At 43.4% G+C, this 288,358-nt stretch overlaps 6 protein-coding genes, 1 long non-coding RNA gene and 1 pseudogene across 14 annotated transcripts in view; 5 read left to right on the top strand and 3 right to left on the bottom strand.

The window, feature by feature from the left end:
* Positions 1 to 91, top strand: part of ssh2a (slingshot protein phosphatase 2a) — a 30,767-nt gene extending 30,676 nt beyond the window's left edge. For all 3 annotated transcript variants that reach the window (XR_015104907.1, XM_086143506.1, XM_086143504.1), the window contains one exon: positions 1 to 91. This exon is cut by the window's left edge. The gene's annotated coding sequence lies outside the window, so the exon portion shown is untranslated.
* Positions 92 to 1,990: 1,899 nt separating this feature from the next.
* On the bottom strand, positions 1,991 to 50,151 carry ankrd13b (ankyrin repeat domain 13B). Of its 2 annotated transcripts, none has more exons than XM_086143507.1 (15): positions 50,013 to 50,151; positions 26,109 to 26,244; positions 23,947 to 24,071; positions 22,198 to 22,243; positions 21,357 to 21,500; positions 19,933 to 20,173; positions 15,051 to 15,117; positions 14,881 to 14,962; positions 13,052 to 13,116; positions 12,646 to 12,782; positions 10,173 to 10,330; positions 9,695 to 9,883; positions 8,543 to 8,706; positions 4,418 to 4,494; positions 1,991 to 2,998 (listed from the first exon to the last, which is right to left on the bottom strand). In XM_086143507.1, the coding sequence occupies exons 1-15, from the start codon at positions 50,118 to 50,120 to the stop codon at positions 2,794 to 2,796; spliced, it is 1,944 nt and encodes a 647-aa protein (XP_085999633.1). In that variant the 5' UTR covers positions 50,121 to 50,151; the 3' UTR covers positions 1,991 to 2,793. The 2 variants fall into 2 exon arrangements, with proteins under 2 accessions (XP_085999633.1, XP_085999634.1); XM_086143508.1 differs by lacking the exon at positions 1,991 to 2,998 and adding an exon at positions 3,034 to 3,983.
* Positions 50,152 to 53,366: 3,215 nt separating this feature from the next.
* On the top strand, positions 53,367 to 74,647 carry git1 (G protein-coupled receptor kinase interacting ArfGAP 1). 3 transcript variants are annotated; one of them, XM_086143493.1, is made up of 21 exons: positions 53,369 to 53,823; positions 57,645 to 57,778; positions 58,135 to 58,247; positions 59,426 to 59,531; positions 59,910 to 59,996; positions 60,107 to 60,237; positions 60,330 to 60,424; positions 60,544 to 60,586; positions 61,269 to 61,295; positions 61,836 to 61,884; positions 62,520 to 62,592; positions 63,203 to 63,300; positions 64,041 to 64,152; positions 64,662 to 64,786; positions 66,067 to 66,219; positions 67,202 to 67,540; positions 68,629 to 68,709; positions 70,241 to 70,317; positions 71,722 to 71,895; positions 72,001 to 72,064; positions 72,145 to 74,647. In XM_086143493.1, the coding sequence occupies exons 1-21, from the start codon at positions 53,772 to 53,774 to the stop codon at positions 72,358 to 72,360; spliced, it is 2,349 nt and encodes a 782-aa protein (XP_085999619.1). In that variant the 5' UTR covers positions 53,369 to 53,771; the 3' UTR covers positions 72,361 to 74,647. The 3 variants fall into 3 exon arrangements, with proteins under 3 accessions (XP_085999621.1, XP_085999619.1, XP_085999620.1); XM_086143495.1 differs by lacking the exon at positions 67,202 to 67,540 and having other exon boundaries at positions 53,367 to 53,823; positions 72,145 to 74,137; XM_086143494.1 differs by lacking the exon at positions 61,269 to 61,295.
* A 1,420-nt stretch (positions 74,648 to 76,067) lies between these two features.
* On the bottom strand, positions 76,068 to 80,815 carry tp53i13 (tumor protein p53 inducible protein 13). The gene is made up of 9 exons (XM_086143496.1): positions 80,546 to 80,815; positions 80,321 to 80,398; positions 80,009 to 80,044; positions 79,670 to 79,728; positions 79,500 to 79,578; positions 78,910 to 79,038; positions 78,168 to 78,338; positions 77,200 to 78,082; positions 76,068 to 76,765 (listed from the first exon to the last, which is right to left on the bottom strand). Exons 1-9 carry the CDS (start codon positions 80,660 to 80,662, stop codon positions 76,659 to 76,661), a joined length of 1,659 nt encoding a protein of 552 aa, XP_085999622.1. The 5' UTR covers positions 80,663 to 80,815; the 3' UTR covers positions 76,068 to 76,658.
* Positions 80,816 to 82,382: 1,567 nt separating this feature from the next.
* LOC147235399 (uncharacterized) lies at positions 82,383 to 92,382 on the top strand. 3 transcript variants are annotated; one of them, XM_086143490.1, is made up of 22 exons: positions 82,383 to 82,515; positions 82,953 to 83,101; positions 83,256 to 83,357; positions 84,019 to 84,117; positions 84,793 to 84,895; positions 85,896 to 85,948; positions 86,035 to 86,124; positions 86,200 to 86,304; positions 86,383 to 86,484; positions 86,581 to 86,706; positions 86,786 to 86,884; positions 88,725 to 88,770; positions 88,862 to 88,923; positions 89,003 to 89,066; positions 89,142 to 89,251; positions 89,332 to 89,418; positions 89,538 to 89,639; positions 89,820 to 89,918; positions 91,086 to 91,187; positions 91,273 to 91,347; positions 91,444 to 91,524; positions 91,944 to 92,382. In XM_086143490.1, the coding sequence occupies exons 1-22, from the start codon at positions 82,494 to 82,496 to the stop codon at positions 92,256 to 92,258; spliced, it is 2,193 nt and encodes a 730-aa protein (XP_085999616.1). In that variant the 5' UTR covers positions 82,383 to 82,493; the 3' UTR covers positions 92,259 to 92,382. The 3 variants fall into 3 exon arrangements, with proteins under 3 accessions (XP_085999616.1, XP_085999617.1, XP_085999615.1); XM_086143491.1 differs by having other exon boundaries at positions 86,200 to 86,307; positions 89,332 to 89,415; XM_086143489.1 differs by having other exon boundaries at positions 86,200 to 86,307.
* Positions 92,383 to 93,641: 1,259 nt separating this feature from the next.
* On the top strand, positions 93,642 to 95,284 carry LOC147235398 (uncharacterized). Its single transcript, XR_015109212.1, has 4 exons — positions 93,642 to 93,728; positions 93,909 to 93,994; positions 94,181 to 94,339; positions 94,983 to 95,284. It is a non-coding gene; the product is annotated as an uncharacterized LOC147235398 (long non-coding RNA).
* Positions 95,285 to 98,321: 3,037 nt separating this feature from the next.
* On the top strand, positions 98,322 to 198,339 carry igsf11 (immunoglobulin superfamily member 11). Its single transcript, XM_086143488.1, has 8 exons — positions 98,322 to 98,567; positions 133,094 to 133,123; positions 182,758 to 182,921; positions 190,672 to 190,879; positions 191,958 to 192,113; positions 193,459 to 193,581; positions 194,133 to 194,280; positions 195,163 to 198,339. The coding sequence occupies exons 1-8, from the start codon at positions 98,507 to 98,509 to the stop codon at positions 195,719 to 195,721; spliced, it is 1,449 nt and encodes a 482-aa protein (XP_085999614.1). The 5' UTR covers positions 98,322 to 98,506; the 3' UTR covers positions 195,722 to 198,339.
* Positions 198,340 to 235,254: 36,915 nt separating this feature from the next.
* LOC147235396 (uncharacterized) lies at positions 235,255 to 237,219 on the bottom strand (annotated as a pseudogene).
* Between the last annotated feature and the right edge of the window lie 51,139 nt (positions 237,220 to 288,358).

Here is a 288,358-nt window from a genome sequence, read left to right as displayed (position 1 = left end):
TCCCTGTAGCCTCACCGTTCCACCTGGGTTCCTGTTACTCACTCACATATACTCTGTCTGTCTGACTAACCTTCATTCCTCTCCTTTCCAGTGCATTCCTCCACTTCTCTAGGTTTTCCTCAACCTGTTATCTGCTCTTACTTCAGATCACAATGTCATCCGCAAACATCATGGTCCATAGAGATTCCTGTCTAACCTCATCTGTCAGCCTGTCCATCACCACTGCAAACAAGAAGGGGCTCAGAGCTGATCCCTAGTGGAGTCCCACCTCCACCTTGAACTTCTCTGTTACCCCCACAGCACACCACACCACTGTCTCATAGCTAGCATACATGTCTTGCACCAGTCTAACGTACTTCTCTAACAATATCTGGCAAAGTCTTCCTCATTATTTAATTATCTAGACAACTTATTCAGCAGCCAGGGTCGGGGCTGAGGGTTGAGGCAGGAGCCTATCACAGCTTTCATTGGGCGAGAAGTAGGGTTCACCCTGGACCGGTTGTCAATCACAAGGCAGTATATCGAGATATAAAACCATTCACCCTCTCATTCACGTCACCTAGAGATATGCATCAAGAAGCTCGTGTACATGACAGATAAAGACAAAACCATTCACCCTCTCATTCACGATACACAACCATTTATCCTTATTCGTATCACAGAGATATACCACAATTCACTCCTTCATTCACATGACAGATAGACATACAGTCATTCATCCACAGGTTTGAGTCATTTTGAGTCTGCAATGAACCTCCTGCATGTTTTTACGCTATGGGAGAAAACTGGTGAACCCGAAAGAACCCCACACAGACACAGGGAGGACATGGGCTGCAAACCAATCATTTCAAATATTAAAGCATACTCGAGCAGAGAGCAGCCCCGGCTGTTTTTTCTCTCATCCCCGCCCCCCCAAAGTAGCACTTCTTCTCACTCTTGAGCCAGAAATATCACCGGGAAAACACTCCCCTAGCTGCCCCTGGGTCCCGTGATGTGCTGGGAATCCGTGTCAGAGCGATGATGACAGAGTGGTTTGCTCGGAAAAATAAACAACAAGCCGCCGTTAGGCCACAACTTTCCTATCTCGCCAAAAATTAATTGGTTTTGTGAGTGTCCTTCACTGGAGAGGCACAGGAACCGTCGGCTGCTCCAGAATCAGAAGACGGGGTCAAGGGATTCAGCCCAAACAAGAGCGGCCTGCAATTTAACAAGGAATTATATGTTTAAAAAAATCACACGTAGCTGCTGCAAAAGGCGTTTCTTTATTTGAATCGTTATCTGAATTCACACCCCAACAATCCCCCGTGAAAACATCTCACCGCGTCCCCGACCCGCATATTCAGGGTTAAAAAAAAAAAAAAAAAAAAGAGGAATCATTTTCTTATCAACCAGGCGAAGCCTGTCTATGAATTATAGAGGAGAGAGATGTCACCTCTGTCTGTGCTGATATTGGAAAAAGTTTCTGTCGAAGTAAAAGTCATAAATAAGTCAGAAAAAGAAAGCTGTGTTAAAACGGACCGTTAAAGGAGTTTGCCGGTCTCCAACTCTGCGATATCAGGGCGCAGAAGCTCCAGTCCGGAGGACGCTTAACAGTTGGTTTTGGGTGATATTTCACGTGTAATAATCCGGACGCAATAAAAATGTCCTTCTGCGTTGCCTTTGAGAGCGTCCACGGCGATTCTTTCCCAGGGTTTTTACATTCCCCCTCAGAGAGGCGCGTGTAATACTGCGGCCCTCCAGGGCCGGACGCCAGCGGTGCCGGAAAAGGGGGATGCAGGACGACATATTTAATTTAAAATCCACTGATAGGAGTCCACCACGGTACCCTTTTTATTATTCATGTTCACACACAGAAGCCTGTAACACACTCCACTCACTCGCACGTAGTACAGTTTACACACCCCCGGTGTCGCCTTGCGTCCCCCCGTGCTATGAATTTCATGTTGTGCCCCCCATCACCCCCCCCCCCCAACTCATCAAGACACTCCACCATGTATATTCATTCGTATATGTGATCCAACCACAAGCTAAGTACAGTACATTTGGATTTCATGTTAATAAGAGGATTTTTTTTTTTTGAATTTTCTTTTTTTGAATTTTAGGAAAATCAGGGCGGTGGTCCGCCTTTTGACATTCAGCTGAACCCCTTAAATGAAACAGGTTGCTACCCCCCACCCCCACCCCTGCCCCCTAAATCTGGCTCCTGGCTTTGCAAAGTCCCTTAAATCTTTTTAAATCACAGTTGAGGTTGAAAAACTGCAACTCAGTGGAAAAGTGTGTGTGTGTGTGTGTGTGTGTGTGTGTGTGTGTGTGTGTGTGTGTGCAGTGGAATACAGAGTTGTATTCCCTCTCTCCTTGCTCTCTCACTTTCTCTCTCTCTCTCTCTCTCTCACACACACACACACATTAACTGTTTTATCTTCAGGAGGGAACGCGATCCATTGACCCTTGTGCAGAAAGCTGGTTTTGAGGCACACACACGCACACACACAGATCTCTCATCCAAGCGAACACAAGGTCAAGGGTGCGTTCGACTAAACCATAACAGGTTGCGGTGTCAGGTTGTAAACTGGCGATGATCAATGGGATGCGCAGGAGAGTTGGTGGAACGGGGGTGGGATGGACGGCCGTCCCTCTCTGGAGGTCCCCATCTGGCAAAGGCTGGATTCTCTGGATTCAACTCCAGCCCTTTCCAAAGTGTGCTTAAAGTTTAAGACGTAAACTGCCCTTTTCTATCACCCCCCCCCTCTCTCTCTCTCTCCCCAGCACCCCGCAGCTGAGGCCGCCCCGCTCTCATTTCTCCATAAGCGACAGCTGAATGATGTGCTGCAGCTCCTCCTCCTCCTGCCGCCGCCGGAGCTCGGCCTCCTCCTGCTCCCGGGCGGAGATCTCCATGGCAATGCGCAGCTGCTCGTCGTAGCTGCAGGTTGTGGGCGGCTGCTTCTTGGACGGGGTGGAGCCGAGGCTGGACGGAGGGTGAGGCTTGTGCGGGGGGACCCTGGCCCAGAGAAAGGGGACGTAGAGGATGAAGCGTGTTTGTTAGATTTTTAAGACTTTTATTTCAAGTTCCACAAAGTCGGGAAGCTGAGAAATACCTCCTCCTCACCCTCGTCTTTCTTCACTGGAACATCCTGAATGGATGAATGCATTTTTTTTCCCATTTTATTATTTAAAATGCTTATATAAAGTGTCTGCGGCCTGGAGGCGCAGTGGACATGTATGATACAGAACACCGGAACGGGATTGGCTCATTTTTTTATGACGTCACAAATCGCGGGTCGTGGGAGCCGCCTAAAGAATATGAAAAAGTCTTTTTTATATCAAACCCCTGCATGGAAGTCTTTCTATGCAGCGATGCTAAGCAAAGACGGGGGGGGGGGGGGGGGGCAGGCATCATTTTCCTCATCCATTTCAACAGTCCACGAGCTGTGTAACCCGACTTTAGTTATTTAAAGATTATGTAATCCCCGTCACCAAGATGGAAGGTTAAAACTGCGCTCATCAATTTTTCATACAGATCCTGGGTCTTAATAATCTAATTCAAAAGGCGTCATTCGCGGCGAGGAAGAGAATCTGCGGTCCTCCTATGCTTCGCGCGTCCCCCTATAGCTTATTTATACACTTTACCAAACACAGCTCGATGTTTTACAGCAGCGGGCGTCTTCTAACTTGTTTGAGAATTACATTTGAACTTAAAATTCCATTCAGTGTATTTTACTCTGAGTCACAGCTTGGCTTCACACGCTGTAAGAAACGGGCACACCAGAATGACTAGTTTATGGCGCGCGACAATCTCTTTTAGCATCGGTTTCCTCCAGGCCGGGTCGGCGGAGTGAGGAGTGCAGTGACAAGCGACTCCGATTCATCCGTAAATAAGGAAGACGTAGAGAAAACACTGTCTAAAGATAACGAGGCAAAGTCAACAGTGGCCCGGCCGACCGCGGGAGCAGGAAGCTGTCATCCTCTGGTCCATCTTTCTCTCTCTGTGCACACCAGATAGGGGGGATGAGCGGAGCAGGGCGTTTGGAAGAATAGAGCGGAGGAGGAGGAGGGGACAGGCGCACAGGATGTGAGTCAGGGATGGAAAGAGAGAGCGGAGCAGGATGAGAAGGAGGTGAGACGCTGAAGAATAACAGCGCGGGAGTGCGTCGGGAGGAAGTCGGAGACAATGCGGGTGAAAGAACGGCAGGATGTGGTGTCTTTATCCAGACGGCCAGAGGAGGAGGTGGGGGGGGGGTTGACATATTTGGTTTATTTCTGCTTTGATTAAAGTCCCGTCCTTCGCTCTGATCAAACTTTATCTGCAGTTTCCATTCGCTTTTCCCGATTAATCTGGATTTTAGACGGAGGTAAACAGAGAGGAGTGAAAGGAAAACAACAGAAGGAACCAGACGCGTGGACGTCATGGCGTTCTGACCTCTCCAGGCGACTCGGGTCACAGGACAGGGGGTGCGTCCCCGGCTTGCTGTTGGTCAGTGCCTCCCAGATGGTCACCTAATCAGAGGGAGAGGAGAAAAAATAAAAAAAAAGAGACTAGCCACGATGAAGTCACGACACGTGCACAGGAAATCGGAACAATACACATTGACTTGTAGACTGAGAAGCATCCCGGCGTTTCTCGGAAGCTCTTATTTTGTTAGTTTGTGCTAATGATGATGATTTCACACTGAATGATTGTTCGTTTTTATCAGCCTCTGCCAAGGTCCTCGACTTGACTTGCGCTAGTTCTGTAAATCTTTTTTTTTTTTTTTTCAATTTCATTTGTCCCGGAAACTCCCCTGAGTGTTTTCCGGAACCATGGGAAAATGCAATCAGTCAATTGCCAATTACTCACCTTCAAAAAGCAGCGGAGCATTTATTACCTAATAACCAGTAGGGAAACTGCCTTGCGAAATAGACAAAAAAAAAAAAAAGAAAAAAAGAGAAAATATCTTCTCGACACTTGACAAAACTGATAACCTGGCACTTGAGTGCTCACGACTGAGGAAAAAAAGGTTTTAAATTGACATTTTTTTCATTTAAAAAAAAAAAAAATTGTGATCAATGGTCTCTATGGAGTGCTTTCACACTTCGCAGTTTTAAATGGTTTCACACTCGAGAGCGTTAATCCATTCACACTCCGATGGCGGCATGAGCTGCCGTGCAAGGCGCTAACCAGCCCATCGGGAGCAACTTGGGGGTTCGGCGTCTTCTCGCCCAAAGGTGCTTCGGCGTGCAGACCGGAGGAGCCCGGGAATCAAACCGCCAACCAAAATCCATGGTGGCCAAAATCCACTTGTCAGGTTGGTGTTATTGTCTTCTTTTCCTTTTGGCTACTGCCTTCTGGGGTCCAACTCCTCCATCCAACCCTATTCTCTGTATCCTCCTCTCTCTTATCAGCTAACTTCATGTCCTCTTTCACTGTAACCATAAACCCTTCCTCTGGACCTCCTGCCTGGCAGCTCCAACCTCATCATCCTTCAACCAATATATTCACTATCACTCCTCTTTACACGACCAAACCATCTCAATGTGGCCCTCTGATGGACTCAGTCCTGCTCCTGTCCACCCTCTTCACCCCAAAAACAGAACATCTCCATCTCTGCTCCCTGTCATCTCCTCAATGCCACTGTCTCCAAAGCAGACAGCATCGCTGGTCTCACGTGCAACTTTCCTTTCATTCCTGCTTATTCTCTTTTATCATTACATTACATTACATTACATTACATTTGGCAGACGCTTTTATCCAAAGCGACTTACAATAGAGGACATAAGCACTGCAAATAACACTTGCAAATACAAGATGCACAGGAAATATACAGAACAGTAAGTCGGGGTTAGTTTTTTTTTTTTTTTAAGACAAAGACATACACATACATACACACACACACTGCATAGCCTAACTTGGTGCCTAACCTGATCTGGGGCAGCTCAAGCATCAGCGCAGTAAATAGTCCAGAAGTCCTTATCAATAGTCCTTATTACACATTACTCCTGATACTTTTCTACACAGGTCAGTGTTATTGCACAACAAATAAATGCATCAAACTGTGAAGTCGGTAGAAAGGTGAATAATTGGGATTTATTTTATTTTATGTGTTCCCCACACCTGACTACAAGTAAATAAACGATTTTGAATCGTCTCATTGGATTTGCCAAGCAACACTTCGATGACTGAAGTGTGCACAGGTGAGGCTGCAGGTGTGCTGGCTGCAGGCGGGCTGCAGGCTCCGATTCATGCGGTGCCAGAGAGCCGCCGGGGCGGGCGGGGATTAGGAAGCATCGCTGCCACCGCCGGGTGTGCGATGAATCCCCGGAGCCGCGCCGAGAACCAGACCGAGCACGGCGGGAGGAGAAGCGAGGCTGGCCCGGGCTCAGAGGGCGGATCGCGGTGTGGCGCGCCGGGCGCCCCGGCGGTGAGTTAAACCGACAAACCCACCATTAGCTTGTTAGCTTAGCAACCGGAACAACAGGATGGGAGGTTTATTTTGAAAATGACAAACAGGAAATTGTGTTGTTTTTTTTTTTTTTTTTTAGTCTTTAAAAAATATCCCAAAACTTAAGCTATTTTTCAAAAAAACTGCCCGAAGCTTTCATTAAATACGTTCAAAATTAACGAAAGGAAAATCAAAAAAAAAAAAAAAAGTATATACACTGCTCAAAAAAATAAAGGGAACACTTAAAAAACACATCCTAGATCTAAATGAATGAAATATTCTTATGAAATACTTTGCTCTTTACACAGTTGAATGTGCTGACAACAAAATCACACAAAAATGATCAATGGAAATCAATTGTATCAACCATGGAGGTCTGGATTAGGAATCACACTCAAAATGAAAGTGTAAAAACAAACTCCAGGCTGATCCAACTTTGATGTAATGTCCTTAAAACAAGTCAAAATGAATCTGTGTTGCTTCCTGAGTGGACACTATGATTTCACAGAAGTGTGATTGACTTGGAGTTACATTGTGTTGTTCAAGTGTTCCCTTTATTTTTTTGAGCAGTATAGTTACTTGTTAACAGACACCGCCTTTTGTGAAAGGGTGGGGCTTGAGGCCATAATCAAAGTGAAAATAAATCTTTTAAATCCCCCCCGGTAACATTATTCTCCATTCTGACCATGATTTATGAACTGCTCATTTCATATATGACTGATGCTCCAATTATCTATAATAACCGCCTTCTCATGTAAGCAGCTAATAACCTGTAAGTCACTTCTGATTGCCTGAACCACTTCACATATTCAGGTGCAAGATGGATTTGAATGGGATTTTTAAACTCGCAAATCCCGGTGGCTCGGGGAGGGGGCCAGAAATAATTGGTTCAATTTTCATTTTTTGGAAACTGTTCTTAGTCATTTGTTTGATAGAGATTGGTGATCGTAAGAGGGAGCATGAAGTCATTTTTTACTGTGCTATTTCCCTGTATCACGAGGAAGGAGACTGGCAGTTTGTGATGCCAACAAACTTCATGGAAATGAATGCACATCAGGGGAAAAAAAAAAAAAAAGAGTATTGAAATTAGACCCGGCTGGCGTCTGTCACTGGCTGCTAACTCATTCTATCGCGCGGTGACTCCGACGGTCCCCTGTGTTCCTCCGTGACATGTCACTGTGCTAGAGGCTGTTCATAAAATGCAGCCGCTGCCCCCTTCGGAGAGCGCGGTAACAGCTCGGCGAGCTCAGAGGTGGTGCAGGCGGAAAACGGGAGATTCGGAGGAAGACAGGCCAACAGTTGCCCGAAGGCAGTTTGCAGGTGGGGCCGGTGGGGGCGAGGAAATTGCTGCAGAGAATGACAAGATGGATTTTTGTAGAATAGAGCGAGCGAGCGAGCTTGTCATGGGTGCGGTTCTTCCATCACCTACGCCGCTTCAGAACGCCACCCGTAATTAGCTCTCTCATCGGCGAGAGAAGTGGCAGTACATTGGTTCGCGGGGGCACAAATCCTCAGTCAAAACCCTCGGCTCCTCCCGTTTCCGCGCTAAAGCTACTTTGAAGATGTTCTCTGACCCGTCACATCCGAGTTATTTATAGTTCTCCCTCTGCGAGTTTGTTGGAAAGTCAAGAGCTACCTGGACCAGCATCTCTAGGCTGTCAAACAGCACCGGTGTTCCAGCTGTATTTGTTATCGTGGGTCTGAGCTCAACATACCACCCGCAATTTCCTCTCCTTCTCCATCGTCCTTTCGCTATTGATTGTTTATACCTCGATGCTGGCCACCGTTTAATATTCCGCTTGTGGGTTCATTGTTGCCGTAAGCTGTGTTGCCCTACGGCTGATTCATTGTGTCTTGATTCGTTTAGAAATCAGCCACCGCTAAACCTGAAATACTATCAAATATCAAGCAACAGGTTTTGGATGTGCCCCGGCCAAACATAAAACACCTTTTATGAGGTTATAAAACGATGATTTGAGGTCCTTTATCAGTTCTTCATGAGCCGTTTGTCTAATACAAATAATGGATCCCTAGGAAAAAGAGAGGGATGTCACAAGGCATGATGTAGTGAAGGCTCTACGTGGAAAAAGTGTCATGGCCGCCTCCCATCAGGATGGTCAGACTACCTGGTCGTATTCGGAGCCGGCCTCCAGCAGACTCTGCTGTATGGCGAACTGAAGCAGGTCCTCCTCCTCCTCCCTCATGCTGTCCCTCTGCTTGCCGCCCAGCATGGTGTATCCAGGCGGGGGCTCGAACACACACGGGGGAATTTCTCCGGCTCGACACGACACTGCGCACACAGGGGAGGCAAAGGGCAAGAGGCGTGTTATCACACAGTGAAGGCAATTAGACTCAGGTACGCCTGAGGAGCAGGGAGGGGACTCTCTGTGTCATAGGAGTCAAACTCTGGCCCGCGGGCCAAATTTGGCCCGCACTGTATTTATATTTGGCCCGTACAGCCATACTAAATGACTATTTGAGCTGGCCCGCCGGTTTAGTCTACAGCGCATGTATCGCTAATTCTACAAATCCCAGAATTTTCTGCTGGTGTTTTGGCACGAAAATCACAACAGGACCCATAAACGCCCTCTCTTCTGTTGACAGTAGTGATAGCGACCTTATGCTAATCCTGGCACCCTGCTACTTAGGCAGAAAACAGGATTTTGCATGTGTGAAATATTAAGTTATGTATTGTACAGTATTAAGCTATGCTTGTTCCATATTTAGTTTTTAAGCAAAACTTGTTTGGGTTCATTGTTATATCTGGAGGAGGATTTTTTTTCAATAAATATCAATGTTGGCCCGTGACTTTGTCCCAGTTTTGAAATTTGGCAGGCTGTGTATTTGAGTTTGACACCCCTGCTCTATGTGAAAGACAAATTTAAAAAAAACAAAAACAAAAAAAAAAACAGATGGATTTTCATGGTGTATGAATATCAATAAAAACAATCTGATGTCAAAAGCATTTTAAAACTAGAGCAGATGCCTTGAATACAGTGACCGATTTGCAACAGATAACAGGTTATTAGTTAAAACAAAAGGATAGAAGTGATCACGAGGACATAATTATATGATCATTAGAATTATTGTGGTCGGATAAATGTGGCTGTGTCTCGAGTTCCTGTGGTTCATGCAAAGCCATCAACACTTGCTGATTTTAAACAATCAAAACACTTTTTTCCAATGAGGCATCTGCGCCTCCGACGGCGATCGAAGGGTGACAAAAAAAAAAACAGCTCATATTATGAAAGGCAAATGGCGAGCGTGAGTTCCCTCACTGGTGGAGCTGGAGCTGGAGACGCTGGAGGAGTCGCTGCCGGGGGAGGGGGTGTCCGTTCTGGGCGCTTCCCTCTGCCCGTCCCCCTCCACCGCCGCCTCGTTGTCGGTGCGGGCGGCGGTCCCCTCCTCGCAGCCGTTGAGATTGCTGAAGGTGATCCTGGCGTTCAGGATGTGATAGAGAGGAATCTCTGCGGGGGTGGCAGAATGACATTTAAATGTAATTTGTCGACGCCTTGCATCTTTCATCCGCCGAACTGAGGCCGTCCTTCAAAATTATCCCGCCCTCTCTCTCCTTTTTGCCCCCTCTTCCTGTCATTTCCACATTTTACCCTCATCCGTTCTCGCATGTGTTTGCTAATGTGTCACACTCCCTTGTACCTCCTTATTAATTTAACCGGTCTCCACTTTAAACGACCCCCTCCGCCTCGCCCCCCCACGGATCCTCCCATCCATCCATCTCACCCTCGCGACCCTCACCGATCTTGACGGGGAAGCCGGGCGGCAAACGCAGAGTGATGAAGTCACGCAGCTTGGCGAACAGGGCGTTGGAGATCGCCATGAGATCGATGATGGGCGCCACTTGTTCCGCCAGCGACAGCGGATGGGACTCGCACAGCCACAGCTTCGCTTTAAATCTGGGGAGAGGAAAAGAAACGCGCTCACAGGCGGCGGCCCCGGAGATGCCGCTTATCTCCATGTCGAGTCCGATCACAAAACATTTCCTCTGAAGTATAAATTAAGTAATTTATACCCCGATCCCGGGTAGACCCAGACAAAGGCATCGGTTCCCTCAAACCCGATCAATCAGCCGGTGCCGACGTTTTAACTTGTCCGATAATGATCGGATAGAGAGGCAGCTCCGCCGCCACCGGCCACATATCACCCGCTTGACATCCCGGTGCTGATGAAGAGTCGAGCTCTCCCGATGAGTCAGGGCCGGCATGAGACGGCGGAGCCGGCTAATTAAAGAAGCTCATTTAGCCCCTCGGGAACCCTGTCTGGAGCACATAAAGTACAGTGGGGCAACATAGTGATTGGAGTGGCGCTCCTGCCTCGCTGGAAGACGGTCTCCGGTTGGATTCCGACAGAGGCACCTCGGCGCATGGAGTTTCCGTGTTCTCCCACCGTATCCACATGGGTTCTCCTTTCTTGGTTGCCAAACCATGCGGCGGGTTCATCGGAGACCCTGACTAGCTCAGATGTGAATCAGTGAATGGTTGTATGTCTAGATATGACATGTGTGGACTAGCGACCGGTCCAGGGGGAACCCAGCCTCTCATGACAGGCTTCCCCGTGAACCCTGTCGCTTAATGGCGGTAAAGCGAATGAACGAACGAACGAATTAATCTTTACAGTTCATTTTTGCTTTGTCAAGGTTTTTTTGTCCTTGCGCTTTCTTCTCCGGTTCTTAGGTAAGGCAACGTAGCCAATGGCGGCCCATCGAGCAGCAGCGCAGCCCAGCTAGAAAGGGGCTGTCCGCATCTGTTACCAAGGCCGCTCGTTTTACACCGAGAGACAATTAAGTATGTCAGAGTCTTAAGTTTGGAGTGAGACGGGGAGCCGGACACGCTGCGCGGGACAGCCGGCGAGGCGATAGGGAGCGAGGACGACAGGAACAGGGCGGACAGCGACCGATGAAGTGACAGGCGATTAATAAACACGGCAAGAAGGAGAACTCAAGCAGGAAGGAGAGCAGCTGGATCGCAAAGCCGAGCTTTTAACGACATGAACAATACTGAACAAAAAAAGTCACAATGTAAAATCTTTAAAAAAGGAGTGGGAAGTCAGAAAAAAAAGTATTTGTCCAGAAGTGTGAATGAGACAGTGGATAAATGTATGTCTCTTTTTGATGTGGGAATGATTGCATGTCCCTGTATGGCAGGGGTGGGCAAACTTTTTGGCTCACTTTTAAAATTTGACGGACTGGCCGGGTCAGCACAAGATACGATACATGTAAAAAAAAACAACGCATTCGTTAACAGTACATATCAGACTCGTCTGACATTTGCTTTGAAAATAAAACCAGCTTGGTTTTGAAGGCTCTGACGTTTGGTTGCATCTTGCACAAACCAGTTTTTCCCTTAAAGCTTTGCGTCCAGCTCATTCATATGTGTCAGTATGTTCACCGTAAAAGCTAAAACAAAAAGCCAATCTGTGCTATTCAGCCCAGGAAAAATCTCAAGTAGCTCCAAAAATGAAATAATCTCCTGTTCGAGCGCCCACATTCATTTATCCAATCATTCACATCAAGTATGAATTCTGTACCAATCTTTGGCGGGCCGGATTAAAAAGACCAATGGGCCGGATGCGGCCCGCGGGCCGTAGTTTGCCCACTCCTGCTATATGGCAAGTGAATGACAGAATGAATGGATGCACGTCCCCATGGGATGTGTGAATGGGAGTGGTGAATGGCTGCACCTGTCTCTGTGTGTGGCCCTGTGATCGGGATAAACGCTATAGATTCTCAAAAGATAGATACAGGACTGTCTCAGAAAATAAGCATATTCTGATAAAGTTCTTTATCTTCTGTAGTGAGATTACAAAAACAAAAACGTCATCCATTCTGGATTCATTACAAATCAACTGAAATATTGCAAGCCTTTTATTATTTTAATATTGCTGATTATAGCTTACGTCTTAAAAAGTAATTTTTGTTTTTTTTAATTGCATTACAGAAGATAAAGAATTTCATCACAATATTCTAATTTTCTGAGACAGTCCTGTAGATTCTCAAATAAAGTTAATATTAGCGCTTCATGGGTCAGACCTTGAGACCCCAGTTCCAGGTCTGCCCCCCCCCCCCCCCACCTTTCTTTGTTTTTCTATTCCATAAAATAACCTTTTCATCTCATTGTGGCTCAGCTACAACCGTACTTTCCAACACTGAAAGTTTCTTAGCTCTGGAACCGGCTTGGTTCGGGGGGGCAACTGGGCGCGGCTGCTGCGTCACCTCTGGGTCTTGGTGGTGAGCTGGCACGGGTGACCAATGTCCCGCTGGGTCGGGGACGAGCCGGGGTTGAAGTACTCCTCGGCCGTCAGAGCGGAGGGATTGGTCACGGCGGGGCAGGACATCTGGGTCACCAGCGCCTGCGGTGAAGGGACGTCAGGAAAAAAATAGGTCCAAAGTCAATATATGAGAGCAGTCGATCACTCAGTCGACCCTCTGATCAGAGAGGAGACACAAAAATGCACTGATGAATTCGCTGATTGTTGAATTACTGTACTGGGATTGTTAGAATGGTTGTCTTCTAATAATCAGCAGATCTCAACTCCTGAAACCCAAAGCTGTTCTGCTGTCCAGACGTTTCCCATCGCCCAAAATATTAAAAACAATCACCGCCAGCTCTTCTACTCACCCCGTTGTTCGGGCCCATGTGTTGTTCGGCGATCCCGAGGAAGTTCTGCAGCGGAGTCTTCCCACCTGCGCAGAGCAGCGTTGGACGGAGTTGGCCAAACAGCAAAACTCTCGCAAAACGCAGAGATTATTTATTTAACGATTAAGAGACTAAGATGACTTGCCACATCCAATCCGATCTTACAAATTCAAGTTTGCTTACACTGTGAACACATTGTACATATGCTAGATATATACACTGCTCAAAAAAATAAAGGGAACACTTAAAAAACACATCCTAGATCTAAATGAATGAAATATTCTTATGAAATACTTTGCTCTTTACACAGTTGAATGTGCTGACAACAAAATCACACAAAAATGATCAATGGAAATCAATTGTATCAACCCATGGAGGTCTGGATTAGGAATCACACTCAAAATGAAAGTGTAAAAACAAACTCCAGGCTGATCCAACTTTGATGTAATGTCCTTAAAACAAGTCAAAATGAATCTGTGTTGCTTCCTGAGTGGACACTATGATTTCACAGAAGTGTGATTGACTTGGAGTTACATTGTGTTGTTCAAGTGTTCCCTTTATTTTTTTGAGCAGTATATATATATATCTCACTTGGAGATCCTGAATATATATGAGTGAGGAAAATAGACAAATCTTGTATATATTAAGCTTGAATTCAGAGATACATTGGATAATATGAATATTTCCATCAAATAAAAATAATAATGACAATAATAATAATAATAATAATAATAATTGAACACAAGTGTGCACAGCACAAAAGTACCCAAATAACTGAAAAGCTTACAGCTCGAATGGTCCCGAGTCATGTTCTACTACAGATGGATATTCTCTCCTTCATTGATGATTTGACCAACTTTTAGGTGTTGTCATAGCAACGCTAATCTCGACACCACCGGGCTTCGCATCCATTAAAGATGGATGAAGACGGTCAACTGGAAAGCGGGCCGATTTAGAATACGACTTCTGACATAAAATCAACAGAGGCGATCTCAGTTTGTGGACAGCGTGGCGTGATATTAACATTGCCTTGCCTTTAGAAGACGGGGACCTCTAAATCTTTCGGTTGGATCGGTACAACATATACCGATGACCGCAAAATAGCCAGCAGCCTCAGTCGATACATACTCCGGATTCAAATTGGGGTTTAAAAAAAAGGCGGACGTCTTCCCCCGAAGTTTGAAAGTGGCGTCGAAACGAACGAGATTACATCAGACTGATCCGTCCGTGATGAGCCAGGATCAACCAATAAAAATGCAGAACTGATCTATATCAGCCGCAACGCAAAATAACCGTTGCAGTTAGTTGCAGTCATTTTAGCTTACAGTTAAAGAACTTCTCAGATTTGGGACAGCATTACCGGGATGTTTTCTAGAAAGTTTTCCAGAGCACGCGGAACACTCCGCATTTCCAAAGCAACTTTAAGACCGGCCGTTTTGGCACGAGGCTCGAGTTTTTCCGGCGCCTTACGTTCGTCCTCGCCATCCAGAAACGAGGTGGCTCCTGAAACGGGCCGTCGCACTGAAATTAGTCTGAATGTCCGTTGGTTTCTGTGGTGCATTTCAGAAAGAGAAGTAACCCGAATCTGACCTTTGCCTGTAACCGCCATCTGGCTCTAATGCTCGACGTGCATTTCACGAAATGACCGAGTGGTATAAAGGAGGGTAAATGGGTTTGGCTGCTAATTTGGTTGTCGGTTTGTGCATATAAGGAAGCGGTTGCTGATTGTGCCTGAATGCAAGTGTGATGATTCAGCCCAGCTGACTTTCTGGGGCAAAACTCAGAATTACAGCCTGGACCTGCCATATTACCCTTGGTCTTGTTCTTGTTCTGGTCTGTCAGGTGGTCGGTCCTGGTCCTGGTGATCAGCTCCACGTTGGATGCTGCGTAGACCTACAGGAAGGAAGAAAAGCAAACGTTGAAGTTTTGAAAAAAAAAAAAAAAAACACTATTGAGAAATTCCGATGGTCTCACGTCCGACCTTCGCTTCATATCCGTTCACCGTCTCCGTCTTCTCGCTCCTCCAGCCTAGAATCCCCGTCTTGTTCCTTTGAGAGAAACACACCATCGGCTCACAGTCGCCTTTACAGGGAAACAGTGCAACATTCATTCATTCATTGCCTATCCTGGTTATCTTTCACTCAGGGTTGTGAGGGGCTGGACACTACGCTGCTGTGATTGGGCGAGATATACAGGGTCACCCTGGGCTGGTCCATTATAAGGCAACATATAGCATCATGCTAACATTTACCCTCTCATTCGCATGTCATCCGGGTGCTTGCCGAAACCTTCTCGTCGTGGCAACCGGGCTTCATCAGTTCCCGTGGGAGTTTCCCATTGTAACGGTTTTTAGAAAAAAAAAAAAGAAAAGAAAAAAAAACGCCAAAAATTTGTTCGAATTAGAACTGAAGGAGCCTCTCGGATGATGGGTGAAACATCTTTGAGGGAAGAAATGTAAGTAAAGTTGCCACGACAGGAAGATTTTGATAAGGATGTCATACAGATGTACAACTATTTACGCTCTCATTCATGGTCTCTAATGAACCTCCCGCATGTTTTAGGACTGCAGGAGGAAACCCACGTAGATACAGGAGAGAACATGGCGACTCCACTCCTCTGCAGAATTGAACCAGAAGCGGAAGCGCAAACCGCTACGCCGCAATTACTTGATTTCATCTGCTTTAAAAAAAAAAGTTTGAAAATGGTGTGTAGCAGATTTTCTCTCAGAGGAGGAAGAAGAAACCGTAACTATGAATTCCAGCACAATTAGCTGACGGCAGCCTCCTTCCGACGGCTTCATGACGCGTCAGTGTAAAACAGTTACGGCCTTCGAAGGCCGCCGGGTGAAGATTGAGCGATCCGGTCACTCAGCCCTGAAAGGGGAAAACACAAGCGCTGTAGTTTTTGCGCCTGGCTGGGTAGAGATGTACGAATGCCAGCGGTAGATGTCCTCTCCCTGTTTGACAAAGTGGCTTTTCCGCACTGAAGCGTCATAAATAGATTATTGGCACGTAGACAGGAGTGCTGACTGAGGAGGGAGCGCCGAGGTGACACCGAGGTGCAAATCTGAAGATTATTAACTCCCCCGCCTCCCCCATCTCCCGGCCTTCTCGAACGCTCCCTTCCGTTGTCTCCTCACCAACTTAACTATTTATCACAGCCTCTCTGCTGAGATCTATTTCTCACCTGTTTTCCACCTGCCTGTAAACCCACGCCCAGCTTGACGCGTCAGCTTCTTTTTCTTTTTTGCCCCCCCCCCCCCCCCCCCCCGCCCTATCTCGCCATCCCATTTATCTTTCCCTCCTCATTTCTTGCTGAACGGCCTCATATCACCGTTTATCTTTTTCTCATCTTCGGTCCCTAAGTGTCCGTTCAACCCCGATGCGGTTGCCGCTCTTTTTTCTCGGCGCCGCGGCATCTTCAGCATCCTCAGCGCGCTACCTGGAATGCAAACGCTCTCCCCTTTGCCCCCCCGACCTCCCGCCCTTCTCCGCTTTTTCCCCATGAGGCTTTGCGGGAAACCTAGCCGTAAAAACCCCACCGTGCGTGCAAGCCATCTGTTTATCTTTTATTCCCCTCCATGCATTATAAGTCTTTTCTTTTTTTTCGCTTTTGTTTTTCCCGGTAAGCTTCTTCCTCTCCCAGCCTTTCTGCTCTGCTGTCTGCTCTCCGTCTCTGCACTCGCCCTCTGTTATTTACGTGAGCTCCTGTCAAGCGGTTTGCGCCGGATTCGGCCTCAAGCTAATTTGCCCCCCCCCCGCATTCGCGAGCGGTTTCGAATTTCACCGGCATATTTAAAAAAAAAGAAATTATTTGAATTTTTTTTGAAGAACACATCCCCAACAATGAAAAAGGGAAAAGTGCTGTATTTTGCTGTGTTAAAAAAAAAAAAAAACTCCTTTTTGCGCTCCAGGACAACAAAAGTTTCGAGTAGCCAAGAGAAAAGTGCCAGGCAGGGATTTGTCTTGTTTCTTATTTTATTTGCTTTCTTGTCGGGCTGCTCTCGTCTCATTATATCAGAGAGATAAACAGACAGATAATGCCTTTCTGTAAGAGACGGATTTCCTCAGCAGACACTCCTGTGTTTTAAGAAATCCGACTGCAGAAGAAGATAGATAACAGTACGTCTTCATGCAAGAGCGAGTTGGTATTTATTCAGGCTGTGTTTTTTAACTAGTAAATTCCAGTTTAATTATTTCGAAAAAAAAAAAAAGTTTCAATGCCATGGAAAGTTTCTCATTGCACGGGTTCCAGGGGGACCGATTGCACTAATCCATAGTGTGGTGGCGTGGAGGACGAGGATATAAGAAAAACTTCCGGTTGCAAGTAGAAACAAATTGCACCAGGGGTCTCAGACTTGCGGCCCTCGGAACAATGTTTTGTGCCTGAAATCAAATCTTTGTGTTGGCATTTTTTTCTCACATGCATCTGGGGGTTTAAAAAAAAAAAAAAAACAGGCAAGGAAAAAAAATAAAGTAACTTTGCAATGTATTTTTTGCTTCAAAATTTGAAAACAAAATTATTTTTTGATGGAAAAAATATATCTAGTCACATCGTTCAAACAATCTTTTCTTTTCTTATTTCTATAAAAACCACAAAAATGATAGGAAAAAAACGGGCAAAATTAAAAAGATTGATTTAATAACCAGAATAGCCTTGTAAACATTATACCTCCTCTTATACATGCTACCAATCCATTTTCTAATAAATTCTAGTGGCAAATTTTCTCTTTCAACTCAACAACATTTTAAGGGTGTAATTTCATAAATTCTTTTTTAATATTCCTTTTTAACATGAATTGGTCATGTATTTTTTAGAGGAACAGTTTATTACATTTAAAGATTTTTAGAATTTACCTGTTTACCTCCTTTACTCTAAAACAAAGGAACAAACTTGGACTTAGTGTTACTTCTAAGTAATGATTTTACTGGTCCGGCCGCCTTGACATCAAATTAGGCCGTATGTGGCCCCCAGACCAAAATGAGTTTGACACCCCTGCTTTACACGGTAGGGAGTTTGTCCAACACCTGCCGTTTGCATGACAAACATGCTAACTTATAACCAACATGCAGGTCGCTATTGTTAACTTTGCACGAATGGATGCTAATGCTCACTTAGCTGCGGGAAGATAAAACGAGCAAGAAGAGTGTTGGAGGGCTGAAATCCAGAAACAGAATGTCCAAGTCCGCGTGGGATAAATCAATCAATTCACTGGCATGTTAATTTTTTTGATTGAGGCCTTTGGCTTTCGTAAAAAGCAAGTCCTCAACCCCACGGCGTCAAAGTAAGTCGTGTTCCATCATTCCTATGTACGGCATTATCACAGATTTTGTGTGGGAGCTGGTCGGCGAGCGGACAAATATGCTCTCGACGGCTTTGTTTACATTGGCCGGATGTACTTTCATTTTCATTTGTATTGTTTTTGTGCAAACCTTTTGCCCTTTATTCTGGCTCCCGAGCGTAATTCAGTGCTTCAATGAAAAAGGAAAGACATCTCCACGGAAGTTAAACGAGATGTAATAAAATGCTAAAAAAAAACAAAAGACAAAACACAAAAGAACATCGGCCATCTGCTCGGCCAGAGCTGCACGACTGTCTTGACTATCATCAGTGTTAAAAAGCGCAAATCTGACGTGGCCATGTATTAAATAACATATTGTATGAACTTAGAGGACAGAGTGCCCAGACACCAGATGGAGAATGTGGTGTCTGTTCTCAAGTGCACTGAGGATTGTGATAACCTCCGCGGTGGAGAGACAAAACAACCTCTGCACAAACCTCTTTAGATCGCGACTCCACGGTCCACCTACGCCTGAAGGACAAGGGCCGCTCCTTTGAGGAAAGCGATGGCCGCATTAAGCCAGGGAAGACGGATGGCCAGAGTCAAAGAACCCATCTTTGTCAAACTGGAAAACCCATTACTGGACAGCAGGGGGGGGGTCTTAGACGTGACCTTTAGCCTACATATGAAGACATGCTGAGATCCGTCCCAAGATATAACAACACACCCACACACACACACACACCAGATAAATCCGAAACCTGAAAACCCCCTCCTCCCCCCCGGAGCGATTCACGACCCAAACCAGGCTCCGGCGGCAGCCGCCCGAGCCTCAGGCCACGTGAACTAACAGGTTTCCTTTTGTTTTACACAATCTACACATCTGCCTGACAATCGCCATCGTCAGATCCTCACTCTGGAGCGCCCCCCCGGAGACGACACACACACACACATACACACACACACATTAGCAGAACGACCCCATTCAAACCTAGTTGCTGAAAGACAACTCACTCATTCACATAATGAACCCTGTTAAATTTGACTTTACCCTTAAACCCCAATTCCGGGGTTTAAACGCCGAGATGTCGAGGACTGAAAATGCCTCTCTTGGATGAGAAGATCTCCAAGAAGAAAAACTAAGTCAATTTGTTGCGCTAACATTTGACAATGATTGTATTATATTTCAAAGCAAAAATGAAATACTGCACCTCAAACCTGGCAATTAAAGTTTTTAATTTAATGAATTAACAGGAAATGTTCTTTTTTTTTCTCCATCCGGATCCACTGTAAGTAAGCTGTAGTAGTCACATGCAATTTAATGTTTCAACCGAGCGGAGCGTGACCCTTGTCTGGGGGTGATGAAGGCTGGTGGAGCAAATTGCACTGCGCGGTGTGATTATTCCCTTCTACGATGGGTGCGAGTGGCCGCCAGCCGGTTAAAAAGGTAAAATTAAATTACAGAGCGCATGAGGACAGAACCCATTCAATTGGCTGGTTTTTGTTTGTTTGTTTGTTCTGTCCAAAAAAAAAAAAAAATCTTGCAGGTTGCGTGTGAATCCGCCGGTATGAACAGCCTGACCTCTCGAAGGCGATGTTGCGAGTATCCAGCTGGGTGGTCACGACGGGCGCCGACAGTCGGGCCGCCACCTGCTCGTCGCTGGGCTGCACGGCCCCCAGCAGCCCCAAGCCCGCCGCCGTGCTGCTGCACGCGCCGCCGTTCCCCCGGCCGGGCGAGAGCGCCGCCAGGGACGAGACGCACAGTGTCTCGCAGAACACGAGCTGCCGGTCGTGGTCCACCTCCATCACTTCGGCGGTGGAGTCTGGAAGGCAAAGAGGGCGGGGTGTGGGAGATTGTCGGCTTAACCGTCGCGATTAATAACTAATGGATGGCATTGGGATGCGTTTAAAAGGTGCGCTCAGATTCAGCTTAAGTGAAAGGTCGGTAAAGAAGGGATAAGTTTGGTACATGGATAAAAATAAAGAGGGAACTGGGTGACATAACGTCGAGCGGAGCCGGGGGGATAACAGGAGGAGCCCTGCAGCGAGGTGAAAGAAAGGCAGGAGAGAGCGGATATTCCTGGAAAAGCGAAACCCTCACCTTCAGTGCGCCTCAAAGGAACGAAAAGAAACTGTTCCTTGAAATTGTGAAACCCTCTGTCGCTGCGTCCGAACTGATTCGATTCAATCGCGCATTACTTTTCTGCTTGGTCATTTTCCCTCAGCGTGTATTGGATCAGGAGCCTTGCCAGGATTTATATTTTTGGACCGCTCGAGGCAGCGAAACAAAACAAAAAAAATAAATAAAAATAGGCAAAACAGCTGCACGTCTGACCCGACCGCATCTTGGTTTTTGAAGCAGGTGTTGTTTGCGCTGTGACGGGCTTGCCCTGACGGGGCCTGCGACCGTCCGCCCGATTCAGAGCCCCGCCGTGGCGCTTCCATGACTAGAATCGAACTGGTATTTAATAAACCGGTGCGTCAGTCTGATTCATGTACGGCGGGGAGGCGAACGGATCGGGGATGAGCCGAGGAACACGCGTTGGCAGATGGTCAGCGGACTTTTTAAAATGTTTTTTTCAGAAATTATGGGACGCCGATTGTGACCAGAAGAAACAAGCAGCAGTAGCTGAATGTGTGTGTTCATCTGACTCCTTAAATATGCTTATTCACTATCTTGAGCAGGGAATACAGAGAGAAGATGGATGTTACTCGGTAAACACAGGTCCCATTTAGTGTCACCCCCCCCCCCCCTCCGTGCAGCGGCGTGCGCAGGATCCTGGTTCTGGCCTACACCAAACACGGCCCCCGTTTGTCCCGCGGCAACACAATGCTAAAAATAAGCAACAGCTCGGAGACGCGCAACAACCAATCGCTGTTTTCACAAAGACATGCCGTCCTCTTTCAGGCTCACTGACTCGGACGCTTCCCGTCTTTTTCATCCGGCGGTGTACGTGACAGAGTCGACGTTGCCGCCGAGCGAGGGGGCGGACTCGAATCTCTGACCTTGCCCCCTGAAAATGAAGCTTCGGTTGCCCCGCTGCCAGGTCATCTGCTCGAACCCCATCAGAGTGGTGTCGACACGGAGACTCTGGCCACTCTTCCACACTCGGTACGTGTCACTCGGACAGATGCGGGACACCAGAGGCACTGAACACGAAAGAAAAAAAAACAAAACACAAATTTTGTCATTTTGGCATCAGCTGGATGAATCCACTCTTTGTGACAGTTTGCATCCGGTTCGGGATATAAGGCTTCTGTATTCACATGTAAGATTGACGGCGCTTCTTCATAAAGAAACGACATGCAGTAAATGTCACATCAGCGTATGTGGATACAAAATAAACAAAGACTATGAGCAGTATATACACTAGAATGCAAAATATATAAAAATGTAAAAATTAAAATGAAAAAAATGACAGAAAATTCCTTTTGCAGGTTTATAGAACGATTATAGAACGGTTATATTCAAAAAAAATGAAAAGTTGGTAGGTAAGGCTTGTAGAATGTATAAATATAGTATAAATATTGCACCGATGGGATTGGTGGGAGTGGTAGATGAGGTAGGGGGTCTGTGGAAAAATATATTTTGGATGCTTAAATGATGGGAGCAGTTGAGCTAAAAAAAAAAAACAAAAAAAAAACACAACGTCTAATCATACATTCTGCCGTGCAGCAAGTGTGTGTGAGCATCAGTGTCTGGCACCTTAAGAAGAAACAAGCCTACGCTTCCCCAGAGGGTGAGGATAACATGATTAGTTCTGACTGGCTGGTACTGGACTGCTTTACTGACTGCAATGAAACACACACACACACACACACTCACACACGCAGAGATTTGACTCACCCCAGCTGGTGAACTCCCATTTCATCTCCACATAGAAGTCCTGGGCCTGGAGGGAGACGGGTAGACAGTGAGGGGGATAAATGAGAGAGCGATGGAGACTGATATGGAAGACGACAGAAAGCGAGGAGGGGGGTGCGCGGGGGGGTAACACAGATAGAAAGTGATACGTTTCAAGATGGGCGGACGCAGAGGAGAGCAGAGTAGTGTTTTGTGTGTGTGTGTGTGTGTGTGGAGGGGGGGGCAGCAATGCCGTTTTACTGTCTGCGCTGTGGAAGATGGAACCGGCTCTGAGAGGTGTTCGTCTGTCGGGCGGGTTAATAATAGAACGGAGGGAGTACGGGAGAGGAGGCGTGCACAGACGTTTGCAAAAGCGTGCATGTCTGCCACTTTAATGCACCTTGGTGTGTGTGTGTGTATCTGTCTTTGACTGTGAGTGTGGCTAATTATTGATGATATAAGTTATCTAACACAACACTGGATTTGTGGCTCTCCTGCAGGGTAACCTCGGCGGCTCTGCATATTAGCATGAGAACGAAGGCTTAGTTATCACTGACGAAAAGCTGGATCCATCCAGGGTCGGGGATTTTGGGCCTGGCCAAAATATTCAGCATCACAACCTGATCAATCGATTGTAAATGTAGAGCTCAAGGCTGAGGTAGTTTTGGTCATCGAGCACATGTCCGATCGGACAGCATTGCTTTACAACCAAGGCCGACACTTAGCGAAGCGAAATCTCAAGCTGAACGCCGAAAGTTAATGCAAGGCTAGCAGCTAGCGGCTAGCGGCTAGCGACGCTGCCATAGGCTTACTATGCTGTGGGATATCCCATGATTTCTCATTCCTATCCTGTCTGCACCCCCGTCCCTTCATCGGTGCACGATAGCAGCCTCATGTCTTCTTCTTGTTTCGGGCCGTGATTCGAACGACCGCGGCGGTCCACCCGCCGTCGTGGCTTCTTTTCTGAATATCAAAACTACGATTGTAGCATGTACAGGTCGAGGCGGAAGGCCGCCCTTACTGAGCGTGGATCTGCTGGTCAGGTTTGGGTCAGGTTTCTGCGCCGGTAAAGGGCGGTTTTTGCTCACCGCTGTCCCCGATTGTTTGCTCACGGTGCGAACGTCGGTTCATGTGAATCGTCTTAAAGAGCGCAGTCCAGATCTGCTCCATGTGGAAAGTGTCAACAGACTACTTGTTTGTGATTTGGCACCATATCAATAAAATCCGACTTGACTTAAAGGAAGAGATTTGTGCTGCTGCCCCTGCGCGGTTCAACCCTTGCCTTTTTTTCTTTTTTTTTTCCCCTTTCATGATTAGCAGGGCAGCAGCTCTCCCTCTTATCAAAGTTGTTTTTTTTTTTTCCCGGCGCACACTTTCACTTGAGCGTATGTCGGGGATCGCACTTATCACCGCTTCAGGGAATAGAGATGAGTCACACTACCTAGAGACCAATTGTTTTGCAACACAGAGACGCGTCTGCCTGGTGTTTCTTTCAAACCGTGCTGGATTTGTCATTAATATCCTTCAATGAAGATGATTTTAATGCGACAGGAAAATATGTTCATATTGTTAAGATTAATCTACATATCAAATTAATTTGATGCGTGTCGAGGGGGGTGTCATAGAAGTAGTTCTTCATTAGCCTGTGCATCTGTGTGTGTAAGTGTGTGTGTGTGTGTGAACATTTTCCATTTGTGCACGGAAAATAAAACACAAAACTAAAACGCCTGCGTCGTCTGTGTGAAATCCCACTTGGCGCAGCCGCTCCAGCAGGACGGGGATACCCGCCAGTCTCTTGGCAGTTCTCTGGTAGTCACGGTAACGAAGCACGAGACGCACCAGCTCGGGATCTCTTGTGCTCACCGCCTCCTGGAGAACTGGAGGAGAGAGAGAGAGAGAGAGAGAGATGGAGTAAAACCGAGCCAATCATTCAGGTCTCATCTAAAATTCATGCACTTGAGCGATTTGCAGGGCGGTGAGGATTGCTAGAACTGAAGTAGGTCAAAGGAAAACCTGCTCAGAGTTACCGCAGCTCGCTGTCATTCATTAGACGGCCACTTTTCTGCTAATCTTACAGGACGTTCTGCACTCCCACAATTACAAGAACAATTCCTTTTCCTGCTGTAAACAAGAATGAATGCTGACACACGCTCACACGCATACCATTTTCTATACGACCATCCTGCATTCGGGGTTGAGCGGTTGCTGGAGTCTATCCCGCTTGTCATTGGGCCACATATCGAGACATACAGCCATTCACTCATCATGTAGAGATACATACGCTCATTTGCATGTTCTATAAAGACATATAACACGTCACACATCAAATAAAGGCGACCGTTCACTCTCATTCCCGTATAATGTAGATGCACAACCATTCACTCTCTCATTCAAATGCCAGGGCAATTTAGGGTCTCCAATGATAAGACAGAGGAAATGCAAATTCTGGAATGGAAGTTACCCGTTTGTTATTGGATTCCTTTTTCAGGCTGGTCTCTGGTGACCAGGTACAAAGCTCTAACCCACTGACTGATCATTTACAGCTTCATCATAACTTCTCAAAGAAAACCGACGAGTTTTCATTCATTCTGCGTTTCCACGCCTAGTGAAGGAGTTCCACTTTGTTTCTGTCCCTTTTCATAAATCGCGATAATTCAGTTCTGCGTGTTAATTATTTCATTTTATTCATAATCGCAAGATGAACTTCAACATCTGCTGTCACGCGTGGCCGTGAGCCGACCAGCAGGGCCGTCAAATTAATGCAAAAATGTTCTGGCAAAAGGGGTCGTTATTTTGCAAAGTAAAATAAGCACAAGATCATTCTCACATAACAGTCAAATACACTATACGGCCAAAAGTATTCGCTCACCTGCCTTGACTCGCATATGAACTAAATCCATAGGGTTCAATATGACGTCGGGCCACCCTTTGCAGCTTTAACGGCTTCAACTCTTCCGGGAAGGAGTGTGTTTATGGGAATTTTTAACCATTCTTGCAGAAGCGCATTTGTGAGGTCACACATTGATGTTGGACGAGAAGCCCCGGCTCTCAGTCTCCGCTCTATTTCATCCCAAAGGTGTTTTATCAGGTTGAGGTTGGGACTCTGTGCAGGCCGGTCAAGTTCATCCACACCAGACTCTGTCATCCATGTCTTTATGGCGCTTGCTTTGTGCACTGGTGCACGGTCATATTGGAAAAGTAAGGGGCCAGTTCCAAACTGTTCCCACAAAGTTAGGAGTATGGAATTGTCCAAAATGTCTTGGTATGCTGAAGCTTTCAGAGTTCATTTCACTGGAACTAAGAGGCCAAAGCCCTGCTCCTGGAAAACGACCCCACACCATAATCCCCCCTCCACCAAACTTCACACTTGGAACAATGCTGTCAGACAAATACAGTTCTCCTGGCAACCGCCAAACCCAGACTCGTCCATCAGATTACCAGATGAAGAAGCACGATTCGTCACTCCAGAGGACAAAGTCTCCTAAACACTGGCTTAACACGGCTGCCGCTCGGCCATGGAAACCCATTCTACGATGCTCTCTGCGTATTATTTTTGAGCTTATCTAAAGGCCAGATGCAGTTTGGAGGTCTGTAGCGATTGACTGCAGAAAGTTGGCGTTTGGAGCCGACCCCGCTCCATTAGTTTACGTAGCCTACCCCTCTGTGGCTGAGTTGCTATATACGGTTGACTGTGGAACATTTAGGAGCACGGAGCATATTTAGGAGCATTTTTCCAAACACTTCTTTCACAAATGTTTGGAAAAACAGTCTGCATGCCTAGGTTGCTTCATTTCATGCACCTGTGGCCGTGGAAGTAATTGGAACACTCGATTCCGATCATTTGGATGGGTGAGCGAATACTTTTTGGCCATATGTTGTATGACATGGACGAACTTGCGAAAGCGCAGACCCACCTGTCCACCCGTTTCGGTTCTCCTTGCTGACATCGGCGCCGTGCTGCAGCAGGACCCTGGCACTGTCTAGGTGGCCCAGAGTGATGGCCAGGTGTAGGGGGGTCCTCCCGCGAGGGTCCAGGGTCTCCAACTCGATCTAGAGGAGAACGAGGAAAGACGGAGGGAAAAAGCCAGCGTGAATGGCGTGTCATTAAACTACTTGTCTGGTTGAGATGGGAGGGCGGCCGACGTTAATGTATTTGTCGGCGAGGCTTGGAGCCTCGCTCCTGAAGCATCCCAGCATTTCCGTGATTTTCCTGGGCGGGCTTTGCTTAAGCTTTGTCAGTTTTTTAACCCAAAATCCTGACTTGAACGCGGCGGAAATACGGCATAATCTTCTTAACGCTAAAAAGTGGCCTAGAGCAACGTTCTTTGGCGATGGTTCGGAGCCATACGGCGACCCCGAGGTTTTTCTCTGGAGTGCGTTGATATCAGAATAAACGCTGCCCTCACCTTTGGTTCGCTTTTGAAAATGAGTTGCTCGAACAAGCGCAGCCTTATTCGACAGCCAGACTGGATTTTTATTCTCTGCTTTAAAACCGCAATCACAAAATTAAAGAGCGTATTGAAAGGCACAAACACAATGCAAACGATAAAAGGAAAAGGAATGGTCCTCTCGAAGAAAACAAATATGAGGCAGTCTGATGGTCCTTAACTCTAAAAGGGATCTTAGGAGACTTTATATAAATCCTATACATTTAAAAATTAAAATGTGAATAGTGTAAATAACCCACTTAAATTTTTTTTCCCATTTATTTATTTATTAAACACATACTTTGGCACTTTAATGAAAACATATAACATATATTTACACAGGGAAAAATTCAAATGTTAATCAAAATACGGTCATGTATAGGTCATGTATAACAAGTGTCTTACACATGCAAGTGCATTAAAATCGCAGTTAAAATGGAAATTCCAATGGCCAATTTTGGAGTGGTTTGGGCAGGAATAGAGAAGATAATTGCATCTATTACGTTAATGAAACATTTGATTTGTTTTTAAATATATCATATGATATGTTGTCTTCGACAGAATCACAGCTACAGCTGCAGAGAAGAGGCAGAGCCACCACTCGTGGGCCGAGTTGTGGGTCGGCCGCGCTTCTTAGCGACCTCGATGCGAGACAGGAAAACCCGCGTGGTTCCGGGCAGGTGAACCCCCGCCAGGTAAGCGAACCAAAGGAGAATACCAGCAATGAAATAATCTCCTGGAGTAAACACACACACACACACACACACAACTAGGGGTGTACTGATGGGCTGCGGCCAAACTTCTGCAGTTTAGGCTCGTCTATCGAAATTAAAGGCAACGTCATGTAGCCTCCCGAATCTGGAGATCATCACGTCTGACTCAATATTCTTGACAATGCACCTTTCAGCCACATTTTAAGACTCATCCCTCGCAGATAAAAAGGCGATAGATTATTCTCCTCCCGTCGGCCCTTTTCCAGAGCAGTTTTTCCACCCTTTAGTTCAACTCATTGATCATCTCTCTCTTATCTAAATGGCGCTCATTAATAACGGAGGTTATCGCCGATCCGGAGCCACTTTGCATCGAAATTTCCACATCAATCAAGGTTCATTAAATGCCGGTGCGAACGGGGAAGTCAGAACCCGCCTCGAAAACGTGCGGCGAGGAGGAGTCCGCGCCGATCGGCCGCGCCACTCCATGACCACGTGTTGGAATGTAAAGGAGAAGATGTGTGCGTAAATGTTATTTTCCCTTAAAGGATCTTCATTCTTATGTTAAAGGAGGTCAAAGACTGGCATGACTTGTGTTTATTGCTCTAGGAGGGTAGAAAGTGGGTGGCATGGCGGTTTGTGCTTCCACTTTTCTGCAGACCAGGGGGGCAATGAACCCGTTTAAGTAGGACTCTTGGTATTTTCTTTTAGATGAACTCGGAGACCTTTCTGCTGTCTCATTGTTGGCTCTTTCTGCATTCGCAAAGAAGCTCACCAGTGACATTTGTCTGCGGGCCATTTTACCGAGGGTTAGCTCGCCGACTCGCTTGCCAAAAAACCCTTGGACTGAGTCAAGCGTGGGTGCGATGCGCAGGCGGAAGTGGCAGTTTTTCAAAATACAATACTGTGAAGACTACTGAAAATTAAAATGCATTTATATAAAATGCAATTCTATGTGTATATAATGCCGTGTTGATTGACTGGCGTGGTCCAGGTTGAACCCCGCCTCTTGGCCAATTGCAGCTGGGAAAGACCGCAGCCCCCCTCGTGGCCCGACTGCTGGATAAGCAGAATAGATATGAATGAATGAATCAGAGAAGAAAGTTGAGAATGAACAGCAGACTCAAAAAAAAAAATAATATCATAACACTCACATTGTCTTTTATAGTGATTTTCTCCTTTTGTCTTGAGTTTGCCCACAAAGGAATCGTTATCCTCTTCCAAATAGATCAAATGATATTTGCAGTGTGTGTGTGTGTGTGTGTGTGTGTGTGTGTGTGTGTATCTCCCTGTAATTCAAATTCATCAATCGATGACCGCACCTACTCTCGATGAGATACACCTCAACGCAAATCATGTCAGCGCCAAACGCCGGCAGCAGCGCGCAACTGTCCGTCCCCCTCCCTGTCCGGACCCCCGGATGGCTGATTGCACCGGTGGATCGATGGCGCTCCCTTCGGCGGCGCCGACGTCACCGGTCCCGGATCCGCTTTCCAATTAAACCAAGTCACTGCTGGCCATAATTATCCCGGACCGACCACCGGTCCAAGGTCGACCTGTCAGTCTCTTGTCTGAATCTTAATTAAGGATGACTCCTGGCGATAAAAGGGCGGAGTGAAAATCAGCTTTTCAAATTGTTTCCAAGGATTAAAACCACAGGAACGACTGTCTGTGTTTTGTCAATCGCATTTTTCCATAAAGCGCAGCGGATCAACGCACTCGTCCAGGTGAATCGTCCAATCAGAGTAGACGAGACGGACCTTGAGGGAGCCAGCTCTTGCAGTAACATCCATATCCTGCGGCCTTTTTTTTGGATTTTTTTTTTCCCCTCCTCAGAAGAGAAATGAGGAAACCCGCAAGGGACGCACACAGATGTTGATAAATGAATAGATGTGTTTGGAAATGCTTACAGAACATGTTCTGGACGGACATAAAGAACCCGACGCCAGTTTAGTGGTGCGTTCAAAAGAGAGCGCAGTATCTGTAGCCAACTCTTTGCTTGTTGCTGAACAGCAGTCTCCTCTTTACAGATTTCAAAAGACAACCCCGCGTGACAAGGAATGACACATACACACACACACACACACACACACGAAAAGGTGCGCAAGGAAATCTCAGCTGTGGAAAAAGAAAAAGATCTGCCTGTCAGCAACAGCTGTAACATGTAAACGAAAAGCAGACGGATGGAGGGAAGAATACTGACACTCTGGGAGTCCGTGGGAAGGCTGTGGAAAAAAAATCCTGTTTTTCTGTGTGTGTGCGCGCGTGTGTGTGTGTGTGTATGTGTGTTGGGGCGGCAAAACAGAAGGAAAGATGGGAGCAGAAAAATAAGCCAAAGCAGAAGACAGCAAGTCCTATGGGAGCTACAGAGAAAGAGAGGAGTCACCGCTGCTCGATTGTGCGTGTGTGCGCGCGTGTGTGTGTGTGTGTGTGCGTGTGTTTGTGTGTGTTTGTGTGTGTTTGTGTGTGTGTGTGTCACGGCCAACAAAAGGACACCAGGTGTAAGGGCATCATAATTCAGCTACTTTCACAACTGTGTGTGTGTGTGTGTGTGTGTGTGTGTTTGTGTGTGGGTTTTTGTGTGTGTGTGTGTGTATAATGCAATTTGCCTGCAGTATCTCAAAGGACTGCAATGACACCATATGCTTAGGCAGCATATATGTAAAAAAGCATGAGAACTATTTAGCAGTCCAAACTATGGCTGAGGTTGCATGCTAGTGCAGTGCTTAGCTTTTCCGCATTCAAGCCAGAAGGTCCCCGGATGGATCCTGGTGAGCCGATCATGGTGAACCCAGACTCTCGTCCACTAACCCTGAGTGTAGGATACACCGTAAAGATGATGAAGGAATGAACTATGGCTATTGTAAGACACTTTGCACGTAAAACCGACCGATCATTATTAACATCCGAACTGGACCCCCACCCCCCCTCCCGCTTTGAAAAGCTTTTCACTTTTGTTGAGACAGAAAAAAGAAAACAGGAAGTATCTATTTGACTTTTCTTTCCTACTCATCCTTTTATGGTTCTTCCCCAGCTGTCCCTCTCCCTTCCCTCCCCCCTCACGCGTCTTGTGCAAGATGTTGGTAATCACCGCTTTATAGCTATTTTACAGCTATGCCACGTTTCTGTTTGTCCTGCTAAAAAAAGCGACGGCAGGTTGAGCAGAAATGTGACGGGGCAGCAAGGAGACAGAGGGTTGGCGGTTGGAGAAATGGTGGATACAAAGCCGCTTCTTGCTCCCCTTTCCCCCGAAAATATAAACATTCATAAAAAGATCTCAATCTCAGTTTATAATTATCCCCGATGCGGCACTCTACCTCATCAGTAATAAATGCACGTCAGATTTAGGCCTGGAACTGCAACGAGCAGCCCATCAGTTCCTCCCCCACCGTCTCACAAACAGCTTTAATATTTCTATTTATACCCGACTTCAGAAAGATTGGCCGTGAGCGTCGCAAACCTCCCCGCCGTTCACCGGGTTCGGATGCGCGAAGGAGGAAACACGCCGGTCGGGATGCTTCGCTCGCTCCTGTCCGCTTGGCGAGGCAAGAGATGCAGGAGGCTACTTTTGGGATTTCAGGGAGTCTGAATGACGTAAAGGGATCAAATAATGGTAGTAGGGGATAACAGTACGCCATTTTACTCATCCTGTTTACTGTTTGTTCAAAGGAGATCAGATGAAAGGGCTAAATATATCCAACTCCGGATTGGTATTTCGATCGTGAAATACGACCGCGTTGTCATCGGCGCCCCGTCCGCCTTAAGAGCCGGCGAACATCCGTGACACCTGGCCGGCTCGCCCTCTCAAATCCGTGCGGTTGAGAAGACGCGCTGCTCGCGATCAAACGCGGCCGGGAAACCGTGTCAGCCACAAAACAAGAGTCTCAGCAGTTTCGCTTTGGTTTGTTTGGTCTAATTTGCATCAGAAGTAGTCGTGGGCGAGGGGGGAGGCGCGGGCGGGGGGGACACGTGGTAGCAGATGGGACAGCGATTGTTGTTAACAGAAGGTTTTCAAGCAGCTAGTAGGTATGAGGAAATACAAAGTCAAGCGGTGCGTAAAGCAGCAAGGATTTAAATCCGTTTGACAACATCAGGCTTGTAGCTGTCGCGGACACCTTTCAGGCACACACACACACACACACACACACACACACACACACACATGCAAGATGCACTTTAAGGCTAGTGCCTCGCTTTCACTACACGCTGACCTGCAAACATACTGACATACTTAGTCATTCACATGAAAAATAACCCATTGAAAATGAATGACAGGCACGCATACACACAAACAAACCAAAACACACACACACACACAAACTTATGTAAATAAACACACAAGCTAACCTGGGTTTTGGAATGGTGCCCTCCAAGGAACTGTAAAAGTAAATCTATTTGTAAATGGGTCGGGGGTTGCTGTATTTAACCATATCTCCATCTTTCGTCGCTTTAAATTTGTAAACGAGTGATGGAAGGTGCATTCAGAGTCACGGTGTGTGATCAAATCGGTATTTTCACGCATTCATGTCTGGAGCGCTTATCATGCACATCGCAGGGGTTCTGGAGTTTGTCCCACCTGTCATTGGGCGAGAGGTGAAGTTCAACCCGAATCGGTCACCAGTCGATCGCAAGGCCCGCATACAGTGAAATTCACCCATTCATTCACTCATTCGCACATTTAGAGACATGCAACAAATGTTACTTCTAATTTTTCATATGTCTGGTCATACAGACAACCTCCCTGAGCACAATGAAGACCACTGTGAGCAAAAAAGAAAACTCAAAAAAGATTGTTAAAATTATTGTTATATAGTGCATACGGGCAGAGCACGTGCGCAAGTACCGTTGATAGCGTAATTGCATTGTATCGTATGATTGGCTGGACACCTGTCACTCATTGAGCTACACAGCAAAATGTACAGAAAAAAATGTTATATCTGATTCATTTCTAATTCATTTGCAGTGGATCGCTTTTCTCGTGCGCTGAGAGTGCGCATGTAACCATTCATTCTCTCATTTACGCATCATATAGCATCATAAACCCGCTTTGCCACCTAAAACCAGTATATATGGTGGCAAGAGTATGATTGGACATTTGTACATTTAATCTTTTTTTTGTATAACATATGGTCCTGTCTACGAGACAAAATAAAATCTTTACATTTGTGATGAGATTCACCAGCAATGATATGCGTTAAACCCGGGGTGATTTTCGCTCCAGGACTCGAAGCACTGAAGCTCTGGTACTGATCCGCTGGCTTGCTTTTGCTGTGGCAGATCCACAAATGTGTGTGTGGGCGGACTGGCTGTGGACAGGGTGGGTGATGTTCTTCTTTTTTTTCTTGTTCTTTTGTTAATGGTTGTTTAAACAGATTTCCCTGAGGGCGAGCGTAAGCGAGCGTGTCAGATGGTCATCTCGAGAGAACGCCTCGGGTCCGTTCCCTTGATTTATCGCATGAAAATAGATCTCAGACTCCATGTCAGCAGCAGTACATCTCCACAGATGCCGACTAAAGGTCTTTAGAGCAACAAAAAGTTTGTATTCCAAAGAGGTGCAATTTCAGCTAAAGCTGCGGTCTAATATCTGAAAGCCACCCATGCAGTTCAAGCCATGCATGCCAAATTTTGGTCTCTTAAAAATAGCCACATTTTCAGAAAAGAATCATTCAACCTGATAAAAACAAAGTCAGATATGAAGGACAATGTTTTGGATGTTAAAATGAATAAATGTTAATTAAGTATGACACAACTCTCGCAACCCTGACTGCAGCATAAACGCCATAGCAATGAATGAATGAATGAATTGATGGAAAACAAATTAATTTGGAATTGCCTTTTTACTACAGTGCCATTATTCTGTCTATTAAACTGAATATTCGACATATAACCTCGCCTCTCGCTCAAAGACAGCGGGGTTAGGCACCAGCATCCCGGTGACCCTGACTGCAGGATAAGCGGTAAATAATGAATGAACGAATTAATAATTACTCCCAATATGGTAATGCTGAAAAAAACACGTCCGTGTTAAAACACTCCAATTTCCTTGCTCTTCTTCTCCGACCTGCGACGTGGCCGGCGTGGTTACGGTAAGAGCATTATGTCATCGCCGCTCCCCTCGCCCTGCAATGACATCACTCCCGAGGCCACGCGGTGCACTCAGACAGTGAGCAAGTTGTGTTATCCGGGTAATGACACACTTTGTGCGCAAACACGCAGGACCTGCTCCGGCGGGGCGAGAACCACAGCCGACCAGGATTTGCCTTACTCTTTTTCTTTTTCGTCATGGTTTGTTTATCGAGCGATGCACTCACGTCGCAGACGCTTGCATCCCTTACGACCTGTGGGAATGCAAAACTCCCTTGGAGGAAGCGGGTTCCCGGAGGGAAATTCGAACTTTTAGAACTGCTCAGTCCGAAAAGCGGCGAATGATGTTGCATTCAATATCAGGACCTCATCCTGTGTGTGAGCGCAGCACAGTGCACTTTCCTTCATTCTCATTCATCAGGGAACAGAAATGATAGCGATGACATTCAAGCACCATCAGCGCAAAAAAAAAACAAAAAAAACTTGCGGTTTGTGTTTCACCCATCCCCGCGTCCCTTTCTCTTTACACCCTGTCTCTGCTGGAAAACATCCAGCTGCGGATTTCCACCCTTGTGCCTTTTTATTTATTTATTCATTTTGATTTTTTTTTTTTTTTTTTTTTTTTTTTAGTCCACCCGGGATTTACCATGTCTTATAATCACATTTCAAGAAATCCCACCACCACCTACCCATCTGTCCTGCATTTTAATATTTATTTTTCATCTTACCCTCCTTCAACAGTGAGCTCAGAGGAGGTTGCATTATTGATAGGCATCTCTATCTATGGCATCTGCTCTTGCTTCCCTTCCTCTCTCTCTTTCTCCCTCTTTCACTCTATTCCTCTCTCTCCCTCGCTCAGTGCCTGGCCTGATGCAGCTTGGCAGGTACTTAGGCCAACATCAATCTTTCATACAAACACTATGCACGCAGACACACACACAACCACACACAGAAATTTGGGCCTACACACACACACACACACACACACACACACACACACACACACACACACACAGGCTTTCTCAAAATGTTTGCGTACGGGACGCACAGGAGCAGAGGGTGGCGCAGGGATTGAGGGGTATAAAAATAACTTTTTTACCCCTCCTCCCTCGCTTCTGTTTCCATGTTCATCCGGGGAAGATTTTGACAAATGCCGCCAAAAAAAAAAAAAAAACAACAACCCACGATTCTTTTTTTTGCGACGTGACACGGCTTCAGAAATAACATGGCACCAGCGTCACAGGCACGCCGAATGCGGAGGAATTGCAAATATCACCTTCAACTCAGTGCCGGCTTTAAGTTCCCTGTGCAGGTGAAATTTTCAGAAATGGGAATTAGACCGAATGTACCAAATCACGGAGTGGAAACTCTGACCTAAATTCCAAAATATTCAACGTTTCTCCGCTCTGGTCTGTTTACCGTTAACCCCGGTCTCTGCAGGCAGACAGAAAGACAGACAGGGAGAGGGAACAGAAGGGTGGAATGCAGATGAACCTGTCAGGGAAGAAACCCAAGCAAACAAAATTTCTCTGATGCTTATCTGACACACTTTTGTTGCAGTGAGCTGACAGACCGCTCTCTCACTTTCTTTTTGCGCGCTACATCGGCACAAACGTCCGCCGTAGATGTCGGTGGAGGAGACCCGAATAAAGCAAGGCTCGAGGGCGCATTGTTTCGCAGTGCACTTCTCACTTCTTTAGGAAGTTGTACTCTGAGGGAAACTGTTTCGCAGCATTCTTTTAAGTAATATCACTTTCTGAGAGGAGTTTGCATGTTCTACGTCCACAGTGCAAAAACATGTAGCGGGTTAATTGGAGACCCTAAATTGCTCAGATGTAAGAATGAATGGATGAATGATTGTTGGCCTAAATGTGGGCCTGTGACTGATCCAAGTGAACGCCGGCTCTTGCCCAATGACAGCTGTGATAGGCTCAGCCCCGATTAGCGGTACGGTACGGAAAATGAATGAACGAGTTCTCAAAATGTGGACAAAACCACACATAAATGGCCATTAATGTTTTCTCTCATTGCGATGTTGCACGCCCCTGGAACGTTACAGTCTCAAACGTGTGTGTAACTGCAATAGTTGTTGGTAAAAGTGAGTAACGGTTGCTATACTTGGCTTAAATTTTGTAATTCGAACTCAGTTCAGAAATGCTAAAGACGGGGTGTCGGAGGATGCTAGGCGGAGGCAATAATAGGCCAAAGGGAAAAGGGTGGAAATTAACCCGTCAACCAGGGCTTCTTGTTTCCACCGAGGAGCCCATAAATTCCCCCCGACCACCAAAGTCAATTAACCGCCAATTAAATATGTTTCTAGTCAAAAGGCAGATATTAATCACATTTCCAGAAATTAGCTCTTTGGTTATTTACAACAGTGTGATTGGGTTCTTAATGTCCGTCCAGTGTGATGGAGGAACATTCAGGCCCGTTTTGACGTGACCATTCTGCATTTTAACATTTCATCAACTGCAACTGTCACTGGAAGTTAAATCACCACCACCTCACTCCTGACTTCCGAACGTCTCTCAAGATTGGGGACTGCGCTTTTGCTTCGACTCTTTCCCCGGTCATTGCTTTTGCGTGTCACCATCCCACATCCGTGTCGTTCGTCTGTCCGTTTTCTTGTCTCGAGCTTTCCTCGTGTCTCTGCGGATTTTTTTTTTAAAATCTCATCCGCAGATTTGTGTTGTCATTGCTTACGCGTTCCTCGTATCAGTTTGTGTTCTTTGGTTTATGACTTCCTCTTACACAGGGATGGTTCTTTTCTCGTCTTTTCTTCCCGCCTTTGTCCGCTTCCCCCTGTGTTTTCTAATCTGGTGATACGTGCACCTTGTAATTAGTCAGATATCATCTATCGACCCCCTCCAATGAGCTCCACACGCCTTTCTCTACATGCCATTCGGGAAGTCGATTGAAAAGCCAAAATGGAACCAAAATCCCCGAGTGTAGTCCAGATTAAACCTCCTAGTCACAATACGTTTGTGTTTTTGTCAATTTCAAATCAAAACGAATAGAATCACTTTACTCTCTGAAGGCAGGAGACCAGTCTGAGCAACCATTGATAATTGTAGATGGGCATAGAAACTAATGTTAAAGCCACAAATCTTATTTCAAGCATATGAATGTCTTTTCTACCTTTACGGCTAAAGATTAATTAAGGAGACAAAAAAAACGAAAATATCAATCTTATTTTGAACTGGACACAAAGCGCAGGACATTTGGAAACCAATGAGAGCCGAGGCAATGATTACATCTTGCCAGTGATCAAGTACGATTCTGACAAATTGCTCAACTGTAGTCAAAACAACCACTCAAAACAAATTAAATAAGATCAGTGTTGCTGGTAGTGGTGGTAATTGGCGTCAAAATTGTTCACAAATAGAGTAAACTAGATTGAAAAATAAACAAGATCGGAAAACTGTGAATTCCAGCGCAACAGTTGGAGATGAACTTTCAACACGCACTTTGCTTTGCATCCTGCAGGCTCTAAATCTCTGCTGGATTATAATCTGTGGCTCACAAAGACAGGGACGGCGGCCGCTCATGGGGAAATGGTCTTCTCGACAAGAAAAAAAGCCTCTTCGCCACCAAATGATTTTTTTCAGTTGTGTTTTTGGTGCTCGGGATACTATCGTTTTAATAAATCACAGCGTCTCTAGCTGCAAATCCGGATAAATCTAGAATCCTCAGCGTTTGAGACTCTCTGAGACGCATCCAACATCTCACACCTGTCCTCAAAGAGATATTCCATTCACTCCAAGCAAAAATATCACATTCTCCAAAGTCTGACAGAACCCCGCTTAACCGGATATGTTATTTACATCGAGTGAATGACTGAATGAGTATAGAAAAGTACAGAGAAGGTCAGACAGAGACGCATTTTGCCCTTGTGGATCAAAAAAAAAAGCTCATGATGTTGTCCACAGAGGAACTGTAGTACTTTTTCAGGAAGTCCTGAGTGGCAGAGAAGTACGTTAGAGTGGTGCAGGACACGGGTGAGACGCCGTAAGACGGTTGCGAGGTGTCACAAGGGAGTTCGAGATGGAGGCGGGAGTACATCAGGGATCGACGCTGAGTCCCATCTCGATTTCATCGGCGATGGACAGGCTGACGGACGGGGTTAGACAGGAATCTCCGCGGACTACGATGTTTGCGGATGACATTGTGATTTGTTGTGAGAGCAGGGAGCAGGTGGACGGAAATCTAGAGAGGTGGAAGTATAACCTGAAAAGGGGAGGGATGGAGGTTAGCTGACACAAGACAGAATACATGTGCATGAATGAGAGGGACCCCAGGGAGGATGGTGAGGCTTCAGGGAGTGGAGATAAAGAAAGTGGAGGATTTTAAGTACTCGGGGTCAAAGGGCCAGAGCAATGGAGGGTTCGGAGACCAGGTGGATAAACGTACACAGCGGTTGGAGAGCTGTCAGCTGCGATAAAAGTCCATCAGCATTGAAAGACAACGTTGCGACCAGGAATGGTTGACGGTAAGGAAAAGACAGGAAACGGAGCAGAGACGAATATGTTGAGGTTCTTTTTGGGAGTGAGGAAGATGGATAGGATCAGGAATGATTCCATTATAGGGACAGCACGTTAAACGTTTTGGAAATCAAGTCAGGCTGAGATAGTTTGGACATGTGCAGAGGAAGGATGGTGAAGCATACCGCTGAAAACATACCTCTTCACTAAGCACTACCCCTGATATCGCAATTAGCCCCCAAACCCCCGGAAAAAAACAAAACAAAACAAAAACGAAGAAATGAATTTATGTATTTATATGGTTTTGAGATGGCTATATGGTAGTGGTCACTTCTGACTTCCGACTACTGGTACTTTGGATCTTCGGTGACTGAATTGCACTTTTTGTAAGTCGCTTTGGATAAAAGCATCTGCCAAATGCTGGAATGTAATGTAATGTAATGAAGATCTGGGTTGAAGGACGCTGAGGATGGAACGACCGGAGAGGAGGTTTATGGACGGAGTGATAGAGGTTATGTGAGAGAAGAAGGTTAGATGGAGACAGATGATGTACAACATCACCGGATGGCTGCCATTTCTCTTTCTGAAGAGACTAAAACACACCTTAGAGTTGTTCCACTGTCAACCCCGCCTCCCACTTTCCTTTAAATCTATAATTCCTCAGAACCATTTCTGAGAGAAACTCTGCGGCGTCTGTTTTTAGGAGACCCAGCCGTGCGAGTCATGCTAAATTTCAGAAAGGGAAAGCGGGGGAAGCCGGATTCTCTGCAATCATGTGGCAAACCGGCGACGTCTGGATTCTCCCGCATCTATTTAAAGGATGCATTTCAGAGATTAATTCCCTCCCCTGTACCCCGATGGATCGCTGTCACAATTAAGAGGGATGATTAAAATTTTACGGCGTGTAGTATTTATGGTCACGGCGCTCAGTCATCTGTCAGATCATTTCTAATCTGAAATAGCTGCTATATATAATTATTAAGACTTTAACTTTGTGTTATGTGGTGATTTTAATAGAAGCCATGATTCTTCTATCCCTATAAATCAGAATGTACCGGTGTCAAAGAAGATCCCTGCTCTCTTTGTCGCAAATAGTGAGGAGATTATCTTGAAATTAGTCCGTTAGAGGAAAATCTATGACACCGGCGTGAGTGTCACTGTTTAAATGTACATTTATGCGGTACTTAGCTTTTAGCCTTTTTATACATTAGCGCATGTTCAAATCTCTTATTCAGTTCCAGGCTTTTTCTGTCCTTGCTGGACAAAACTATCTTATCTTACTTCATATAAAAATACATGATATAATCATGAATTATATAATCGTGCAGCAGGTCTGTGTTTATTTGATATGATTTTTTCTTCTGCAGTTTGTTGTTGTTGTGTTAGAATAAGCACTTTGCAGCTGGTTATTGATCGCCAGTTCCTTTCTTGCAGGATGAGGATGACCGGTTTTGTTTAGCCTCAGGTTTGAAGCCAAACCATGAGTTATTATCCCTCCACGGTTGTAAGTTTGCATCAACAGACGACGTTCCCCCATAAAAAGCAGAGTTAAGTACTTTGGACATTTATGTATCTGTCAGTGGCGCCTCCAGGCAAGAAGGTCTCTGATTTGATTCAGACTTTTCTGTGTGGAGCTTGCATGTTCTTCCCGTGTCTGCATGGGCTTCCTCCGGGCTCTCCGGTTTCTTCCCACAGTCCAAAAGCTTGCAGGAGGATAAATATCCAGATGTGTGAATGGCTGTATGTCTCTACATGTGTCAATTCGAATCAATTGGTCTCTCGTCCGCTGAGTGCCGGGACAGGTTCCCCCACACCACTAACATGAGCGCAAGATAAGCGGTGCAGATAATGAAAATATGAATGGAGGTGTCCGACAACATTACTGCAGGACAGCAGCGTTACAAGAAAGGATTAAGAAAGAAAGAGGGTCTTGAACCTCTGGTTTTAAAAAGACCCAACGCCGAGTTCTCTCCGAGTTGTTTGTCGTCTCTTTTTATAACCCCAAAGCTGGGTGAATAAATTAGATGTTGTGTTTGATTTCCTCCGTAAAACGCAATTTTATAAACCAGGAAATGAAGTACTTTCAAATCATGGATTGGCCAGTGGTCTTGAAGGCACGGTGTAAAATTGGGCCATGTTTTATTAATCCTCTGATGGGAGGGAATTGTAAATTTCTAAAATTCTCTGGCCTTAAGATCTGTGGAAACCCTTATGATTCTTTTTACCTAATTTTATATATTTGTTTAATTTTTCCCTCATCAAACTTAATGATTCATTTCAATCATCACTATCTCCTTGCCTGGAAACTATCCCATAACCACAATGCTTCTCCTCATCGAACTCAACTTCAACTATAATATTATAACTATGAAGATTTAAAAATAGGCTAATTTCGGACCCACTTTCAAATAAATATCAACTTTTGATCCGATTTATATGATAATGGACTTTGAGGTAATCCCTCAGGATGGATTGGGCTTATCCAGGATCACTTGCATTTTTAATGGTGGCGACACCTCAGCGCCTCCGTGGAAATGCGTGACAAGCGATGTTATCGCAAAAGAAAAATCACCTGCGTATTTGGACGTTTCGAAATAAAATTATCCAAAGGGGAACATTTTCTTCCTGAACATGCCGTTTCCCGAAGAGTAAAGAGCTATAAAACAAAGCGGTTACCGTGTACATTTTATGACTCAAATTAAGTCAGGGTCTGGGATTTCAGAATTTAATTTACAATTCATCCACCCGATAACTAATATGAGCGGCTCGCTAACGCAGTGGTTAGCATTTCGGCCTCACAGCGGGTTGATTCAGACTGGGGGGGGGGGGTGATTCTGACCCGGAGTGCAGGATAAGCGGTACAGATAATTAAACGAATTAATGAATGAAATGATTCTTAATATTTTCATTTACGTGGATGTTAATTTTCTTTCGGTGAACCACGCATGAATTCCCGATTAAATTTAATTGGGATGCTCTTAGTCCAGCCTTATTCTTCCTACATTTTGTGACTCAACCTGCCTCCAAACATGCCATTATAAGGCACTTCCAAGCTTGTGATGATGGTGTGTGTGTGTTCGCGTGACAGCGGTCTAATCTGGCATGGGCACCCCGGGGGGGTTTGGAGGGTCGAACGTGTGAAGGGGCGGGTTGAGTAGCATGTGAATAATGAAACAATTTTCGGTGAACCGAGTGACCCGGCAAGATGGTTGTTGTGAGCTGACACGGATAATGACATCCGAGGGTATCAATCATCTCACTCAATCACCACCTGAGGTTTCAGTTCAAGGTGTCACGTTTTCCCTCTGAATATTTTATTTATTGATTTTTTTTTTTTTTTGTGACAATTACAACAATTACATTTTTTTGGGGGGCGGGGGGGGGGGGGGGGGAATTATCATTTCACCTAAAAAAAACAAGAGGTGAAGATGTAGGACGATCCAAGTGAATTTCAAAATATCAGTCAATGTCAATGCATTGATTTATTCATTTTTTTTACTGATTTTTTTTCTTAGTGTTTTGGCTGAAACAGACAACACCGCAGTTGGAACCGTTTGAAGATACATTGCAAGAGAAAATATTCATCTGAAATTGCTGCGCTGTAAAATTTCCCCCCAAAAATGGAAAACACAATGGATATCTTTCATTTCTGCACAAAGTAGATAAAAAAAACAACTAAACCTCCTCCTAAAGTCAGAGAAGCTCTATTGAATTTTCAGGCTCACCAACAAGTCACTCGTCTTTTCAGGGGTTTTATAACATTTTATAACAGTGGTTAGCACTCCTGCCTCACAGCAAGAACATCCCTAGTTGGATTCTGACAGAAGGCCTCTCTGTGTGGCCTCTTCTTTTGCCTGCAAGGGTTTCCTCAAACCACAGTCCAAAAACATGCAAGAGTCCCTAAATTGCCCAGATGTGAGAATGAGAGTGTCACTGTGTGTCCCTGTGATCAATCGGTGACCGTTCTGGGGTGAAACCTGCCTATCACCCCAAAAAAAAGCTGGCTTAGGCTCCAGCACCAACCATCACTCTCACTGCAGGATAAGGGATATAGATAATGAATGTATAAACAAGTTCTTGTCGAAATCTTCTTGTCGTGGCAACTGGACTCTAATTCCTTCACTTGACGATTTTTCATCCCGTATTCGAGAGGCTTCTTCAGTTCCAATGACCTTTAGGGAGTTTCCGAATATAACTGCCAGGGTTTTAGATGGGTCTAAGCCTCAGTTCATGTGATCCAACAGGATTCACTCCTTTATCTGTCTTTACCTTTTCATGTTCCAATCCAGGTAGTCGCCAAAAGTTGCTCCTTTGTCCTCAATGAACGACAACCCCATTAGCAGAACAACCCCCTTCCACCTGGTCTCTGCTGATCAACTATTCCATTTACATAATGAGTCACCTTAACCTAGACCCGCCTAAAACCCTGGCAGTTTTATTCAGAAACTCCCCACAGGTCATCAGAACTGAAGAAGCCTCTCGGATGAGGGGTGAAACATCTTCAAGTGAAGAAATTCAAGTCCGGTTGCCACGACAAGAACATTTCGACGACCTGGATGACAGAGAACCTCCACGCGATGAATGCTTAACTTCCAATTTCCTCTCAATACAGGTGTGTCACATCTTATGAAAAAAAGAGTGGAGTAAAATCCATCCAGTGTTTACTGTTAAACTGGGTCACATTTGGATTCCGTGATCTCTATGTAAGTAGGTGGTGATTGGTTATGTCTATATGATCAACTATGTGATCAACTGGTTACCGGTCCAGGGTGAACCTCACCTCTCGCCCGATGATAGCTGGGATAGACTCCTGCGCCCCCCATAACCCTGAATGCAGGATAAGTGGTTCTGAAAAAAAATGAATGAATGAAATCTGACTTAGCTGACAACACTTGCAAACATACCCTAAGCATTGGTTTTTCCAGCTGTGTACAGCCCTGTGATTGGCCACAGCTAATCCATCACAGATCTTAGGATAGCCTTTACTCGCAGCAATGCCCGTACGAAAACTGTCAAAACTCAGCTTGAACTTTGCAAAAGCATTAACACCTGGCCGCTGGGATCCGACCCTCCCAGCTGCATGGGAGAGCAGCCCTGACCCTGCTGACGCAGCTCAGAGGAGCTAATCGAATCAAAGACAGTGCCTCCCCGTGCAATATGGGATGTCTGGTGAGCCTCCCTGGTGTCAAGGGCTTCTCACCAGCAGAGCCACCAAACCATCCAGTGAATACATTTGTAAAAACCCCAATTTAAACACATTTCTTGGAATATCAAGATGCAGGAATTTTGTGCTTATCCCTCAATCCTAATGAGATGCGGGAATAAACCTGAATTTCCATCCATCCGGATTTTTATTTGAAGTCAACAATATGTGGCTATTTTTTGACCGAATTCCCATCTTTCACTTTCACTTTTAAGTGTCACTTTCCTTTCACTATTTATGGTCACCCCATACCGCTTTTCCTCTTCCTCTGTTAAAAGTCTTGAGTAACTTAACTAAATCTGACCTCAGTCCAGCCTTTGTGGCCTCTCATTGTGGCTTTTCCCAGCTGCAGTCGAGGCTCGGGTTCCATTCCAATGAGGAAAGTAAAGAGGGATGAGAACTGGATGGATGGATGGATGGATGGATGCGCGGAAAGAGGGATGAATAGATCAATCGATCGATACATGAGAAAACAGGTTTACAAAGGACATTATTTGTGGCTAGGTTTGCTCATGTTGTAGCCTGGAACCCCTCAAACGACACGCCCGATCCAAATTGGCCGGGGCTCCTGTCACTTCATCTTACGTTTCGATGAGGGAGGGGAACTGATAGCGCGGACTGAATCTCCCCCACCACCATGCAATGAGCGAGACGCGCGACCAATCGGAGCGACGGAGCGCACGATGCTGCAACGGAAGTCAGAAAATCCAAATCTGCGGCGTGAAATCGACAGACTGTTCCCACTTGCTCGGCTACTAAATTAACAACTGTACCTCGCAGAGGACCTCATTAACTGCCGCGGAGGGGGGAAAAAATGTGTCGCGGGGTTCTGAGATGCACCGAGGAGGACGAGGAGCAGGCAGAGAGAGGAGACCTTCGTACCGTTTCCCGCCTTTTCTCACGAGATTTACTGTTGCGCTGCTCTGTTTCAGGAAAACGTCGCTGAACGCATCTGAGAAAGCCCACCATTCTCTTATCCTCCTCGCTTCCTCACCGTGTGGATATTACCACTGCTTTCATCAATCTCTGGCCACCTGCTCGCGGAGCCCAGCGGCGATTAATCTGTCATCCTTGCTTTTGACCCCTTTGGGCTCCGTCCTTCAAACTTTACTCGTCTCGCATGCGCCTTTTTCTGTCGCCGCCCGTTCCCCGGTCAGTTGCGCGTCTCATTTACTCTGCCTGACCTCCAGGTGCCATTTATTGGAGGTGGCAGCTTTTCCGATCCCCGTTGTTCATTCGGACAAAAAAAAAAAAAAAAAAAAAAAAAGAAGCTTACAGAGCTCGGGAGAATCATGGGAGTCTCGACGCAAGCCTTGTTGAACTTTTTGTATGCTTACGCAGCAATCGGCCGTTCACGGTGATCCTGCGCTGGGAAGAAAACAAGACTTTGAGTTCCAGACACTAAATGCACGCGCGGCGTGAAATCAAAATGAGTCTCATCCTTTCCCCCCCGAGGTGAGGCAGTTTTTTAAAAGCTGTGATCCGGAGTTCCAGCTCCGAGTGCCAGATTCCCGAGAAAGAGCCGAAACCTTCACATTTATCTTGTAAGGACGGCATGAAACCCACATTGCTGTTTGGTCCGATTTGCTTCGATGCGGTCATCCACGGTATCTCAGCAACACTTTTCACACTGGAGGAACTTTTTGCAGTTCTTCGAACCTTTTTCAGGGACCAGGCTGGAGCTTAGGAACAGCATAGGACAGCATAGGAACCAGGAACCTAGGTCTCAGTTCCTAGGACCATTTGAGCTCCTTCTACCGGATAGGGTCTTTTTACGGTTCCATAGGAACACGTGATGTAGATGCTTCAAGATCGGAGGAACTCATAAGCCACAGCCATTACCAGATATTCCTTGTGGTGCACATTTTTTTGAAGCTATTGCAGTCAACTATTTTCTTGCAACAAATTGGACAGAACCAGACAAAAATAGACTGATGGAGAGTATTGAGCCCTTCTTGCCTGCTTCGCCACAGAGGGGTTTCCAGGGCTTACAGAGAAACATTAACACTTTGTCTGAAATAAGTATAGAGTTAGCTAACGGTGGGGGTTTCGCACTCCGAAGCAGCTCAGCGAGCCACTTCAACCCATCTGATAGTCCATAGTTAATATTCCCGCCATGCAGCACATGAACGCTATTGCAACTTTGCTCTCCTTGTGTATGTGCCATCTCACTCTTCTTCTTGGTGGTTTGTTTTTGCACGTGTTGCTTAAATTGTATGTCTCAGATGCCTGCGTCAGGCCGGTGTCTACCGTGGTCCTTTGTAGGAATGCAAAACTAAAAAGCGCCCCTGGAGGAGGAGGTTACCGGTAGTTCCTAACTCAAACTGGGCAATTCTTCAAACGTTTCTGTCTGAAAGCAGCTACAGATCACTACACCGAAGTTCACCGCAAGTTACATCGAAAACCGCTGCAGGATCTTGCTGATTGTCCCCTTCCCCCGTGCAATTTGGTGTCATGGCCTTTGCTGTAAATGCTAACCGTCTACCTCCATCTCTCTAAAAGTGGAGCAGGTACTTGTATGCTAAATGTGCATGTGTTAGCCGGCCGTCAAACAGAACAAAAAAAAGAAACTAAAAATGCATATTGCCAAGAAAACAAACCCGCCAAGGTAACGATAGACTAAATTTAGTCTAGTCTGTTTCCTTGACACTTTCACTTTAATTTGATACAATATAGCTTTTACAACTATATAGACACAGCTTTTCATATAAGGCACACTAAAACTACTATGATTTGGCCTTTCTTGTAAGCGGCACGACTTCATAATTAGCTGATATGTCTGCTTTACTTGCTCTTCCACTTATCCTCTCATTTTATTGATTTAAAGTGACTGTGTATTTTGGCAATGAGATAATGTGAGCGGCGGGAGCCGGCTTTGACTTTTATGTTGATTATGATTTCCTTTTCAGCATTCAAATCTATTGTATGTGATAAAATGCTTGATTGGCCAGACCGCACATTCTAGAAGCCGCGAAAAGATTTGGATTTGATATTGTCGACCACAGCTCATAATTCAGGCGTTAACTTCCATAATGGACCAGGGAGCCATTTTTAAAATGAAATACATAAATTCAATAAAAAAACACTCTGCCGCTGTCAAAATGCAATGAGCCAACCTGAGCCACGGCGGCACGATGGCCATCCAAAATGCTGTCATCAGCGTTGCGTACCGAGTCTCACGTGTGTGTGTGTGTGTGTGTGTGTGTGTGCACTTTAAGTTAAACACACATCAAACCCAGGGGCTCACCTTACAAACTGACTCATATGAGGAGTATTGCGCTCTGGCTTGTGATTAAGGTTGGTTTACTTGCTAGATATTTTTAAGGGTAATGGCCACACAATGCCGGCTCTACCAAGCAGCCGCTCACACCAAGTTAATATGTGACTCGTTTCTCCAGCCGAGTCCGCATCCGAGCAAAATTTTTTACTCTGTGTTAAGGGTATGTTCGACGTTTTTTCGTTTTCAAGAGAGGTGCAGTGAGACAGGTGGGCCGATGTGAGACAGTACATGCTGCAAAGGTGGTAAACGTGTTATATCCAGCCAGAGGAAACGCCTGGTGGTGCACGAAACGCTTCTAAAAACACGTTCGATCGTCCAATAACCGTATTGATATGAAAGCAACTGTATCATTTGAGGTAAAAAAATATTTTAGTGAGGAAAAAAAGCAATAACCATGATGTCACCATGACATCATAGACCTGCAGGAAGAGACAAAGAGGCTCCTAAACCATTACATTTTTAAAACGAGTGGAAAAAGTTGACTGAAACTGAATTCACTATAGTTGCTTCCATCAGCTCACTGTATGAAATTAGCTTGTTTTGTTTTTTTTATTAATTTTCAACATGTTATTAAAATTAATTTGTTATTATAGATAGAGAAGAGTGCTATTAAATACACACTTATGTATATACCAAGATTTTCAGGCGTCACTGCGGGTGTTTAAATAGCATCAACACCACTGCTCTAGGTTATAAGCAACACAACATGTGGACTAAACTGCATACTACTTCAGTGTTCATACACTCACATAAACACACACAAACACACACACACACACACACAGTGAGAGCAAGCAAGACCGAGGTGAGCGTTCGTATTTATAGACGAAGTTCATCAACAGCGGCTGAGAGAACATAAAAACAAGGAAAGTAGCGCTTTTGTTTTCTGCTTCGGTCCGCCACCCGTCTCCTCCCCTCGCAGCTCGCTCTCCACTTGCCATCAGGCAGCTGATGGCTGAGGTTGAGGAGTGGAGTGTGTGAATGTATATATATTTTCTTCATTTCTAAAGGGCAATTTTCTGTCTCCCATCCATCTGTTTTCAAAATGTTCTTCTGCCTCATGATCGTACTGCAGCAATAGAAAGAGAGAGGGAAAAAGGAAAAAAAAAAAGGCAATATCTGCAAAGACCGAGAAAGCCGAGGGGATTTATTGAAGAAGATGTTTGAGCTAAGAATAGATTACAGTTTTGTTACAGGTACAGATATTTATGAGGTTTCTTTCGGTGGGGTGAGGGGGGTAAGCAAAGACACTGGTCTGTGACGACGGCAGGAAGTGTCTGCTATATAAACGGAAAATATTTCAGCGAGGGATGAAACCTTGTGCAGCAAATGCAAATAAGGCAGGCGCGCAGCCTCGTCCTTGAAACATCCACACGGATTTATTTCTTGTTTTCATTGCGCTCAGGGAAAAAAAAAGACCCGCCATAGATAGACTGTTTAGTTTGCGAGATCCGAACGATAGAGAGGTGACGGGTAAAATGGCATGGAAATACTCGTAAAGCTGCGGCACAAAACTATTGATTAAGTTTGACTACCAGGATAACGGATCATCTCCGATCGCTGTTCATCAAACGGCGTCAACTGTTAACCTTTTGTTCACACGTCGGATTTTTCCCCGCCGAGTTCCAACGCCTCCGTTTCTGCTCCAAAGACGAAGTCTTGCCGGGGACGGGCAATAATGAAATATTCATTTTACCGTGAGCGTGAATCAGAGAGAGGGGGCGTGATTGTCGCAAAAGTGCGTCATGTTCCGCGTACGATTCTAAAAGTTACACAGTGGCGACTTTTTAGCATATCGTGAACATATTATGCCATCATGGTGGAACAAAACAAGGGATGTAAGTGAAGAGGGATGGAGGAGGTTCTCTATCGAAGATGACTTTTAAGTCAGCAGGAGCCAAATAGTGTGCGGATCTGAACAGTGAGGCTGTATGCCGCCGTTTAAAGCGGTCCATACAGATTTACCCATAAATTTTAGATAAAGGCACTGCACTAATAGGCTAAATAAAGGAAAGGTTAATTGTTTTGGAGCCAGAGAAACTCTTAAAGTAATATTAAAGCTGCGTCCTCATGCATCCTCGTGCGTTCACCAACTCCAACAATCGGACGACCGTCAAAGTTGCCCGGTCCGATACTCGGTTAAGACACGCGGCGCCGGCTCCAAGGCCACGTTGAGAAATAACCTGCGTGACGGCACAATAGTTGAGATGTAACATTACGTTACAGGTCACATTCGATGAGAAGAAACAACCGTGACGATCCATCGGTAGGTTTAGTATGAAGAGCCACATCTTTATGGGTATAGTTAATGAACGTCTTTCATTTATTATCTATGGCGTTGATCCTGCTCTCAGGGTCACGGGGGGCTGCAGCCGAGCCAAGCTGTTGTTGGGCGAGTGCCGTCGGCTAACAAAACTGCAAAGATGAGGCTTTCAAAAACACGTCACTATTTCATCATTCAGGGTTCGTGCTCCCGCTGTAAACTGCGCAGTAGCCCGTGAAGTGGACTATCTGAGATCTTATTCCTTCCCCATAGCTCAGTCCGTTTGTTATTTAATTCCCCCCCCCCTGTTTATTTCCCTAAATTTCGGTCAAGGTTTGGATTTTATCATTTAATCAAACTACACCACTTGTGGCAAAAACAACCGAATTCCACTTTTGGGGGACTTGCTTATTCTTTCAGTGGATTTATATGCATATAACTGCAAATGTTGGCGTGTGTGTGTGTGTGTGCGTGTAATGCAAATCTCATGCGCACTGGCTCTTGATAGAATATTGACTTAAATTAGGACTTGTAGATTACACACACATACGCACACACAATGTAGTAGTTCTTATCATTTCTGATTTCTCTGCCTAAACTGCAGCGGTCCACGTTTAGCCAGAGGGGCAAAAATATGACAAACATTTTCCGTGGAAACCTCGCACAATGGCTCAGTGATTGTTTGACCACATTTATTGAGGCGGTTTGGCGACTCTTTGCCCACACGGTACAGTATCTGCATTGTTTTCACCCACTCACAAACGGTTTAGGTGTCGGTGGGAAGATGAAGAGCCTCCGTTTTTTGTTGAGGAGCAACAATGCCGAGAACACTCGTGCACTAGGGCTCCGCTGGAGCACGACAAGCACGCTCACACACACACACGTCCACCCTGCATCAACGTCAGACCACGGCATCATGCAGCTCCACAAAGTCCACTTACAACTTCACATGCAAATTCTGGGCACAAAAGAAAAAGAAGTACCGCATAAATGTTTAACACAGTCTAATGCATTTCTGCATTATATTAATGCTCTGGAACAACAGAAGGAGTCCTATTCATTGACGTCCGGGGACGTGGTCAACAAAGTCCACCCCCCACCCCCCTCCACATCCCACCAACACCATCACCTCCACCCAGCACAATAAGCTGCACTGTTATAGACCTGGACTTGCACGGGGTGTTCTGTGGACACCACCTCTTCATCATCACCACCATCATCATCACCATCATCATCATCATCATCGGGGCGGTTGCGATGGAATCAACACGCCCAAGCGGACGCGCCCGAAACGCGGCCAGCCGTCCAAAAGCACCGGGCCGCGCAAGCTCCGGCTCCGGCTCCGGGGAGATGCCCGCGCCGCGTCTCACCTGCTCGTTGGCCGACAGCTCCTTCTCCAGCTGCCGGTGTTTGTCGTGCCACACCAGGTAGTGCACCGGGTAGCGACTCTTCTCCGGAGTTTTCTTAGCGGAAATCATCCTTGTTCATAGTTCGCCTCCCCCCCCCCACCCTCCCCCACCCCCACCCCCAACCCCTTTCCTCCGGCTTTCTCTCCGTGGCGTTTCGGTGCTACTTTGCGGTCGAACCCGTTGTCATGGTGGTCGTCGGCGGTGATGCCCGGCGGCGTGCAGGGGCAGCCCCGCGCGTCATGCACGGCGCCCGGCTCAGCTGGGGGGGCTCACGACTGAGCAGCTGGGATGGATGGATGGATGGATGGATGGATGGATGAACTGGTGGGTGGTTTGCTCCGCTGTCCGGTTAAATTAGGCTGCACCTTGATTTCTTTAACCACCCGCTTCCCCACCTCTGTCTTCCTCCCCTGCCCACTCTCATCTACCCTCCTTCTCCTCCTCCTTCTCCTCCTCCTCCTCCTCTTCCTCTCCTCCCATCCGGTGGTGTGACTGAGAGGGATGCGTTGACGAGCTGCAATGAAATGTGCGCACTGTCGGCCAATCCACGGCGAGGGACGCTGTGGAAGGGGGAGAAGACAAATAAATGTATCTGAAAATTAAAAATAAAACTAAACTTGTGGCTTAAAATAACTGCAGAAATAAACATGCAATTAGTTGGAACACACACAGACGCACACACAATCAGGATGCTGTAATAGCTCCTGTGCAATAGGCTAATGACTTGTGTGTATAGGCACATATATCTTTATGCACACACATACCATGTAAGTCTGCACTCATACATATCAAAATAAAAGCAAAATTGAGTAATGATTATTATTATTATATTTTTATTTAGATATAGAAGAGTATTTGGAAATCATATTTCGGTATATATCTAGATTGTCCCATGTGTCACTGCAGGTTTTTAATTAGCATTAACGCCTCAGCTACGGGTTAAAAACAATAAGTTGCCACTATGTCAATCTGCACTTTTTCAACTTACACATCCAGTGAGTATAACTATTTACATGTCCCTTTGCACTTTCTCAATTTGCACACCCAATACTGTCCCATTATGCTTATTATTTATTGTTTCGTCTCACCAACTTAACTATTTCTGTTCTACTAATACCCTACCAAACTATCTTGCCTCACTGTGGACCACAAAGTAAGAATTTGATCGTACAGGGAACCGGTTTCCTGGAGGTACACATGAAAATAAACCCTTTTGAAACTGAATCTTGAATCATACACGTATATATATTACTCTAGTTCTTTTTTTTTCATTTTTGTGGTACATGACATGAGGTGTCAGTTACTGTTCAGACATAGTTATAAATGTAATCCAGAGTCAAAGTATCTTGCAGTTGCATCTGATCTATCAGTGTTTGCCGTTAAATCACTATTAATTGGAGAAACAACCAATGGAGTTCCATCGATGGTCATTACCAAGGTATATCAAAACTGTAATTTTCATGAAAACCACAAACACCAGAAGATTAGCCAGAATATCGACACAGACAAGATTCAGATTAGTGTGAATCACAGTTCTTATAGCAGATTACAGGAAATGTCTTTTTTTTTTTCACTGGCCACGAGGTGATCTGAAGTCAGAACAAAATATTGAACCTCTCACTGCCTGATAGTGCTGTTGTTTTGTAAGTTGCATACACTCCTTTCTCTGGGGGATTATTTGGGTAAAAGACTAAGAATGACTAAAAAACCCAATTCATCAGTTTTCCAATTTTAAAAGTATCATCTCCAGACAATAAAATGTCTATCATTATGTCAGTAGCTCTACCAAATTGGATGATAGTACTCAACTGTATTGAAATGCATGAAAAGCAATGCTGGCAGAATTTAATTTCCCTTTTTTTGACTAGTTTGTAACGAGTCCTGGGAAGTTTTTCATTACCACAGTCAACCTTCTCAAAATTTGCATTTTACACAGCCACTGATTTTATTTTTCTTGAAGTTTCACTCCCCACTACTGAAAATTACCATTCAAAACAAAAATTCCATGATAAAAAAAATTCTTCATTATTACAATTAAGAATGTATCTCGAGATAATCCTCACTGGAATTTCAGAATCTTGATTTCAACAAGGTTTATAGATTGTTTTGAAACACTTAATACCTAATTATACCTAATTAGTCTAATTTTTTTCTCATTTTAAAGCTTCACAATGAGTTTTCGGACAAGTACGTTTTAGTTGAGGTTTTTTTGAATCATTTAATAACTGACATTGGGTATCCATTTTCTGTCGACTAGATTTAATCATATCACAACAGATTTTGTGCAAATACTGTTTTCACCAGGGTAACCAATTTAATATTTGACAGATAGATTGAAAAACTCTATTCATCCAAAAACCAGGGAATTATAAGGGCAGCACAATATACAGTTAAGCACACTATACATATGAAAATAGAAATGGGACTTGCATTAAGAAACACTGGACACATTAAGAGAGGAATATTATTACAAATTATTATTAAGCTTTATCTGCAAAATAGAATGGAAAAGGAAAATATCTGGATAGACTATACAGTATGTACAATACAACAAACAGATATATATGAACTATATAAAATATATAAACTGCTATGTGCAAATGCACATCCTGTGATTTTTTTCACCATAAAATCATGTTGTCTAAAAATTACAATTATCACAATGCTACATCCATTCAAAAGCCCCCAAATGATTTAACTGAGCTTTTTATGTAATTTTAACTAACTGGATCAATATGTACCTCATCTCTCTCTCTCTCTCTCTCTCTCTCTCTCTCTCTCTCTCTCTCTCTCTCTATATATATATATATATATATATACATGTGTGTGTGTCTGTGTGTGTTTGTATAAATGTTTGTATATGTGCATATTCACCTTTCACCTCACATTTTCTTTTTCATTTCCTCTCAAGTTTAAATTTATAATTATCACAATGCAACTGCAACAAACTGGATACATATGTATTACTTCATATATATATATATATATATATATATATATATATATATATATATATATATATATACATATATATACATACACACACACATACATGTATTTTCCCTTCACTTTATTTTTCTTAAATCATTTGCAATTATCTCAATGCATTCAAATGCCTCAAACTGGGTCAATGGTGAGATTTTTAACTAGGTACACATGCATTACCTTATATATATGCACACACACAAATCTATGTATATGCGTAAATCCACGATTCGCCTTTAATTTCAAAGAATGACCTGATTATTTCCCCCCCTCTCGCCCCCATCTGGACCCCTGATGGGCAGAGGTTGGCTGCAGGGACACTTTGCGTGTGTGTGTGTGTGTGTGTGTGTGTGTGAGTGTGTGTTTGTGTGTATGTGCGCGCTCTGTCAGGTAGAGAGCTGCCGTCTCCCGGTGGGTGGCTGGCAATGCAGCGGTCACATTTAATAAATATTGCGGTAAAAGAGTCCTCCTAACTGCACGATGTGCGCGCAACTTGCCTCCAGGATAGGAGTTCAGCGGTGAACGGGAGCTGGAGGGGTGGAGGGGGACTACGGGAAATTCAACCGTCGGCTGGCCGGGAAGAGCGCTCACGGCACCCGGCTTCCGGGGATTCGGGGGCCGCATCGCTTGACGGCAGACGTCGGTCTTCGGCTGCGGAGGGGGGTTGAAAAAAAGGGGGGGGCGAACGGCCACACTATAGCCGAAATCCACATCTCGTCTTCGGCCACTTCCGAGATGTCAAGGAAGCTACAGAGGACAGAAGTCTGCGCCGACTGCAGTGCGCCAGGTAAGGGAATATAAATCAAAACAGACAACCGGGTTAAAGCGGAACAATACGGCTCGGCGGGGAGGGCGACATGCTGGGGGCAACGGAGCCGAGGTCGGGCTCTCTGACAGCGGGTTCGCGGGTCAGGAAAACGGCCGGGGCTCCCGAGCGTCGCTTAGGCCCAAAATAAACAGTGGAAATAGGCGTGTTAATACAACGGGAAATCACCGTAGCCACATAGCCGCTCAACGGACATCAATGAGAGGCTACACATGTAGCATTTATGCCTCTTTCGACCGGGAATCCGCCGCGCGGACGAGGGGCGCCGGACGCCGCCGCGGGAGACCCGCCGCGGCGGATTCATGGCGCTTTCCGACTTCGGCGAGACGTTTTGTTTTGGTTTTCATGACCGGAGACTCAACACTCCCCAGCCCCGACACGTTAGCCTAGCCCCGGCTAGTTGGTCCAATTTCAGACTCACAATTTGGTGCCTGTTGTTGAAATACTCAGCGCGCTGTTGGCGTTGATGCGCTATCAAGCATCGCGACCTTACGCCCTTTTTCTCTTTTGTTATTTGACCTGCCGTGTTTTCAATCTGTGTATTTACCTGGCTAGCAATGCTAGTCGAGCCTAGCCTCGCTAGCTAACTTTGGCCAAGCGACAAGTTTTTGCTAAGCTGATGCGTCAGCTAACAGTCATTCTAACGATATTGTAAATATAAACCAGTCCATTAGGAGCGCCTTAATGGATTATTTGTATATCAATTTCTTTTGATTGAAATTGCCCATATTTTATGTCATATGTGTCTGGAATTTTGATTTTTCTATCAGCCGGGACAAGACGTAGTTGGATGGTCGTTGGGGGGGGGGGGGTGTTAATATTAGCGTATCAAACACAAGTTTGTTGTGTAACATCTGTACCACCATGAACTTTGACATTGTAACCTCATTTGCCCCTGTCACTGAAAAACGCCCACCACTATTTTCGAAATTCAAAAAAATATTAAATTTAAGTTGATATACAAATTACTTTGTCATCTAGACTCCTTCTGGACAGTGCCTTGTATGTAAAATTGGAATCACTTGATATTGTGTGTTTTCTTGGATTCATTCATGTATACATATTACATCAGCTGCTCCTTTCACAGCTGCCCCCTCCCATTGGCGTGCGTGTATGTATGTGTGTGTGTGTGTGTGTGCGCACGTGCATGTGTGTGTGTGTGTGCGCGCTAAAAGAGTCTAAAGCTTTAGGGCCTGATCTTTATTCGCAGGCTACACCTGGTCACCTTACTTTGACCTCATCTTCTACTTCGACAGACTTACCTTCCTGACTCACATCTTTGTGTCTGCACTCTTCTTGCTGCCATCAAGCTCATTATGTCAGCGGACATCCATCAATCCTCGTTCAATGGGTTTTCTCGATTGCCAGCGCACTTAGAGTGTATTTAATGTGCTATTTTTTTTTCCATGACAGATTAGCCCTCATTGGGGAAAGATTAATTTCTGCTGGGAGGCAATCGCTGATTTCCGTGGATTTTCACATCCGCATACCTGTCTTTGGCCATATGCTCGTACCTCTTCCGTGAGCTGCATGTAGCCCTTTCTTGAAAGGGTTACACACACGAGCAGTGTGCTGAAAATTGCTGACCTAGCCACTGGTGACAGGCCACCTCCCTACCACCAAGCACTGTGACACACGTATAACTACGTGGTATTGCTACAAAGGACAACTGATACACCCAGCCATAGCCAAGCCTCTGGAGGCTTAAATGTCATGTGTGAAACAATCTGCACGGCCCTCAGCAGCAGTGAATCATGTTTTATGATTAAGATCTTGCAAAGATGCTGTAGAACAAGACACGTAGGTTTATTGAACACATACTGACATTTACAAAGCGCGTACAGTCCTCTTTTATTGTCCGATGTCCCTTGTGAAGCCATAAGTTGTTCCACTCCGAAACAGTCATAAAATGTTTGCAGCATAAGTCGAGGTTACCTTCAATTTAAACTACAGGTTTCTATTCGTATTATTTAGTGATCTTGTGTTTTGTAAAGTGTGTCCTTTACGAAAATATAAATTCAGCATTTACATTTCTGAAAATTCAAAATCAGTTAGCAAACGCAACATTCTGTATTTCACTTGTGAATATTCATATGATGTACAATTTTAGATGGCATTTAATAACCCTTATAAAAACAAGCGTTAATGCTGAATTTAGGATTCATGCCAAATTTAGGCAAAGTTATGTCATGCCGCAGTTCTGCCCTTTTTTGCCACTGCCAGTAGTCTACTCATGTCTAATAGCTTAATGGTCTCGTATTATATTGATCCTGCGAACCAAGCAGATAGTTTAGCCTGTGGGAGTTTTTATATTTATTACACAGATTAAGGAATTAAATTGCTGCAGTCTGTCCTGTAAAGCCTGCATGCTACTGTTCTGAACCAGGCTGCAGCTCTTATCAAAGCCATTTTGCATTTGCCACAATTTCTGCAGGGAAAAAGGCTCATGGCATGTCAGTGCATCTAATGATGGACTATTTTTGCTCCATTAATTCTCTTAAGCCCAGACAGTTTTATCCCAGCCTGAAAGTGACTAACACAGATAGAAGATGTTTTGGTGTTCATGTATGCACGTGTGTAACATTGCAAGTGTTGTTTTGATACTGCTGACTGTTTTGATTTGTAAGCTGCTCATGACATCAGGGCCTTCGGGAGGAAGAGATACGACCCAGACTATATGACAAGTGCCCCAGTGTCCCTGGACTGGCATTGGTCATAACTGCCTCCCTCCTCCCCATTCTTTCCTCAAGTCACTTCTGTTTATTCCTATTTAAAACATTAAAGATACAGGACTCTGGAAGAGGAGAGAACAATTTTTTCCTGTCAGAATAATATCCCGGGGTGCTATATTCCTGAAAACAGACTGAGGCGACCAAATATTGGTTTGACAGTTAGTAAATCTGACACATGGTGCAGCCAAAGAGCCAGAGCTGGTCTTACCCCAAGCTGCTTATGTTCTCACTGGTCATGTGTGTGTCGAACACACTTCAGGTGTGAATTTTCTACATGCCATTGGTTTCTCAAAGTAACATTGAAATAATTGTAAATTCCACTTTTGACCTGATTAGTAAGTTGTCTTATAAGAATGGTCTTCTGCATTTTTCCTCCCTTCCACACATGAACAAGCGAGGCAACTGTGTTATTTTTTTCTGAGTTTAACCTCCTGTTTTGAGGTTTTTATCTCCAAATGGTGTTCAGAGCTGTGTGTGCGATGGTTCATTAGTAACATTTTATAGAGTTGAGTGTGCTTTACTATGCAGGCCAGACCGCCAAACATCATCTTGTTTTTGCTCCTAAAAGACACACATTCTGAAGAATAGTTAAAATCACCATGTACCGTTCTTTTCTGTCACCAGTGAGTTTTGACAAAGACGTGTAACCCTGAAAATGCAAGCCTGCTTTCCTGGTATTGTGCACTATATTTTGCAGGGGCACTTTCCAGTGTCACATGATAAATACACATTTTTAAGCCGCAGCGAGCGCCTCTTGAAGCGAAGACCAAAAAAGGGATATCTGTTTTGTATGACCTTGAATGACATCTGGACTGAAAGGCAGAATCGGTGGGCGCACATTTTATGAGAGAAAAATGACTGGAGTTGCACTGTAGGTTAGTATAATTCAGAGCTAAGCAACGTACTGTGTAGATGGTGAAGGATTTTTGGATATGGAATATAGTTCTCAGGTATGCAGTTGTTTTGACGGTACAGAGAGGTGTCATAATTACACCTTAAATGATTACAAAGCTCAGAAGAATAGTCAGCTGTGTTTGTGTGTTTTATCAGACCCAGGCTGGACCAGCATCAACCGAGGGGTTCTGATCTGCGATGAATGCTGTTCAGTTCACCGCAGCTTAGGCCGCCATATATCCATAGTCAAGCACCTGAGACACAGTGGATGGCCTCCAGCACTACTGCAGGTAAAGCTGATGAAAAATAAAGGGTGAGAAAAAGAAAAAACAAAGAGGAGTTTGCTAGGACTTACAGGAATTACAGGAAAAAAACATATCTCAAGATCAAGATTACAGAAGTGCCGTTACAACTGATACAGCATCATGAAACTAGAAGAAAATATAAATCTGCATATACAGTGTATTTTCTTTAGAAAGGTTTGCTCTTTATTTTGTAATGTCTATGAAGTGAACTTTGAAGGCATCCTCTCTTTTTGTACCATTATATGAATTGATATTATATATATAGGGTGGTCCTTTACTACTCATCCAAGTACTCAGAACCTAAGAGTTTGTTTGATAACGCCATCACTCTTGTGTTTCAGATGGTTCAGACTTTGGCTAGTAATGGGGCCAATTCCATATGGGAACACAGTCTCCTTGACCCCGCTCAGGTGCAGAGCGGTCGTCGGAAACCCAACCCTCAGGACAAAGTCCAGTAAGAATATCCTACAAATTCAAATTCCTCCGTGTATAGTAGTAAGCATATCCAGTGCGGTCCTTAAAGGACAATACTGGCCCCGTTGGTACATGATGGCCTTGTTTCAGTCAATAAGCTGAAATATTTTATTTACGTTGGGTCAACTCAGCGCAGCTCACATCATGTGGTCTATTCTTTGTATATTTCTTTCATGTGACAATACATGAACACAGTACTGAGTTAAAAAAAAACACACCCAAAAATGCGTTTCAGAGTGATGAAAACTTTGGAGCTATTTTTTTGAAAATGAATATTGTGTTTCTAATGCTTGCAGCTGGTCATTTTCATTGCTAAAGCTATATTGTGTTGTGTATGTGGCTTATTATTGGTGTTTGCATGCCCTATTGTTTACATAGTATCAATTTTCTATAATTTGAAGGTGTAAATTTAGATCTGCCCTCCTCATCCCTTGTCCAGTTCAGATTCAAAAGTCGTACAAGCTTTTGCCTTAAGTTCACAAGAACTGTATCTGGATGAGGCATAACAAAAACAAAACAAACAAAAATACGTTTCGAATAATCTTTGGTGATTTGAGGTCACTAATTCGCTCCGCCACCAATACGCAGTTCGCGCAATCATCGCGGTGTGCGTTCGTCTTTGAAAATTCTGCAGGCGTGACCTCTGACACTCTCTGACTAGCCATCTCTTCTACTAGGAAAGTAACAGCTATATCTATCAGCAAACTGTCACAATGTGTTAGTAGGCTCTCCGGACATGCAACCATGCGTCATTTCATTCTAAATACGAGCGACGAGATATTTTTTTTCACCATGTTCACCTAGTGAAAGTGTTATAAAAGTTCTATCAGTTGTGGGATAAAGTACACAAGTCGTTATTTTTCGCGGTGGTCACATTTGTGCAAATGAACGTGAAATTGAAAGAAGGATGAGGAGGACAGACCTAAATTTACAACCCCCCTCCCCATCTCCTGTCTCTAGTTTAGAGTGTGTGCTTCAAAAGAAGCTTAACTGGATTTAAGATTAGAACACAGAGACAATGACAAAATGGGTCATCTTTTCAATGTGAATGTAATTTAATTGCTACGGTTACGGGGCTAATTTCATCCACTCCTAACGCCCAGTCTCCTTGAAGCTGTGGGTTGTGCTCACGGTTTTTCACTTCCACCCCCTTGACAGTCCCACTAAATCGGAGTTCATAAGAGCCAAATACCAGATGCTGGCCTTTGTGCACAAGCTCCCCTGCCGTGATGATGATGGCGTCACTACGAAGGACCTCAGTAAGGTGAGGGCTGAGCATTTTGCAGCTACGCAACTCACGAGTTAGGTTTTAATAAGTCATTCTGGACATGGGTGTGCAGCAAAGGAGCAGCATCCATTGACGCTCAGGGGGACCCCGCATACAAACACATGCATGTGCCGTTGGGAATCACTGAAACTTATGCACTCACCTGCAAACTGATCAATCAGCCCTCCTGGCAGGAAGTGATGTGGATGAAGCGGCAGGATGTAATAATGGCCTATCACGTGTGCAGAGCTCTGCTGGGATCACTGTAAATTGTACCTGTTTTTGTCTTTAGTGATGTTTATTCTTTCCAACCGGTTTGTTTTTTATCTCTCCGCTTTTTCCCCTCTCCTGTACCTCCTTTTGTCTCTCCATTAGCAACTTCACTCAAGTGTGCGAACAGGGAGTTTAGAGACATGTCTTCGACTGCTGTCCCTCGGTGCCCAGGCCAATTTTTTCCACCCGGTAAGCTGAAACGTGCCACCCGGCTCACCCCATCGAAAATTTCAGCTGCACTCACTGCCCTCTCTTTAGGCCTCTTATCATGACTCTGTTTGATCTTCTCAACCCTGCAGGAAAAAGGCACTACCCCTCTCCACGTGGCAGCCAAGGCAGGCCAGATCTTGCAAGCTGAGCTGCTAGTGGTGTACGGTGCAGACCCCGGGGCACCTGACATCAATGGACGAACACCGATGGACTACGCTAGGTAGCATGCATGGGTGTTTGGATCTCTACGACAATAAAAAAAAAAAAAAGGAATATAACCATCGAATGAATTATTTTGTCTGCCTGTTCCAGGCAAGCTGGCCATATAGAGTTAGCAGAGCGTTTGGTTGAGTGTCAGTATGAGCTGACGGACAGGCTGGCCTTCTACCTGTGTGGCCGGCGCCCAGGTAAGCCGTGCACCTGTCACACAGTTTACACGCTCTAAAGCCGAGCGGGCACCTCTCGCCGTCTGCACTCTCGTAGCTGCAACCCAAAACCTGAATTTTTCCCTCTCTCCCCTTTTTAGATCACAAGAACGGCCATTATATCATTCCTCAAATGGCTGACAGGTATAGACCCTTTGATTATTGATCTGTTTGGCTGGTTATAAATGGTCTGTTGCTGCATGCTGAGTGTGGTTTCATTGCACGGGGTGGGGAGTACCGTAACCTATCGGACACCAGACCTGAAGGCCTCCTAGGTGTCGATGAATATTCATTGATTGCAGTTTACCATTGTGGCCAGAGGGTGGCACCGCAGTATATGTAACCCTATCCTTAGAGCGCGGCACAAATGGCCCCTGGCTTCTTAAAAATAGTTAAGGTGAATGCCAAGGCCAATTCTGAGGCCTCCGGTGATCCAGGTACTTATAATTGGCTCAATTTATTGATCCCGAAGTGCAGGTCTGATCTGTAAGTTGCAGAACTTCACACTGAGACCATAATAAATCAATGCAGACATTCACGACCTTGGCTTGAAGTACAACTGGGCTGAGGAAGTAGTTAGACTCACAAATGTACATGTAAGGCATAAACCAAGCAAAGTCGGAGATCTATTTGTTACCTGTGGGGAGGCTTACTTTTTGGCTGCCTTCTAACTACTTGCATCTGCTCTGTTCTGCGAATGGTTCCTCTGGATGATAACAATTAAAGCTGTTTTGATGTGGGTTCTCCACCCTTCCCTCTGTCTGTTTTCTTCCTTTCTCTCACTCATTTTCTGTTCTCTCCATTTCGCTGCGCTTGGTGGAGCCAGAGCTCGTCCTAAGTGCCCGACACAGAGGTATCTTCACTTTCCTTGTTCCTCTTTATTTTTCCACCATTTTCCGGCTTCATGTTAACTCCCCTCTCACTCTCGCTCTCTCTCTGCTGCCCTGTCCTTTGTAGACATCCATGTCCCATGAAGAAATGCTTTCTTTTACACTGGGAAGAATAGTGTTATGATTTAATCTGTTACTGACAGAAAATGGAGCTGTATCGTAACTTCACTGCCCCATTTTCCCATTCCAGAGGCTTGACCTTCAGCAGAGTAGCTAGTCAAACCCTGCAGCTTGTAAAAACTAAAATTGTGCCGCTCACATGTGACTGCAGGAGGTTACACAGCTCCAAATGTCACTGCCACAGTGAACTCAGTTAACTGACATTCAACACATCTTCATCCCAAAGTGCCTCCATCTCCCTGCCTCCCCTCCTCCTCCTAGCAAAACATCCGACCCACTTTCCCACCTGCCGCTCTGCTCCATCTCCATGTTACCCGTCCTCCTCCACAGTATCCTCTCTCCGCCGTGGTACCCGTCTCACCGTCGCGCTCTGTGTTTTTTAGCCTGGACCTCTCGGAACTGGCCAAGGCCGCGAAGAAGAAGCTTCAAGCAGTGAGTGGTCTTCAGTATTCAGGTCGAGGTTTTAGTCTGCAGACACATGTCTGATTTGAAGAAGATGACCTCAGTTTTTTTTTTGCAGAAAAGAAAACAAAAAAAACATGTTAATTGAAACACTCATGCTCATGACAGAATATCTTTCCATATGTACTGTTAAATAAACAATCATTTTTATTTCTGTCAAAATGTGCATATCACAGCTGCCTGTGACTCATCTCTGTTTTAGCTGTATGTTTTAATCAGCGATAAAATATACATTTTTTTGGGGTCTATAGTGTCAAAATGATACAGCATTTAATCAAGCGCCCTTAGTTCTGTCTCTGCATATACTGGCCCGGCTCACAGGATCGGTCCTGTGATTACGCGTGTCATGGAGGAAAACATGTGACTCTTTCAGTTTGGAGAATTCAACTATTTTTTAGTTATTTATTAGTTGTTTTGGAGCACCGCCCAAAGTCTTTAATCCATAACCGATACCTGAGATGATTAATCTTACATGACACTAAGTTTAAGTGATGGATAGGAAAACATTATGACTGACATGGGTGTATTTTTATCTATTTTAGTATTTTCTACATTATTCATGCATTTTTGAGTGTAAATAATTATATATTGTGTGTGTATGACAGCTTAACAATCGTCTATTCGAGGAGCTGGCGATGGATGTCTATGATGAAGTGGATCGCAGGGAGAATGATGCAGGTGAGCCCCATTGTTTACCTCTTCAGTGCTCACCTGTGTTCTGAGCGCCGCTTCCCCCGCCATATTTAGATGTGGGGATTGGTGATATGAGCCAAAATGTTTGTGAAGCCCAGAGTGGAGGGAATATGTGAAGAAGTATGAGTTCAGCAGTCAGTGTGTTTTCAAAGCCCTGAGTTTGGAAGAAAGGAAAGAAACATTTTGCAGGAGGCCAAAGGAGGGAGGAGGAGAGACTCTGTGAGGAAGTGCCTCAGAAATTCTCGAGTCTCTCTCCTCCTCCGCGACTCTTTCCTCCTTTTCCCTTCCTAGCAGTCAAATGGTGCTTTCTGACAGGGGCACTTCAGGTAAGTGGCAACAACAACAACACACACACACACACACACACACACACACATGCATCCTGACAATCAAAGGACTTGTGCTCAAAGCATGTTTGTGCATCATAGGAATTCAGTTGTTTTTTTCCCCATTGTTTATGTCTGCCTGTATGAGAGGGTGGATGAACTGGCTGTTTGGCTGTGCACGTACCAGACACGATGACATTCTTGCTAAAAAAGGAAAGACAAAAGTATTATTTTGTCTCTTGTTTTTTTTTTTTCTTTCCCTCCCCCAGTGTGGCTGACAACCCAGAACCACAGCACTCTGGTTACTGAACGAAGTGCAGTGCCCTTCCTACCGGTCAACCCCGAGTACTCCGCCACACGCAACCAGGTAAACCAACACACACACACACACACACAAAGCACATGGTCAGAGCTTTTATACCTAAACCCATCTCAGAGTTATTTCACTAAAAAAATAAAGCTTGGCTTGGAAAGTGTGTTTTTTTGGTAGTCTGTGCATTAGTATGAAATTAACAAGGGACATTCCTCTGTGTGAGCGTGTAAGTATGTGTCTGTGTGTGCGTGTGTGTCTGTGTGAGAGTGAGAGAGAGAAAGAGACAGACAAAACCCACGTCTTACCTCGTAGTTTCTCCTGATCAATGTGACTCACTAATGTAAGCATTTGCTTTTAACACACGCGTTGCCATGTTTGATCTGCCCTCATTTGGCATCCAGCATTCATGATGGAAAAGTTAAGAAACAGACTCAAGATATTAACTTTATCTAAAAGCGTCTGCATCCAGTAATTCTTTGTTAAAAGAACTCAGTCCTTTTTTTTTCTTCTATGGATGCCAGCAGCTTGTATAATTGCATGGTTTCAGTTTCTTAGTTCATATTTGTGTATGTATGAGCACATTTCTGCGAGTGTCTGTGTGTCCCTAATGTTTTGTATGACTGTGTTTTTCCACAGTGCTCACACAGGCAATGAACCGTGGGCTGCGGTCGAAATTTGTACGCTGCAGAACTCACAACCAAACGCTCCTGCTTCCATTTTAGACCGTCACACCGGTGCCTGAGTTAATAATTGAAATCCAAACTCCTCATCTGGTCCCCTCTCCCCCCCCGCAGGGCCGTCAGAAGCTGGCCCGTTTCAATGCCCGGGAGTTTGCCACGCTCATCATTGACATCCTGAGTGACGCGAAAAGGCGACAGCAGGGGAAAGGTCTCAGCAGTCCTACCGGTGAGTTGGGGGTAGGCCAGTTGGACAGGGATGGAGTTGAAGGATTTTCACACAGGACACGAATCAGGAAAACCCCTTTGGAAGTACCATGTTTTTGCCCAGAAGTCCAACAGAAGTGCAGTATTTAGAATTTTTGATTTATATATTACTCATTAATAGACATGTCTCAACTTTTTTTTTTCCAATTCATCGCGGTGCAGAATGACGATTCTGGTACTCGAGGTACTTCACTCTCTCCCAAAATACGGGTTACATCCCTGAAAAAAAAAAAAGAAAGAAAATCAAGCTCACAACAGCCAAAATGCCTCGCGGCTTCAAAACTGCAGACCACAGACCAGTGATTAGCATCGTGCCGGTCCCATCCACACAGCTTATGCATTCCACCATCAAAAACCAGATTACCGACTCATAATGGCATTTCTCTCTGGGTGCAGCGAGCTACGGGGGTGTAAAGTTTTTCAGATGCAGATGTATGGCGCGTATGTTAACTGTTTATTATGTGCCCTCAGACCCATTAGATCTCAGCTTTGACGACGACCAGCACGACTATGACAGCGTAGCTTCTGATGAAGACACCGACAGCGAGTTGACCACCCAGAACAACAACAACACGCAGCGCAGCAACCGTGCAAAGGTGCAGCTCTTGAACACCCAATGTGAACCCAGTCATATACAGTATTACAAATTATCCATGTAATCTCCATGCTGTAGTTTGCTTTTAGTTTAAAATACAATTTTTTGGTCCGTCCATGCATTTGTTTCTGACTGTAATGAGCGTTTCCACGTTCTCCTCCGGGACTTCTTGTCCCTGCATGCTTCTCAGGGAGTGGCCATAGTAAGAACTGCCACATAGCTCCTGAGTGACATCATCATCTATTCTGGTCCCTGTCAGAGAGGCATTGTTCATGCAAAGAGAGGAAAGGAGGGAGAGAGAGAGTGGAACGGAGGTGGAAGTGGTGCAGCATTGGGAGTGGTATAGTGGTTACAAGTAAACAAGTGCAAAATTTGCAAGTTTTTTTGTTTAAATTATGCTTCAAAACCTGAAGCTAAACCTGCAGCTGTCAGGTTATCCTGTGGGCTGGTTTGACAGAGTGGACAAAACTCAGACTACATGCAAATCAGATGTTTACCCCCCCCCCCCCACCTCCCCCACCCCCATCACTAAATATGCACATTGTTCTGTAGTTTCAACCCAAAGAGGGAAACTATAATTGATATTTCCTGAAGGTAGTTTTTAATTTTAATTGAGAGGATTTTCTTTTGCATTTGCTTAAAAGAAAGATACAGTGACCACCGACGGACAGTGAGGGTGGTCGAGTGAAACACTAGGAATCACAGGGGCCACAGGAAGCGGGGGTTGGCATTGCAGCGAGTTAGAACTGAAGCTCCACTGTGTGCTTGTATATGGGGTCAGCTGCAATTTTGGCCTTCGGGCTGCTGGCCAGCTTACACCTCCCCGACACACAGCTCAATGTCCACTTTGCACAAAACACAGAGGAAATTTCTTAATGTTGTAATACATTTAGTGTATCTGTAACAGTAAATTAACTAGGCAATAGATTCACAATCATTACATTACATTACATTTGGCAGACGCTTTTATCCAAAGCGACTTACAATAGAGGACATAAGCACTGCAAAGAACACTTGCAAATACAAGATGCACAGGAAATATACAGAACAGTAAGCTGGGGTTAGTTTTGTTTTGTTTTTTTTGTTTTTTTTTTAAGACAAAAACGTACACGTACGTACACACACACACACACACACACACACACACACTGCATAGCCTAACTTGGTGCCTAACCTGATCTGGGGCAGCTCAAGCATCAGCGCAGTAAATAGTCCTGAAAGAGAAAAGTTTTTTACCTGTTACAATCATTTTTTTTTATCCAATGTGTCCTCTCAATGCAGAGCATGGACTCGTCAGACTTGTCAGATGGGCCCATCACTCTGCAGGAGTACCTGGAGGTGAAGAAAGCTCTGGCCTCCTCTGAAGCCAAGGTGCAGCAGCTGATGAAGGTCAACAACAACCTCAGCGAGGAGCTCAGGCGGCTCCAGAAGGAGGTAGGAAGCCACCCGGAGGCGGGGTAGTGCCTTACTGGATGAGGAAGATCGTATATAAAATAGCTTGAGTGACAACTGGAAAATTTTCTGATTCAGTTTTGGGAAACGGGAAAAAAGGGAAGCCCACCAAAATTGGGGATGATGTTTGGATGATGGGTGGATTAAGGAGTTCAAGGCAAATTGACAGATCAGTCTGGGAGGGGGCAATTGATTTAGACAGAAGGAGGACAAAATGATGGAGGGGCAAGTGAATATTTTAATGCCAATGAGTTTTCACGGTCACGGTGTCATTTTTCCCAACATGTCACGTTTCGGTGACATGATTTTTTATCATCTGTTCTCGGAGCTCACTCAGATGCTGTCACTCTTATGAAGCTCTGGTTCCATGAGAAAAAATAAAAATAAAAACACAGAAAAAACCTGTCTTCCCATTTTAGCTGACGTGTTTAGTTTAATAGGCCTTAATGGCGTCCATTCGCTGTCCACTGTGGCTCCATCCAGTTTCCGCATTCGTTCATTCCCGGCTACAAGTGTCGTGTCACGTTGACCCCCCCCCCGTTCTGTGGCTCATTCATTCATCCTCACTTGACAGTGAAAAATCAATGAATACGCATGTTGGCGTGCGGTCGCTCAGATACATCCGTTCTGCAAACAGCAAAAATTGAAAAACTGGTGTCCGGTCAGATTGCAATTAATGGTCCCCTTCACGTTATCAACCCTTGACATAAACCGGATGTAAACAGGTTTGCAGCCCCGCACGACTTCCTCATCACCTAATCGCCATTTCGTCATGTGACTTGTTTGTGCCCCCCTCGCCCTAATATTCATTATTATCAAAAGCCCGGTATGACCCTTAATTGTACCTGTGATTATGATGGCTTGTCTTTGACCATTCAGTTGACCCCCCCCCTTCCCTTCAACCCTCCTCATTTCCCTCCCTCCATCCTCTCATCCCCTCCCGCTCCCTCCTCCTCTCCTGTAGATCACGCGGATGCAGACAGAGAACAGCGCGCTGCGGGGGGGCCAGCAGGCTGGGGGAGCAGCTGGCCATGGGGTAGGGGGTCCTGGTGGAGGTGGAGGCTGCTGGCCGGGGGGAGGGGTGCGAGGAGGAATCGGAGGGAGTCTGGGCGGATTTGGGATGGGAGCGGATCCCCCTGGGCTCTCGGTGCCCTCCTCCGCCGCCCCTCACTCCCATCCCCACCGGAGGGACCGCCAGGCTTTCTCAATGTACGAGCCGGGGGCGGCCCCCGGCCCCACGGCCCATGGTCCCCCAGCCCTGGACTCCCTGGCAGCCCGCCTGCAGCCCCTCCACACACCCAGCGTAAGTTAGAACTCTCCTGGCCCCTTTCCAACTCCCACTTCTCTTTCAGCAGCCCTGCCTTGTTCTCTCCAGTCTGATTAATGGGCGACAGTCCAACCTTTATCTCTCTATTTCCCTTTGAATCACTTTCCCCTGCATCTCCATTACCCATCTTTCTCTTTGAAAGACGGAATTATGGATCCATCCCCTTTTTAGGCGTATATCCGTCCAGAAACGATAGCACCTAGTTATGCATTTGTTACTCAGCAGCTCGCAGGGGAAACAGCAAAAGTCTGACCTGAAAGAGAAAGATGCACAACAGTGCGTGCGTCCGCTCTGCCGCCTGGCGAAAAATTTCCGAGTCACCACCCCAGCCCGCTCTGCCACCTCTGACCTCCCTCTTGCACCTCTGGAATACGGACACTAACACGCTGCGGGGAATGATTTTTTTTCTTTTTTTTTTTTTCTTTTTACAAACCACGTCAGCTGGTAGCTTCATAGAACGGAAAGATTGCCCCGACATGAAGTTGGTCTCCAATGCAAAATCTCTCGCCCGGAAGATTTACCTGTTTGTCCATTTTCTGTCCTGTCTGTCTCTTCACCCGTCCGTCCCTCGCTCACCGCAGTGTGGCCTCGCATCCTCCGGATGTAAGCATTTTGTGTGCCGTTGCGTTGTTTTTGCCATTTTATTTCTACCCATAGGCCTCGTCACACAGCCCCCCGCCCGTCGCTCACTATACATCCTGATATTGGAGATCAACCGTAGTATTTGTGTGCAGTGACTTTGAGCCGCTCCATGTAGCTGTATCACCAGTTAATGTAGCTCAGTGCTAGTTAGATATTAGTATGTTAGCCGCTGAGGCCTTCAGCGCAACCGGAGCATAGGCGACCCGCCGCATTCAACCAACACTTCTCCCTTTTCCTGCTGTCATATAAAACAATCTCTTCCTCTTTCCTTTTTCTTTTCATGTCTACCCTCCTCCGTCTCCTCCATCTTTCCTCTCCGACCTCTCTGGCAATGCTTCGCTACACCGCCGACCAACACCCATCTGCCTCCCCTTCCTCAACCCTCTTCCTCTCCACCCTTGTCTTTCTACTCTCCCCCACAGGTGAGGAAGGGTAGCACCGGGGGCTTAGCGCAGTATGGAGGCCAGCACCTGTCTGGGTCCACAGAGATGGGCAGATATATGGTGAGTGTTTTTTTCAGTTGGCATTTTGGAACTTGTTGGAATTTGGCTCAAATGCACGAGGAAAGACTAAGCCAAGTATTTGGATGGGTTTTATATATATATATATATATGCATACATCGTGTGAATGTATGTGTCTGAATGTATTTATGTATGTATATATGTGTGTGTGTGTATATATACATACATGTGTATATATGTGTGTGTGCATATGCATATATATATGTATGTATGTATGTATGTATGTGTGTGTGTGTGTGTGTATATATATGTATATACAGTCATGGCCGAAAGTTTTTAGAATGACACAACTATAGAAATATCTGGCAAACACCTAAAAACCCTGAAGGAACAGACTTTGTGAAAGTGTCATTCTCAAAACTATTGGCCTTGCCTATATATATATATATATATATATATATATATATATATATATATATATATATATATATATATATATATGATTCCATACCACCTAGCAAGAGGCTAGGTTTAACCTAAGGCCAGTTGCCAGCCAGTCACGTGGCAACATATAGAGAAATACGATGTTTACTTTTTCACACTTCAGGTTGAGGTGTATGACTGTTCCCCCTCTCAGTCACATGCCGGGGAAAAAAGGGTCCTCAGTGAACCAAAATGCATGTTTGCATGTACTGCATGTTTTTGGACTGTGGAAGGAGACCAGAGAGCCAAGAGTGGGATGGGGAAATCATACAAAATTTTAATGTTTTCTTAATTTAGATTTTATATAGTCAAATATGCAAACTCCTTTTTTAATTTTAGCGTTTCTTTTTTTCTGTAGTAGTTTTTGGATACAGACTTTATGAAATCAAACAATCTTCTTTGATTTTAATCTTTTTTTCTATATTAGTATTTTGTTTTCGACTTTTAGAAGTGAAAGTTTGGAAAAGTGAATGTAAAATAATGGTGTTTCCTGCTGTATTAGTTGGCATCAGATTGCTTTTGTGTTTATTCGGGTGTTGTCAAACATTACAGTGGTTATGAAACACTATTATATTTCCTTTACTTGTGATAGAGTGTATGTGAGACAGGGTTAAAAACAACCTCACTAAAAAAATAGACTTTATTTCTGAGGATGTCATGAGCTGATTACAACGATGAAATGCATAATACGCTCCAAAGTCCAATTTGACGATGACCCCGTCTATTTGACCCGCATTTATTGCCCCAAGTCAGGATCTTGTTTTTAAAAAAGTTTCCCCACATCTGGATAGATTTGAATCCAGTTTACTGGTCCGGACAATTCCAGGCTGCTCCAAATATTTCATTATCCTGCATTAGATCTGTCTGAGGACTCAGATTATTGGTTTATGTTGTTTTGCCAAAATCTATCTTCTATGAATCCTGCAGGGACACGGATTATTGACCTGCATTTCTGTTGCGCAAAAAACTCTTACAAAACAACTCCCTTTTGATTACATTTTCAGTATTTGTTTGTGCATGTGTGTGTGTGTGTGTGTGTGTGTGTGTGTGTGTGTGTGTGTGTGTGTGTGTGTGTGTTCCCTCACACAGGTGCCGAAATCAGAGAAGCATGGCAGTGGCACGGACAGTGACTATGACAACACGCAGACGTATGAGCTGTCATTAAGGTCAGCCTCACTGTTTGGTTCCAGGTTTTAAGGGCTCCACAGAGGTCACTTTCTTGGTCACACATTTAATTCAAAATGAACTAGATATCACAGTTACACCTTGACTTACGACTTTCATTTGTTCCGCGTCCAAACTCGTTACTCGAAATGCTCATATATCAAATTAAATTTCCCCATTGAAATGCGTTGAAATGCTATTACTCCATTCCAGCCCAATGTTTTTTTTTCTGTTTTTACACATTTTACACATTTTTCTTGAACAAGAAAAATAATGTTAATAAATAACAAATAATGAATAAAAAAGATAATACATCATGAAAGAGAATGTCAAGAAATAAACAGGTTTTATTAAGTGTATGTACCATGAAGATGCCGGTGGGGTGGAGGATATCAGTGTATTATCTTGAGGGAATTTTTCATTTGGTGCTATTGCTTAACTTAACTTAACTTACTGCCTACATACTTAATGCTACAATGTGTTGCTAAATGTAACTAGCACACTGCTACTTGAATCCCAGTCCTTTTTTGAAAATGATCAAATCGTCCCTGACTGGCTTTGACTCACTCCTCTGATGCGTCGTCCTCAGCCGCGTCAAAGTCTCGGAAATTTCTCCTGCCTTCTCATAGATGATGCTCTCGCTCCTGGAATCTCTCCAACAACAGCTTTTCCATGTCCTCATGGACGAGGCGGCAACACACACATCGCTTTTGTTTTTCCATGATTTTGGCTGGGCTAGCTAGTGGCGGGCAGCACGTCTGACTGTTTATAAACAATAATTTACAGACAGATGCGGCCAGGTCAGTGTCAAATGGTCATCCCTAACTCAGACGTCAGCTCATATCGCTAAAATTCGCCTGTGCGACCGCTCGTTTCTTGGAAAACTCGTAAGTTGATCTACTCGAAAGTCAAGGTTCAACTGTGAAAGTGATATTATGGGTTACCCAAAGTCTAAAACATCGGAGAAGGTTACAGTGGCAGGTGAGACATGTGAGAGGCAGGATATGAAAAAGCTTCAGTTTAAAATCTTAAAATCTTAAAACCTTAAAAAAAACAACAAAAAAAAAACCTCACCCACTTACTGTAAATTGTAATAATTTAAACTGTAATAATTTATCTATAACTGCAATATTTCATAACAGCTCCATGTAGAATATTTTTTCATACTCTTATACGCTCCTTATCTTTCACTTGTTACTTAAGACACTTTATAGTTTTCACTTGTTACGTAAGACACTTTATAGTTTATTTGTATTTCTTATTCTCCCTTTTTCTCTTATTTTTGACAGTTTATACAATTTTTCTACTATTATTTATTATAGTTATATTTTTCTTGTAACTCTGGTTACAAGTTGTTCTTATTCTTATTCAGCTCCTGGTTACATTTGTGTTCTTCTTGCCCTCAGCCTGGGCCGCAGCAGCGAGGAGGAAGGCCGCGGGGACTCCGAGGAGGGCGGCGGGGAGGCGGGGGAGCCGGACCCAACCCTGCCCTGTACGGAGGACGTCATCCTGAAGACTGAGCAGGTGACCAAGAACATCCAGGAGCTTCTCCGGGCGGCTCAGGAGTTCAAGCACGACAGGTGGGCGTCCGACACAGAAACACACGTTTAGTGTGTATCTCTTGTTGCTTCAAGAGTTGTTTTGACGTTTTAAGATGATTTTCAAAAAGTTTTCCTCTTCTTCAGCTTTGTTCCGTGTTCTGAGAAGATCCATTCTGCTGTGACCGAGATGGCCTCGCTCTTTCCCAAAGTACGTTTCACCCCCGTTTCACGTGATATTTAATGTTTTACCCCCCGGCAGATGGTTCTGAACCCTTCCTGTCTCCACAGCGACCAGCCTTGGACGCGGTCCACTGCTCCCTCCGCCTGCTGGCCTCCAGCGCCTCCCGCCTGCAGGTGGAGTGCCGCAAGGCGGCGCCCACGGAGCCGGGGGCCCCCGCCGTGGACTACCAGCTCCTCACGCAGCAGGTCATCCAGTGCGCATATGACATTGCCAAGGCGGCCAAGCAACTGGTCACCATCACCACTCGCGAGAAGAAGCAGTGACCCCTGAAAAGGGAGGCGGGCAGAGGGAAGGCGAGGGAGGAGGGAGAGAAAGGATCAACGCACAGGAAGGGAGAGAGGCAAACTAATATCACACTACGGAGGGCGGGGGAAGATTCTTGGGAAGGAATCGGATGAAAGCGTCGTTAAGTAGAAAACACTACAGAGGAGGAAACCGGGGAAATTCCACAAGCGTGGGAGTGCGACGGGAATCCTGGGAGGATCGGAGACGGGAAAGCTGCAGACCGAAAGGCAGCGGAGTCTGATGTGTTTTTAAAAAAAAAAAAAAAAGAAAGAAAGAAAAAAAAAAAGGCAAGAGAACAAAACTGCTTTAACTGTGACGCGCTTAAATGTGGAGGACGGGGGCAACGGCAATGTATGGCTGACCCCACCCCGAGACGGCGCCGCTTATTTATTCCTCCGTCACTCGTCATCCCTCCCCTTTTCCCCCTTTTTCCCAGGAGGGAAGGAGGGGGCTTCCATCTCCATCCTTCCGTCCTGTGAGACGTCAGGATGTTCCCCCCCCTTTTTTTCCCCTCCTTTTCTGGTCTTCTCCCTTCAGTCTCCAGACGGACGAGGCCTCTTCTATCCTGTCCCCAATTGGAGGAGCCCCTCCACCCGGGCGCTCTCAGATGCTTCTTCCTGGGTTTTCCACCTCCTCCCGTTGTCGGTGGTACACAGCATGGTCTGGCATGTTTTCAATTTTTCCTTGCTTCTTCTTCTCCTTCTTCTTTTCTTCTCCTTCTTCTTCTTCTTTTCATTTCTAGTTTGTTTTCATCCGAACATGCAAGTCGGGTCGGACTGTACCGCCGAGGACAAAAATTGACTGACTTAAAAAAAAAAAAAAAAAAAAAAAGACATCACTTACACTGGAATAATTGTGATTTATTGTGATTTTTTTTTTTTTTTTATTTTTAATTGATATTTTTACTGACTCATCTTGATTTAACTTTTTATGTATGCTTCATCGCGTCAACTCGGATTATTCTAATTTTAGCAGATTAGGGAAAAAATACTTTACCGGGATTCATGAAAACATGGATACACACTACAAATAATCTGTGAAATGCTCCTGAACATTTCTCAAGCGCTCCTAGAACTGTTAGCGTTTGCTGTCTTCTTTTTTTTTTTTTGTTTGATAAATCCTGTTACCAAGGGGTTCCTCGGGTGCTAAGAGTGTCAGGGGAGAAAGAGGTGCTTCTGGTTTGGCTTTTTTTTTTTTTTTCCTATTTTTTTCAAAGAACGTGGCCCCGACATTGTTTCAGGAATGGCGAGCTCTCTGTGTTTTATTTATAATTAATCTCACCGTTAGCGTTGAACCGTAGAACAAGTGGAATCATCTCAAGAGTCAATCCAGCCTCCTGTTTCCTGTGCCAAGATAGTCTCGCCGATTGTTGCGTTCGGTGTGGCGGTCAGCCAGTGGAAAGTGCCAGATCCACCAGATCCAGCATCCAGGAACATGGATATGGTGATATATATATATATGTGTTTTTCTTATTAACCTGGCGGGTAAACTGACTTGGAGTACCCACCCCCAATTTGCTTGATTTAGTTTGTCTCATTTTTTTTTCCCCCACGCTTCGTACCATCTGGCAAGCACAATCAAGCCAACCATCTATTCTTTTTTTTTTTTTTTTTTTTGTTCTTTTGGGGTGGATTGAAACGTCTCAGCCTGCTGATCCGAGCCTCTGGAAGTTGCCCTCGAACTCCCGACTTCGAACGGGGCGGTGGCAGCATTGGGAACAAAAATGTCTTCTTTTCTTATCTCTTCCTTGACCCTTTTATTAGTTTTTTTTTTTTTTTTTAATGAAAGGCAGCGCACTTTTTCCTACCGCTGCCCACCGGGCCTGTGCTGTGTCGTGCTCACGGGGCTGCATCTGAAACAAAAAGTGGGGGGTTCACCTTATCTGGGCTCTCCTGTGCCGAACCTCGCAGCTCTCAGCCTGTTATACCCCCCTCGCTGGAAGGTAGTCACATCTCAGTTTTCCTTTCTTCTCCTGCCTTTTTTAGCAAGACGCGATTCTTCTAACGCAAGGCCCGATGCCATTTCACCTCCCAACACTACCCTGTCTGTTTTACCCTGTTTTTTTTTTTTTTTTCTTTTTTTTTTTGGGTTTGATTTTCCCCCACTTGTTGCCCCCCCAAACTCCCCAGTTCTCGCCCGGGGTCTCTAGCAGTCGGTGTTCTCCGGTCTTTCTCACTCATGGCTGCACGCACGTCTCTGCAGGTTGGGGTTGGGGGTGTGCGGGGGGGATGTCCACAAAAACAAACAAACAAAAAAAAAAAAAAGACTTGTTTCGAAACGTGTCGTTCGTTTGATATCAAATGCCTTTGCACATCATCATCATCATCTCCTGTTTTGAGTTTTCGGTGAAACGACCGATTCTTCCACGGAACACCCGCGTTTTAGACTCGAGCCATATATATGAACATATTTTCATGCTATATTTTATACATTAAGCTATATGTTAGGGTTATGTCTGTGAGATATTTATGTGTATTTGTCAGCTCAGGTGGGCTTTAGGCCGAAGGATCTGTTGACCAGCACTTCAGACCTCGACACGCGTCGTACCCTGGACCGTGTTGCCGTACTGTACATATTGACGGTTGTACCGGGGGGGGCCACGGGCAGGAGCAGCGGTTTCGATCACCCAACGGCGTGGTATCGTTGCACTATTTTCAAACACCAGCCGGGTGAAAAGCAGGATCCGCTTTACGCGCCGCACTCTCGCCCACCCGAAAGGGAACATCTCAGCGCGAGGTGTGAGGGGTGCAACGGGAAAAAGGTCTAAAGCGCACTTGGGCTGAGCACTAGTCATCTCAGAATGCCGGGGAGAGCTGGGGTGGGGTAGGGATTCGGGGGTCGGGTCTAAAACGCACATGGCCCGGCTCCCTCTGGATTGTGCGGACACTACGAACGGGTGCCTCCAGGGTGAATGTTTAAAAACGCTTCCATCGGTTCGCGCCCCAACACACTTGTTTTTCCCCTTCATGCAGGATCTCAGCACGTAAATCCCAGTATCAAAACACCCTCGGCGCTCATCGGTAGGACCAAGCTTCACTGTAAGTCCAAATATTTAAAAAAAAAAAGATGAGCGGCGAATTGTACGGACGCGCACGCGCCCGTGTTCACGGCTCCACACTTTGGGAGATGGGTGATGGGAGAGTTATCTTTTAACAGAAGATGTTAAAACTGTATAAACTAGAGAGAACAATGACTTTAAAGGTCAATGGTAATGGAAACTCATAAGCTGTACATTTGTAATAAAACAATAAAACAAGGTCATTGTCAGGGCTCTATTTTTTCTTGAGACTGTAAAAGCCTTTCTTTTTTTTTTACAAAATTTAGGGGACATTTCATTTCTTGTAGTGGTTTTTAAATTGTGTGTTCTGTTTTTGAGACTTCTTTAGGTATTTCTTGTTTTCATGCTGTTTGTCCAAAATGCAAAGCAACAGCGCGAGACTGGCGTTGAGTGTGTGAGGATAGTGTGACAGGAGGCAAAGCTGAAGGTGTGGAGGTTCTCTTTGGGAGTGAGAAGGATGGATAGGATCAGGAATGAGAGACGGATGGCTTGGACTTGGAAATGGAGGAGGTAAATGGACGGAGGGAAAGAGGACGTGAAGTTTGGTGTGTGAGAGAAGAGGGTTAAATGGAGGCAGGTGATTGGCTGTGGTGCCTGAAGGAAAAGCAGTTTCACAAACTCTGCATCGTATTTACAAACTTTTATTTAATGAGCGGGTTTGCAGTTTCACCGCCGATTGTTTCGAGCTGCAAGTCTTTGCAAAAAAATGTTTTAAAACGACTACCGTGTTGCCTAAAACAGCAACGTTGGAATGTCAGACCTTCAAAAGAAAGAAACAAGATACTGTTTCTGTGTCTAAAACTATGAATACGTACTTCTACCTTCAAGGGAAAAATATTGTATAAAAAAAAAAAGCCGTGGAGAAAACAGCAGCTGGAGCGGCTGGTCAGACGGTTCAAGATGAATAGTCTTTAAAAAAAAATGACTCCTTTGGGTGTGATGTGACCGATAACAGCTGTGTAAAAGAGAAATCCGTCATTGAGAAAAGTAACCGGTGTCCGGATGCTGATTTAAGCAAATCAGACGCTAAGTTTTCCACGTTGCTCTTAAACCGCACAATGATAACTGCTCGGACACAGATCGATGCGACCCTGTAGAAGAACGATGTTGGTTTCACCCCCCCGTGTTCCAAACGGCGCTATTTGGGGTGTGTGAAAGTCGTGACCTTAATCCGCCTTAGAGCCTCAGCGCCCCCTAGGTGTTTCACATGAAGTGTTCCTAAAGGAGTTCGTCGGAGCTGGAGGAGCTGGGCAAGAGTACACACTCCTGCCTCCTGCTCCGCTTTCGCCTTCTCTTCGCGATCCGCAGCCTCCTGCGGATAACATCTGCGACACACACACACATACATGGAGTGTTAATTGCTGGTGAATACAAGGAGTGTGTTCAACTTGAATAAAAACTTTTTTTTTTTGTTTTCATTCTAGGACAAAGTTGCAGGGAGCGCTACGTGGAAAAAACTGTGGGGGCATTTTAATGAAGCGCAGAGAGTGTACACACTCCGGGTGCTAAAAATACGCCCTTGGAAAAACAAGAAAATTCCGGGGGAAAAAAAAAAGCTGAGGGCTTGAAGTTTCTGAGTTTAAGCCTCGGGCTTATCGTCGACAAGCTTGGTTTGAAAGTTTTATTCTAGAGGTTTAACATAAGCATGTCGAGTTTCTCAAGACACTGATAATTTTGTCGGTGGTTTTCTTGTGTTTGTTTTCCAATCATGTGAAAGAAAAAAGGGAGGGAAATGGTGGGTTATGTGACTTCCACTAACCTGCCACGCTGTCATAGTCCTGCCGCGGGTCGTGCCAGTAGAGGCTTGGGGCGGTCCTCCAGTGGCGGTAGAGGCGTGTGTGGAGGACTGATAGAGTGAGTAGGACCAGCAGGAAGCCCAGGGCCGCGGCCGCCCACGCCGCCTCATCCGTCCTGGGGGTCTTGGCCACCCCGTTGCTCAGAGCCGTGGCTCGGCCCGCCATCTCCGTCTCGGTGGGGCATTGGCATTTCCCGCCCTCTTTGCAGCCGTCGTCACAGCTGCGGGCGTCGGGCGGGGATTCACCAGACTGCGGCCGCTCGCGGGTCTGAGCCCCCGCCCGAGTTTCAGCCGGATGTACGTCGCCGGGTTTCTGTTTGCCCTCCACTTCTCGCTCCTTTACGTCGACTTCGCCGCGTGCCGTCTTTCTGTCCTCTCCCTTTTTTTGGACGCTGTTTGTCAGCTTCGTGCGTTTGACTGACACCTTGTGCGTTTGGTTGTCGGTGTCGGCGCCTCCATCTTTGAGACCGAGGGATTTCCGGGGCCCAGAAACCGTGCCCTGCGAGGACTTTGACGTCAGAGTAGCCTCCGATGTTTCCGAGCCGGACGCGAGTAGATTTTTCCTCGTGTCCGATGGAGCAAAGCCGTTGGGATGAGAAGCCGTGTTGGCTTCCTTCGTGCCGTTCTCCACCTTCTTACTGCCGACGCTGTCCCTCCGGGCTGAAAAGCCAAACGTCTCCTCTGTCGTGTTTGCCACAGGGGCTCGTTGGTGTCTTCTGAAGGCGGCTCTCCTCCGCCTGAGTTCAACTCCCCGTCTGGATTGCACTGTGTCACTGTTGGCTTTCGTGGCTCCATCCGGCGGGGAAGAGATGATTTTCTCGCAGCAGCGCCGGATGGAGCGAGGCTCCTGAGGGATTGAGATGAAACATCAGCTTTGGAGCAAAGAGCCTCATCACTAGTGCTCGAATGGTCGTATCGAGACCGACTCGAACCTTCGCCGGGTCTTCCACCCGTTCCGCTGACAGCTCCAACAGCAGGTTGTAGCTGCGGGTCTGGTTCCTGATCCCCGGCCCCTTGGCAGTGGCCTCCAGCCACCGGCAGGTGTCAGACGTAGCGGCGGTGGGCAGCTCCAGAGTGCGGCCCCAGGACACCAGGGCTACCGGCTGAACGGAGAGTCAAGATACTAGAGGTGAGCATCAGAAATATTTGTGGGCTCCTCACGCGTACATAAGGCAGTAGCAGCAAAATAATCATCAGATGAATAAAACCCTGCTGTGATAACTGAGACAGTGGAACCTTGATTTTATTCGTTTGTACCTCAATTCGCTTGTGTATCAAATTAAATTTCCCAATTTAAAATGAATCGAAGGACTATTAATCCGTTCCACGGCCCCTATTTTTGTTGTGTGTTTTAAATAAGAAAAATGTACTCAATAACTCCTGGTTATTGAGTACATTATTTATTCACGGCCTCGTCGGTGTCGAAGGCTCATCCCATTCGCTCACAACTCAGATCTCGGCTCGTATCACAAAGATACATAAATAAATGAATGAAAAATGTAACAATTTACAGAGCGACGGCTCATATCTCGGAAAACTCCTAAGTCAAGGCTCCACTAATTTAATCGGGATCTAAGTGAAAGAATTAAATAGGAGTTGAATCAGATCAGGACAAAAAAAGGAAATAAGGAAACTTGTCAGGTGAAACTGTGTTTGTCTCCACGTCTGTCTTACCGTGCTTTCTCTGAGCTGCGGGTGAGCGGTCACCACGTAGTCCTGCAGACAGGACCGGGCCAAGGCCACCAGGAGGACGCGCTCTTTCTGCGGCACGCAGGGGTGGTAGAGCAGCACGGCGGCACCATGCTGGCGATGACACAAGTGCACGTGATGCTAGTTACGCTGCTTAGCACCAACATTTACTACATCAAGTATGTGTGTGTGTTTGTGGTTATTTATTTTCTTGAGAAACCCGGCATAACCTGTTTATCGACATAGTTACAGTGAGGAAATGTGTTTACCTGTACAATATAATTCTCACTTTGCTGTCCACAGTACATTTAGATGGATTAATAATGAACAATGACAGTGTAAACATTATTATAAGTATGAACAGCGTTGGCAGTGCAGATAAAACATTTGAGTACAGCTTGGTGTGAAACTTACAGAGTGCACGTGCAAGGAAGAGTGCAATTTAAATGGACAGTAGTTCCATGTGCAGTAAAATAATGCAGATTTATTGTGGAAATTGTGGAAAAATAGAGTGCATGTATTATTTTGTCCTTGCAAGAAGGAGGGATGTTGTGATGTATGTGTTTTGGACTTACGTGCAAATTGTTGAGCCAACGCTGAGGAGGGCAGTACATGTATGCTCCGCTCTGTGCTCTCACTGGTCTGTAAGAACCACTGAAAAAAACAAACACACAAAAAGGAAAGTTCCAAAATATGGAAAGCGTTGCAACCCATCATGAAACCTCCTGGGCGATGCGGCGTTCACCTGTTGGGAATGCTGTGTGTGTACAGGATGGGTTCATCCATGCAGATCTGCCTGGCTGGCTGTTCAGGAGAAATCAGATCCCATTAGAAGTTTATATACTGACACGCCCCGTCATCAAACACACAACGGTTGTGATAAACGCTCATAAAAGCAGGCGTGGTAAAAACTGCGACATACTGCTTTTGCTGATTATTTTGGCACTGGCCTAAATGTGCAATCTTGAGAAAACTGTCCTGCGCTGCAATACGTATCTGTTTCTGATCAGAGAGAGTGTGTGTGTGGGTAGGGGGTGTGGGGGGGTCAAAGGTCGGTGAAGAGACGTGATAGTGTAACACTCACCTCAGTATCATACACTGTGTCAATACTGGAGCAGCCCTGCAGATAGAGATCAACAGTGAGGATATTGGCGTGTGTGTGTGTGTGTGTGTGTGTGTGTGTGTGTGTGTGTGTGTGTGTGTGTGTGTGTGTGTGTGTGTGTGTATGTGTGTGTGTGTGTGTGTATGTGTGCTGATTGACAGCTGTAACACCATGCCACCATGGGTTGGCTGTGAGTGCAGTGTACCACACAGCATCTTCTCGAGAAACATTGGACACTATGAGCAAGATGTTGATGCAGATGATGATGAGGGGGTCACATGTAACCATGGTTACCTGAGCAGGCGCCTGCTGAGGAGACTTTTGGCAGTTCCAACTGAGAGCATCCACAGGCAGATCCTTTTCCAGGGAACGCTGAACACACAGATGGAGGACATTGTTATGATTTGTTTCACACACACACACACACACACACACACACACACACACACACACACACACACACACACACTAACACACACACTAACACACACAAACAAATTGAGGGGCGTCCATATTCACCTTGCCATTGTCGCACAGCGGCCCCGGGGACGGAGGCGCTCCGCATCCGCCCAGGCTGACCCACAGCGCGGCCAGCAGAACCCCGACGAGCCGCGGGGGCGCCGGGCGGCTCGGCATGTTGAGCCACGATCGCCGGGGAAACGGCTCAGAGTTCCGGCAGGTCCCGGCGGCCCATTGTTAGCTTGCGGTCTTACATCTTATCGCTCAAATTTAGCATCAGTTGCAAAACAACACGGACGCAAGTGAACTCTGCAAAACTACCTTGCCAGCGAAGAGTCGGCTTCCGTCAAGCGGCTCTTAAAACAGCAACTGCTTCCGGTCGGTTTTTCAAAATAAGAGTCGGTTGTCGTGTTAATATGAAACAGTGTTGCATTTTCCCACTGAAATACAGTCACTAGAGTAATTCTTACCACACTTTACATTTAGAAACAACCGCAATTTATTTGTTTTCCAGCTCACTAAATCAAAAATTGGGGTAACTGAATTTTATTTTGAATAAATAGGTTGTTCCCGAGATTCTTTGGCTTTCTTTTTAACTCCGTTTCGCTTTACCAGCCTGCGAACTACGGAGTGAGGAAAGGATCATGTTTTGCCTTTTCGACAAGCAGAGAGTTCTCCTGCAGGCCAGTGGTCCGAAATCTCCTCCGGGAGGCGCCAAAACTACGTTATACGATTTAAAAATCCGAATATTTGTTGGCGTGTACAACTTTTTATGACGTAATGACGTGCAGCAGAGAAAGAAACACAAGAGGTTGCAAGTATTTGCTATGCAGCAATGCTTATTTGATGTAAGGGATTAAATTTTATTTTTATTTAGATAATTGTTATCAGATTACATTCAACTTTGTAATAAAAGATAATAATACTTTATTGAATTCTTTTGTCATAGCAGCGCAACAATAAATATGAATATAAATACAACAGGGATAAAATAGATAATGACATAGACATAATGAGGACATGACATGTGTGAATGAGATAAGATAAGATAAGATAAGATAAGATAAGATAAGATAAGATAAGATAAGATCAGATAAGATCAACTTTATAGATCCCCATAGGGGGAATTGGTGTGTTCTTAGTGCCAGACATTACAATTTGCTAAAATGTTGAACGCGTCTTATGTCAAACAATATTCAACAGACAAAGCCTTTATCGATAAATCAAATCCGTTTTTTTATCTTCACAACTAATTATTTAGTTGTTCTGCTCGTGAAAATAAAACTGTGAAAACGACTGGCTCTGTTTTGCTCTAAAGCCCGGGATAGTGACCTTGTCTCAGCAAACAATTTAGAAAATAAAAATAAATTGCAAATAAAAATGTTCAGCCTCCCCTTCATCAAGAGGCTAGAAATATTACATAGAAAAATCTGGTGTTCTTTTTGCCAAAATTAATAAAAAAAACAAAACAAAACAAACAAATTAATTGTTGAAAGACTTGCTAGTAAATCTGAGTTCATAATTAAGACATCGCATTATTTTATTGCTGGAAAAGCTTCTGTTTGAGGCTCATACTTTACTGAAGCTGCAACTAAAGGCGGTGCAACAGGCATTACCTGTTGGCACAGGTCATGCAATCATTCAACAGAAGGATTTGTTTATGATGGTCATGTTGCTTTCAAAATAAAACATAGAAAGATAATCATAGACTCAAGAGGAATTGTAACCTGGAGGGCGTCGGTTGGTTCGCGTGCAGATTAAAACAGAATTTCAATTTACAGAGCAAACTCCTTTAATATCTTATCCTTTCAATTCAATTCTTTCGGAGTGTGTTTTATTTTGAAACTTGGTTAAGGCCATTTGACACTTACCTTTCTTCCCCCACCCACAAGCCTCACTCACACACACACACACACACACATACAAGAGCACACACACCTTGCCATAAAATAAGCACACACTGACAGGAAAGGGCTTAGCCCCTGGAGAGATAGAGGTCTGGGTCCAAATGGCGTCCACTCTCCCTAAAGGTTTGCTCTTATTTTTGTTTTAAGGTCATTATATTTTTCATTGGGTTTGTTTGAAAAATATGGTGTCATATGACATATGCACAAAATCAACTACCATTTCTACTGCAAAGGGAGTGGCAGTTGTATAATGTAATAACAGAAGAATTCATAATTGCCATTTATGTCGGCGGGCGCTGAATTCACAGATTTGGAATTCGAGATTTTAAAACCAGGATTTTGTGTTTGATTTGTATTGATCTTTTCCAAGGACTAATTGCAATACAAGGAAGTTGGAAAATAGGGAAGTGCCCTGATGCAATTCTCTCTTATGTTATGACTTGGCTGCAATAACAGATTATTCCCGGGTCGATCGGCAATGCACGACGCGGATACCGATAATTCTGTAGATTCTAGGCTAATCAGTATGAACCCGTCTTATCCAAACTTGCATTTTGTAGATCCGGATGGATCTGCGAGTGTGGAGCTCCCTCAGGAGCCCCCTGAGAGTCTGCAGCCTCCAGCTGAGGAAGCCCAGCTTGAAGACCCAGCACAGGTGGAAGGAGCAAAGAGTCAAATCGGAAACACTCTAGAAATGAAGCAAAACACGGTCAGCAAAACATGCATTCTGCAGAATATCAAGGCTGTTTTTTTTTTTTTTTTGCGATGCTCATCAAACCGAATGCGACGACAATATATCACTTCATGGTGCACATTGATTCCAGTGAGTAGCGCCTGCATTTTAACTTTTTATTTTTCACCAGGAGCTGTATTCATTCGACAGCTCCGCTTCCTCCTCGGACAGCGAGGACGAGGGCAAGAAAGAGAAGAAGAAGAAGAAGCTGAAGAAAAAGAAGAAGAAGAAAGTACGTGTCGTAATTGCAGTTCACATGACAATAACAGCTGGCTCTTTGTACCAAAGCGTCTGAAGCTAAATACTTAACTTCCACAAACATGAACTCTTGTATGGCACTCATTATTCATCTCTCTTTGGTATTTGGGCTTCTTGAAACCTGATAAGATTGAAACCCGGGCATCATCCTGAGCATCATCTTTTGTCACGATGTTGCAGACGCACAGGTTTATTCGATTTATTCGATCGCACGGCACGGCGCCGCTTCCCACGTTTATCGATATGTCGACCAATGAGCTTCCCGAGTGCCGTCGGAAGTCAAGCGAGGAGGATTGCTTTGCAGAAATCAGGTCAGCGCCGTTCTCCCTTGTACGGCGCATCGCGGATTGCACCAGGAGTTGGATTTGTACTCGATAGAATTGTGACACAGCATAACAGAAATGGGTGTGTGTGCGTACGTGTTTGTACCACCAGTAAAATAGCTGCTGGTGTTTCTTTTGTGTGCTCCCAAATGCTTGAGCTGCCCTTCCCTTCTGCCGCCTCAGCGACGACGCGTTGACTCACCCTCCCGCAATTCTAACTTATCACTTTCTCCAACAAAAGCAAGGATAAATAAACCTGTACGATGTGTGCATAATGTATTGCTCAAACGTGCCCCACCTATTCCCCTACAGGATTCCAGCTCCTCTTCCTCCTCCTCTTCCTCCTCCTCCTCATCATCATCATCTTCATCCTCGTCCTCCTCCAGCAGCTCCTCAGAAAGTGACAGCGAGGTACGTCCCGGGTGAATAGGCATGACTTTGTCCAATCTTGCCACGAATGATGGGCTTATTGGAAACCCAAAAAGGTCAAGCAGGTCGACCCTCGCTCTCGAAATGCACGCAATGGGCAATACTGCTCTTTTCTTTGTTTTGTCTTCACCCATTTTTGACATTTTGCATGAAGGAACTGCAAACACGTGATGTGGAATAACAGGAGCTAAAGGAAACACAGGCGGCTCCTTTTATGAGAGGCTTTAAAATTCAAAACAAATTCAACCCCCCTTTTTTTTTTTTCTTTTTAACCCCAATGAAGTGTTAACGCAGGTTTTCATCCACTGCCACACAAGTCATTTTTAAAGCATTAGAATTAAATAGACATGTGAGAATACAAACAGGGAGAGCAGGGCGTAAATGCGGATGCCCTCTATCTGATGACCCGTGCTATCTGAAAGGAGAGGACCGCACCCGGGCGACATGCCAGGAAACTGGAAACGCATGCACGAGTCATGACTCCGAGCTTAGTTATGGGATTTATAGCTACTTTTAAAACACGGGGGATCGCCTCCAGAATCCTACAATATTTATCCTTTTTGCACATACTATGTGTTGATATTGGGGAGTATTACATAGCTTCACAAACAAGTAATGGAAAAGGGGAAATTGGAAGGAATCATTTTATCCTTGCAGGATGATAAGAAGAAGAAGAAGAAGGAGAAGAAAAAGAGCAAGACGAAAAATTCCGAGGTGGAGGTGGAGTACGTCTGGGACCACGTTGTGATAACTCAGAGCGGTAAGTGCAAAACATAATTTCCCAGGTGCTATTAAGCCTTCCCCCTGCAGATGCATAACATTCCCGCGGTGTCTCGAAGACTGTCATCTTCCCGAGCCCTGTCACGAGTGCTCGCTTTGGAAAACGCCGAAGAAGCATTTCTACAGATTTTCACCAGAAATGTCATATCTCTGGTGGTGTTTGAATGGGAAATGTATCAATCAGTGGCGCAGTGGTAGCTTCCACCTCACGGCAAGAAGGTTCCCGGTCGGATTCTGATTTTTGGGTGTGGAGTGTGCGTGCTCTAATTGTGTCTGCATGGGGTTCCTCCGGGTTCTCCAGTCCAAAAACATGCAAGAGGCTCATTTGAGACCCTAAATTGCCCAGATCTGCGAATGAGAGGGTGAATGGTTGTATCTCCATGCATGATGGGAATAAGAGACCAATCCATCACATGTCTCTATATGAGATATGAATGGCCGTAAGTCTCTATGTGACATAGGCGTGAGCGAGTGAATAACCTTAGGTCCCTTTATGTGTCTAGGGTAAACACCAAATCTTTCGCAGAGACAGATGGGAACAAATGAATATATAAATTCACTTCTCTTTGTACCACAAAACAAAATTAGCTATTTACCACCATATTAAAGATTCAAAGTGGTTATTGTCATGTGTACAATGTGAAAATGTGCATAAGAGTAAGCAAATAAAAACAAAACAAAAAAAAAAACCCAAACAATATATAATAAGAGGAGTAAACTGTATGAACAGGATGTGCAAGTGGAAAAACTGTCGTTTTAAATCAGTTCGTCTGGGCTGGCTGAACTTTTCCTTCTGGTGTGAGCAGATGAGTTTGAAAACTATCACAGTTTTCCAATATCGATTATTACACGTCGCCGGAATCCAAGCACCACGAAAACCCTCGGTTTTGCTGCCCGCTTGGGCAAAACCCATGTGACAGGGATCAAAATACCGGTAATTGAGAAAATGTTTCCATTTTGACTGTATTCGGTGTTTCCAGGTCTTGGTGGTGAAGGTGATGAGGAGCCTGCAGAGGGTCTGCCGGTGAAGAAGGTGAGACTTTTGGCTGAAAAATCCATGACTGCGCTCCTGATGGGGAACAACTGTGGCTTAAAATCGTTTTTGTATTTCCGCTTCAGGATAGCTACTCTTCAGACGATGAGGACGACAAGGGGAAAGAAAAGAAGAAGAAGAAGAAGGACAAAAAGGACAAGAAAAAAAAGAAGAAGGTTGGTTACAGTTGTTCACGGACAGGACGTTGTACAACAACAACAGCTGAGTCCCGTATTTTCTCCTCCTTACAGGATTCGTCCTCTTCGTCCGACAGCTCGTCCTCAGACAGCGAGGATGAAAAGAAGAAGAAGAAGAAAAAAAAGAAAAAGAAGAAGAAGAAGAAGAAGAAGAAGAAGAAGGTAGCTTTGTCTGGAAAACCATGGAAAACCAAACCTTTATCGAACAACTGGTATATTTTCTTCACCCCATTGCAGGACTCCTCCTCCTCATCCTCGTCCGATAGTTCATCTTCAGACAGTGAGGACGAGAAGAAGAAGAAGAAGAAGAAGAAAAAGAAGAAGAGCAAAAAGAAGAAGGTTTTAAACAAACATTGATTCATAAAAAATCCAAAAAGAATCGCAAAAAAAAAACCAAAAACCGATTTGTTTATTCTTCCTTTCTTCCTGTCACAGGATTCCAGTTCCTCCTCTTCGTCCTCTTCATCGGACAGCTCCTCGTCCTCGTCCTCGTCCTCCGACAGTGACGACGACAAGAAGAAAAAGGATAAGAAGAAGAAGAAAAAGAAAGACAAGAAAAAGGTAAAGCCGGGATGCCTCGCGTTTGACGTGAGGCCCCCGTGTTCCGGAAAAAGTTAAAAACGACGTTTTATCAACGCAGGATTCGGCCTCTTCATCCTCGACGTCGTCCTCCGATGCTGAAAAGCATAAAAAGAAAAAAAAGGATAAGAAAAAGAAGAAGAAGAAGGACAAGAAAAAGGTGATTCCTCGTCTCTTTGTTTGTTAGTTTGAATAGATGGTAAAATTAAAAACTGCTGAAATAATGAGAGGAATAATAATTAGATAATTAATTCATAATTAATTCATAATTTAGAAATAGAAATGAAAACCTGGAGCCCGCTAAATAGATTTGAAATAATATGAATAAATATAAACCTTATTTATGAGCACCAGGTGAAGTGCTTGCACACTTACGATTGTATTTTACACACACATTGTATTGTTTTTATTCATTTTTAAAATGTGTTGATATAAGTAAAGGTCGCGCAAAAATAAACTCGGGTTCCCTTTTCGCACAAGGTAATGTTGTTTTGGGGATTTTTATGTGAATCTGTTTTCTCGTCTATAAGTTTTACCCTCATGCACATATTGATTATTCTCGGATTCAACGGGTGGAAAAGACCAAAGAACTCAAAATAATAAAATTAAAATAGATGGCGGCGAAGGTTCCCCGCCCGAGGGGAGGGACGCTCTCTGAGGCCATGCAGGTATTTTACTTATTAAAGGAATGCAGGCTCGGGTAAAGCTTTCCTTCGCCTCTTCGCATTTCTACCGAGTCATGCAGAACACCGTCCGGGTGATATTAATAATAATTTATTCTATATTAATTCCCTTTATATGAGCAATTGTATAGTGGCGCCCAGGGGTGCAGTTAGGGCTACAGCGTCAAGTGCGCTACAACAGACGAGTGTCCTGTGCGTTTAAAAGAAAAAACAAATGCACATCTGCCGAAAGTGAACACACTTCTGATGTACCTGCCTGCCTGCCTGCCCGGGCCTGCGGAAAAATGAATACTTCCAAAAATGTCGCAACTCGCTGTTTAACACTTCAACCTAGTGGTTGTTGTGGTTAGTGCTTCCGCCTTGCCGCAAGAAATTTCCTGCTAGGATTCAGATTCGGGTTCTTTTGCACATTCTTCTCCGTGTCCAGGTTCTCCGGGTTCCTCAGACAGTCCAAAAACATGCAGGAGGTTTAATGAAGACCTTAAAATTGCTCAGATGTGTGAATGAGAGGTTTAATGGTGGCATGTCTCTGTGAGGTTAACCGGCCAGCTGTTTAGGGTGAACCCTTCCTCTCGCCCAATGACAGCTAGGAGAAGATTCAGCGTCCCCGTTATAAGATAAGCGGAAGTAATAATGAATGAATGAATGAATGAATGAATGTCCTGTTTGGACCTACATTATATTATATTACATTACAGTCATTTGGCAGACGCTTTTATCCAAAGCGACTTACAAAAAGTGCAATTCAGTCACCGAAGATCCAAAGTACCAGGAGTCGGAAGTCAGAAGTGACCACTCCACCAAATAGCCATCTCCAAACCATATACATACATACATTTCTTTGTTTTTTTTTTTTCTTTGGGGGGGGTAAGTGCGATTAGTTGGGTAGTGCTTAGTAAGGAGGTACATTTTCAGCTCACGGCAAAAGATGGGCAGCGACCCCGCAGTTCTGACCTTTTTCGGGAGTTCGTTCCACCACTGGGGGGCCGAGACCGGTTCGATCGGCAGTTGGTTCGGGCTCTGAGTGATGGGGTGGACGGTCGCCGAGAGGCGGCAGATGGGAGGGGACGAGTAGGGACATGCGGCTTGACCATATCCTGGAGATGAGATGGGGCTTTTCCTTTTACTGTCCGGTAGGCGAGCGCCAGGTTCTTGAACTTGATGCGCGCGGCTAACGGGAGCCGGTGAAGGGACATAAGACGGGGAATTGTGTGGGAGAATTTGGGACGGTTGAACATCACCTCCCTCCTGCTCGTGTATAATGGAATTAGAGGATCACATGATCGGCATGAAAACTACTTTTGTGATCTCTCTCAGGATGAAGAGCAGAAGCCCAGCGACTCCGCCGTGGCATCTACGACTGGTGAGTGCATTCACTTCCTGTGTTTACTTGCATCCCACGCGGAAAATCCTTGTCACTGTGAGGGTTTTCGGCTTCTTTTTTTCTCCTGCAGGCGGCGATGCTTCCAGCTTTAGTCCGGAGGGAGAGCCCAAGATAATTCCCGATGATGACAAGGTAAGAAAGGTGCATGTGCATCAGACGTGCCACACCAAATTTCTTCTGATACTAATAACTCACTGTTTTTGTCTTTTAGTCTCGGCAGGTCGAGAAAAGCGCCGCAGGCACGGAGGAAAGTGCGCTGGTCTTGCCATCAGCTGGTGGGCTCTTTTAGAAATCGCGCCGTCGTTCGGAGAAAAATGTCGACGTTGTCTAAAAACACGCCTCTTATCCAGCTCAGGGAGCGTCACTGGAATCGGGCCACCTGAGTGACGACGAGGGTGACGGAGGGGATGAAGAGGATAAGAAGAAGATGAAGATGAAGAAGAAAGACAAGAAGAAAAAGGTGACGACAGGGACTCGCTAAATCCCCAAAAAGGGTCTTCGTGCGGCAAGATGCCATTTTTATTTGTATTTTTTCTCCAGGATTCCGGCTCTTCTTCAGGCAGTGATGACGACAAGAAGAAGAAAAAGAAGAAGGAGAAGAAGAAGAAGAAGAAGAAGAAGAAGAAGGTATGTCGAGAGATGTTTGAATGTCAATGAAAACGTCACACCCCAGAAAGTTTTAGTGTTTCCATCCCACGGAATCCAAATCAAATAATATCGAGACTTTTTTTCCATACAATCCGAAGGACTCCTCCAGCTCCTCATCGTCATCGTCATCCTCTGACAGCTCCTCCTCATCCGACAGCGAGGAGGAGAAGAAGAAAAAGAAGAAGAAGAAGAAGGACAAGGTTATTTTCCAGACATTTGTGTTCAGAATTAATCTTGCTAATCTGTTTGTATCATTGCCTTCAGTTTGCGTTGATTCCTGGGACTCACCGAACCGGTGGTTCGAGAAGCAGGCAGACGATCGGATAATTGTCGTAATTAAAACGTCCAATTATGCTCCCTTTCTGCTGCGACCGATACAGGATTCCAGTTCTTCCTCCTCTTCCTCCTCCTCTTCATCTGATAGCGATGATGACAAGAAGAAGAAGAAGAAGAAAAAGAAGAAGAAGAAAAAGAAAAAGGCAAGCTCAAATTGCTGACGTTGAGTGTGTGACCAGGCAAACACATCGAATGATAAAGAGAATTAATGATGACACGTGACCATCAAATCTGTATTATATACTGTTCGGCTAATCTTAAACTACAGCGGCAAAGGCTGTGAATGCAGTGTTTGAACCAATAGCTAAACGCTACTTTAACGTTTTAGTCAGGGAAGCCACACGGTTGATGCTAAAACGTCCGTTTAATAAGCAATAGTTGTTGTTGGCCACAGCTGCGCCACACAAGCCTGCAATGCAACAAACTGTTCCCGCTCCGTTCCGGGTGAAAAAAAAGGATTCCTTGCACCTCAAACCACACCCACGAAATTCCAAGCAACCCCAAAATCACACAGACAAGCATCAACATAAACCCCAACATCCGTGACTTGCTACACTTCTGTGATTACTGAAGTGTGCATCATCAGCATAGAATCTTAGTTTCGGTTATCCTGAATTAGCGACGATACGAAGAAAAGGAGAAAGGCCATTTATTTTATCACATTTGGCAAAATTCAAGACTAGATCATTGAAGCACGCCTCGAGCTAGGAGCGTCATATTTTGATGCCACATCCCGGGGATAAGAAAGGGACAGGCATCGGCTGAGGGGGTCTTCACCATGGTGACCTGAAAAGCAAGCAACTTTTTAAAGAAACCGCAGCGCTGAGACCAAACCAAAATAAAAAAAAGGTCTCTACTTTCCAAATTAATGAAGTCAAAGTCCTACCATGACACTTTGGGCCGTGAATTTTTAGTGGCGATCAACAGTTGAAAATATGATTTTCTTGGACAGAGGCTCTCCACACATTGGTCGTAAAGATGGTCTCTGCTCCTTCATTGCAACCGGCCGATGCGCTTCAGAAGAAAAACCCTGAAGACAAAGGCTAAAATAATTAAAAATAATATATATTAAAAAAAAAAAGGCATTTCCTTTAAAAAGCTTATGGGTAAATAAAAACACTTAAGGTTGAGGAAGAATTTCCCTGCTTTTATAATAGCCTCAGTCAATCTTAGATGAAATGTCAAAGTCATTAAAATTCTCCCTGTGTGTCGGCGTCTATCAAAGAAAGATGAAGAGAGATTACATCACACGGTCTTTAACGGTGGAAACTTTATAAACCGTTGGGTTTTCTTGTAACTGCTCTTTCTAGAAGTCCAGCTCTTCTGACGACAGCTCCTCTTCTTCCTCATCTTCGTCTTCGTCTTCGTCCTCATCGTCTTCGTCCTCTTCGTCCGACAGCGAAGACGACAAGGTGAGCTGACGCGGCGTCGCTCCCGTTTCTCCACCGTCGCCGCCGAGTCGTTTGCCCGCTCGCGATCACTCTTCTTGTATTTTAGAAGAAGAAGAAAAAGGATAAAAAGAAAGACAAGAAGAAGAAGAAAGACAAAAAGAAGAAGAAGGACAAGAAAAAGGTGTGTCTCGTCCTGCCCTATCGGTTAAACAAAGATGTAAGATGTGATGATTTTCCTTAGTTCCGGGGAGAAACACTAACTTTCCCTGCATCCCAGGCCTCGTCCGGCAGTGATCATGACAAGAAGAAAAAGAAGAAGGATGACAAGAAGAAGAAAAAGAAGAAGGACAAAAAGACGGTAAATGCCAGAAAACAACAAAATAACGATAAAACTTCTGTTTTGGGTGACAGTTTCCCTTCTGCTGCTGCAGAAACCGCAGACAGATCCGCGCTCGACATGGACAATCAACTGCCAGTAATAACAGTAGTGCTAACAGCTACATGCTAACAGCTAAATTGATACAATAATAGCTTAAATGTGCATCAAAGAAATAACAATAACCGGCAGGATCACTGTCGTAGATAAAGCTGCGCCTTCTGGGAACCCTTCGAGAGCGCAGAAAGATTCAGGAGAATAAGGTTAGGGTTAAACTAATGCCGATTCTGTCTTATTTAAACAGACAGGTAAACTGTGATTCTAAGTTTTCTCAAAGAAACGGCGTTCACCACCTGTCTTGATTCCGCCCCCGCGGGCCGGCGCCTTCCCTTCCGTTACAGAAAAGCGACGATTCGAAGACGGCTCTCTCCGGCTCCGGCCGTCGGGTTCGCCTTTCAACGTCCGACGGCGGCTCGAAACCCGGCGTCCCCGCCGCCACCTTCAAGACCCTCCCGTCCAAACCCGTGGTGAATCTGGGACCCCCGGGCCAATCGGACGCATCCAGGCCCGCCGTTTCCCAGCTGAACGTGGCGCCCCGGGCCCACATCCGCCGACCCATGAGCCCCATGGAGGCCTTGATGAACACTCCCAGGCGGTACGGGGAGGAGGGGAGCCACTCCACTCCTCACTACAGCTCCATTTACAAATATTATTGATAGCGCAGCACGCGGATAAATCCATGGCGGCGATAAAGAGTGTGAATTTTTGCTTCGGGGAAGGGATTACGTGCCGATGATGTTTAAAAAAGAAAGGGTCGCTGAATAAACACGTTGAATAAAACGGAGCTCGTTTCTGGAAAATCACTAGCTGAGAAGCACATTGTGATATTATGGGATTGTGGCCAAATGGGGAACACGGGGGGGGGGGGGAATGACCACCGTAATGAGGAGCGTGTTTGCTTGTCAGTAGAATAAGCCATTTTGATTCAAGTGTTAGTTCAAAAAATAAAAGCATGATTCTCTCTTGGGTAGTTGGTCTTGTTGTCCATGACTACAATAAAAACATTACTGTTTCTCTTATTTTTATTATTAATCAGCAGGAGTTGTGTTTTAGCACTTTTGATTCAGAACAGCGGCTTTATTTTTAACAACTTTGGGAGATTTACTTTCCCATGTCATTATGAACGATTCGTGGCAAATTCAGTAACGCCCCCCCCCCCCCCCCCCCCCCCCCCCCCCCCCCACACACACACACACACACACACACAAAAGAGGGTTCCTGGTTCGATTCCCAGAGGCCGACCGGGTTCTGCATGTTCCGCTTCTCTTCAGCTCGCGGACGAAACCCGTGCAGGAGGTCGATTGAGAAAAATGGAAAATGATCTATTGACCTGCCGCTGGCCCCGGGGTGACCCACCCTCGCACAATGTCAGCCGGGATTGACTCCACATCTTCTCGGGGCAATAAAATGAGCAAGAATAAGCATTATTATGTCGGGAACAAATGTCTACATTGTGAGATTTACATTGAGTGTACAGGCTGACCGGTAACACATACAGGACTGTCTCAGAAAATTAGAATATTGTGATAAAGTTTTTTATCTTCTGTAATGCAATTAAAAAAAGAAAAATTACTTTTTCATGATATTCTAATATTTTGAGATAGGATTTTTGAGTTTTCTTAAGATGTTAGCCATAATCAGCAATCTTAAAATAATAAAACGCTTGCAATATTTCAGTTGATTTGTAATGAATCCAGAATGTATGACATTTTTGTTTTTGTAAATGCATTACAGAAGATGAAGAACTATATCACAATATTCTAATTTTCTGAGACAGTCCTACACGTCCCATTTATTTGTTGTTGCCGTCGCTCCCTAATACCCCCCAAAAATGTATTGAAAATTAAGGTAATATCAGACGACTTCTCTTTGAATTACAAAAACTTCCTCCATCGCTGCCGATGCAGAAACCAAACCGAACAATTCAAAAATAAGTCCTCGACTTTGGAAATTCCCATTGCACCTGAACGCACCTCAGTTGCACAGGTGTGCTCAGGACCCGGTCACGTGTTTTAAGGCGTGGCCAGTGTGTTATTTTTCCTCCGGAAAGAGGAGCCACCGGAGTGTCAGTCCTCCGGAAACATCTCAGGTGGAAAGAAGACCGGTCTCGATGGATCTTTCAAGCGGTAAGCGAAGGATGTTTTTTCTTTATTTGTATTATTTTTCTGTTTGTTATTGCAAGCCGCTCTCTTAGTAGGGTTTAAACAAAACAACGCGTAGTCTAGTGTATGCAGTTTAACCACACCCCTATTAAATAAAACCCCAAAAAACAAACAAACCGGTGTCTTGTTTTTCTTTCCTCACAGCTCTTGGTGATGAGAAGGAGGTGAAGAAATCGGAGGCTCAGAAGGACGAGTTCAAATGGCCGTGGAGCAAAGGCGGCAACGACAAGGTAGGAAGGGGTTCGGTTGTAAAAATAAAGAATTAGAAGACCCTTTCGTAGTATTAAATATCATCATTGTGGATTTAAACCATGTGAGCTAATTCTGATCTGCTCCACCTGGGCTATTTCAATGACCGCCTTGGGTGAAAGTCAGTTCCTCAATGTCAATGTTTTTTTTTTTTTCCCGCCTCACAGAGCGGCAGCTCGGACAAGGATAAATCCGACGGCAAGGACAAGTCCGAGCACAAGTCCGGAGACGACGGCGACAAGAAGGAGGGGGATAAAGACGGCAACGAATCGGACACCTCGTCATCGTCGTCGTCTTCTTCCTCTTCATCCTCCAGCAGCGATGAGGTGGGTCTTACTCAACCCCGTGAGATGTCCGAAAGGCCTCGCGGCGCCGGACCTGCCACTCGGCGGGGCCGGGTCTTGCTCGGGGTGTTAAAGGGCGGTTCATAAAATGCGGTAAATGTGGTAAATGCGGCTCGGCAAGTACTCGTCTTGCTTGTCGTCGGCTCTTCAGCTCCATTAGTCAACGGAGGACGTCTGAAACAGGTCTGACTGGAAGCCAGGATGCCCGGCATCAACGCCCTTCACAGTATTTGGATTCCAAGTTGTATGACTTTTCGCTTTCGAGGCGTCTGCGGAAGGTTGTAACCTCTCCGGCGTGGCGGCAGGTCACGCGGGAAAAAAAATGACCTTTCGCTAACAAACAGATGTAGAATAAGGAGGAGAGAAAGAAAGCGGGTGTAAACAGGTCAGGTTGGAAAGTTGCGGCGTCTAATCGCCTCATCGCAAAGTAATGCACTTCCTGGAGACCTGTCACGGCCTGACTAGGCGTCAACGCAGCTGCTCCAAATACGAGTGTCATTTTGGTGCTTGTTACGGCGCCGGCTGCCGCCAGGATCATTCATGCATTCGAGATCGGAGCGGCGGCACTTGAATAAATCATGGTTTTCTTTCCGCGGTAACAGCATTGTCCTTTTTGTCATTTCAGGACTGATGCCTCCACAGGGAACAGTCAGTCTCTTATAATCTTGTCGACTGATACGGTGTGTGTGTGTGTGTGTTGGAGAAATGCTAACCTGTCCCTGGGATCGAAATCATCGGTGGTTTTCCAGAGGTGCTGTTATGCGAGAACAGCTTGGCTGCAGGACTGGTCTTCTTCCATCGTGCACGTCGGTCCAGAAAAGCGGGTTGTTTTGACCACAAGATAGCGCTATTTCTCACTTTTAAAGTTTGAACGGCACATGAATAACTATCTGGACTTGTACTCAAGAATAAATGAACTAAGAATGCTATTTCTGGCTACCATTATTCATATTTCAGGGGGAATATATATTTAAAAGTAATAGTAGGACCAGTTAAGTTGAAAACAAAAATGGCTGCCTGACTCAGTGTCTCTTCTGTTGATGCACCTGCAACTACAATGATGCATTTTTGGAAAAATAGATAATCTAATCCGTTACGATGCCAATATCCGAGTTACACGGAACTCCAGCCGGGACTGACGGGAGGAGGAAGAAGATGAGCGATGCAACATTTAGGTCTGGGGGATCTGCTACAGGTCTCTTAAATCTTTCACGGGGGAGTGAGGCGCAAGGAAAGAAAAATGAAGCGGTTTCAGAAAGAAATCAATTCTGAATGGAGACACATCTACTGGTGCTGCAGAAGACACTCGCCACCCATTTATCTTATTCATCCTGAACGAGAACATAGAGGCTGGGGATTCAGTGGATCAAACTAAAAGCCTTACTTTACGATAAATATGGTAAATATTGATGTTCTCTATCCTTCAGTCTGTTTTATCCTTATTGCTGTGCATTGTCAGGTCGTGCATCACTTTCTCTTACTTTTCCTTGTGAATATCCATCTTTTTAGTGAGGAAAAAAAATGTAGAGAAAGAAAGTAATTTGTTACTGAATGGAGGGGAACCTACAAAACTCCCCTTGCACAGAAATAGTGTTATTACTTCTTCCGACCTGTTCTCATAATAACTTTTCAACTCTTTTCTTTACGTTCATCTGTGACCAATATGGGTTGACAATTGGCCAAAACTTACTCAAATATTAGAAACCATCAACTGGAAGTCTGCAAGGAATAAGAACTCTCACTAAATAAGAAAAATAAGAGTTAAAGAAATGTATTTCCCTTTACAGGTATTCTCATAACCATAATACACGCTTTACCGGAAAAAATAAAAGAGCTGAATCCGGTGATGCATTTATTTATTTTTATTTTTGTTTTTATTTTTTTTAGCAGGAATCTATATCAGATGCTCCTGTTCTATTCTCGTTGCCGCCGTTCTCTGGACGCACCGCAGGAGGGCGCGAACGTCTCTCCGCTCGGCTGGCGTCAGCGGTCGCCATGGCAACAGCCGAGCTCGTCCAGATCACTCGCGCGTCAAGCCGATCTAAAACCGGAAGTAGGGTGGATTTTTAATACAAAATAAAAGCACGCTCAGACAAGCCGACCTCTTTCTAACTGTACCCTGTTTCCTCCTTTACTTTTCCTTAGATTTAAACACATTAAATGGGACAAAAGTAACTATAAAAAAGGTTTGCAAATCATGCAGCAAGCTCAAAAGAAGTGCTATTTATTGCCGGTTTATTTGTCCCAGTTATTTTCAATTTAATTATCCCAGTTATTGTCCAGTGAGTTGCATCATCGCTGATGTTATTTTTATCCCCCCTGCAATACTTATTGCTTTTAAAGTTCTCTCAGATCGAGCTGCCTTAAAAAAAAGGTAAATTTGCTTTATTATCCTTTGCAAAAATGTCCATCACTGGTTCCATACTCTGTGATTATGGTCTACATCTGGGGTCGGCAACCCGCGGCTCTTTGATCCTTACACTGCGGCTCCGAGTGGCTTGGGAAAATAAATTATAAGTGTTTAATAAAGTGTGTTTTATTTGTGTTAGTTCCTTTTTTTAATTTTGGTTCTAAATTGGAAGATTGTCGTGATCTTGAAATATTAAAAATAAAATTGTATTTATATTTTTCGATGTTCACAATATACATCACACTCGTGGAAGCCGGAATCCCCGCCAAGACGCCGTCAATTTGGTAGGCAAAATATGAAAAAGCAATATATACAGCGGTACCTTTATTTTAAACGTCAAAAAGTAACTGCAGCTCCCAGTGTTTTCTTTTCCATGGAAAACGGGCCCAAATGGCTCGTTGGGTGTTAAAGGTTACCGACCCCTGGTCTACACTAAGATTTTGCTCACGCCCTCATGTGAACTGCGAGTTTCGAAGACAAGCGTGTCCAGAACCGAGTCGTCTCATTGTAACTCGCAGTTTTTTTTTTTTTTCAATTACAACCCTCTCCTTCCCATAAAGGCCTCTCTGTTCTGAATATAAATGTCTTTTTTGTTTCATTTAACCGTTATCCACCACTTCTCTCTCCGTACACCAACCCCATATGGCCTCGTACTGGTTGTTTCATGAAATGATCTTTTGAGAATTCGACTGAAAACCTAATTCTGTGCAATATTTCATTTCATTCCATAACAGTACACTACAATTTTTCCTTTTATCATACTATTGTGCACTCCTTACCTCACTAAGACACTTATAGTTTTATCACTTGTTTACTAAGACACTTTACAGTTTCACTGAGACACTTTATAGTTTATAGTTTATTTTATTTCTAATTCTGCCTTTTCTTTTTATTATTTATTACTGTTATATTTTATGTAACTCTGGCACAACAATTTCCTTCGGGATTAATAAAGTTGTTCTTATCTTATCTTAGTTGAAACAAACAAATCTAAAACATGTTGAAGCTTTCTGCTTTTATTTTGAAAACTATCAAGGGCCGGAAGTTGTTGCTCATGCTATCAACCAGACAACATGACTCCGAGAAAGAGACCGCTCAGCTGCTGCAGGGACGAGCAGGCGAGGAAACCATGGAGCGCAACAAGACGCGTCGGAGAGACTCAGCAAGTCGAAGGGGAAAGTGCCAGTTCGCGATCTGTTTCTAAATCGGAGTAAAAAAAGAGGGGGATAGAAGGATAGAGAGAGAGGGGGACGGTTTTTTTTTCCCCTCCCTTCACAGGTGCAGGTGGCGCGCCGAGATTCTCTCCAGGCGTGCGTAATTGACGGCGCCGGTTTTGGAGGAGGAGGAAGAGGAGGAGGAGGAGGAGGAGGAAGAAGGAGGAGGAAGAAGAAGAAGAAGAAGAAGAAGAAGGAGGGAGAGACAGAATAAACTTGGACTGATCAACAGCCGTGAAAGAGGAGCAGGGGATGGGGGGCGGCGGTGATGATTAACGGATAGACGCGCTTCTTTGAGGCTATTTTCGTTCACACCCTTGAAACATTTTTGAAGGGAAGAAGAAAAAAAATGTGCGCTGCGTAAAACCAGCCAGCTCCACTCCGGGGAGAGTTGAGTTTTTTTTTTTTTATTTTTATTTTTATTTTTTTTATCCCCGTGGAGACACGAAGAGCAGGACTCTTCCTGCTATTCCCAGAGAAGGAGGCTGCGGGGGCTCGAAGACAGAAGACCAGCACCGACGAGCCATGGTGAAGTTCCACAACTCGGACCTATGGATTGCCTGGATGGTCATTTTCTGCATGGAGGGTGAGTTTTACCACATGTGAGAAACTTGACGATTATCATTATTATTATCATTATTATTATTTGTCGGCACAGGATTTTCAGGGGAATTGGGATTACCTTGTTTTGGGTCATGTGGGTAAATCGTTCCCACAAGAACCGCGTCCGCGTCGTTTCTAACGAAAACAGATGTATCTGGAATTAAAATGTGCCGCCGGGGGCTCAACTTCTATCCAAGAGCGTGTGGCACGGCTATTTGACCACACACACACACACACACACACACACACACACACACACACACACTCCCTTCCCCTGCTTAATTCTTCATGTTTGGATCAGGCCGTCAAAGCCCAGGCATTTCCAAACACACACTCCACAAAGCTCAGATTTAGTAGGACTACACACACACACACACACACACACAGACACACACTCCTCTCCAGTCGCTATGTCATCGCTCCCTGAACGCGTCTGTTATGTTTGTGTTTGTTGATGTTGTTGTTGTTGTTGTTTTTAACCGGCGACGCGCACACCGCGTTTGTGCGTAAAGACGCACGAACGCAGCGTTTTTTTTCCACGCACACGAGGTCAACCGCAGTTTGGACACAGAAAAAAAAGGTAATCCGCTCCGATTAAGGAGGAAAAGCACCATATATTCCAATAACTCCCCCCATGAGAATTAAACTCTCTCTCTCTCTCTGTGCATGTGTGTGTGTGTGTGTGTGTGTCGCACTAACTTTGTTGACGCCTCCGCGCTCCTTCGGTCACGTGGTTCTCCGAGTCTAATCTGACAGCAGAGATGGAGCAGGAGGGGTATTTTCTCCCCCCCCTCTTTTATCTTCTAAGGATTCCTTCCATTATTATGTCCTGTACTTTATTTTTTTTTTAAATGAAGCTCCAGGAAATAGAGTTTTAATCCAAGTTGGCATGAGTGAAAAAAAAAATCTTCCCAACACACACGCACTGATGTGGAGAGATGGATGGACAAGTTGGAAATTATTTTTGGTGCAATGCCCGACACGCTTGTTAGATATTGGGCTTATTATAAAAATACAACTCTGTCTGTAGGTACACACACACTCATATATATATATATACACAGAGGATAGCAGGTCGTGAAAAGTTGCCTGAGAAAGAGCGAGAAAGTCCGTGCTGTCAACATGCATCCCCTGTCGATCATCACGTATGATAAGCAGGCTGTCAATAACAGGGCGGGACCCCCCCCAGGTCCAGGCTGCACAAAGATGCTCCATGCTGGCTGGCTAAAGGTCAGAGATTCAGATCGACCCGTTCCCTTTGGGAGGTTCAGGAAGCAGGAGTCGAGATCCTTAGCGCCTCCAGAGCTCCACAAGGCTGAGAAAAAGAAAGAAGACCGTTGTTGTGTTTGCAGTGACGGGAACGCAAGACGCTCAAAGTATTGACAGGCAAGAAAAGGTGTGTGTGTGTGTGTGGTCTCCCTCTAGAAGGCCTCTGCTTTAGGAACAGCTGAGATCTTTGCGCAGAGCCCCTCACACTCCTCCGCCTCGGGCAGAGGATCCCGAGATTGGAGGGGGAAGACACGCGACACCCAAGAGTGGGATTTGAAAATTTGTGTATAAACGCTTCTCCGGAGAATAACCCGCCTGCTGCAGGGCCTCGTTACGAGAATTTTTATTTTTTTTTCTCCTGCGGCTACTCGACCCAGCCTGTCTTGTCAATTTGGACGGGGGAACTCGGCCCCGGATTGAATTTAGCACTGATTGCCCCGGCGTTTCACTCGGCCGCGTGTTTATTTAGTTGTGTACCTCTGCTGTGAGAGGATTGTCAGCTTTACTCAGGTTGAGTACCCCCCCCCACACATACACTCACACACACACACACACACACTCAAGCTTATTTCATTTTATTAGCCGGGTCCTTTGTCTGGTGAAATGGCTCAAAATGAAAACATTCTTTGTATCCGCCCGGCTGAATTGCTTGGGAAAAGGACCTCGGCCGACGTTGTGAAGCAAAAGGGCGTGTGTGTGTTTCCGAGGCGGTAGCGGGAGCTTCATCCTCGAGATGTCCGTTTCTTTCTCCTCTCCCTCATCTTGCGTCTCACAGGTGGGGTCAATCTGAGCCACTATAAATACATTCTGATGCTGCAAAGTCGGTATTGATCGTCGCCCGCTTGTTTTAGCTCCGAGTCGACCTCCACTTGCTGCACATTGAATGTCGTCGCCGGAACGGATCCGAAGTGTTGGGCCGTTTTCTTTTTTTATTCTTCTTTTTAGATGTCGCGTCCCGAGGCTTGAGTATGGTAATTTGTTAAATTTGTTTCTTCGTGATAAAAATCAGCATGAACTGACAGTAAAGCGTTTGGTAAAGTTCTCTGGACCAGGAAGTAAAAAGTTGTGGAGTCAAAAGTATTTTTGGACTTTGACCGAAAAATCAGTTGAAAACCGTGCGAAATTCCGCTTCCTGTTCATTCATTCATTCATGCATTCATTCACCCATTATCTATGTCACTTATCCTGCACTCTGGCCACATATAGAGATGCACATTCACGCTCTTATTTACCCATCATATCATTACATGCGAACATTCACTCTCTCAATCATCCCGTACAACTATTCACTCTCATTCACACAACTAAAGGTAAAGTTTATGGTACCAGGAAGTAAAAAGTTACTTGGATGACAAATCAACTCAAAACCTTGCTAAATACTGAACTCTCACTTTCCATTTATTTAGCCATTTCTTTTCTACACTGCTTATCCTGCCCTCAGGGTGGAGGGGGGCAGAAGCAATGCTGGATGGATCACAATAAGGAGACATACAATTATTCACCCTCTCATTTATATGTCATATTGAGACAAAGTCAGTTCACTCACTCATTCACACATCATACGGAGACGTGATTTTTCTTGGTCATATAGGGAAAGTCACCTGTCATATAGAGAAAGATGACCGTTCACTCGCTCATTCGCATGAAATACGGAAACATCACTCAGTCATTTTCACATCTTGGCATTTTATAGTGTTTTTGGACTGTGGGAGGAAAGCGGAGAACCTGTAAATTTCACACAGAAAGCTACCATGTTGGAACCAAGCCCGGGGGACTTTCTGGCCAGGTGGCAGAAGTGTAAACCGCTGCGGCAACGCGCCGCCCGATCAGCGGCGAAGATCCCCGGACATCTTGGGTCCCGACCCGAATCCTTGGGATTCAGAGTGCACTGACTCTCGGGCTTCTTGCTGATAACCTGATTGGTTCAGCTGTTGTCACAATGAGCGCCGGCGGCGGCGGCAGCACAGAGCAGCTCTGTCCGTGCCCCGATTTTAACGATTCACTCGGAACAAACCCCCGAGGGCGCGGCGAGGACGCTTTTGGGCGTCCAATCGATTCAGCAAATGAAATAAAAAAGAAAAAAAAAAAAAACACAAGTTGGTGGTTCCTGAGTTCTCGAGTACCCGTTTTTGCCGGTCCGAGTAATCTCATCTCATTTGCATACATGGGGACGCTCGCTTTCATCCCGCCGCCGTCTGTTTGCTTGAGAAGTGTCCGGCGAGGATGAGCAGAGCGTGAGAATAATAATAATGAAAAAAAAAAAAAAAAAAAAACCTGTTGGCTCATTGGCATTCAGGTCATTCACGTTGGCATCAAAGCGGAATTTTATTTGCAACTTTTCACTTTTCTCTCCGAGCCCGTTAACCTTTGAGGCTCAGCTAAAACTGCATGTGAAGTTTCCTGTGTTTATTTATTTTTTTATTTACATTTTTTTTTTTTTTTTTTCTCCGTCAATCCATCAGGCGGCGGCGGAGGAATCCCGCTCTCTGGCTGACCCGCTTATTTCTTCAGGTTGATGAGGCCTTTTGTTTCGCCGCACCTTCCCGAATCTGTTTCTGGGCCGGCCCTTTAGGAACGGAACTGCTAGCATCCATGGCTATGCGAAAAAAAAAACAAAAAAAACAAAACATCGAGATATTTGCGATTTGGTAAACAGCTCTCTTTCCGAGTCAGTCTTGATTTCAGTGAATTCCGAAAAAAGTGTTCGGGAGCTCCTGCTAGCCCAATTATCTCGGGGATCATTTCACATCTTCCAGATCCCGGTGGCGTCTCATGGCTTCTGCTGAAAGTAGGCGACTAAACTGGGGCTGAGCCAGGCAGTTATTTCTGTCCCAGAGAAGTGAAACCCTTATTGTGATAAATCAATTTGCCGTCCGTTAACACGTGTTTTGCTGGAGCCTATCCCAGCTACCGCTGGCCGAGACGCGGGGCTCACCCTGGATTCATCCACGTATACAGACAAACAACTATTCACTCCCTCGCTCACAAGTTATATTGAGACATACTTTTTTTTATTCATTCATTCATAATTAACTGCTTATCGGTTGCTCGGGGTTGAAGGTTGAGACAGTGAAAGGTGGGGTGAGAGGTGGGGTTCACGCTGGATCCGTTACAGGGCCACTTGTACAATTATTCACCCTCTTATTCCCATGTCATCGAGAGACATACGACTCTTGACTCATTCATACATTATACGGTGACATACAACCATTTAAACATACGTAATATACTCTCTCACACCACAAATAGAGACATACAGCTTTTTGTTTGTCATAAAGAGACATACAATCACTTATCCTCCTCATGCACCCATCAAATGGAGATAAACAATAATATGTTTTTTATGTAGACAGATACAACCATTCACTCTCTCACTTACACCTAAAATAGAGATACACAATCATCCACTCACTCATTCGCACATCATATGACATAAAATCATTTGTACTCTCATTCACCCGAAATATAGAAACATATATATGTTGAGACATACATTAATTCACCCTCTGATTCACACCTCAGTTGGAGACATACAGTCACTCATTCACTTCATGCGGAGACACACGGCTATTTATTTCATTCATCCTCTCATTCACTCTTTTATTCACACATTTAGGATCAATTTTTTTTTTTCATGTAGAAACAGACAACCATTCACCCTCTCATTTACATCTCATATAGAGACATACGACCGTTGACTCCCTCACGCCACATAGAGACATCCACACGTCCAGACGTTCAACCGTTCGCTCTCACAGTCACGTTCGGCCTATTTAAGGTTTCCAATTGTCCTCCTGCATGTTTTTAAATTGTTGGAGGAACACGGGGGCCTCGGTGGAACCCCTTGCAAACACTAGAGAACCTGAAGACGCCACACAGAAAGGCCCTCGCTGGAATCAAACCAGGGACCTTCTTGCTGTGAGCTGGAAGCGCACAATGCCGTCTCCTCCATCACTTTTATTAATAGAAAAGAAATCTCTCTTCGCGATGCCTCCAATCCTCATCTGATGGACTTCTCTCAGCACCCGAAAGCTGCGTGTCACCTTCTGTCATGGCTTCCGTGCTGCTGTTTTTGCGTGTTTGTTTATTTATTTTTTTTCTTTTTCTCATCAGGCGTGTTAGGGTAATGAGAGCGAAGAGAGGAGAAAAAAAAAAAAAAGGATAGAGAAAAGCTTTGAGAGAGGCGCAGCTCAGCGAGTGTTTGCACGCACTGCCAACTTTTAGTAACCGCAAGTGAGCTTCTGGGTCGGGGTGGGTGGGAGGTAGTCGTGGAATCTGAGTCGTTAATGTATCCCGCTAATGCCGCTGCATATGATAAATAAATCCTGTCTGTGTGGGTTTTATCTGATAAGCAGCAATTTCTTTTTCTCTTCCCCCCCCCCCCCCCCCTCTCTTTCTCTGCCTGCTGCTAAAAAGGAGCAGCTGGAACACGAGTGTCAGACAGATGGAACTTTCCACCTCGATTATTTTTCCGGCTAAAAATAGCCTCTCAAAAAATTAAAAGACCCCTGGGACCGCTTGCAAAGTGCATGCCCCACGCGCGTGTGTGTGTGTGTGTGTGTGTTTGTGGGCACGCGCATGCATGCATATGTTTGAGCGACAGAGGAGGAGGACTTCAGATGAGGGGGTGAGTGGATGTGGAGGTGGCGGTGGTGGGTCCTTAGATGACGGCGGCAGCAGCCGTCCGGGGGAGTGTCAATGAATAAATGATGGGCAGATATTTGGAGGGGAGAGCGTCCTCCCTGCCCTGAGGTCTCTCAAGCACATATTTCCCCCACCTCCCCTGCCCAACGAGTCCACGGGCTGCTCGGCAGTTGGCCAGGCATCTGGGGCAAACATCTGATGCGGTCAGCTCAAGAGGTTTGGAGCTTTGAGGTTTTGGGGTTAGCCGCACCTTCAGTCAGCGGTGAATAAGCGAGGGGATCCCGCGGAGAATGAGACGGTGCCGCCGAGTTGGCGCGTCAAACCGAGGCGGACGACGACGACAAATCAACCGGGTGAATTTCGAAAGCATGTCTTGAGCGGCTTCGGGAGAGGAGAGTTCTAAGGATCTCGATTCCTCCTCCAGGGGAACCTTTCGTGTACCTTTACTTTGTGGACAGCGGTTGGGTCGCTGCTCAGACGCAGTGTCTGCAAATTTATTGCCACAGCATTCACGTGCACGGTGAGAATAATGCCCATGGCCAATCAGATGGGTCGAAGTTTTTTTTTATCTTCTACCTGCGCTGCTTCGCTGTGTGAAGAAAAAAAAAAAAAAACCTTCACTAACCCAATCTTACTGTTCTGTATATTTCCTGTGCATCATGTATTTGCAAGTGTATTTGCAGTCCCTATGTCCTCTATTGTAAGTCGCTTTGGATAAAAGCGTCTGCCAAATGCAATGTAATGTAAAATGTAATGAAGAATCTCGCCGCTACCTTCCTCTGTACTTATTTTGGCTAAAATATTGATTTTCCTCTGCGAACCCTGGAAACCTTTCTGTGCCGCAGCAAACCAGAAGAGCTTGGACGTCCTCGTCGCTCCATTTTGTCCGTTTTGTTGAGATAAAACAGCTGACAAGTTGCTTCACAGTCCACAAGAAGTGCCTGGAAATGGCCAATCACCAAGTGTCTATGTCAGTGGTTCTTAACCTGGGTTCGATCGAACCCCAGGGGTTCGGTGGGTCAGTCTCAGGGGTTCGGCGGAGGTCAAGACACACATTGCTGATGACATCACTGGCTGCAGGTGATCACGCTACATTGCTTGGCCTATCCGTGCTGCAGGGATTTTGGCGCGCTCAGTTGTAGTTACTTGTGACTGTCGTGATGGTACGTCATGTGATTTCGTACTTAATATTTTAATCCCTTCATACTAATTATGTCGGGTAAAAAAAGAAAGCGGTCGGAAGAATACGTACAATACGGATTCACATGTATGACGGACTGTGATTGGAATCGATGTCCTAACTGCATGATTTGCAAAGACAAGATGAGCAATTCTAGTCCAGCACCGGCAAAACTAAGGGAAGGCTTCCTTTAGCTGCATGGAGATGGGAACTACAAGAACATAGCGCTTGCTGAATTCAAGGTGAAGGGAGCCAGATTCGATGAAAAGGCTACTCTGCCTGTTCTTTGTACCCATCAACGAAACGATCCTCGATCCAATAAAGAAGGGTTCGGTGAATGCGCATGTAAAACAGGTGGGGTTCAGTACCTCCAACAAGGTTAAGAACCATTGGTCTATGTTATACCAGTTCCAATAATAAGATAAGATAGATAAGACAAACTTTATTTCTCCCCATAAGGGAAATTCCTTTGTCACAGCGGTGTAACAGTTATCGTGTCAAAAAATTAAAAAGTTGAATAAATATGCATATAAATATAAATAGAAAGACAGAAGATAGCAAGACATCCAAGAATGAATAGACAGCAGCAACAACAACAACAGGGCTAATAATGGACAACATAAAGGAACAATTAGGGTGAAAATACACAACCAGAACTAATCAACAATATAAACAGAGGAACTGGAACTGTAACAAGACCCTGCGTTGGAATAAGAACTAAAATAGTTCAAGGAACCTAGGTGGTGGCTCCGATGCTGTCCAAATGCGCTAAAAAACAGCCGAGTTCCTGAAAAAGTTTCTAGGAACTGCAAAAAGTTCCTACTGTGCCGAAGCAGCTTCAGACTCCGTTTGGTCACCATGATAACACGGCGACTTTGTGACCTTCACTGCTGTCGGTCATGGATCCCCCGCCTCCGCTTTAATAAACAATGAAGATATTTCTTCGCTAAAGTTCTGGAAAAAGAAAAAAAGGGTTGAAGGGTTATGTTCAGGTTCTGAGGGAACGGTGGGAATTTAAGGCAAGCAGTACTCGTACAATGATTCTACGCTGTCCGAGTGCCGGGAAAAAAAAAAAAAAGTTGATTCTGATTATCCGCGGTGGGTAACATACTGTGACAGGTTGCAGAATGTAAATGAGGCCGTCTCTTCACTTGATTTTGCGTGTGTGTGAGATGCCCCCCCCGGCTCGTACATATTTAAAGCGGATGTCTTCCTTATGTCGTGGCACCCTGAAGATCCTCTCCTCGAAATGAGCAGTTTTGCTTTGCTGGCTCCTGAGATTTGACAGGACCTTTGCTGACAGGACTCCCACATCACATCAGTAATTCAGGGGTTATTTGGCACACACACACACACACACACACACACACACACACACACACACACACACACACACACACACACACACAGAGGCCGAGTAAGAATCTTTGGGCTGAAGGGCTTTTAAAATGTCTCTCTTAGTCTAAATAAGTCAGATAATGGGAGCAAACTTTTTGAAGTTCATGTTTACTCGCTGATTCTACCGTCTATTTTGCTCCACGAGGCCGACATTAGCTAAAGAGCGTAATGCAATTTCTCAAGTCCTCATCGTGTCATGTGTTAGTCTGTGCCCTCTTTTGACGCTGGGCTTTCGTTCCCCGCTGTCGCTCCTGTGCACCTCCGGTGTTCCTTTGCACATAAATAAGGGACCCTGTCATTGTTCTCGCTGGATATCACACTGGGAACGATCAAACGCGTGGTTTCGTGTTACCATTTCAAAGCTCACACCTCAAATGAAAGGATGATTTGTGTGTCGTGATCGCTGCCTGCATCCTTTTGTAGCGATCCATGTTAATAGGTGAACTCCCGCATTGTTCCCCTCTTTATGTATGTACGCCTGTGTGTGTGTGTGTGTGTGCGTGTGTGTGATATACTGCCATTCTCAATCAGCATCTGCCAGATTGTCATTAAGGTTTTCTCTGGTAACGCGATGAATAGTTGCTGTGTTTGTCACTGTGAGGCTTTATGAGCTCAGATCAATGAGAAAGGGAATCGCTTCTAAGTACACAATATTCCCACGAGTGTGTGTATATGTGTATGTATGTGTGTGTGTGTGTGTGTGTGTGTGTGTGTGTGGTGCAACGGAGGATCCCAAAGGATCTATGTTTCCCTTTTAATTAGAGGACCTGGGATCCACCAATCACAGCTCCTCCCTCTGTGCTCCAGACCATCAGATCATCTCTGGTTCATTAGGCAGATAAACTCTCTCCAGTGAGCTCAAAGATGGATGAAAAAAACAAAACAAACTATTGCTTCTTTTTCTTTCTATTTTTTTCATCTTTGAATGAATCGCACTCGCTTCCCCTCCTCTCGCGTGTTCGCCGCACACTTACGCAGCTCCGGACACTAAACGCCTAAAAAAATTTCATACCAACACGATTTTAACAATATCCTCAGCGATATGCCGAGGAGGCTACAGGGAGCCATTGTGCGGGACGGCTTGCATTTTATTTAGCTTCAGTCACATGCTTGAGATGAAAACCCAAGTCACGGCGGTTATGATTACCAGGATAAAAGAGACGTAAAAATCCCTTTTTTACAGCCAAGTGACACAAAGTTGCCAAGACACTAAACCATTTTTTTTTACTGGTAGCACAGAGAAGTTATCAGTCTGTGATATGACTCTGTATGGAAATTATAAAGATCAAAATCAGAAATTAGAGTTGTCGTCATTTTGTCTGGAGCTTGATCCTGCAAAAAGTCAGGGATCCTATGAAACACAAGTATTATACGAATAGTTACAGTGTTGTTACAGTGAGAAACATGAAATATTGTGCGTGAGTTGCGTCCCGTAAAGACAGTCGAGGTCAGTCCTTCCCGAATTGAGTTCCTGACAGGGAATAAACCTAGGTATTTTAAACTGCGCTCCCCGGTGTACTGTAGCCTTGCATCACTAATTTGAAATGGATTGTTTATTGATCCGCACAATGTCTAAATTACCTCGCAGCGCTTGATGAACCCGGCGGCTGAACTCGCTGGTGTCACACTGGGAGACCACGCAGATCCTGTGACCTGCTTTGAGTGCATGATGCAGATCGGAGACCTTTTTCTTTTTTTTTTTTTTGGACCACATAAATGTCTGAGTTTTATAGTGGAGCCTTTATTTTTATAATCTCAAGGAATTTGTAAAGTATTCGTGGCTGCACTTAACCCGTCCTCTTTAGCGAAGGCAACCTACGGTGTTGAATTAGTGAGCCGACGGTTCTTCCCGAGGGTCACAAGTCTCCGACGTGACTTACTGGAGTTGTTTTGATTTACGTTGGGTTTGATTTTTTTTTTTTTCCCATCTGCTCTCGATGCAAGTGTTCTTCTTTTGTTTTTATTATGATTGCCATTTTTCCGATGTGAAGAGTTGCATCAGGGTTTTTGTGATATAATGTAATCCATGTGCAATAACAGAGATGTAAAGACGGGACCGTTTCTGCCGAGGCGCGACGTCCCGATCGCCCAAATCACGGCCGGATTGTTGCACGATCGTACAAATCCCTTTGCTACAATTACATTAAGAGTGCAGCTGCTGTCTCATCATTTATACACTTTCGTATAATGCTGTGTGAAATGAAATCTCCATAGGCAACTGTAATGATGGAATATTCTCACCTACATTTATGTAAAATCACAAGCGTTTTAGTTGAGTTTTTGAAACTAAGCCGGATCCTCATCGCCGTCTTTAAGGACCTCTTCTGTCAATTTGTGTTCTTTTATCCGTCCGAGAGGAGCCACTCCCGCGGCTCTGTGCCAGTGGCCGATACTCAAGCTGCAAAGCTGCTTTCTGGAAAAAGACTTGCGTGGCATTGAAGTCATATCCCAAGGGTGCCGTGTTTGTTCCTGTGCAAAATATCAAAATCAGTAAAACGGACATTAATTGAAGTTGCCCGACCCGAGTGGCGGAGCCCACGTAAAAACCCGATTGATTTCACATTCGAGCGAGGATGAGGTCATTCTTCGGTGAATTTACAGCTAAAGGGTGAGTGTGAGGCGGCTCGGTGGCGCAGCGGTCAGCGTGAAGAAGGTCCCGGGCTCAATTCCGACAGAGGGCCTTTCCGTGCGGAGTCTCCATCTTCTTTACATTCCAGTCATTTGGCAGACACTTTTATCCAAATCGACTCACAAAAAGTGCAATTCAGTCACCGAAGATCCGAAGTACCAGTACTGGGAAGTCAGAAGTGACCACTATACCAAATAGCCATCTCAGAACCATATACCGTGATTTCCGGATTATTGAGCGCACCTCAATATAAGCCGCACCAGCTAGTTGAACGCGATCTTGGGCTTCCTCCTACGCACTATAACCGTCAAAGTCGTCTTCTTTGGAAATTCTCAGATTTTCCCGGTTATTTCATCGGTCTGATGTGACGAGGAAAAATGTTTTAGCAGCGTGAAAATCTTAAGCCCCCCCCCCCAAAAAAATGCATATATTAGCCGCATCGTTGCTTAAGTGAAAAAAAGTCGTGGCTTATCGTCCGGAAATTACGGTACATACATACATACATACATTTTTTTCCGGGGTTGGGGGTTGGGGGCTGAGTGCGATCAGTAGGGTAGTGCTTGGTGAAGAGGTATGTTTTCAGCTCACGGCAAAAGATGGCCCCGCTGTTCTGACAGTTTTCGGGAATTCGTTCCACCACCAAAGAGCCAAGACCGATTCGATCGGCAGCCGGGGGCTACGAATGATGGGGTGGACTGTCGCCGAGAGGCGGCAGATCGGAGGGGACGGGTAGGGACGTGTGGCTCGACCATATCCCGGAGATAAGACGGGGCTGTCCCATTCACCGCCCGGTAGACGAGCACCAGGGTCTTGAACTTGATGCGGGCGGCTACCGGGAGCCAGTGAAGGGACATAAGAAGAGGAGTTGTGTGGGAGAATTTGGGAAGGTTGAACACCAGGCGGGCTGACGCTTTCTGAATAGGCTCCAGAGGCCCGATGGGGCGCCGGCGAGGAGGGAGTTGCAGTCGTCCAGACGAGAGATGACTAGAGCCTGGATGAGTATCTGTGCTGTATCCTCCGTGAGGAATCTGCGAATCTCCCATCTTCTCCCCGGTGTTTGCGTGGGTTCCTCTGGGTTCCCCGGATTCTTCTCCTCCAGGTCAATGGGAGACTCTAAATTGCCCAGATTCGTGAATGAGAGAATGAATGGTTTTACGTGTGAATGAGTGAATGAACAGTTGTAAGTCTCAATATGCTGCGTGAATGACAGGGTGAATGATTCTATGTCTCCTTATGTAATAATAAAACAACTTTATTTACGAAGGAAATTGTTCTGCCAGAGTTTCAAGTAAAACATAACAATAATAAATAATAGTAGGAAATTGTATAAACAGTATAAAAAAGGGGGGAGAATAAGAAATACAACTAAAACTATAAAGGGTCTAAATAACAAGTCAAGGCTATAAAGTGTCTTAAGGTCTTAAGTACCAGGTGAAAAGTATGAAAAAATATCTATATATATATATGAAATGAAATATTGCACAGTTATGAATATATATACAGATAAAGTATTGCGATGTACAATAAGTGGGTGAAATCTTTTTATTTATTTATTTTTTATTTATGGTTTAAGATTTTGAGATTCCCTGCGTCTGAAGGGAGAGGAATTAAAAAGTCTGATAGCCTCAGGTAGGAAAGATGTGGCCCTGTGATCAATCCAGGATCCAGGGCAGGATAAGTAATGTAAATAGGAAATGAATGAATGAATGAATGGATAGCTAGGGTGCAGTGTGCAGCAAAGTACAAGAACAGCTTTTACAATAAAACTTTTGACTTCTTGGTATCATGAACTCTACCTTAGGTTGTGCGAATGAGAGAGTGAATAGTTGTATGTGTGATTGAGAGGGTGAATGATCGTATTTATTTTTATATGACGTGTATGTGAATGATTGACTGATGGCGACCGGTCCAGGATGAACCTCGTCTCTCGCCCACTGACAACTTAGATAAGCTCCAGTACCCACCCGTAAACCCAATAAGCGATAACAATCGATTATTAATGTGTGAATGACGTTGTTTACTCTTGTCATATCTTTCCAAATCCACTTTTCTGAAAATTGATAGGACATAAAGCGAGCTTGGGATGTTAAATCAGTGAACCTCGTTCCGTCTGACTTGGGATTCCGATGGTTTGAATCCCAGCGACTTCCCAGGAAGTCACCGTGTTCATCTGCCTTTTGCTCACTGCCGAGTTTAGCTCCGGCTTACTTTTGCATCGAAATCTAGAGGGGAAGTTCATTATCCTCAAATAATCCAGCAGGTAATGGCACCATTTTTCTCCGCCCTGTAATCCTCAGCTGCTCGCCAGCTTGATCGAACCCGACGCCCGAATCCCCTTTCAACGCTAACAAACCCTGCTTCCACCTTTGTTTTTTTTTTCTCTTCAATCAGTAGTCAGACTGTGTGGATGACTTATCTCGAAATCATCTGGCCCTTCCTTTAGAGGCCACTGACGCAGCTAATGGGGAGAAAATAAAGAACTCAGAAAAGAGAATGGAGCAAAGTGGAAACATGGACAGAGTCCCTATTGAGAGGTCCGGGGGGCTTTCCGCAGCTACAGCTAATTCATGAAGTGTCTGTGTGTGTCTGTGTGTATTGTATAAATCCACTTGTTTTGAGACATCGCAGTGAAACAGAAGGCTGAGCGGAGAATCAGGGAGCACGTGGAGGTCAAAAGAACAAAACAGATGAGAGATGAGATGATGAGATGAGAACAACTTTATTAATCCCGAAGGAAATTGTTGTGCCAGTTTCAAGTAAAAAAACATAACAGTAATAGATAATAGTAGAAAGGAGGAAGAATAAGAAATATAATGAAATATGAATTGTAATAAGAAATATAATGAAATATGAATTGTAAGAAGTAATAGAAAAATAGAGGTAGAGAATTTAGGAAAAAGAGACACTAAGGTGAAGAGAAACTCTGGATGATGAACCCTTATGGATGAAAATCATTTTTTTTTATGTGTCAAAAAAAGTTAACCAATCAAATTATTTTTCATGTACTTTTTCTTTTACTTTTAATAACTCAAAAGTCAACCAATCTCGGAGCGGCGCTGCTCCTTTCAGCCAGTCCAAGTGTTGTTGAGCAAGACCCTCTTAAGTCCTCCCCTGGGGCCGCTCCTTCTGCTCATGGCTCATCCATGATAGGTTAAATGCAGCGGTCAAGTTTTGCTAATTTGCTCTATGTATAACCGAATGTGACAGTTAAGGTATTTCTAAAAGTTCACGGCTCCGGGTAGGCTAAATTTGTATTGCGCTTCTGCAAAGGGAGACCACCTAGGCGGGGATCCCCCCCTGCAGGAGTGGAGATCAGGGTGAGACGCTCCCAGCAAGGCTTACACCGCCGCCGCCGCCGCCTGCGGTTTCCCTCACTCTCTTCATCACGCCTTCGTTCCTCAGACTCTCTGTTCTCGTGGTGTCCTGTATTTGCCTTCCCGTTACATCACGCTCTCTCTGCCGGTCCGGCTCCCTCTCGGCGTCTCCCTCTCTTTCACCCTCCTGTCTGCCTCGGCGCTTCGTTCTCACGCTCCCAACCCGCCTCTCCACGGCTCGCGACACATTCGGCCCAAACGCGAATGGCTTTCCAGGGATGAGGACGAGACTGAAAAGTGGTCCCCGGTTGTCCTTGCAGCGAACGAATGAACACATCAGAGCTGATGCGTGTGAACAGCCAGGGAGAAATGGCAAACTAAGGCGCTGTGTGTGTGTGTGTGTGTGTGTGTGTGTGTGTGTGTGTGTGTGTGTGTGTGTGTGTGTGAGAGAGAGTGAGAGATAGAGAGACATGCATGATAGATCCCATCTGTGCATTGTTACAGCAGACTTCACCTTAGCATTGTTGCTGTGTTTAATAGAACAGGAGGGGACATGGACTAGACAAACCGGGGAACACAGTTACACAACAAACACACACACACACACACACATTTCATAGCTTTGCAAAACATGCACAAAACTACACAGGATCATTCAAGCGACTGAATGCTCAATTGTACTGTATGTCCACAGGCGTTGGCATTTCCTCACGTACGCACTTACACACACTCACACACACACACACACACACACACACACACACACAGCAGTATTTCAAAGAGTTCAACTCTTGCTTTGTTTTTGTTCAGGATTGCTTTTAAAATCAGGCGGGAGAATAGCTGATTGTGCAACTTGGAAAAACAGTGCAGGGACGGAGGGAGTGTTTAAAAGCGATTTGATAAAGACGGGGGTCTCTGCCGTCTGATGCCGTCTACGGCGCGACTGCTCCTCTGCCACTCGGGGTCCCCGACGAGGCCCACTTGTTTATTCAGCGGGTTGCTAGGCTCCGGTCCGGGCTGCCCTCAGCCTGGAGGTGGGGGGGGGAGGTGGAGGTTACTGCTGACCAGAGACAAATGGGGTCTGCTGGTACCCTCGGTGCTGTATGTTCTCAAGAGGGTGGAAAGATTGAGTGATGTTACAGGCAGGGAGATCAGAAACCAGCTGTCAAACTGAAATTACCTGGAGACTACTTAAAAAAAAGAAAAAGAAAAATGCAGTCTAATTCAATATAAAGTCATGCGGCGGTGTTGAAAGAGAGTCGCGAGGCTCAAACACATGTCGAACTGTCACACGTTGAATGATTAAAAATAATTATAATTAAGTAAAACTATATTTGGCCTGTGCCGCATCACATCCATGGTGTTTGCCGCTGCTGGAAACTGCATTTTGATTGGTCATCAATGTTTATTGCTTTAGATCCGCCTGTCACATCAATTAGAAATGCTATATTTAATTTATCCATCCATCTTTTTCTGTTTATCCTGCACTCAGAGTCGCGGGTGGTGCTGGAGCATATCCCAGCTGTCATTGGCCGAGAGGCGGGGTACACCCTGGACTGATCGCCAGTCAATTGCAGTATTTAATTTCTAAAATGTTTTAAAAATAATTTTATCTAACCATTATCACGATTAAAATTGCACAGACGTCCAATTTTCTGATTACATTTATTATGTATACATCAACCCGAGGCTGCTAGCTTGCCTGCAGGTGTTGCAGTATTTTTACCTGCTAATTAGAGTTCAATGTGTTTGACAACTTGGTTTGTTCATTTAAGCATTAAAATTTGTGCACCGTTTCCATCCCAGTGAGCTGTGGTGTAGAGTTTGCCTCACACTCACCAAGAGCAAATGGAACGAATTGAATGAAACGTTTGACATCTGCGAACAGGTGAAATTGCATTTTTTTAATTTTTTTTTTTTTAAGGTGACTGTAATAGCTGTGTAATTATTGTAAAATGTGGAAATCAAAAGTTTGGTATATGTTGTTGACGTAATTGATGTTTCTCTCAACTTTTAATCCACCGATCTTTCAATCAACTGGAAAAGTTCATTTTTGGCCAGCTCTGGAGAGAACGCTAAGCTGACGTCCCGCCGGCGACGTCCTTTGAGGAGCGTTTTCCGGGATTGGCACGATTAGCCGGAGGCTGCATTTTTGATTTTTCCTGTCAGGATTTTAGGGAAACGTTACCACGGTAATTGAAGAACTCCCAAAGTAGGTTGCGCTATTGTTCTGGGAAAAAATAACCAAAACAACAAATAAAAAAAAAAAAAAAAAACCTGCACCATTAACCCTTCAGCTCATCGCTGAACGTAACCAGCAGCCCTCATGTCATAGAACCCATGCTTCGAACTGCACAATGTGACTTCACATTCTCTATTATGGGATGGTCTTTTGTCAACTGTGTAGGCAGTCCAGTGAGAAACCGGCCTCAGTCTGACAAATATATGAGGGCATTGATATCAGGGGGTGCCATATGCCGCTGCGCCCCTTCAACCTTTAATCTAAGCCTGCGCTGTCTTATCGACTTCCCCCCTCCAAACCCTGAGAGACAGGGGGAGGGGAAGCTCTGTCCAGCGCGCTGCTTCAATTTTTGTGATGTGCTCAATATGCAAATCTAATCCACTCCGCATGGGCAAACCTCACACTCGCCCAAATGTACTGTAAGTGAATGCGCGGACGGGTCAGGCCGTGGACGCTTGCAGCCGCGAAAAAAACACGCGGGGATCCTCCTTCACGCCCATGAGGCTGTTGCACAAACTTAGTCTATATCTCTAGATTGGAATCTCCACCATTGACATTCTGTGTGTGCGTGTGTGTGTCGTGTCGGTCTACTGACAAGTGCAATAAAACACTTCAACTGACGCCATGAATGTACTTTTGTGCGTATTTAGCGACGCCTCACCGACGCCAGTGCAAACATTTCTGTGACAACAAACTGTTTGTCATAATTTTGAAACAACTTTTAGTTTTATTTCAACAACAAGTCAAAAACCTCAATAAGTCACTGATTTATTTGACTTTAAGGCTTAAATGGAAAGGCAAGACCGACTTAAGAATTGACTACAAATATGATTTGGCTACAGTGATTAATTTGGTGGCTAGGTGGCTGGAAAAAACAAAGTTATATAAAACACGAGTTCAACCAAAAAATAACCTTCACAACAGGCGGGGTTAAGTAAAGGCATCTCTGTTTCTACCAAACTGCTGTCTGGGCGGAGAGTGAAGACTCCAAGTCTGTCCGAATTTGTTCGGATAATGGAGGAGATCAAATTGCAATTCTGGTGTTTTCCAGTTGTTTTTTGGTGCCGGCTGGTCCAACAAGCCATATTGCGCGGTACGGTAATGGTAGTGTATTTGTTGTCTTACGTCATCGCCCTCCTCTACTTTGTCATAAACTTGTGAATTTATGCGTGCTGTGCATGGGTGGCTGCAGCAGCCCTCTTCCATGTTCGTCTAAATATGCACCGTATGCGAATCCAATCAAATCCACACACTTTTACCCAAATATGCAGATGCATGGTGACCGGCTGTGTGTCCGCAGCTGCCTTTTTTTAATTTCCTCTCCTTAAGAAATGACCTCGGTCTGCTGTCCAAATGGTTAAAAACAAACATATGCATCAAACAATAACGGTGAAAAAACGTTCATCGAATAAAAACCCAGTTTGAAGGAAAAAGGTGCAGAAGAAAATGTCTGTTTATTTTGTCATACTTGATTTTTTTCTTTTTTTTTAATCTTCTCCTTTTCCTTCTTCTTCTCCTTTTAAAAAAAAAAAAAAAAAAAAAAATACAGCATCTCCTGCTTCTGCCTCCGAGCTGTTTTGTTCTGCGTTTTGGTTCATCTGCCTCCTCCACTGTGGCAGTGTTATGAAACAAGAAATATATTTTAAATGGTTCAACCAGACATAATGAAGCGGTTCTTTGAAGGTGAATACCACATGAGGAACCTTTTGACTTCACATCGGGGGAGAGGGGGAGCTTTAATAGAAAATTTTTATTATACATTTTCATGTTTAAAAAAAGTTTGTAGACCATGCCCTTTCATCTTCATCATATTGTGGTACTTAAACAGAAGATGCTTGAATTATTTAAAAAAAAAAAAAAAAAAAGGGCATGATGACCTTTTTAATGACACAGGAAGCGCTGAAAATACTGCTAAATCCCGAAAAATGACTCAACGCAGCTTGGGAGCTTTTAATGCTTGCAACAACAAAGAATGCATCGATTCGTTCGTGATTTTTAATTTTAAATATCAGTCAATCTGAATGATTTGGCCGCCTCTGTGTGACTCGTGAGGCTGTGGCTGAATTGACTTCGGCTTATTCGCATAAGAGGTGATTTGTGAATATGGAACAATGCGGGAAAACTACGGAGCCGAGGTCCCAATCATCCGCTAAAAACGGGCTTTGTGACAGATTATGGGGGGGGGTTTATAGATTATGGATAGCTTTGGCCGCGCTCGATCGGTTCGGTGACACACAAATGAGACCTTGCATGCGAACGTATAGTTTTCATACACGGACTGTCGGGTTCCTTTCATTTTCGAGGACATCGCGTTGTCTCGTATTTGTTTTCTGAGTTCTTAGATTGATGCTGCACTTCTACAATCCAAGTCTGATTACAGCAAACTCTCTATCTTGGCTCCATCCTGGGAAAAGTTGGGTGACTCGCTGTAGCCTCGGTTGCTCCGTTGGCTGATGATCTATCCAAAATCGTTCTTGGCTTCTTCTTCTCTTCCCTTCTTCTCTGAGCTTCAATCTATCCATCCATTATAACCTTTGCATGATGTTCTTTCTGGTGAAGAGGCCAAAAAAATGTAAATTTTTCAAAATTTGGATGATCTTCAAATGGGGATATTGGCTGAGTTCTTCATTCAGATGTAATTCAGTGTCTCCGGCTAACTCAGTGCATGTTTTGGGTGTTTTTATCATTACAAATAATCATTAAAGTAATTAAGATAAGATAAGATAAGAACAACTTTATTAATCCCGAAGGAAATTGTTGTGCCAGAGTTACAGAAAATATAACAGTAATAGATAATAAAAAGAAAAGGCAGAATTAGAAATAAAATAAACTATAAAAGTGTAAAAGTAAAAGTAAAAGTGTAAAAGTATAAAAGTGTCTCAGTGAAACTATAAAGTGTCTTAGTAAACAAGTGATAAAACTATAAGTGTCTTAGTAACAAGTGAGGTAAGGAGTGCACAATAGTGTGATAAAGGAAAAATTGTAGTGTACTGTTATGAAATGAAATATTGCACAGTTCTGAATATTGCACAGCTTTTTTTTTGTTTTTGTTTTTTAGGTTAAAAATTAACTTCTTAATTTTTCAACTTCTTAGTTGGCATTTCAGTCCCCGCAGCCGTTAATCTTGTTTGCAGATCTTTGTTTGACATCTTTTACTCAACGTTGATAAGGTGCTTTGGCGATGGCAGGTCTCGGCTTTTGATTTTTGATTGAATTTTGCATTTTCCCAGTGTACCGAAAGACCTGCTACCACCTGCATGGACTTTTTTGTTGATTGGTGTGTGTTTTCTGAGATAAATAGCCACCTTGGTTGGAAGATTTCAACGGCTTTTCAGTTCCATAGGTGATATAGGTGTCGGAGATACGGTATGCGGCTCAGTTTGAGATGCCTGGCCGCGTGCTAATTTGATTGTCGGTCGCCAGCAAGACTCCCCCCGTGCTTGGGAAGGTGTGACGCTATCTATATTGGCTTCAAGCCCTGGTAAAGTCAGATATATATGGTGATGTGAGCCTTCGTGTTATTTATATGGCAACAGAGGCTATTTGAAATCTAATCTGTCTCCAACCGGGCGCCAAAGTGTGCGGCGTGTGATCAAATCCTCTGATTGGATCTAATATTCCCAGAGTGGCGTTGATGATGATAATGATGATATCGCGGTAGTGCAAAAGCGTTTTAAATTTTTTTAACTAAATGCTAATCATCTTAGAAAAAAATAATCTCAGAACTGTAAATAAAGCTGAAATCAAAATGGCTTTGAAATTATGTTTCAGGAAATAACTGGGTAATGAGCAGTTTCTGTTGAAGAATTTGGAAGGCAAATTGGAAATTGCGGAGCAAAATAGGAGCAAATAGAAAATACTGAAAGTAAAATGAATCGTGGACACTAACAGATAACGGTCTCGCGGGGGGGGGGGGGGGGGGGGGATTTAAATGCTTTCTGCGCTCTCCCGTCGTTATTTGTCGTTATTAACTACTACTAAGCTTACCACACACACTCACGCACACACGTTCACGCTTCGTCAAGAAATCCAATTAGCCACCATCTAGTCAAATGGTTAATTACCCAGAGACTATTAAGTTGTTTTCCCGCGGCGCGCTGTCGAAACCACAATCGCGGCGAGACGACAGCGATGTTCATTTACAGTTTACAGCCGTTTCTCCGCCGACGCCGGTAAAGATGGCGGCAGCGGTGGTGGGGGTCGGTCGGGAGGGAGCGGCGATGATGACACTGGTACTTTATATACACAATTGATATAGATAAAGTGCCGGCTTGAGAGCGAGAAGGACACAAAGTGCGTCCTCGTGGGGAGTGAGCCTGACTCTTATAAACATATCTCATAATCAATGGCGGAATATCAAGTGATCCATCTTCCCTGGCCTGTAAACGCTTGACATTTTCCCTTTATTAAAGCCATGAGATGAAACGCAGTGTTTTAATGATGACACGCCATGATCAATGACTCCATTGTGCTCAGCAATTGCGGGGGGAGGGAGGGGTTATTAACGCGCGGGGGCTATTGTCCCGTCCCGCAAAAAAAAATCTCTGTATTTAGAGGTTGATTTCCCCGTTGGAATTCGGTCATCCGGTGGCCGGAGCCGATTGCGCTTGTCTTCTTTTGTGCCACGTAACGAGGAAGAAAAAAAAGCTGCGTAACGCTTTGAGGGAAAGCGACGCAAAGAGGTGTGAATATGATTGTTGCTCATCAACGGGAAAAAACGGTTTACGGGGCGCCGTCCACACCGCCATTAGCGCTCACGCCATTCACCGTCGTTGCGTTGTGACCAGCCCCGATAAAGACTTGCGGAAACCGAGCCGAAGCGTTATGGATTATAGCCGAGAAAGGGAGGGCGACTCCAGTTTTTAATTAAACCCGCGTTTAAATTAGGGTGAAAAATGAATCGCGAAGGGGCGGGATGAGGCCGAGCATTGTCGCAGAGGGCAGGTGAAAGTCAGAGGCGCTCGAGAACCTGCGAGAACGCTTCGCCCTCGCCAGAACACGCAGCGGCAAAGTGGCGAAGGCACGCCATGGGTGGTTCTGAGAGAATCTGCGAGGATACGGAGTAAAAAAAAGCGGATGCGTCCTCGGAGAAGGATCTCATCTGTTGAATTTGCGTTTAAAATGATTCTCGATCGTGCGATATCGCCCAAAACCCCCTCCGTCTCTGGCTTTTTCTTGACGTGGTGGGCAGAAGGTCCTCCTCAACTCAAATGCCTGATTCACCCGCTTTCATCTCCTGTCTTTTTGTCAGCGGCTCCTTTCACCCTCAACCCCGCTTACGGAGATGAATGAAAATGTGTGTGTGTGTATGGAGAGGTCTTTATTTTTACAGTTCATTTGCGCTGCATTTCCTCTCCCCAGCCTGGTGCAGACTCAGGTGGGCATGGGTATTAATAGAGCCCCCCGTCCGTGACGTCAGCGGCGGAATCACACATGTGCCTCTTAACACTCAGATGGTGTGTCGTGTTAGTTAGACAAATCACTCTCAGTGCTTATTTTGTCACCGCTGTAGAACACCTGTCATGGGAAAAGAGAAGAAAAAAAAAAAAAAAAAAAGCAGAATTCCACCCTCTTCTCTCTCTCTGCACATCCGCCCTCCCCCTTCGGTTCCATCGTTTCTTTTTGTCTTCAATCTGTTGCTGACCTGCTCTGTACTCCCGTCTATTGCTCTCTCTTTCAAATTATTCTACTCTCTAATGGGATTGTCAAACAGTATTTCATCCCCCCGTCCTCTCGCTGCATGTGCCCATGAAACTAATCACTCTCTCTCACACTCTCTCTCACTCTTTTCATTGAAAAAGGCCCACATTCTCAGTCTGAAAGCTTTGTGGGGTCCTAAATACTAAATGCCAGTCTGGCTCTGCCAGGCGCCCGCTTAGTGACGGTCTCCTTGGTGATGAAACCAGCGATCAGGCGGTTCTGTGCCAGACACGGAGCGTTTTGTGACCGTGCATGTGTGTGCGCGCGCGCTTGTGTCAGCGCACCGTCGATTTGTGTGTGTGTGTGTGTGTGTGTGACTTTGCCCCCTATCTGTGTACAGGCATGTACTGTATGTAAGGGAGAGAAAAGCAGGATGTTATGAGGGGTGCGTATTCACCAGCTCATTATCATGTGAATGCATTATGTTTCCTGTCAACTTGACCCCCTTCCCCGCTGAACAAAGGGAGCCCCTGTTCTCTGTGCCAGGGCTGGAGCGCACACGGCATCCAGACCCCGACGGGGCGCAGTTTTTGCGCTGGCAAATGAGAAAAAAAAAAAAAAAAAAAAAAAATCATCAGGAGTTTAGCTCCACAGACGCTGCCGTTGGCTTCGTTTGGATTTGAGTCCATCTGTATTGGCGTGTCAACAGCCGGCGAGGGACGGGTCCAGGGAAACGAGACGGGAATACGCAATTCAGAAGCGTTTCATGTCTGATCCGCACCCTTGGTGTGAAACTCTCGGTATGATTCGGAAATGATGATATAATCAAAGCGTATTTTAATAATTGTGTTGTTACACAGTGACCTGTTATTGAAAATTTCACATTTTAAACGCGTCTCTGATGAGATAGCTGATATCGCGGGCTGTTGAACTTCATCTGTCGCGCCACGAGCAGTGATGACCTGCGTGGTTAAATCCCATTATGACGCTTTATTTGCGATTAATTTGTATTTGTCATACGCCAGTGGAAGAGCGATTTGATGATTCACAAAAATCAATTTAGATAGCTCCCCTGATGTCAAGCCAGAAGAAATCATAAATAACACAATCAAAATAGATTACCAAGGGGGTAAAATTACTATTTTTATAAGATTATCATGTAGTGTATGGGGGCGGCCATGACAGTGCGGTCGCCAACTTCCTGATTGGCTGAATGGTTAGACGTCTGGTTTACCTCTTACCAAAACCCACTGTACGGTATCAGCCATGATGGCTGTGACTGAATGAACATATTGTATCGATTTATTTTGAATATATTCTAATCAGTTGTACAAATTTCACATTTGCATTGTGGTTCATTGCAGGTGGCGGTTCGTGTGGCGTATTAATTCGGTGAAAATAAGATCTCATCTTGTCCGGCAGCCAATTACAATACAGCACTTTAAAAACAGAAACCTGCGCAAGACGGACGGTCGGTAACGGGAGACCGGGTATTATCACACATTTTAATAGCCGTGACAACGTTCTTTGCACCTTCGCTGTTTCCCGAACGCCGCTGATTTGATTTGTCCTGAGGCAAGAGTTTAAGAGGAAAATAAATTACAAACAGTCAGCGCCCCATTTGTTGACATCTCATGAAAAGAACAAACGCAGGTTCTCTCGCCCCTTGACCTTAGATTGGGGTTTGCGGGTTTTCCCAGTTGCCACGTCGACAGGTATGGAGTCCGGTCACCGCTTTTATTGAAGGTCCTCGGAAGTTTTCTCCTTGAGCGTCAGAATGGACAATGGTCACATTGGCGACAAAAGCCCCCCGAGGCATAATCGATAAATCAATACGTTTGTTTGTTTCTCGATTAAACCCCTGACCTGACGGCAAACGGGAGTGGGAGTTAACCGGACTCAAACCTGTCCTCTCAGCAGAACCGCCGAGCAGATGGCTTTTTTTTTTTCCCCCGTTCGTCCACTTATTCCCCGCGATGGACTCCCTACACCGGTGCGAATATTGACCCGGCTGACGGAGACTAATTCTCTGATACTCACGTGTGGTGTTGGAGGTCACGCTCGAGGCGTGAGCTCTCGCCTCTCAGTGGGACCAATTTAAGGCCCGAATAGCTTGGGGGGTCTTGAGAGCACAACTCGGTGTGCTCCTCCGAACCCGAGGCGTCGAAGCGGGTTGCGCGCGGAGTTTCGGTGTGTTTGAGTGCTTGTGTGTATCGCTTCGATTTGCCTCTGCGCACGGCTGCACGCTTCTTTGCTCAAGCGGTTTGTTTAATATCATCTACAAGGCTTCTGAAAATGGGCATATTTATATTTCTGGCAGACGCGGTTAAAATAGCCGGAGTGCGGCGTGAAGATCCCTGCATTTTGAAGACTGGCGGAGGTGAAATGACCCCTTTGAAGTGGACGTTTAAGAGCCGAGATCCTCTCGGAATCGCAGGCGTCATCGGGAATAATACGGCGAATTAGCTCGGGTTGAGGTGTTTGATCCATTTTTAAAAATATTTTTATGATTCCCAGCGTGGCTCTGCTCAGTGCTCTTCAACAGGGGATATTCTGAAGGGAAAAAAAAAGCAACTCTGGACGCTTTCTCAAAATAGGGAATCATCTTACAGTTCCACGCGAATTGTTTGGGTCACCTTCTTTCTCTCCCGCCGGAACAAACAAGAGAAAGAGCCTCAATGTGAAAATCGCTCTTTTGTTGCCTTTGTTTGATCTAATATTTAAATAAAGGGAAATATGCTGGAGCTCCATTCATGAATTTCCAACCTTGTCTGCAAAAATTCAAATTTGAGGAGCGCCGATTCATTGATTTCATGCATTCGTTTTTCCTGCAGTCAGGGTTGCCGGGGTCGGTTCATCCCGGACCTGTTGCCAATCACAAGGCCACATATAGAGACAAACAACCATTCATCCTCTCAATCATACACCAATAGAAACAGATACAACCATTCATTTTTTTCCCAATTACACATCGTATAATCAAATACGACCATTTACTCTGTCATTTACGGGGGCAATTTCTGAGCAATTTGGGGTCTCCAATGATGTATACGTACAGGTGGAGGAAATTGGAGAACCTGAACCTGACACAGGAGGGGGACATGCAGACTCCATGCGGTCGGAATCGAACCAGGGACCAACGCAGCCCCAGTTTATCTTGACTTGAATTTCTTGAAGAAATTTCATGAAGAAATTTAAGTCCAGTTGCCACGAAAAGAAGATTTTCAGCCAGAATTCACATGACCTGGATGACGAAGAACCTCCACAGACAAGCCCTAATTTATCTCACAAATGCACATGTCCGTCACAAACAATGAACAGATACTGAAATACAGTGGCTTCCAAGAAAGCCCAAAAAAAAACAAACAAAAAAAAACAAACGAAAAACTCTTTGTACATCACTCCCTGATACAGGACAATGGTACCGTTCTCTCCATCTGGTATCTCATCATCTGGTAACTGGCAGAACAGGATATTATTCATCACAACTGGTACTGATACACAGCCAGTTTGACATCCTCGCTTTTAAATGCTCGGTTTTGTTTCCGGAGGTTTACACGTCGAGAGGAGTCGCGTTGCACATTTCTACGGCGATTCCGTGAGCCTTCGCTTCACACGTATTCCAATAAGCGCGACTCGTGATTAAAAGGACGTGCACAGCGGAGTTGCACGTCTGCCAACTGCAAAAAGAGCGACGAAGTACGATGGACGCCGCGTTTCATTGCAAAGCCTTCTTCCAGCGTCTCGTGTGGAGTCTGTATCTCCTCGGGCTTTTGTGCAGGTTGTGCACATTATCTCGTACATGCGTGTCTTTATGCACATAACTTTGGACTGGACTTCTTCGCAGCGAGTGCTGAGTTGAAACAGCGTGTTAATTGACCTCTGGAGACGTTTCCCTACTCGGCGATAATGAACATCTGGATTAGATGATTATTTTGCACTTGCCTTAGATGTCAAGTTTGTGAGGGCTTTGAGTTCTTAAGTGCCTCATTATTTCTCTGTAATTACACATTTGAGCGTGCAGTCACGTCACGTTTGCAAAGTTTGTTTGATGGCGCCATAGATGAAAAAAAAAAATTGTTGAAATGAAACCCTGAAAAGTAATTTTGAGCTTATGCGTCGTGGTGATTGCAACAATTTATCGCCTTGATTGTGAATTTGTTGCTGGACTCAAAGAGCTGCCATGCAACTTGACAGACGAGTGTCAAGAGTGAGGATGCGAGGTATCGCAGTGTTTCTTTCCTCCGCACTCCGAAAACATCGTCACAAACCTTAAATTTTAAAAACGTCAACATTGGTGGCGTCCGTATCAAGAATTTGCAATATACTGATGATTCCCCTCTGGTTCTCTGCGGAAAATGAGGACTTACCGGCCGTTGGAACAAAGGAAATGCAGCAGGGTTGAGCGCAACTTGAAAAGGAGCGCAGAGGAAATAAAGATCATGCTTATTGTCAGATAAGGAAGTCAAAAGGAGAACCGCCAATGCTAGAATGTCCTTCTCCAAATTGAGCGAAATTCTACGAAGACAAGAAATACTTCTGCAGACAAGATCAGGGATTCAGGATTGTTACATCGTGTCAACATTGGTCAACAACCTGATGAAATAATGTTAAAATAGTGTTGAAATGCAGACTAGAATAATCCTTGGGCAGGCAGAATTACCAACCGAGAAGTCAGTGGAAGAATTGACCCAAAACAATGGCTCTTAAAAATTATCAAAATGAAGACATTTTTTTCATTAGAAAGAACACCATGAAAATTGTTATTACTTCCTCAGTGAGAAAGGAGCTTCTTCTGGGTTCTCCAGTTTCCTCTGGAGGTCCAAACACATGCAGCTGGTTCATCGGCGACCCAAAATTAACCAGATGAATAAAGGGGAGAGTGAATGGTTGCATGTCTTATATATTGCCTGGCGATCGGTGAACCCTCCCTCCCCACCAGCTGGGATCGTCCTCCGCATCAGCCCCAAGATTTAACCCAAAACAACAGCTCCATAAGATCACCCAAAGTAAGAAATTGAATTTCCTAGGATGAGCCAAAAAGATACAGAAACTGGAACGAGATTTTGAAATTGACCTCTGGAGTCAATTATTGAAGAGCAATTTATTCCAATATTCTGTCAGTATTGCGACACTAGGCAAAACACTATTGGTGAGAAATGTTGTCTCTTGTGGAGAACTGTTGTTGAGACAGAAAAGACACAGACAGAACACACACGCCCACACACACACACACACACATTTGAGAGGTAATAATTTGGATGTGAAATGGCTGGTCGTTGTTTTGGAACAGAACTCCGCATTTGTTTAATTCAGGTGCGAATATATTTTATATGAGCAATATTAAAAGGTTTGATCATTAATCATTAATAGGCTTTGTACTGTAATGTAGGTTAGGGCCCAGGAGGCTGCGAGTTGGAACGTAAAACAAACAAATCATCTCCCATAAAGAAAAACATCTTTTAACACCCTCTTCAGTGCAGCCGGCATCGTAACGACGAGGGTTGATGATGAAAAATGATCAGCGGGATAAAGTCAGACCATTTTTTTTTTTTTTTTTTTGAAACGTCTTCCACGGTTCTCAAGGACAGCGTGCATTTTTGTTTTGTTGTTTTTCCGTTCGTCGTGAACGTACGAGTCTAAATGAAGCTTTTAGACTCGAAAACAAACGGCTTTGTTACGGCAAGGTGGGGGTGTCAGGTGTGAACACCGCGGGTCACGAAATCATGTGTGAACAAACGCTGAAAGAGCGGCTTATAAAAGATGCAATTTGTGTGGCGATAAACAATGTTCTGCATCTTAAGTAGGGGAGCGGCGTGGGGGTGGGGGTGGGGTCTCTAAGAATCTTCAGCATGGCTGCTTTGCTACCTGGCGATGGCTGAGCACGGGTTTGCCTTTGGGAACCACGTTTCTTCCCCCCCTTAAAGCTACATTTCTTCTTTGCCCACTGAACACATTTTTTTTCTTCTCTCACTTTGAAGGGAAAACAGGCAGAGAGGCAATACAGCAAAACACGCCGCAACTGACATTTACTTATTTATTTCAATAAAACTTTTATGGTACTATATATCTCAGCCGGGCAGATCGGTGCTCGTGTACTTTTTTTTCGCTGTGTTTTTCGCCGTCAAGGTGACCCTGCATGTTTCGCAACACGGTCTTTAAAAATGCACGCAGAGATAAAGGTGCCCCAGAGTGTTTGGTTTTCGTTTGTGAAAGTGTGCGCTCAGAATAAAGAATAATGAGATGGAGGTTAGGCTCGTATCATCTTGAGGTCTCATTTCGTAGGTTCCCAGGTAGAGGGGCTTGATTTACTGCCAGGCGTCCAGCGGTGTTATTTGTTTGATGAATATTAAAGGTATTAACGCATTAGCTATTAGCATGTAACTATTAGCACGACTTTTGTTCCTGTCCCTCCCGACCCTCATTCCCCAAACTACTAATATCACAACAATATGATAACAATATCACTTTCAACTTGGGTTTTACTTATTTTATTGCCTGTTTATATATTGTATAGTTATTTGTATAGTTATTTCATTGCCTATTTGTATATTTTATATATATTTTATATATATTTTATTGCCTATTTGAATATTTTATATATATGTTATTGGCTATTTGAATATTCTTTATATATTTTATATGTATTTTATTGCCTATTTGTATATTTTTATATATATTTTATTGCCTTTTGTATATTTTATATATATCTGATATATATGTTTTATTGCCTATTTGTATATTTTATATATATTGTCTATTTTTACAGGTTTATATTTGTATTGTCTTCCCAGGACAACAGATGGAAATTAGCTATGAGCTACAATCTAGTACAAACATCTCTGCCTCTGTGCTTGATGTAATTGTACACTGTCCTAATAAACTTTTTAAACTAAAAACTAAACCCTGTGTCTCTATCACAATTTGGGTACGGAACCGCGTCCCGTTTTCTCCACCTGCGCGAGCGATCCATTTTATTTATTTATTTTTCCAAGAGACCTGTGGTTTTTCAACATCCACGTCAGGAAATAGGTTTAGAGATATATTCATTTTTGTCGTTTAAAACCGCCCGATCTGAGCAGAAGCCGCATTTCAAAAATAGAACGGCCTCCAGACGAGCAAGACAAATCGCAAATTGTTTTAAACTCAATAAAGCAGTCTAAAATCTCATTTCCTGAGCACAGGGAGCGAAGTAGTGTCTCGGTGTCGGCGCACAGAAAGATTTTGATTCAGAAATTACATTTTATCCGCCTACGTTTCATTCAATAGGAATATTCGTAGACCGTGCCGTCGGTCTGTGCGCGCAGGATTGGCCTCCGTAGTCAGAGGCGGTTAGTTGATGTATCTCAGCCGCTTTGATTTATTGTTGAATTTATTGTAAATGTAAACAATGAGGATAAGATAAAATCACCGTTGTTATGAAATGGGAGAATGAAAGGCTGACTTTTTCCCTATCGTACACACCGAAGTGGATTCCTTCCGAGCCGCGCTGCCGGTGGGGCGACGCCTCCCATCGTGAGGTTGGCGGTTCAATTCCTGGCTCTTGGGCAAAGCAACAAACCCAAAGTAGCTTTCGGTGGTCTGGTTAGCGAATGCTAATTAAAAACGAAGCCATTAAAAACCTCAAAGCGGAAAAGTTTACCGCTCCCTCATCCTGGTACCTCGAGAAATTAGTGAATTTGTTTACCTTTCTTTCCCTGCCATGCCGGGTCAGGAGATTTAAAGACAGCCTCCGTGAGCGTAGCTTCATATTTCTTGCGCAGTCCCTCGGCGCCACGTGGCGCTCTGATAACCCGAGGCTCCGCGCTACAACTAAATTTCAGGCGGAAATGATGTGACGACCGACCATCTTTTTCATTTCTCTCTGCTTGCGACAGAACACGAGCCATTTTTTTTTTTTTCCACCCCTCTCTTCTGTTTCATCCTTTGTGCAGTTACCGCGGTTCAGGCGGTATTGCCAGGTGACGAGCTCCTGAGAGAGATCAGATTAGAGTCAGGGATTCTTAAAGCAACAGCTTCACATTTTTCGGGGACAAAACGGCGCAATGAGACGGCACCTACCTCACGGTGCGTTCGAGTGATTTCCCCCAGCGATGCAGCCGATGTATTTATTCTCCTCAGTGCAGTGATTTGCATAATAAGAGGAAGATCGGGGATTTTGTTTTGTAACTGTCACACCTCTAAGATGCCGTTTTGTTCCAAATTTTTCAAATGATTCTGGACAATATGTCACTTGTGTACCTGTGGAGTCAGGAGAGTTCAGTTCAGGGACCAGAGAGCATTTGGCAAATCAACAAAGGCCCATTTTTCTTGCCTGTCCCAGCAGACAGAGGACAAGGCTGGGGGTTCTCCCCCCCCCGCCCTCTTGTTTAGGCCCAATATATCTCTCTATTATTCCCAGGAATGCCTCACAGAGTTCAGGGTAAATTGCCAAGAGACTGCAAATGAGCAATTACTAGCCTGGGTAAACACCGCGGCAGATGTTTGAGCCAAGAAGAAAAACACATAGATGAACAAGAGCAGTGATGTAATTCCAAGGGAGAGAAGAACGGCACGCTTCGCAATATGAGACTGTCATCGGGATTTCACTTTTTTTTTTTTTTTTTTTTAAACTCATTGTGACGGGGGTTTGCAGGAGGTGGGGTCTGCGGCTGGGGTGGCTTCGGTCTCCATGGAAACTGACTTTCCCTCGAAAGTGCTTGGCTTCGCCGCCAATTGTTGAGCTTTCAAGCTTTTTTTGAAATTGCCTTTTAAAGCGCCTCGGAGGTTGAGATTAAACGCAACCTACTCGAGGAAGTCTCCGGCGCCTATTCCGTCACGCCACGTCGGAGAGAAGGGATGAAAAAAGATGAGACCGATCACAGCCGGAGAGGAAAACGTACCTGTTGCTCTCGTCTCGATCGGGTTCTCTAACAGTTTAGTCCCTCCGAAGAAAATCCGATGTCGATATTACCCGACGGGGCACTTGGACTTTGTGTGATTGCTGTTCGCGGCTTTTATATTTCCAGCTGGACAGGTCTAATTAAGTAACTGTTTCAAACTGTGTTTTTCTCCTTTCCCATGAGCCTCTGTTCCGGCTTGCAGAAACTCTCTGAAAGGGACCAGTCAGGCGCCGCAGCTTAAGAAATACAAAAAAAAAAAAAAACTTGTGAATCGATTGCTCCCCTCCGAGTCCGACTGCAGAGTGCTTATGTGGGAGGAAGAGAGAGGACCTGCCGTCCACGTCCTCCGTCACCCCTTCCCCAAATCATCAGCAGGCTGCAGGCTCGTGCAGAAAATGTGGAAGATGACAACTCACTCATACAACGGCCCTTTTTTTTCTTTTGCACATTTAACCATGAATTCGATCCCGTCACACATGAAGGGGCGATAATTGTATTCTCGTGCGACCGAACGCTATCTGCTTCGCTAGCAGCGCCTTTTTGTAAAAGTAGTCGCCACCGGGGCAAACGCACACCGGGGTCGCTCAAAAGCACAGCGGCATGTGTGTATCCATAGTGGGTCGTTTGTTTATGCCACAGTAGCTCCCTTGGCTTGCGCAACTCCTGTAGCGTGGGTGGTCAGTTGCAGTCTTAGCATGGTAGAATCAAAGGTTTTTCCAACATTGGACGCATTGTGACTGCCAGTGTCCCCAATTTTTAACGGGACTGTGAATGCAGCTGCCCAACAGTACACCGCTGTTAGCTATGAAAAAACAAGGAGTGATTATTTTTTATTTTATTTTTTTTACACATCTTCTACGTTTAGGTTGATTAATCGAAGCTACGAGTGTTTTCCGAATAACGTTACCGTACGGGCGACGGTCTTTGGTGGTTGGCCGTAACCTTAGAGGCACTTTCAGTAAAATTCAAACTTCCGAATTGGCGCTACATCACAAATCGGTCCGTGGCCCTCATAGCAGATCTGATGTCAGACAGAAAATGTAGCTGGCATCTGTTAACATATGTACGAACTGTCTAGATAACAAGCCCGTCATCGAGAGGACGTGATTTTGTTCCCGTCCGTCGGGATGGAAACCAGTCAGGAAGGGGGGGCGCGGCGGGATCTTGGGAGGAACATTGTTTTTGGGATGTTCTTCTGGCAGCGTTGTCCTGGATAGTTTGGCACTGGGAGGCGCATAAAACATTCATTTAAATTCCCACCGAATCCATTATTTATGAAGTATAGAAATGACGATGCAAATGTTAACCGCCAAGCGTTTTCCGGGTATATCTTCTGCATTAAAAAAAAATCCATAGCGCAGACAGCCAGGATGAATCATACCTTGTGACATCTGCACCACGGGCTCTGTCAGTCACCTCTTTATTCGACTGGATCCCGCTGAAGCAGTCAGATGTTCAAAGCGCGCCGCAGCTACGCTGCTGTTCCCGAATGCGTGGAGTCAGATTTAGCGATCGCTGCCAGTTGTAGCGGTGGCAGCTGTGATGATGATGATGATGATGATGCTGGTGACCTTCCAGATGCAATGCGGCGGAGGGGTACATCAAGCTACCATGTGGTTTTGTTTACCTCGGGAAAAAAAAAAAAAAAAGAGAGGAACCAAAAGTTAGTTTCCACGTCGCGTCTTTCGAAGCAGCTGAAAAACAACTGTTCCAAATAAAACAGGGCGCTGATTCAGAAGTCCCTAACCGATCTGCACTGTCGACTGCAATGCTACGGCCGTTGATGCGGGGTTTGCTTTTGTGTGTTTATGTGACATGTATTTAGCACATGCGATGCAGGCCTTTGGTGTTTATGCATCCATGCACAATAATTAGCCCGTGCTCAGCGCCGGGGAGGGATTTAATTAACTGCCCGCTGTCAGGACAGATAATTAGTCAATAAATACGTCACACTGACAAACTCACACACACACACACACAAAGAAGCAAGCACCTTGTTGAAACTGGGGCTGATAAACTATTACTTGGTTATTTTTTAATGGGGAATTATTCACACTGAAACCTAATAATTGACGTTTTTGCTAATTCCCCTTTCTTCCCCAAAGGCCTTCCAACGCCTTTTTTATTTTTTTGCCATTTCAGCCGATTTGCATGCCGATGTTATTAAAAGGTCTTTCCTCTCTCGCATAAGATTTAGTTGTCTTTATTGGTCTCACACTGGGGACATTCACAGTGTTCACAGCTATGAGGATAGTAAGGATAGAACTGGTTAGCTAGAGCTCTAGCTAAAATCCACACGGGGTAGACGTGCAGCAGGAGAGCACATACGTCTGTCGGGTTCTGTGTAAAATTCCGTAATAATCAGCTGAGTCAGCTGAGAGGCTGCAAAACATTTGGTCTGGCTTAAATGGAAATTCTAAAGAAAATTGATAGATTTTTTTCGTGTCATCCTGTGTGATTGGAAGGGAGTGTATGAAGCATCCTTGCGTGACTATGATGTCACTGTAAATATTCATTCATTGGGGGAATAGGGGGGTGGGGGGTTGCTATCCCAGCTATCCTTGGACAAGAGGCAGGGTTTACCATGGACTGGTTACCAGTCGATCGCACGACTGTATATACAGACATATATTCAACTATTTGCTCTTTCGTTCACCCATCTGGGCGACGTAAGAGTCTCCAAGTTTTTTGGAATCTGGGAGAACATGCAAACCACAATGGCAATGCCCTGGTTGGATTTGAACCAGAGACCTTCTTGCTCAGAACTCAGAACCCCCTGCGGACAAACGTGCAAGCTCGTCCGTAAACTATCTTAATCGACGAGTACGTGAAGGTCAAAGAAATTCGTCTCCAGGGGCGTTTCTATGATTTGGTGGTAGAATTCCAACGTGCGTTGCACGCGGAAGTCGCGCGGCAACCTTGAGTTTTAAATCCGGCTTCCGCCGCTGTTGTTTGCACTAATTGTCCTGGAATCGTTCCGAGTCAATCACCGGGGAAATAAAAAAAAAAAACAAAGAAGCCGAAACCAGCGGTTGGTCAATCGACGCAAATGTGGAATGTGGCGCCCTTCAAAGAGCGTCTACGGAAATCCAAGCAAAAGTAACTTAAGTGACATGGCTTGACAGGCAATTACAGAGGGGGTGTGGAGGAGGGCTGCCGAGTGGGTTGTTCATTTCTTTCTGCCCACGGAGAGAATCTAATGTTGATGTTTGTTTAAATCTATGGGTTTGGAAGATTTCTAAATGACCTGCTTAGAATCTCCCGTTGCTAATTATGTTTTCTTTTGTTTTTGTTTGTTTTTTGTTTTTCAGGTTCAAGGTTTGAGACACACAGAGGGAGAGGTAAGAAACAAAATCTTTAATTCTTTCGGTTCTCTCTTTTCCCACGTTTTTTTTTTCTTTTTTTTTTTTTCCGGGGGAGTCTGAAGTAATTAGCAGGCATTAGACTGGATCTGGTTTTGTGTTTGCTCAGGGTGTGTGGATGGATACCAAAGCGTTATTAGGGAGATTTGCGGTTGAGTGCTGTGAAATGGTGCACGCACACACACACACACACACACACATGCACACACGCATACATACATACATAGCAGCCTGTTATCCTAATCACTGCAAACATAAATGGCGGATTATGGGTGTCAATTATTATCAAGCGGAAACACACAGGAATAGTCCACTCATGCTGGTGTAACCTGCCAGTGCCAAAAAGAATTAAAAGGATGCAACATTGATGTCTTTACATCCTCACCTGGTGGGTTGATTTAACATTTTTAAGGTGTTGGAATAAGTGGGATGTGAAGCTGTCATCTCTCCGGCCCATGTGAAAGCAACCGCAGTGTTTTGATACGGTATTCATCCGAGTTTGTTCCTGCCATCTAGACTGCATTTCATCATCACCGCAATGGTGGACATAAAGCTTTTTTTTTTTTTTTTTTTTTTGGTCTATTTCTGGCAGATGGAGTCTGTAGCGGTTTATGTCTGCGGCCTTCCCTCTGTAGATCCCAGAGTATTTTAGTCCTGAATAATCCCCACCATCTGCTGTCTCCTTTACTACATTTTAGTACTCAGCATCTCTGTCTATCTGTTTATTGCCTACCTCCTTTCCGCTTTTGGTGGTCCGTTTATTTTCCCCGGGATCGCTTTTCCTCCTCTGTCATGGCTCAGTATTCCTCAATGTGACCTCCTCGCGAGCATCGGGACCTTTTTTCGGGCCGGGGTCTGGACCTCGACACCGCCCGGGTAATACCCCGACTTACCGCAATGCGGTTTCGGGCTTAAGTAAATGAAGAGTGATGTGTTCAGCTTCAGCATGTCAAAGACGTGGCAACATTTTACACCCCTCGGTAATACGTCTGGCTGCCAGGTCAACTTCCCGGGTTTTTTTCTTCTTTCCCACGGCTAATAATAAACACCCTAACAGTCCAAAATATATAGCATTTGTTTCCTGCTGTTCTGGTTTCTGTTACATGTATTAAGCATGGGGGATTCTTTTTTTATTTACAATACTATGCGGCAGCAGGCTTTTACACCAGCTATCATCCTGTGTCTTTATGTAAGAATTAATGTTTGTTGCTTAATTGGTACTAGAGATGCTAAAAAGAAAGATGAATCCGGACCCCTATTCATTATCTACACTGCTTATCCTGCACACTGTGTGTGAGTGAATGAGTTCAAATGTTTACAAAACATAAAGAAAGAAGCGTAGTTGAGAGGTAAATTAAGAAAGTCTCATTTGAAATTGGCAAAGCTAGGATTATGATTAACCTGCTCAAGAAACTGCTGCAGGTCTAGCGGAATTGTGTTTTGTCGCTTCCTGAACTAATGGACTAAGAAATTTTGCAAAGAAATACACAATGTTGCTCATGCATGTAGGATATTGTGGCGTCACTAGCAACCAAAATGCAGACAGGTATGACATCACCGCTGTGGTGACATGGTTGTCAGCTGTGTCTGTACAAGCACACAGCTGGATTAACAGTGACTGAATGGATTAGTGTGTGCGTGTGTGTGTGTGTGTGTGTGTGTATGTGTGGGTGAGCGGGCGAGCGTGAGAAACAGCGAGAAAGGGAGTCAAACCAAACAGAATGATAAAACATGGTGGTTATACTCCGGTGTCAAGTGGGTATTTCATAAAGCCCTAAACCTTGAACAGATACTGATAATACCCCGAGATCATCATATTTTGGCTCATATGCTAATGACGTCACAAAAACCATGTGCTCCACGTGGACACACACACACACACACACCATCTGACCCAAATACTTTAAGTGTTATCTGCTTCTCCGTATCTCGCTCAAAAAGACGCGGACAAACACTTGAACGAGCTCAAAATATGCCACCGTGTCGGCGACCCCGCAGCTCGCCGCTGCATCGCGCTCCTTGGATTATGGCATTTGAGTATCATGTCATGCTCCAAGAACGCCAGTAATGAATGTAAGTCATGCGATCTGCTCCACTATTCAAAAACGTCCTTAATTGAAATACTGAAAAGCCAGCTCGGGCTAATCAGCTTAGAGATGTACATTTGACAGATAATAGAAGGGGCTCTAACGCTGAGCAGTCTATTACCACCTTTGTAATGAGAGTTCATATAATACCATCTGGGGACAATTGAGGGATGGGGAAATTTTGGAGGGGGGAGGAAAAAGGGTACGGGAAGAGAGAAACCCCTTGAGTTAATAAAAAGACAAGATCGGAGCAATTGTTTTATTTTTGCAGATCGCTTCAACAGGACGATAAATACCCGGCACTTACTCCCTTTCTCTCTCTCTCTCTGTGAATTTTCGTCAATTCTTCAGGAAGTACAGTCATTTGCGCGGTGAAATACTCATTCACGTGAAAGGACCGCGCACATTACGAGCGGCTTCGATCTCAACGGCGTCGCAATTTGCGGCCGGCCATAAAAATAAATCGACAAATCACTCGCTGGGATCCCGTAAGAAAGCGAACATGATAATTTTCTCCAAGGGGAGGATTTATTGCAGAGCGGTTACATCCAGCTGTAGCCAATCGATTGACATGGTGCGGCTTGTGCTTCCATTTTATTCTGCATCTTGCTGATGCGACCAAGGACAAAAAATAAATAAAAATAAAATATGTCAGATGCTGCTAAACAGAATATATGTCACAAGCTTTGTGTAGTGAAAATAATGCACCTTATTCTTTGCCGGTGCGTTCAGAGACGCGGGGGGTTCGTCGCTTTGCATGAAAGGTGCCTTTATGTTCAGAGGGATTGAAATAACACCAATCTCACTTTTGGACTCTGCTGCTTATCTCTCGCTCTCAACTTCATGTTATGCTCTCGGTGAACTTGCAACCTTGGTTTTCCAGACTGTCTCGCACACACACACACACACACATGCGGGGTTCATCGGGCCGTTGGAGGGTCACAGCCTCACAGCATGGATGGGATGGTAAAGGACACGCTAGCACTATTTCCAATGGGCTGCGTCCTGTATACTGAAACCAGGGTTCCGCGACGACGAACCTTCCATCTCCCTTTCAGTGAAAACATATTCTTAATCCAATTAAAGTTTAAAGTTGAAACAAACACCACGCGGAATTAACAGCGGTCGCCACTTAGCTATTGAAGAGCCGCCGGGCGCTCGGATTTCCAATTCAAATTAATCTGTCCTCCTTTGCACCAACTGGCTGTGTTTCTGGCACTGCACTGGATGTTTTAATAACCTTGTTTACACACACACAAATACACACACACAAACACAGTTATATATTTTTCCATCCTCAAAAGAAACGACACTGTGTGGAATCACAAGTGAACATAATGAATTTATTTAATTTCTTTTTTTTTTTTTTCTTCCCAGGGAAGGAATGTTAAGGTGTGGGTTTCCGTGGCCCTCTTTTTTCCATCAACTCAGTGTCAGACAGTAAATGGGTTTTGTTTTATTTATTATAGATATCTGCTTGTTACACAGACTATGCTATGTCAGGTATCATAATTCCAGGACAGACAAACCACAGATACGGTAAATTACCATTTTATAATTTTATATTCTTCATGGCTGGGCGGCACAGGAGTTTGTAAAAGTGACATTTTAATTCTATGTGTGTTGTCTCTTTCTCACTCTCTCTCTATATATATGATTGGCAAAGAAACAGAAAATTTCACATTACAATACAGAAAAGGGAAGCCACTGAGTCATCTTCAATCAAATATGATTTCTAAAATCAGCGTATTGCATCACGGCGGTGCAGCGGTTAGCGCTTCCACCTGACGGCGACTCGGTCCGTGGTTCGATTCCGACAGGCGGGCCTTCCTGTGTGGCGTTTGCATGCACTCCTCATGTCTGCACGGCTTTCCTCTCACAGTCCAAAAAAAAAAAAACACACCCCGAATTGCCCGAATGTGTGAATAAGAGTGCATTGTTGTAAGGTTTTATATGCATGTGAATGAGAGAGTGAAAAGTCGGATGTAGACGAATAGGCTCCATCCATCCCGGGACCCTGACTGCCGGAAAAGCGGGTCCAGATAATGAACAAATGAATCGTGTCAGGTTGTTTTATTTTCATTTTCTTCACAGAAGCAGATTAGAAGGAGGAATCTCCCAGAGCGCGGCGCCGTTTTCGCTCATACACACCTGTGAACGCTGTCTCCGCTGTTATGTATTCCGCTCATTAGTGGGTTACTGGGTTAGATGTTTCATCTTATCTCCCGTTTGGCCTCTTTTAGAAATGTGCAGCTCATCATGTTACAATTATTTTGGCCCAAAAGTAGCTGTGCAGGATGTTACAGATAGAATTTGATGAGGTTTATTCCCCTGATGGTCACAATTCAATCCCAAACGCAGCTGATTTTAAACCGCTTTTTGTGTCCCTGATGCCATTTTTCTGTCAGGAAAATCAGAAACGCGGATACTCATCAGGAATATAACCTTTTTGGCTCAAGGTTGATTTGAATCAAAATCAATGCAAGATGGACTTAGTCCGAAGTCAGTCATGTCTTCAAACTGTGATAACAAATGCATACATAAGTGTCCTCAGATTTGTGTTTTTATTAAAAAAACATGCCAACAAGCTTTTTACACATAATAGAGGACAAGCCTTATAATTTTTTATGGCCTTTTTTTTCACCCCTTATCAAGTAAGTCTCGCTTTAATGATTTTTGACAGAAGTAATTAATGAATTCTTCCACCAGAGCTGCCGATGATAAGCAGCAATACGCCCTATTGATCGAGTGGAAGAGGGGGGTATTTGATTTTCCCCCTATCGATAGCTTTGGACTAGATGTGTCCACTTGACTTTTGCTCCTAGTATGCAGACGTGGGGATACAGGAGCTTTTTCCAAGGTTTTAATGAGCGAGAAATGAATTAATACCGTCGTGTACCATGATATTAAGACAATAATTAAAAAAAAGAAAATAAATGCTGCACAACCTCATCCCTAAAACCAGCTTTGATGAGAATTAATTCTCCACATCCCCCTGACAATTGAGCTGATTGGATAATTTTTTCTTTTTTTTCTTTTTTTTTCCCCTGCCAGAAAGTTTCTTTTTCATTGCCGCCAGATGAATCATTCAATTTGATGGAAAAAATAAAATAAAATAAAAAATCTTTGGCAATTTAGCGGGGGCTCTTGTCCAAATGACTCCACATATTCTCATTCATTTAGCTCAATATTACCCTCAGTAAAATGCCCCCAAACAACCCTACAGCCAGGCGCTGGCTGCCCTTCAGCCAGCGATTCCAGCCCCTCTAACATGCATGAGAGCAGCGGGCAGAAGTTGGCAACAATAACGGAATAAGAAAGGGGAACGGCGAAAACCCAGTGAGTTAACTTTCAGCATATAGGCCATAACAGAGACGGTAGCCGCAAGTTACTCTTGAACAAGGTCAGCAACTGCGCTGCTCTCAAGATGTCTTATTTGTAGTGCGGCTCATATTTTTTTACAACCCCGGGAAAATCTCACCTTGCTTGGAATCAGGCGCGGTTTGTTGCGCGTGGATTTCGGGAGAGTTTTTTTTTTTCGCCGCCATTCTGGTGAGTGAGGTCAAGCCCCCGGGGTTGGGGGGGGTCAAGAGTGGTTATTGCGGGCTAATTTAGGAAGTGTTGTGTCGGGGTAATAGGAACTGAGACGGACACACACACACACAGACCTCCTTCCATACCCTTACACACACCCCAAGCTGCCTCCTCACAACAATCAATCATTAAAGTAAATGAGAGCAAAAAAAAAAAAAATTAAAAAAACAAAAGAGCTTGTTTAGGAGTGCGAACAGATGGGGAGTAAATGTGATGAGTTGGAAGAGGTGAGGCTGCGAAAAAGGGAAGTTAGACATTTGTCTGACTGACGGGGGGTCGTGGGGGGGAGACGGGGGAAGGAGGCGAGGAGGGGGGAGCAGCTGTCTTGACATGTCTGTCTCCGTTGGCTCAAATAGGCCACAGATCTGGAGTGCTTGGATGGAAACCAGTCAGATATTTGTCCTACTCTTATAAAAAAATTGTTATTATGCAGTTGGGGTCCAGAAGTATTTTTCGGAATCCCATAATGATGGGATTTTCATGTCAAAGATCTCCTTCCTGCTTTTGTGCACGCGTGAACGCTCCCCGACCTCCTTCCCTCTCATGAGAAAGGAAGAATTCATAATTTATGCAAAGCGCACGGACCTGTGTTTTTTTTTTTTTTTTTTCTTTTTTTTGAGCATGACCGCCGACCACAACGCGTTCCAGCAGCCGGTCTGATGGTGCGATTGTCGTAATCACAGGAGCCGCCGTGATGAGTTCGCTGTGGCACGCATTGATTTCTATTCAGGGTGGATTGCAGCTTTGACACAGCGTGATACGGCGGTGGGGCTGTCGCCGCAAGAGCTGCTGCAACACGTGGGGGGAAAAAATGGCTTGTCTTTTCGCAGCTCGGGCACTCATTTCCCACCTTTACCACCTTTTTCCTCTTCAACTGCGATGACTTGTCTCTTTATACCAAATATCCCGAAAGTGAAGAGGCTGCGCGGTGGTCCTCAGCCCCATTGATGTCGGTGATATTTGTTTTTTGGGGTCATCCTGTCGGTTCTATTATTATCCTATTATTTAAATAAATGAATAAGTGAATAAATAAATAAATAGAATTGAAAAAAAAAAAAAAGGTATCTCAAAAAGTTAAAAAAATATTATGATAGAATATCAATAATAAAATAATAAAGAAAATAATAGTGACTTTTACTTCTGAAGCATATCTATAACGTACTTAATTTCATCTGTTACCGTAGGAAAATCAAGTCAGTAAATCGCCCGCCTTACAGAATACAGAATTTTTTCAGCTCACGTTTCTTGATAACATCTGTTTTTTTTTTTCAAGTTTTTTTAAAGAGAGCTCGAGCGCCACTTTCAAGGAACGAAAACGCATATGAAAAATTCTTTTTTCAAAATGAAGAACTGCATCCCTTGTCCTAGAATATAACTTTAAAGAGAAGTTAAATGTTATGTTTTAGCTTGCATGTCATACACTCATCTGCTTGAGAACTCATTACGCCACATGGCAGATTTCCTAGTTTTTTAAGGTGAAGGCTCCCCCCTACGTATATCCTAAATAATTCAGAGAGAAGTTTCCTGGATGGTCTTGCAGTCCGTGAGTAGAGGAGATATTCTAATGATACCCCATCTCTCGCCTCGCAGGCTTTGCCATAGCAGCTCATGTGAGAGAGCTTTTGGACGGAGAGCGTGATGATTTCTCTCGGCAACAGCTTCCTGCTCGCGCTAGGAAATGCACAGAGGAGCGCTATTCCGCCCTGCGAAGCTCTAGCTATCTCTCTAACGATTCTGATTCAAGTCCCCAGGTTTAGAAGAGTATGTGTGTGTGTGTGTGTGCGCATGCACAGTTGCTTAAAGTGTGTAAAAGCGCCCCCCCTTCTATCATTCCCCTGCAAATCTGCCTCAACTTATTTTTTTTATCTTCTCTTTTTTGCAGAGTAATCCCTCCCTGCATTTCTTTCATCTCACACATGCACCCCCCCCCCCCCACACACACACACATATACACACACACTCTGCTCATCTTTTCCTCCTCCATCTCGCTCCCCAGCTGCTCACCACGCACTCCGAAGTGACCAAAGCGCAACTTGGTAAAAGAGGAGCCTCACCCTCTCAGGCCTTTTACGGGCCGTCTTGATCTGATTTCTGCGCTGAGATATACAAACTGTCAGAGGTGACAGAATGTCTGGATATCTCTTTTTTTGTTTACTTTTTTTTTTTTTTGGGGAGAAAATACAGGAGAACCTTGGGTTTTGAATGTAATTTGTTCTATGAGTTGATTCGCAAAGAGAAACTGAAACAATTTTTCCCATTGAATGTAAATCCTATCGATCTGTTCTCCGGCCTTAAAAAACATACTGTACTCTGTTTGAACTTTTACATCAGTTTACTTGTGGCCAAATACAGGGAGGACTTAAAGATAACCTTAATCATTACTGTTTCTGGCGTTCTTTCTCTCCTTGCCAACACTTGTACTCTGCGTTTCCTTCACTAAACCAGCAAAAGTAAAGCCTTCTCGCATATTAGACCCTCGCTCACGCTATCTCCAGCAAGCTGAATCCAAACTAACAATGACTTTTCCACTTCTTTTACTTGACTTGAGACCTTTGCATCTTTAACATAGTCACCCTTTGAGCCACATCAGCCGTCTTTAGTGCATCTTTATTCTTCAGGATTGCACAGGTGGTTGACTTAGCCATGTGTTTAGCGAGCTCTGTAACACCGACACCAAGCTCACATTTAGCTGTTGTTTCTGTCCTCAGATCGACTGTAATTCTTGACCTCCTCTTTAAACCACTAGCACTTTTAACTTTTTTGGGAACCATAATGAGGCCCAACTTACTGAAAAATCACAGAAAAGTATTATAATAGGAGATCGCTAAGACAGTAGCAAGCATGACTTCCGCTACGCTACAATGCTAAAACACAGAAAGCCCATGAGTTTGTGTGTTTGTGCACTGAGAATTGTTCACAGGTCGAATCAAAATTTGACCGAAAACTGTTCGCAGACCAATTTGTTCGAATTAGGGGTGTTTGTCAGCTGACGTTTTACTGTATTTAACTTGAGGCAACAGTGATGTTTGCGAGGAAATGAAATTTTGGCGGCGTATGATGGAATTTGGCGGAAGTATTTCCGCGCTGCCGTTCTCGAAGTTTGGTTTGCTTTACTTTGATGGACGGCAGTTGTCATCCACTCAGGGCAGGCGGGTTCTGACACACACACACACACACACACACACACACACACACACATGTACACACTCTTCTCCTGCACCCTCAAAGATTCCCTCTTTACTTCCTCTGATCTTCTGAACATCAATCCATCATTCCTCAAAGCATAAAAAAAACTGAGGGGAAGGCGAGATGACAAAAAAAACGAGATGACAGATTACCCCCCCTATATATAGAGCCAGTCTTCCCCTATTCATCTTCTCCCATCGGCCCCGGGATACTGGTTACACCTTGGCTTTGGCGAGTGGCGATGCAAATGGACCCACTCCTTCATCACGGCGCTCCCGTCGCCGGAAAGCAATGCACAAATTGGCGTTGGGTGAAAACAGATATTAAAGTGCGGCGAGTCGGGCCTTCAGGAGAAATCACGGAGAGACATTTTTAATACAGGGTTGGGCGGCGTGGGGTGGGGGAACATAATCAAAACGGCGGACATATGCACGCGCGTGATGCATTGACAACTAACTTGGTCTCGGAGTAATACGCTGAACTGTCCTGAGGGAGACAGATTACTGTAGTTTGCCACGTAATATCTCCCTCTCCCCTCCTGTCCATTTGTCTGCTAAGTGTTTCTATATAATATGTCATATGGCAGATTTATGCCCTGTTGGCTCTGGCAACAATATTGTAAAGTATGGATTACACTGAAAGGCCACAGATAATCCTGCTGTGTTTTTTTTTTTTTTTCCCCCAACTGTCATTCTCACTCTTCCTTTCCCATCTCACTCAACTCCCTCCTTTACCGTAAAACAAAAGAGTCCCTCGATTCAGGATTAAGCGGCGGCCGGGAAGATTGATAATGTCTGTTTTCAAAACCGATACTCTTGTTCTCTACGTTGGTTTCATGTGCTTTTTTTTGTTTTTTACGAGCGCCTCAGAAGGAGCTTGACATAAACTCTTCTGAAACAGGCAAAATCGATTCTTTGAGAGGGAGATGCGTGAAAGACATTTTGCTGATTGGTGACGTTTTCAAGAAGATTGGCTTCACTTTTGGATCCCATCCTTGCTGTTACTGGGCGAGAGGCGGGGTTCACCCTGGATAGATTTCCAGTCGATCACAGGGCCACATTTAGAGACATACAACCATCCACCCATCTTCTCGAGAGACACAACCATTCACCCTCTCAATTTCACGTCTGGGCAATTCAGGGTGTCCAATGAACCTAAGGCTTATTTTTGGACCGTGGGAAGAAACCGGAGAACCTGGAGGAAAACCTCGCAGACACTAGAACAAGCAAACTCCACACAGAAAGGCAAGATTAGAACCAGGGACCTTATTATTAACCGTATTATTATTATTATTATTATTAACAGGAGTTGGGGGATTACTTTCTGAATCAACCCAGATAAAGGACATTATTTTTTTTAAGTGCTATACATTGCTTTGCGTCTGATGACTTTTACCTGTTCCTTCTTCATAAATATAATTCAGTCAAACTTAGCACACTCGATGGTAAAAAGTTAGCTTGAGGTTCAGCATAGATTCCAAATATGTTTACTCCCTGCAGCCCTCAGGTTAAACCCCCCTGACTTTGTATGCAAAACTCTGTGTACTTTATGTTTAATCCTTCCCATTCCTCACTCCTTCCACGGCTGTCACACGCTTTCATCTTCCATCTTGCTCATCACCATATCATCAGCATATTGCTTTTTTTTTTCCCCTCCCCCCACCATCACTACAAAGTATTGCTATCCCTTTGGCATCACCTTTACTGACTTTAATCGACTCGGGCAGGAGGGAGGGCGAAAGACCCAGAGATGAGAGGACAGAGGGAGGTAAAGGTGCTTGTTCCCCTCGGGTTATAATCTACGATATCACATTTATTTACATCAAACCCAATGATAAGGCCATGCTCTACATCAATCGCCTCGCCGCTCCCCGACTCCAGACATGTATGAAGATTCATACATTTCAAATTGAATTTTCTTCCCTTCTCTTTGCATCTTGCCAGTAGCATAATCCCCAGCACATTTTTTTTTCTTAAAAGATGAAATGCAAAAGAAAGTGCGCCAGCAAAGGCAGGGAGAGACAAATTGGAGCCATGAAACTATTCCTTTTCATGCTGAGGAGAAGGAGAGCTCTGTTAGCCTAGCTGACATTCCACTTAATTTGATTCATTACTGCGTGGTGATGCTATTGTAGCCATGTGAACGGAGAACTGGGCCAGTCGTGGAGCTTTGAAATATCCTGATCCCGCCAACGCCCGTGTGATAAAATATGAATCAAGTCCGACTGTGGCCTGAGACTGCAAATTGCCTTCGCCACATTTTCTCGCCGTATTCGTGAATCAATTGTGAGGACAAATGGTGAGACAAACTACAGGTAAAGTTTGAGCTGAGGCAGGCCTGTGTACATGAGGGTTCACGAAAGTTGAAGGACGGACACTGAATTATGGGAGACTGATGGTCCGATGTCAGATACAGGACGTAAGGTTCTTCGCCACACCATTCATTCAGAGCGGTTGTTGTTTCCTCTGTATTTGCCGTTGTCAGCCAAGAGGGAAATGTGTGACAACTCATCCCCGTCTCGTGCTGAAAATACAAAAATATCTCACAGTCGAGGTAATACGTGGTGTGTCTGGCAGGATAATTGCAGAGTTGCTGTGTTTGTGAGATTTACTCAGAATTAATGTTGGCGATAGAAGAAGCCTTGAATGTAATGGACCAAGTGGTGGTGCCGCGGTGAAAGAGTTTTTATATGTTTTAATGGCGATCAGTCATCGTTGGCTGAAGACGTCCATGTAATTTTCTGCCATCGAATGGACTTAAATCACCGTCCTTATCTTAAATCTCAGGCTGACGTTCCTGGATTTGGCATGACATGTACAGCACTTAACATCCCTCCTGCGTCAGATTGATGCATTTGTACATGGGTTTACTCATGATATTGAACAAAAAAAATCTCATCAGCATTTCAATGAAATAAATGCATGAATTTATTGTTTAAGGACAGCAGCACTCTGTCCTGAAACAGTAGAAACCATGCTGTCGGATCATTGGAGACCTGAAATTGCCCAAATGTGTGCATAAGTGGGTGAAAATGAGAGGGTGAACAGTCGTATGTCTCTATGTAGGATCTCTATGTATGTCTCTATGTAAAATGTAGGATAAGCCTTATAGATAATGAATACATTTTTGGTTTTATAAAAAGTGATGATTATAAATACACAGCATGGAGCACGCCCTATAATTAAGATCGGTTATTTTCACATCATGGGATCTGAAGATTGCTTGAGCTCCCGAACCCGTATGGCCAGGAAGAAGAATCAAACTATACATCAGTCGAACTAGATCATTTATATCAGAAAAAAAAGAGCAAAGTGTAGCACTGAAGGAATTCTGTGACGGATGCGATTGCAGACTTTGACGGACAGTCGCAGAGTGGCCGTCTCTCTCCCGGCACTTTCCGCCGAGTCCCTCCCAGACAATTCAGCCTGACAAACCATCTGGAACGTTGGGTCAAATAAAGTTAAATTAGCTATCAGGGCGCCGAGCGTTACCGAAGGGTGGCGGCCGAGCGTCTCCGAAATAGCACCGGGTAAACGTCCTTTTTTGGAAGCTCAAATGGCCAATGTCCTATTTTCCACCACGGACAATATGTTCATCGGGGGATGACAGAAAAGGGCGACAATATGTAGCAGTGATATCGTCGACATATGAACGAGCTCAGATGGACTGCAAGGCACAATCTGTCTGTGTGACTTGCCGTCGCGTGAGTCATACAGTATGCATACAGTATGGCCGACTGCTCCGCCGGGGCGGTTTGGACACTGCAAGTCGCTCGCTCACGGTGTCGTTCCAATCGCAAGAAACGGTGGGATTATTCCTGCCACATACTGTTTCTTAAATTGCTACATTTATTTATGAAATTCATTACGTGAGCCATCAACACTCTCCATGTTAATGAGCTGTTTTGCATGATTATTCATCGCGCTGCGGGGAGCCGTGCATCGCGGGAGTTCCCACTGTCACTGATATGTATGGTTTTTACTCATAAAACGAACAGAGCACCGCCAGCGCTCTCCTGAAATCAGCAGCAACATGAATTTAAATGAATAATTATTGTATCATTTGTAATGCAGAGCGTAGGAAAGGGAAGTTTTTTTCATTGCCTCATTGCATAATTGCAATATTGCGGTGGCGTGATGGTATCCGCGCACCTAGATGCTTGTGTTTAACTCTTCTGTGCTATCAGAATGATGCTCTTTTTCCCTTATGCATCTTAAATGTTTAATTAAAAACGTCCGATTTATCGAGATGCGGCACAGCGTGTCTAACGGCAAGAAAGTCCCGGGTTTGATTCTGACAGAGGCGTTTCCATGTGAGGTTTGCACGAGTTTGGAGACTCTGCGTCGCCCAGATGTGTAAATAAGAGGGTTAATGGCTGCATGTCTCAATATGACGCGTGATTGAGAGCCAATGGTTGTAGGCCTTTATACAACAAGTTATTGAGAGTGTGATTGGTTGTATGTTTCCAACGCTGGGATAGGGTCAAACACCTTCTACCACCAGGAAGTGATGAATGAATGAATGGATATTTATAGATAGCTGTCTATGTGCTGTCTATTTTCAAGTTTAATGAACAGAGGCTTCAGTCATTAGGTTATTCTTTCCTCGTACCAAAATTCTTATTTTGGACTTTTTATTCAGAATCCACAGCCAGGGGTTCTCACATATTTGTCATTTGAAATCAAATACTTGCCATCACCTCGGCAGCTGATTGCATCTGCAGTCTTGTCAGTGACATTTTCCCAATAAAGCGCCATGAGTTCTCCATCCAGGGAAATTTTTACTGCTTTCCTTCCTCCCTGTTCGTTCTGATGCGCACTAAGAGCGGTTTTAGAGAGATAATGTCACGAGCATTATAAGGAGACAAAACTGCCGCGAGGAAGAGAGTCTGGATAGATCTGAAAACACAGCGTCCACAGGACGAAGATTATTTTGATTGACACGCAGAGAGCGCATGCATTCATCATCCTACACGCTCTCACATTGCTACAGGTGATTTTAAACCTTACCATCTACCTACTCCAGCCCAATGCTTTCCTCGCCATAAATCATCATCTAGCCACAGGCCGCCGGGCATAGAGCAAGGTGACACTCCACTTTGCTACCAACGCCAATGCTGGTGGGAAGTGGTGAGATGGTGAGATGGGGGTTGAGGGGGGTGGGTGAAATAGGTTGAGAAAAGGAAAAGCACAAGAGAGATTGTCTGAGGGTGTCTATCCACGAGGCTGCTGTGGTGGGTGTGGGATCGTTGATATAAATTCAGAATTTGGCTTGTAGAGACACTGCTCAAACGCGAAACAGAGAAAACCTCAGCTGGCTCGCGGCACCTCAGAATAAAGCGCAGCCAGCTGGACATCCGGACCTGCAGGTTCCCGTTCGGAAATCGGCGGCTCTTCGGGAGCGTAGAGAAAAAGAGTGGGTTTGACTAACCAAACTTTACTTTAGGGCAGGAAAACTGCTCTGTATTGACTGAATTTAAAGTAAGAATAATCCATTGATTTATCTCATATATTGTGGGCCATCTTTGTAGAATAGTGAATAGTTAAAGACTCCAAATATGTGGTGGATTCATCCCGTTTTTTCCTTTTGCAGAAGCCACATGTATCAAATATTATTCCTTATAGTTAGTTATACATGCTGTGTATTTTATGAGACAATTAGAATATAAATTATGATCAACAGATTTGTTTATCCTGTACATGCAGCCCTGTGGTTGGCGGATGATCTGAACCCCTCCTCTGGCCCAATGACCCCCCAACTCATGAGAGAAGGATAAGCGGTTTAGATAATGAATGAATGAATGTTTACACTTTTATATTCAAGCATTTTTTTTTTTTTAAATGGTCACATAAGAAAGATGACATCAGCTTCACGTCTTCACCGGCCCCCGCAGCCAGACAAATCTATCGAGCTTGAGTTTCATTTCACGCTTCGCATACGTCTGAGCCCCCCCCCCCCACCCAACTTGATTTGTGAATACAACCACAGCAAAACTCATCATAGTAGTAAATATTACAAAGCCAGCAGCAGTTTCTGACTGGTCGCCCACTGACTGGTAAAATAACTAAGCGGGACCTGACCAGAGACCCGGGTTTGAATGGAAACATTGAAACCTGGTGATGGGAACATGTTTTTACATATATACTGTATATGTGCGTTTATATGAGTATACACACATACACACACCTTGCCTTTAAAAAAATATTTGTATCATTTTGATTTTTTTTTGCATTATTCTTGTAAGGCTTAGAGGTGGCCCATTAAAATCCAATATTAACCTTTTAATAAAATGCAAAATAACCATCAGGAAGAAAGAAATACATAATACGCCAGTTCAGAGATATAAAATGTTCTTCTATTTCATAGCAGATTATTTTAATATATTAAGTTGAGTTTCCTCCTCACTCTGGGATCACCAAACGTGGTTGTGGTGTCAGCTAATAAAAAGAAAAAAGCATGGTATCTCCCGCATTTCATATTTTCAAACGGACGTGAGTTGACAAGGAACGAGCGATGGTGCTGTTTTTTCTGAGTATGAACTTGTCCGGTGTAATGAGCACATCCGTTACATCGGAGGTCTCTGAGTTTAATTGCAATACGCCGCAATCACGGTGAGCTCTGCACTGACCGAGTGTGTATCGGTGACACTGCAGTGCTATAAATCTGCAAGCTCCCCCCCCACCCCTGTCTTCTACTGTAGCCCATTTTATATTAAACAAATAAAACTTCTCTTTCTTTGTTTTAATGTAAATGCACACTGGGGACGTCGTGAACCCGAGATGCAACCTTTTTTTTTTTTCCCCGGCTGTAACAATACAGGTGATTCATACGTTCCTTATCAATCATCCCTTAAATGTAATGAGCTCATCCAGGTCGGTGAAGAAGGTTATGATTGCTGCTTAATGGAGAGAGTTGACCCAAATTAACCCGGGGGCTTAAGATTCTTATCGCACGCACAGCGGTAGAGACGACAAAATCAAATTCCATTAATTAATCAGCGGCTCAAGTTTAATGATCCCCGTTGTAAGCGTGGAGTGAAAACCACCCGTGCCGCCGGGTTTCCTCCAAAGTGTCCGGCGGCCGTCTCATATCTTTGGATGGAACAGCAGACGTAAATGGTTAGGATATTCACCCAGCAGACTCAATCCTGAGGTGGTTTTATTTCTTGGTTTATGACAGAGACGGGCAGGAGGCCGAAGACGACTGAGTACGGCCGTAATGAGGCCGCCCTTCTCAGGTGTTATGAGCGGGAAGCCCAGCGGGACGGAAGCAATGCGACATCGTTTTTCAGCTGCCATCATTTCCTTTATGGACTTCCATAATGGCATGTGAAGAATGCCACCCGACTGTTCTTTTTACAAAGTATTTATTATTGCGGTGCAGAATAGAGAGGCGGTATAACACGCATTTTCGTGTCTCAGAAACGTTGTTGCAGCACAGGGACTGATGCTATTCAGGTTTGATGTCCTTTATGTTTGCGCTGATATGGAATTTAAAAATCATTGATGACATGGTAAATGTTATTTGTCCTTGTTTGATACTTATGAAACAGATAAATAAAAAAAAAAGGCTTTTATTTTGGTTACGAAGTTAAAGTTCGTAAGTGAACGCACCAGGCTGAGCCGGTAACAAACACGGTGCTAAGAAATGTCCAGCTCGATTTTTGGTTTTAAGAACAAGTCTCCTCCACCGGGGAAACCTTTTGGTTTTGCACAGGCAGTAAGGGAGCAGGGCTTTTGAGTTTGAATCTAATTCTGGGCTTACATCTCAAGACTAAAGTCTCCAGATTAAGGATTTTCAGAAGACTCATGTAAAAGAATAAACTCTCACTAGCTCACATCTTAAGAGTGGGTTTTAGAGTGTTAAACTGAAACTGAGACACTGAAACTGAGATTTTACCAGGATTGTGAGTCTAAAGCCTTTGCAAAGATTTTCAAAAGACTTATTTCATCCTTTCAGCAACTTTTTCGACCATGCTGTGTTTTCGGCGGGTATCTGTAAATTCTCTGTTATTTCAGTCCATCGCTTTTCCTTCTCCGCTCAATCGTGACATTGAACAAGCCGGTGCTCCACCATCCGCTCCTCTTTCTGGACGCTCCGTACTGATCAGGACGTCCTCCGGTTCCCCTTCATCCGTACCACAAAGGATCACCATCTCTGCGTCAAATACGGCTCTGGCTCCACCAGGTTTCCCTCTTCGGTTTAGTTGGAGCTCATCCGCTGGTTGTTGATTCGGTGTTTCCGGTGACGTAGAGCCCTAAGACGAAGCAAAGACTGAGCGACAACTGCACGAGACTTAAAACTACCAGCTCAACTTAACAACTAAGATGACGGGAGTGCGCTGCGACTCTTCTTAGACTGCCCCACGATTGCCAATTTTAAATCGTACCGCGAATTTTCAAACCACCGCGGGGGAAGCAAACACGGACAACAGTGATTGTTAAATTACTGCAGTGATCATACTCTGCATAGTGAGAATAATGGACCATGGACTATCACATGAGTTTAAGTGTTTGTATTTCCTCCCTGCACTGCTTTGACATGTGAAAACCCCCACCGTTAGCTTAGCCTGCGCTTATTTCCACGAAAATATTCATGATTCTCTGTTTCTTACTTCTGCTTTTTAACAAGTGGCGCTCCGCAATCAGCAAAAAGTATCACCAAACACCTTCGTCACATGCAACGGTAGAAAGACCCTGCCCCAGAATAGCAGCTTTAACGGTTTTCGGAGTTGAAGTTCCTGGTTCCTGTGCCGCCCCACTGCACCGACAAACGGTCTTATTCTTGATAAGGTTCTAGGAACTGCAAAAAGTTCCCACAGTGCGAAAGGGGCCAAAGAGTAAGTCATGAAAAATTGATACATTCGTGGCAGAACGTCGAGACTGCTAGCCTCAGGATGGATTTAAACTACCTTCTGTGAGAGTTTGACAAAATGCCTTTTCTTGTTCAAATGCAAATAGAGTTATACTCCTTTTTTTTTTTTTTTTTAAATCTTCTCTGGGAGTCCTAAGAAGAGCTCCTGCCTCCGCCCTTTGGCGTTTCTGTGACAGACCGATGCCGACGCACATATGGTTCATGTGAGCAGCGATTTCCTGATGTCGACCACAGATGGCCAGCGAAGCGCCAGATTAATGGCGTTATTGGGAAGGGGAGGAAAAAAAAAAAAAAAAAAAAAAAAGAAGAAGAAATAATAGAAACCCTGATCCGAAGCAAAATGTTCAACTTCACGGTGAATGTAAAGTACTTTCTGGAGTTCTTTTAAAACTAGTGTGCCACTTATTTCCGCCACGAGTGGAACGAGGATTATTATTATTATTTTTTGATGTTTATTTTACCCTGCCCATCCATGTGTGCAGGGACATCGCTCAGGGGGTAAAAGAGGGCTTCAGAGCAGGATGGAGAGATTTTTGGGGAAACAAAGACTGAAAAGTCTGGGGATGGACAGCAGGTTGAACAACCCGCGCATTTTCAAAATAAACATAACATGTTTATTTTTACTGTTCATTCAAAGGGACGTTTTTTGACTGCTTTAAAACGAAAGACGTGTCACCTTTGTGCACGTGGACACGAGAGCACGGTGGTCTCTCCCGCCCCGAGGCAGGTTCTTCTGTCCGCGGTTCACACCTGATTACTATAATTGAAACCCATTTTCTGTCTCTGCTGCAAAACCACTTCCGTTTTTCTTTTTTTTTTTTTTTTTTTACTTTTTACCAAATCAGACGAGAGCATAGACCGTCCGATCCGTGCACGCATTGCTCGATTATGCACAACTCCCTCCCTCACATCTAGGCCATCTATTTCTCCATCGCACAAAATCCCTCCTTTCTTCTTTAATTTTTTTTTTTTTTTTTAAAGTGTACTTATTGAAAGGTCTGGCGTAAAGCTGAGTGTTTCCTCAGGACAGAGAGTACATCTTGGATTTAGTTTGAAAACCCCTGGATTTATGTCGAATCCATACATCCTGAATCTGTACTTCCACAGTCTGGCAGCCTTTGTAATACCCCGATGGTAGAATTAGAATTTTTTTTTTTCCGCCTTAAGCCGTGAGTTGTCATCACTTTTGCGGTCCCATAGCTAGCAGATGCTGCGTTCTATTTGTAGCCGCCTTCTTGCCAGGTTTCCCCAACACACAACAGAGATGATATAAGAATTCTGATAGAAAACGAGACTCCAATAGGAAGCCTGAGTTCTGTGCGTCAGGCTGACAGAAACACAAGGTGTGTAAAATTATTATTAAAGTGACTTGAAAGGGAATGAGTGGATAAGAAAATGCTCCATTGTGGATATAGTCTTTTAGGTTATTGCTTCTCACACACACACACACCCACACACAGACTCACACACACTTACTTTTTTTATTTTTGTCTGTAGCCTGTGGGGGACGTCAGTGGGTTCAAGTAATAAAAATCCAAGTGTTGGGGAAAGTAGAGGCAATGCCGACCTCTTCGTCTTCATTAATTGGATAAAACGTCAAGCGTGTCAGTGACTGAATTTTTAATGCATGCAAACGTTATTGTTATTATTGTTATTTTTTCTGAATATTTGATATCTGTTTTGCACAAAAACAAGACAAAAATAAATGAATAACAAAACAACAACAGAAAGGCTTTGGCCTTGTTCCTGGATTTGATGTCAAGCATGCATGGTAATTCTCATCTGTCTGTCAAACACTCATCAATATGTTTGGTCAGGACTGCTGTGGCAGGTGTGTGTGTGCGTGCGTGTGTGTGTGTGTGTGTGTACGCTGTATGCATGCATGCAACCTGTTTTTGCATCTTATTCAATTGTATTTCTTTATATATGTGTAGGAAGGAAGCATATAGGAGGGTCAAGGTTGCACATTTTTGACATCATGATAGGTTGAAAAGAATCACACACACACACACACACACACACACACACACACACACTGCATCCAGGCTAGTCTGCTGTTCCATGTACAGCCTTTACAGGTTGTGACCTAGCCCACAGCTGGGAACGAACATTTGCTTGTGTTTGTGTGTGTATATATAAGTGTAGGCTTGTGTGTGTGTGTGTGCATGTGTGTGTGAACCTTTGCGCACATGCAGGGGTCTTGCTGCTCTGCCCTCTGCTGTGCACAGTGTGATGTTGAGTCTGCCGTGGGACCTGTGGCCCATCGATCTGCTCATATCACACCTCATTGCTCTCCTCAGCTGCACCCGGTCTCAGTATTGGAGTCTGAGAGTCTGTATCATTTCTGTTTCCAAATCTTAAAAATAGATTTTAAAAAAAAAAGAAGAAAATATTGCGCTGATACTTTTTGATGTATCCGCCCAGCACCATTTCCCTATATTTTTTCACGCTAACAAATCAGACATGCTGTATTTAACACGCTAATACGGCATCATAGAAAGTTCTGGAGTGCGTATCATTTGTGTTTATAAGAACTCTTTAACCTTGACTCAGTTGTGATTTGTTTACATTACAGCGCTACTCACAATGTGATTAATAACAAGTGTTTAAAACTCCTAATGGACCATGTGACGTTCCTGTGCAAACAGTGGATCATAGCTGAGTGATTGCAATTTTGTGTTAAAAGCGTTCACACACAAACACGCACACGCACGTAGACACATATATAAACAACCGATGTGTGAGATTGCCGTGTGATACGTACAAACATTGGTAAATCCATAATCAGCTGCAAAACTCTGACATGAATGTACATGAATTTGCAAATTATGTGACTGTTCAAATTATTACATTCCTTATAAAATATACCGGCCATTACAGTGAATTAAACAGTTGATAATATCCCTTTAGAAGAAAGTTCACTTAAATAATGAAACACTTGTATTTATTTACATGTGATGATTAAGGCATAAGTGGGTGTATTAATAGATGCTTTTTTTTAAGTCTTATACCAAAACCCATGGTTAATTTAATTAGTGTGTTTAAGTATTTTTAGGTAGTTAAAGGGAGGACATTCTATGCTTTACAAAGAACACACACACTGGCAGAGAATACCAAGTACTCTTCCAAGCGTAGGAATTGACATGGATGTGCAAACAAAGTAGGCTTTATCTGGACTGATAGTGAATAATTCGTCAGAGTGGGTTATAATAAAGGTCCACTAATGGCAACAACAGTGTCTTTGTTAAGTGTTGCTGTGCGAGTGTGAGCGAGATAAAAAACCCAACAAGGTCTGAGCGGTCCAGAGAAAGGCATGTGATGCGCAAACATGAACCCAAATTCATTGTTTCTATATAATGGAAAAGGGAAAGATGGATGATGGGATATCTGCACGTGACATTTAACTGGAAAGTATCTCTTTTTTTTTTTGTCTCCCCTACTTTGCATACCCTCGCTCGAACGCGATAAATAATCCGTCACGCATTTCCCACCATCGCCGAGACTTATCACCTGTCACCACCTCGCATCTGACTTAATCATTTCTCGTAAGGTTCTTCAAGACGTGCGGCTATTTCTGCGTCTCAGCTGCTGCGGCATTTAAACGGTTATTTTGAGTTTTTTTTTTTTTTTTTTTTACACGCTGGGCCGTAAACCGCTTTGTGTTTTGGGTGGGGAGGAGAGAGTGAGAGAAATTAGTGAGAAGATGAGAGGGGACTTATTTTGACCTCAGTGAAAGTGTGTGTGGGATTAGGTTGCTAGGGCCGGTTTCGGGAGGTTGAAGGAGGTCTATTCCGAGAGACGGTATCAGTTGCCGTCTTTGTAATGTCAACATCGCAGGCCTGAGCCGTCTGTCTGTCCGTCAGGACGATCTTCAAGACGCCTGCACGTACCGCCGGACTCATGTGTCGCTAAGTCTCCGTCTCTTTGGGGTTCAAGTGTACGCAGAGCGGGTCTACGATACTTGGAAATCCCAACCCTACTGAGACTTTAAACTAATGGTCGCCATCATGCGTTACTATGATCCCCCCGCTCCTAATTTTGGTTTGTATTATCACCATGGCAACTGTACGCCGCATCTAACTGTGTGGCGGTAGTCAGGCTGTAATGAGCCGCTAATAACGCAAGACTCGCCCATTACTCTATCTTTAAAGATGCGCCTCGCCGCAGGGGCGCTGCGGATGCATCTCTTATCACTGCGGGTTTATCTCTCCCTTAAATAGTATTAACAGGGGCGAATCATTGGTCTTAGATGAACTGCACGTTTTTTTGTAATTGCATCCTTAAGGCTTCTGTATTTTTTTCCATTTCTGCGGATAATCAAATAGACAGGCACACTATAAAGGTGTAGCTTTTTCGTCCGACAATGCAAAATAACCGCGCGCCAAGCCGACTGGAACGGAAGGGCCAAAATAATTAGTCATCACCAGCGATCGCCGCGGCCCTTAATCAGCTTAGAGTGAACCGCGAATACACAAACAGCTTTCACACCGGAGTGTGTGATTATCGGCCAGATTACGCCGAATATGATTCTTAAGTCGGTGCAAAACCTGGGCGCGAAACGGAATCTATTTCCATAGCAATCAGTAAAAAAAAACGTACGGCGGGGCCGGGAGAACACTTGTGCACAATTACTTTGATGGGGAAAGGTGATAAATCAGGGATAATCAAGCATCAGACGTGTGCGGCGTGAATGCCTCGCGGGTTAAGTGTCTGTGAATAACTCTGAATGTAAAGGTTCGGGGGAGCCTCAAAATGGCGAGGGGGATGGCGGTGTTGATTATTTCTTCCCATTGTAGGACAAACATGTTTTCGCCTTGTGCATGATTTATGACAGATATTGACCTACCTCATTATGGCCTGCTTCCAGCTGTGTCTACATGGATGTACACTCAATCTCGCTCTCACTCTCGCTCTCTCTGTCCATCTCTCTCACTCTTGTTGACTTACTTGTGTTGTTTGCCGCTTCTAACATTTTTTTTTTTTTTGCACTGCATATAAACTGTATACATCAGATGTGAATCTGCTATGTGTATACATACAGACATTTTGCACGAACTAAATATAGTGGTGATTGCCTGTGTCTGTGTAAGTGTGTGTGTGTGCGTGTGTGTGGGTGTGTGTGCATTCACTGTCTTTTCAAACAGAGGTAGCTGATATTATGCATGTCACGTCACAACCAATTAAGCCCCTGCTTACTGGAGCTCCCTTTAAGTGCGATTTTTCACAGGCGCGAGTGTGAAATCTCAAGGATTGGGTTGAAATTACACCGACTCTATATTCGGAGACTCAACTCCTCTCCTCCAAATCGGCCTCTGCGGGTTACCGCCTAATGAGAGTTCATGAATTTGTGCGTTTTTGAGCAGCCCCGGTGACAGATTTACAAAAAAATAAAAATTAAAAATGATACGAGCTCTAATTTTCTGGTTTTCTACCATTCCGTACTTCGGGCAAGACGAAATAACACCTGTTCTCATCATGAGTGTGTCACAGGATGCAAAATATAGACCTCACACCCCGACAGTAAATAGCGTCTGAGCGCTTGTCTTACACGCCTGCGTATTTGGCCCTGAACCTGAACCCGTGTTGTCAGAGCGAGGCATTTGTGAGTCCTCCGAGACGGCGCACCATTTAAACATGGGATGGAAAAGGATCCTTGAAGGGGCTCGCTGGAGTCGGTACATGAGTGATGGAGAGATACTTGCTCGGCGGGACTCAGTTTGTATTTTTAGAAGGAAAATACTCATCAACAAGCTATTGCTTTTATTTCTGCATAAGGTATCCCCATTTGTGCCTTCTTCCCATCATTGAGAAGCTTTCTATTGCGGCAAAGTTATTCAAAAAAAGTTTAAAATATCTTATCGGTAATGAGAGGGTGAATGGTTAAATGTCGTTAAATGTAGGGTGAACTCTACATGAGGTGTGAATGTCTTAATGAAGGGGGAATGAGAGGGTAAATGTTATATCTTTTTATGACGTGAATAATATGTGAATTAGAGGGTGAACATTATAAATGTGTCTTTATGACATGTGAATAACAGAGCGAATGGTCATATTCCTCTTTGTTATGTGTCAATGAGACGGTGAATATTAAATAACTCTATATGATATGGGAACGACAGGGTGAATAGTTTTATGTCTCTTTATGACATTTTAATTAGAAGGTATTTTTTTTATGTCTCTATAATATAGAGACAGAGACAGGGGTGTCAAACTCAAATACACAGTGGGCCAAAATTTAAAACTGGGACAAAGTCGCGGGCCAACATTGATATCTATTGAAAAAAATCTTCCTCCAGATATAACAATAAACCTTTTCATATAGACCCAAATAAGTTTTGCTTAAAGACTAAATACATGCATGGAACAAGCATAGCTTATTACTATACAATATATAACTTAATATTGCACACAAGCAAAATCCTGTTTTCTGCCTAAGTAACAGGGTTCCAGTATCAGCATAAGGTCGATATGACTACTGTACACAGAAGAGAGGGCGTTTAAGGGTCCTGTTGTGACTTTCTTGCCAAAACACCAGCAAAAAATTCTGGGATTTGTAGAATTAGCGATACATGCACTGTAGACTGTACCGGCGGGCCAGCTCTAATAGTCATTTGGTATGACTTTGCGGGCCAAATATAATTACAGCGTGGGCCAAATTTGGCCCGCGGGCCAGAGTTTGACGCCTATACTCTAAATGATGTGTGAATGAGAGGGTGAATGGTTTTATGTCTACATGTGGTCCTGCGATGGATTGGCGTTCCATCCATCCATGGGGGAGAAGCGGATAGATTATCAATGAATGCATGAACAGAAATTCATAGTATTCCCTCTCCTTACTCTGCTTTTTGTGTGCGTTTATTTCGAAATCAACCAAAGAGCAAGAAAAAAAAATTCCACGTTGTACTCTATTAATTAAGGGTCACGGGCGAAATCCCCCTTCCTCTATCTTACCCGAACATTTATTGCTCAGAGAGTGAAGAGGCTTGAATTGATATTTGATTTGTGAGTTTTTCTTCGCGAGAGAAAGAAAAATCTCCGCTTTTTAACACGTGAAAGGAAACCTGTGTTACGACGGCGCTATTTCTGTAATGCTGTCGTCTAGACATGAATTATCACCCAGCAGCATCTATGTACCCTGCCTGCCGAGAGAAATGCGTCTCAAATTATTAAATATATTGATTTCTTCGCAGACTCTTGTGTCGTCCTCCATGTGTCGCGGCGCGGGTGCGCGGCTGTGTGTCTGTTTATCTCTAGTTTACAAAGCGTAACCTTGTCGAATAGGACGGCATCATGTGCTGATCACCCCCCCCCTCCCGTCTATCCCCGGGATAAATGTCTGTCTTTCTTCCGCACTTTGTGAGGGCCCTCTGTTTTCGTTTATTAACAAGATTAAAATCTCTGCCTTTGTAGTTCTGCGACTTAATCCTGGACTATTTCATCCCCGGAGTGGCGGCGAAGCCGTTTTAGCGCGATGCTACGAGTTTGCAGGGATGGAGACATATGTTTTCGTGATGGGGATTTCACATGATTGAAGAATTATCTGGCTTTTCAGGGAACTGCTACCGCAAACACAAACACAAACACACACACACACACACACACCTAGGAGTTTCTGTTGAGACGTAGGGATTCTAAAAACAGTTACAAGCCGAACTCCACCGACACAGTTCAACCTTTGGTCTTTTTTTGTAACAATGAAACCGTTTAATGCACAAAGTGCAGCCATGGCCTCCACTGATCTTGGCCCCAGATAACCAAAACAGCATTACTATATCTCCCATGCCTCCCTCCACCCCCCACTGCTGCCTTTTTATCTTCAGAGCAGCTTTTCTTTGCAGAAAAAAAAAAAAAAAAAAAAATCTGCATCACCTCGAGCAGAATTCGTAAGAATTGCTTGATGCTAATTGATATTCTACACTTGCTCGTCCGCCCCCGGGGCAGCTCTGTCTCCATTAAATGGTACAGGATAACCAGGAAAACTTCCTTTCTTGTCGATCTAAGCGAATTCTTGAAGAGTGAGGGCTTCCTCGAGCACGGCGCCCAGTCCAGACAACAAAATATTCGTTTTTGTTTCTTATTCATACCGCTTATTTATCCATGCTAAAATAACAGGGCGTGACATTCACATCTGTTAGAGTTGGTTTGGCAGTTCCGCATGAATTCTGAGATTAGAGATTTGGAGATTCATGAATCCATTTAATATCTTCATCGCTTATCCTGCGCTCAGGGTTGTGTTGGTGTTGGAGCCCGCGCCAGAAGCCGTGGGGTGAGAGGCGGGGTTCGACCTCCACCGATTGCCAGTCAATCAGAAGCCCAGATATGGAGATATACGACAATTAACACTCTTATTCAGACATCTCGGCAATTACGGGTCTCCGATGAACCTCCTACACGTTTTTGCACCATGTGAGGAACCTGTAAACATGGAAACTCCACACTGACAGCCCCCCCTGTAGGAATCAAACCAAGGATCTACTTGCTGGAGGCGGAGGCGCCAACCACTGTGCCACACTGATGCCATAAATGACTTATTAGCTTTTCTTTTCACATTTGTAATATGTACTTTCCCTTCATCCTGAGCTAATGGGGTATATACAGGGATCCTTGACCTATGGCGACATTTTCGACTTTGCGGCAGTATCCCCGTGAATAATTTAAAGAATACATTTTTATTTGAAGCGACGCAGCGTAATATTAAACCGTCACGGATGGACTTGTTTGCGAGCGCGGTGGAAGAATACGCCGTCACGGGGCATTTGTTTATAAGTTTGTGTCACTCGAATTTTGGTGAACGTCCTTTGTATCCCATGCTTCGGTCCACTCGCCATGGAAGATCCGACTTACCCCGAAAATCATCGGCCCGTAGAAACTGATCTCCAACGTAACTGTATATTTAATTATACATAAATATATAGACTCCATATTAACATTCTGTCACTTTTGTATGTCTAAGTGACTCTCCGTTCTGCCATATTTGCTTTACTGCTTTTTATGATACCGAATGAAAGCGTGTGTTGAAGGCGGCAGACGTTCTCCTCCAAAATTAAGGAATCCCTTCGATAAAAGCGATGACCGGCTGAATAAACAGCTTTTGTTGTCTTCGTTCCCTTACCCCTCGTTCCATACCTTCACCTCTCACTTCATTTCCCCGGCCAGGCCCACAGCTAACATCGTGTTTCTAGGACTATCCCCTAGACAAGGTGTGGGTACGAATCTTCACCAAGGTCACCCATTTATTTTCTGGCCTGTGACAGTTCTGTGGTACAGATATGGGTCAAAGCTCTCAGAGCGTAGCTATTCTCCTCCGTTTTTTTTTTTTTTCCCCTCCCTGACCCTCCTCCTCCAAAGGGCTTTAGGAGGGGGTTATATGGAGGGCTTGGGGGAGCTGAAATTATTGTACATATATAGTCACCATTCCTTCTGAGACGTCTCGGTGGACTTCCGGTATAAATATAGACTCCTTCTCCCCGCCAGTGTTAAGTGCTTGAGGAGGAATCCGCAATGATCTTTCATTGATTCTCCCGCGCCATATTGAAGCCCATTAAATTGATCGAGGTGGCAGTAACACGCTAGCGAGTAGATATTCCCCGCGTTCCTGCCACTTCTCCACCAGTCAGTGTTTTAAAGGTGAGGGATGTCGCGTTCCCCCCAGCGATTGCTTTTTTCATTATTTGTTAATCCTTTGGTATGTAGACAGCAGGGTAATTATTAGATACAGCTCCAACTTGGGACTCATGTAAATAGAAATGAGGGAAGGCGTGCACTGTTTTCAAACTACCTGAGGGAGCGGAGCCGATCTCGATGATCTCACGGCGGTCCCGTCAGTAAGGCGTTCGGTTAGCCGCACACGCTTTCTTCATCTCCCTTCTAGATCGGTGAATTAATGCTGAGCAAATGTTGGTCCGAGAAAATAAAAGCACAACTTTTTTTATTCCCATTCTTTTCTGTATACCCGAACTAGTCAAAGCAGGTCTTTGTCACATCCGTGCAAAAAGAAGCCTATGTAAATATTTCCGTATGTTTTATTGGCTGTATTCGTACGAATACGCGTTTTCCAATTAGCCCAGGAGACCAAGAGTTAAGATGGCGCACAGGACATCATTTGGATACGGTCTCCTGACAGATGTGCATCGCTCTCAATCATACTGATAATCGTCACGAGGCTCTTTCATTTGGAGGAACGCTGGGCGAGGAGGGGGAGAGGGGCTGAAGAGATCCGTTTGAGAAATTGAAAGTTCTTCATGTATCGTTAAAGACCAACACATGAATCATTCATAATGCGGAGCCTCTTTCAGTGTGACGGGCGCCTCATCTTTCACTCGCGTCGCTTCTGCACATGCATGCAACCGCCCGACGGTTTCATGCAATTTTTCCCCTCCTTTTTATTTTTCTTCTGAAAATCATTGAACTATTCAGCAGCCAGTGACCCCCATCAATGCAGTGATCATAGAGTGACTGGTGGATAAATATACTCTCCTCTCTCTGTGTTTTGTCAGACAAACTAGACCCGCCCCTTCATTGGATATATGCTGACTGCAGAGATGCATCACTGCTCATCCACTCTTTTTACCCTGCAGAGCACATAAAGAAGGAGAAATAATATATAAATATAAATTCATTGCTTTTGGATCTCAGATCTCACTCGGATCATCTGAATAATCAACGTCGCAGAGAATCGTTTTGAGAATCGTTTTAGCGGCCATATGGCCGCCGTCCGAATTTGTTACCCGTCACATTTACATACTGTTTGAAGGCGCCAGCTGATACTTTTATCTGAGTAAATACGAATCGATCCGTGTGATTAAAGTGAATAAAAACATTAAACTCAAATAAAGGGTTAATTGCATTAGGAAAAAAAAAATTATAATTCCGTGTGAAAAAAATCACGGATTCAGTGACATCTCACTGTTTTCATTCAGTGGATGGCGCTGAGCTGACTCAAATCAGGGATATGAGTGAGCCTATATGTCAGCTTTCATTATGTCTTTATGAAGACGTTATTCTGATGAACTGACATCATAACCATGTTGTTATTCATCTTTAAAATTTAAATTGGTGACAGTGCAGCCCCTTCAACTTCCCTTTTGTTTTCAAAGACCTTGTAGCATTCAAGAGCCACCGATCAAATGATTTTCAGTTGAGCGGTTTGCTTAATGTAAAACAGCTTATTTGAATTTATTTATTTTATCGTCACCTTCTGAAAAAGGTTACTGAAGTCATTTGTTGACATTTTTTTCTGCCTAAATCAACTCCTTATTCAACACTTACTATAACTCAGTAACTCAAACGACTTAGGTGATTATTTTAAGAATGCAACAATATGAAGAGTTGTTCGAGTAACAAACTATTTCAAGTTATGGTCGAGGAAAGTTGAGGAAAGAGTTGGACCATCTGTGAACTTTTTATTTGAATTTTTGCTTTTTTCACGGGGGGGTCGAGGCAGGAGCCAGGAAATACACCTCACATTTCAGTGAGGCGCACTGGATGTTAAAAAAAAACAGAAAATAAAATGCTTTTCCACGAAGGAAACTGTCACTCTACTGGTTTGGGAAATCCTCCGGAGGTTTCGCAGACTAAAAGCGTGGTATAGGTGGAACTCCAGGCTGACTGGTCGCCGAGCAGTATCAACACTAATGCACGGAAATGTTTGATTTATGTCCCTTTTCTGCCAAAGTCACTCATACCTTTTTTTCTTCCAGAGCGAGGGGGAAGATATGGTCACTCTTGTGTCATTTAATTCCCACAAGAAGCCACAAAGACCCTGGAGGGGTTGATGCATAAAGTGCAGACGGTACTTTTTGCGCAATAGAGGGGATAGTCCCGTTCTGTGACTCATCGGCCGATTTTCTCAGAGGCCGGGCGAACTGTGCGCCAGTTAGGTTTCCGTGATTGGGTTGGACTAAATCCAATTTTCCATATGCTGTTAGGCCATGACGCGGAACTATACATCATTCCCGCAATCTGCTTCGTGGCGTATATTTAGGGTGACGAATGTAGGACGTACGGGAAAAATGACACTGATTTACGGTGATATAAATACGATTACGTGGCGGATATTTCCCGTTTGACCCAGATCAAATCTGAGCACAGAGATTTATCGTGCGCCGCATTTAGTCGTCGTATTTTTCACTTGAGCATTCAAAACCGTCGCGTGATATTCTACCCGGGATACCTCCAGCCCTAATTAATTTTCACAAATCAATTTCCGTCATATTAATAATGAACATTAAACAGCTTCCTCGAGCCTGAGTTAATTCAATACCGTATATATAATGCATGATATCAGGAGTTTAAATGGAGTTCAGTGCGCACGTGAGTTAATTCTGATCGTCAGGATAAGAAAACACACTGCGGTGACGACATTTTTGACTTCCCGATGCAAACGCTTCTGTGTTTGTGTGTGTGCTTCCATAATCTGCAGAAAGCAGAGGGGGGGTTCATTAGAGCAGCTGGAGTCTGAATGTCCTCTGATTTGGCGCTAAATGCTAAATGACAGACTCCCCGCTCTCCGCCTGCATGTTTCGCCGCGTGCAGAGATGGCAGCGGTGGCACCTGCATACGTGCGCCGCTGCGCACGATCTTTCCGCGAAGTTGTTGCGGCCGGGGAACGTCAGTTTGTGTCGGCCTTGTTTCCTCCCCACGTGGTCCAGGTGCTATGAGGCGGCATCCCTTCCGGCTTCCACTTTGAACACACACACAAACAAGCGAACTCCAGAGGATGACTGCACGTTTCTATGGATGATTAGATTACGTAAGAAAACACTGCAGAGCTCTAATAGTTGGTAAACCCAGATTATGCGGGATTATCATCCTTTTTGCCCCGCCTCTGTTGTGTGTCTGCATGTGTGTGTGTCGGCGAGAGTGGATGATGGAGGATATAGCAGGGCGGGGATGGGGAAGTGTGTGTACGGAGGGTGGGAGGGGGGTCGAATGATGCCACAAACACCAGAGCCAGATGGGACAGAACCTCTAAGCAGCTTAGAGTCACAGTAATCATGCGGGCTAAGTTGCCATCAATGGTGTGTGTGTGTGTGTGTGTGTGTGTGTGTGTGTGTGTGTGTGTGTGTGTGTGTGTGTGCATGGATACGTATGTCTATGGAAATAGTACCTCATATCTTCAACTGCCGCATGTAAGTCGACGACGCTGACGTCAGAAAATGCGACAAAAGACGGTTGAACATGAGGCGGGCTAGCATTCCCGCGCGATCGGGACACGCGGGGGAGGGAAGTGGGGGGACGGGGACGGGGATGGCGAGGCCGCGAGAGCAGGGAGCTTTGCGGAAAGAGATAATGTGCGCGAGCAGGTCAATAAGGTGGCATTATTTTCTCCGAGTGCCAGTGAGATATTGCAGAAACAATTGAGTGGGAAATGACACAGTGCATGTCACGCTACACAGACATCTGCCTCAGGGGTGGGATCACGGATCAATACAACTATGTCAATAGCAATCTGCTTTTAATCTCTGCATGGAATTGATCACAGATGGTGAAAAAGTATATATATATATTTAGAAAATTGTGCATTTTGATGATGCACAACTTTGACATGTACCATATGATGGTTAAGGAGCTTCTAAAATAGACACGCAAGAGGCATGAACGCGCAAAGTGCTCATTTCCAGACATTCCCGCTGCTTTTCCTCCCCGCACAGTCAGGAGGCAGGAAAAAAATAAATAAAATAAACAAGAAAACTGTAAAACCCCCGGAGAGATGCGTGCATGAATGTATTTACCTACATGAATATTCAATAATTGGGTTGCAGCACTTTACAAAGGGTAGTAATCACTGATTTATTTATTAGTGTTTTTGACATGCTATGCAATTACACTGCTGTAGGCGAGCTGTTTGCTTGCACCCTGCCTCGCCCCGCGGAGCCGCGCGGATGTGTGTTTTTGATAGATTTGATCGCACTTGAAATGAAATCCCATATTGATCCGAGTCGATGGGTGGCTACCGTCGTTCTTGTCAGAGTGTAACTTGAATAGCATCTGCGTTTCGAGGCCTCATCCGTCATCTTTACGTCTTGTTTCTCCGTAATGCCGCAGATGCAGTTTTCTCTCGCGCCCGCATCACCTTAATTCACTTTCGCTGTATCGCAAACTTTCAAACGCTTCCTTTCTTCCTCCGTCCTCTCTCCAGAGAGGTCGGGCGATGACGGCGAGCCAAACTCTCCGCTCATTGAACATTCAGCTTCACTTTTGATGGAATTAATTTGAATGTAAATGATGCTGTGATGGATGGAAAAAGGCTTTCATTGGCCCCAGTGCAAAAAATTCACACGGAGATACCACCAGCGCTACCCCTTGATGTCTGATTCAGTCCGTGGGGAGGGGGGAGGCGGGAGGAGAGAGACAGCGCTGGGGGATGGAGGGGGTGAGAAACAACAAAACGCGGCAACAATATCAAGAAATCACTTTTACGGCAGTCATTAACAGCTGTAGCACATAATGAAATTACATTGTCGCCCTCTGGATTTAGTCAATCATTTAATCAATACATGTCTTAATTCTCAATTTGTCATTTTAAGTGGCGACCGACCGGATCGTTTTGTCGTGACTCCAGGCTGAGGGGGGGGGGGGGGCACGGGATCAAAAGCAAATTTGGAAACCAGGTGAATAAGCTGTTTGCAGGGCAAGACGTGATCAGACGGGAAGGCTAAAAAAAAAAAGACGGAAAAATTGTTGGTCAAAACTGTGGGTGGAAAAAAGGCAGAATAAGGGCTGTTATAGTGCTATAATTCTTTATAGACATGAATAAGAGGTGGGACTAATGGAACTGATCTACATGCAAACAAGTGCCCACAGCAGAACGGCTCCCCAGGGAAAACATGGAGTAAGTCTGCCCTTAATTTATGGGAAGAAAAAAAAAAAAACATATGTATATATATATGTATATCCATATGTTTGTGCCTGTTAGATAATTCAGTTAACGCAACAAAAATGTAGCTTCTTTTTTTATTTGTCTATCAAGTAGCATTGAATTCCAAAGACATCTTGTAGTCTGCCTGGCCTTAATTTATGGAGAAAAAATAAGAATAACTATATGACTATAGTGTCGATAATATGTTTATAGTGAAAGAAAATACACACACACAGACACACACATATATATACATGTATGTTTGTGTATACAGCATGGAGCTCCTCGGAAAAATGTCGTCAGTCTGCCTTTAATATGGGAACAAAATCAGGAAATTGAAATAAAATTAAAAAAAAAAAACAGCAACTTATATATTTCTGTATATACCATACATACATTAGACAATGCGGTTAGTGTAATAACATTGGTTCTGTGGTTTTATCTATCTCTCTATCAGCTATCTCCTTCTACCAAGCAGCATTGATCTCTAAGGAAAACATGTTGCCAGTCAACCCTTGATTTATGGATGGGGAAATAATATGATAAAAAAAGGAATATATATACGGATGTGTATATGACTGCGTGTGTGTGTGCACATTCAGTTAGCATAATAATGTTGGCCCTGTATGGTCCTCGATCTATCCATCATGCTATCCTCTCCTCTGTCTATATCTCGTCATATACATGCAGATGGTTTACATCCGCCCAGCTATTTTTCCGATAATCGCCCTATTTTATGAGCTGTCTCTCTCTTTCTGCACGTCTGGAGGTCCGACGCCAAGATTCCCCGGCCCGCGAGTTTTACACCGGCATTGATTTCCAGAGTCTGTCAAGTCGAGAGCCTCCGGCCTGCTAATCTCCGATGACGTATATCACTTGTCATCTTTTTTTTATCGCTCCCTTGATATGATCGTATCCCCTTCTGAACACTCTGAGCGGTCCGATTTTTCCGTGATGTGTAAAAAAGTTTTTCGGAGAGCACCTTTTTGCCCCCCCACTCTTTCGACTACAAGGTTTGATGTTTTACAAATCCCCGTCCTCTCCTTTCAGCTCGACCGGTGCAGAGGTAGAAGAATCTCTTAATATCTTTTGGAAATTTTATGCATTCCCAGTGCTCTGCGGAGCTCTTTCAGACAGGAATAGTCTGATGAAATGTGTGACTGCCTCCACGGTAATTATTCCATGAATGCTCTCTTTCTCCGTGCAACTCCGAGCGCTGAATAGCTCAACTGATTATCGAAGCTTGTGTTCTTCGAACGAGCGCGTGCGCTGGCGCACGCTCGTGTGAAGACTCGAGAATGGAATGAAACAAAGAATCCCAAAGACAGAGCCCGATATGCGCGGGATTAAGTGTGACGTGGCTGATTTGCGGCCCTGAAAATTACGTTAGCCAGATCAGCTGTCTCATTTGCTACCCCGCTGTTTCTGTTGTGGAATCCCCCTTTTCACATCAAGCCTTCAACATTAGATGGATGTAGAGCCCCGTTAATAATATCGTTCGGCTTTTTTCCTCTGAGGTGGGATATCTCACGCGAGGTGATATAGGGGGGAGATTCATTTGAGGGATAATATCCAAAAGCTACCGCATCAACACCTGGAATAGCCCCACATTTGGCTCTCCTCTCTCTAAGGCAAGGAGGGGAGTCTACAAGGGTCAGCGGGGATTTTACTCCCTGATTCAGCCGTAACCTTGCTATATAAATATAATGCACATAAAGTGCACTCAGCTGGTGAGTACCTATTCTCACAGCGGTGTGAAAGATGTCTTTACTCTCGGTTAAATGCAGAAAACATGGAGCAGAAAACCCGCGATGGGTTATAAGCCCGCCGGCTGATCGCGCCGACTCACGGCCGGTTGAACTTGTTTCTCGTCTATCTGGTCATTCCAACCTCTGAGCGATGGGCTGCCAATCATAGCTATATTCTAGAGGCCATCCCATCTGCTCTTGATGGGTATTTGTCCGCCGTGCTTGATTTAGAAACAGCCACGTCACACCGGAGCCATGAGATCTTCGGTGCTTTTAGGATCATGTAAAAAAAAAAAAAAAAAAAAAATCTGCTCGTGTGGACGCCCAGCTGTCGTCTGCTTGGATAAAAACTGGGATTTCACCGTTAGTAAGCGTGTTCGGCTCATCGGGACATCCGACATGCTTTGTGAAAAGTTCCGTACCATGTAGAGATAGATAGAAACCCCAACAATCAGACTTATTTATCATTCAAGATTATCATTTTTCCAGGATTTTTTTCATCATTATATACGTTGTAACAACATGGTGATTCAGATAATGCAATAAAGTTGCTCCAGATGATAAACAAGGGGAAATAATCAACAATAACATGAGACAGTGCGACACCACACAGCGGTATGGGAGACAGGTTGCTGAGTTGTGATAAAAAAACAGTACAGGAAGTAAGTAAATATATATATATATCCTTGTTATTTTATTTTTTTTCTACCTCTTCAGCTTTACTAGACAGCAAATCTGAATCTCATTATACAGGGAAACACATTTCCAGACTGTACATATGACAATAAAAACTTTGAATCTAAAATATATACAGATATATGTGTCACAAAGGAATACGCAGTTTTTACGACGTCTCGACCTCAAAGTGTTTGTTGTTTAGACGGGAGTCTTTTAATGTGTGGTTTAATAAGCGCTCACGCGCCGCGTTTTGCGAAGGTGACGAATTCACACGCTGACCCCGCAGCCCAGAAGCAGCTCGCTTGCTGTCAGTCAGGAGACTCGAGGGGCTGTCGCCGCACACAAAGGCACACAGGAAAAGATCAATAGCCTTGTGTTTGTTGAGCAACATATAACACCCCCCCCCCCCCACACACACACACTTTCAAACACACACCTCCACCGCATCACCCCTACTCCTCCTCAACGGCAAGCGTTTGACCTGTCCCTCGATATCGGATATAGCGGGGCTATTGATCTCGCCATATCAACGCGGTCTCTGCAAGTGGCCCTCGGGGCGGTCGGAGGAAAAAGACAGAAACACAGAAAGAAGAAGGGAAAGAGAGCGCGATGCTTCTGATAATGGGCATCACACTCAACATGACTCCAGTCGAAAAACCAGGGCTCGGAAATGTTCAAAGGGGGAACAAAAAAAATGAACATCATCTGTCAGAGCAGTGATTTTTATCGGAACAACTGTCAATTTGAAAGAGTTACCTGCAAATTTGGCTTCCTGTTGTATAACTGAAAGCTCAATAAGTCACGTGAATGACCTCTTGGCTCCGATTTAAAACTTGAGCCGGTTTTGCAGTGGGACGCCGCCGAACTTGAAAGACCAGCTTTGTCCTGAAATGGTTGTGGAGGAATGGAAGCTAGAACTGCCAAACTTCAAACTGCTTGTTGTTGTTTTGTTTTGTTTTTTTTTAAATCAACTGAATTCCTTTCCAGGTTCTGCAGGTAAACGCACCCCTGGATCTGCGACCAAGAGATTTGAAAACAAATTGTCGATCCTTCCTGCATGTCGATCAAAACCCTTGCTTTCAAAACCGGTCTATCGGTGTCAGTGAGAGTTCAAAAGTAGTTTTTTGATAAGATTATTTGTTTATGATTGTGCTCTCCTGACCTCGGTGACCTCTTGACCTGTAGTAAGGTCTCCGTCAGGTAGAAACCTGCCTAAGAGCGAACCCGTTACGCAAGCGGCGCTTGATCCGAACACATTAGTGCGTTCGGACGGGGGAGCGAGGGGGGTGTGGATCTTTCCTCTGAGCCTAATGGGCAGCACGTGCGCCTCCTCGCTTGTCAGCTGTTCCTCGCTTCCACTCTCATTCGGCCTTTCCGTCACACACACACACACACACACACACACACATGCACACATGCAAGCGCATTTTCTCTTTCGTCGCAAGCCTCACTCTCTTGCAGGGGAGAAGTAGGAGGCGTGCTTGCTAGCCATATGGCGGTGCCAGAGGCGTCCGGAGCAGATGTGCTCGGCATTGGGGTTCTGATACACACACACACACACACACACACACACACACACACACACACACACACATCCACGGATCCACGGAGGCTTAGGCAGTGCCTTTAACCGAAGAAGAGGTCACTGACTGAAAACAGCATTTGCGACAAATACCCAGAGTGATGCATCTCTTAATTTTTCATCTGGACTTTAGATGCCACTCGGTGAACTGGAGGTTGTGTTTTGCAACAATCAACTTCGGTAAATAAATGCAATCGGTGTATTTTCTTCCTCTTCCGTGGAGATGCTTTCGAATCCGGTTGCACATCTTTGATCAGCCGCCGTTCTCATGTCTGATGGCCGGATGAGACGAGGCCTCTTCTGGGAGTTTGGGTCTGGGAAAGAGCAGTCGTTGCCTGAAGAGCGCAGACTAAGCGTATTCTTGTCCATTTATTTATTTCTTTAGCGCCTCTTTTTCTGCTGAATAGTATAAGAATGAGAGTGGCGTATTCGTGTGTGTATGTGTGTGTTGCAAAGTTTCCCGCTGAATGAAAAGGGATGTAAACATGACCGGCATGCGGAACGAGGGAGGAATGGCGGCGGGGCGGGGGGGGGTGTTTAACCCGATTTAAAGACCGGAAAGAGAGGGGGAGGTGAGAAAACACCGTCATGTCCGTCATCGCCTCGAAAGGCATCGAAGGACAGGAAGGTCAAGGCTCCCCGCATACTTACCTGCATGCTTTTGACTTTTGATCACAAAATTAATATATTCATTATCTGTACTGCTGATCCACCCAGGGTTGCAGGAGGGGCCTTTCCCACTGGAGCCGAACATCGATATACAACCATTCACCCTCTCATTTGGGTGTCAAATGGAGGCAGAACTTTTCACTCTTTCATTTTCAGAGCATATAAGGACATGCAAGTTTTCACCCTCTCATTCACATGACTTATAGCAATACACTTCCATCCACCCTCTCATTCACATATCATATGGAGACAGAACTATTTACAGGTCATAGAGAGTCATACAACTAGTCATCCTCTCATCCGCATGTCACAGAGACATACAGCCATTCGCCCTCTTGTTCTCTGGACGTATAGAAACATATGGCCATTGAACCTGTGGATTCTGCGAGGATGCCAGCACAACTGCACAGTTTTATGTCTGTTGGTAACTCGAGGATGAGAGGACCTCCTTGCTGTGCGGTAGAACTTTGCCATACTTTGCTAAATCAATCGTGGGCTTCTGCTGATATTTTATCGGTGTCAGAAGATCAGTGTTGATGTGAGACATGAATGGAAGAGGAAGAATGTGGTAGATTTGCTTTCTTTTGTAGATGATATGCAAAGCAAACACATTTAACTCCAGTACGGAGATGTCCACATATCATCTGTTAGGAGAAAACCCTATAAGATGCCATTTCTCATCAGGATTCCTTTATTTGTGTATTGGCCTTTACAAAATATAATTTTTGATGCGTTTTCATTTGCATGCAAGTTACTCCGCATATAATGGTTTCCAAAGAGCATCTTACTGTCTGAAGTCAAAGATATAAATCTTGTCCATTTAGAACCGCAACCTGTCTTGATATTACAAGTCTCATTATTTTTTCCTATATTTTCCATGTCTCATATAATACATCAGGCTGGACATCCCGTCTGCTGTCCAGAAATCAAATCTCATCAAAAGGTTTTTGGAATTAGATTAGAATGGATTTTGCATCGAATCGATGCTTTTTTTTTTTTTTTTTTTTTTTTGCCATTTCCTCCCCTAATAAGTCCATATATCATGGCGGGGTCCGCTTTGAACGGCGTGCTGACTCAAGAGCGGAGACAAGTTCTCGACAAAAGGTAGCCGTCTTTTATTGCATAGGAGTTTGTGGGAAACGCAGGAGAAAACGTGACAGTTCCGTTGAGGAAGCAAATGTTTTTTTTTTGTTTTAGTTTCTGTACATCAACGTTTGTTGTTTGTACTGTCCGACTGACTGCTGACTGATATCCTGCTGTCTCCGGGAAGCAAAGGTAGCTGTCGATCCGGCCTGTTAGCAATACACACTATTTCCTTTCCTTCCTCTTTTCAACCCAACACAAATTCTCTCAGTCTCCGATTATATTCTGGTCGCTGTGACATTCATGCTGGTCACACAGCAGCTCATGGCTGCACTCGGGGGCTTGTTTTCAAGTTTTACTGAATAGTTATTTATGTAACACTTGGCAAACAAAGAATGGATTGTTGTGTATTGCTAGATGGGGAGAAATAACACAAACTGGATATAAATATCCTGCATCTTCAAACCTGAAAAGTCATGGTTTATAATATATTAATATATTATTTTATATAATTATATAAATGTCCATACCCTGGGTGTAAAAGTGCATTAGCAGGATAATATCCGGGTTTTAACAGCTCAACTGCACAGTCTTATGTCTGTTGGTAACTCTTAAGTGTATAGACATAGTTTTTATGTATATATTTATTTCCTCACGTCACCCCATCACACAACGTCAAGTCACTCGAGGAGGGTCGGGACCGAACGGGGAAGTGAATATTTTACAGAGCAGACGACCCATAAATAACATTAAAATATATGTTGTCAATAAGCGGCAGTGAGTGCATATGAGCTCAATAGATGTAAACCTTGAAGTCTTTCCTAAATTGATGCCATTTCTTATATACTTAATGTAATAAAAATCTAATACCTTACCTCTTTGCATGTCTACAAATTGACATAAAAAACATCTCCCGGAATGCATTGCCATTCTTTATTTGTTTGAAAAACGTGGATTGCGTTGAAAGTAAAAAAAAAACACAACTCACAGTTATAATTCACTCTTGACAAATAATTATTGACGACAGATGAAGGAAAATGTAATTTTCTGGGTTGTACAAACGTTGCTTGAAAACCGGTCTGTTGCTGTTACGACCTATAGGATGTCATTATATTGTCTCTTTTTCTCTCATTTGAATCGCTGCTATGAAACAAGATTATGCCTTTATTTTTGTGTAAACATAGAGCGCAAATATTCGACTCTAACATCCTCCCCTCTTTTGTATTTGTACTGTAACCCCCTGCCTGTTCCGGTATGCAGCTCTGCTTAAAAAAAACAGATTGAACACACACACGTATCACATTTGAAAGTCAACAGGGCGACGCACCTTCAGTCTCACAAACATCCACGTGTGGAGTCGAAGCGGCTCCTTCATTAGTCAGACTTCCTCTGTAATTTCCAAGCCCCCTCTCCCTTCCGCACGGATCTGAGGAAACAACGTGCAAATTTCCCTTCAAATTAAACCGGGTTTGAAATAAGAAAAGTCAAATATTGTACTCAGAAACGCTCTCAGCTCTCTCCCCACGGATGATTCGCTTCGACTCCTTCTCGAGTTGAGCGAGGGTTCATCGTCGCCAAGGTGAGCCGCGCCGGGGACTCGGAAGAGGCGATGAATTATCACGCGTCCTTTTTCTCCCCCCCTCCCCCGTACTGTACTCATCGGATCACCTGCAGGAACACCACTTTTCTCAGGTGACCTGACCGGTGTCATCAAATCCCTATTTTTATTCACAGAGCTGATGGAAGAAAGAGCGAGAGAGGACAGGAAGTAACAATCAAAACAGGAATGAGATTGTGAAACATAGAACGGACGTGTTGGATAATTTCAAACAAGAACAGTCTCTACCTACACACCAATTACCAAGTGAGGGGCATCAGACGAGGTAACTGCAGGCTAAGTGCCGCTTCCAAGAATAGCCAGGTATTATCCGTTGGCTGGGTGACGAAGACGCTTGGACTGCATTTTCTCGGACTGGTTTTGTGCAGACGCTCCAGAAGTGGCCTCACCTGCAGACGTGTAATTCCAGTGATGATGCAGGACATGTCTAAAGTGTGCCCCCAGAACCACAGCTACAAAAAAACAAAACAAAAAAAAACAAAACAAACGCAATCAGATCCTGTGATGTTTTCACAGACCGGAATTTTCCTTTTTTTATTTTATAGAAATGCATTTTTTATTTTTTTTTATATTCCAATTACATCGAAGGATTTTCCCGTATGATGTCTTTTTATCTTGATCTGTGTTTTTTTTTTTTTCTACAAAACTACATAATTAAAATCCTTATTTACGTCAAAGTCTTGACTAGCGATTTCATAATTCTGACGAAATTAGTTTTCATTTTTTGAAGTTTCATCCAAAGTTAAAGTCTTTTTACGTCATAACTTTTCCTCTTTTGATCCCCGGTTATGAGAGTTAAAAGTATCAAAAGTATCATCTCCTGAATTCCTCTTGTTCCGTCTCCCTTTAATCACTGCAGGGCTATTTGTTTTATATATATATATTTTAACTTAACCAGGCGAAATGAGCTTTTTTTTTTTTTAACCAAGCAATGTTTCGTCATCTAGTGAAAAAAAAAAAAAAAACAATCGCAGCTGCTGAACAGTGAAGGAACTGAACCCCTTTTGCAAATCACGTCACCTGACCAGCGGAGCTCGCTGCTCACCAGGATGTTTGATTGACACACCGACTTTGTGATGGATTGGATTGCCAAAAGTGTAAGTCTGCCAGAAATAGGAATTACTACATACAGAGTCATCCGAAGGTCAGGTGCTGACGGGAAAGTGGTGAATTCTTCAGGAGGGGGTGGGATCCAAGTCTGCCTCCTCAGTTTTTATTTTGCAAGCAAGTAAAATTTGTTTGAGATTCGGGCGCCATATTTGTGATTCGTGGACTGAAGATGTTTTTTTTTTTTTTTTTTTTGTCTGTCTGTGTCCAGGGCTGCATGTGCGGAGCCATCTGTTTGCTGCTTTAGCGGGAGTCTTCCAGTGCCCAGGCTTATCTGTGCACGAGGGCAGTGGCCTACTTTAACCTTCTGCTCGCTCCCTTTACCCAGCCCAAAGCACCGGTTTAACGCCGATCACCCATTTACACTTTCACTGGTTCGTTATCAGCAATCGGTCTCGAGCCCCCCTGGCTTACGGTAGAAAGCGTATGATAAAAAAAAAAAAATTCAACAAATTTAAATTGCGTCCTTTCATGCATGCACATATTCAAAATTACAACTGCTGGGGTTTTTCCTGAATGCGCCGCATTCCGTTGCTGAAATACCCCCTTTCATGAAATGTGCTCGGAAGACTCGCCGCATTTATCTAGTAATATCGGTCTTTTATTCGGCTGATAAATAAATAGAAATCCAAAAACCAGACCCAGTGGCCGCGTTGCAAACATGCCGCCTCCGTCTCACGAGGGACACGCCGGGTCGTGATGCCGCTCATGTGATGTGCACATCTGTGTATATTTGTGTACCTAATCCAGATGACAACGCTATTCATGTGCGACTAGTTTAGGTTCCTGAAAAAGAAACCTTGAGCGATTCCCGCTTTGTTTCGTCGCCCGGTTTGCAGAAATCTCGGTCAGCGGCCCAGGCTGCAGGGCCGGGTGTTTACAGTAGTAGGACACGGTGAGACGGGCCAGCCTGACTCGGGGAGGGCAGGTTATGGGAGAGTATTAGTCCGTGTAGGCCGGACACTGAGCCTTGTTAGAGACTTGGCTGCGGTGGCTAATAGGTCATCTGGGACGGGTTGGGCAGGGGGATGAGTGGGAGGATGAGCAGGAGATTTTACAGGCCCTTTCACTGGGCTGGATGTTTGCTAGGCCGGCCAGAGGGGAGGAGAGCGGGGCAGAGGACAGGAGAGGTCAGGGCAGAGGAGATGAGAGCGCAGGAAAGGAAATGAAAGAAAAGGAGGGGAAAAGGAATTAACTTGACAATGTCATTTGCGCAAAATCACTGGCAGACGTTGGGCTGACATCATGATCTGAGTTCTCTTCGACCCTCTGTAATCTCTCACGCAATGAGACTTAATTTTTTTCAGTCATTCCATTTTTTTTTTTTTTATCGGAAGTTTACAATCTTTTCCGCAAATAAACCGTCACACGGACTTGTTGCGCTCCATCTCCTTTCACGTCGGTGTTTTACCGTGGCGCGCGCGTGACGAACGAGGAGGGTTAATTTATTCAGATTTCATGCGGTTCTGTTGTGCAGCCGGGGGTTTGCGTTCGCCGGAGAAAGCGCCGTGATTTGCGTCTTTGTGAAATATGAATGAGGACCCTTTTACGGCACTTTCCCTATGAGCCGTGTTTAAAGAGACTTATTGTAAAGCTTGGGATCATTCCTGAGAACGAAGAGGAGTTGGCGTCTCTTTTAGGCTGTTTATTTAGTGACTTGCGCCTGATTGAATAGGTGGACTGTTTCGCCGAAGATGGAACTCATGGCATTTTGTTTCTCTGGGAAACAGGTGTGTGATAAAACTCACGGTGCACGTACATTAATATCACAAGAACATGCATTGCAGGATATCTTGCAGAAATTCAATTGTACTTATCAGCAATTTTTTGCATTAGGAATCAGCTTCTGGCCCCTTCTTGTTTGCAGTGGTGATGGACACCATGAGGCACGATGGTTGCGGACGATCTCTAGTGAGAGTGGGGAACAGGTGACCCGATCCCAGTTGTCATTGGGTGAGAGGCGAGGTCACTCTGGACCGGTTGATCGCAGGACCACATATAGAGACGTACAACGATTTACTCTTATTCACACGTCTTGGCACTTTAGGGCCTCCTATGAACCTGTTTTCAGACTGTGGGAGGGAAACTGGAGGCCTTCCTGTTGGAAACCGATCGCGGATCTTCTTTAGGTGTAGCGGGAGCGTTAGTCGCTGCGGTGCCCAAGTCTAAAATGCGAAACAGAATTACATCTGAGCTGGCAAGAGGTCTTCCGGGCAGTGTGCCTCGGTCTTGGGGAGACCAAACAACCTCTGAAGGCCCAACGGACGGTCCAACACAGGACAGCCACCACTTCAGGACAGGACTCCGAGGTCCACAAACACCTGTGGACAGGGGCCATTTGTTTGAAGACAGCAGTGTCTGTATTCTGGCCAGAGAAGACTGATGGTTCGGGAGAGGAGTCAAAGACGCCATCTTTGTTGAAACAGAGAAAAAAATCTCTGAACAGAGGAGGGGGCCTCAGACACGCCCTTTCACAAATGTATAACGCCATACTGGGATCAATACCAAGACAGATTTGCACACCTGGACCAGACCCACCAGCACCCTCCACACAACCAGGAAAGATTTACCACCAGAATCAGCCTCCGGTAACGTCCACGTGAGCCTCGGTTCATGAGATCCTGCAGGTTTCACTCCCTTGTCTGGTCTGTGGAGGTTCTCAGTCATCAGGTTCATGGTGATGTCTCGTCGAAATCTTCTTATCGTGGCAACAGGACTTGAATTTCTTCACTTGAAGATGTTTCATCCCTCATCCGAGAGGCTTCTTCACTTCTAATGACCTGGGGGGAGTTTACGAATATAACTGCCAGGGTTTTGGGCAGGTCTCGGTTATTCCAATCACAATCCAATCCAGGTAATCCCCAAAATTTGCTCCCTTGTCCCAAACAAACGACACCCCCATTAGTATAACAACCCCCTTCCACCAGGCTTCTGTCGATCAACTCTTCTAACTCTTCTAACCTAAACCCGCCCAAAACCCTGGTAGTTGTATTCGGAAACTCCCCACAGGTCATTAGAAATTAAGAAGCCTCCTGTATGAGAGGTGAAACGTCATGAATGAAGAAATTCAAGTCCAGCTGCCACGACACAAGATTCTGACAAGAATTGAAACCAAATCCATACGGAAGCCGGGTTCATTCACGTCTCATGTTTATTCTTTTTTTTTTTTCCTCGCTTTTGGCGTGTTGCTCGCCGATGTGCCACCGAGCAGCCGGGTTTGTGGAGGACGTTTTGCTCGGCCGTCAGTTTTGTCGGCTCGCCTCAGAGGACACCGTGAAAACCTTGGGTTTTTGGGAGAAGAATGACGCGCTCTGGTCAAATCAATCCGTCGGTTCAATTTGATTCCGAGGTTTTTTTGTTTGCTTGCGTCACATTTTCCAGTTTAGAATAGGGGGTCAGGGTTCCAAAGCAATCCAGATTGATGTTTGAGTGAAAAAGAAAAAAAAAAAAAAATTCTGAAAAGGACGCAGATTAAACATGAAATGGGATCAGCACCGCCAACTGTCACGCCTCAAGCAGGATACATGATTTTATGCTCGATCTCTCATCACTCCCTCTCACCCCTTTTCCTTCTCACTTCTTAAGAGGTCTCACGCTCGGGGAATAGGCGGCTGCCGTGCAAGAAAACGGCCAACAAATAGGTTTTAAACTTCTGATTTGAAAAAAAAAAAAAAAAAAAGAATATTAACTTATACTGCTGGAGATAAAGGAAGTAATGAGGTTTTGGACAAGAACAGAGACAGGAGGGATATGAGTTTGCTGTTTTCTGCAAAGAGCAGCAACATGAATCTGTCAAAGGAGGAAGATATATTCCTATTTCTTATAAAGATTGTCGTCCGCTGTGTTGTGTTTCTCTAGTCAGGTCACAGCACCGCCATCAATCATCACACTTAAACAGATGACTATATGTCTTCTTTCAATGTGTGTGTGTGTGTGTGCGGCTGTAAGAGAGTGTGCGTGCCTGCATGTGTGCGTGCGTCTAAGTGTGTGTGTGTGTGTGTGTGTGTGTGTGTGTGTGTGTGCGCCTCCCAGCCCACCCAGTGAAGCTCTGCCAGAGGCTCATCACATCACAGCATCAGGGGCATCTGTTTGAAACTGAAATAAAAGTAAGGCCTATGAATAAAAGAGCTACATGAATAAAAACGCAGGATGCAAATGACTTGCCAGGCAGGGATTTCTGTGTGTGTGTGTGTGTGTGGGTGTGTTGTCTAAAATCCCGGGGTCCGCTATACTTGTGGGGTCTGTGAACTTTTGCGGGATAAATGCTGAACCAATTTAAAAGGCCCCTTCAGGGTGAAGCTACCGAGTGGCCTCAGGGTTGGGAAACCAGGGTTGAGTTTAGAGTGAGAACTTTGTAAACATATTATGTTTTTGGAAGGTAACATGAATATTGCAACCGTGTGTGTGTGTATGTGTGTGTGTGTGTGTGTGTGAGAGAGAGCGGGTGAGAGTGGAAGCACTGTATTCCGCCTGCATTTGTTCCGTCCCATCATGGTTGCACCTTAGCTTTGACGGAGTGAGTAAGCACACAAGCATGTGTAAAGTACGTGCACACACACACACACACACACACACATACACAGATATCCGTGTTCCCTGAGGTGTATGGTTTTCTCATACATTAATCAACAGCAGTTTTGACACTTGGCTCCACAATGAGGGAAAAAAAGAGGTATTTTAAGTAGACCGTCACTGCTGCACGACTGCCAGCAACGCCTGCAGGGACTCTATCAGTTCACCTTCTCTGGAAAATGTAGCTCTCCTCTCTGTTCCTTCCCATTTAATCATTTGTCCCTCCTTTGCAATTTTTAAAGTCTTGCATGCTCAATTTTTTTTTTTTTTTTTTTTTTGTGACAGACAGGCTCAGATAAACTTTTTATGCATCTATTTAAGTCATCTATCAATCCGCCAAACATATTTTCTAAAGTGTTGCTATTCATAAGAGGCTGGGGTACCTATGCAGACATGATGTCGCCGTGGAAACAATGTTAAGGTCGATCTGTTCTGCCTTTTACTTAAAACACAGAGTTTGCGGTTTGATTTTCAAGCTTTTTCTTGTACAGTTACGGTGTTGTTAAGCAAGACACTGAACCCGTAACCGTCCCCGGTGGCCACTCGGTGGCTGCCCATGTTGGGTAAGATGCAAAAATGAGTGTGAAATAAAGTATTAAAAATGAATTAAAAAAATAAATAAATACAGAATAGTTACTTCAAAATTGAGAAACTAAATAAGAAAACAATAGAACCAACGCCAGCAAATTTAATCTCCTCTGCCATCATCTCTTTGTTTTTCTCTTCTTTTTTTTTTTGTTTCCAAACTCAGGAAAAAAAAATGCCATGGGACATAGAACCATTTTGAAAACGTTTAATGGGAAGAGCAAGGAATACAAATGCAGCACTGAGGGCGGTCGTGAGGTCATTTGAAGGAATACCAGCGCGGACTGTTCTTTCAGTCAGACAGCGGGGTCTGGGTCCGGCTGATGGATTGCACCCCTCGGGGGCGGTTGGGATTAAAAGATGAGAGCGGGAGAAGACAAAAAAAAAAAAAAAAAAATGTGGAAGCATAAAAAAAGTCTGAATCCAGGAGATGGGTCGGCCATCTAGTACAGCCTCTCGCCCACTCGTCATGAACGCTTGAGGATGACCTTTGAACTTCTTGCCAAACAGACTGTGGCAAAGACAACCGGCAAGGAAAGTCTTAAAAGCACAAATAACGTTGGTTTGTTATCTATACTGATGATCCTACAGTCTGGGGACCCCAGAGACGCTGCACAGAAAGGCCCCATTGTCATCATCCAATCAGGGACCCTCTTGCTGTGAGGTGAAAACACTAACCCAGTGCAAATAAGAAACAGCAAATAATGGCCTCAAATGGGTCTTAAGCTTATAGATGTGACAAAGACACAAAGAGGCCGAACATAATTCTCACTTCAATCCTAAAATATCCAAATTGGGCTTTTGGGATTTTTGTTCACGCTGTATTTCTTTTTTTTTTTTTTCAATGATATATCGGGAAATCCGGGCTCGTTTGTCTTTTGGCCTTTTCTGTTTAAGATGGAAAAAATCTGCAACAATATTGACACTGTTAAATATAGACTGTAAATGAGCAAATTGCTGCCTATGATTATTTTAATTATCATAATTTTCATAATGATGATGAGTTTTTTAATATAATTTTTCAATCATATTAGATTTCTGAAAGTCATACCCGGTCTATAATTGATCCGGGCACGGATTACAATTCATCATCTCTTACTGGTTGGCCAGAAAATATATATATGTTTTATTTCCTCCCTGAGAAACCATTAATGATCTCCTTCCAGCGGCAACTAATATACCGCAGGTGTGTCGCCCCACCCCGCTGTGGGGATCTCTGGGTGGCTGTTCATTAGCCAGCCCTCCCTCATGTGGAACGCTTCACTCTTGGAGGCCGGTTATGTGCCGGATGCCCCAAGAGTCAAACCGAAGAGCTGGCGTGGAGCTTTGGCAGGAGAGCCTGCAATCATGAGGCAATGCCAAGCAACGGTCGGTGCGCCGTCATCTGCCTCTCAGATGTGTCCCTAAAGGGCGATCAGTCATGTCACGGATGATATACATCGCAATGAGAATATGTGTTTTCATGATAGCGGGTTGGGTGTGTTCGACCCTCATGTGTGCAATATATGTGCCTATGTTGTATTTGAATTCACTTTTGTGTGCTGTTTATTATGTGTGTGTTCAGGCATATGCATGCGTGTTCTTTGGCTGTGGGAGCTTACAGCCTCTGTGCACAGAGGTTTCCTAATCCAGTGTTTTGAAATGAGCCCTCCAGCTGTTGTGGGCTTGAGAGGCTGCTGCCTTGGAGGAGGTTTAGAGATAAGATGCTCCTCCCAGCTTCTCTTGTCTTGGACGGCTTGTTTTATTTGTTTGTTTGTTTTTTTTTTCCTCCTCCCTTTCCCGAGAACAAAAAACTGATCTCATTTGCGATCGCACGTTCTCCGAAGTGCGTAACCTTTGGCATCAGCGCCCCACCCTTTGCCGTTGTCTCGACTAATAAGAGCAGGTGATTGTACTTTTGCAGAGAAAAGAAGGTCGGATTGGAAATTTGACCTGCGAGAGAGTTATTTATTTTATTTGTTATGAGAATGAGAGAGAATGAGAATGAGAACAGCTTTATTTATCCCGAAGGAAATTGTTGTGCCAGAGTTTCAAGCAAAAACGTAACAGTAATAGATAATAGTAGGAAGGAGGAAGAATAAGAAATACAATGAAATATAAATATATTATGACGGGCTGGGGATGTCATGAGGGTTAATGGTTGCTCATTAGCTTTCTCTCAAACCGTCTGATGTCAGAAGTGTAATTATTTTAGCAATTTAGCGAGCGAGCCATAAAATTGAAATTCTGGTGGAATATGATGCTTTAATGCGAAATGGCTCGTACACATCTCCCATAAATCAAACTGTGCGAAGTAGCGTTAGCGCTGTCTATCACGAGTCCGCACAACCTCCGCCGTCCGCCCTCGGAGGGAAAGCGTGAGAAGTCCGGCCGGTTGCCGACTGACAGGGAACGATGACGGGCAATCTGTCAGCTGAAATATCACAATGATATCTAAACCCAAATTTTGGCGGGAATTTCCAATCGAGCATGTGGGGGAAAATCGCATTTAATGTGACTTAATAACGCATGCACTCGTCATTCAGTCTGATCCGTACTTCCTGATTTGTAGAAATGGCAAGATCATCATCTTACGTTATCACTAACAAAGACCATTCAGAGGGACATGATCAATTACCTGTAATCGCATCACCGCCATCATCCACCCCACAGTGTGGAGATGAGACGACCTTCTGTTGGGGTCTTTGGACATGGATGCATGCTTTGCGGGGAGATCTAATCTAATTTCGGACGTAATGTCTTTAGCTTGTCTCGAAATAGGTTTCTGCACGCTTGCATTTATCTCCGTGAGTTTGCGATAGCTGACAGCTGAGTCCAGATGAGGGAAGTGGCTTCGCAGTCCGAGGTTGTAAACATAAGCCGAACAGCGAGCTATCGTGTTTTTATAGCGCGCCACATACGCAGAAAGACCAGCAAATAACATCCGAAATACCCATTACCATCCCCACTTGTCATGTTCATTTAGTATGTATTGATATAGAGTGCGCTCCCATGAAAGCTGCAAGGAGCAAAATGTTTTTTTGGGGGCGGGTTGGATAACTCAAGAGACGGGCCTATCGTGTTCGTTCACTTATCTGCTCCATATTTCATGCCATCCCTCACAGCGGGGGTCTCGACGTTTCAGCTTCTCAGAGCTTTTTAAGTAGAGCGCCAGACAAAATCATGTTTGTCCCCCCGCATACTGTGACTATACATGACTTTGCGAAATATCGCAAGTTTACGGAGTTTGCTGCCGGAATTGCTTCTCCCTACATGATGTACCTATTAGGGACTGGTAAACTATTCCCTTTCCTGTCTTTCTCTTTGGATTTTAAACCGTTCATCCGGATTGGCTTGCAAACACTCATGGACATTGTCCTTCCTCCTGCAGTGTCGGTACGGGCGTTGGACGTGATGGTGTCCCAGAGCAGCATCCAGGTGGCCCGCGGCCAAGCAGCCGTCCTGCCTTGCTCTTTCACCACCAGTGCTGCTCTCAACAACCTCAACATCATCTGGATGGTGATCCCGCTGTCCAACGCCAACCAGCCGGAACAGGTACAGTAGCCTCCGCTTGTGCCTGAGCGCTCGGGGCGACGGAGCCGGTAAATACATGTGGAGATCAGCGCATTTTTGAAATGAATCTAACTTAATTTTTAATTGTATGCGCATCACGTGGATGGCTGCGCCGCCGCCATCTTTACAGTCGAAACAGGTACAAAGGACTTTTATATCGATCCGCAGTAAGGTGTGCTCAGATACAGCGTAAAGAGAAGCTCAGAGGACACACACGCACCACGACAGAGCGATATTCAGCAAAGCGGCTTGAATTTAAACGATGAGCCGAAGGTGAAATTGACCAATCAACTTAAGGCGTCCAGTTTGTGTCCTCTTTCAGATTGTTTTTGATGACCATTATAAAAGTTGGTGATCACGTGATGTATTTCGCCATGGCAACAGATTTATGTCATACCCTGCCACCGTGATAAAAAGTGTTTCGTGGGCAAAATTTCACGCGGATTTTGACAACCGCCGATGGATCGCCAGCCGGCGCACAGAAATTCAACAAACAAAAAGCACCGCTGCACCGATGCTAATGAGACACCGCGCACACAGCTAACTCACCTTTCGGGATTTATTTCTAGCAGTCAACAGTTTAAGAGCAGACGGAGGGAGGCACAGGCTCACCTCTGATTGGTCGCCTGCGGTGCAATCAGATGCACATTTCTCTCCGCGTCGCATTTATTACAGGAAGCCTTCTCCTCTTCACCCATCCACCACATGCATCTACAACTGAGATCTAATTGGCTTCATTCAAATAATGTGTGCGTTCATAAATGACATAAATCTGTTGCAACTTTTACGTGACTCATGCAGAATGTGTTTAACTAACGGCAAATTTTAGCAGACAACTCTATTTTCTCTTTCCGGTGCATCTGAACGCACCTCTTGGGATATTAGTTACACCCGAGCTTTAGGTGCTAGAGATATATAGGTGTAGAGGTTGCTGGAATGTCCATTCTCATCTCATTTCCGTCGCTGTCCGGTTTATAACCTGTTACGGGGGGGGTAGGGGTTCTGAAGGACTTTTCTTTATGTCCAAAAATGACTCGTGACTCAGTGTTTAGTTTTTCAACGTGAGCGTTAGTTCCATCTCCTTTGCTTCTCACCGTTTCTCCTTCCCGGCTCGCTGCTCTTAATTTCTTTGTGTGTTTTTTCTCACCTTCACTTTATCTTACCCCCCCCCCCCCCCCCACACCTCCCCTCTTGTGGGACTTGTGCAATTCCATTTGAGTTGTTTAACATGCAGCTGCAGGCTGTACAAGCTCACCTGCCTCCCTTCACTTTGAACCCCAGCGCTGGTCGGCCGTCCAAATAATACAATCATCTTCTGCACTAATTACCTCACGCCCACGACAGGCTGTATATCGCAGCTGTTCTCACCGTGCACGCACACACACACACACACACACACTCACACCGGTGCACAAACAAACGACCGTCTGACTGACTGCTGGTTCAAACACACCACAGATCCGCATGCTTGATATACATCTTCTGTGTTTATGGATGCATGCATACATACATACATACATACATACACGCATGCAAGCAGAGCCCGTGATAATAGCGTAAAATCACCCATTTATCCACAAATGCATACAACACACATCGACACACCTGTGGAAAAAGGTTTCTGGGACACCAAAAACCGCAAGACCATAATACGTAGAGAAACTTATAGGAAAAATGCTTTTGACAGCTAAGCAATGATGGGGGTGGCGATGATCCGACACCGACGGCTGACCCGTGATGCTACATGCTTACATTATGTTGCATCACGACGGAAATGGAGTTAAGTGCATGCGTACCTGGGAACGAGTGCACCGATGCACGTACGTTTTTAAGTGTGCATTGCCACAAATAGTTTATCATAGATATACAAGCATGTGCAATGACGCTGATGATTTGTACACAAAGATAAAACAAAGGCTGTACAAACTCGGGTTCTGCTACAGGACACGAGTATGGATTTGTCGGAGCTGTCGGATGAAAAAAAAAACGAGCGTCGGTAAAAAGCGTGGAGAAGAGGGATGGCGGCGGGACGGCGTGGAGGGGGCAGTACAAGCACAAGGTCATTTTAGAGGAAGAGAATGTCATAAATGATTACAGTTGACGCTAAAAGCCATTAAGAATTACTGAAGAGAACTCTGTACACTTGCACACCCTCGCAGGCTGTGTTAGCACTTTACAAAGCGCTCGCGGATCACTCAGCGCTCTTTCGCTCTGCTCGAATTTGAATAACGTGTTCAGATAAAAATGCCACACGTGAAACACGATTGCACGGTATCCGTCAGATTCTTCGACTTTTACAAACATTACTTTTTGGCGGGCGATTGGGTCATGTGTGCTCTTCGCTTCGCATTCCTGCCTTGTTTTCCAAGAAGTAGCGGCGTGTTTTATATCCCCTGAGCTCACATGGCTGAGTCCACATTATAGGGCCATATAATTTAATGAGCTGGGAGCTTCATATATTTTGTTTATGAATGGAGGAAGAGCAGCGCTGAAACCGTTAAAGCAAGGGAGTAAATAAAGTCAATTACAGGTTTTCATAAGAATGGATGAGAGAAACAAATCATTCCATTGAGTCTCACATTTATGCTGTCAGCAGTGTTTTCATTTTGCAAAGGATAAATTGGCCTTGTGATTTAAATCGATCCCCCAGACCGATCGTTCTTCTCCCCTCAATGCCGATATCTGACGTCTCTGACTGTACACTTCGATCGACTTAAACTGTGAGGTTGAGTGTTTTTTTTTTTATCTTTGTTCATAATTCATCAAGTTAACGTCACGTGATCGGTGTCATCGAAAAAGTACTCATCTCAAATACAGAGAAAGGAATTAAAAAACACTTTTTATCCTGTGAAATTAATGGAATTTTTATGGGAGAAGAATTACACTTGTAGCATTTCAATGATCTTAATTGGATAACGATCTGTTTTTTTAATCAAATAATTTGATCTTCCTGCACAATTAATGATTTTCTGCAGTGTTTTATTTGTTACTTACCTGTGGAACCCTCTGATGTCTACAAACAATTCATGTAAACATGACTGGCAACAGCACCTGGTGAACAACTTGGAGGGTTCGACAGCAAAAGGGACAAAATAACCTCAATTTCAAGGTTTGGGAACGAGAGAAGATTTGGAATTGAGTATCCCGAAATCTTGAGTTGGAAGGATGGGAAGATAGATAGATAGATAGATAGATAGATAGATAGATAGATAGATAGATAGATAGATAGATTGTTACAGTAAGGTGGATATAGCATCAGTATCAAAATGGGAATTTTAAATATACAGTACATACTTTATTTGCATGCATGTGATATGTATATATATATATATATACACATATATATACACACACACTTACAGGACTGTTTCAAAAAATTAGAATATTGTGATAAAGTTCTTTATCTTCTGTAATGCAATTACAAAAACAAAAATTACTTTTTCATGATATTCTTATATTTTGAGATAGGATTTTTGAGTTTTCCTAAGATGTAACCCATAATCAGCAATATTAAAATAATAAAAGGCTTGGAATATTTCAGTTGATTTGTAATGAATCCAGGATGTATGACATTTTTGTTTTTGTTATTGCATTACAGAAGATAAAGAACTTTATCAGAATATTCTGATTTCTGAGGCAGTCCTGTACATAAATATATACGGCAGATTTGACCAGGGTTGATGAGCTGTACAGTCAACTGTGGCAGGAGAAGTATTTTTTATATCGTTCCCTCAGACATTTTTTTTTTTTCAAGTTTTATGAATCTGTTGCTGAAGCTGCTCTTGAAGTTGTCAAGAGCAACACACTTCAAAACACACTCAAAATGAAAAATGCTGCAATCACATATTTGCATTCAACGCAAGGACAAACAGCTCTTTCATCCCACCTCGTACCAAACTTTGAATTGTGTGATGTATTTAAGTCAACAGTAGTGTATTTTAGTAATCAATAATAATAATGATGATTTGTTCCTGTTTGCTTTTATCTAGCTGTGTTTTTGGGGAGATAAGCTTGTAGCAGAATCGTTTGGATGCTGAAATTAAAAAAAGCTTTTATTTTGAGCTTTAATTTAACCTGAAGTGAAAATATTCAACAGCAGCGGTATCCGGTCACTAGAAGTCAACGTTCATTGCTCGGAAAGCCGGTTCCAAATTTCAATTTCCGATAAAATGCACCTACTTTCGGTCTGAGCTGTATGAGATTAAAATGAAACGCACTTAGTCGCGTTCTGAGAAGTAACGATAACGCCGCGCTACAAATCTGCGGCTCAGTAAACTTCCCGGGTTGTCGGCCCGTTTGATCACTCTGATTACATGACTTGAGCTCCAGATTACAGGGTGTCGGCGTGCGGCTCGCTGAGGTGTGCGATTGTTCATATGTCGCTGTCTGTGTGTTTAATCTGACCACCATGCTGTTGTTCAAATATCCCCACTCCGGCCTGCGGGGTGCAAGGTAATCCCGCTAAACACACGCACACACACACACACACACACACATTACTAACATGCACACACATACAAACACTCAGACAGACGATACATACACCTTGATAGTGTTGTTTACTGTTATTCATCCACTCTGGACTTGTTGTTTAACCTGGTGCGATTTATTTTCTCCTCTTAAATCTCTTTCTGGAATATTTATCACAAATAATGAAAGTAGCTGAGAAGTTTAACAAAGCACTATAGTCAATATATGACACCTGTCAATTCACGGTTTCTGTCAAGTGTCGATGATGGTGGAATTCTGCAGCACCGAGCGAAACGATGCTGTGACAATATCGAGGTCGAAAAAGAATCTGCGGTGCAGAAATTATGTTAATCTGTAATTGAGAACATCTGTCATAGTATTTTAGATCATCAGTTTGTGATCCTGCCCTGAACCCCAACAGAGAATGTTTACAAAGACGCATACACACACACACACACACACACACACACACACACATGCATTCTGCCTTCTGCCCAAGCGATAGATGAAGTTTATTAAGAAACCCACTCCCGACATCGTATTTACATAATCATCAGTGTCACCAAGCCTCGCCTTTCTGGAAACCAAATGTACACTAAGCATAAAGGGAAATTGATGAGACTGGTAACAGAAGTCGGCCACGCGTTGGAAAAAGCATTTTTCTATGATTGAAAATAATGTCTGGGAAGATAATATTCATCTAGAACAAAGTTACTGGTGGATTTTTATCTTATACGGTTTATCCAAGGCTGTCAGTCCTCACAGCGTAGCGTGCCATTCTTGTGTGAACCTTTCGTAGCCCTCATTTTGCACCACGGGATAAGAAAAATGAAAATAAGTAACAGTAATAAACTGGAACTAGGTGACAAGATGGTGAGTCCCTTGTTTGATTCAGGCAATTCAGGCTGTGTGAATTTTGCATGTCCTCCCCTGTGTCTGCGTGGGGTTCCTCCAGGTTCTCCGGTTTCCTCCCGCAGTCTAAAAGCATGCAGGGGGTTCACTGGAGACCAGGAACTGCCCGGATGTGTAAATGAGAGTAAATGGAAAAAAAAAAAAAAAAAAAAAAAGGAAATATTGATGCACGACTGGCAAATGCCAAAAAAAAAAAAAAAAATCCTAAGCGTACCAAAAAGGGGGGAAAAAAAATAGTTGGCAGCAGACTAAAACACATGCCGTGTGCGCTTCATGGACTAAATCATGAAAAAAAAACAGCAGTTTAAAGTGAGTAAGATGGGTATGGGCCCATATTGTTCAGAACATGTCTCAGGGGATAGAAAGAGATAACACTGGCGGCTTACAGACAGTAAATTGAAGGGAGGCTGTGCGGGTTTTAGAGGTTTATTCGGGCTTTATTTAGGCGATGGCTGTATTTCTTGTGCCCGTGGCCAACAGATCCTTACATTTTGGTCAGATAGAGGGGTTATGGGGGGCGGGGTTCAATAGTTTAGTGAATCCAGGATGGAGTGTATAGCAGAGGATTTTTTTTCCCGGTACGATGGGGTGTTGCAGAGGTTTTAGCGCCAGGCCAATGGCGGAGCATCCAGAGTCAGGCCAGCGGAGATCTTAGGGGCCGTCAGCCATCTGACTGCCGGCCATGACCCCTTTTCTCGCCGCGTACAGCGACAAAGCCAAGCGGGTCACGCGAGAGGATGAGTTGATTTATACGCGCATAGATTTAGAACCGACACAGTTTAGCGAATCGACTGTGCCGAGTTGAATTTCAGCGTAGTAAACACGTCATGGCGTGATTGGCCTCGTCCGCTGTCCATCGGCAGACTCTTGAAATAAAAGAAAAGCGAGTGCAAGAGCGCCGACGGGCGTAAGCGAGAGGAGGTCAAGTCGGGAACCTTTTTAATCCCCCGGTCGTTCGCGGCCACGCAAACAGACCCGGGTATGTGATGCAAATTGATTGGATCATTTTCACCGCGCACACAGATTACACTGTTAGGTCATCAGGAGTGTAGAGTAGGGTCATCCAGGTGCCAGTCGCAGATCAGCAGCGACAGTGAAGTCCGAAGGCAGATAATGCACAGGTATTAGCGTCCTGTGGGGAGGCGGGGGGGGGGGGGGGGGGGGGGGGGATGGACAAGGCGCCATTGCAGGGTAATCACACACACACTTGTAACTGGCGACTGATACACTTCCCACAAGTAAATGAATCCGCGCTGACACGCGCTCGAGATGCAGTCGCAGCCTCTCATCACAGCTGAGGAGCTGCCTATTCATCTGCACATAAGAGGACAAAGCGAGCGCGCTGCACTCAGGAAATTGCAGCCGTGCAATTTACAAACGCTAAGCAGCGGCGGAGGACAAAATCACAAAATCACACGTGCACACACACACACACGGGCCCAACACTGGTTCCCTAGTTGGGCCTTTGCAGAGATAAATGAGGGCTCTTTTCACCAATGTGAATAGCCTCTCTGCCTCCCCACCCCACCCCTCCCAGGCCGTGCTTTGGGTTTATGTGCCTGTGCACGCCACCGGGTGTTTTTTTTTTTTTTTTTTTTTTTTTTTTGCGCCTCCTCTTCATCTTTTGTGCTGGCCCAGCTGAGGGGCCTGTTTTGTTTTCTTTTTTTTTTTTTTTTTATTATTTTTTTGCATGTGGCCCAAGCTTGAAGCTTGGGAGTCACTTTTTAGACAACCCGTCCTTGAAAAAGTGCAAATAAAAACGCGAGGGCTCCCTCAGCGGTTACTCGTCACAATAAAAGGCCACCCGTTCTTTTTTTTTTTTTTTTCTGGTCACAATCGCTCTTCGATTTCGTGCTTCGATTCAACAGATTGCCGTTTCTGCGCTTTGAAATCAAACGTTTTCAATTATGCATACCATTTAGTGCATGCTTTTATCGGAAGAGCCGTGCAGAAAGCCCCCTTTCACTATGTTCTCCACTCACTGAACTGGAAAGGGACGCAAATAAAATGTGTTTTTTTTTTGCAACATTCCTCCGTTTGTTAAGTTGTGTTTACTCCCTTCCCTCCTCTTCCCTCCAGTGGTCCCCAAACTTTACAGTAGAACTTGGCCTCCCTCTAGTGAGATTTTTCTTTACTAGACTGCAAAATATTCAACGTCCACAATGATCCTTTTGTCTAGTCCTCGACCTTCTTTTAGATGAATATCTTATCTCTATGATGAGCTCTCTCGAAAACGCTTATTTCCTCATTTAACTATCTACCGTAACTTGTCACCTCTGCTTTCCCCCCTACCTTTTCTACGCTCCCCTCCCATTCCCTCCCCTTCCCTCTCTGATTGTTTCCGATCCAGGTGATCATTTACCAGGGCGGCCAGGTGTTCAGCCTCGCCAACCACCTCAACGGCCGTGTGGGCTTCGTGGCCACCATGCCAAGCACAAGTGCCTCCATCTTCATCAACAACACCCAGCTGTCCGACACGGGGACGTACCAATGCCTGGTCAACAACCTCCCTGACAGAGGGGGGCGCAATATTGGCGTCATCGGCCTCACTGTGCTGGGTAACTAGAGCCCTACATATGTTTACACATGATTCTCACACCAACTTTAACCACAGATAATCTGCAAATAATGGCGACCCTAGGAAGGATTCATGTCAAGAGGCACAATATTACATCTAATTTTATGTAAACGGCTGCAAATCTCATCGCAGTTGTCTGGTGACACTTTCCGTGTAGATCAGGACTGGACCAGGCTTTTTTGAAATTATTTCCAGAAACCTAACATTCCCCCCCACGAGCGAGCACCTTGGCAGCGGTGAGGAAACACTACCTTCAATGCAGGCAGCCGTCCGCCTCGACCAATTACGGTAGAAAGAGAGATCAGGAGGGACTTGCACAAATGTTCTCATGCTAATAACAACGGTAGCACTAGCAGTTACATGGTAATAACTGACATGATAATATAATAGCTTAATATTAACAATGGTGGGTGCCTGGCGAGATGCTGTGGAAGATCAAGCCGCGCCCCCCCGGGAACTTGTGAAATGTGAGAGCAAGGGGACACGGGTGAAGACGTGCGGTTACTATTATGCATCGATGAAGGCGTATGAGTGCAGATAGAATGGGAAGAGTGGGAGGAAGAGAGGGAGGGACCCATCGTGGGACAACCCTTTGCAGAGTATAGTAAGCCTATGGCAACATAGCTTAGCTCCTAACTATTTGCTTTCTCAAAGAGAAAGTTTTTTATCCTATTCTAAAACAAAGTGAGGGTGTGTCCCCAGTGCTACTTTGCACTGTCACAAAGAAAAACATCATGCTGTTATTGCACCACATACCATTATGGTACTACTTACGGACCTTTGCACTAAACTGTAAAAACAAAACAAAACAAAACAAAAAACTCTCAAACAAACAAATAGCAGTTTGTATCTGCGCACACTTTCTACTTCATACCTCATAGTTTGTTGACTTTTTAATGTGACAGTGCACTTTATTGTTAATATGCACTCTGACTTTGACTTTGAATGAAGATGGCTCCACAGAAAAGGGCACATAATACAAATAGATTTTCCTAATTCCGCATTTGATATAGTTTTAAGTGGCTAACATGACATCACTTACTCTCTCCATCTGTCAGTGCCTCCCTCTGTGCCAGCATGTCGAATCCAGGGTACCCTCGATGTGGGAAGTGACATAATGCTGATCTGCAGCTCTGATGAAGGAATTCCCACCCCGTCCTACTCCTGGGAGAAGTTGGACGCGCTGCCCAAGCTCCCGCACAACGCCATGCAAGGTATTAGACACAAGCTGGCCATCGGAGTTCCTTTTTGCCCCACCTTTGCTGGTAAATCTCACACACATAGAGCAGCTGTGACACTGCACTCCCACCATCATCGCCACCCGTCATATGTCAAGGCTTCAACCGACGCCCCCCTTCCTGTGATCCTTCTAAGGGGTGATAATGGATGTTGCGAATGAAAATTTGTGGATGAGAGTGTGTGGGTGTGTCAAAAATGAGTAAGCCACTAACGTGATCATGCTTTTTTTTTTTTTTTTTTTTTTTTTGGTGTGATTAAATTTTTTTTCTTTTCCTTCCTTTCTCATGCTGAACACCCATGTTTACCTTCCCAGTCCATTCACTTGGATTTTTATTCTTTTTGCAATTGGACAAAACGAGTAAAGCGGTGACTTTTCACCCTCTAAAAAAAAAAAAAAAAAAAAAAGGCCCCGCTGCAAACCAGCATGGTAGAAGGTTTTCAGCATCTGAGAGCTTTACTGTGGTGGACTCTCCTTTTCTCTTCCTGCTGTGCCCGTCGCACAATAACTAATCTTCATCATCAAATACTTGTGTTGTGTGTACGCCGTGATTAATTAGAGGCCGATAGTAATTAAATCAGATGTCAGATCATGACAAATTTGAAGGCTTTGTTATGTCACGCGGCTTTTGAAACCGGAAACTGAATCAAAATTGCAAATTAGACCTCTAAGGTGGTTCATGTGATGTTTAATACATGCGTTCGGCGTCGTGCTCATTTGACATGCATTCAAATGAGCTGCTAATTGGTCAGTCACGTGCGCTGGCTATTTGTTCCACTAACATTTTACTGAACCCTATAGAGGCACAACACTTGTCCCGTCATAAATGCAGTCGCAATATTCATATCTCTTAATGAACGTAAAAGTAACAATTAATGAGGATTTCTTTTGTTATATATCTGCAAGTTGACTGAACCCACACTTCTGATTGGTCATCATGCTATAACCCCAAAAGATTTCAATCCAAAAATCACAGTTTGCATTAATGCAAATGATAACTGTATCCTAAATACCTGAGATTTTGGTCTCATCTCTCCGAAGTTAGCGTGGGTACCCGCCTTATGTCACCTATGTCATGCAGTTTTGGTGTGAACGTGTTAAACTCATTGATGTCAGTGGTAGAAAGAGAGGAGCCAGAAGCTGCGCCTCATGTTAGGTTTTAAAAATAAATGGTTTACAGTACCATCTAGTGGTACATGTTGGGTACCGCTCTGTTGACAATACCCATGACATCGGATTGGTGTGCTTGAGGAATCATCTTTTCTGTGCGTCTGCACTTGTTAGACCTTTAATAACTATCCTGGCTCCTGTTTGTCCTCCAGACCAGATGCAGGGCACTGTGACGCTGAGAAACATCAGCACCAGCACATCAGGACTCTACCAGTGTACCTCCAGCAACGCTATTGGCAAGAGCACCTGTCTGCTCAACCTTCAGGTCGTGGCGCGTAAGTTTCCCTCCGACGCGCGCCGCTCCCACTCTGCTGTATGCATGAATAATTCACCGCTGTCATACAGACGGGTGTGCATTAGGAGATGGAAGGACTGCTTTCCTTTCTCAAGGTTGGACTGACAGACGTAAATGGAGTCAGAGGTCTCGTCCCGGAAAGACGCTTGTCAGATGGATGTATAAATAGAAGGAGGGGGGAAAAAAAAGCAAACGCAACCCTACAAGGCTAAGAGGGAAAGATCCTGCAGACGGCAGAACATTCTGACACCGAGCAGACGAGAGGAGGAGAAGAGTTGGTCTGGGTCACGCGGGGTCAGACAGTTTTGATAGTTTGACAGAGAGAAAGGCAGACTTTTTTAAAGAAAAGAAAATCAACAGCGAGCGGAGTGTCGTTTTTTTTTTTTTTTTAGCGTCAGAGGGTGTAAGAAGGTTGAGCCGATTCCGTCTCTGACTTATTTTTTTTTAAACATGCAGGCGACCTCTGCGCCTGAAGGTCATCTGAAGTTTGTACATCATTTTTAAATGTGTTTCCTTTACTCCATCCTGTAGCCCAGCCTCAGAGCGTGGGTCTGATCGCAGGGACGATTGCCACCGGAGTCCTGGCTGTCATCATATGCTCCCTCCTTGTGCTGGTCACACTCTACTACTGGAAAAATAAGAACAAATACGACGAGGAGGAGATCCCTAATGAGATCAGGTCAGCGTTCGCTGTCCGTCGTGTCCAGAGCTGGTAGTTTCTAGTGTATGGACAACAAATAGTGGCTAAATCCTAAATATCACATTATCCATCCATCAATCCATCCATCCATCCATCCATCCATCCATCCATCCATCCATCCATCCATCCATCCATCCATCCATCCATCCATCCATCTATGTGTTTGTTTATTTATGTAAATAAATCAAATTCATTGTCATTTAACATTTAAAAAATAAGATCAAATATACAAGATAATTTTGAATTTGTCCAAGACTCAATGTCGGTAATCTGAAGTTTTGTAAAAATTAACTTAACATATTAAAAGGTTTTTTTTTTAATTTTATTGATTCAAATTATTTTCTTCTATTTTTTTATTTTTTTATTTTTTTTATTTTGTTCTATTTTATTTTATTCATGCCATTGTTAATTTATTTATAATTATTATCATAATTCCTTTATTTTATTGCTAATAATGAGTCGATTTACCTTTTCTTTCAGGGAAAATTTATCCCCCTATTTGGGACCTTTCTTGCTAATTTCTCTCTCGCTTTTACCAAACTGTCTAAACAAATGGGTAAAACTCAGAGAGAGTGACGACTCGGTAACAATGGCATCAATAACAATAATAACGATAATAACATAAGTTCACATAAAATGAAATGAACCCAGATCTCCTGATCAGAGACAATGTTAGTAGAATTTCAAAATGACAACGAACACAAAAAAACACAAAGTGTTCAAGGTACAAATTCGTTGATCATCACAGAGTTATTCGTTTTCCCCTTAGCAGCATTTGAAATGAGTCCTTGAAGGAAAGTGGCTGTTGAAACAGCCGAGGCTTGTGAATATTGGTTTTATATTCAAACGTCTCCTCAACAGAGAAGATGACCTTCCTCCGAAGAGGTCGTCGTCCGTGAAGGCTTTCCACGCCGATGCCTCGTCCTCGGAGAACGACACCTTGACATCGACTAACACCTACAACAGCCGCTACTGGCACAACCCCAAACCCAACTATGACACCAACTCATACACGCGCTACAACGGAGACACCCGGCAGACCTTCTCCACCGCCGCCCACGGCGGCCACGGACACGGGCAGTCCCAGAATCCAGGTCACGGCCACAGCTCGGCGGCGCCGGTGGCGCCAGGTTCGGTCCAACTGTCCCGCCACGCGCAGCCGACGGCCACGACGACGGCGTCATTCGCCAACGGCAGCCACACCCTCCCGCCACCCAAGACTCTGGTGGTCACCACGAACTCGGCCCCGTCTCCTCCCACCATGGTGCGCAGCAACGGCTCTGTGAGCCTAAAGCCGGTGGTGACGTCCGCGCACGGCCAGCACACGCACTCCTACGCCGTCAGCCAGGCCACGCTGGAGCGGATGGGGGCAGTGCCCGTCATGGTGCCCGCCCAGAGCAGAGCGGGCTCGCTGGTTTAGAGTCTGATTTCATGGGTGGGAGAGGGGGGACGGGTGTCCATCAAGTGACTTTTCTTCTTTGGTCGTGTTGTTTTGAAAACCCAGTGAGGACGTAAGACCGGAGTCTGGGCTGAAGCAGCCCGCTGCCCTTTATAAACGTGTCTTTCTACATGTCACGAGGTTTTTATCGTAAAACGAGTTGGGAGTTCGTTCAAATGCCAATTCCTCGACGGGGGAAGGGACCCTTTGTTTTGTAGGTGAGGACTTTGTGAAAAACACCACGCTTGGATTTTCTTCACGGGTGCGGCGGTGGGACTATTTTTCCAAGATTTCAAGATAGAGCGACACGCCATGAGTTCTTTTCCTTTTTTTTTTTTAAACAAACAAAAAAAAAAATGGAAATGGCTCAAGGCATTTTCACCCCTGGACTGAAGCGAGCTCTCTGGTTCTCCTTGCAACTGCATGTGTCTCCCTATTTAAGGATCAACAAATTAAGTCCATCTTGTTCCTTTCCCTTCTTTTTTCTTTTCTTCAGATTGATCCTAATAGCAGCGACGATAATTATGCATTGATTTAAAAAAAAAAAAAAAAGATAAAGTGAATGTTTAAGTGTTTATGGGGATCAACTTGAGATGAACGTACATAGACTTTTATGATATTGGTTGACATGGCCTTAGAAGCGCAGAGAGTAGGGGGGCTTTATTGGGTGCAATACGTTACACTATATACTATACGTCACTGAATGCAAACATTTTGATTGAGTTTTTGCACTTTTCAGAGGAATTTTATACAGAAACTACCGTCTAGTAGAGAGGAAACACTTTACCCCCCCTCGCCATTCAGAACCGCACACTGAGAGAGGGGATGAGGCTGCGGTCGACGGCTTTGCTGACCCCCCCCCCCCTTCCTATCTGGCTCAAGTCAAATCGATGCTGCTTTGAGGTGAAGTGGATGTGAGAGGATGTCTTATTTCATAAAATTAAATGCTTTATAAAGGAAACAAATATATATATTTAAAGGTGATTTTTTTTTTTTTTTTTTTTGGGTTCCCCCTTGACAAAGGCAAGCACCTGTTGTTTTCTACTGTATATACTTGTACTTACAACAGTAGGCTAGATTGTGACTCATCAACAAAAAGACATGACTGACCGATACACATTTCACAACTTACGTGTCTTAACTTTTGTTACATTAGCCAGCGTATTGGGTTTTCGATATACAGTATTATTGATTTCAATGAAGGGATTTTTTTGGGGGGGTGGGTTGTTTAATGCGTTCATTTTGTCATGGGTATTGCCATTTTAAGACAACATCCAAGGTAGATACATTTCTTTTAACACTGCCGGCCACACGGTTCACACCTCTGCTGTATTTGGTGGAAAGTCACTGTGTTTTATTTTTATTATTATTATTGTTGTTATTCTTTTTTTAACCTGCTATATTAATATTTTAACCAAATTTATGGGGTGGATGAACAGTTGGAACTTTTGCGGGGTTCAAAAACGTCTTACTGTGCATTAACTCAACGCGCCACACAGATAGTTGCTCAGTATCATGCAATACTTGATATAGCAAATATTTGAGTTTAAAACGCAGTATATATATATTTTTTTTCTTTTCTTTGTTTTCACTATCATATTAAAAATCCACAGCTTTTATTGAAATGTACTATTTTGCCATTTTTTAGAACTGGGACAAATGAATCAATTTATTTTTATGTTTTTTTTTTAGTATTACATGTCTGTTTCTCACACCGTGTCCGGCAGTTAATCATTATTGCAATTTATAAAGAGACGGATGTTGATCAAAAAACACCAGATGTGTTACATGAGAGAGGTACAGAGCCAAATAAACTCTACTTTTTTTTAAACCCAGAAAATGAGCAATAAATACAAGCCAAGGTATAATTTAAAAAGATGTCATTGTTTCAGTTTAAAGCATGGACGTTGAAAAGAAAGATTGATAAATATATTCCAAGTGTGTTATTGATAATCTAGACCTGGATCAATTCTTTATCCTGAGAGGTTTTCTTTATTTATTTTTGATCAAATTCCCTTCTGAGTTCATTTTTGTGTTTTTTTTTTTTTTTTTTTTTCCTGATCAGTCCCTGCAACCAGGTATCGGTTTAGATCAGTCAGGAAGATCTGGATGTACCGCTGCTGAAAATCAGGAATCAAAAAAAATCTGAGATGTTCCACAATTCTGGTTGCGTCTTCCTTCCCCAACCCATCCGTCTGTCTGGTGTTTCCAAATGATGTCCGACCGGTCAGGTAACCCCCCCTCCCCCCCTTTGGAGAAGATTTCCTCCGAGACCCTGGGTTTTTGTTCTTTGCCGAGAGAACAGTGATGCAGGGAGCGTGACGTGACTCTCTGCCCTCCGTTTTAAGGAGCAAAAACCAAACAAGCCAATATTCAGTGTTAAATCCAGATCAATGGAGAAGAAGAAAGCGGCGTCTCTTAAGTTGACACACTGGTGCATGAGGTGGTTCATGGACTGTGTATAAAGATGGATATTGACCAAACCCTGGTGTAAATATGTAAAGAAATACATCTTGTTCTTACTGTTGGTTTGAAATGAAGTAGGACAAACAAAATAACACTGGAACATGTAGTGAATAAATATTGTTAATACATTGTAATCAGCGTCTCATCTCATTTCTGTGAATGTGTGGGAAGATTTTGTACAAACAGTATTGATGTCTATAAATCTAAATGGTGCTAAAGAGGGCATAGTGAGTACACCTTTATGCTGAAATGTTAATTATTATTTAGCTTTAAAGATTTCAACTGTGTATGTGTGTATATTTATGTGTATGTCCATTTATATACATACATACACACATATATGTACTGAATATATAAATACATATTTTAAAATCATATATAGTATTTTCATTCATATATGTATATGAAAGTACTTTATACAAAAACACTACATATGAGTTTATCATCGGTTTTCAGCACGCCTCGGGGGTGATGTTTTTAACGCTTTGGCCTCACAGCAAGTAGGTCCCCGATTGGTTCCCGACAAGGGGCCTTCCTGCGTGGAGTCTCCATGTTCCTCATGTTTCCTACAGGTTCTCCAGTTTCCACCCAAAGCCTGAAACATCCAGTGGAGTCACCAGAGACCTGAAGTTGCCCAGACAGTGAATGGTTGTTATTGACCGGTCCCGGATCAATAACGGGATAGGCGGTATAGATAATGCAAGATGTATGAATGAAGTAATGAGTAAATCATTTGATTGGTGAAAAAAGTTGAGATTTTTAATATGCAAAGCATATTGGTTTCTCAAATTTGTTTTATGCTATACCCAAACACATTAAATATATTTATTTACTACAAACACACTTCTATGTAATGATACAGACACTGAGTTGTCTGCTCCAAGGAACCACTGGGTGGCATTGTTTACATGTTCCTGCACCTCCCAGCTGAAACAATCCTCCCCTCCTGAAGTGAAGACTGCTAAGAAATTCAGGCTCACATCCCATCATAAGTGCTCAAATCAGTGACTGCTGAACCATTTATTACAACACAAAGGTGGTAATGGACTTATTTAAATTCAGCTGAATAGAGAAGCAATATCTGGCAGCTAACAAAACACTTGTCTTAATTCAATCTTAATCAGTGCATTTTAATTGTGTCTGTCTTCTTGGCTCCGGTTCCAATCTCAGCCCCCCATCTGCACTCACTTATTCTCCCTCAACCTCGCAGCTGCTGCAGGGATCAACAGGAGTGACCTTTGGAAGTGAAAAGGCAGAAAGTGCAATGGTCCTTCGGCTGCGGCTCATTATTTCACACGAGACCCCAACCTTGGTGTGTGCATGTGTGTGTGTGTGTGTGTGTGTTGGTGAGCAAAGCTACTCGGAGCGTACAGGTTAATATTCTCCCTCTGCAGCTCAGGAGTCATTTCTCTGCTTTCCATCGGAGCTGCTGCCTATTTTTCTTCCAAACACCACAGTTATGTGTCACTGTGAATTCAATAATTCAGTTTCCCCGCCACGCGGCTGTAATTTTTAATACATAAATAGGATTATACTTTTCAGCCGTCGATTTCTGGGCAGACAAACATCTTCAAACTGACATCCGGTGTAATTCGGTGTTGCAAGAACTGAAATCTTCCTGAGCAGGGAGTCTTTTCTGATTTCGAAGTGGTGTCCGAGCTGACTGTCAGTGCATGAGAATTTTATTTATTTTTTATTTTTTTGATTTAAGTCCCAAATCTTTAAAGTACCACTAATTTATTGTAATGAATAGCACTTTTGGATGATGCGTCTGTATCAGAATTCAAATAAAAAAACTAGCATAGCCTGCAATCACAAAACCGCATTGTGTGTTTTGTGAACGCCTTCCTCTCTTACCGAAAGCACACCTGTGCAGGGCTTGCTCACGCCCACACCGAATCAGCCAATCACAAGGCAGTAACTCAGTAGGTCGGGCCAGGTAGACGTGAGCAAGACCACCTGTGGGATTTCAAAATGGAGTATCAGAAGAAGGGAAGAAAAGAGCTTTGAGAGACTTTAAGATTTTAACAGACAGCCATTTTTAGAGTTTACAGAGTGGCCAGGAGAGAGAGGGGTGATATCTGGTGAGCAGCAGCTAAAGCGCTCCACAACCAGAGTTCTCAACAACTTGAGACGATAAAAAGGCAACTGTAACTCGGAAAAGGTGCTCGCTTCTACCAAAGTTTGCAGAACTTTAGCTGATAGCACGTGGAACCCAGCAGAGACGGGCAGGTGGACCGCACCGGGTGCCGCTCCTGTCAGCTGTAACAAACGAGGTTTGCAAGGCTGTACAAGGGCACAACAGAAGGTTTGAGAGAGAAACGTCCCCCGGACAGTCTGGACTGTCTGCAACGTTTAAGGGGAATAATGCAGTGCCTCCAGCAGGATCACGCGCCATGCCAAAAAACTCAGACTGAGATCTTGAATTCGACAATATGATCGCAGTCATCCCTGTAGAGCGCCCTCGGGATGTGGTAGAACAGGAGGGATTTTATGACGGACAAGCCGGCCTCACGGACCCATCTTCACAAATCCATACCCGGACAGATTAAAGTGGTCGAGCATCGGGGAGCTGGGTCCAATCCACGACCCCAGCAATTGACCTGTGAGTGTATTTTTCTTCAATACCAATGGCTACTGTTTTGCATGATCTGCTTAGCCGTGACTTCCTCACAGAAACTTTCCAATGCTTGAAAAGTTAACAATGTAACACCCCGATCCTAAGAGACAGAGGTCAGAAAGCTTGCCTTTTTTTTTTTCCTGTTTTTTTTTTTTTTTTTCCCTCCAGGGACAGGCCCCACAGGAATGCACAATTCCAAGCCTGATGGGTATAATTGATTTAAAATCTAATAATCTTTATGGGAAATGTTAAGACTGTTCTCTGAATAGATGAGAATTTAAAAATGAAAAATCACCTTTTAAGATTTAATCGCATGTAAAACAACTCATTTGTGTTGAATGCACTGGGAGCGTGGAGCAGACGGCTGGCAGGTTTGGTAGCCAGACTGTGATGACCCTCCAGCGTTTTTGCCGAGGGTCACCTTCAGGGGCAGATGAGCTCCGGAGTTGATCTTTATCTTTACGACCATCTCCTCCCGCGGGTTAACTCGTGCTTCTAGCATTGAAATTTGCGAGGCGTTCTCACTCATATTGAGTAACGGCGCCCCCGGCTTTCTTAAATCCACCCTTTTTTTTCCCACACCGTGCTTTATACTGGGCCAATGTCTCATGAATTCGAGCTAAAACCACATGGGCAAGCAGTGCAGTTCCATCGGGGGTGGTAAGGGAGTCAGGAAACGGGATGACAAATCTTGCAAATAGGGCTCCCATCTTCTCCGAGTCAGTCTGTGCAACGTTAGTTTTAAAATCTACCGGGCCACCGTGCACGGCCTAGTGTGAATATATCGTTGCCCTTTCCCTTGGTCTTATTATTTTTTTTTTTTTCCAACCCCGCGGCTTGGCGATGTCAGCTCGGGTTTAATTAAAGAGGACTAAAAGCACATGTTTAAAGGGACAAATTACAATCATGATGAGTGACTGAGCAAAAGAACTTGCTGATTTGGGATTTGGGTTTTTCCACAGAATCACAGGATTGTCTAGACGTATGAGGGGAAAAAAGGGATCTGGCAAAGAATGGATAAAAAATGTTTTGCTTGACTGATGGCACCGTACCTTCTGAATGTGGAGTGCGCTTCCAGTGATAATTAAAGTGAATAATCAACGACCTTGTGAGAGCTCAGGTTGAATTACGGGGGTTGCCTCAGGGTTTATATTTAATTTTTCAAGCTGATGGGAAAACAAATCTTCGTTTTTGTTTTGTTTTTTTTCATAACATTTATTCTGTGATTAATAGATAAACACTGATTTGTTGAGTTTCAGGTTGCAAGGTTTCAAACTACTTGTTTGAAGTTTGTTTTTTTGAACTACAAGAATGGCCACTCACAATCATCACATTCATTTTCTTTTGTTCCCAAAAGGAAAAGTCTACCCCACAGAGTTCCTGAATTTATTTTTTGTACAGGTAGCAAAGTATTGTTTCTCGTGACATTTCTAGTAGCCTTAGGGGCCTCATTTTTCTCTCTAAATGACCTGTGTTATGTAGTGAGGATTCTGAACTACCTTCCGCTGTGCTGAAGTGAACATACTGAGCAATGAAGTGGGGAAAGAAATGAAAGAGGGAGAGGAGGAAAAAAAAAAAATTGCAGAAAACCCATTTCCCGGCAGGGGCAGGCGCGTGGAGCTGAACATGGCCAATCAAGCCTAGGTTTTCCAGGGTTGAAGGAGCAAGGCTGTTTCTCAGCGATCTCTACCCACATCCATGTTTTCATGGGCTGTCTTCCTCCGGTAACACAGACTCCTTCTGTCTTTATGTCGCTGACTGACAGACGTTCTTAATTTCGCACAAACTCACCTCGTGGTTTAAAGAAACGGCATTTTTACCTGATTTTTTTTTCCAGAGTCGATGGATCACGTGAAAAGTCAGGAGTTTGAAAGCAAACTGCACAAAGTCGTATCTGATTGCAATTCCTTCAGCTTTTCTGGCAGCACCGGGCGGGCCAAATAAATAAATAAAATCCCGGTCTTTCATCTCAAGATGGCTGAGATGGGGAAGGGAGACGGAAAGGTCAACCTGTAGGTCATGAGCCCTTTTCGCTGGAGACGCTGAATGTCAGTAATTCCATTATGCAAACTTTATGAATGTCATTTTGATCAGTATGCATGTAAATATTTGTTACATCCCTGTCACATCTATTATAAGTCATAGTCCAGTGAGAGGGCAAAGTAAGTAAATGGGCAGATTAATTGGAAACCTCCACCTCTTGCGGTCTGCTCGGCTTCCCGTTGCTCTCACCATTGGAAGGAGCTGGAGGATCCGTTTCCATCGCAGTTCCACAATCATAAATTTTAACATGAACCTGGCAGATGACTGAGGTTCATTTTATATTTTTTTGACTCCTCCTGTATGTCCTTGAGATGAGGCTTTTTTTCAATTTTTTTATGAAGTTTCCATAGAAAAATAAATACGTGTGTTTTTTTTTGGCTAACATGACTCTTACCAAGAAATGGAGAAACAGGATTTTCAAGAATATTTATGGACTTTTGTGCATGTTTAGACTGATGTGTGCAAACAGTTTGTAATGGGAAAGTGAAAAGTGTCAGCTGTGATGTGCAATAAGAGTGATAAGGTGTGCAAGATGGTGATGAGACCAGCCGTGTAGTCTGGTTTAGAAACAGTGGCATTGAGGAGAATGGAAAGGGTCAGGAATGGATCCATCAGTGGGACAGCACATGTTTGATGTTCTGGAGATAAAGTTTGACTGAGATGGTTTTGACCTCTAAAGGGGAGAGACTGTTTTGATTTCAACCGAGGGAATAAGATGCAGTAGTTGGAAGTGCAGGGCAGGAGGACCAGAGAGGAGATGAAGTCAGTTGGTCTGAGTGAAGAGGAGCAGGTTAGATGGAGGCAGATGAAGAAAAAGAACATCTTTAGACAGTAAGTGAAAGGGCAAATGAAAAAAAAGATAATTAATCAGTTGTGTTTTTTTTACTTTTCAGTACTTTACATTACTTACATTAATCAAAAAGAGTACTGGGTGTTTGTCTCATACCTACACTTGTTTATTAAATTCATAAAATGAACCCGCGACAAAGAAATAGACTTTCTTTTTGAGCGACGGTTGCCAGTGACCTCGACAGAGACCCCGAGGAGTGAGGACTCAAAGAAAGTGAAGGTTAAAAAAAGACAGCGGTATGTTTCGTGGCGGTGTTGTTCTTCAGTCTGATAGAGGCATAGAGCTTCTATGGATGTTGTTAACCCCGCCAAGCCGGAGGTCAGCGCAGTCCATCTGGAAGAGAATCAGTGGAGTATTGGGGGGGGCGGAAGTGATTTAGCACAGTGATGTGTTGAGGAGGAGAACACCTCGGGAAGAAAAAGTTCAAAAGTAGCTCAAGATTGTTAAAGTTCAAGTTACTCTGTGTTCTACAAATATTTGTTTCCTTAAGTGAAAATTCCTCTTGAACACATATATATGTGTGTATATATATATATATATATATGTGTGTGTGTGTGTGTATACAGTATATGTGTGTGTATGTATATGTATATATATATATAGATGTGTGTGTGTATATATAGATGTGTGTGTGTATATATATATGTGTGTGTATACAGTATATGTGTGTGTATATATATATATATATATATATGTGTGTGTGTGTGTGTGTGTGTGTATATATATGTGTGTGTGCATGTGTGTATATATATATATATATATTTATATACACATTTAGAAACAAAAATCTGTTGAATTCATTTACCAGTCCTGTATGGATGTTACCGGCGCAGTGGTTAGCGCCTCACAGCATGAAGGACCCTGGTTTGATTCCGACGAGGGGACCGTGTCTGCGTGGGTTTCCTCCGATTTCCTCCCACAGTGTAACATGCAGCAGGTTAATTGGAAAAACAAATTTGGAAAATTGCCCCGAATGAGTGAGTGACTTTGCATGTGGCCCTGTGATTGCCTGGCGACCAGTCCAGGGTGTATCCTGCCTCTCGCCAAATGTTGCTAGTCATGGCAACATATTAAGACTTTTCTCCATCCGACTGTAAAACAGCAGCTCCGCAAACATGTCTTCTTTACCTACTTTACAGATCCTCAACGCAACTTTTAGTTTTTTCTTTAATTGTTGCATTAGCCTAGCTAACAGGGAAATTGTTCACTCAACGCCAGAGTGCTGATTTTGGAGCTCTATTTAGGGCTTTCCTTCAGCTTAGATTTTAATACATATTTCTCCTAATATTGAAATAAGCTGCTGTCGTATGACATTTCATTCTAGATGTGATATAATAATAACCTCCGTCTGTTATTCACGGACTACTTTATTTTGTTCATTGTTGTAATTCTTTCTCTGCGGATGCTTTAGTTAGATCAAATCGATCTCTAAAAATATTCCCTACAATTTATTTCACTAACTTAGGAGGAAATCTGTTCACAAATATAACTGTAACCCCCTCCCCCCCAAAAAATTAAAAGAAAAACGTCTGCCTGAGGGATTTCCCGCATGTAGAAAGTACAATGTTGACACGTGATTCATGCAAGATATAATTGATAGCACGCGTGTGTGTGCATATGTGCATGTGAGGAGACGGGGGTGGCGGGTGGCTTTGGTGCTCTTAAGAAATTGCCGAGTGGAAGAAAAGTCAGAGAAAAAGAAGTAGTGGTCTCACTCTTGCTGTGAGAAGCATTTTATCATTGCATTGAACTGGTAAAAACAGATAAAGATTTTTTTTAGCACACAACCTTCAAAAAGTTCTAGAAATCCCTATTAAACTATATATATTATATGAGTAGACGTGAGGATACATAAAGTGGTACAACTAAGGATTTTTACTGGAAGAAAATTTTGAATATTTCTTTGGATTTGAGAGTCAAACGGACTTAAAGTGGACAGATAGGTTTGGTAAAAGTGTCACAGTTAATGATTTATTTTTTAACCTCACACACACACACACAGGTCCAACCAGGGACCTTCTTGTCATGAGGCGGAGACTATATCCATTTCACCACCGTGCTGCCCTTATTGATGAAACATAAAATCTGTAGATATCATATCTGGCCTTGTTCAGGTGCTGTATTTTTATTTTTTTTAATTGAATCATGAAAAAGGGGGAACTCTGGAACACATTCAAATATTACCTGCATTCAGTTTTGAAGAACTGTTGCTCTTAGCAGTTAGAATGATTGAAAGTACCTGATTTTACATTTCAAGAGTCTATGAACTTGGTTTTGCGCCTGTATTTTTGTTTTTGGAAATATCTCAAAATTAAAAAGATTAATAAATTATGTTAATTTATAATTATATTTGATATCATAATAAATTATAATATCACATGGATGTTGACGGAGTGCACTAAAGAGTCTTTGTGTTGTTCTAAATGGCGGAGCCTCAGTCCTCTATTTAAAAGCCTCCAGTTATGTCAAAGGTTGGGAAAGTATGATTGCATTTCAGGGAACAGCAAGCGTCGAGGTGTCTTGATGGAATCACATTTAATGCTCACGTCAAAGGTTTTGCCACATCTCACGCAATCAACTTTCCCTGCTGCCGGCTACGACCACTAACACCTCCTGCTTTTCTTATTTTTATTGCTGCTTGTCTTGCTTTCTCTCTTTCTCCCTCTCTTGCTCCAATCTCTGTGTTACCTTATCACTATGTTTTGATTATATTTGTACAGAGGAATAAGCAAAGAAGTGTCAGGTACGACATGTAAAAATTTCTTTAGTCTTCCAGAAAGAATAATTGCTTCGGTGTAGAGGAGTACCAGGAGTGAATGGCGGTCGAAATTTTTTTTTTTCCAGAATATAAGTGTTGGAAGGATAGTTTCATGGATGTCGCCATTGTTTGGTTGTTCAAGTCGCAGGAAAAAGGGGTGAGATTTTAGCACTTAACGAGAATAAATCCAGGATCTTTTCAAAAGGGAAAAGTGATCAGCAGAAGCAGCTGCGTACTTAGAGCCCCCTCTCGAGACTCACTTGGCGTCTTCTCAGCGCAATGCTAATTTTTCTTTCTTTTTTTTTTTTTCTTTCTCAGGTTTGTGAATATTTAGATGTACCTGCCTCTCCCCACTTTTATTTAAACTTTTATTCGAGCAGAAGACAGATTGCAGACGCACAGCGGTGCAATCTATTTATTGTCTTTTTTTTTTTTTTTTTTTTAAAGGTTACTTTTTCTGGCATTTATTTCAGCTCAGTAGCTATTCTGACTTCTTCCAGTTTGCCTTGACTTCCAGCTGTTCTCTCAGGCAGCAACCACTTTTTTTTCTAATCCACCTCCATCTGCAAAGCTTTTGTAATTTGTTTCCCTCCAGGTGTTCAACCTGTCTCATTTCCCAATCTTTATAAACACAAAGTTGAAGCTTCCTTTCTCATCTTTTTTTTTTAACAATTTTTCATCACTCACCTTTCAAACAAAGTTTGGAGATTTATTTTCTTCTTTTTAGTGCTCAGTTACATTCATAAAACAAGTCAACGCACAATCAGAAATACTCCTTCACAAAACCTGTGCTGGCAGGTGCCCTTGACACGTAGAGTTCAGATGATGAAAAGAGCCTGGGAGTTTTGTAGAAGCGGGGAGGCTGCTGAATAAACTCTGAACTCAGAGGTGGAAAGAGGAGCCGAACAGATCCGGGCATCACGGTGACATAATGCAGTGGTTCCACAGCCCGGAGGGAGGTTTGTGCATGAAGTGTTTGGGGAGCAGGCGGCGGCGGCAGCTCATCCTCAGTCTCCCTCCTCCTCTCTCTCTCTCTGACACCGGGGCTTTTTCCTCAAGGAAAGTTGACAGCCAATCTCCTGCTCAGCAGACTGGACAATGTGTTGGCTGTTGGCCCAAAACAGGAAAATAGTGAGATCCCTCATGTGGCACATATCCTAGACCTGTTTGGCTCATAAAGCTGCAGGTGCCTGTGGTAGAGCGTTATAAGATCCACATCCCCGCTCCCATATTTACATCCTTCTAAAATAACCAAAACATCCTGGCCTCGACTTCTTGATAATTCCCACTCGTCCCTTTCGCTTCCTTTTGTGCTGCCATTTCAGCTAGGTGTAAACCGGTGTTAATTGATGTTCCCCGTTTAGCTGTTCTTTTATGGGTTGGGGTGGGGGGGCTTCCTTCTTCTACCTGCTTATTATACCATAACTCAGCCTGACATTATCTCCAGAAGAACGGGCATGAGAAGCAAGCGGCCAGGCAAAATGTATTTGTGGTAAATTCTCTGCTTAATAGTTCACTAGATTGAAGAGCTTTGCATGATTTATAAGTTACCGATGGAAGGTGGAAATGAGCGAGGGAATCAGCCGGCGATTGTGAAGAAGGGGAAAATTAGACGAGTGACAAAAAACACAATAAAAAAAACACAGGGTTTAATTACCCCATGTTGCTCTTATTTTTATTATCATTTTATTTATTTATTTATTTTTTTACTTTGACAAGGTTTTCGCTTTTATTGCTTCTTTTAAATTAGCATTTTTGAATCTGTATATGTCTCTACTGTATACTTGAGGTATGACTTCATTATTAAATAAAAAAATATTATTACTATCATTATCATTTTACTTCTTAGCTTTTGAATAGCTCTTTCACTGCCGTGGGATAAGAATTTATTTTTCAGTCAGAAGTGCAGGCTGTGTCCATGGTGCTGAAACCTCACACTGAAGCGGGTTCAGTGACACTAGCGCTGTCCACGGTCCTGAACTAAAAAAAAACAAACAAAAAAAAAAAAACGAGATGAATGTCTGTATATGGTTTTGAGATGGCTATTTGGTAGAGTGATCACTACTTATACTTTGGATCTTTGGTGACTGAATATTTTGGATAAAAGCGTCTGCAAAATGACAATAATGTAAATATAATATAAACTTCAGCGAAGCGCGCAGTTGTGTCGCTGTCCATGGTGCTGAAATGACGGGTGCCGCGCAATGGCGCTGTCCATGGTGCTGAACTACAAACTGCGCTTGGCCTATGGTTCTGAGTCAGACTGCACCCAGAGGGAAAGGGGGTGGTTGTTCTTAATAGAAAGCACAGGAGGACAGTGTTTACCACTGTCTCTCCACAGACAGAGGGTTCAAGGTTTGAACCAACCAGCAGGCCAAGGCCCTTGTGCTCTGTCTGAGCAGAAGTGTGGGTTCTTTCTGGGTTTCCCACTTTCTCCCGCGGACCTGAGACACGTAGCGGGTTAATTGAAAACTCTAACCTGTCTGTAGTTGTGAGAGCGAAGTGTTTGCTGTCAGGCCTGCCTGCAGGGACCCGCCACAAACACACATACACACACCCACGCACTGTTTTCTGTGATAGCCCCTTCCGAGGCTGATTCAGCATGCAGAAATGAAATTACAGAGGTGATTTATCATTAAATACAATCCCACGCTCACTCTAATGATAATAATGAGTATTTTACAAACTTTTCAGCCACAGCCTTTATTTGGGGACGAATGAGAATTGCATCACTGGTTACCAAACAGACAGAAGAAAGAAGTCCAGTTAAGTCATGCATAAAGCACAACATCAGTGAAATTTGACCGCCACATTTAACCCATCATGGATGAACCATGAGCAGAAGGCAGCTAAGGAACAGTGCCAGTGGAGCAGTTAGGGGTTCAGCTTCTTGCTCAAATACACTTTAACAGGCTAGGAAGAACAAGGAATCGAACCAGGAATGTTTTGTTCAGAGGACGAGCACTCTAACTGCTCTAACCCCCTGAGCCGTGCCACCCCATAATATACGGCAGAATGTACGGTAATGACACAGAAGAGGGAAAATGAAAGGCCCTGTCAGACTGCAGGGAAATCAGATTTGGGAAATTGGTTTCTCAACGCTTAGTACTGTCCGTATGTGATGGTATTCGTAAATGATCAGTTTTGATGTATTCAGACATCACCATCCCGTTGTGGGTTGCTGTGGCAACTTCATCCCTGCACCGACACTGGTAGCTTACCAATGTGGAAACATGGCGAGTGGTTTGTTTTTATTGCAGAGTTATCGCACAAGGCTTGTGTGTGTGTGTGTGTGTGTGTGTGTGTGTGTGTGTGTGTGTGTGTGTGTGTGTGTGTGTGTTGCATCACAATCTGTCAGGTATCAGATCCCAGTATGACTGATAATCCACCAGAACTGCTACTACTCCCAAATGCAAGTACATTATCTGCAAAACAAATTCCCATTGAGGACATTTTCATCCGTTAGTTTTCCTAAAAATTCCCGAAAAAAGAAGAATAAAAGTGGAGTTTGAGAAGGTGGAAGTTAACATAAAGTATTCTTTCGAAATCAATAAAAAATATATTTATGTAATACACACTATTATTCATAAGGTAAGTTAGGTTTTTACTGATGTGGCTATGAAGGAATTATTCTTACAAAATTTTTATTGAAAAACTGATTATTCAGTTGCTGGCTGGAGGTGTGTGTGTGTGTGTGTGTGTGTGTATTCATGGCAACAAAAGTAGCAGAAGTTCATGGGAAAAGTTCAGTCATAGTTTTGTCTCGCCTCAGTGACTGAGCAAAAAATGCTCAAACTGAATTTCTTGTCTTTTTGTTTTTGGTGTCACGATGTGCTCAAAAATCAATGTGGATAGAAACTAGATAGGATTATAACCAAAGGATGAGCTTGGTCTATCTGGACAAGGACTTTTGATTAGAATCCTCATATCAAAATCATTGCTTACACATCAGCGGCTCCAAATACGGTCACTTACTTATGTAACTGACTTCGAACAGACATTTTATCCCAGTTACTGAAGACTGTACAAAAAGTGGGTCTTTTTAATCCTCGGAAGAAAAACAGTTTGGGAGTTAACATGGTCTTTGTGCTTTTAAAGCAGGCTGTGCATGCTTACTCTCTGAGTGACAGACTTTTTTATCTGTTTTAAATAATTCACATCATCCCCAGCAATTTTTCCCAACTATTGCTAACACGCGTAAAATGTTGACCGCCTCGGTACACTGCCCCTGCAGTCGCGCTTGACCATTCGCTCACACCTGATGCATTATTAAGCATTTCAAAAAAAAAAAAATATATATATATCATTCACGTCCTTTTGGCACCCCCTGGTTAAAAAGCCTTCGTGGAAGCTTTGAGCTTGTTTATCTACGGGAGAGGATTTAAAAGAAGAAACGGTGATATGCAAATGGGTGACGCCTCAAATTCCTTCGCACGCCATGTTGAAACGAGGTGAAAAGTAAACCAAAGATATCCCTCGAGACGAGCGCGGCCTCTCGAGGTCGTACGAATGTTGTAGCTTGGATACATACAACATTAATGAGCGTTTGTAAATGGCAATGCCGCACTGTTCTGCTTACTGACGCGCAGTTCTTTGCGATTTCCCTCGCAGTATTCAGGCATCTCTGGACTTTAGAGGGATAAACTGCTTGGAAGGAACACTAAACAGAAAAACTTCAAGTATACAGGACTGCCTCACAAAATTAGAATATTGTGATAAAGTTCTTTATCTTCTGTAATGCAATTACAAAAACAAAAATGTCATACATTCTGGATTCATTATAAATCAACTGAAATATTGCAAGCCTTTTATTATTTCAATATTGCTGATTATGGCTTACATCTTAAGAAAACTCAAAAATCCTATCTCAAAATATTAGAATATCATGAAAAAGTATTTTTTGTCTTTATCTTCTGTAATGCAATTAAAAAGAACTTTATCACAATACTGTAATTTTCTGAGACAGTCCTGTATATATACTGATGTTGAAAAACTGCAGATATCTCTTTTCCAGCTGTTTGCTTATTTAATTTTTCTTCGCTTGATGGCTCCTCACCAAATATCTTGACAACTTGTCAGAGATCTAAGTCAAAATTGGAAGATATTCTGGATTCCAGTTGCGCTCCTCTCTGAAGGCCAGGTTGCGATGTTAATAAAGCTATTAAAAGGGCCATCATTTATACTTTTGCTGAACTTTTGAAGTTGTTATTTTTCAATTTCATTAAATTTATTTGCTACAATAAACAATTCAAAACAGCCTTGAGGCTTTTTATTTATATCTTTGAAAGGACTATTGTAGAAGCTCAGCCCTGGGGCCGGTTTGTTCTCAGCAGAGAAAAACTGGGATTCGTTTTGTAACCCAGTATTTTGTCGCTTTGAATCATGAGCACCTATTGAAACGTGGACTTTGGGATAGAATATAAACTTGTCCGAAGAGGTTTGTATGAATCTGACACAAGGAAAATGATCATATTAGACAGCTTGACACCGTTAGACAAGGATTTGGGCTTATTTTTATTTATTTATTTTTTTAAGGGATGTGTATGTAGGGGTGATCATGCAAATCTTGAAATCCATACACATCCTCAACATTGCTGTGTGTGTGTGTGAGAGAGTGACAGTGTGGTGACAACACATTTGCATTATCACACCCGCCAGAACAACAGGCCGCCTTCTGATCCAGCTGCGGATATTGTCCTGGTTTGCAAGATATTAAAGGTGTTGGGGAAATACTTGAGAGATGAAATGCTGCTCACAATGACAGACGTGTCGACTGGGAAATCTCAAGTTCAGCTCGGGTGTCGTCTATTCCGATCCCGCAAGATCCAAGGGACGGGGGGACGGGGGGTCTTTTTATCCATGTGGTAACCCTTTGAGCGCACACACACAAACAGGACCCCCGTTTTTTTTTTTTTTTTTCTTTTTTAATTATTCATATGTTACAAATCATTCGGCAGTCATTAATGAATATTTGATGACACGGCTTATTTTAAAATGACTGGGATCTGCAGAATTATTTGGCGAGATCACAAACGGCGGGAACGGGGTTTCCACAACAAGAATAAATAATAAATAAGGACACAGATAAGGGGGTCCATGGCGACGGTGATCACAACACAATAGTTGGTTTGGTTTTGTGTGAAATAGGCCGGCGTCTGATGTGGATGTCACCTGTTCAGTGCTGACAGATGGAAAACTACTTTTTGAAGCACACAGAGGAAAAGGGATATAACTTGAGTATGTTTTGAAGACTGCTTCTAAGTGACCAGACTGCTGTGTGTGTGTGTGTGTGTGTGGGCGCTCACTGACTTCTCACCCACTCTCCTCTACTTTTTTTTTTTTTTTTGTCCCAAAAAAAACGCTAGATGGCAGGAGAGGCCAGGGCACATCCGCACACCCCGGCGCAGGCGGCTCCACAAGAGGAGCCCAGTTCTCCGCGGTTCTCCGACACTTGCGTGGTTCCTCTCAGCTGGCGCCGCCGAGCTCTTTCTCTGTGACGTTCCCACCCCCCTCCACCGCCAACCCCCCACGGAGGATAGCTCTCTTCGAGGTCAAGAAAACTCGCCAGGAACCCACGGCCGGATACCAAGTTTGGTCTGCTGGACCCGACCAAGGACGCCATGCGTTACTTCTGGATCTACAGCATCTGGGTGCCCGGATTCGCCTTCCTGTTCGGCTTCCAAGGCAAGGATCGCCCGTTTTTACTCTTTCTTTCACATCTTTTTAAGTCGCTGCGACTTTCACCGTGGGAGTGGGGAGGGGATTGCGCAGTCTGAAATGTTTTTTTTTTTTTTTTTTTTTCTAATTTATTTTGCGGGAGGGGGGTTCAGGCGCTCCTGAGATTTCCACGGGTCTCCGCGCGTTGTGCGTGCCTAAAATCCATGAAATCCCAACGCGTCCCCGGGGCGTGAGAGTGACTGCAACCCCACGCACGTCCAGCCTCGAACACCCCACTCACGCAGTGCAAAGTTGGCGGAGGGAGAGAGGAGGGGAAAAAGAGGGGGTTCATTAGATGTTTGATTTACAAATAATAATATTAAAAAAAAAGCATCATTTTTTAGAAAGCACGTCGCGTCTCCTGCAGGTTCTCCTGAATTTTGCGTGTGCACAGCAGACGTGCGCGGCGTCGCGGGAATGGGAGGATGATGTCAACAGGCTGCTCTTGTCATTTCTTGTCCCAGCCAGCCTCGCAGCTGTCACCCGGACACGTTCACAAAATCATCTCTCCCTTACTTGGTGCTGTCTGAAAATGCCTGAGTAAAGAGTGCAACCCTACACGCACACACACGCACACTTGCGTCCGCAGTCAGGGTGAGAGACCGTGCTCCTGATTCTGGCTGAGCATCATATCCAAACCAATTCATCTCTTTGGACACGCAGCTTCCACGTCCCCTCCTGCAAAAAGATCCCACTCTTAAAATCAAAAAACACCCGTCCTTCCAAGTCGTCTTTTTATTTTTTAATCTCGACTCCTGCCTGACCCCGAGGTCACGCCGGTCAGAACGTCCTGACTTGGCTAGTCTCAAGAAGTCGGGGGTTGAATATCAGCCGCCCCTCCCTTGCAAACGCGCTACCTAGATCGGCACGTGTCCTGACAAAGCATATTGGATCTGCTTTTAACGCCGGCGTGGTGGTGATGCTGGCGCGGAGCCTGGATGGTGTGAGGTGTCAGAGAGAAAAGGGGGGCTGAGAGCGAGAGTATGAAGGAGAGAGAGACAAGAACGGGGAGGGAGGGAGAGAGAGGAGACGGCGTGACTTTCGGAAGAGCCTTGAACTTTGTTTCTGCTCTTTTAAGCGTTTGTAGTTTTTCGTCAGCGGTTAATGATTTTCGTCGCCGAGTCCGTTCCAGGCAATTTTATTTTCGGAGCGGGGGGGGGGGGGGGGGGGGGAGCGGCTCGGTGAACAGGTTGTTGTCTCGCTCCGGTACAATATAAGGATTAGAAATGTCTTGGTTGAACATATCGGGAATAAAAGTTATGATCTGTAGCCTCGGGATAATGTCGGAACTGGTTGTGTTTCGGTCACGCAAAACGGACACAATGTCAGAGACGGGGTTTTCGAGCATTTGTTCGGCTGCACTAGTTGGGTATCTCATGATCACATAGCTTTATGAAGCCCGACAGCTCATTACCTTGTGCACTATATTCAACCCGCTTCTTAAATGATGGGGTTTTGCAAGACGACTAAAGAGCTGAGGGGAGGCATGAAGTGTGTGCGCCTGTGTGCGTGGGAGGCAAGGTCAAGATTTTTTTTTTTTACCCCTATTACATTTCATAGAACATCAACTTATCATATTCCCCTCGACACCCACGCACCAATGGGGGTTGAGCGTCTTGCAGGCATGAGAAGCGGGGAATCGGAGATCCTAAATTGCCCAGACGAGTGAAGAGAGTGAATGAAATAAATGACTTTGCATAAGATAATGACTGATCCAGATCATCAAGTCTGCTGACCTTTTTGTTTTTGCATCCTCTCGTTGTCATAGCCGTGGAGTCAATTTTAGTCTGACATGTTTGCGGAGGTTCTCAGTCATCCAGGTCATGGTGAAATCTGTTTGTCGTGGGAACTGACATTATATTGGGGAAACTTCCCACTTGACAAGATAAGAAGACAAGAAGATTTCGACAAGTTAGTTTGACATTATACCCCCATCCCTCCCACCCCACATCGCGTACTAACATTACAAATGTCAGTCTAATGTGAGACTGGTGGTTTAATCCCTCCCCCATCCCATTTTTATCCCGTTCTCTGCATATTTTTACTCTCTTGGGGTTTCGCAGCTTGAAAGGGAATTCAAGTTGCTCCTGAAATATGTCTCATATTTACTCCGAATTTTTTTTTTTTTCTTGAACCCAGGTTTTTTTTCTTCCCAAATCATAGAAAAATGACTTTTCTTCAATAGAAATAAATAAACAACATCCTGTTGAATCCCGTAATAAAAGTCATTTATTGATTTTATTTAATCAAATCATTTCAGAGAGTAATGGTGATTGCATGTGCACTTGATGGTGCCCCCTTGTGGCTTTGAGAACCGTCTCTGACGGCTGGATGATGATGATGATTACTAATAAGTTGAGCGCTCCAGGATTTATCGTCTGGTCGTCTCTTCATCCAGCGCAGCTTGTTGACCAACTGATCATTAGTTGCACGCCAACATGAACTTGGTGGGAGTGGAGATGCTCATTGCATCAGAGATGAGCTTCCCATAGATCAGGGGTATCAAACTCATATTGGTTGGGGGGCCACATACGGCCTGATTTGTTGTCAAGGGGACCGGACCAGTAAAATTACCTAAAAGTAACACTAAGTCCAAATTTTTCCTTTATTTTAGTGTAAAGGAGGTAAACAGGTAAATTATAAAAATCTTATATTTTTTAATCTATAATTCGAATATATATATCTTGTCATGAACTCTTCCTCTAAAAATTACATGACAAATCAGTATCAAAAATGAATATTAAACAAGAATTTATGAAATTACACCCTAAGAGAATTATTTAGATAAAAGAGAAAATTTTGTCACTGTGGGAAAATTTGCCACTAGAATTTATTAGAAAATTGATGGGTAGCATGTATAAGAGGGGGTATAATGTTTACAAGGCTAATGGGCTAGCGGTGGCTGTTCTGGTTATTAAGTCAATCTTTTTAGTTTTGCTATGGTTTTTGTGTTTGTTTGGTTTTTTTTTGGAAAAAAGAAAAGATCGTTTTAACAATGTCACTAGAGTTTTTTCATCAAAAAATAATTTTGTATTCAAACTTTGAAGGAAAAAATTATTGCAAAGTTCCTTTTTCATTTTTTCCTTGCCCGTTTTTTTTTCTTTTCTTTTTTTTAAACCCACTGTATAAAACCCTCAGATGCATGTGAGAAAAAACACGCGGTCCGCACTAACACAAAGATTTGATTTCAGGCAGGGGGCCAAAAAAATATTGTTCCAAGGGCCCTGAGACCCCTGCCATTGGAGAACCACCGATGGGTCTGTGATTGGACCGCTGTACGCTCATATTTTGCTTATTTTAATTACTGTCAGATAGAAGGGATGCAGTTGGCATGAAGTTTGTGGGTGTGAGAGAAGAGACTGCAGAGGATTGAGGCCGATGATTTGCTGCGGTGACCCCTTAATGGAGCAACCGAAAAGGACAGGAAGTCTCGGTTTAACCCCGTTATATATTAATTTCTATCATTCCGATACCAGTTATCTCCTGCCTCCTGTCCGGAAGGAGAGCAAAAGTTCATTTTTGTTTTTTTATTAATGTTCCAATAACAGATAGCTATCCCTTCACAGTGGGTGGTGAAGATGTGAATTGCCCTACAGCGATGCATTCAGTCTGAACATGCTCATAAAGAGCAAATAGTCTTGAGAGTGTGATCACAGCACCGCGACAGGCTGTATTTAAAAGTGACATATCTTTATTTTTTCCCAATTTTTTTCCTTTTTTTTTGTCGGAACGGTACCAATGAAGTCATGCTACAAGATGCAAATCCCTCATCTTTAACCCAGCTCCCACCCCAATAGCTGTCTAGCAGATGTGGGCCACCTGTAGCCCATTTTTCATTGCCGCATCTGGGATGTGTGTATGCGGGCTGTTGGCTTGTCAGTGGGATGGAATAATGTTGCTGTGTGGGCGGACCGTTTTTTTTTTTTTTTTGTCTTTTTCTTCTTTGCGCACTAACACACAAAGCAACATGAGTGTTTTATCGAAGATCAGAATCGACGTGTAGGTTTCTCCGTTAGGGTCCTCTGAGGCGAGTCACCGACTGGGTGTTCCTGTACAATGACAGGTTTGAGTTTTTACATTCCATTGTGTCGGATAAAAGCATCCTTGTCTTTCTCTCTCTCTCTCTTTCTCTCTGGAGAGAGGGGAGTACAGTAGGTTGCGCTTCGACAGCTACGACATATTTTTAGCTGTCAGGGATTCCGCCTCAGCGATCCAAAGAGCTTCGGAAACATAAAGATATCATTGAGATGGGCTTATTTTCTTTTTTTGCATTTAAGACTTAAAGGACGACTGGGGGATTGAACACCCACCTTTGTCTTTTACCCCCCCCCCCCAACCCTTCAATGAAATATAAAAAAAAAAATATATACATATGGCTCATGAATAATTGTTGATTCTGAATAAGCCATGACAATTGGTGTGACGGTCACATGCTGGTCTGAGAATATTTAGTGATCCTTGTTGATCATAATGGATATTTCTCTACTTTATGAAATGAAATCCTTTGTAATAACTCTACTAGTAAGGGATCAGCATCATAATATTGTCATCAAAAAGTGACAGCAAGCGGGAAGTCTACATTCACGCAAAGACAGAATGTGGGAGGGTCGTGCGAAGCCTGTTGGAACAGCTGACCGTCTTCCCTCCTCGGACCCAGGTGATGGTCAATGCTCATTGACGAAAAATGGAATCCACAATTAACAATCAATATCATAGTTACTTTCCTGGTCCCAGTACCAAACTATGCAATATAATAAACAAAATAAAAAAAACTATACAATGTACCAAACTCTCTGGTGCTAAAGCTAGAATCAGTTGTATTTTCTACAAATTAGGATGAAGATGTAAATACCGTGATTCTGTCTGTAATACTTTAAACAAACTCCACCTTAAGCAACTAGAGTCATGAAATTCTTTATGGGCTGTCTCCTCCTATCATGAGTATGCTCAGTCAAATATACTTAATATACCCGTAACAGTGCACTTTCAATTAGGGGGGATCAGCGCCTCCTTCCCCCGCTAATCATTATTTAAAACTCCCTGTTTAAATTTCAGCATCGTAATAAACCATAATATTGAACCTCACAGTCTGGGAGCTGCCCTCTGCTGGATGTGTCTTCAACAACTTCATCAGAAACCTAGTATTTTCCTTTATCTGATGGGGAAAAGGATGTTTAACAGTACCAGAGGTACACAAACATCTTATTGAACCTTGTGCAGAAATGTGCTATTTCAGATTTGTTTTTATTTCTTTTTAAGACCAAACTTTCACCAACTCTAATCAATTACTTCCGTCGGGTGAAAAAATAAACAAAGAGAATACATATGATTTATATCCTGTGGTGGAATGTGTCAGCAACTGCATCCATTTATTTCCATTGACCTTTTAATTTTTTTTTCCCCAAAAGTTTTGCACTGAATGGATGCTTGTGGGGGAGAAGAAGGCACGCAGAGATGGCTGTGCTTATTTTGTACATTTATTCATTAACATGTGTTAGACAACACCTGACTGGGTAGATTCTGCAGAATGATTCACAGAGAATTCAGTTTGCTGAGATTTATTTGCCCTTTTGAGGTGCGTGCGTGCGTGCGTGCGTGCGTGCGTGCGTGCGTGCGTGCGTGCGTGTGTGTGTGTGTTACACTTTCACAAGGTCTGTTCCTTCAAGGTTTTTAAGTGTTTGCCAGATGTTTCTATGGTTGTGTCGTTCTCAAAACTTTTGGCCATGACTGTGTATATATGTGTGTGTGTGTGTGTGTATATATATATGTATATGTGTTTATAAGTATTTGTGTGTGCGTGCGTGCATTGCCTGATTTTTGTATTAAAACAACCAGAGCATTGTAAACCCCAGCCCTCCAATGCATTATTTATTATCCCATAATACTCTATTATAAGACTTAGTTGTAGCTGTCGTGACTAAAGGTATCTGACTGGTTGCACCGCAGAGATCTGCTCAAGTAGGGTATGTAGTTTTTCCACGCACATTTATCGTTTCATGTTATAAATGCTACAGCAAGATTGTACCCTTGAGTCAAATTTCCTTTATCCATGTGTTATTAATACACGTCTCATACTCATTTTCCCAAAATTGTGCTGGCATGATGGGAGCGTGACGAACACTAAGTGATCATAAATTAAAATTTTGACTTCCTGAAACCTTAACTTTCTCCAATGCAGCCAATGTATTCAGTTCTAGCAGCTTTTTTTTTTTTTAAAGCCATTATAACAAAATAACTGTTCATCATTGTAACATTTTGTCCTCCTACATATTCTGCTGTATAATAAGCATTTTTCTCCATCGTCAATTTGAAGAGATTGGGACGTTATGGAGGATCTCTTAAAGTGCTTTTATGAAAATACTTAACCTTTTTATTTTAAATGTAGAGGTTACTGTGAGGAGAAAAAAAAAGAAACATATTTTTTTGCAAGATGTCTTTGGATGCAATACGAATTAGGAGACAACTTTTTTTTAAGCATTTTTTTCGTCCGCTAGAATTTGAACCAGAAAGTCCATCATCATTCCTTATAATAAATGTCTTTCCCCCCTTCCTCCAGAAAATCAGTCCCTTGTGATCACCGCAACGTCGGATATTTATTTTAACCATCTTCGCTTTGCGTGATCCACCGGTGTCAAGTTTGTCGGCCGCCGCTCAGCGATGAGATGGATGCGCTGAAACAAAGCGAAAGTTCTCCCGTTACTTAAACTTAGCTCTTTGAAGAACCGCCGTGAAGCTCACATTGTTATTTGTGTTTTGTCTGCGCGGCCGTCTCTCTCTCCTGATGGCTACATTTAAGTAATTAGGACAAATTGCCTTTTTGTAATTTTCATTAGTGGCACATCACCTTCACAGTGAGAGGGAGGATGATTAAAAACAAGATAACAACCAACCCGTTGTAGAAAACATGCTCTCATTTCTTTAAACCGCTTCCATCTCTGCTATTTAGAGGTTCAGAAAGGACTGGTACATATCTGTGAAAAGGCAGACGTAGAAAATCTCCATTATTTTATGTCCTGAGCTAAAGAGCATCTTGGTCGCGCACCAAGAACGGACAAACACTGGGCAATTAGGAGTAAACATCCATTATGACTTGCCAGATTCAGATATATTGAATCTCCGCACAGGCACGGAAAATGGACAGAAAAGATCAATGTTAAAACCTCACATTTGTCCCCGTCATGGACCCTGCACAGAGGGACAACGTTGTTGTTGTTGTTGACGAGTAGAAGTCTTCACAGTCTTCATCTTTTTTTTTTCCTCCCTCCCTTCTTTTCAAATAAATCATTATCCCAGCGTGAGGTGAACCTATATAATAGCAGAAGATCGACATGGAACTTTTTTCCCCGTGCTGCGGCGTCGACTGCCGGACACTGATCAAATACACGCGCAATTATTTATTCCCTGAAAACAATCGCCACCATCTTCCAAAAAGAGCAGATACCCTGCAACTTCATCCAACAGAAAATGTTTTATTTAGACAAATGGCTTTGACAGCACATGCATGAAATTCACCATCTCCAAAGGATCCCGAGATGTCTGATTTTTCTGATTTATTTTTTTTTTAACTATCCCCCCCGGGTCAGCTTGTGTTTATTTGAAAAACTAGCCGAGCAGAAAGATCACGACTCCGTAAAGGACAACATAAGAGAGAAGATGCAAATCATTATGCAGATTTATGGTGCAATATCAACATGCTCATTATTAGAAAAAAAAAAAAAAAATCATCTTTAGTCGGTGAACGGCTTTTGGTCTTGACTGCAGAGCTTCAGACGTAAATCAGTTGTTACTCAAAATGGCTAAATTGCCAATACAAGTTATTCATTCAGCCAGCCATAAGATAATACATACAGCTTTGCTATATTGATATAAATTAGTATGGGTTCAATCCAAACCCTTTTCCAAAAGGTTTTCCATAGACTTTGACACGGTCTTTGCAGTTGATGTAGTGCTAATGACTCAGTGTGTGTGTGTTTGCAGACCAGTGCAGAATCCTGAGATCGAATCATCCGGTCTGTAAAATACAAAAAAAATAAAATAAATAAATAATAATTAAAAAAAAAGGGCAGATTAGGCTGATATCTAGTCTCCAGCCAATTCTTCTGTGCAGATGTACCGCGAGTGGCTAAGTGGTCCATTGCATGGGGCTTCTTGATGAAATAAATGGCTTTGCTGTGGCGGCGTTACTCGTTTGTGGCTTATAAATGATGAAAATAATGCTTACGAAGTCTAATCAGAAATTGGCATCCAGTTTTGCTCTCCTCCTCGGCCAGCTGTTTCAATTTTCCATTACTGGCAGGCATTTTATATTTCCCGGGATGCGCTCTTACTGCGAGGAAGCGTGTCTTTTTTTTTTTGCGGCCACTGGTTCAATTTCATTTCTTTTTTGTCGCAACAGGACGTGATCACGTTGGGGTTCATTATGGGGGGAAGAATGGACACAACTTACATATTCAAGCTTTAATTTCTTGTTCCGTCACTTGATTGCAACACTAATCCTCTCACATCTTCACACTTTTTTTTTTTTTTTTTTCCAGTAAAAATGTAAGCAATTTCACTTCTGAAGGGGGAGTTGCAGTGGGGGCGACGTCGAGAACTGAGATAAGGCAGACTCCTTCGGGATAAGAGCTCAGCTGTGCAAAGGAAGCGGAATTTAGCCGTGATTCTCACAAACAACCAGAGATCCAGAGATCCTGGTTTATATTCAAAGCCACCCGGTGAGTGCGGCTCTGCCATTGGTCATAGTGGGATTCTTGTTTTATATTTTTTTCTTTAAGGGGTTAGAAAAGATAGTGCTCAACTGGATCCATGGAATTTTACCCACCAAGTGCACGGGGCAGGAAATAGTGGCATTAAGCAGGAAGACCTACCCGCTGTTATGTATTCAGCTGCTTCATGGTTACAATTACAATCAAGGGAAATCCAACACAGAGCCATAGTTTTGTGAGGTTTTTTTTTTTTTTTTTATGTTAAGGGAAAGACAAAATATTTTTTCTTTTCATTAGTGTTGTTCAAGTGACAAATGTCCGCAGCCGCTGCTTTAGTTTTGGACGTATTGCGAGGATGACCTACAGCAAATGCTAATGAATATTCCCCGAGCTTCGTAATTAAGGAGCTGCGCCGCGCCATCCATATTCTCCTGTCGTCCGGAGGGGAAAAAAAATTGCGAGAACGCGCCGCGGGGGAAACACAACCGTGAACTAAAAATACTCCAGATGCCACAATGACATATGGATGTACTGCAAATGTATGGATGTAAAAGTTGCTAGTCTTAATTGCCTCAGCTTTGGAAGAGGATATAGACTGAATAGACATTACGTAGATTATATTTGTTGTTTCAAGTCGGGGTGAACTTGGACTTGATCCGACCCATTCAAATTTGTTGGACTGTGTCTTCCAATTGATACACATCGAACAACATATATATGAATACCATCAAGCTGTACGAATATCTGCAATTTTACAGGTCCAGTGAATCAAACCGATTGGAGTCACTCTTTGCGGAGAGGTCTTTACATGCCCCAGCTAGAAGGGGCTTTGGGAGGTGGAAATCTGAATACAGATGTGGCGGCACAGAGGGAGCCCTTTGTGTGTGTGTGTGTGTGTGTGTGTGTGTGTGTGTGTGTGTGTGTGTGTGTGTGTGTGTGTGTGTGTGTGTGTGTGTGTGTGTGTGTGTGTGTGTGAGACATCTGGCCTCTTTTGCTGGTGATGGGACGGTAGCGCAGCTTCCACAGCTCACACAATCATGCAGTCAAATGATCTTTTCCTCTTTAAGATATTGGGGTTTTCAGCCCCTTTTCATAAACTCACATCTTCCTATTGGATTAAGTCAGGACTTGTATGTGACCAGGTCCTGATGGATTTTTGGAGGAATCTGAAATTTAAATTTGAAGGAAAAAATTAAGAAAACCAAAAACTAAAAAAAAAACATACTCTTGCTTGTGTGAAACAAGCAATGGCACCTTACATTGCATTTTTTTACTATTAGATGCCATAAAACTTTTTGCTATTCTCAACACAAATCAAAGGTAATAGAGACTGTAACGCAATTTCCATTGAGTCAAATAGATATCTACCGAATGTCCAGATGGTGGCTATGTGCATGTTTGTTTCACAAAAAATCCTATTTATAGTGATTTGTTTCAGCACAGCTTTGCAAATGGGGTCTTTTTTTTGGGGGGGGGGGCACTGCTTGTTTTTCATTAAATCCATGTGCCCATTTCTGATATTATAGCCATGGCATTTTAATTGTACAGGATTTCCATGTGATTCATATAATAGGTTCAGACACCAATCAATCAGATAATATCAATGTATTCTTTGCAGGGATTCATGCACAGGTGTATTTTTAATCTAATAAATCATAACAACCGTAGGAATTCCCACCTGGTGTCCTGTTGATTGAAAAAAAAAAAATGGTCAAAGTTCTGCAATGGCTCTGACTATAACAGACACATCAACCAATCGTTCCACTTCCATTTGGGCAATTTGGGTGATTTCCTCCTCCTAGTTTAGTGAAGATTATCATTAGACCTGTTCTGTTTTGGCAGTTAGTCTGATTTTAATTCCTCCTTAAAAACCAAGCTGTTGAATGTAAATTGTTCTGATTCAAAAGACTTTCCGTGAAATTGACACCGTATCACCTTTTCTTGATAAACACCTCGAATACTTACACCAAACACCCGTTCTGGTTGTTACAGCACGTCTGAAAGATCCATCCTCGGAAGGTCCCCGAGACCAGCTGCAGAATTAAATTTTTTGTTTTTTAAACAAGGCGAGGTTCTGGACCTCCACTTGCTTTTAGACAGTAACCTGAAATCTTAGTGCGTCAAATTGCCTCTCAATTTGCATTAATTTCACAGGTACTTAGTTATATATTCGTATCGGAGTGAGACTCCCTGTCTGTAAACTCTATCATCCTTCTCCGGAGAGCAAATATCTACAGATCAGCTCATTAATGTGGCACGCTGAAAAATTAATTCACTTGAGTGTGTCACAATGTAGCGATATTACTGTATCATTTAACTAATTTAAATCTTATTATTGGGTTCCCCCAACACTTTATTAACACACCAGATTTAGCTGATTTCATTAATTATCAAAGTTTTGTCGATCTGACACATTTGTAAGCGCGCTTCATTTTTTTTTGTCCTTAATATCAAATATATGATTTCAAGAGCTCCTTTTAAAAACCTTTGGAGGCGTCTCATCCGAACGGCAGTAATGGCTCCCGTCCGTTTGTCAGTTTGCTAATTGTGCGGTCTGCCGACGCTGTTGTGATGCTAAACTTGATGATACAGTAAATCAATGTTTTCTCAGCTCAGTTTGTTGAGCCTCTGTGGCTCAGTGAGCATGTGGCTCTGCACTAATCTGATGGGGAAATACCGACTGCCAACAAATGCTGACACATTAGATAAAGAGAGGGTGTTGGTGGCAGCGGTGGCGGGGTAATCAGTAATCCATCTATTGGATTGGAGTAATAGCGATTTGGTGTTTTATAATATTCAAATATTTCTATTATCTTGAATACCCTTTGCGTGTAAGGCTCTAATTCTGTGATTGGTTGAGGTGACAATGCCTATAAATCAGTATGTAAATACCGTCCTTTCAAATCTTCGAAAGAATAAACATGCGTGTTATTGACGTCTTCTTCAGGATGTGGCCCAATAGCCGAAGCTTATAGGATGGAATCTGCTTTCTGTTAAGCCGTCCAGACCACAAACGTGCTGCGTCCAGGCGGTCGTGTTGTATTTGGCGGCAGAAGGCGGCTGCTACAGGCCCGGGGTGGTGGGGAGTTGGGGGACTCTGAAATCCGACATATGCAAACAGCGCAGCCGGTCCAATTATTTATAAGGTAAAGAGACAGATGTTTCCATCAGAAGTTGGAAGAGATCAACATAGTAAAGAGCGAGTTTCAGTTTCTGTATTTGATAAACTGAATAATATCTAGGGGGTGTAGTTGGAAAACTGCTCATTTAAAAAAAGAAAAAAAAAACGAGAGTGGCTTTTTCTAGTTTTACATTGACGACTTCTGGTCTTATTGGAGTTTTTCATAAAGTAGAAACTGGGGATGAGTGTAATACCATTTAATAGAATCGAAGGATAGAGAGGAAATATCAACCACTCAGCAGAAAGTGGACAGTGCAAGAAAAAAAAGAAAACTAAAAATAAGCAATAAAAAGTGTTAACAAGTTGCAACTAAACAATATGTTGACATTATAAACAGTATTAACGTGTGCAAAAATGACGACTAGCCTGAATAGCAGCAATGCTTGTAGTAGTATCAGTGCAGTAGTAGCACATAGCGTCTGAGTTTGAAGATGAATGAAAAAGTGAATGAATTAATGAATGAATGAAAAAGCAGTCTTTTGAGAGAAGAGCCGGATATTTAAATAGTCGAACAGCAGTTGGCAGGAAGGGCCTGTGAAATCTCTCCTTCACACACTTGGGATGGAGCCTGTTAGTAAAGGAGCTGCTCAGTGCTGCAATGATGTTCTGCAAGGGGTGGGAGGCATTGTTCATCAGAGATGATCGCTTTGCTACCACCATCCTCTCTATCTCCCACCGCTTGCGCTTAGTCTACGGGACCCACCAGGACGGAACTAGCCTTCCTCAGTAATAGATAAAGTTTTGGTAAGTGGAAGTGGACAGGACGGAATTAAAATGGTGAAGACCTATGAGGTGTGTGTGTGTGGGGAGATGCTTGGTCATCAGAAGATCCACCGTCCCTGAGAAAGGCTGGTCTCAATCAGATCAGGTCTGACTGATTTAACATCGACCCAAGTAAAATGAAAATATATATATTTTTCCTGTTTTGTCTAATGATTAGGCTTTTCATTAGGCTCACTATAAATGCAGCTTCTGAAAAAAAAATCTGCCAGCAGACTAAGACCTTCAAATCAAAGTGCCGAATAAATCCAATTTTAGACTAATGCCGTGGTTCAGTGAAGCTTTAACCGTGCTGGAGTTTTTTCTCCATCTTCCCAGCGCCATCAAATCCCGCGGGGAGCATTTCGGCGGCACAGCAACTCGTCTTTAATCGCTTCCCCCCGCAGTTTAGCAAAGATTTTCATCTTTTAAGAACACGATATGTTGTTAAATAACTCTTTTTTTTTTTTTTTTTTTTTTGTCTATTTTGAATTAAAGTTATGGTCTGACATTTCCCGCTTTGTTGTACCACATCACCCAGCGAGGATAAAGCCTCGATAGTTTGGTCACTTTTTGATTTTCAGTTTCTAAGGGTGAACGCTTGTTATTCATTATGGAAAAGGTTCTGACCGCTGGTTTCTGCCTCACTGCGACAGATCATCTATTCCGCAATGTTATAAATGATCGAGATTCTGAAATGTTTCTTTTAAAAAAGTACAGGCTACGGAGTCCTGACCTCTGACTTCGCGCTCTTTTCAAATTGATGCGGCCTCTGTCATAAAATAAGTTTTGAAGCGTATTGTTCACCGGAAACCAGCTCGGATCACCTCCAGCCGGCATCTCAATCGAGATCTTCAACATAGAGTACTGGACAAACAGAAATAATCAATTGAAATAAATACATGGATAATAGAAAAATAAACAGAAAATAGATAATTTTCACCATCAATATGTCTTGTTAGAGACTTATAAATTGAGTTCATTACCACGTTGCGAGCTAATGCGCTCTATATTCGGGGCCTGTGACCGAACGTCGAGCGCACGTGCAACCCTGACTGCAGGATAAGCAGAATAAGTGAATGAATTTCCTGATTAGCTTTAGCTACCCTAAACAGCCAATTATAAAGCACCCGCACTTTATAATATTATTACTTCTGGAGTTCGGCTCCGAATTCCTTACCGTGCGCGATTTCGGAATATTTATTACAGGTGGCACATCAGCTGTGTCTCGGCTGCTTGAAAAATGGGCAGTTCTCGTTGCGCTCGCAACGGGCGGCGCGTCTAAACTCAGCATAATGTCGCCGACAGTTTTCGGTTTCAGCACTCGCACCTGTCGAAAGGTCAAAAGCAAAATGTGAGACCCGGTTTCATTTGTATGACTGCTGACGCGGCAGAACATTCCAGAGCAAGCGAATGCAATCGCGGAGCCGAATATTACTCGACAAAAGAAAAGCCCGTGCTGCTGCAAATGCTGATAAGCCTTAATATGCTTCAGGTGGTCTTTTCCTGTCTTCATCCTCTTCTCTTGCTCACTTTCACACGCGTTTTCAAATGTCCTCCGGCCACCAAAATCCCATTTTTTTTTTTTTCGAGATTCAAAATTCTACGCGAGTAATGTTGGTGTCGAGTCAGCGCTGGAGGAAGATGTGTCAGCGCCGGCTGGAGATACAGACGGCTCGTCACAATGATCCACTCCGCTGCCTCGCCGAAAGGCTGCGCTGAATTCCAGATTACGGCGCCGGCGCCAATGTGACCTCCAGCCCGCCTCCCATGTAATCTCACATCCTTGTGCTCTGCATTCGCTGTATTTTTGATTGACTGTGATTGATTTCCACGAGCCGTGTGAATCCCGCAGTACCTGCAGGAGAGACTCAATTTATTTTTTGATTGTCAGGTGTGTGATCGTGATTGTGGGTGTTTGTGATTGGGCTCCGTTTTTTTTTTTTTTTTTTTCTGTCCCCTCGATTGTGCTGTTATTTATTTCTAAGCTCAGATGTTGTTTTCACATCGTTCCCGCTGAGATCACATTATTATTATCATTATTATCAGGTGAAGTCTCATCAGCAGCTTAATGGAATTCTCAAAGCCGGTCATCACTTACAATCAGATGCTTTGTCAATATAAGTTGCCTTTCACATTGTTTTTTTTCAGCATTTCCAACATATTTTTTTTTCCATGGACACTTGGCATTGTGTGAGAGAGAGTGTGCGGGGGTGGGGGGGCTAATAGAAACTAATAAAACACTCCGGCTGCTGCTCTGTAGCTGTAAAGCTGTAACAAAAGAGGAATGAATGAGATCGGAGACTCCAGTCACAACCAGTTCGGCAGCGCAGAGAGACGACGGGCCGGCCCGCGATTGTCGGGTTGTGTTTCCTCCGAGGAGAAATTGCAATAATTCAGTCTGTTCATGTGGGATGATGCTATGATCCCTAATAATGAATGACGGCCCATGAATACTAAACACTTGTCAGTACAAATTCAAATCACATGCTTGCTTTGTAACTGAAATGACCAATATTGATTATTGGATTGACTAAATTCCCAGTCCTCTTGGACGGAAGGAGCCCGGACCACAGCTTGGGATTAACTAATTAAAACGGCAATTCTGAGAAAAGATTGATGCAAATTGAGTCTGGTTTGTGTTGGACGGTGTTTTAATGGCACAGTCTCAACTTTAAACTGGAACATACGGATAAGGTTCTTTGTTATGTGCGAGACAAGTAACTGTGTTTTCCACTATTTGGTGAAATGTAAAATCCCACACGTTCTCATACGCGCCCCTTTTTTCGTCATTTATCGTCTCGTCTAATCGTCGGATTCAGTGTCAGGGCAGGAATGCAATTTCTCACTTCGATATGGAAAAAAAACAAACTCCGCTTTCATATAGGTTAGGTTTGGATACAGATGTTGATGTAAACGTGACGCTCTTTGGTTTGGCAAAAAATTACAAGAAAGGGGTTCTAATATGTCGGTATGTTGATGCACCGGGAGTGAGAACGCGTTCTAAAATTTGCGGTCTTGAAATCCGACCTTGATCTTACATGACTTTGTCCTTTGTGCACTTTGGTGCCAGTTTGAGCACAGATGGATGGAAAATTGAAAGGAACGTTGTGCTTGAATCTTGCAAAAGTCACAACGTCCCAGGACAGGTATGGTTATCTTCTTGGCTGTTTTTGGACCAGGGAACAGCTGCACCAGCTCTTGGCTATATGAATACGGAGCTTGCTTAAAAAAAAAACAAAAAAAAAACCTGCAGACATTTCCTCTGGGTTCTGTGTTGCATGACCCAGAATGGTCTGATCAAAAGCCTATTCTGAATGAATGCCTACGTTTTTTTTTTTTATTTTTTATATTGTCGGTGTATGAGTCTCCAGGAAAGATGCCAGGCGAAGCTCGACTTAAAAAAACAGGGGACGCGGGTTAAAGGCAAACTCATGAATGATAATTAAAAGTACCTTGTGATGAAGTGGTGTATTTTGTTGCTGTCCAGCACTCTGTCGTCTCACAACTCTATCAGCTGCTGATTTATAAGCCCGCATTATCGATGTGGACAGGAAGTGAGGGGCCGGTGCCATCAATGCTATTCGTTCACAGCCAAATCTTCTGTGTATCCCGTTCTAACAAGACCACTACAACTCCCATATGTTCATACGTGGTCCGTGTCCAATTAGTTACACCGGCGCCCCGGTGGTCCTCCCGGCAATCTTGTCAGGTAAAAAAATGTTGCTTCATTTCAGTGGAATATCCACCTTCTCGCTGCCAAAAAGCTTGTAAATAAGGTTCATTGAAGGCCCTCCTGTTGGGTTGTACCCAAGTGCTCAATTCAAAGCGCCCCCCCAAATTTAATACGGTCAGATTACAACTTCTGACGGTAAATCATTCCCGGCTATAATCACCGAGTTTGTTTATCGTTGCGTCGTGCTCAGTGATTGGATTCATTTAATCAGGGAATTTTGGAGTCGGAGACTAACATTGGGAACTGCGCACCTTCGTTGGTGACTAAATAGATCGAAGGGGGAAAAAAAAAGGGTTAAAAACAAACCGAGCTGTTCCGCTCCCAGTGAGAAGCGCTAAAAGTTGAGGGAGGACCTGAGTAATGAAATCAAAGCAGTTCTGTAGGTAAGAGAAAGAGGGATATTTTAATCTTCATGGACATTCCTCTATTTTCTTTAGTTCCCAGACAAGAACAGGGTATACTGTTTCATTTTCTCACCCTTTATATCCGCGGGGTCTTTGAAAGAGGGGCTTGATAAGCATTCAGAGTTATTTATATGATAATTCACCAAAGAAACAGACACTGCTTTTGAAATGAGATGCCGGTTGTGTTGACAATTGCTTATATATAGTACGTGTATGTGTGTGTGAACTTGCGGGAATATTCTTAAATACCAATGGTTGCTATCCAAGTGAGGACATGATGAACATGTTTCTTCCTGTTCCTCGTATTTCTCCTTCCGATAACGGCTTTCAAAGACCCGAAGCTTCGTACCCGGACGGACAAAATGTTCGAGTGGGTACTTCGGTGACTTAATCTCGAATGACTCGAGATATAACTTATTCATCTTTCAGGACTTTTCCTGCATTTGTGATTTCTATCTTGGCCGGCGCGGATTCCAAAAACGCCATCAGGCTAATTAAAGACTCCTAAATTGTCTCGTATGCCAGAGTCTGGACGGCTGTGCGTCTCTATTTGTGGCTCTGTGATTGATTGGCAGTCGGTCCCCGGTTGAATCCAGCCTCTCGCCCAGCACCAGCTGGGATTGGCTGCTGCGCGGCGGATAAGTGGCGTTCATAATCAATGAATGAATGTTTCATGGTTGCCAAAATACATCTCAGACACACCGCAAATAACGCTGGTGGTGTTCTACTTTCATTTCTTCCAAATGTTTTTCAAAACCGTCTGTGCGCTCGCCCCCTGGAGCCAATGAGATCATCCCTCTCTTAGGAGGGGACCGGAGGGACCACCAAAAAGCGGAGCTTCTTTTATCACAGCTTCGGAACATTGTTGCCGTTTTAACCGACCGTATAAACCTGTCAGGAATACAGGGATTTAGTTGTTTTTTTTTTTTGTCTCGGGCTACATTTGACTCGGTGGCTGCTGAGAGATACAGTTTTCAGCAACTTTCACCGTTGTTTAATCATCATTTGTTGACATTACAGTATTTACTCTATTTTTCTTCAATGGCAGTGGGAGGTTGCAGTGAAGGTGCATCATGTTGATGTCTTTTTGCCGGCCCGTTGGAACAAGCGTCACTGATGTGTCGGCAAATAACAAAACCCCCTTCGTCAGCTTTGTTTAGCTGTTTGCGAACAAAACCATTTTGGTGGTGCCGCTGTTACCACTCCGAGTCGGGCTATCTCTGCCGTTGCAACACTGGCCAGTTTGCTGACCGGAAAGGAGACATGATCTGTCCCGAGGGTAAACAGTCCAGGGCGGCGGGTGTTGGGGGGGCTTAAAATTACAACTTTTGCTCAGCGGTTCTGACTCAGAACGCTGAGAGAGATGAAGTTTCTGCACAAGGCCGGGAGTTTGTCGAGTATTTACATCTCGTCATGCAACCAGCCTTGAAACTATGTTGTGTTACCACCGGGTTAAAAGCTTTCACATATACTTTTGCATGTGTAGGTCAATATTAACTTATTAAATCCAGAGTGGTGAACATTTGGTTGTGTCAAATTAAATGTCATTGATAATTGTAAAGCGTGGGAGATGTTTTGAAATGTCAGTGCGGAAGATCAGGGAAAAAACGAACGGCCCCCGCGTGATGCAGGGCGAATCAGGGCCGGTGTCAAAATAAAACACCCCTCACTTGAGCCTTTCGTTAAAATCTTTATTATTTATACAGTGTGGACGGCAACCTCCCCTTTGACTCCCCTTTTACGAAAATGCAGTTTGTTAATGACACATTTATAAATGTTTAATACTTGATGAAGAGGGAAGAACCCATCACACAGGATCCTATTTGGGAAACTGTGTTGAATCCGAAAGCCTTTTTTTTTTTTTTTTGTGAATTTAATCCCAAGAGCTAATCAACCGGGGCAACGTGCACTATTATTTTAGCCTCGGCAAGAAAAAGGGAATTTTTAAATCAAGATAAAGAAAGCACTGCTTTCAGTGTTCAGTTTTTATTTTTTTATTAAAATCTCTCTGGATTACATTGTTTGCTGTTTCGTGTCTCTGTCGTGATATACAGTAGGACGTCGCAGTTCGGGAATGACACTGCGGGAGACGGGGAAAAATAAATAATCCCACACATGAATATTCCATCGGACATGGACAATATTTCATCCTTTCTGGTCCAGCTGCAGACCAGCATTACGATTCTGATGTTGTTTTTGAATAATTTTCACGGGCAAACCCGGGAGTAGAGCGAAGATAAATATTTATGAAGACATTTGTATAATGTGAATTTGTTACGGCAAAAAAAGAAAAAGAACATCTGAAGAATAGAGTTAGAAATGGACTTTGCCTTGTTGTTTGTTGTTCTGCGGCGCGAGAGGCTGGGAGGACCAACGAGCCAAAAAAGATAGACTGACTTTTTCTTTTCTTTTGTTTTTTTATTCTTACTCCTTATTATAGCCGCTTTGGTATCCAATGTTTCATTTTGTTTGATAAGTTGCATCTTCTTCGCTGTAAATCTTAAAAAGGACATTGTGTCAGACGGGCTATAAATCCATATAAAGGAATAGCGAAGTGGTTTAGATTGGGAGATAGAAAAAGCGATGGCAGAGACTGAATCGTTTACATCCAGTCTTTATTTCATTATTCAAACTTTGTAAAATTTCACGTCGCCTTTAATTAATTTATTTTTTTCCTTGAATTAGCACAAAGTGAGAACTTAAAATCGATGTAATGGTGTCCATCAAAAAGGCTCACAAGTGGATGACTGGTCATTTGGTCTGATGATCATCTGGTTTGGTTCAAACCTCTGACAATCAGGACCACAGGTGCCAATCTGCCCACTCCATCTGAAAACATGTTTGTTTTATTTTAAGATAATAAAATAATACTATTTTATTGATCCCCATAGGAGAAATTTGTTTGTCACAGCAATACAACAATAAATATGACTATGCTATAGTTTCCGGACTATAAGCCCCTACTTTTTCACAAACATTGAACCATGAGGCTTAAACAATGATGCGGCTAGTTTAGGATTTTTTTTTTTTTTTTTTTTTTTTTTGGGCCAACAGCCTTCATCCCACCAAAACATGCCCCATATCACACCAATGAAATTACTGTGAAATTCTGAGGCTGTTCAATTCTGACACTGAAGAAGACGACTTTAATGGTTTTAATGAGCAGGAGGAAAACTGAGATAGCGATCAGCTGCAGTCGGACAAAGCGGGGATAGAAAATGGACGGCTGGACATTCCCTTGTGTTATTCATTATTGATCTTTTTCAAGAGCCGTGTTACAGGCACTGTTTGGGGGGAAAAAGGCATTTCCAATATGTATTTGTGGATATTACCGTTATGTGTTTATTTAAAAGTATAACATGTTTCTGTGCCACATCTTTCTGTGTGAATATCTCTCTCTCTCTCTCTCTCTTTCTCCCTATATATATGTATATATATATGTATATACACACACACACACATATATATACATATATATATATATGTATACACACACACACACACACACACATATATATATATATATATATATATATATATATATATATATATATATATACACACACAGGACTGTCTCAGAAAATTAGAATATTGTGATAAAGTTATTTATCTTCTGTAATGCAATTAAAAAAACAAAAAGTACTTTTTCATGATATTCTAATATTTTGAGATAGGATTTTTGAGTTTTATATATATATATATATATATATATATATATATATATATATATATATATATATATACACAGGACTGTCTCAGAAAATTAGAATATTGTGATAAAGTTCTTTATCTTCTATAATAGCCTTGATTTGTTACCTGGACCATTTTATAGTATTATTGTATTTCTTATCCCCCCCCCTTTTTTTATACTGTTTATACAATTTCCCACTGTTATTTATTATTGTTAAGTTTTACTTGAAACTCTGGCACAACAATTTCCTTCGAGATAAATAAAGTGGTTCTTATTCTTATTCTTAATGCAATTACAAAAACAAAATGTCATACATTTTGGATTCAGTACAAATCAGCTGAAATATTGCATTCCTTTTATTATTTTATTATTGCCGATTATGGCTTACATCTTAAGAAAACTCCAAAATCCTATCTCAAAATATTAGAATATCATGAAAAAGTACTTTTTGTTTTTTTAATTGCATTACAGAAGATAAATAACTTTATCACAATATTCTAATCATATATATATATATATATATATATATATATGTACACACACACAGGACTGTGTGTATATATATATAAACTGTGTGTATATATATATAAACGAGTAAATAAATTTTGCACTCCCTCATGGACAGCACTCCTGTGGATTATCACTTTTATCACTATAAAGACATTGGCCTCCTCACTTGGGATTGTTTGTAATGTTTTATTGTCCAGCCAGTCATTGCTTACCTCCATCAGCCACATTTTGTATAAATGTCAACTTTTTTTTTTTTTTCCCCACAATCAAAATATGACCAGCAGAACTGCTGAACTACTGACTAGATTTACTTCTTGCTGCGCATCAAACTTTTCTCCTCTAAGTTTCCAGAATGTACCGTCGCAGCTTGTTTGTGCAACAGAGAGTTTGAGAAGTTGAAGGTGACACCTGGCAACCGCTTTTAGAATGATGGCTGTTCACCGTGGGTGAAGGTAACGCAGACAGTGAAGGATGTGGTTCGGGTGGAAGAAAATGCTTCCTGGTGAAAATGATTAACTGAGGGAAACGTTTGCGGCCGGGTGGTGCAGAGGTCTGCTCTCTCACCTCATGGTTCCTGGTTGAATTCCTTTGGCGGACGCGGGGCTTTTCTGTTTGCACGGCCCCGACGTGGCTTGTCTCTGGGTTGTTTTGCTTCCTTCTTAGGTTTCAAACCGTACAGGAAATAATCAAGGTCTCGAAATATTCCATAACTGCAAATGTCTTTCTATGAGGGTTCTGTGATTGACAGGTAACCAGCCCAGGTTCAGGTCTGCCTCTCACCCAGTGTCAGCTGGGATTGGCTCCGGTGACCCTCTCTGCAAGATAGGCAGAGTAGATAATTAATGAATAAATTACTTTTTTAATGGAAGAGTAGAAAGAGATATATTTTTTTTGAATTAATTTTTTTCAATCTTTTTTTTTTAATGGAAATCATTTTCTTACATTTAGACAAAAGTCATTAACTTCCGCTGTAATAAAAAGGAGGGCAAACACCTGATGTTTCACATTCAATAAGTCACAAATCGAAATCAGGAGAAAGTATGCTTTCATAATGCAGAAACACAGACAAAAAGATTTATATGTGCATATTCCATATTCTTCCTTCTCCTTTCGGCTTTTCCCTTCGTGGGTCGCCACAGCAAATCAACCTTCTCCATCCAACCCTATTCTCTGAATCTTCCTCTCTCATACCAACTACCTTCACATCCTCTCTCACTAGGGCCTTAAATTTTCTCTTTGGTTTTCCTCTAGACCTCCTGCCTGGCAGCTCCAATTCCAGCATCCGTCTACCAATATATTCACAATCCCTCCTCTGTACATGACCCAACCGTCTCAGTCTGGCTTCTCTGACCTTCTCTCCAAAACATCTAACATATGCTGTTCCTCCAATAGACTCATTCCTGATCCTGTCCATCCTGGTCACACCCAGAGAGAACCTCAGCATCTTCATCTCTGCGACCTCTAGCTCTGCCTCCGGTCTTTTCGTCATTGTAACTGTTTCTAGCCCAAGTACCTGAAATCCTCCAACTTCTATATCTCCACTCCCTGTAGCCTCACCGTTCCACCTGGGTTCCTCTCATTCACACACACTCTGTCTTGCTGTGACTAACCTTCATTCCTCTCCTTTCCAGCGCATACCTCCCCCTCTCTAGATTTTCCTCAACCTGTTCTCTGCTCTCACCACATATCACAATGTCATCTGCAAACATCATGGTCCATGGAGATTCCTGTCTTACCTCATCTGTCAGCCTATCCATCACCACTGTGAACAAGGAGGGGCACAGAACTGATCCCTGATGGAGTCCCGCCTCCACCTTGTACTTCTCTGTTACCCCTACAGCCCACCTCATCACTGACTTACAGCCAGCATACATGTCCTGTACCAGTCTAACATACTTCTCTGCCACTCCAGACTTCCTCATACAATACCAGAGTTCCTCTCTTGGCACCCTGTCATATGCTTTTCTTGGTCTACAAAAACACAATGTAGCTCACTCTGGCCTTCTCTGTACTTCCCTATTAGCATTCTCAAATCAAATACTGCATCTGTAGTACTCATTCTAGGCATGAAGCCATACTGCTGTTCACAAATGATGACTTCTGCTCTCATTCTAGTTTCCACTACTCTTTTCCATAACTTCATTGAAAGGCTCATCAACTTTATCCCTCTGTAGTTGCCACAATTCTGCACATTCCTCTTATTCTTAAAAATAGGCACGTCACAAGTTGTCTCCATTCTTCAGGATTCCTCACTCTCTAAGATCCTGTTGAATTATCTAATCAGAAACTCTTCCGCTGCCTCTCCTTGACACTGCCAAACCTCTACAGGTATATCATCAGGACCAACTGCCTTTCCGTTCTTCATCCTCTTCAATGCCTTCCTCACTTCACTTTTACTAATCTCTACTACCTTGTGGTCTACAATAGTCACCTCTTCTACCCTTGCCTCCCTTTCATTTTCCTCATTCATCAGCTCCACAATGAACTGTTTTCATCTTCCCATCACCCTTCTAGCGTCTGTCAGTACATTTCCGTCTCTATCCTTGATCACCCGGACCTATTGTACATCCTTTCCATCTTTATGTCTTTGATATGCCAACCTGTATAGATCATTATCTCCCTTTTTACTGTCCAACTGAGCATACAAGTCATGGTGCGCCCTTTGTTTTGCCTTTGATACTTCTATCTTAACCTTATGTTGTATCTCCCTGTACTCCTGTCTGTTCTCTTCCGTCCTCTCAATGTCCCACCTCTTCTTTCCTAACTGCTTCTCCTGCACTTCCTCATTCCATCACCAAGTCTCCTTATCTACTTCCCTTCCAGACGATACACCAAGTGATCTCCTACCTGTCTCCCTGATAGCACTAACCGTAGTTGTCCAATCATCTGGAAGCTCTCCCTGACCACACACAGCCTTTCGCGACTCCTCCCTGAAAACCATCCAACATTTCTCCCTGTTCAGCTTCCACCACTTTGTCCTCTGCTCTGCCTTTGTCCTCTTGATCTTTCTTGTCACCAGAGTCATCCATCAAACCACCATCCTATGCTGTCCGGCTACACTCTCACCTACAACTACTTTACAATCACTGATCTCTTTCAGGTTACCTCGTCTATACAAGATGTAGTCTACCAGCGTGCTCTGACCTCCGGTCTTATAAGTTACCCAATGTCCCTTTCTTTTCGGGGAAAAAGTGTTCACTGCAGCCATTTCCATCCTTTTTGCAAAATCTACCACCATCTGCCCCTCTGCTTTCCTATCCTGTATAGTAAATCTGCCCATCACTTCATCGCCTATCACAACATAGAACATCACGATTCTATTTTAATTTGGCCCTGGAATAGAATTAGTGGGTCCTATTTAAAAAAAATGATCAAAATACAATTCAGGTCTGTGTAATTTGTTTAACATTTCATTTTATGTTGAGGGAAAAGGGCGTGAGTGTTGACCCAGGGCTTTTTCTTCATGCTCTTCCAGACAAAGGGATTACAGTATAACAATATCTATAAAAATGTCAAACATTTTGGACTTAATGCATGAAGAAAACGTTCAGAACGATAATAATTCTGCTTAACTGTCATATAAAATGCATTTCACCGTCTGCGTGTTTTCCTCAGTGTGCTCTGCATTGGGAGTCTGTATCATCCTCCGCTCTAATGCTATCACCTCAGGGCTTTCCTGGATTACGTGTGCTTAAAACTGCTCAATGAGCAGTTATTCTTCAGTTCTACCGGAAGGGTTGGAAGCACTGTATTGCCTACTCAATATTCCGACATGTTGACAGCGAAAATGGAATATTTGCACTGAAATTACAGTTATTTCATGTAAAAATGGCTGCTGCACTTCTTCATTTCATCGCCCTCACACCTGAAGACAAAAGCAAAGACGGCTCCCTGGCGTATGAAAGTACATTAGTGTCCACCCAGTCTTACTATTCATCAAATTTCCTTAATTCCTTCAAACATGTTCACTAGAGTTAACATATTTCTTGCATTTTTTTATACAACATGCAGGTGTGGGTTTCTTTTACCAAAAAAAACAAAATGGGAAGTTTCTTTTGCTGTATGCCCTCTGACTCCTCACTGACCGACGGGCATTTCCAAGGCCCCCTGGATAATACAGTGCCGTGTCCAAAGCGCTCTCCTACAATTTGTTTTCGGTAGGTCAACAAAACATCTGTGCCCCACCACTGTTGTCTCGGCGCAGCGTTATTCTGACGGTACTCTCACTGGCCGATGACGTGGGTGATTTAGCTGTAGCTCAAATGAGATGAATGTTCTTGTTGAAGACTTTGAGTAACTATTTCCTTGTCTTCACAAGTGAGACGTCTCCAGAATTGGTACAATGCTGTCATGGGACAGGCAAAAAAAAACATGATGCTAGTTATAGCTGATATAACCTGGAAGAGGCAGCAGGATGGCGCGGTGCTTTGCACTTCAGCCTTATTGCAAGAAGGTCCTTGGGTCAATTCAGACCGGGGGGAGGGGGGGGCTTTCTGTGTGGGGTGTCCATACTCCAAAAACAAGGAGATCTTCAATTGTGCGAATGAGAGAGTTAATGGATGTATGTCTCTATATGGGTCCCAGTGTGCCATTTGGCGACTTGTCCAGGGGGAGCCCCGCCTCTGAACCAATGACAGCGGGGAAAGGCTGCAGCATCTCATGACCCTGAGTGCAGGATAAGCGGTATAGATGGTGAATCAATGAATGCATTACTGGAGGGGAAAAGAGAAGTTGTATTCCTAATGGATGAGGGAAATTTATTAGCATTTGAGCGATGTTTATCTGTATGCTGAAGCAGAGCACAAAATGCATCCTGCCCACTTTTTTTGCACATTGCTTTTATTTCCTGCTGTATATGAGGTAAATATTTACAGTATGTAAATATGCTTTATACTTTTTGTACCCCCAGATTTAAAAAAAAAAAAATATTATTAGCGTGTCATCGACTGTTTCTGGTATCTTATGCTGTTACTGACAAACAATTTCAAAGTACATCTCATTTAATCACAAAACCTAACCTCATTGATTATTGGTTGATTATTGGTATTGCTCAATAATAGTGCTTGGATTGCTCTTCAGGAAAAAAAACAAAAACAAAAAAAAAACATTGCAAATGGGTCACAAATTCAAAGGATTGTGATTCTGATTCATGAAGACATGTTTTAAACCAACTCTGAGGCACGGCACTTCATGTATACATTGATTGTGTAAATAGCTTATCCTGTGCGGAGAGTCCTTGGGGCTGCTGAAGCCAATCCCAAACAGACAATGAGAAAGGGGTGGGGTTTGTCCAGGACCAGTCGCCGGTTGATCACAGGAGAGTCGTGCAGCCGCTCGCTCTCTGCTTCCCAACTGTGGATAATTTCCAATGAAGATAGCGTTGTGAAACGAATGTGCATTAAAAAGACCCCGGGGATCAGTAGACCCCCCGGTGTGCAGAGAGACGTGAGCGGCTTCGCAACATGAAAAACTGACCTCTGTGCCTGGTTGAAGATCAGGATCTCCGCTGCGGTTTGCATTCATGCTTTTAGATGGGATGGCTGTTGCCCCAGTTATACATTTAGTCCCAGTAGACTAAATTGTATAATACAGCATCGGCATTCTTACACAATACCTCGGCAGTGGCTAATAAATTAGCTGTAGTCAAAGAAACTGATATCAATAGCTAAATATAAACCACATAACAGTAGGTTGAAGGTCTCTAGCTGCCAAGTGGTTCTGCTACACGGGCATTGTGCATTTCATAGACAAATACGCTGTGCATAATTTCCTCGATAAAGAGAGCGTTTGGCAAGTCGTGTTATCGTGGGGAAAGAGCTGATACCGAATAATTTGAATAAGTGATGTGACTAGAGAATTTTCCGACACGATCATCCGCCACATCGACTTAATGAAGCTTCCCCGGAGACAATATGAACCTGCAACACAGCCTGGTTTGTTGGTTTTTATTCAACTCCCAGGTGCGCAGCAGATGTCTGGTGGATATAATACATAGCCAAGAAAACGATTGTTGGAATGGAATAAATGTTCCACAATGTCATCCTTCTTTACGCCGACTTTTTATTTCTGTTCCTTTTGTGTGATTTTCGCATCCTTCCAACCAATTTTTGTGAGGCGTTAAGAGCTACTCCATCGTCTCGGTCTTTAAAGAACGCGTCTGACATTTTGATCAGGCTTGAGATTTTTTATTTTCGAAAGAATTTCTCCAAAAGCCAGTCTTTTAATCCGAGTGATTCAGTCTTGCGTCATGAGCTCATTGCTTCTTTTTCAACTGGGGATTTCTGAAAAACACCTGCTCGTCTATCTGATGTCCAATCAATGATTTTTCTTTTTGTGCGTGTGTTGGGTGGCTAGCGGGTTAAAGGGTTGAATCCAAATATTTCAGCCTTTGTGTTTGAGTCTTCAGAAAGGGTTTGTAGAACCTTTTTATCCCCTCCACAAAACAAGCTAAAACTGTCGGATTCCCAACAAATTTATTAGTTCTTTATTCATTAAATACCAACTACCCCACTGTCAGGATTGTGGTGGCTGTTCCAGCTGTCATCACAAGATACGGTATTCTCCCTGGATCGATCACAGGGCCTAATACAGAGACATACAGCTACTGCGTCTTTCATTCATACAGGTGTAATTTAGGGTCTCCAATGAGCCTCCCACATGTTTTTGGATCATGGGAGGAAACCAGAGAACCCAGAGGAAACCCATGCAGACATGGGGAGAACAAGGAAACACAGGAAAACTGCTGTTTGAATCCAACCAGGGACCTTCTTGTTGCAAAGCTACCCGCTGCGGCACCACGTAAACCGAGTCACCACACAGTTATATTCTTTTGTCAAAAAAAAGTCAGTTATTTCTCCGTATGTACTGGACCTACAGAGGAGATTTTTCTCACAATCCTACGGTGACATGAAATGAACAAAATAATAATAATATTGAGTGCAAATTAACACTAAAGTGCACTCTTACATGACACAGTAAACATTAAACAAGTATGAAGTATAAAGTTCTCTTCACGTTTCAGATTTGGACATACAAAATTAATTCTTTTTAGGAAGACTCTGCTGTCTGGATTGCTGGGCATTTATCGTTCGCTCTAACAGGTCAAATATTACTATTTCCCCTGAGGACCCTATCGGATGAATCTCTTTTGTTTTATCCCGCAGCTCTAGTGAGTCTCGCAGGGGGGTAGAAGGCCTCTGTTAAATATCACATGTCTTTATCCACATAGCATTGAAACCAGCACAAATCTAAACGCCGTTTGACTCGTCGGGCAACAAAAGTCAACCGAGTCATGCGATGTTGACTATTTACCAACTCGGGCATGAAAAAAAATCAGAGAGCAGCAAATGTAAATGCCTTTGTCCGAACCATTATCTACATGTTACACTAAATTCATATAAAATGTGTGTGTTAAGTGCACAATGCTGGATAATTATAGCAATAAACTAACAATTACAGAACAGACTCAATCAATTTGGAGACGTATTCAAAGTGAGATCTATTGGCCTCATGCAGTGAATCAAAATGAGTCCAAAAAAAAAAAAATGAAACCTGGAAATGGAAAAGACAGCATCACAAAGGCAGGCGAATCAAGCTCAATTCAACAGCTTGAAAAATGGAATAATTAAAAGAAGTCTTTTTCACGTCGGGATGCCCCGCCGTGGGCGTCAGTCACCCTCCCATGGAGGTTTGATAATTGCATCTCTGTTTAGCTGCTTTGTATCGGCTTTTGATTTGATGATTAATACTTTAATGCAGATGCTTTTCACGAGTGTGTGTGTGTGTGTGTGTGTGTGTGTTTGGGGGGGGGGGTTGCTGCAGTCCACAATAACAAATAATAAGACACATCAGAGAAACATTTTCCAAAGTTGATTGCACTAATTTATGTACGGTTTGAGTGATAAGTTACTGATGCATTTGATGAAGGCTGTTTAGTTGTCAGAGTATCTGGTCTTGCAGTAATTTCCAAGTCCTGTCTCCAAAATCATCTTCTGCCATGATTTTCCGTCATTCCTCTCTCTCGCTCCACAAATGGGGGAATCTCGAGTACACCGGTGATGGAATCTGTAAACCTCCCCCGGCCCCGATGAGCTGGGACGGAGTCAAAAACCAGCTATTGATTTCCACACAAAAGGGGCTACAGCGATGCACTCGTGTATATCTGTTATCGGTAATGAGTGCGATATTGATCAGTGTAAAATAAAGTGGTGCAAAGTTTTCTGCTCCACTTTCGAGAGTTACGACTTGACAGGGAGAGGGAAAAGGGAGGTTTTTGGTTTCCGTGTAGCCTCTGTATTCCACCCTTATGTTTCATCCAGCTCAACTGAACCCTTTCCTTCGCCGCTTCATATTATTCAAAAGTCCCGAGGTGTGAATATATATTTTCTGTAAGAAAAATATTCCAGTGTGAAGACATATGCAGCAGCACTGATTTGCGGGATTTCTTATTCATTTTTTTTTTTTTTTTTTTTTTTTCTGGTGTGTTTCATCTGGGAATCTGTCTTCCTCCATCCTTCCTGCTGTAAATGAGTGTGTGTCGCAGCCCCTAGCACCGGTTGCGAAGGTATGAACGCTGGCGTAACTGTGATCGGGCCTCAGCGTGACGCCTGATAACTTCCTGCCCAGGGGATGTGGGTGGTTGCTCAGGAAACGGCGCGGCAAGAGCCGGCATTCAAGATAAATGAAGAGGACGGAGATAAAACGCGACTATCCAGCGATGACTGTCGGAATTAGTTTCATTTTAATAAAAAAACCCCAGAGGAAACCTGAAAGGGACAATTCCACCGAGGGAAAGAATGAAGCGAATGTCATTCAGACTCCTTTAATGAGGGTCGTAATTGGTTTTCAGTGGAGATTATTGTATTGAATGCTTGTCTCTGTTCTGCATGGAAGCACGCACACACACACACACACACACACACACACACACAGACAAGACAGAAGGGAGTTTGATTGGGATATTGACCAACAATCTCACTCCCGAGATTTGCTTCTTATAAAAGTGGCAATGGATACGAGGAACACTATATCAGCAAGTAGATGACAAAAACAAAACAAAGAACCTCACCACAGAATAGGATATATATATATTTGAATCGGCTAATATAGTTAGATGAGTGATGTGTTAACATTAGCTGCTTTCTCACTGGAGGACTTTTTGCAGTTTCTGGTACCTTTTCAGGAACTGGGCTGTTTTTCATGCATTTGGAAAGCATAGGCGCTCGGATCTCAGTTCCTAGAACCATCTCAGCTCCTATTTTGAGTCTTTCTACAGTTCCATAGGAACTCATGGTGTAGTCGCTTGGTGATAAGTAAAACTTACCAATAATTAGGTACATAATTGTGAAGTGCCATTTGAAAAAAATAATAAAATAAAAACTATTGTGTTCACTGGTTAGGTGTTTTTTTTTTCTCCAAAAAAATGGACAGAATCAACAACAAATGAACTGAAGAAAATCTTGGAACATCAACATTTTGGCCAAAAATAAGGACGGATGTAGCCAATGTTGCAGTGCGGGGAATAAAATGCAAAATGAAAAAAAAGTTCCCTTGGAGGAAGAGGGTAGTTCCTGGAAAGAAATTCAAGCTGGATAAGATAAGATAAGAGAGGGAGAATTTATTCATTTCATGACGGGGAAATTCCATTGTCACAGCAGCCTTATAAATAGTGCAAACAGTGGTAATAGTAGAAAAAGAATAAAATAGAAATAATATAACCGCAATGTAAAATATAGAAAAAAAAGGTGTGTGTGTATATATATATATGTGTGTGTATATGTATGCATGTATGTATATATATATATATATGTGTGTATGTATATATATATGTGTGTGTATGTATGTATATATATATATGTATGTATATATATATATATATATATATATATGTATGTATATATATATATATATATATATGTGTGTGTGTGTGTGTGTGTGTGTGTGTGTGTGTGTGCATGTATGCATACAGTTTGTCTGTCTGAAAGCAGCGATTGAAGATATGACCCATGTCAGATGTGGATTCCTGACAGATTTAGGCCTTTAGATATCGCAGTATTACGATAGCATTCTAAGCAAGGCTAAAGTCAACGTTATGTCTGAAGTGACAATCAGTGACGCTCAGTCATGTGAAGGAACACATGTTCATGGCAAAATCAGTCATGTGGCTAATATTAGTGCGGCTCAGACTAGCATTGCAAAGTGAATCGAACTGAGGGAATGATCAATTGCTGTCGGGGAAAAAAAATATCAAGAGCAGTTGATAACTCCAGTTAGCCAGTTCGACCATATTTGAAGGATGGCCGGACGCCAAGGTTGAGCACAGGATGCCAAATGGAATCTATAACTCTAGGATCAGGGGCCTCCGCTCGCTTCTTGGAATAGCTGCTCCCTGGCACGTGATGCATAAAAGCAAAATTAATGGAAGTCTATGTTTATACTTAAATTTGTGAAGGCCGGCCAGTGAGCATGCGAGAAATGCCAGTTTTAGCCCTCGGCTAATTGGATGCCGATCAGATATTCTTGCTGCTCCGAGATTTTCGAAATGTTAAACTTTCAAATTATGAAAGTTTAATGGGTCGTTTTGTGCAGCCTGACTAAAATAACACCTTCTTATAACCTCTTTCTTTTTAAAATGACATTGTACTTTGAGATTTTCTTTTAGGCTCACATGCATGTGGACTACTGCCATGGATGGAGTTCTACTGTAAATTCTGGGTGCTAATGAGACTTTTTTCAGTAGCAGCTTGCTCCTGATCTATTGCCCTCTGTCAGTGGGGGAAGAGGGGGGACTTTTAATGATTTAAATAAAATAATGGCTTTCATTTAACAAAAAATGAACACCTATGCCATTTTAATTTCTAAAAATGAAACACTGACTAATGATCAAGAATGTAGATGTAAGCACCTTTGCAGGAACACTTTGCGGTCATGCATGAATGCACACACACACACGCACTGACACAAACATGCACACACACCCACACACACACACAGATTAAGGGCGTTTTCTTCTACTTCCAGTAGATAACTGCAATATTAAGTGCCGTTATTACATCATCTAGGGGTTCTGCGAAATCAAATTATCGATACCAGCCCCACTATGGCACTGAATATTTCTTTTGTTGCAAGACTCGGGAATCCAGGGAGTAGAGTGCAGAATTAGATTTGAAGGGATAGATAAGTAGATTTGGGGGGGAAGAAAAAGGAAGCTCAAATCCCTCGGTTTCACTTGCAGAAAGTAAAAGTGGTCATTGTTTACACAGATCCCACTCTGCCTTGATTTTCTAAATTTGCTTTCGCATTGTGGTCCACCAAAACTATTATATAAATATATACATATATTTGGCTTTGGTTCAGCACTGGTTGCGATGCTTTGTACCGTTGAAATCTCAAGGCCCCCAATTAGAGCATGCTTTATAAAGAGCACACATACTGTATAATTACAATAGCCAGTCATCCGCCCAGCTATTTAATGTGCTTTCCATGCCCAGATTTACTATTGTGATCGTACTCATTACGTACGATCACGTCCCGCTTGACAGTCGACATATTTTGGGAGGATTAAAAGCATATATGGAATTGTATTACTGCCACGATGGAATTCTATTAATATAATTGATAGTGTGAGGGAGAAAGTGAGTGAGTCAATGAATTTACCAACGTGGAACAAAAAAAACGAGGATGCCTCCCCGCTTTCTTGTTAAAAGGGGGCGCTTTGTCATAAAGGGGAAGTGAGTGGGAGGGGACGAACGATGACATCCCTCTCTGGCATCATCGCGAATAAATCGTGAATATTGACCGTATCGGTCATATAACACTGGATTGCCAGTAATTAGACTACTGTATCTCCCCATGCAGCATGGCTTTATCTGCATCAAATTAAAAAAAAAAAAATGTATGCTTAATTGTTCAGTTGGATAGAGAGCTTGATTTTAACACTCCTGGTTCCTGGTTCGATCTTTCTGTGTGGAATTTGCATGCTCTTCCTGTGTTTGTGTGTGTGTGTTTGCGTGCATCTTGGTGTCCTTCCCCAAGCTGAAAAACGCAGTAGGTTACCAAACACCCTTAATTGGCTTGATATCTAAATGAGGGAGTGAATGGGAGGTTACAAATCTCCATGCGAGGCCTCTTTGGTCAATTTGAGCAGGCCCGGGTTGTACGCCATCTCTCACTTAATGACAGCTAAGACAGTTTCCAGCATCCTCGTCCCCCGTGACCCCGAATGCGGGATAAGCGATAAACAAAACGGATGAAACGTTTCAAGCGGAAAATTTGTTAAAGCTTGCAAATCACACATCGACTCGTACGTTTTGCTGTTACTTGAGAGAGTGGCGTTTTCATTTTACTTTTTGCTCTTTCTGTTTTACAACTCAACATTTGCAGAGTTAAACAGGAAGTAGTTTGCCTGCAGGAAAATGCTACTTGTGTTCAAGTTCCCTTTTTGAGTGATGATGATGTAAAATGCTGAATTCTGTATGGGAGAAGTAATTAGCTTGTTGCTAATTAACTCTTTTTGCTTTCCTGAGTTGACTCACCTGCTCATTGGAGGCAGTGGAGACGTGACCAATCAAATGTGTCTGAATTCGGCAGTCCAGTCAACCAATCAGAAATACTGGAGTGTTGGAGATGAACACACACACACACGCACACACACACACACACACACACACACACACACACACACACACACACACACACACACACACACACACACACACGCACACAGACACTTACAGATATATAGAGCAGCAACCTGCTGTTCCTGTTGACTGAATTTAAGGACTGTCACAGTAAAGACTTGGCTATTCTATCTCTGCGTGTGTGTGTTGGTGTCTGTATGTCTTTGTGTGTGTGTGTGCTGCGGTTATGTAGTCTTGACTGTGCCTGTTTTCCCCTGAGAGATTATCAGGCTCCACAGGAGTCCTGCCACCATCTGACAGCCCACAGGCGTTGTGTCTCTGCGTTGCCCGTGTAAATGCAAACTTTACTTTTACACCCAATTAAGTGCTTACAAGACTTTCCAAGTTAATAGGCGCTTCTTGCGTTGGACAGCTGCACGCGTTGATGATATAAACAGCCCCGCAGATATGTGATGAACAAAATTCATCGCCTGAAACTGTCCAAATAAATTGGGGATTATGTTAAATGCATATAAAAATACATACTTTAGCTCTCAATTACCCATATTTCATATAGATTATGCATATTTGCATACACTTAAACTTAGGTAAAGATGTTTACAGAGGTGGTTGCCGAAGAAGTTATTTTTCCATCAGTGTATCATGCATTGAAAAAAAAGCAAAAACATGTTTTTGTCACCCCCTACTGGTCAGTTGAGGCAATGCATTTTTTTTTTTTACTTCTCCCTTGGTGTCATTTTTCTAAATCCAGAGTTTTTGGGCCCTGTTTTGTATGTAATACTGTCTACCTCAATGTGATGATAAAACTTCAGAGCAAAAACTTTTTTTCCCTAATATAAAACAGAAATATACAGCAACTCAAATTCTACTTTTCTTCTTCTATTTGACACTTTTGGATTCATCAGCCGCCGTCTGCCCATCGCTGTTTGCTTGTTTGGTAAGCTGTGTGCTCTGATAGCTGTTGGCTTACGGGCTAAGACGCAGCAGAGTGCTGCTGTTTCTTTGTTCCAGCCACCTGGGAGGAGGAGAGCGTTGCCGAGTGGATAACCTCCCGCTGTTTGTTCAGACAATCACCGCCGCCGCAGAGCCCGGCGGATGCAGCCGCTGTGGCCACTGGGTTCTTGGGGAATAAACAGTGAGAGGTTGTTGGTTCAGCAGAGCCTCCTCCCAGGGGCTGACCTTGGTTTAGGCCACCGAGGGGGGTGGAGGTCTCCTCTGCAGCTGCAGGGGTATTGGAGAGTAATGTGCTATAGCTCACCAAATGTACATTTAACTTCCCCTTCAGTTGGAACACTATCCCCCATGTGGCCAATATTTCAAATTTCCCTTTTTCAGTGTCATTTTTTTCTTGTACATCTTTTCAATGTACGTCGGCGCACACAATATTTGCTTAGCGTCTTTTTAAAGCTCACGGTCGCGTGTTTCGTTTCGAAATGTGCCGTATCAAAGCTATTCTATGCAAACACTTCCTATGTAGGCCAGTGCCCTGCAGCCGTTGGTTTAAATGAAGGCCACATCCTCACATGGCGTGAACCTGGTGGCTCTGGGAAGTCACTGTGTGTGTTATCTTGGTCAGCCAGAGGGCTAATGTGAGTCCCTCTCCGGATGTCCCGTCCTTGAACCAGGTTCCTTCATCTTTTCCCCATGTGCTCCGGTAGCTGATCTAGCGCTGAACACCGGGCCGTCTCCCGCCTGAGCCACGGGGCTCGAGTCGCTCTCTCGTGTCCCGTCGTTGGTCGGACCTCGGCTCGGTCTACCTTTTCAACGAAGGACTCGACCGGAAAACTGCACCCAGACACGTGCTAAACGCTGTTTTTGTCCTTCAGACAAGGACAGATGATCTAATTTAGTCATGACATTGTCGCCGATCGGCTGTCGGGCCCAGCTGATTGATAGAGCTTTAGGATCCGTCGCATCTGCCTCGCAATTTACTCACGCTCTTCTAAACTGTGATAGTTCGTAAAAACATACAGCGCGGGACCGTAAATGTCAAGACCGTTTGACTTTAACCACAAATTTAGGCGGTAAAAATATCTCAATCACAATTCACCGTATATTGGAACTCCAGCTGAAGATGCCTTATCATGTATATTTTTATGATCCGATTTTGCATCCCCTCCCTTCTTGGCTCGGGTTTCCGCTATCCGTCTGAAGCTCCGTGTCATACCGTACCCTCAAGCCGATAATCGTTAGATCAGACATTCTGTTTTTACCGAGTCCAGTATTTAAATCTGAAACTCCGTCTTTGATCGATTTAAGCTTTGTACAATTTGTTGGAGAATATTTGTTCCTCTCATCTTTTAAGGCGTCTGCTGAATACTCAGTTTGGATCATTAGGCTTTCCTCCCTGTTAATAAGAGATTTTGTTTATTAGCGGGTAGCGCCGCCACCTCACAGCAAGATGATCCCTTCTTGGGTTTTCCCCCCCGGGTTCTCCGATTTGCTCCCACTGTCAGCTTTACTGTCAATTTCTGCACGTGTACTGGACATACAGAAGAATCGAGAAGATGTTTCTCACAATCCCACGGTGACATGAAATTAACAAAATAATAATTATAATGCAAGTGAGGTGCACTGTTACATTAAACAGTACACATTAAACTATGAGGCATGAAGTTTAAAGTGTGTGTGGATACAGACTGATATTTGAGAGGGTAGCAGCCGAGGTTTTTGTTTTTTTTTTTGTGTGCAGTTTAGTGCAAAGGTTGATTGGTCGTACATTAATGGTGGAAACCATGCAGTGATTCAAAAAGGGACCCTTAAAATTGAAGGCGAATGAGAGTGAATGGTTCCAAGTCTCTACATGTGGCCCTGCAGTCAGCAGGTGAGCGCTCCGGCGGCGAAACCCTGCCTCTCGGCCAGTGACAGCTGGGATAGGCTCCGGCATCCCATTGACCCTGAAGTCAGAATAAGCAGGGTAGATGAATGAATCAATCAATCAGTCAATCAAACCCGGGGGGCTCTTACGTCTGGACAGTGCAATCACACATTTGCTACCTTGTTCAAGGGATAGAAATGGACATGTGGTGAAAACCCTTTTTTTAATTTTTTTTTTTTTTTTAACATAAATAGTACAAATATACATATGCACAAATAAACGTGGCAAGGTAGAATTGAATGTCAATGAAACAACCGGGGATGAGGAAGCAAAGGACATAAGGACATTCATTCTGTATGTAATCAGAAGTTCATAGTGTTAACGCTTTGTGAGAAATGTATAATGCTAGACAAAAAAGAAAGTAAAAGAAAATAATTAAATCAATAGATCTAACTTGGTGGATCACAAGGAATCTCAGACATCAAACTGTATATTTTTTGGTTTTTGGATTTTTCTATAAGGTTTAAGGATTTTTTATATAATTCAAAATCGTTTATAAAGAACGTAAAATTTGGGCAACATTTTTGCATTCTGTTTTTGTGAATGAAGAACTTGGCCAGGCCTAAAATAACTTTGACACATAGTTCATCTCTTTTGCGCATGGTGAAAACACATGGACCAGGAAGTGGCTGTAAGTTCCTGGAATGTGACAGGAAGTACCTGTTACTTCACTTCCGTTTTGCACATACTGGCTAAAACTGTGACATATGAAAAAAAAAAAAAACTACGCCCCTAGAGGCCGGGAGGAATGAAATTACGAGAGCCGGGTTTCACTCTGGACCAGTTATTATAGTAGTAGTCCCAGTTTAATAATATTCAGCTGCCAGATGTCACAACTACATCAAGAGTAATTTAAAGGTCATTTATAATTTAGCTGCCAAGGTCAGCTGAGTATACGTGGAAGTCAGAACACATACATTCAGTTGTGACTCATTAATCATGAAATCTCGAGCCTTTAAAATATAATCATCTGGAATGAGAACGGTCTTTTTAAAGGGTCTGTTTGGAATACCAGTGCCGTGGATCCCTGGATACGAGGTTGTAGGTCAGATATCAAAATGTAAAAAAAAAAAAAAAAAATTGTAATTTTTTATTTTTTTGTGGATTTTCATTATATTCTTGCACACAGTAAAGTGAAAATGCGGCAGGTTAGTTTTGTCAGTGTTGTAAAATATGCTTTTATTTGTCACCCGTTAAGAACCGGAGTGCCGACTCTTCATTTGCGCAATTTCCTTCACCACGTCGTTGACCTTTTCTTCTGGAAACACTCATTTAATAAAGGAATAAGTAGATTCAATTTTTTCTAACCTCTAATTTCTGCATGGCATTTGTTGGGAATCAAAAAGAAGAAAAAAAAAACATCCTGCTTGAAAACTGTATTCTATTAATTACAGAGAAATACTTTCCGTGCAGTGTTTACTCTCATTCCACCCCCCTTTGTGTTCAACTTATCATCTCTCTGCACTTTTTTCCCAACCCCTGAAATGAACGAGGTGTAATTATGCTGTAATAAAGTACGGTGTGCGTCCTTCACGCGCACGTTGTGGGAAAACTGACTGCCCTCACACCTATACGAACGGAGCAACCTTTTCTCAAATGTTTTTAGAGCTTGTCATATTTGTATGAGGGAGAATGTGTTGCGTGGGTGTCATTCATTCATTGTTTGTGTGTGTGTGTGTGTGTGTGTGTGTGTGCGTGTTGAAGCCACAGGCGGTATTAATTAAAACCATCTGCCCCAGCTCTATATCAATTTGTTTTCCAAACACAGAAGTGAGAGAACGAGAGACCGCCCTGATTTTTCTTTTTGATCCGGATCCTTTCGGTGCAGACAGTTTTGGGACGACAGCGAATCAGATGTATTTTTGGAACATTAATTTTTTTTTTTTTTTTTTTTTCTGGCCACAACTGGCAACCAGAACAAAAGCGGCGGGTCCGGCAACCTGGCAAACAGGAACATTGAATATATACAGCCATACAAACCCCGGGGGTACGAATAATTTCAGGCTTGAGTGTATACATATATTTTTTCAGCTGCTCTCTGCAGGGGTCGCCACAGCAAATCATCTGCTTCTATCCAACTCACTGCTTCTTTTCCTCTCACACAGACAAATTTCATCTTCGAGTCCTCCTTCGCTTAAATCTCCTTTTTCGGTCTTCCTCATAAATGAGCTTTGTCTGAGTGGTTTAATGTCGCTGCAGAGTGAGTTCACTGCGACCTGTACTTTTCGACCCCTCACAGAAAGTAAACTATTTGTAATATTTTGGGTAAAGCCTGTATGGCACGGTTTACATTCTGAGACACATTGGCGTTACTCATTCATCTGAAATGAAAGTGGGTTTAGTAGAATTTAAGATTCAAATCCTAGTGGATCTTAATAGAACAGAATATTCTTTTAATCATCCGCCAGTCGGGAAATTTAAATTTACCTGCAGCAGAAAGTGGATAGTGCAGGAGAGGTAGTGAGTTATGTCCAATCAGTCAGATGTATAAATAAAAATAGGTATAAAGATACAAATATTAAAAAATAAATACAATAAAAAAAATAATAATGGCAATGCGTTTTATTTGTATTCATATTTATTCATGTATATGTATATACTCACAAAAGACTGATTTCAAAGAAACAGTAAAAACGAAACTAAATTGACTAAGTCAGTAAAAATATCAATAAAAAAAATAAAAACAAAAATGTGACAGAGCAGCTGGCATTGGATGGAATCAGAACGTTTTTCAGAACGTGATTCTTTAAACAGAACTGGGATTCGAAGTGAGGGATGTTTCATCCCTCCTCTGTAAAAGTCCAAATCATCTCGGTCCGACTATATCTCCGAAAAACAAAAAACTGTACATCTGATGGACCAACGTCTTCATTTCAACCTAAACATCTCGTCTCTTAACCGGGCCACGTGTCTGGTCACCTACGGAAAGATAGGCTATTATTGGGTGTGTTCAGTCAAATTGCTGAAGACATCGGGAACTAACTAGCTGTTCTCCAGCATTCTGTTTGCATTCTGTGATTTTGAGCCGACACACGACGCAGTTCCCGCAAACCAGCAGCGCGCGTTGACAGGAGTCGGCGCGTCGAGTTAACTCCCTGGGAAATTGATGCAGCGGCCTGCCGGTCGCAGCTTTTCATCCGGGCGGCCTACTGTGGCTCCTTCGGGTTCCATTACTCCTTGCAATATTTCAGCCTCCTGTCAGAAAGCGGCAAATTGGCCATTATCTTCACTTGGATGTGCATTTTTGATAAACGGCCGCGTTCGGCATGGACACAATGAACGTAAAGAGAATCCTCACGCGGCCCCGTGTGGTACGGCGAGGTCGTGACCGCCGTGAATGCGTGAACCGTACGGACGCTCTTTAGCATCCAATTTGCTGCTGTTACACAGGTCAAGGATGTTGGACAACCACTAAGGTTTTCTATAAATGCCCTGGACTCCAGAGCGGTCGATGCACAGTAATGTTTAGAGAAGGAGATGCTTCAGAGCGAAAAAATAATATCTCTGTAAGATTACAGATCTTCAGGTAGGCCGGGTATACCTCCGCCGAGGCTTCAATGACCCGCCCTCAGCCAACGAGACCTTTCGGTGACCCGCGGGAGCAAGGCAGCGCACAGACAGATGCTTTTAATGACTTAAGTATGACCTCTGGACTTTCTGGTAGATGCTGGCTGTTTTAATCCACACTGAGGTTATTCAGAGACACAGCCGGGCCTGCCTGAACCTTTCATGTTCACTTACCCAGGGCGAATCCACAGACTAATGAAAAGACTGCCTTGGTGCAACATACTTGAACAACGACGCTTTTTTTTTTTTTTTTTTTTTTTTTTTCTTTTTAAACAAATGTCCTGTTAGATCGCAATCCGTGAGTAATTCTATCAAGCTTGGGTGGTGTATATCAAAAATATACAAAACCTATATGTTGGGTTGCTCTTGCACCATAGAAAAAAATGAATGGCAAAATAAACTGCAGTTTATTTTGTGAAAACTTTCCATACATTTAGCACACATGAAAATGATAATCTATATTATTAATACATTATAATAAAATTATTATTAATATTCTTAAAATTTTGGCTGCTCCCTTCAGGGTTTGCCACCACTGATCATCTCTCGCCATGTAACTTCTTCTTGTTATTGTTAATATTTCATTTTTAATCTTATTTTTCAATTTTTCTTCATTTTTAATTTCACTTCTTTTAGCACTTTGTCACTTTTATTGCTTTTAGTTTTTATGTTTCTTCAAAATCTGTTTTGCATCATAGATGTTTATTAATTTTATTAATTTTATTAATTTATTATATTAATAAATATAATAAATTTATAAATGTATTATTAATTTATTTATTATTAATTTATTAAACCTTAATAATGTTAAAATTCTGAATTATTACAAATGCTTGCCTCCCAAGATGATCATTGACCACAAGCTTTGTGATCTGTCAAGAAATTGATCAATTGATTTTATCAGATTATTGTGTGTAAATTGTGTGTCTCGAAACTATTTTTTTTTTCTAATTTACATCCCTTCCGGCCCTGATCCATCGCTTTAATAGAATCGGATGATCAATTTCATATTTATAAACAGGTATTTTGCGCTTGAGCCTCAAACTCCAAAGAGCAAATCGATAAGAACCTCTCAGAACGCAATCATTAATACTTAATAAGCTTTTGTGCAACCATTTAGCTGTGCGTGTTACAAAAATCTAAAGCCGTTAAATCAGCAATAAATTAGTTTGGAATTAACTTTTTTTGCTGGCAATGGTGCAGGAGCAGTTGACTTTTATTAAAGCTGTTAAAAACAGCTAACTAAAGACTACAATACTTCCGAGTGGGTAACGATTTATGGACATTTATAAAGTTTATCAGGACCCTAAAAACTAGTTTTTCTTCATTTTTTTTTTTGTGACACCTTTCAAAACACACACCGCCTTGGTTATTCTTGCTCTTACACGTCAGTTTGATAGGTAAAAAGATTTCTAACTGTGAGACAGGTTGACACTGAAATTAAATCTTTACATATATTGTATAACTCTGGTTTCAGTCCGTGTTTTCCATGCAAATGCCAATCACGCGCCGAAATGTCTTAACACCGGCTTTTAGATACGGCCTGGTGTGAAACCCACACGGATTTTCGAATTCATAAAGCAATTTTGGCAGGAGAGGGAACTGTCTCTAAATAGTTACTTAAAATGTTATTACAGTCACTGTGCAATTTGTCCCTCGACGTTCACTTTCCACAATAGATCCACTAAATAAATCAGTGTTAGTGCGCGATCGCCCCCCTCATCCTTCCGCCCCCACACATCGCTGTTGTCTAAATCTTTGATAGATGTCTGACCATGACGATCCGCGGGAACGTATCCGAAGCTCCCCCAGTAGGACCCTTTTAACTTTATTAAACTGTCAAGATGTCATAGTGTATTATGCCACTCACAAACAGCCAGAGTTTTAACATGCGCCACTCGGAAAAGGCAATACTTCATTCTGAAGGGTGGGAGTGTGTTGTGATGTCTTCAGTCATATTGTGCCCTCTGCAATTACAATTACCAAAATTACAAAATAAATCAGCTTAACATATACATATATATCTATATATATAATATACCCCTCAGGTTGTCAGTGAAGAGCTTCCCTCAAGCTCTTGATTGGCTTCTCAGACACTGTTGGAATTTTCCCATCCCTCTGGAAAAGCCACCTTACCCTTTCTGATGACCAGAAACCTGGATTTGGCAGACTTGAGACTCATTCTTGCCCACGCCATGAGCCTTTCAAGACCTCGAAGGACCCGCCTTCACTTCCTGGCGATTTGGATTTAGTCCTGTTGGTGCTTTTGTGTGTTCTCGGTTGCGATGCTAATTATGAGGGTGCTCATTGTCTGGAGCCTCCCGCCCACCTCAACCACGGGCTGTATCCACATCTTCGTTGAGTTTGCACCAATCTGATGGTCTATGGGGAAGTGTTTGTGGTGTTTGGAGGTTCTGGACAGTGTGGGGTGACTCTGGGCCCAGATTCTCCTGCTACTGCTAGCAGGACTTGGTCATGACCCTCTCCTATGGCCTCAGAACAGTAGCTCAAGATATGCGCCATAGTTCCCTTTCTCAGGCAGAGTTAACAGCAGGCAAGTCCGTCGGCCCCCAGATGAAGCTGATGGTCTCTAGTTCTCTGGTTTCCTCCCTGCAAAGAACACGCAGGATGTTCACCGGAGACCCTTAACTGTCCGTATATATGAATGACAGTGTTTGTATTTCTTTATAAGATGTGTGAAAGTCATCTTGGGTTGCGAACCAGGGAGCCTGGGGATTAAAACTGTCTCACTTGTGTGAGGGTTCTATCTTCCCACATTCCATGTGTTCCCTTTTTCAAGGTTTCCAAAGCAACTTCTTGTAGGGATTTAACATCAAATAAAGAGAATTTTCTACATTTCATCAGCGCAGGCAGAAAGACGGGAACCAGCTGACGGAGGCACTGACGCAAATGTTTCCGGGATCTCTGACGGTGTGTTGTCCCTCCACCTCGGCTCGAAATAAATTCAAAAGGTCATATCATGTCGGTTTTAAACTTTTACATGCGTGTGTGTGTGTGTGTGTGTGTGTGTGTGTGTGTGTGTGTGTTGATCCCATTGCCTTTTCCCAGTTCTGTTTTTCAAACCGGGCCGAGAGCAGGTGAAGCACAACTCTTCGATCGAGAACGAAGTAATTGGCCTCTAAATCAAACTGTTTTCAGATCCCGGCTCTTTCCTGGCAGGATGTCTCTCCATCCTCGGGTTACCTAGTTACCTCCTCTTTTTTGTTGTTGATGTATTAGTCTGAAAGCTGCAGTGCTCATCTCACTCCTTGTTCAATTTAGTGATTCTCAGCAGCGATCAGAACATTTATCTTGTGTATTACCACCAGTGATCGTCCAGTCATTAACTTGATGTGCGTCTGTCCTCTTCTTCATCATTTGTCCTCCAAACGGTTGAGCAATGATGTCTTTTTCCCTTATTTCATTTATTTTTTTTTTATTTTCCTGCATTATAAACAGTCATTGCAAGTCATGTCTAGGCGGTAACAGCCGTAGAGTAATGGAGAGGTCATGCCTTTTTGTTTTTATCCGTAACTTTGTCCAACCTTGTCCCCAAGAATTGACATTTCTTGGGGACAAATTCACACTTGTGTCGGCCTCAGCAAAACACAGCATGGGGCGTGACAGAAATATTACTTTACTATGTTGTAGTATTACAATGAAATTGTACAAATAAAGACTCACCGCCACACGTGCACTGCACTCCAAAAGGTCCAAAAAGAACTGTTTGCGAGAGGACGTATGGGTCCAGAGTGGTTTTTGGCCTAGTTTATTTATCTACCTATTTAGGCCACATTTATTTCTATTTTTTAGTTTGTCATTTAATTTCACTCAATTCAATTTTATTTTTTCTCATTCATGAGAATTTATTTTTTTAATATATAAAAAGAAAACCCTTTATTTATTTCTCTATTTTCTGTGCTTGCCCTCTTGCACAGCATTTTGATGGAAAGTGCTCTAAAAAATGTTCATTGATTATATCCATTACAAAATGTTGTAGATCAACTTGTTTTGCTCTGAACTGCGTTAGATCTTGTTAGAATTCAATTATTTCTCTCTGATTCGAATTCAGTTTCATCACACGGTGCGGAATAATCCCACAGAGATCACTATGAGATGAGGAATATTAAATTCATTTATAAAGAAAACACTTTTTTTTTTAAATGAAAGGACATTTACATGCTTATTCATCAGATTATCAGAGAAACAATAAGCTACAGGACTGATTCGTCTTTGAACTGATATAACATATAGTACATAATGATATTTTACATAAATATATATTGGGTACTTATTTCTTGCAATCAATCTGTTATGAATGTATTAGATTCGGAAATTACTTTTTCATAATTAAAAAAAAAAAAAAAAATTAAAACTAAAATATGTAAATTGTCTGCATTGTCACTATGTGAGGAGAGCAAATACACACACACACACACACACACACACACACACATACACTATGATAATGTTATTACAAGGTATGAGACTCTTATTTTAATGGAATGCAGTCATCTTGAAATTTTAGATTATTAACAGTATTATAATGTAAATATACTTCTGTAAGTATACCATTATAATGCCGCTGTTGGCCTTCACGGCACCACTTCCAGCCAATCAAAATCAAGAAGAACAAGAATGTACTGGTTGTTCCTCTAAAAATGGATTATTGTTGAAATGTAAATTCAAACAGGTCAAATTCCCCTCTCCACGTCATCGCATGGGAGGGTTTAGCCTTTGAGGCGCTGTTTGCAAGGAATACGGTATTCTACTTAAAATCCAAAGAATTAACCACAATCCAGCTACACCAGTTATGCACCTCCATTGTGTTTGAGAGTTTCCATGCGTGTGTGTCGATGGTAGTTAAATATTCTGAAATCATTAATTTTTCTGGACAATTTTCTAATTTTTGCCATTTTTTCCCACACACTCAAGCAAAGGTTACCAACAATGAATGCGGAGAAATTGGAAAACTAAAAAAAAAATAAAATAAAATAAGTGCAAAACCTACAGGAGTACCTTTGCCCTTTCAGCTACTTAGATTTGAAGCATTGTATATTTATAAAACATTTATTAACTGTTTTTGTACTTCTATAAATTCGAGTGTCATAAGGTTATTCGATGAATGGGTTTTTCAAGTGGCTCAGAGTGTTGCTTTTATTCAAAGAGACCCTTCACGTTCAGTGTTCTCCGCGTGAGACGGACGAGTGCGGAGGTGGATTTTGGTTCTGCCGTTCCAGCAGCCCGCTCTTGCAGAACACGAGAGCGTTCACATAAAAAAAGAAGCGAATACATGGCAAAGTGCATTTTCATGTCGACGGGAGCGGCGGGAGAAATTCAGCTTCAACCCCCAACAGTATATTTCTTTTCTGTCCTCCTTTTCTTCTGTCTGGTTGCATATATCCGTCCAAGTGAAGGGAGTAATTGGTCCCCGAGAAATGAACTATTCATAAATCATAATATGTCACCTTGTGGAGTGCCTGTACTATTCAACCACTTATCAAAAAAATAATAAAAAATAAATTAAAAAAAAAAGTTCTTCTGCTGACATCTATCACACAATATAGTACACGTGCCAGATTCTGGTATGACGGGTGCAGAGATGTGATGCAACCCAGTCTTAATTTATTTCCTTCAGTCCTGTGCATCATTTTTAGAATTTATTTAAATGTGGAGATGGACCCCCCCCCACCACCACCGCAGATCCACCCTCCTCATCAGTCATCTCTGCCAGAGACCTCAGGGTTGGTCTTCTGCATCGGCCATTAGCGTGATGGATCGACGGGGATGTGTGAGCTTTGGCCGTAATCTGTCCCCGACATGTGCCGAACAATGGTCAAGTTTGAGAGACAGGGAGCGAGAGACAGTATTCTACATCGGTTTATTAAATCAGAAGAAATGCATTCAATTGGAATGCAGGGGGGAAAGTGACGAACTAACAATGGCAAAAAATACTGCACTGACAAAAGTAGGTTTTGTATCCTTGCTGAGCAAAAAAGAAAAAAAAAAAAACAAGCTCTTGTACTTAATGGGTATCGGCCATGTTTGGCCTCCTTTTCTTGCTGCAAGAGTTTTTAAGCTCACCGGAAAACTGACATGACACAGTCAATTTCCTCACACAGGCATGGAAATGATGTGGATTAAAAGAAGAAAAAAAAAAAAGGGAAAAAAATGAATTAATGACACACATACACATATGTATGTATATATATCTAAATATCTATCTGAATAAGGAAAATGAAATGGACAATGTATATATATATATATATATATTCTTTTTTACATCCGACCTTTCATTCACACATCATATAAGACATGCAAATTCGCTCATTCACATATAGAGAAATTTAGCAATTCACTCTTTTATACCCACAGCTGTACAATTTAAGGTCTTCAATGAATCTTCTGCATGTTATTAGAGACAGACACAGGGAGAACATGGAGCCCCTACACAGGAAGGCCACCTGTTGGGGTTGATACATTCACCTAAAATGTGGAAAGGGGAAAATATTAAGGATAATTTGGTTATCCATTTTTTTTTTTTGTCTTTGCCAAACTCAATGGCAACTGGCAAAATATGAGGAAGAGGAGAGGAGTGAAAAATCAGCATGGTCATGGAGGTCATGATCAACACACCATGTGATCAATAGTCGCCGGGTTGAATCCAAATAAAACTGTTTTTTCGAGCAGGTGAAAGCGGTCGTCGGTAGTGAATATTTTATCTGTTTATTTTAAACAGCAGAGGACAGAAAGGTCCCGCTTGAGGTCGGCGGCGCCTCTGTCCATGGTGCTGAATCGGTGAACAGCCCCATGCTATTTTCTTTATTCGGGGGTTTGTCAAAGAAGCTTGTTTTTTTTCGTTTGTTTAAATGAAAATATACAGCTGTTACCTTTATGGTACCAAACATCTCTTTTTATTTCCCTTTTTAGTCTCCTAATTACCTCCGACCACGCTTCAGCTCAAATTCTGTATAATCCGGGTCTCCTCCCTGCCCATTAACAGCTCGACACGTGTTCTCATCCTGTTCGCACGGGGCGTGCGATTTTGAAAAACAGGATCCGAAACGTCGTCGCCGCGTGTATCATTGTCCATTCACTCTCTAACAGAACTGCCAACATCTGGCGGCAGCATGAATAATGCATAAAAGCGCGCAGTCAGTATGTCAAGGCAGAAATAATTTACATTTCAGCCGCCTGACCGCTGACCTTTGCAGCTGTGACTCCAACAAGACTTGACTCCTCACTAAGAATTGCTTGACTCATCTTCCCTGACTGACAGAAAGCGTTATTTATTTATTTTTTCTTTTTTTATTTAACCCTCGAAATGCAACCCTTTGGGCTCCTGCTAACGTGTTTGACAAATGTTATCCCCCTACGCCAAACATCAAGGGGGGAGGGGGGTATATGAAGCGAGCAGAGAGCGCTACAGAGAATAGCCAGATTAAATAATCGGCAAATGAATCCGGGATGCTATTAATTGAGCCACGATGCGTTCGCTGTCTAAGGTTCCACCGTAAATACGGCTGCCGACTGATCCGCCCCTGCTCTTATATTTAAACCCCCATTTGCTTAAACATCACTGTTCCCATTAAATTATCTCACGAGCGTCATTTACCAAGTGCTTCGGATGAATAGACGATCATCATTTTCCGTTGATCCTCATTCCACTTTATTTATTAATTTCTTTTTTTAACAAGGTTGTTAGCTAATTTAATTACCGGGGTTATTTGTGGAATGAGTTTTAACCAAACTCGGCGTCCTGAAATATTTTTTTGAATATTTATTCGCAAAATATATCATGCTCATTCATGACAATATAATATAAGGAGAGAGGCGAGCTATAGAGTTCTATATTATATCTTTTTAAATAGCAGTTAAAAGACATTTTGTATCACTTCTTTCGATAATGTGCGCAATCATCCAAACCATTACCCTCTGGCAGGCAGATACATATTTGAAATTTGAAAACGACTACAACGATCCAGTTTTTACTGTGTAACGTTACAAAGGTCTGAAGTTTAGTTGTTTTAAATTAATGTTTATATTGGTTTTTATGGTAATTTGGCCTCGCTTTTCAGAAATCCCCATTAAAATCACATTGCCGCCGTCAAACTGTAACCTGAGGCTGCTCGTCTGGCGTTGTTGCAAAGTTTAAATGTTTACAGGTTATTAATCTCCTCAGCTGGATGTTTACGGAAATGATTTGGCTGAGTGCCTCGCTTCGGGTCACAACAGCAGGAGGCTCAGCCAGTAAAATTAAAGTCCCGTTCGGCCCCTCGGTCGACCTCAGCTTTTCCCCCCTCCGGGCCGCCAACCGAGCTTATTTTCACTTTTTTTTTGTTGTTTTTTAGAAAGATTGTGTCCTTTTGTGTTGTTTTCTAACCGTTTACACAACTTTTGCAAATGGAGTTGGGTATAAAAAAAACAAAAAAACAAAAACAAATTAAACAAGCAACAAACCTTGACCTTTTGAAATTATGAAATTATGAAAATTAGTGTTCAGATGGCTTCATTAGGATTAGTCATCCCACTGAGAACGATTCATATACCGCCATCCATCCATCCATCCGCTGCACTTAATACCCTATCTGTAAATCACTTATAAATCACTTGTAAATTATTAACATAATATATATGTACATGCTGTTAATACATTTATTACATCTTCAGCTGGTGCTTTTTTGCAATTCTGGTTAGATGCAAAACTGTATTTCTTTGCCTTGTACTTGAACATATGAAATGAAAGTTGAATCTAGTCTAATCTAATCCAGACTAAGCATTGGGTGTGTGAGACTATGGGTGGAAACCGGAGAAAGCCCTTGGAGATAATGCAACTCCACACTGAAGCGCACCCAGTTGGGAGCGAATCAGGGTCCATCTTGCTGTTAAGTGGTAACGCTAAACTGTCAGGCTATGTTAGCGTGCAGCATATTCATGACTTAATGGACGAATACATTTACATTGGACAAATGGTGTTCACGAATGCTGTTGTTTCAAAACGCTTTTTCACACTGAATTTCATTCACCCACTCACGTGCTCGTAGACCAACAACCGCAGAGCTGCCATGCAAAGCGCTAAATAGACCATCGGGAGCAGGTTCGGATGGCGGGTGGAGGGGGTTCAGCGTGCAAGTAGACAGAAAAGGCCGTGAATCGAAGCACCGACCTTTGCTCCGGCGACTGACCCGCGGCTGCCCCTCCGCTCACATCTGATCGATAAATCGCCAACTCTTATTTTACCGTGTCCCGCCCTCACCCCTGATTCTCAAGTTCTGCAAATCTGAGGTTTTATTCTCAGAAACACGCTTTCGTTAGCGAATGTTTTATTTTCATTTATCTTCTTCATTTGCATTTCACCCCTGGTTAACATGCACATTTATTATGCTCATAATAATACTGGTCCATGTGGGCCTAAAATGTCTGGCCTCTATTGCCTGTGGAGTTGTTGGGAAAACTCCAAGAGTGTTAATTTCACCTTTTTGTGCCAACTCGAATAAAATATTAGCACCGCCAGCCTGAAAATAACAGACGCCGGACCCACGATGGATGAGCGCTGAATTTATTCCTCAGCTCGTCTGGTAGCTTTTTTATTTATTTTTTTTTCTGACAATAAATATCGATGGGGGCCCTCGGATTGGCACACGTGGGTGGGGCATAAACACCCGCGAACCCCCTCGGGTTAAAATAGAAAAAATGTAAATCAAATTTCTTCGCCCCTCAACTCATTGCTCAGTCAATATTAGATTCCTCAAAGTGTGATGGAATTCCACACAGCTGCGTTCTCCCGTGACCGGGACTCTCGGGCTGGAGGGGTTGCACGTTGACAGGGTCAAACAGAAGTGTCGGCTTATGCGCTTTAAGCCGTCGCTATCGCTCAAACGCAGCCAGGTGGTTTGACAGTCCATTCAGGCCCCTGCCGAGGTGAGAAAATAAATGCGTCGCGTCAGGCAACCCGGTGGAAAAAGCTGCACTCTAAGCATATAAGGTTGCGTCATGCGAAAACAAGTTTGGATGATTATGCGGCAGTCGAGGGGGCTCTTGCTATCCGTTGCATCTCCAACGTGCCCAGACCATGAGGGGTCATGTTGCAGCATCCATCCGTGGTCCACTTCTGCGGCGTGTAAACAGCGCACTACGAGGTATCCTCCTCGGAGGAGGGAGCGAAGGTGTTGGGATGCACTACTTCCTCATTGCACCTCTTTATAAGACCAGAGATTACACATAAAGCATGGTAATGACTCTTTTCTGCGTGGAGCAACGGCAGAGGAAGAAGAAAGCCTGAGCCATGACACACAGCACGAGGTAGCAAACAAATTATGTCCTGTTTGGCATGTGGATAAAATGGCGTCGACGTTAGATGGTGCTGCAGCAATTTAAAAAAAAAAAAAAAAAAAAATGCTCACCCTACTTTTTCAGGTTAAAGCTCTCAATTGGAAACAGGGGATTGAACTGTCAAGACAGTCATGAAGGGAAAGAGTGCTAATGTTGACAATGTTACAAGTTTTTAAATCGAAAGGGGTATTCTAAATATTGGCAGTTCGCTGCCACTGAGCACCAAACTGTCTCCTGTCAGAATCAGTTGCAGGCCACATCCTGGTAGCTGAAGCGGAGCTGCAGCGTAAGGCTGATGCAGACTGGATTCATTAAAACTCTGTCAGCCCTGGGACGGTTACCAAGGGACCTAGCATATGATTCTTGATCCACCGAACCCTGCGCGCGCCAGTTGCGAAACACCCACATATTGATATGGCCAAAACATCTCGACAGTATCGGCTCAATGGATGCCACCAAGATGCACTTTGGTGTCCAGCCCGGACAGAGAAATGTTCACTTACTATATAGCGTGCTGTTTATGTGAATATTACATATGCAATATTCGTGCCACAATAGTCTTGTCGGTGGATCTCTGGAAATACAGTGCCGGGACTCCCCTTGCAGCCTCAGTGGACCCAAATTAAGTCTGTGTAGCCATTTTTCAGACATTGAGTTAAAAACAGAGGCATCCTATCAGCATTTTATTCGTGTCACTCAAACATATTGCAATAAGGCATCCATCGGACCGGGGGGGACATTCGATGGGAGAAGGAAATAAGAGAGAAATTTCAAAATTTCGTCGCTGAGAAATCAAATTTTAAAGGCTCAATGCACTGCAGGGTAAGTTGTAAGCAAGTTGTTTATTCCTTTAACTTTAGTCCTTGGTGTCTAGAGAAATCGTGCGCCATTTTAGCTTTTTGTGCGTGTAGGTTACTTCTTTTACTTAGCTCAGCTAGTAGCTCTCGAACAACCGGTGCGATTATGATATTTACATTTTTTATTTTTTTTTATATATTTTTTTGCTGTTATTTAATGAAATATATTTACGTGGGACGTTTCCGACGCTGTGCGTTTCACACAGATTACACCTCAGTATCCCATTTCAGTCGCAAGCTGTGAAAACCCTTTTTCAAAATGAATAAAAACAAATCTGAGGCTGTCCATTCGACAGGAGCGACGAACCAATCTAGCTTTAATAAGCTTTGAAAAATAATTTCTCACAGCTGATGGAAATCTGAGGCAATTCAGTTGTCTTATGACAGGGAGATCATTCGAAAGAAATATAAATATATATTTTAGAATAAAGTTTTACATTAAAATGTTTCTTATGAGCTTTTAGATTCAAAATATTTTCCTTTCTTTTCATATTTCTTTGTTTATCAAATTTTGCCTCGGGCATCACCGGACCTCTGCACGCCACTGGCACTGCACTGGATTCAGGAAGAAGGACGGAGCAGTCATGTTGCAAAGAATCTAAAACTCTGGTAAATAAGTGCGCGCTGAGAGAAAGGAGAATTCATGAATGGCACGTTTGAGCCTCGGCATGTAAAGTCCCGGTTACGTCACGCTGTGATCGTATTTCATGACTGGTAAAATACAATCTGTTTTTTTTTTTTTCTTTTTTTTTTTTTGCCTCTGGTCACTTGAATAACACCGATGTGCTCCTGCTGTGATATGGACGGGCGGACAAGTCCGGCCGGGGGATCAATGCTGCAATCTCAACGCCCGGAAACACAGGACTCCCTGTTATGGGATTCAATAGACAATAGGTGAGGCGTATGAGAGGATTTCAGCTTTCGCGCAAATTCCAGCGGTGCCCGCTGTCTTCATGCGGCCGAAACCAAAGTACTTTGGACAATAATGTCCTAGTAATTCGGTTGGTCAGGGAGCGACCGCGGCTCACCCTACAACCAGAGGAGAAGCTGGTTATCTGAAGCCATTAATCTGAGGGCGGCCGGTGACACGCCGAGTGCCGGGGAAAGTCCCGTGATTGGATTTTTCCGTAACATCAACCCTGGGCCACGAGCAACAATGAGATAGGGGATGGGAAAATAGAGTTTATAGAACTTTGTGACTTAATGCTAAACTCTTTTTCTGGTGTAAGTTGCCAAATGAGACAGAAGGGAGATTTCCCCGGGGCTGTGAATGCCACCTATGTGTGCACTGCGAAGTTGCAGCGGAAACTTTTGGCTGCAGTACTCCTCCAAGGGTTCTTCATGATCTATACATGTTTAACCTTTATCAAGAAAAGAGAGCACAGCGGCTGTTCATATCCTCCAAATATGGACGACTGTGTGCATGACGACTGCGGAGTCACAAAAGACGTCTTCTCTGAACAATGAACTGTTGAAGACTTGGCTCTTTAGAGTCACACTGTCTCTAAAAAAACAAAAACAAAAAAAACAAACAAACCGCTTTCTCTTGCCTTCCAGGAAGCTGCAGTGAGATGTTCTGCAGGCTTACAGCTTCGCGACCACCAGCTTGTCTGCGGTTTGACTTTTCGGATCTCACCCAGGGTCGCTCTCCCGTCCTCTTGGCTCTGCAGACATTCAGCCTCCGCAAGGGATGGGGACACCGCTTGTAAAGCAGTGATAGTGCAAGAAAATAGCCAGTTTGCATGCATGATCTGTCCATCCATAAAGAGTGCTAAGTTTTCTGCTGTCAGAATCCGAAATTTCATTTTCTTTTACTCTCATATTACTGAAGCTTTTGAATTATAACCAACATAACCCTAGCTTTCACTCTGAGGTAGTATTTTCCCTCCTATCTATTTATTTTGCTAAAATTGAATAATGAAGTCATAAATAAACTATTAAATCATGATTGTGACGGCTGTTTGTCCCAGAGGGGACTCACTGGCTGTGCTGCATTTAAAGAACGATAAATGCATTTTTTTTTTTTTCTTCCCCAAAAGGCTACACGAGTGTCATGTACAACCTGAGGGTACTAGGAATTTGAGTCAAATTTATTCCGAGTCATCGGACTGCTATTTCTGAAGAATAATTTAATTTTACAAATGCGTACCAACTCCTATTTTTCCCCTCGCTTGTTACCTCACAGGTCTTGTTTTTCATTGACCCCCAGTTCCACCTGCTGAAAAGGAACTTAAATTACTCTAATGGCGAGAATGAGCACAGCTGGTTAGTGGTGAGAAAGTTTTGCGACCAATTGGATCCTATAAGGCAACAAGACCCAGATGTTCCATCCCCTTTCAGGCACTCCAGAGCTTGTTTAGACGGCCAACTTGAGCTAGATGGGACAAAAAACCTCCATAGTGCAGGTCCAAAAGCTAGGCGTTCTTCTTCTTGAGCAGACTGGCTTTAAAAGGAGGCAGACTAGCCTGTGAAGGAAACCGTTAGCCGCTACCTTGAGCTTTGTGACTGTAGGTGAGAGCTTGTTGGTTGAAAAATGTCCACACAACGGTCCACCTAGCTGTCTCGCAAAATCCTCTGATACTTGAAAACATTCACTCCGGGCTGAGATTCTTTTCCGATCTGATTCCTGGCAGAGACTCGCACATTCAAAATCGCTGAGTGACTAATTCTCTGCTGCGACAGATTTGAATCCCGCCTGTGCTGCAATGTGACGGAGGTGTTTCTGCATCCCGGTGATCTTCTGGGAAGGAATCGTCAGAGGTTCAAGCCTCTGTTTGGGTATTCTTAGGCAAGGTTTTCCAGTGTGAGAAGCCAGAAAAAGTCAGTGGAAACCCAATGAGTTATGGCGTTAAGCTGAAAAGTAGGCCCTCTAGTAGGCACGGTACATCAACATGTCAATTTTTATGAAATCCTAAACTGGAGTTAAGAAGCCTTCACTGGCACAAGGCACAAAATACAGATTACATTTATGTGGAAACACTGAAAGCTTTCGTCATTTCTGTCCTTTCCCAGTCCTGGCCAAGTCTGTTGAAAGATGACCTCAAGATTGGCCAACTGGCTAATCATTGAACCTCCTGATTCAGGAGGACTAATTCAGATTCTTCCCGACCTTTGAATTGCGGACCATTTCTTTCACCTGGCTGTGCTCCTGGACTGATATTTGGAAATGTAATAGACATTTCATACCCGAGCTGTATTTCAGTTATTGCGAAAACCAAGAGTCAGTAGCTCTAGGCATTGGCAAACATGTTTTGAATTGTGAGTGAGAGAAAATACGAGACGGAGAGAAAACATATGAACCGAGGAACGAAGACCGACTTCCAATGGCCTCATTGTTTGATCACCCAGTCAGTCCTGGTTTTTCCAGGAGTGTCTGCACTTGTTTTGTATTGTATCTGCTGCATCCTGTTTTCACTTCTGAATTTGTTTTGTTTTTGATTTCACCTTTATAAATGCGACCATTTTCATTTCCATCAAATCATGTGGATTACTTTATCTAATACTATTATGTGTTACTTATTCATCACTTACTCATTATCAGCAAAGATTGTTTGCCCCTTTTAAATCTGATGTGTTTTCAAAATGTTTATTTGAGCAGTATATGTTGTTCTGCAATGTCCATGAAACACTAGCGTGGTGCTAAATGAAGAATAACTCCGAAGTAAGAGAACAAACAGAGCTTCGCTGTTGACCCCGTGTTCTGGTACATTCTATAGATGTGTCAGGCGACCTATCTGGGGGTGGAAATTGGAATGCGGTTCTTCCATTGACAGGGGCAGACGCTAGTCGGGCTCGCGCCGTCTCATGACACCATCTGCCTACGTCAACACAGGAGCAAGTCACTGCGGAAAACATTCAACAGCATGGGTGCATCTAGAACTTTCTCAATCAGAGGCAATAAAGAGGTCATGTCCTACCCAGCGATTCTTATCTGTCATTTGGCCTGTAGCGTCTTGAAATGTACAGTGTTTGTCAAAGTGGATCATCAGGCGGATGGGTTAACACTGTCAGCTCGCAGCTAAGGCGATCTATTGGTTTGATTCCGACAGGAGGCTTTTCTGGTGGGGTCTCCAAGCACGGGTTTCTCTGGTGTCCTATGGTCCAAAAACATGCAGGAGGTTCACTTGAGACCAGCCAGAACTGGCCCCATGTAACTTCCACATGAGCATCAGTCCACGTGATCCAACAGTAGTCACTTCTTTGTCTGGTTTTACCTTTTCCAATCCAGGTAATCTCCAAAAGTTTCTCCTTTGTCCCCAAGGAATGACACCCCCATTAGCATAACAATTCCCTTTAAACTAGTTTCTGCAGATCAACTCTATCGTTTACGTAACAAGCCACCATAACCTAAAGAAGCCTCTCAGACGAGGGGCTGAAACATCTTCAAGTGAAAAAATTCAAGTCGACTTGCCACAAGAAGATTTTGACAAGGTATCATCTCACACCAGCTCATGTCTAAAGACTAGTTTTTAGAGATCAAAGCCGAGTCTTAGACTAAAGAATATGGATCTTACATTTAAAGACTTTTGATTTGAAAAGACGTGGAAAACTACAACTTGATCCTTTCCCCATCATACATTGTTTTCCAAACATGCTACTTCCAGGCTTCCTGTTTCTGGTTGATCATTGATTCAGTCTTTTTGGTGCGTGGAGGTTCTCGGTCATCCAGGTCGTCATGAAATCTTCTTATTGTTGCAATTGGACTTGAATTTCTTCACTTGAAGATGTGCAGGGGTGAAATATCTTCAAGTGAAGAAATTCAAGTCCAGTTGCCATGAGAGATGATTTTGACAAGAATTGGAGACCCCGATACTTGTATGTCTTGTATGAACTGTGATCGACAGGCGATCCGTCCAGGGTGAACCTCCTGGCCAATGGCTCCAACACCCCCTGCTGCCCCGAGTGCAGGAAATGCCCCCTAGATAACGAATGAACCAATGAAATATACCTCCATAAAACATGCTTGAGACATTGGTCATTCTTTGTGAACAGGTAGATCCTTTTACACATCTGTGGAGGTTCTCAATCATCAAGTTCATGGTGAATTCTCGTCGTAATCTTCTTGGCATGGCAACTGGATTTGAAGACATTTAAATGCATCCTTTTACATTTTTTGATATCGAACAATACGAAGCACCTGCACCTCCAATCGTGCCGTCAAAAATTTTTCCAACTCCAAGTATTTTTTATTTTCTCACAAACGTCCACGCGGCCTTCATCTCACAAAAAAAAAATCGCATCTGCTCCTGTCGCTGCCACCACTCCCACACAGTACGAATTCAATCTAACTGCAGCCACAAGAAAAGTTGTGGCATCTCTTGATTTGTGACAGCCTGTTTTCGGGAGAATAGTCGCGGCCGTGACACCGACGGCATTGGCATTTCAAGGTTTCCTGCATCTTGCCTGTTGTGACATTAAGGACTCCGCTCAGCGAAGATTTTTCTCTTGCATCCACCAAAACAGGTGTGCGAGGGATCTGTGTTTGGACAGAAAACTATTGTGACTAACCCTGGCAAGTGAAGGGGGGAAAAAAAAAATATTTTCCAAACACGGCAATGAAGGCGATTGGCAAGGAAGCCAGTGAGCAGCCTGGGTTTGCATCTTCTGGGATGATATTAGTCACCCCTCACACCCTCCTAACATACCCGCGTGCCTCTTCTGTTATCATTGAAAAGGCCAGGATATGCCAGGCATGTTAATATTTGCCCTGCATTTCCCGGCAAGGAAAGAAATTGATTTTACCTTAGATCAGGTTATATGATGAGATGAAAATGGGGGATGGGAAAACACAGAATACAATCAGAGTGTGTGTGTGTGTGTGTGTGTGCATGTGTGTGTGTGTGTTGTCAAAGTTGAAGGTGTAGTTGATATTAAATGAAGTTAGTGTCGCAGTTAGTGAATCTCCCTCACAGAAAGGTCGTCCTTGGTTTTATTCGGACAAAACCTGCGTGGAGTCTGCACATTGTTGATCAGCCAGTAATTCTCACAATTGGAAGAAAAGTCTTTAGATAATGACTGTAATAATATCTGCAGTTTGAGTCGTTTTCTCTTAGACATTTAACATGATTCTTATTTTACTGTGACATCTAGCTGCAGGAGAAAACATTTTCTGAAAAGGGGAAAATTTGGTTTTCTGACTACCTTTATTGCATTTTAATGTGTTTTTCATTTTCAAATTAGAATCCCTTTTTGGTCATTTCTTCCCACTGTTATTTTTTTATGTATGTATGTATGCATGCATATATATACATATTTGTATATATTCCATATTAGTCAAACAAACAAGGAAAATACAGACAAAGGTCATATTAAAAGACAATAGCTTAGCATTCGCAAAAAAGAAATTGATTTAGTTTTTTGTTGTGTAACAATAGTAATTTTACAGGATTTTGTATTCCATATAAAAAAAAAAAAGAATAACTAATATTTGCTTTCTTTAAAGTACACTCCCTATAAAGATAAATAAATATATAGATAAATGAAAAAAAAATCCCTCCAGTTCTTTGAGATAACTAGCTATAATTAAATAATACAGATGTTAGAACAATTCTTCCACAGGATGTATGGCTTAGAACCAAAACTCTGCTTAATCTATTTATATATTTATTTAATTAATTTTGATTTATTTACATTTATCATTTCCTTTTATCTGGAACTTCTGATTTGGAAAATATCTACAAATCAATTTTAAAACAAAAGGATAATTTCAAATCAAAATTTGAATTTCAATTGACTTCCTCTTTTTAACTCCTTAAATCCACCTTAAAAATGACAGTGTTGAGAGAAGCCTCGTGTTCTAAGAATATGGAATTAAAAGAAGTAGTCAAAGTAAAAAAAACACTCAAAATAAGGGAAAAACTTGTAATTACATCCATGTCTTTTCTCCGCTGCAGTCCTTTTTTAGCTATTCAACAGCCCATTCACTTGTTGGCTTGCTTTCTTAACTGGCTGATTCCAACCCGAAGTGGAAGCGTCGCGAGAGACAGATGTGGACGGCATCTGTTTTTGCGACGATAAGTGTCTCTCTGGCTTCGCCGCTGGGCTTGGCCACGGTGACGGGAGAGGCTCCGCGAGTTGGATCGGACACGCCGGGCTGAGACGCGGCAGACGGGAGGCCAGGAGGGAGATGGAAACCCAGCCCGACCCTGCCCGGCTGCCATGTGGGTAAATGCGTGATTTTTTTTTTTTTTTTGTGTTTTCGGATCCCGCCGTCGGCCGAGCCGAACACGCCGAGCGCAGACGTGAAAAGACGGAGGGGTAAAAGATGATGGATAGTCAACATCAGTAAACTAGTAAAAAACCCATTTGGCTCTGTTTCATCTCAGCTCTGATGATCATTAATGCTCGCTTTGGAAAAGACGGACGCATTTGTCTTCATCGATTTGACGTGGACGTGGTTTGTTTTTGTAAATTTGAGGATCCCTGTCCTCGTACATGCAGGTACAAGAGTACAGAAGCTAGTTCTGTAATTCTGCCGAGCATTTCCCGGTTTCAAGGCTGCAAACTAGTTGAAAGTTCTTTTTTTAATGTACTCTTCAATAACGTGAACAAAAATAGATGAAATTTGCTGTCTCAGGCCGGATCTACTGGTGTGTCTTTTTTTAATGTTATATAAGCAGTAAATGACTGTAGTTTAAAGTACTCTGTAAGGCTGACGTTCCACTTACAGACGCTTTATTTGTCATTTAGATTTATCTCAAAATGAAATTTCAATGTAATGGCCTAGAGGCGCGGCAGGAATATTGACTTATATTAATAGAATAATGTCTATATAAAAGCTGTATTTCTCAATATTTCTGCGCTTCGGATTAGTACTGCTGACCAAGTTGGGTTCTCGGGCTGCAACAAGGAGTGTGTTCTCGACGTATGGGTCCTAAGCTGTGTTTGCGTGCATGAGTTTTTGTTTTTGTGGGGTGAAGGAGGCACTGTTGCGCAGTGGTTAGTGCATCTGCCTCAACGTAAGGAGGTCCGCGGTCTGATTCCGGCAGGCAGACTCCGACTGCAGTGATGTAGCTCAAAGGAACAAATGTGAATGTATATTTAATGCCAACATGACCATTTATTAAAATAAATGGATACACAAATAAAGAAATAACAAGAAAAGAAAAAGGAAAAAAAAAAAACACCCTCAAGGTAAAAATCAGAATTGTTTGGTTTAAGCACTAATCAGGGAGGGGATACCGCTCAGTAATAGAGTAATGGATCATCGATTACTAGAAAACACAACCTTCTGCCACACACACACACACACACACACACTCGTGGACACCCCCATTCCAGAATGGACGGGTAAACATTGTTCTCTTTTGTCACTCTGACTTCTGGGTCAGTCTTAATATCCGACCCCCATCACATCCCCGCCTCCCCGAGTTTTTTTTCTTCCTCATCAGCCGTTTTCACCTCACGCCCCCGCGGCGGAGGGTCGTGGGGTCGGGGGAACGTCGGGCTACTACCTGACACACTGCTGGCAGCTTTAGGCATCATTGCGGATGCAGCAGCCTTTCCCCTTCATGACCATCACCTTCAATATTCGGGTAGAAAAGTCTCCCGTCCTCTTTGAAGAGGCCTCGGCTTCCGTCTACAACTGCCTCCATCTGATCGGTGAATCACGTAGCGGCCGTTCCTTCTTCTCTGGCTCTGCGTGAAGCCTGGGATTGGGCCTTGACAGCCGCCTGAACTCTGCCTTTTCAAGATTTTGAGAGGGCCGGGTTTAAATCATGGCCAAAAAGGATGCACGGCGCGGACCTCAGAACTCTTCAAAAGGCTCGGTCGTGCTAAGCGAGTAGCCGGCGGTGATTTGGACCCGATCGACATCGTCAAACCCTCACTCTTCCTACATATTCTGAAAGTTTGTCCGAGCCAAAATATTTACCATAATTTCCAGACGATATACCGCAACTTTTTTCACTTAAACAATGATGCGGCTAATAGATTGATTTTTTTTTTGGGGGGGGGAATGGGGTTGGTTTATCCTTGTCATATCGGAACAATGAAATGACCGGGAAATTCTGAGTCCGTTCAACTCCGACACTGAAGAAGATGACTTTGACGGTTTTTGTGCGCAGGATGAAGCCCAAGATAGCGATCGGCTAGCCATGGTGGCTAATATTGAAGTGCGCTTAATAGTCCAGAAATTCCGGTACATCCGAAAAACTTTGAATCAGGGGATTTATTTATTTTTTTTTTTAACATTTTTTTAGAAAGGTTCCTTGACAGAGTCACACACTTTCTTACAAAACCTCATAACAAGATACACATTATACTATATTCTTTATAGGTCACTTATTTCCTCACTAGCACGCGAAAAAATAAATAAAAAAAAAAAACACAAAAACAAACAAACAAAAAAACTCAGTCAAATAGAGATAATATCTTCAACTCTCCAAATATTTTTTAATGGGTGCCCATTTGTCAAGATATAGGTCTGTCTGAAGTTGTAAGTTTGCTGTTATGCGTTCCATGCAGTTTACATCCTTAAGCCTCTGACGCCACTGGTCCAGGGTAGGTGGGTGGGGTTTGAGCCAGTTTACTGTGATCATTTTATGTGCAATTAATAGAAGAACTCTAGGTGAAAACACCTGGTTTTTCCTTAAATCAGGTGATTTTTAATGCAGTTCCCAGTCTTGGGCGAGTTGTGAATTGTCGCTGCAGTAAATCATGTAACACATTCTGAAAAACAGCTTTATTCTGCTTGTGCACATTCTGGGATTTCTTTCCTGCCATAGATTATTGACGCAGTGGAAAGATTTTTCACGTAGATGCATGAGCAGATTATCCTCAGTTAACTTACTGGAGTGTCTGAGTCACGGCAGATGAGGGACATTGGGTTTGGCAGCTGCATGTTGTCTCTATTATTATTCATTCATTGGTTTGTCTATTCTGCTTATCCTGCACCCAGCGGCTGAACCCTATCCAAGCTGTAGGTCACATACAGTATATACACATGCAACCGTTCACTCTTTCATTAACAGACTGCCCATTAACTCGGCAGTTTCGGGTCTCGAGAACCTCCTGCACATGGGAAGGGAACTTGAGAACCTGGAGGAAACCCAGGGAGACTTCGGGAGAACGTGCAAACTCCTCACAGAGAGGCAGTAGTGGCAACCAATGCACCACCATGCCACTTTCTTGATTACCATCATCTTATCATACTCCACTCAGTGCGCTTATTTGGATTTCTGACTACCTTTATTACATATTTTGGTGTTTTTCATTTACAATCAGAATCACTTTTTGCTAATTTCTTCCTGCTGTTTTATGTCTTTGTAAAGTTTTGCTATTTAAACAATCAAGGGGAATTTAGACAAAGACCATATTAAAAGACAATGGCTTTCAATACAGGAAATTATTAGCATTTTTTTTTATTTTGTAACAATAATTGTTTAACAGGATTTTGTATTCCATTTGAAGAAAAGCAAAGACACAAAAATTCTTAACAATTCTACGACAGGAAACCCTGATTTGATAAATAAAATTATATAGTTATTTAATTAATTTCAATCTTTCTTTTTCCCTTTATCAGGAACTTCTGGTTGAGAAAATATCTGCAAATGGAATTAAGATGTAATAGGATAATTTCAAATCAAACATATCAAAATTTGAATTTCAATTTATTTCCCTTTTTATCTCCTTAAATCCACATCAGAAGTGACAGTGTTGAGAGAAGCCTTGTATTCTAAGAATATGCAGTTAAAAGAAGTGTTCAAATGAAAAATAAAAACACTCAAAATGATGGTAAGTCTATTTTGCATTTATTTAGACAGGGAATTTGCAATGATTCATTTCACAGTCAGTACAAACAAGAATCTGTTGGAGGCTGAGACTGTGATTACAAGTAGCCCTCCCTCTCCCAGCCAAAAAAAAAAAAGAAAATATGTTAGAGTTTAGAGGGTTTTTTTTTCCCCATCTTTAATTTGCAATTGTGAAAATAAAAGAATATGTGTCTGAGGACAACCGCGGTGTTCCAGGTTATTTGATGCAAAGTGAAGAAGTGAACACTGTGTACAGATTTTTTTTTTTGGAATAGGGGTAATTTGGAATAACTCTGAAATTGTAGCTTGTCAAAAATACAACCCGGAGTGTTCAAACAATGACACCCCTCCCCCTCCATCTTTATTCCCAACATAATGCGATGAGCCAAAAGTTATTTACTTACTTTGCCTTCAATATCAAAAGGAACAATCTTTCCTTTCTAGCTGTCTGCAGACAGGTTTACCATCTTTGATCAAATTTCCCTAAGCCCTCTTATAAAAACCCCAAAATACGGCTACACTTGAGACTTAGTCTTCTTAGACGCTTCTCAAAATCCTCGCGTGCCGTCGCTGCCTTCCTCCGTGCTTTTGTTTGATGCAAAACCCAAAAAGAAAAAGCTCCTCGCTGTGCCCGCACACCTGGAGCTGGCGTCTGTGAGAAGCAGCTGCTGCTAAATTTGGTTGATTCTGGAAAAGTGGGGGTAATCAAACACGGTTTTAAGAAAGATTTGAATTTCAAATGGTGACGCTCGCCGTCGGGAGTTTTACTCTAGTTTACCGTGAAAACCACATCGTGACTGAACACCGGCGAGGTTTATTCTTCAAATCCTGAGGCGGGTTTGATGGACAGTTTTTCGGACCATGAAGTGCAGCTTGTTTATCTGTACCTGCCGCTTTACCAAATCAGTTAAATGGTAAATAGAAAACGGTCTTCTTCCACACTTTGTGGGTTTCACAACACTTTACACTGATTAAATTCACCCATTCATGCACACACTGACACAATGATGACTGCAAAGCTGCCGTGCAAGCTGCTGATCAGGCCATTGGGAGGAACATGGTGTTGAGTCTCCCGCTAGAGGACACTTGGTAGACAACAATAAGGCTCCCCTGACCTCCGAGGCAATGAATATGGGATTTTCGTAGATATCCCGTCATCTGAATAAACCCCATATCCTCAATTGTAACATAATGTGCAGAGGCAGCTAACCATAAGCACGGCTAACCATGCTGTTTGAAGCTAGAGATCGGTTGCTTTTTGTACTGGAGGGACTTTTTACAGTTCGTAGAACCTTTTCAGGAAGTTGGCAGTTTGTCCTTGCATTCGGACAGACCCGAGGCTGGGTCTTTTTTTAGGTGGTGGGACGGAGGTGCTTGGATTTTGGCAGAACTCGGCCAGATACCTTTTGCAGACTGAGGAGCGCCATTTCTAAAAGCTGTTGTGCTCACCGGTCAACTATCTAGCTTTTTGACAAAATGGACAAAGGCAGTGAGAGCTGGACCGACGAAATTGTCCAACCTCTTCTGGCCTGCGCTGTTGGAAAGGTTTCCAGGGCTCGCAGTGGAACATAAACATTTTGGCCAAAATAAGTTCAAGTAAGAGTTAGCTGACGGCGGGGTATTCACAAGCACAATGACAAATTGAAAATACTTCAATCCGTCTGAAAGTCCGTGGTTATTACTCCCGGCATGCAGAACATGAATGCTGTGGCAACTTGTGGTCTTCCTCCTCTTCTTCTTTTTGTTTTTGACTGTGGAGTTTGAGGTGCACATTGCTGATCCTTGCATCACAGCGGCCCGTATAGATGTACCACCTGCTGGAAGTCAAAGCTTAAAGGTTACCCTGGAAGGGGAGGGTGATTCCTGGAACAAAATTCGAGGCTTGACTTTTCTTAGAACTCTATGTACTTGGAAACTTTCCTTCCTGAAGCAGCTAATGTGTAACTTGAACTGTCAAGAAACCAACCTAGGGATGACCTGGTATGAGACCTCAGCAACAAAAGACTCATTTGGTTGAAATCCACAAGCCTGGATTGGACAATCATTCGAGTTACCGTGTTGCAGATGATTGTCAAGGGGTTTGATGCCATGGTAACGCAGTTGCTGGCTTTTGATAGTAATAATTTATCCTTTATTAATCCCTGTGGGGAAATTCGTTCTCTGCAATTAACTCATCATGGATGAACCAAGAGCAGTAGGCTGCCGTCCATCAACGCCAGAGGAGAAGTCAGGGGTTCAGTGTCTTGCTCAACAACTCTTCGACACACTAGTAGGAGCCAGGAATCGAATCAGGACTGTTCGGTTCTAAAAGACGATTGCTCTTCCTCCTGCGCCACGCCGACCCCCGAGAGTTGAATGTTGCACAATGAAGTTGGACGCTGATAAATAATCAATGTTTGGGAAATGAAAAGGCCAAACTGCATGAGCAGCAAAAAAAAAACAAAAAAAAAACAGCCGAGGCAAAGACGGATATAACTTTTAACATAAAAGAAATAAAAGAGCTGAAATGGCAGAGCGTTGAATTTCGGAGACGCTGAAAAAAAAAACCACCCTCACATATAAATCCCTTTATCCAGGCATTATCCGGTCCCATTCTGAGTTCAGTTAATATCATTCCAGTTTCTGACTGCTGCGCTATCCCTTTTGAGCAAATGAGTAAAACAAGCGCGCGCCAGACGCCTTGCCAGGCTGTGAGGCGATCATCCGCCGAGGCTCTGAGAGCTCTGTTGGACGACACGGTCCTCTCGGAGGGGGTGGAGGTCAGATTCCGGCCAGTCAGGAAATGGATTGCTGACAGTCTGGGGGTATAAATTAGTGACAAGGCGCTGAACAGAGGTGAAGATTCAAGATTCAAAGCGCTTATTGTCACATGCACAGTGTAGAAACGTGTTTTCCTCTACAGCGAAATTCCTACTTTGCCGTACGCAGTCCATTTAGCTATGTATTGATAAGAAATTATGATCATTGTTATAAATACGAACAGTGTTGGCAGCGCAGACAAGACATTTGAGTGCAGCTTGGTGTGCAACTCACAAAGTCCTAATGCAAGGACGAGTGCAGTTTAAATGGGCAATAATTACATGTGCAGATGAGCGCAGCGCTGACTGTGCTGCATGTAAAGTGCGGCAAAAAATAAGAAGAATGAGTTTCAGCTGTTTAAGAGTCTGATGGCAGTCGGGTAGAACGAGTCCTTTAGTTGTGTCGTTCTACATTTCACACTCGTGTACCTCCGACTGGAGGGTAGGAGTGTGAACAGTCCATGTTGAGGGTGGGTGTGGTCTTGGGTGATGGAGACAGCTCTCCTGTGGTAGATTCTCTGCAGAGAAGGCAGTTGGGTTCTGCTGATCCTCTTTGCAGTCTTCACTTCTACATACATAACATGACATACATAACCTCTTCAGCCTCCACAAGAACTGTTAAGCCCTCTTAACCATCTGCGTGGTTTTAAGGGACCAGCTAAGGTCCTTTCTTATGAGGACGCCCAGGTATTTGAAGCTAGTCAACCTCAAGACTTCGGAGGGACAGTGGCTGATGAGGTCTCCTCTCCTTCCTCATGTCTACTATCATCTCCTCGGTCTCGTCCGTGTTGAGGTTGTTGTCCTCACACCACGACACCAAACTGGCAACCTCCATCCTATGTCGTCTCCGCAGGTGTCCTATCACTGGGGTGTCGTCCGCAAACTTCAGGATGATGTTGTCCTCCTGGGAGGCAACACAGTCGTGGGTGAACAGGATGTAGACTATGGGGGTGAGGACACATCCCTGAGAAGTGCCTCTGTTTACAATGATGCTGGCAGAGGTTCTGTTTCCTATCCTGACAGACTGGGGTCTGCCAGTCAGGAAGTCCAGGAGCCAGAAGATGGGGTGCAGGCTGAGGTTGGACATTTTGAGTGTGAGTTTGTGGCGTATGAAGAGCATCCTGATGTAGGAGTCTGTGTTTTCAAGATGGGAAAGGGAGTATTTGAGGGTGGCAGCAATGGTGTCTGAGGAGGAACTGTTGGGCTGGTATGCAAATTGCAGATAAGTGTGACTTTATCTTCCGAACATCTAACGTGATGGTCTTTGATCCTATCTGCAAGCATCTTCATCTCAGCATCCTGTGGCTCCGCTTCCTATCTCTTTTCAAACGTGGCCGATGTCAATGCTCAGACTGGAATCTGATGACTTCTTGGTGCTCGGGGTCCCTGCAATTAACGCTGGCTTTTGTTTTAATGAACAACGGCCCTGCTTGCACAATAAACCTTTGTTGAGTTTTAACCGTGTCAAATCTGGCATTTCAATTCAACTGAAAACACAAAATCTGCAGATTAATTCAAAAACCCTGGTAATGGGCATAAGGAAGAGTTTTACAAGAGAGAGACAACAGAATAATACTGTGATAAATTCCCGTTGTTGAATCCGAATTGCGGCGAGTCTTGATTATAAACCAGGATCTCCGGCCCTTTGTGAAAGGCAGCGGTGCTCAGCGATTTTTTATTTTTCTTTATTTTTTATTTTTCTTTATTTTTTTGTTCCCTGACCCCTCTTCTATGGAGCTGATGGGGACGACATTCAATTCCGAGTTCTGCAGGCATCCGCTTGCAGAGGAATAGAGTTAAATCCGCGGCCCGCTCCGAGCCGCCCGGCCCTTAACAAAAGGAGTGTCATCTGGTTGAAATGATTAAGACAGTGGGTTGCCGAGGTCACAATGGCCGCAGGATTAAAAGGTGGGAGGAGATGAAGGCAAAAAGCAAAGCAACACCAACCACCGCTGTTCATGATCCGGATGCATTTCCCAAAAGCTCCAGGGTCATAACAACAAACCGTGTGGGAAAAGGAGTTTTGATTTTTCAGTCATTTCAAAGAAAACTAGATTTATACATTTTGAGCCATATGTCCTACATTGACAGTCACCGTGGTCTGCTTCCTGTCTTCAAATATTAACATAAACGTAATGATTGTGATATTGCTATATATGAAAATAAATTAATGATAATTATAATTACAATACAGAACTGAAGAAGCATCTTGGATGAGGGGTGAAACATCTTCAAGTGAAGAAATTCAAGCCACAACAAGAAGATTTTGACAAGAATCAATACAACTAAAAAAAAGGATGTTATTAATTTTGCATGCCTTTATTGTGTTTGCAGAGCGGCGCCGTGGCTAATATCCCTGATCAAATACGGTTGTGCAAACTGCTAATCGTTTTTCTGCCAGGAAGCATAAAACTACTCACATGTAACCTCTTGGTTTTAATTTGCTGCTCACGTGAACACACCTGCAGATGGCTTCGTGCGTGTTGCACAGAGGATCTCTTCATCTACCTGCAGGGAACCGACCAGAAATTGTTTCGCATTTTCATATTCAGGCCGAGATATATGGCGGTATTTTTACCAGCGGCGCCGCGTCCTCTGCGGACTCCGTCGTTAATGAACCGTTTTATTTGATCTGTTGACCTGTCGAGACAATGTGTACGCACAAAGTTTTTACACGGCGGGTTGCACGGCATCGGGGCCCCTTTGTTTTAATACGCCTCGCGACGGCAGTGTCAGGAGAGGCCCCGGGAGGGAATTTGACCCAGAAAGCGGTCAGGAGAAACACAGCAATTCACCTTTTGACGTCGCACACCTACACAGCTACACACACACGCACGCATCATCGGTTGCCAGAGGTTAGTAAGCCAACTAGTCGAGAGACTCCCACTACCGAACAAACTAACTGGAATTAACAGCCTCTGGCCACAGCGAATAACAAGAAGCTGCCTGTCACAGCGGGGAAGGCTCGGGCGGGAAGAGTAGGCGAGCAGAGAGCCATAATCTGTCCCAGAGGGAGAATACATGACTGGCTGTGTAGAAAACTCATCCCGGAGGACAGCTGGACAGAAAAGTGCAGGGGACGGAGGAAGAGAAGGGAAAGAGGGAGAGAAGAAACTCGAACAGCTCACGTTTGTGTGTTTTACTTTTGAGCCCCTCGCTGTGGTCTTACAGATAGAGCTCGGCTGAACCGGGGGGGCTGTTTCTCCTCATTACGATTGTCAGAGTGGTTCCAGACACTCTTAGGAAAAGGGATTACGGCGGGTGTGTTTGAAATGTCGACACAAAATACAACAAAAAGAAAAAAGAAAACGGGGCGGAGAGGCGGTGGAGTGGTTAGCGCTACGACCTCACTGCAAGAGGGTTCGAATCCAACGGCGGGTCTTTCTGTGAGGAGTCTCCATGTTCACCCCGTGTTTGTGCACGTATCTTCAGGGTTCTCCGGGATCCTCGTGCAGCTTCAGTGTGGACCAGACCTGGGCATTTTACGGCCCGCGGGCCACATGGTGCCCATTTTGCTTTTTTATCCGGCCCGCCACACTATTTTCTTTAAGTATTTTCAATCCAAATTGAAGTTAGAAATGCCTTCTTTTTTCCTGTTGTTTCATTTTGTATGGATGATTACATACAAAACATATATGTTATCATGAATGATTTCAAAGTTGAAATCAAAAGCCAAAAAATGTAAATATTCAAGTTGCAATTTTCATTTTGTTCAATTTACATCATGCTCTATTCGTCTACACATAAAAATTAAGTGAGAAATGGGACTTGCCAGCCCAAATAATTGCCCACCCCTAGTGTAGACCCTAAACTGCCTAAACATGTGAAAGGTTGTATGTCTATGTGACCTGGAAATGTCAAATTCTCCTAATGTGCTGGACATGCAGAAGAATCGAGAAGACATTTCTCACAATGGCACGAAATTGAAATAGTAATTATGGAGTGCAAATTAAACAGTCAAGTGCATTATTACATTCAGCAGTCAACTATAAGGTGTAAAGTATAAAGTGCATGCAGATGTAAACTGCTGGTGAGGTGAAAATATGTCAGACATTTGATGGCATGAATTCTGAAATGTATACATTTGAATATGTATACATATATATGTATATATATATATATATATATATATATTTGTACAGTTTAGTGCAAGAGGTCAATCAATAATACCATAATGGTTGTATGGTACAGTAGCAGCATGATGTTTTTTCCTGTGATAGTGCAAAGTAGCAGCAGTGCAAAAAAAGCTATATTGTTGCGATATACTGTCGGTCCAGTACAGCGTGGAGAGGAGTTCAGGTTCCAGGGTGTGAGGGTTGGAGTTTGGGGTGAAGAATGAAGAGAAAGAGAGTTCAACTTCTTTGGATGAGATGGGATGGAATGGAGGGAATGAGAGAGTTGAGTTTGGTATGCTTAGTATGCCACTATATAATACAAGATAAGATGAAGCTATTAATCCTGAATGGAAATTGTAGCGGCAGATGGCTCAACAACTGAAAAGTGAAGAGTGATATTGCATGTGATAATGCATTTAAAAATATTGCACATTGTATGAAAACCTGACATTAAATGATGTGATAGAGAGTATGTTGCACATAATAATGAATTTAATTTCATTTTGCTCACGGAACTGAGTGATTTCCTTCCTGCAGAAAGGAATTTGATGGTCACAGTTAAAAAGGATCTCCTGTGGCGTTCTGTGGTGCTCCTCGGTGGTCTCGGTCCACGGCTGAAAGTGCTCTTATATGTGACGCGTGAATGGAAGAAAGAATAGTTGGACGTCCCCTGTGATTAACTAGCAATCGCTCCATGGTTAACCCTGTCTCCCCCCCCAATGAAGATGACATCATGAAATAAAAAGGAATATGCACAATGTGCAAAAATACATAGATCTAAAACTACAAACAGTACACACTATGTAAAGTTAACACAGCAAACGGCGTACATAAAGACAAAGTGCACAAGGGCAGGATTTTCCCTGCAGGAAATGAATTAATGACTTGGACATTTGTAGGAGAGAATTACAAAAACCTTTTATTTATTCATATTTTTGAAATATTGTAATGGCTGTTTACAAAAGAACATGAATCCAATGCAGTGCGTGTTTCTTAGACAACAATATTCATATTCTAAGTAACACTTTTCCAGGTGAGATTAAGCATTTTGTAAAACTTTTTAATTATCTACACAACAGAGATAAGAGAATATAATGAGGATTACTGCACTGGATCGTTGCCATCTGGTGAAACAAAAAAAAAAAAAGAAAAATCATGTGTGCTTTGTGCTTAATGAAGGCTTTTTTGTATGTCAGAGCTTTTCCTTCAATCATCAACAACAAAAACAATTCTAATGGATATTTATTTATTTGTTTGTTTATTTAGATGTAATCCTTTAAACAATTTTCCCTTAACACCACTCAGAATAGTTTTGGCTGGTCCTCTTATTTTCTTATCAAAATGCCACATGTTGAAAGAAAAAAAAATATATATATATATATATATATATATATATATATATATATATATATATATGTATATATATAACATTGTTTCAGTGATGAATGCAGAATCTAATGATTTGAATTTATGGTTTTCAATAAACCTACATCTGTATTGTTGGACTTTGACCTGTTTTAGAGGCTTGAGGCTCTCGACCTCACCCGAATCTGCAAAGCTCACCTAAGTTCAAAATGCAACACAGGAATCAACGTGTTGTTTAATCAATGCGAGTTCCCATGCCGATGGCGTTTGTCAGCAAAAGTATATCCCCGAATCTTGTTTCTATGGATACAATTAGTGCCTTAATTTGACACATGGCTTGCTTCTAAAGTACTTTTTCCAGGATGGCTGTCACAGGAAGCTGTTATATATGGAGAGGTTATCAGGGAAAAAAAGCATGGTACCGCAGGACTGGAGGGGAGAAAACGAGAGTCGGTGTTCGGCGGGTGTTTCCGATGACAACGAGGCTCGGAGTGAGGGAGTCGAGATCTGCCGAACTGAAAAGGTGTGTGTGTGTGTGTGTGAGGGAGAGTGTAATCGTCTGTCTGCGCCAAAACGGTGAGTTCCAGAGGGGGAGACAGCGCAGGTTCCAGGAAGAAGGAACACAATCTTCTGGCCGGGATAATGATTCCTCGCCCTTATGATATGACTCTCCCCTGACCCAGTCATCTCTCTTCCTCCAGTGCCTCTGTCAACACAAAGGTGCACCAATTTAAGCTCCTCCGAGTGTAAGGCTCGCCATTGTTCTGAGCCGGCGAGAAACCGCTCGTATTCTAAAACGCAGATCCTCCTCCTTCACTCCTGATTGACGTGGAAAATGAAATCCGCGAGAGTGGGCAGTGTTGAAGATTGAACCTGGCAGACATTTAACTCGGTGGAGCATGTAATGAGAAAATGTAAAAAAAAAAAAAAGAGGAAAAAATATGTTGTAAAGACTATATTTCTGTCAAATTAGTGTTTCGCTATGTTGACTCATGGATACGACACACATCCTTTGTGATCCACATGGAGAAAAAGCCTCTTACACCCTGGTATGTATGTGTAGAGATCACAAAAAGGCACGTGGCTTGCTGTGCAATTCTTATTGAGGTATTTCCTTCGTCCGCATTGGCAGAAATAGACATTTGAATAAAGCCGGCACGGGAGGTTTGGGATGAAATAAGCATAGCCTGTCGATGTATTAAACGTGTGGTGTCACGTGGCCTTTTGGAATAAATCACAATTTAGTGGCTCTGAACAGGAAGCCTTGAGATTTTATTATTTGAAATTAGCTGAAGTTCCTACCTATTCAATATGATAAATGCTAAATACATTAATGATTACAAGTATCAGCCATTGCGTGCCATTGCATGATGATGAAAAGTATAAAAAGTATCAAGGGTCAACATTTCCTTCTCCTGATTGATGACTGCTGTTGCATTTTTGATAGTAATGATAATATAAATGCATAACTTCTTATTAGCATAATTCTTAGTGTTGTTAGTAGTATTGATAGTATTCACTTCTTTAGTTTTAATTTTGCAAAACGGTTAATTATAAATTATTTAATTTTCAATTTGTTTGTTTAATTAGCTATTTTTATTTTTGTTGTTATTGTTCACTTTTTGTTAATTTTATTTTTATAATGATTATTATCCACTCAATCAGAAAATGGCTCTACTCAGCACACTTGATTACACACAGAATTATCCCCTATAGCCAGACATAAAAACAGTTCCTCATACTGTTCCTTTAACTTTCTCTTATTCGAGTGTGTTCACTCATGAGGGAGATCCCCCCGCCAAAACAAACAAAAAACTGTTAAATAAATAAATTGATAAATAAACAAATATATGAACAAATAAGTACAACGAAACATAAATAAATAATCAATAGATAAATAAATCCGTCTTGGCAGCCTTTATAAAGAAGCAAACAGATTTATAAAGTCTTTTTTAATTGAAATGAAATGAAATGAAGTTGCTGCGGAGCGGAGACCCTCTGTTGTCGTGTGTTCGGCATTAATGGACCGCGGCGTCGACGCAGATTTGTCTGCCGTAAACAGAGAAGAAAGTAGGACCTTGTAAGTCATTACCTCTCCGTTCCCAGTTGTCCTTCTTTATTTGATTCCACATTGAGAGACTGTCAGCTTTTTAAAGCAGGGTGATGTAAACCCAAACGTGTTCAATGGAAGAAAGAAAAAAAAAAAAAAAAAAAGAAGATGCTTTGAACATTTCCAATACTCTGGACGGGATTCGCCATTTTTTTTGATGTATAACATCAGCTCCTCGTTGCATCATCTCAAAACTTGCTTTAAGTGAACAGCGCGGCCTTGTTTCACAAGGTTACTGATTCTTACACAAAAGAAAGTTTGTGTGTTTCACATGTGTTGGGCATCAAGTGTGTCCTTTGAGTCTTTACAGGACAAGGTTTCATTCACTAATTTAATCTTTATAAAATACCAAGCTACTGAGGAGTGAGTAGTTGCACAAATACATTTTGCTCTTAAGTTTAGCTTTATTTGGTCACTTTAAATGCAATTACTTGGACTTTCTAAATAAATTAATCACTTTCTCATCTATTTCCAAGATGTTCTCATGCTAAACTGAAACTACCTTATGTATCAATATATAATATGTATAAATACAAATGATAAAATTATTGAAGTAGAATTATCATTGCAAAGATGGTAATAGTAATAATAATAATAATAATCATTACTATATATAGTTTTGAAATTTATATTCCAAAATAAAGGATTTTATTATGTTTGTTATAGGTTTTATATTTAATGATTTATTATGTTGCTATAAGAGTGTTACACAGTGAGAGCTTTTCTTTTCCACGCATCCAGCAGAAGGTCCGAAGTGAGCTCCCCTCGTCTATTTTGAAATTTTAAAGTTGTTCAAGTGGACAATTCCCCCCCAGAGTGTCTGGAGGACTTTTTTCTGGAGGAAATCCAGCAGAGAAATAACCTCTACTTTTCCTTTAAAAAAAATAGGAATTAATACATTAAAAAAATGAAAAATTAAATAATGTACAGGAAAGTTAACAATAATAATATTAATGATAATATTGTATTATTATTGTTGTTGTTGTTGTTGTTGTTGTTGTTGGTAGTAGTAGTATCAGAATCATTATTATTATTCTTATCATTATAACAGCAAATCAACCTTCTCCATCTCCTTCTCCATCTTCTCCATCTCAGTCGTCTATTTTGAAATTTTAAAGTTGGTCAAGTGGAAAATTCCCCCCCAAGAGAGTGTCTGGAAGACTTTTTTTTCTGGGGGAAATCCAACAGAGAAATAACCTCTACTTTTCCTTTAAAAAATAATTACAAATTAATACATAAAAAAAAAAAAAATAAAGAATTAAATAATGTATAGGAAAGTTAACAGTAATGATGGTGATGATAATGATAATTACTACATTATTAATTTAATAATAATAATAATAATAATAATAATCATAATCATTATTATTATTAGTAGTATTAGTATTAGAATAATTATTATTATCATTAATAACATAGCGAATCAACCTTCTCCATCTAACCCTATTCTCTGTATCCTCCTCTCTCACACCACCTACCTTCATATCCCCTCTCACTACATCCATAAATCTTCAAAATCTTCTCTTCCTCAAGACCTCCTGTCTGGCAACTCCAATTCCAGCATCCTTCTCCTAGTATATTCACCACCCCTCCTCTGTAATGACCCAACCATCTTACTCCAAAACATCTAACATGTGCTGTTCCTCTGATAGACTCATTCCTGATCCTATCCATCCTAGTCAATCTCAAAGAGAACCTCAGCAACTTCCTCTCTGCGACCTCTAGCTCTGCCTCCTGTCTTTTTGTCATTGTAACTGTTTCTAGACTATACAGTATCACTGTTTCCCCGACTGCTGCTGGCCAGCCGGTTCTTCTGTCACACGAAAAGCGGAGAGGTCATCAGGAGTCGCCGCCTGGGCTTCATCTTGAAGAAATGGATGTACTTTATTTTTTTAAATGACTCTCCAGCAGGCTGGACACTTTGTCCGCTTTTCTCCCTTTCATCTAGTTAGATGCTTAGTTTAACAAGCCCCGGTCTATTTACAGCGTGGGTGAGTGACATAAAACCGAACTCATGTATTTGGCTCTGAAAAATATATCTCTGTATTTTATGTATTTTTTTATTTTTTGGATGAAAATGGTTCTATCAGTTTAATGGCCGCCTCGGTGTCTGATGTCTCCGCATGTGCACCGCCTTGTCCCTTTTGCCTCAAAGGGAGAAGGGTATTTGCCCGTCTGAAATGTCACAATAATCACAATTTTCTGTCATTTTCCCCTCACATCGAGCGGAACCTAAAACAAAACAAAACAAAAAATGAAAAAAAAGTCGAGCAACGAGGCCGCGGTCTCGCCTGAGGTCCGATGGAATCCTACCGTCCGTAGCGTTCACGTTTTGCACATCGCCGAAGCTAACTGAAATCCCCATCAAATACTAAACTTTTCCCTGTGAAGCGGAGCACCCTCTGAGAAAAGGGCTTTTTGTTCTTCTGATAATCAAGATCATTTCCCCGACGCCGTTTTATGCCGAAGGAAGGTCAGCTTGAATTCTTAAAAAAGAAAAAAACTCCCCAGCTGTCAGCTCCAAAGTCAGGAGATATTGCTTTGTGCCGGTTCCTTTCAAAGACCTCAACCTCCGACGCTACCCGGCCAATAATGATTTCTGTGAAGTATGTTTAACACCGAGCTCAAGGTTATCCCATCTGCCCGATAAGAGGGGACGACTTTGCTTTCATGGCTTGTTTTTAACAGTTGACTTGGCTGCGGTGGTCGAGTGGGCAAACACTCTCACGTGAAGCTTTACTCATTTGATCCTTCAAAGTGCCCTTGAC

The sequence above is a fragment of the Fistularia commersonii genome, chromosome 3 (assembly GCF_037954325.1).
Source record: "Fistularia commersonii isolate RoL2024-O1a breed Wild chromosome 3, RoL_Fcom_v1.0, whole genome shotgun sequence".
In the NCBI taxonomy this organism is placed as follows: Eukaryota; Metazoa; Chordata; class Actinopteri; order Syngnathiformes; family Fistulariidae; genus Fistularia; species Fistularia commersonii.
Note: the sequence above shows the minus strand (reverse complement) of the source record. Positions and strands in the feature narration are given on the sequence as shown.

Coding starts and splice junctions, on each gene's coding strand:
- ankrd13b (XM_086143507.1), bottom strand. CDS start 50,120: ATGATTTCCGCTAAGAAAACTCCGGAGAAGAGTCGCTACCCGGTGCAC. Junction 21,501..22,197: donor ATGGGAGTTCACCAGCTGGG/GTGAGTCAAATC, acceptor TTTCGTGTTCAG/TGCCTCTGGTGTCCCGCATC. Junction 8,707..9,694: donor CTCCAGCTCCAGCTCCACCA/GTGAGGGAACTC, acceptor CTGTGTGCGCAG/TGTCGTGTCGAGCCGGAGAA.
- git1 (XM_086143493.1), top strand. CDS start 53,772: ATGTCAAGGAAGCTACAGAGGACAGAAGTCTGCGCCGACTGCAGTGCG. Junction 63,301..64,040: donor ACTCCGCCACACGCAACCAG/GTAAACCAACAC, acceptor CCCCCCCCGCAG/GGCCGTCAGAAGCTGGCCCG. Junction 71,896..72,000: donor CAGGAGTTCAAGCACGACAG/GTGGGCGTCCGA, acceptor CCTCTTCTTCAG/CTTTGTTCCGTGTTCTGAGA.
- tp53i13 (XM_086143496.1), bottom strand. CDS start 80,662: ATGCCGAGCCGCCCGGCGCCCCCGCGGCTCGTCGGGGTTCTGCTGGCC. Junction 79,729..80,008: donor ACACAGTGTATGATACTGAG/GTGAGTGTTACA, acceptor TCTCCTGAACAG/CCAGCCAGGCAGATCTGCAT. Junction 78,339..78,909: donor CGCAGCTCAGAGAAAGCACG/GTAAGACAGACG, acceptor CTCTCCGTTCAG/CCGGTAGCCCTGGTGTCCTG.
- LOC147235399 (XM_086143489.1), top strand. CDS start 82,494: ATGGCGTCCACTCTCCCTAAAG. Junction 86,308..86,382: donor AGAAGAAGAAGAAGAAGAAG/GTAGCTTTGTCT, acceptor ACCCCATTGCAG/GACTCCTCCTCCTCATCCTC. Junction 91,348..91,443: donor AGAAGAAGGACAAGAAAAAG/GTGTGTCTCGTC, acceptor CCTGCATCCCAG/GCCTCGTCCGGCAGTGATCA.
- igsf11 (XM_086143488.1), top strand. CDS start 98,507: ATGGTGAAGTTCCACAACTCGGACCTATGGATTGCCTGGATGGTCATT. Junction 182,922..190,671: donor ACGCCAACCAGCCGGAACAG/GTACAGTAGCCT, acceptor TTTCCGATCCAG/GTGATCATTTACCAGGGCGG. Junction 193,582..194,132: donor CAACCTTCAGGTCGTGGCGC/GTAAGTTTCCCT, acceptor TCCATCCTGTAG/CCCAGCCTCAGAGCGTGGGT.